This window comes from Cyprinus carpio, chromosome B3 (assembly GCF_018340385.1).
Source record: "Cyprinus carpio isolate SPL01 chromosome B3, ASM1834038v1, whole genome shotgun sequence".
In the NCBI taxonomy this organism is placed as follows: domain Eukaryota; kingdom Metazoa; phylum Chordata; class Actinopteri; order Cypriniformes; family Cyprinidae; genus Cyprinus; species Cyprinus carpio.
The window spans coordinates 15,389,385-15,677,742 of record NC_056599.1 but is presented as its reverse complement, the minus strand read 5'-3'; the positions used below and the strand labels follow the sequence as shown (position 1 = coordinate 15,677,742).

At 36.8% G+C, this 288,358-nt stretch overlaps 10 protein-coding genes across 29 annotated transcripts in view; 5 read left to right on the top strand and 5 right to left on the bottom strand.

Moving 5' to 3' along the window:
• The window catches only part of LOC109102790 (histone-lysine N-methyltransferase EZH1-like), a 16,671-nt gene extending 10,877 nt beyond the window's left edge, over window positions 1-5,794 (top strand). For both annotated transcript variants that reach the window (XM_042719868.1, XM_042719869.1), the window contains 10 exons: window positions 1,108-1,289; window positions 1,838-1,929; window positions 2,023-2,051; window positions 2,825-2,950; window positions 3,472-3,650; window positions 3,935-4,030; window positions 4,152-4,233; window positions 4,352-4,432; window positions 4,517-4,601; window positions 4,707-5,794. In XM_042719868.1, coding sequence (XP_042575802.1) covers window positions 1,108-1,289; window positions 1,838-1,929; window positions 2,023-2,051; window positions 2,825-2,950; window positions 3,472-3,650; window positions 3,935-4,030; window positions 4,152-4,233; window positions 4,352-4,432; window positions 4,517-4,601; window positions 4,707-4,767 — 1,013 coding nt within the window. In that variant the 3' untranslated portion in view covers window positions 4,768-5,794. The remainder of the gene's footprint in view (window positions 1-1,107; window positions 1,290-1,837; window positions 1,930-2,022; window positions 2,052-2,824; window positions 2,951-3,471; window positions 3,651-3,934; window positions 4,031-4,151; window positions 4,234-4,351; window positions 4,433-4,516; window positions 4,602-4,706) is intronic.
• A 5,133-nt stretch (window positions 5,795-10,927) lies between these two features.
• On the bottom strand, window positions 10,928-31,896 carry LOC109050861 (contactin-associated protein 1-like). Its single transcript, XM_042719867.1, has 24 exons — window positions 31,498-31,896; window positions 23,766-23,867; window positions 22,817-23,010; window positions 22,513-22,666; window positions 21,639-21,842; window positions 21,374-21,558; window positions 21,089-21,241; window positions 20,591-20,852; window positions 20,289-20,438; window positions 19,845-20,016; window positions 18,849-18,955; window positions 18,641-18,760; window positions 18,360-18,563; window positions 17,081-17,237; window positions 16,418-16,545; window positions 15,955-16,128; window positions 15,618-15,836; window positions 15,294-15,533; window positions 14,366-14,608; window positions 14,165-14,292; window positions 13,982-14,075; window positions 13,663-13,893; window positions 12,975-13,019; window positions 10,928-11,689 (listed from the first exon to the last, which is right to left on the bottom strand). The coding sequence occupies exons 1-24, from the start codon at window positions 31,559-31,561 to the stop codon at window positions 11,490-11,492; spliced, it is 3,930 nt and encodes a 1,309-aa protein (XP_042575801.1). The 5' UTR covers window positions 31,562-31,896; the 3' UTR covers window positions 10,928-11,489.
• A 17,704-nt stretch (window positions 31,897-49,600) lies between these two features.
• On the top strand, window positions 49,601-87,456 carry LOC109106837 (pleckstrin homology domain-containing family H member 3-like). 2 transcript variants are annotated; one of them, XM_042719865.1, is made up of 13 exons: window positions 49,601-50,072; window positions 60,584-60,639; window positions 70,680-70,768; window positions 72,808-72,990; window positions 75,030-75,187; window positions 76,865-76,988; window positions 78,437-78,755; window positions 79,397-79,604; window positions 80,131-80,267; window positions 81,234-81,354; window positions 82,804-83,235; window positions 83,458-83,649; window positions 84,784-87,456. In XM_042719865.1, exons 1-13 carry the CDS (start codon window positions 49,938-49,940, stop codon window positions 84,919-84,921), a joined length of 2,292 nt encoding a protein of 763 aa, XP_042575799.1. In that variant the 5' UTR covers window positions 49,601-49,937; the 3' UTR covers window positions 84,922-87,456. The 2 variants fall into 2 exon arrangements, with proteins under 2 accessions (XP_042575799.1, XP_042575800.1); XM_042719866.1 differs by lacking the exon at window positions 60,584-60,639.
• Window positions 87,457-88,122: 666 nt separating this feature from the next.
• Window positions 88,123-107,154, bottom strand: LOC109106836 (tubulin gamma-1 chain). Its single transcript, XM_019120094.2, has 11 exons — window positions 106,845-107,154; window positions 106,163-106,275; window positions 104,536-104,703; window positions 103,479-103,547; window positions 100,340-100,419; window positions 99,894-100,020; window positions 97,761-97,847; window positions 96,675-96,824; window positions 96,205-96,357; window positions 95,959-96,120; window positions 88,123-89,954 (listed from the first exon to the last, which is right to left on the bottom strand). Exons 1-11 carry the CDS (start codon window positions 106,891-106,893, stop codon window positions 89,760-89,762), a joined length of 1,353 nt encoding a protein of 450 aa, XP_018975639.1. The 5' UTR covers window positions 106,894-107,154; the 3' UTR covers window positions 88,123-89,759.
• An 844-nt stretch (window positions 107,155-107,998) lies between these two features.
• Window positions 107,999-117,919, top strand: LOC109107450 (reticulophagy regulator 3-like). Its single transcript, XM_042719864.1, has 9 exons — window positions 107,999-108,629; window positions 110,957-111,063; window positions 111,396-111,426; window positions 111,540-111,666; window positions 112,029-112,113; window positions 112,204-112,341; window positions 113,097-113,176; window positions 113,340-113,472; window positions 114,338-117,919. Exons 1-9 carry the CDS (start codon window positions 108,388-108,390, stop codon window positions 114,898-114,900), a joined length of 1,506 nt encoding a protein of 501 aa, XP_042575798.1. The 5' UTR covers window positions 107,999-108,387; the 3' UTR covers window positions 114,901-117,919.
• Window positions 117,920-118,527: 608 nt separating this feature from the next.
• On the top strand, window positions 118,528-127,117 carry LOC109098828 (homologous-pairing protein 2 homolog). The gene is made up of 8 exons (XM_042719863.1): window positions 118,528-118,686; window positions 118,834-118,934; window positions 121,664-121,753; window positions 121,848-121,959; window positions 122,198-122,343; window positions 123,484-123,537; window positions 123,889-123,948; window positions 125,218-127,117. Exons 1-8 carry the CDS (start codon window positions 118,665-118,667, stop codon window positions 125,272-125,274), a joined length of 642 nt encoding a protein of 213 aa, XP_042575797.1. The 5' UTR covers window positions 118,528-118,664; the 3' UTR covers window positions 125,275-127,117.
• A 357-nt stretch (window positions 127,118-127,474) lies between these two features.
• On the bottom strand, window positions 127,475-133,050 carry LOC109098827 (MAX dimerization protein MLX). Of its 2 annotated transcripts, none has more exons than XM_019112342.2 (8): window positions 132,930-133,050; window positions 131,994-132,033; window positions 131,681-131,770; window positions 131,233-131,342; window positions 130,465-130,567; window positions 130,266-130,365; window positions 129,854-130,055; window positions 127,475-128,355 (listed from the first exon to the last, which is right to left on the bottom strand). In XM_019112342.2, exons 1-8 carry the CDS (start codon window positions 132,969-132,971, stop codon window positions 128,299-128,301), a joined length of 744 nt encoding a protein of 247 aa, XP_018967887.1. In that variant the 5' UTR covers window positions 132,972-133,050; the 3' UTR covers window positions 127,475-128,298. The 2 variants fall into 2 exon arrangements, with proteins under 2 accessions (XP_018967887.1, XP_042575796.1); XM_042719862.1 differs by having other exon boundaries at window positions 131,994-132,030; window positions 132,930-133,011.
• A 2,487-nt stretch (window positions 133,051-135,537) lies between these two features.
• Window positions 135,538-150,036, top strand: LOC109098711 (formin-like protein 1). The gene is made up of 26 exons (XM_042719861.1): window positions 135,538-136,399; window positions 138,796-138,879; window positions 140,637-140,723; window positions 140,886-140,959; window positions 141,094-141,177; window positions 141,793-141,936; window positions 142,088-142,199; window positions 142,293-142,369; window positions 142,449-142,542; window positions 142,933-143,007; window positions 143,116-143,226; window positions 143,396-143,545; window positions 143,670-143,771; window positions 144,273-144,552; window positions 145,508-145,768; window positions 145,857-145,981; window positions 146,280-146,482; window positions 146,568-146,802; window positions 146,893-146,961; window positions 147,042-147,122; window positions 148,220-148,349; window positions 148,433-148,597; window positions 148,682-148,782; window positions 148,915-149,013; window positions 149,152-149,257; window positions 149,399-150,036. Exons 1-26 carry the CDS (start codon window positions 136,235-136,237, stop codon window positions 149,461-149,463), a joined length of 3,279 nt encoding a protein of 1,092 aa, XP_042575795.1. The 5' UTR covers window positions 135,538-136,234; the 3' UTR covers window positions 149,464-150,036.
• On the bottom strand, window positions 149,914-262,942 carry LOC109098710 (SRC kinase signaling inhibitor 1-like). 17 transcript variants are annotated; one of them, XM_042719860.1, is made up of 23 exons: window positions 262,394-262,941; window positions 248,740-248,823; window positions 208,079-208,108; window positions 206,030-206,346; window positions 197,005-197,031; window positions 189,134-189,329; window positions 186,569-186,861; window positions 182,430-183,241; window positions 181,327-181,419; window positions 177,563-177,690; window positions 176,952-176,972; window positions 174,612-174,772; window positions 168,396-168,571; window positions 167,545-167,675; window positions 167,280-167,427; window positions 166,877-167,186; window positions 165,643-166,062; window positions 164,474-164,626; window positions 163,649-163,651; window positions 160,608-160,667; window positions 159,757-160,506; window positions 158,420-158,533; window positions 149,914-154,758 (listed from the first exon to the last, which is right to left on the bottom strand). In XM_042719860.1, the coding sequence occupies exons 1-23, from the start codon at window positions 262,413-262,415 to the stop codon at window positions 154,303-154,305; spliced, it is 4,905 nt and encodes a 1,634-aa protein (XP_042575794.1). In that variant the 5' UTR covers window positions 262,416-262,941; the 3' UTR covers window positions 149,914-154,302. The 17 variants fall into 17 exon arrangements, with proteins under 17 accessions (XP_042575794.1, XP_042575780.1, XP_042575793.1 ...); XM_042719846.1 differs by lacking the exons at window positions 149,914-154,758; window positions 163,649-163,651 and adding an exon at window positions 154,768-155,121 and having other exon boundaries at window positions 262,394-262,939; XM_042719844.1 differs by lacking the exons at window positions 149,914-154,758; window positions 163,649-163,651 and having other exon boundaries at window positions 158,414-158,533; window positions 262,394-262,942.
• A 20,091-nt stretch (window positions 262,943-283,033) lies between these two features.
• The window catches only part of arf2a (ADP-ribosylation factor 2a), an 8,767-nt gene continuing 3,442 nt past the window's right edge, over window positions 283,034-288,358 (bottom strand). The window contains exons 2-5 of the mRNA XM_019112341.2: window positions 286,893-287,050; window positions 286,360-286,470; window positions 286,152-286,276; window positions 283,034-285,209 (exon numbers count right to left, since the gene is read on the bottom strand). Of these exons, the coding sequence (XP_018967886.1) occupies window positions 285,048-285,209; window positions 286,152-286,276; window positions 286,360-286,470; window positions 286,893-287,040 (546 nt within the window). The 5' untranslated portion in view covers window positions 287,041-287,050 and the 3' untranslated portion in view covers window positions 283,034-285,047. The remainder of the gene's footprint in view (window positions 285,210-286,151; window positions 286,277-286,359; window positions 286,471-286,892; window positions 287,051-288,358) is intronic.

Here is a 288,358-nt window from a genome sequence, read left to right as displayed (position 1 = left end):
TAACACAGATGAAACACACAGCCAAGCCTTCCCTTGCCAAAAATAACTCTTGTCCCATGGTGAGTTGTTTGTCTAAACTGCAACAGAGACATCACTGGAAATGTTTGCAGAAACACAGGAACATTATTAGTGGTGCTTGCTAAAGTAATTATTATTATTTTCACCTGCTGGATGATAAAACAGGGACAAAATTGAATAGGCTTCTTTAAACGAGGGATTCAAGCCATATCTAGAGAAAGTTTAATAGAGATTTTGGCCTAAAATCATCACATTCTGGCAACCACCAAATCATGCTTGGAACCACATAAAGTAGCAGTGCACTAACATCAACTCAGAATGGCCTAAAACTCATGCACAGTGTAACAATACCATTACAGATACATCATCTGGTCATCAACCGATACAGGATTACAATCTTTTTAATGTATCATATTGGTTAGTATTGCATATTTAATTGTTTATCATTTTCATTTGTACATTTAGATTACCTTTGCCATCATCTTATGATCACTTAAAGTTAATCTTTAAAGAAACAAATTATTTAATAACATTATGATCTTTAGCAAATTTTAAGATTGATAAGATTAATTAATGTTGTGATGCCTAAATGCACTTGTAGCATTTAAAAATGACTAATTTTAGTTTTTATTGTATTCCAGTGATGGCAAGCAGCCATTACTACAGAAATCATTCTAGCTTGTTGATTTGGTGCTCAAGTCTTACCAGCAATGTTAAAAAACAGTTGTGCTTTCTTATTATTTTTCTGGAAAACAAGACATTTTATTCTAGGATTCTCTGATGAATAGAAAGTTCAAATAACAGCATTTATTTGAAACTGAATTCTTTCAAAACACGTTAAATGTCTTTACACTGTCACTTTGGATCCATTTAACGCATCCTAGCTGAAAAGAAGTAATTTCTTACTAAAAAATTATCTTACTGACCCTAAACTTTTTAACAGTAGGGAATTTGGACTAAATAGTATAGAATTTTAATTTAAGAAATTAATATCAAATATCATATGCTGCTATTCAGTTCTGATTTACTTCAGTAAAGAGTGTTTGGATGAAAACCTGACATTTAGCTGTGTGCATATGTGTGTGTCAGAGGGTAACTCTCGGTGTCCCAGTCCTGCCAAACTGAGACCAGGGGAGGAAGGAACAGAGGAGTCCGATTCACCTCCTCAGTGGAGCGGAGCTGAGGAGTCTCTGTTTAGAGTCCTGCACGGCACATATTACAACAACTTCTGCTCTATTGCACGACTCATTGGTACCAAGACATGTAGAGAGGTACGCACACAAATGACTATGAACAGGAGGTTATTTATGTGTCTTTTGCTAGTTTGGTAATGTATTGTCTGGTTACTCACTAGTAAATAAGTTTATTAATGCAGAGCCAAATTGAATTAAAATGTGTTAAATGTGCAGAAAGTTCTACAGTATATACTCAAAAGCAGAGATGAGAAAAATGTGTGCGTTTAAATGTATGACTGTGAGCCTGTGTGTTTTTCCCAGAAAGACTGTGGTTTGGCTAACTGGAAATGCGATTACCTAAAATCATGTGCTTTTCTTTCATTTAGGGAATAATCCAAATCTTTTTCTAGAAGAGTGTTGTTTTGATTGTGTGTTTGTGTGTGTATGTGCGTGTTAGTGTGTGTGAGAGATCATATGGCAAAGATCAACATGATAATGAGCGGTTACGTCTCAGCTGGGTTTCAGAGTTCTGACTAACGGCCATTAAGTGTTCACTGGATTGTGGTGCAGTGTGTGTGTGTGTGTGTGAGTGTAACATGATGCAATGCTCTGTCTCATGTGATTATGTATGACTTTCTGTTCAGGTTTACGAGTTTGCAGTGAAAGAGATGCTTATTCACCGTGTTCCGCTGGAGGATGGTGGCATCTCACCTCAGAAGAAAAAAAGAAAGCACAGGCAAGATGTTAACACACCCTTACCTGGCTGTTATAAGCTGGATGTTACACATACTAACATTAGAGCTCAACTATGTTTCTGTTTGTTTGATAGATTATGGGCAAAGATACAGCTGAAGAAAGGTAAGACTCTCAACTTCAATACCAGACTGAGACGAGGTTTCAGTGGTTTGGCAGGTTCAGGAATGGACAAACAGAAGGAAAAGTCATGGAGATGTCTGTGGTTAGGGAGATTATTCTGGCTGGCGATTAGTAGTCAGACAAATAAGTAATCAGTTTAATGGTGTGTTCATGTGCATGTGTGTATTTCACATGTACCTTTAAAAATAATGTATTCACTTTCAACACAGAAACAAAGACTTGGCAAACAAATATTAAATATGGTAGAATAACAAAAAATTTAATTTTCTAAAGGTTTCAGTTTTTCATGAAACATTTAAAGTATTTTCAGTATTTGAAAATATTTAAAATGCAGTCAGAATATTGGAATGGTGTTAAAAATTTGCAAATAAAAAAAGCATATCTATCATCATCATAGTAATTATGGTCAGTATAATTCAGTTCTAAAATATTTATTTTTAATCTATTAAATATCATTATTAAAAATTGAAATGGCAGTAACGCTTTACAATAAGGTTCATTTTTAACAGTTAATGCTGTAAGACTCAAGTATTTATTAATCTACACTATAAGCTGATGATGAGTAATTGGTGTTTGTTAATAATATGTTAATCAAACCTTATTGTAGAATGCATGCAAAATTGCTTTTTGTAAGTGCAATTTCTGAAAAGTAATTTAAAAAATATGTATGTAATAATCACAAATTTTTGGAACCATAATGGAAAGTCTTTGTTCAGAACTAATTGCTCTCATTTCCCTTTCTATTTGTCTTCCAGACAACTCATCCAATCAAGTGTACAATTATCAGCCATGTGACCACCCTGAGCACCCATGTGATAGCTCCTGCTCGTGTGTGATGACGCAAAACTTTTGTGAGAAATTCTGCCAGTGTCATCAGGAGTGTGAGTGTGAACACATACACACACATGCAAACTCATGAAATAGATTCTAATTCAAGTACACAGTGTGACATTGTTCTAAAATAAAGGGGAAAACAGCCCTTTTTTGTTTCAGAACATTTAATAAGTAAAATAATACTTTCTTTTTTTTTTATATTTAATAAGAATTTGAAGAAAGGCTATTGGAGTTCTTACTGTATGTACTATGAATTTTTTTCCTTTCTCTCTCACTTTATCTAATCTTACACTGTAGAAAACAATTGTACTGAGTAGATATATAATATCTATAGAATTACATTCCTGTCCAATGCGCAAATATTGCTGCTGTTTTTATGTCTATACACCACTAGAGGGCACCAACAAAACAAGTGAAGAAATGACACTTTAACTCTAAGAAACCATTGCACCATTTTGACATTTACTCAAACTACATGATTTTGAACATCCATTTATTTTAGGTATAAGAACACCTCAAACATTCACAGGTCCCTTTAGCCAAGTTCTGCTCTGGGTTTTTGTTCTAGGTCAGAACCGGTTTCCTGGCTGTCGCTGTAAGACTCAGTGTAACACCAAGCAGTGTCCGTGTTACCTGGCAGTGCGGGAGTGTGACCCTGACCTCTGCATGACCTGTGGGGCCGCAGACCACTGGGACAGCAAACAGGTCTCCTGTAAGAACTGCAGCATTCAGAGAGGAATCAAGAAGGTATGAAGTACATTCCAGTGACACTGTGAGTGATCTGTCTGTCTCTGTCTGTCTGTCTATCTGTCTATCTATCTATCTATCTATCTATCTATCTATCTATCTATCTATCTATCTATCTATCTATCTATCTATCTGTCTGTCTGTCTGTCATTTAATTGTTCCATCGTTCTACCATTATGTTGTTCTATCTGTCTAGCTATCTAGTATATGCTGATATTCAAAAGGAAAATAATTGATACAGAAGATGCTTCAGTGATATAAATGTTGCTTAACCTGTTTGCCAGCACCTGCTCCTGGCCCCATCTGATGTTGCAGGGTGGGGTACATTTATCAAAGAGCCAGTCCAGAAGAACGAGTTCATCTCTGAGTACTGTGGAGAGGTGTGTGGAAATCACACACACCCCTGACGATGAGCACTAGCTGTTGTGATTTTTATGAAAGTTGTGTTTTTAGTGATTTGATTAATGCATTGTGTGTGTGTGTGTGTGTGTGTGTGTGTAGCTTATTTCCCAGGATGAAGCAGACAGGAGGGGCAGAATCTATGACAAGTACATGTCCAGTTTTCTCTTCAACTTGAACAATGGTATCGGCTTCACTCATTCTATTCTATTCTATTCTATTCTTTTCTATTCTATTCTATTGTAGTTGTCTTTTAGATGTCAATTTGGTGTTTTTAAAATAGTGTTTTTACATCATTCCAGACTTTGTAGTGGATGCCACTCGCAAAGGGAATAAAATACGATTCGCCAACCACTCCGTCAACCCCAATTGTTACGCAAAAGGTACTTTATTTCATCACATAAATATCAAAGTACTTTGTGTTGAAGCTATTAAGCATGTTGGTGTGGTGTTGGTTATTATTACAGTTGTCATGGTGAATGGTGATCACCGCATTGGAATCTTTGCCAAGCGAGCCATACAGCGAGGAGAAGAGCTCTTTTTCGACTACAGGTATGTTTTGTTTGTTTCAGCAATACCGTTACATCACAAATAGACACTCGTATATGCAGTTTCATTTCATTTTGTGGTGTCATTTTTATTTTTCCTGCTTCTTAGATACAGTCAAGCGGATGCATTGAAGTATGTGGGTATTGAGAGGGAAATCGACATTGTGTAGACACTTTCCTTGAGTGTGTCCTCATTTTTGCTTACCCACAATGCTTTGCACTTCACTGACGTCACAGATTGATTTGATGATGCAGTCAGATGGTGATGTCACTACCTTAACCTGTGGTTTAATTGACTTGTCTGAACAAGCATTTTTGTTTTCTTCTTTGAGATAACGTTTGTGATGACCTAAAGAAACCAAAAGGTGTCCTCAGATTTACAAATCCACTCCTCCGCATTTGCACTATACGGCCAATAACACAGGATGGATATTGATAGACGTCACCATTTTCTCTGTCATGGAAGGAAAAATGACAGTTCAGACAACTGTCATAAAGTTGTTGTTGTTGTTTTTTTATCCCATCTCTCCATTCATAAGGCTCTGTAAACAGCTTTTGAAATAGCTATAACCTCTATTTGCTCAATATATACTGTAACTGCAAACTGAATGCATCACACTTAGCCGTCATTGTTTCTGGTCAAAATATTCTGTTGTGCAAAACATCAAGCAATATTTCATAGTTACATTTGCACTTATAGTCAGTCAGGTTAGTATCTTCTCTCTTTAGAACAAACTTCAGTAAACTCCTGCAACCTGGTGTCATTTGATGTTAGCCTGTTACTGTAATGTGCATACCTCTGCTATCTATCTATCTATCTATCTATCTATCTATCTATCTATCTATCTATCTATCTATCTATCTATCACTCTTGCTGTGTTGCACAAAGCTGGCTCATGTTGTCAGAGAATAGCATTCTAGCTAACATAGCACTAAGGCAGTTAATCTTCATCTCTGCTTAAACTGTATGAGGTTAAATATTGTTAATGTTCTGTAGAAATAAACAAAACAAGTGACCATATAAACCGACAGACTGAATGTGAACTGTGAGCTAAAGAGTGACTTAAAGGATATTGTTTAGCAGGCTTTTTTAAGAGTGAACAAGAGAGTGTACAAAATAGGCCTAGCAAGAGTTAGGGTTTGGGTTTCACTGTCATGTGTTACATTTTATTTAAAATAAAGAACTAAACCAAATGATCATATTTGTTTAACATGCCCTAGAATTGTAACTGCATTTCACATGTCCACTTAATACAAATATGGGCAATAAAAACAAAAACCAGAGAAAAATAAAAAACAATTTAATTAAATTAAAAACTGACATTTTTTTTTTTATATTATCTCAAAATTTATCTCAAAACACTGAGCTTTCTGAAAAAGGCAAGTGTAATTGAATTTCCAGATGCTTTAAAAGCAGGTATATCCTTTGGACACACTTAACTCTATCAGACATATATTTTGTCAAATGACAAAAACAAGATATGCACCTATCTGGAATCCGTTATAGAAAGAGTCCTCAGAGTTAGCTTTTCCTTCAGGCTTCTTTTATTAAAGTGTCATTAGGGATTTGTCTTGATTCTACACAGTCATGGTCATTTACAATGAGGTTGACACAAACAAAACCAGAACTAAAGAATTAGGAAAACTCAAAATGAACACCTTGTCACACCTGACCACAAACCTGAAATTACCTGCTTGTAAGAGGATACCATTATTTTATTTTATTCCATGAAACTAGTTCAACTTTAACTTTTGAGATTTATTTTTGGCAAATGCTTCGCATTCACAGGACCTACAGTTCCCCTGAATCAACCTCAAGAGCACAGTGGTAATAAAAGATCATTGCGATCACAATGATAACAAGTAATAGAACAAATAATGCACGCAGTATTCATTTACCCTCAGCAGATGCAGTTAAATGTACCGTTCAAAGGTTTGGGGTGTACAATTCTTTCACGTTTTGGAATTAAGTCTCATGCTCACCAAGGCTGCATTTATTTGACCAAAATGTCAGTAAATACAGTGAAATATTATACTCTCAGAAAAAGGTACAAAGCTGTCACTGTGGCAAAAGCTAATGTTATTACTTACAGTGTGTGTGTGTGTGCATGTGTATATATATATGTATGTATATGTGTGTGTGTATATATATGTGTATATATATATATATATATATATACTTAACTACCACTTTTGATAAAATTAATGCAGCCTTGAAAAAAATCGTATTGACCCCATACCTTTAAAGGGTATTTTACTTAAATGGTATGTTTGCACCAAGTACAAATAGCATCTTGTTTACAGTGCAAATAGTGATAGATGCTACTTTAAAAAAATGAAAAGAAATAACAAAACAAATAAAAAAATCAATGCTATTTGCACTATGGATAAATTGCCTGAGAAACAGTGGGTTAGGTTCATGAAATAGCCACTGTTAACAAAGTTGGCTGTTTGCACAAAAGATACATACAGCTACTATTGTCACCAACATGACAGTCAGAGTAGAATTCTTTTTCCACAAGATAAATGGCCTACAAGATTTCAGATTTGTTGAAACAGGACTTGTTAATATGTAGTGCATTTGGAAAAGATGAAGAAAATACTTCACAGTGAATTAATGCGTTCATACAGTATGTAAATGAAAAAAAAATGCATTAAATGTAAAATGAAAAAAAAAAGACAATTCCCTACAAAACAAAGGTGAAGGTCCCGTATTAGGTAATACATTTCTTCCATTGAAACAAATGGACCTCCATGTGCCGATAAGTGATGTTTTCTTCAAACATTCAGATAAATGTATGTCAATGAGGTAACTCTCTTATTGGCTGCAGTATTAGCACAGATGACACACAATACCTCATTTATACAAACATACATCACACGAGCTAGTATACCAGCCCTCAATCACTGTCATTTAAACCATCCGCTCGCTTCTCATTTCACATTTACATTCATCTGGAACAGACTGTGGCTTACATTTACTTTTGTCTGAGCATCACCAAACTTTGGTGTTGGTATTCAATCATTTATACCGACTGTGAAGTTTTAAAGAAAATGTCAAGTAGGAAGAGATTCTGAGAGGTGTTTGTCCCTGTTAAATTTAATATTTCTTTACAGTAGCATTTCATTCTTCATTCAAGACACTCTTCAAAGTAAAAACGAAGTGAAAGTCCATATTTGACTGGTTTAGAAGATGATAGAAGGGAAGAAGTAAAAGAATGAGAGATACATAAAAAAAAAGAATGGAAACGAGACAAAACCTGGCAGAGGTCATGAGGTTAAAGCTGGACTTATTCATTCAGTGCTCATCTATTCAAAATACTCTCACATGCCTGCCTATTTTTATACAAATTAGAATGATAAAAAGAGAAGTACACTTTATTTATACATATACATAAACAGCATAATCTGTGGGTGAATATTATGTGATCTCTTTGATAAAAGCTCGTATGGCTCTGTTAAAGAAACAGACTAAAGAACATGTGCCTGGTTCTGGAAGCAGCGGATTCTTACTTTTCTTATTGCATTTCGATGAAAAGTGCAGTAGTCATGCAAAATGCATAGCTTCTAAAGATAATACATATTTGCTCTTTTGTTGTAATAGCTCATTTTACATCTGGAAAGCTGATGGAAGTGCTCTAAGCTCTTGGTAAAACAGCTAAGAAGCGGCAGCAGCAATAATGGTGTCCTACAGCAATCACATGAATGAACTGATTAAAACCACGACTTTATACATGGGAGTCTTTCATCCACAGACCATCTATGATGTGTGAAAGCCTCTTGACCTCGATAATCAGCTCAGTGTTTCAGGCTAAGAAAGCTTTCATATGTGACCTCATGTAAAAATATCAGCTGCTTTATGATTATTTCTGTCCAAAATCTACCTGTAACAAACCACCAAAACACATTAATGTTGCCTTTCCTCTAAAATTTTAAAGATGCAGTTTTAGTATTTCTGTCACTCAGTTATTGTTGATCCAAAGCTACCACAGTTTGTTCACCTTTTTCTGATCAATATGTAGATTATAATAGATTCACAACTACACGTGAACACATTCAGCCCACAGAAGCTCCACACGATAAAAAGTGCAGACTCTCTAAAACAGTGTTTTCCAAACAGTTTTTTTCTTATGTAGCCAACAGACCCATCAATAAGGCAAAATTACCCCATCATCACGTATAAATTAATTCATGATGTAATTTTTTAAAGAAAAACCTGAATTATGGACAAAAAAACACCACAAAAATATAAAACTTGCACACATTACAAAATTCTTTTTTTTTTAAATGAACTGAAAAAAGATATTAAATCCTATAAGTTTTTATATATGTTTGACATCCTTGTTGGGAATCACTGGTCTGAAATGCTTCATCATCAATCACGTGACTTATGAATCAGATGTGGACTGAACAGAAGTATGACATCACTATACTCTATTATTTGAAACTATATCGTTTTGCTTTGGCCCACAGGAAAAACAGCTTCATCCAATCACTGATCTGTGGCTTCATTATAATCAGACACAATACAGTTTTTACCTGCCCTCATTCGTGTACTGTTAGGTTTGTAAAATATGAACTGAAACTTTATTTCAGAGTCAAAAAGTGTAGAGAAGGGCTTGAAAAGGCTGGTGTGTGTTGCTGTAGCAGCAGTGAGAAGAGCATGTAGAGACATAGAACACACCCTGTTCATTACAGCACTCACTGGGCTTTAGTCAAGAAACATTTCTATGTCAATCTTTCATGGAGCTAAAATACTGTGTGGTTTTTACAAAAATCTCCTAATCTTCATGAATCTTATACCACATAATGCAAGATGTGATATGGCTACTATCACAAAAACACCTTTCTGCAGTTTTTGATATGCCACAGAAATAATGTTTCCCCAGACACATTATTGTTCAACACATTAATGTCATTGTGCTCTAAAGAAGCTGAAGCCATTCACTGCCATTGCCTCTTCATCTCTTATAAGCGCTGCAACCAAATTTAGAAAGTAGTAAAACACACATACTGTATAAATACTTGTATACCATTAGCTATGTCTGAGCTAATTCCTCCAAATGTTAATAAAGTTTCAGTGATGTTAAAACAGATATGTGTGAACATATCTACATTTTCCAAGCACTGTACTCTGAAGGTTGTTGTTGTGCATTTTGGGCAGATTCTCTCATGAACACAACAACATGGCTATCAACAAACTACTTCTGCCAGTACACGCAATAATGAGCCAAAACTTTCACTATACACAGGGTTCCCACACCCTTACACCAATTCATTTTCAATTTAGATTTTTTTTTAATAATACAGATTTTTATTACAATATACTATTTATTTTATGGGCATAACTAAAAAACATATATATATATATATATATATATATATATATATATATATATATATATATATATATATATATTCTGTTGACTACAGGGTTTTTTTTTTAATTTTTTATAAAAATTTTTATCCGTTTTCATTTTTCTGGGTTTCCAGCCAATAGTGATTTATTTTTTAATTTTTTTTAAATTTTTTTATTGAGATTCCATTCACAAAAAGTGAATTTGTAACCAATGAAATATTTCTGATATGGGCATAACTACAAAAATTTATATTACAGATGACTGAAATGAACATGAATTTGTCTTTTCCAGTTGTTTATGATATTTAAAAATAATAATGATTTTGTAAAAACAATTTTATTAAGACTGCACACAAAAATCTAATTTCTAACCAATAAAATAGCATGGTGATGGTCATGACTATACAAATATGTAAGGAATAATTGACGATGGGCCATTGAATTATTATAAAAATAATGCACATCTGAGGTGGTGATGCAGAGTGGCCATTACACCTCGGGTGTGCATTATTTTTCTAATAATTTAATGGCCCGGAGTCAATTATACTACGGTTACCACACCTCAAGACATCGATCAGATGATATATTTAAAGGGATTCGTCTGGTTTTTGTACTTAAATCGCTATTGTGATCCAATGCTTCTTTTGCTAGTTCCAAAACGTCATTTTAAAGCTGGTAATGGACGCCTGAGTTGTTGATAGCATTCTAATGCAGTTATTAATGAAGTTATTAAAAAAAGAAATAGAGAGACAGAGACACAGAGAGAGAGAGAGAGAGAGAGATCTTGTGTGAATTAGTAGCCTAATGTACCTCTGTGCGTCCCTCAACAGTGTTCTGCAGCAGCATCTCTAAACAGCGCTGTTATTACCTCACTAGTGAGACATGTCATGTGTATTTACTTTCGGAAAATCGTCTGTCATGTTGTTGTTTTTGTTAGTCCTGTGTGCAATATAGGTACTGTATGCTAATTTCCGTTATTACAGTTAACTATGCGAAGTGATATGGAACTGTTATGCGGTCAAGAGAGCTGCCTGGAACTACCTCACAACGTTCATCAGCCAATCAGATTCAAGCATTCAACGGCCCCGTAGTATAAATATTTAAAATACACATTTCCAAGACTTTTCCATGATTGTAATCATTTCCAGTACTGTTTTCTAGGCCTGGAAATCACAATTCTTAAATACCCTGATGTTTCCTGAAATCTCTATGACCGTGGGAACCCTGGGTCGATCTTTCAAAGTTTCTTGTAATGTTGCTGAGGCACTTCATTCGGCCTGCACTGCTAGTGCTCATTGATCAGATGGTAAATTGTCTCTAGCTTGCTTATTTTGAACCTTGCCAAAAGCACCAAACATCAGATTAGAATGTAAAAAAATGGGACAGAAAAATAAATATAGTTACATTACCATAAAGGCAAAAGATACATAAAAAAAAAACTACATTTGCAACTCATTCCTCAGTTTTCACCATTTACCTCCCTCATAAACACCAGCACTCCTCTCTTTTACTCCAGACAACCCTCGGTCTGTGTTATTCGTTGGGACTTTCCTCCTGTATTTCTGGCAGGTTCTTTCTATCCTTGCGCAGAGTATCAGTGAGAGGCCGAGAGGAGCTGGGGGACTCCAGCTGCTTCGGTTCATTAGTGTGGTAACTGCCTTTATACCTGTAAAGGTAAATGTAGAGGCCGTACAGGATCAGGAAGAGCAGCATCAGAGACACTGTCACGATTACTGTGGAGAAAATGACACAAAGAGACAGAGAGAGCGGTTGTAAGCATTAAGCTTAATACTCTTACAGTGCTCTAGTTGAGCCGTCTGCAAATGATGGCTTAAACATAATTTGTATCATGTCGCAGAATTGACAGGAGAGACTGCTGACTCTCAGCTCAAATGTACTCATAAGCTTTAAAGGGATAGTTCACCCAAAAATTAACATTTTTGACACCATTTACTGTTCCAAACTTGTATACTGTCATATTTTTCTCTCTGAAACACAAATGGAGAATTGTCATGCAACCAAACTGATATGGATTATTTTTATGATTACCAAAATTCCAAGATTTACCAAAAATATCAACATTTGAGGTGGACTCTATTGTTATTATGGAAAAGAGCAGCATAAAGATTCTTCAAAGTTCTATTTTTGTGTTCCACAAAATAACAGTATACAGGTTTGGAACAACAAGAGAGTCAGCAAATGATGAGAGAATTGTTCTTTTAACATCTTGACATCTTGTAGATTTTCTGTTTTGCTGTGAGAGCTGCTTCCACTGTTAAGGAGGATTAAGTGTGTGTGTGTGTGTGTGTGTGTATGTGTGGGAGAAACAAGTCTTGTTTATCCTAGAAAAGAGATGACAATCAGACAGTTAGAAAAAAAGAGGATTTGAGTGAAGCAATAATGGATAATTGCAAATGATGAGCAAGGATTCTGATAAATATCTTTAGGAAAATGTAAGTGTTTGAAAAATGGTCTTGTATTGTTTTGACCAGTCTTTCATTTTTAAATGATCTCATTAGTATTATAATAGAAGTTCTGTAAAACATTTACAACAACAACAAAAAAAATTAACAGGTTAATGTAACAGTGACATATTTTGAAATTTGTATAAATCTGACGCTTATTCCACATACAGTATATTATCCTTATATGATGTTTTATCACTGATTATACCAAATTTCTGTCACGTGCAGAAGATTGTCTTTATGCAGAAGCTTATATTCCCATGAATGTTCCCTAATCCTGTGTTCTGCAAATTAAGAGGATTTTAAAAACAGGTTTTAGCATCACAAACAGAAGATCAGCATGATTTGCAGTACTGACCAAAATGCTGAATAGGAATAAAAGACAAAGAAAAGCAAGAAGAACAGAATACATTAGTATAAATACATTTTAAAAATTGTTTTGGGGGGATTTTTGTCACTTTTATTAGGAGGATGGTGCAAATCTCAGGAATAAAAAATAGCGCTATATATGCTTTAAAACAAGATAATAAAATGAGTGTGACTGTAAACTTACGTGTCATCCAAGGTGGGGTAACATCATCATGAATGTAATAAAAGACTAAAAAGAAAAAAAAAAACATTGTGGGTTAAAAACAACTTTTAATCACAGTGTAAAGTACAATAATCATATACTATAAGAGTAAAAAAAATCATTAGATGAAACAAATCCTTTTACAGTACATACACTAATAACTTGCTTAAAAGTAAATATATTGGACCATATCTTGTAATATAACCCTGCACTTATTAACTTTCACAACCTTTCAAATGTTCTGAGGTTAGATTTTAAATGTTTCTGAAAGAAGTCTTTTACGCTGACCAGGCTGCATTGATCTGATCACAAAATTAACAGTTAAAAAAAAATCTTTCTACTGTAATATGCTTGCTTGCTCCTCAAAAAACTGTGTTATTATCATAATTGAAAACAGTTGTGCTGCTTAATATTTTTGTGGAAACCTTGATACATTTTTTCAGGATTCTTTGATGAATAGAAAGTTAAAAAGAACAGCATTTGTTTGAAATAGAAATCTTTTGCAACATCATAAATGTCTTTACTGTCACTTTTTATCAATTTGATGCATCCTTTCAGAATAAAAGTATTTATTTCTTTCCAAAAACAAAACAACAACAACAACAACAACATTTGAACGGTAGTGTCTGTTAGAAGGCAATCATGTGAATATCATGATGTGCAGTCTTACACAGGCCAGTGAACCAGGGGTCATCCTCCCAAGGTACATATCCTAAAACGGGGGGAAACGCCCCACAGTTAGACTCCACCACATAGCCTTGAGTCGTCACCGGTGGATTGGTTACATTGGGTCGGAAGTAAGCCTTCAGCGGAGCAAAAATATTATATCGGACCCCTGATATACAGCCCATAAAACCTGGACTGTTGTGCCTCTGAATTTCATAGTCGACACCTCCCACCTCTATGAAGAAGAAAATAAATCAGATCAATCTATCAAATGCAACTTTTCATCCACAGGCAACAAGTTAAGATAAATATGCTCATCTTACCCATGACTCGACCCAAGAATATAGACTTTGGTGAATCAAATCTGGGAATCTCTCCCGGTATTAACTTCTCAATCCATGGATCCATGTAATCCACCTAGATCCAGGTGCAAACACACATACAAACAGTGCACTTTTGCTATGCTAATAACTCTAGATATAGTTTGATCTAGTTTGAGATCCTACCTGTGTCCATATGGTGTAGTTGTGTCGGGTGATGTTGACGAAATGAGGGAAGCCGTCGGCCATGTTTCTGTCAGTCAACTTAAATTTGTAGCTTATTATCCCAAGCCGATATCTCAGCGAAAGAGTCCCTGCAAAGGTGGTGACATCAGTGCTAAAGCTAATGTTTTGTATGCTCCGGTGTGATTATGTGTGTGTGTTTACCATCTTTCTTGAGCAGGACAGCAATGTAATCATTGCTGAAGGAGCTGATATACAGCAGCACAGCTGGGGCCTGTAGAGTGCTGAAGCTGAACTCTATGTCATCAGTTGTTGTGTTGTAGCCGAGGGTGAAGTTGTGCCAGTGAGGCTCTATCCAAAAGTTCGCCCACCACGCGTCAAAGGAAATCGGCTCTTTGCGGATGTCATATCGCAACCACGCTCCCACGTCAAAGAATCCCCCAATATCTAAAAGGATGTGACACAAGCAGAGATCACAGTGTTGTTTATGTCAGGTCATGTCTCACGGCCAATCCTTGATAGAGAAAGTTCATCATAATAACACGTCTTTAGATTCGAAAAGAATAGACTTGTAACAGTTTGTATAATATTTTAGTACAAGAAGTTAGTATTAAGTTATTATACCTCATGAGCACATTATGAATCCTGTAGGTGAGTGTATTGAGATTTATTGAAAAAAAAAAAAATTCAGCTCAAAGACAAAAATCTTAAATATTCCCACACAGATTATCAAAAAAAATGCAGTTTAATTCACGGAACAGGCAAATCCCTCTCTATTAGTCTGGATTTAGATGCTTAAAATGGAAAGTGCACACAAAAGCCAAAGTCTGTCATTCTCTATTTTTCAGGCAGTGAGTCTCTCTTTAACAGATTCTCAGAGGCACCAGTTTGCTTGTTCCTCTAATTTTTTATCCTTCACTTGAATCAGTTTTGATCCTTTAAATCTCCTAATCATGGTTTCATGAAATTAAAATGCATTTGTAATAATTAGTCTTTCCCCAGATGAAGATGAAAAGATATCATTTCAAATTTGCATATGTTTTATTAGGAAACAGCTGTAGTCTGTCTTGCACCATGTCAATTTGTGCCAGCATAAGTGTGAGAAAGCATATGCAAATGTGTGTTAACTCACCTAAATGACAGTAATAGCCATCGAAGGCTGTGTTATTGCAGTCACAGGCGTATGAAGCGTAGCCATCAATGCACTGGCCTCCGTTTCGACACGGTATGGAGGCGTTCAGACACGCTCCGGTGCAGTTCCTACGTATCCCAGTCCTCTCGTCAACCTTACCCTCCAAATCCACAGGCACCCCGTTCATCCTCAGCCCACGCAGACAACCCAGAAAAGGCCTTAAGGTGTGATTGGCCGCCCCTGAATACAGATGCATGGTATCAACTGCTTAAAGCAATGTTTTCATATAAACTCTGCTAGAAACTCCAGCTCTATGATTCTTACCTACGAGCAGGGGTTGAGTGAACTTCATAGTGATGTAGGTTTGGCCCGGAAACTTGTGAATGGCCGGAGGCAGGAAATCAACCTTGAGACGTGCCAACTTCACATTGATTTCAGCTTCCACATAGTGCCATTCATTATCATTGAGAGGTTTAGGAGAGCGCAGGGTCACATTTCTAATCCCATCACCCACCATGAAAATGAAAATCACCTCAGTTGTAGCTGTGAAAATTTAAGCAGAAACTGCTTAAGGAGACATCAGAATCAGCAGATATACAGCATATATTTTTAGGAATTACAATGGGATATACAGTCCCTCTGCCATGGAAACAACACTCACAATTGAGTTCAATTCGTAAGAAATTACGCAGGTGGTCATCTGAGCTTTCCACAAACACGCCGTTAGTTCGGTAGGTCCTAAAGTGGAACGTGATGTCAGCACTGGTCCCGGGCTTAAAGGTGGGGAACGTCAGATAGGTGGGCTTGGTGAAAGCTATAGTGTGCCAGATACTCCCTAAGAGAAGAATTTCCCAATAACAAATCAGTGCAAATATACAGTAGAATCAACATTTTATGCTAATTTCTTTATTTATTTGGTAATTATATGTGTGTTACTGAGGATCATGTTCAGTCAACCATCAAAATAAATCCATATAGGCTCATTTAAAGCTGCTTTGCTTTGTGTTCATTTTGTGATAAATCAAATGATTGTACATTTCCCTTCACTCACACGTCAGAAAGGAGCTTCTTATTATATAGACAGACTTTTCATCCATTTTATCTTTGGAACTTTCATTACTCACTGTCTCCATGGCAGTACAGTGCCCCAACACTGTAGCGTGCTTCTGAACCGGTGCGGTTCGTGTCTCCTATGACAATCCTCCTGACAGGCAGGTGGTCTCGGAATGACAGGTAACCCTTATCTGAGTGCCTGGTGAATGGAAATTAGCCTTTAAAATAATCAATTAATATGTAGCTTGTACTTATACACTGCTATTCAAAAGTTTGGGGTTGATAAGATTTAATTTTGAATTTTTTCAGGTTTTTGAAAGAAATCTCATGCTCATCAAGGCTGCATTTATTTGATTAAAAATATAGTAGTAATGTGAAATATTAGTACAATTTATAATAACTGTTTTTTTTTTTAATTTGAATATATTTTAAAATGTAATTTATTCCTGTGATGTCAAAGCTTAATTTTCAGCATCATTACTCCAGTCTTCAGTATGATCAGTGTTATTTTTGGATTTGGACTTTGGAAAACTTACTGACACCAAACTTTTGAACAGTCATGTATACATAGTTTTATACATAGTATATAAAAAGTACATGCATACTGTAGCTCATTGTCCTGAGGTCCATTTTTTTCTATCTTTAGTAATATAAGACACCACCATACAGACATCGTAAAAGGCATGCTTAGATAATAATAAAAAAAATGTTTTCATTTGTTTATTCATTCTCACCATTGGCGGTAGTCTGCGTCACAGTTGCACCAGTACTTGGAGTCAGTGCAGGTTTGATTGACAGCACATCCACATTTCCCACTTTCAGGGAAAGCTCCTCCCCAGTATTCATGACTCTCATTATGCCGACCAATCCAGTAAGTGTAAGGCCGTCCATCTGTTTACAACAATGAATAAAACCAAAGTAACATTCAGTGCATACCTACTACTACGTAAACTCATTTGAATGGTAAAGGCTGACTGATGCGCTTCCTAGAGTTACTCAGCAGAGAAAAAAGCTGAGAAGGTCAGTGACACTAATTATGTTCAAATTCCTGGCAGTTCAGCTGAGTCAGACCATCTAGTGTTTTTGCACTGATTGCCCTAAGATCCTAGCTAAGATCAATACTTCAACAGCCAGCTAAAATTCACAGCTATAGTTCCTTTTCTTCTTCTTCTTCTTTTTATTCTACTATGCTATATTTTAGCTACATAGTGATGTCTGCTTATAGAGTAAACTGTAACACAACATTTAAATACATTCATTTCTATTGTGGAATGCAAAAGGTTTTTGAAGAACACCCTATCAACTCTTTTTAATATAATAAAAATGAATTAGAATTGGGGATGCCAAGCACTAAAATAAAAAATAAATGCAATTAAAAAAGAAGAAGAAACATAATAAATGTATCATTATTCTTTGTCTTTTCAAGGCATAAGTCATTACTAACACAAATACTTTAATTACTATGTACCTCTAGTGAGCTGTCAACTGCTTTGACTAGATTTTGAATCAGTAAGTTGAACTCCAGAACCAGACCAGTTTGATTTGTGAACAAATTATTCAGAGCAGTCTTGTGTACTGCATTAATCAATTAATTGAAAAGATCCAGCTAAAAAATATGATTCGTTCATGAATTGGTCCCATGAATGCTGGTGATTGCAAGAGATTAAGAATTTCAGTGGATAATGAGTTAATAATGAGGATTTCAGTGAATAATTAGTTAAATTTTACACTAAATATCTCATATAGTTACAGAATGTTTGGAACTTAGTGCAGGAGTCATATATGAACTAATCACATACAGTACTTAGAGTGGCTAGGAGCGTCTTCAGAAAGACACATTTTGAGAAGCACTGATTAACCTCATACAGGTTTGGAACATGAGAGTAAATAAATTATGACAGAATTTTCATTTTTGGGTGAATTATCCCATTCATTTCAATCAATGATTTTAAATGACCGAGGATATTCCACATACTGATTTGTACCTGTCATTGTTCAAACTTTTTAACTTACGTGGAGTATTGAGGAGGCGTGACTTGTAGCATGAGAACTCAATCCACTGTTCGCAGTATAAAGACGTGTTTGCTAGGGCAGTGACTTCATCCCACGATGCATTTACATACTGGAGGTCCCCAATATACGGTCGATCCATGGTGGAGCCGCTCACTTTGGTGCTTTTCATGCGGTTGTGCTCAATAACAGTCCATGATTTTTGCACTGAAAATATTATAGGATAAACCTCAGCTTTTTGTGAAAAATCTTTCTAAATTGCTTCTGTTTTACTTCATACATACACATATTGCAGTAGACGGTGAAAGGCTTCAGTGGTCCGCTCAGATCTGGATCTATGGTGTAGTTGCCTGACCAGTACTTCCCATTCAGTCTGTAGGCCTCACATGACTCCCTGTAGACCGCTGAGATGATGAGAGAGAGAGGCTTAATTCTCATGTTTCACCAACAAAAAGTCAATACAGAGAAATCTCCTCAATGAAGGATACTCACAGTTATGACAAACTTCCCCCTTGTAGCCGGTGTTGTTACACACACACAGGAAGTCATTCCAGGACTGAATACACCTGCCTTCATGTTCACAAGGGTTTGGACTGCACCTGAGAGAAAAACAAAAACAAGAGATGGTCAACATTTTAATAATGCACGTCTCAAGATATTACATTGGGCATGTCATGTTTTCTTGTCAATACTGTTGTTGCATATTGTACAAAATATGATTTGCAGGTGACACTAATATGAGATGAATCAAAACCAGAAAACTAATTCATCTTATGATTTATCAGTGATAAATCCATCTTGTTTTTCTCCTTTGCGAGGCTTTGTTTCTCCTTTATGAGCATCTATATGATTATATGTTTGTATTATTGTTATTAATATTTTTGACAATAACTGACACTTTGAAAAACCATTTTTATTTGTATTTTTATTTTGTAATCCAGTACAAATACTTACATTTATGTAAATCAAGATACAATTACTTGTGAAAATATTAATAAATATATATTTTTTAAATCTATAAAAATGAAGTGAGTTTATGTTTAAAACAAGAAATAAAAATCTGTCTGTAGGGAAAAAAAATAAATAATTTGAAGGCAAAACAAGATTACTGTCCTACCCCACTGACAGATTTATTCTTGTTTCAGATCAGTTTGATTTGTTTTTCAAAAAATTAGACTAAATAAGTCATTTATAGCAAAGTAAAGTAAATCTATCTTGATTTAGGAATGTTTAGATATTTGTAGTTTTTTTTTTTTTTTGCACTTACATTTTTATTATTATGTTCATCCTGATTGCCTATTACAGATTAAGGCATTAGACTTTGACGTAAGAAATAAAGAAAAATTTCAGATCATGGTGGTGACTTCCCATTGATATATATCGTTTTTAAAGAGCTGAGCTACTGATTTGATGAAACCATTTTGTATTTTACATGCTTCTATAATTGCGAGGACAGTGTTGCCAAAACCCACCCACACAAACACACACCTATCAGTGATTCCGCAGGTGCCCAGCAGGATTTCGGCATATCTGCCCCATTTCCTCTGCAGCATGACATCTATATCCACCGGCTCATCATCTATAAAGATCTGCTGCATGCAGCCATGGAAGCGAGACAGCTTGGTCACACAGCGTGCCGTGTTATTGGTTTTAGGACAACCTGCAGCATATCAGATATGAAAAATGTATCTAGTTATCTGCTATGCAATTGAAAGGCAATGAATACATTCACATTTAGTATAGATTAGAAACAATAATGTAGCATTTATGGCATCTGCATATTTATGTAAAACATGAAACATGCATACTATTGCAAACACTAACATTGTTTCACAGTGATTTTTTTGAGGCGGTTTTACAGAGTGTCACTCAGTTTTAGTCATGTGGCATTGAATCATAACAGACTAATCCTCCTTATATTCTGTTACTTACCCCCGAAGAAGTAGCGGTCCCCTGTACGAACCATGAAGGGGTTGGTGATCTTCAGTGGTGAGCTTTCATCTTCATCTATAGTGATAGTTAATAAGTTGTCTTTGGCAGTCAGGTCTACTGTGTGCCAGAAGCCGTCATTGAGACGGTACCCTGAGACAAGACAAAACAGGATAATATTTACCGTACTGTATGGTGTTGGTTCTGCTAAACTCTTGGACTTAAGGGCTCCATTCAGTCCTCTCTTAAAGAAACAGAGTTCAAAATGTCATTACGAAAACTATGGGCACAATCCTCAATCATACCTGCAGCGAAGCGTAATCTCTTGTTTCCAGGCTGCATTAGAGTGACGTTGACTTGTCCTTCACTGAGGCCCAGCTCCAGAGAGCCCAACTCATCTGCAAACCTGGTGAACATCAATAAGCCTGTGTAGTCCCATGAGCGAAACTTAAACTTCACTGCTAGACGGTTCTTCCGGAAGAAGCCCGGGAGCTGCAGGTAGTTGTTGGGTCCTGCAAAGGTCATGGGCTTCCAGAGGAGATCACGGCAAGTATAAAGCATCTTTTTCTGAAGAAAGGCAGAAGAGAAGATGGAAATATGCAAATTAATATTGCAAATATTTTGCAAAAGCAATACAGTGGTCATCCAAATGTGACATAATATCTCTTTTCCCTGGACAAGTCCTCTTTTTGGACCTAAAAAAATGCGTCCAGCCGGGATTTCTAAATTGCCCAAAATGTCCGGGATTTGGCTTTTGCTATCTAAAGTCGCCATTCATTGAATTTAAGGAAATCTCAACCTACCTTTTTAGGAGCTAGTCGGATTTCAGGCTCCTGGTACTGTGTCTTGTAGATGATATTGATTCCATTAATAAAGACGTTTTCCATGCAGCCACGGAAGTTAACCTTACCAGGCAGATGGGGCACGTCTTTCTCAATCACGCCGCCAACATAAATCTAAAGAGAAATGGATAATTGCTGTGATCAGGATGCAGGGAACACTGATTCTTCATTTAAATCTTCTGAACAAATGTGAGTCATTTAGTGAAGTGTGCATTAATAGTCTGTGTGTTTAATCCAACATAACACCTGTTTGTCCAGATCAAGGTACTGGAACTCTCCGTTGAGGACAGCAGTCTCAGTCTGGCTGTCCAAGGTGAAGTTAACCTCTCGTCCGTAACGCTTGATGGTGACATAGTGCCAGTGCTGAGTGTCCAGCAGGTTTCCCAGCATCATGGTGGTCATCCCATTGGTGTTATGAACAGTGCTACTCCCTGAAAAAGAGCAGAAATACATGTCCTGTGATTGTAGATAAAACAATGGATAGATAGACAGATAGATTTGTCATCATTACCCAGGCTGATATGTAAGTAGAGGCGTCCAGTCTTCAGCTCCAGAGTAATGGAGTCTCCCTGCAGACCTTCACTGTGCAGGAGAATACCGTCCTTCTCCAAGGTCTTAAAGTTTAAAGCGTAGTGGTCCTGAAGTGTCCTCATCCTGCCCCGTGGGAATGAATATGCCACCATGTCATCACCCTCAAACTGCATCACATATGAGTCTGTTAGGGTCAAAGGTCAAAGAGTATGAAGAAGACTGTCAAAAACTGTATTGGAAGATGTTCTTCATCTTAAAAACCAAACACAAAATTGACAAGCCAGTATGTCTAGTTCTACTAGTTGAGCGATGGGAACCTAGATCATCAAGGGGTACACAGTGTCTCCCTAATTGGTTCTAGCTTGCATAAATTAGCATAAGACAATGTTCATAGTTGTTGAATTTACAAAAGAATATTCAATTAATAAAAAATAACAAACAGTAAGTATGAGTGATTGATATATAATCCATAAAAAAAATAAGGTTTTTTTTTTTTTTTTGCAGTGCAAAGATATTAACATTTAAATTATACTCTGCTTGGCACACTGCACGCACACACACACAAACTCATGATTTCCAGTATTAATATTTAAAAATCCTTGAAAGAAGATACAAAGTACTAAAATGATATAGCATGTTCCCTTTCTGTGGGAAAATGACTTCTGAAAATGATCTTATGCCATTTTACTTCTTAAGCACATGGATATATTTACTGGAAAACAAGACCAAAATACTGATTAAAGAAATATTTTCTATTACAAAACACTGAAGAGATTTTCTGTATCATGTTAAGATAAAGTTCTTGGCAGCTGATAAAACATAAGCTGTTGCCAGTAACTCAGTGTGCTGTTTACCGTAAGGACAGCCATAGAACTCTACGCGAAGGCCGATCTTGCCTCCGTTCTCAGTATTCCAGCCCATGGGATAGATGCGCAGATGTTTGGCAGTGAACGCATAATGAAAGACGTTCCTCTTCACCTGGTAGTAATTCCAGTTGCCAGGCAACGTCTGAGAGACACACAAATCTGATATTAGAGGCTCCATGAATGTCACGCACCATTTAACAAACAAAACGCTTCTCTCGTCTACGACTAATCCTACATCAAAAACTTACGTAAACTCTAAATTCAAACACTCATAAAACAAAGATTATTTTACCATGTTGCCTCCTTTCATGACATATGGAGTCCATGCGTCAAATCGGTCCCCGTACAGCAGCATGTATTTGGTGACCCAGTCATAAGAGTTGAAGGTACCCTGAGTAGCTATGGCCATGATACGATACTTCCTCCCCAAGTCAATCTGCATCCATGGCTGCCTGTCCCGAGGGGATGGAGACCAGCCGCTGCTCCCTACATCATCACATTTACATTCATTCATTTAGCAGATGCTTTTATCCAAAGTTACCTACAAATGCATCATCACACAAACACTTGAGAAATTCGGTTAATAAGAAACATTCATGAGCCATTCTTGTCATGGGCTGCAGGAACCATTATGGTTGGTAGGGCCTTGGTCCCTATTCTGGGCATTCATAAATTGATAGATATTGAAAAAAATCTAAATAATCTACATTCTTTTTGTATTTTTGAGTTCTCCTCTGGGAGAAAATAAAGAGAAATTTCCCAAATCCCTTGTATGTTTTTGGCACTTCAAATGAAGCAAAAAGTTCAAATTGTTATTTTTCTCCACGAACCAACTAAATGTATGCCTATAGAATCCCTCATTTAAATATTATTTTACAGATTTAATGACAGGTCAAATAAATAAAATAAAATAAAAGTAAGCATTTAGTGCAGCATTTAGCTCTGTTTCAAGCGATTTTGTGACATTTACTTTCTCTCATACACTATATTATTTTCTTTTTATTCATAGCTCCGTAATGTCAGATATAGTTACAAATGCTTTTATTTACAAACAGCAATGTATTTTGTTTCAAAAGTGAACCCATCCAGCAGTCTGCTATTAATTTTAATGGCTTACAATGTATCTGCTAATTCTAAAAGTCAGAGGAGGAGGTTAATATTATTTCACTTCACTATTCTCAATAAGACCTATTCAAACTTCTTTCCGCAACCCATGCTTTTTTTATGGTGTAGTCACTTACCGTACAGTTTGGCAAAGTGTGCAGAGTAAAAAAAGTTATATCTGGAGGAAGCATGGAAAGAGGACGCGTAGAGCGGAGAGATCAGCGGATCCAAGCATGGCCCTGAATAAAGAGAAAAAAATTATTCCTAAAAATAATTAACAACAACAGCATTTCATAAAAGCATTATCATAAAAGCAAGATGAGGCTTTTTTTTTTTTTTACTTCTGACACAAGATAGCAGTTTAATGGAATAACACAATGAAACTGTCAAGTTATGTACATAGATTACCTGCAATAAATATTTCCAACTTAGTTGTAGTTTTTCAAATTAAAAATAATCTTTTAGCTGGTATAGGATATACAGTGTATCCAATTCATAGCACCACCGCAAGCGCAATAAAACCACTCTATCATGAGAATTGAGTGTCAGTGATTTCAAATATCAATTTCTCCAAAGTGAAAAATTGACTGGAACAGCTATTGGTCAACATAATGTAATGCTTTGGCTGTTCTAGCAGAGATTATTACTAGACCTAATGAACAAGGAGATTTGACATTGTACTGAAAATGGCATATAATCTACCATGTAACCCTGTTCACAGCCAAAGCAAACAACAGAACATATATATCTTCGAGACTGAGAGCAAATTACTGTAAGCTCAGACAAAGAAGTACCATGTTTGTATATTTTGCCACTTGCTTGAGCAACTTAATATACAAATCTGTCTAAGAAGTAATAAATGGAATATGACATTTTTACAGCATACTTATTTTAGTTTGAGTTTAAACATAAATACATCTATCAAAGATTGTATTATTGTGCTGTGTTGCTTTTAACTTCAAGTCCTGGCATCCTCCTCTTCCACCTTCAGGTCTTTTTCTGACTGTTTCTATTATAAAAAAATCTTCTGTCCATAATGCTGAAAAAGCCTTTTTTTAGTAACTTCAACAACATTTAGATTTAAAATCAAAATAATGGAGAACGAATAGATTATTTGTGGTATAAAGAAGCTGAGGATCAGTTGCATATACTAAATGTGCACCTAAATGTGCACTGCAAATGAATCATGTGTGAAACAGGCGTTACAGTTGTATCATACAAAAATATGTGTGTGTTTTAGTGGACAGATATAAAATAAATATTAGCAAGTCTTGCCGTGGCATTTCATCAGTCCCTCTGTTGGAACAAATCCCTGCTTCAATTAGACCGGGCAATATTTCAGCCTAATCTAAACGGCAGAGTCAGATAAACCCAACTCAATCTCACCCTCTCAACAGAGCTCTAATAAAGCCATCTGCCCAAAAGACATCACATTTCACAGCCCATCCACCTCACCTCTCCAACAACAGACGACACGCAAACCAACAGGAGTAAGAGAAGAGGACATAAAGATAGATTGCTGACAAGCTAACAAGATGAAAAGACAACCAAGAGGAAAGACACAGACATGTGGACAGAGACAAAAAGGCCCTGTAATTCATGGAGAAAATGATAGCATTGGTCTACAAACAACATAAGTCATACTGTATCCTCCACCTCAAACAATGTATTCTTTCACATTTATTCAGATCAGATGCTTTTATCCAAATAAACATCAAGTTAAGGAGTAGTACAACATAGTAGTATCATAGTTCATTTGGTTCTACAGAATAGCACAAGCAAACAGCATACAGACAGTAGAGTAGTATTTTTATGGGATTCGTTAGAATACTGAATGTCAAGTCAAGTCACCCTTATTTATCTAGCACTTTTTACATTGCAGATCATGTAAAAGCAGCTTTACAGAATAAAAAAAGGAGAATGAAGAGATTATTTATGCCATTTAGAAGATGTGTATGAAGATAATGAAGTGTTTCGAGTAGAGTTGTGTCTTCAGGTGCTTTATGGAGATTGTTAGGGGCCAAATGTTAGGGGCTCCCTAATAGATCCTGTTTTATGAATAATGTGTTTGCAAGGAAGGATTATGGTCCTATGAGGCATATGTAAGTTTAAGAAAAAGAGATGGGGGTGGGTGGGTGGCAAGATCTTATGTTATCTTGTAATTGTGACTTAAAATCATTGAATTTTAAATTTTATATTGCAATATGCTTGAACAAATGAACATCTAAAGATTCAGCATTATGATTGGTCAGATTGCCTGTCCATCAAACTCCATGCACAAGGTCAATTACACCGCAACAATGACAACATACTGCTAAAAATGTTCCCTGAAATTTTATCAGTCTTATAAATTCACCATTGGGGATGTATTTAAAGAGAAGAATGGTTCATAAATAAATTCACGAGTTTGTGTGCCCATATAAACTTAGCATTAGTGGTAAACAGATTTGGCTTGATGTCTGCAATAAATGGCTCAGGGAGACTATTCTACTCGAGCTCCGATAGCCCCCTATAGACAGAAAGATAAATAAGTAAATTAATTAATATGCATAAAAGGAGAAAATGGGGAGGAGGAGGGATGCTGAAAGAACTAACAATGGAAGTGGTAAGAGGCTGTCTTTTATACTTTAATTGCAAGATTAGATGGGCATACTCCTCCCGAAATTACATTAATAACTTAACGTCTTATTTTACAATCTTACAATGTAAGTGTTTTCTTAAGAAAATACAGTTAATGATCAGATCAGGCTTAATTTGTTTGATTATAAATAGCTTCTAAAATAACAGAAGTCCATTATGTAATGTTCTTATATAATTGTGTGTATTTCTCAATGAGGTATTAACTGTAGCGAGACTGCAGGAGTCAGACTGCTTAACACAGCAGAGGTTATTAGTATTCTGACCACTGCAACTTCCAGTGAGGGAACAGTGAGGGGAAAGAAACAGTTTGATGGAAAGAGAGAGAGAAATGGAGAGATAGAGAGAGAAAGCAAGGAACAAAACGGAATACTGCATGAGTCATCTAGATTCACAGCAACCCTTTAAAAAATCCTATACTCCCCTGCTCTGTCATCTTTCAGCCTTTGACTAGCCGGATTCATCAAGGCATGAACTCCATTATGAAAGGCTTCTGAAGGAAATGGCTTGTGATGGAAACATCCTGTGAATATTCCTTTATTCCAGCTGATCCATGGGAAGAGCTGCACATATGTTTCCTGAGATATGACTCGCTAGTGAAAGACATGCTGACTGAGAATGACCTTGGCTGTTCAAAGAAGGTGTGTGTGTGTGTGTGTGTGTGTGTGTGTGTGTGTGTGTGTGTGTGGATTTGGTTAGAATGTGGCCTTGATTCACAGTTAGTCAAAGGGGACGTTTATTCATGCTGTTGAATTTATGATTTTATGATATCTGTAGTATTTGGACATTGATATATTATATTAAAATAAATGTATGAATCTATATATCAATAATCAGTATTTGAACACATTTCGAAGTAATCATCATAATAATGCAAATACAATAATATAGTGCTATAAGCATAAGCTTAAAAATCCATGTCAATATCTATGTTGAAGGCTCTCGTCTAAGATTAGCCTCACTTCCACACTGTCCCAAAAGCACCAGCACCAGCAATGCAGTATTCTGATTCACATTAGGCAGATAAATTAATCGACTGAATGTAACCCAGCCCCATCTATCTTTGTAAAATATGAGATGCAGAGATTGTCTGTCCCTCTTCACCAGCTCTGAGATCAATGATCTCCACCCTGTGCTATTCTTTAACCACTAGCAGCAGTGCAGAGCAGAGAGGAGTGCCTGCCCTGCAGGAGAAGCATTACAGTTATTAAAGCACTCAGTGCAGGAGAGCTGCGAGGTAAACTGGGAATAAGCAATGACAGGGTCATGGAGATATATGCAGAGACTTGCACATAGACATGCTTGTACAAAACTCGCCTATTTAAATACAAAAGCTCTGTTCCAAAACCTACTAGTGAGCTACCTTGCTTTCCACAGCCCACATAGGCAGCTGCCTTCTAAAGGAGCATCCTTACTGTTATGGAAGCTAATAAGTGATGGATTCAGAATGCTCTACTCAGTCAGCAATTGTGCACACCTTGTAAACAGCACAGCACGCTTGCCACACCATCGATTTCAGTAGCATGATGTTAGCATGTTGCACAGTGCAATTCCTTAATAATCATAAAAACACAGCATACATACAAATCGGGTGAACACTGGGCTATTTATAATCAATAATTTAGAGTATTTTATAAAATATAAACCACCCTTGTTTTGTTCACCTTCTTTTTTCCCCCAATGAACTTCTCCCATTGCATTCTGGGATTGTCTTCTCTGTGAAGGTCACAGGCGATTCTGCTTTACAATCTGGTTAAGACAAGAGGTGTGTCTCAATTTGTGTACTTGTGCACTATCCTATGCCATTTTATAGTATAGTGTGTTCACACTGAACAATCCAAAAAGAAGAAGTGCACTTCAAATTCCCAGATAACACATTTATTTAAACCTATGAAGCCTTTTTTTTTTTTTTTTTTTGCAATTGTTGAGCATCATTTTTGATACATTAAGCTTTTATTGAGAAAATATATGCAATTTGGTGCTGTTGAAATCTGATGAAATATTTCTAACTGCACAGCAAACTGCTTACATAAAATGCATGTAAATATCAGTTGAACACACACACACACACACACACACACTCACACACACACACACACACACACACACACACACACACACACACACACACACACACACACACATATATATATATATATATATATATTATAATGCAATGCAATACAAATAAGAGATGATGTATCATACTCACATTTTAACATGATTATGGATAATCAAATAAACCTAGCTGCTTCAGTACAGTAAGTATTCATTATAAAATATTACTAACAATATTAGTTAAAGTTATTCCTGTATTTACTTCATAAAAACCATTAAGTTCCTTATAGCAAAAACATGAATAAACATTATCAAACATGATACAGTACAGGCTTTATAGGATTAAGCGAAAAAATTTAAAAAGCTTTCCTTACGTAGTAGAAAGGGAGGGGCTATCAGGCTCTTACACTGCATCACACCCATGGACTTTTTTGTTGTGTTTTCATCCCTCATGTGTTCCTTGACCCAGTTTTCCCAGTGTCTGATTTTCTGGTTTTCCTCGTGTCTGGTTTCCTCATTTTGTTCACCTGTGTCTTATCAATTATCCTCATTTGCTTGTGTATTTAGTTCTGTTCTTCGCAAAATTGAAGTTGAGCCACTGATGTTACATGGACTATTTTACTGATGTCCTTGCTATGTTTGGGTATGGGAACATTTCTGTTGTGTTGCTGTCTTTGGGAGGGTCAGAAAGCTTTCATATTTCATCAAAAATATCTTAATTTGTGTTCCAAAGATGAACAAAGGTCTTACAGGTTCGGAATGACATGAGGGTAAGTTATTAATGACAATTTTCATTTTTGGGTGAACTAACCCTTTAACACTTGATAACCTATAAGTCACCAGTCTCTTGCTCCCTCTCACTAAATCTGTGCTCACAAAGGGGTGTTTCTAATTTTTGCAAAATGCCTTGTTGAAATTTTAAACTGTTCCATTTCACTCCCTTGTGATATTATTTTTTAAACTCTCAGTTGTTCCTTCTCCTCTCTCCCTCCAAAGACCTTGGCTGCTCTCCACTCAAAGATAAGAGAGAACAGTGACACATGTGATGCAGCTCCTTGAATGCTCTCTCTCTCTCTCTCTCTCTCTCTCTCTCTCTGTCTCTCTCTGTAACACATGTGTTGAATCACAGGCACTCCCCCAGTCTCTGCAGGCTGATGCAGCACTTTGCTGTAGGAGAATCGTGTGCATAACACATGAGCTATCTTTCATCACTGGGAGTAGGCCACAGTACACATGGGTCTAGACTAAGTTTGCTAATTCAGATCAATCTCTTTGGGCCAGCTGAGATTTTGATTATCATATAGGTGTAGAGGCTATAGTTACATTTTTAGCATGATGAATAGAAACGGGGGGGTCACGTTGGTATGAATTATTCATAACAGGATTGCAGCACACTAGGTGGCGTTCTTTGAATGAAATAAAAGCTCAAAAAGGACTTCAAAATACTGAGTCAATCTAAGACACCGCAGCACATCTTTCTACATAGCGCACACACCCACTTGACACAGACTAAAAATAGACACAAACCTGTGCCTGAATCTTTAACACCTTCCTCTATTCTGGATCTAATATGTAGCCCAATTTCAATTCCAAAACACTCCATTTACACTCTCTATCATCATTTCACAAACCACGCTGCCTAAAATCAGCCTACAGACAGACATGGCATCTTCAATCTCAATAACAATATCATTTTCAAGGCGTTTTTCTGTGTCAAGAGAGCACCCGTTTTCAGTTTGGACAGTTTCCACTCCCTTCCAAAGATTTATTCCAAATACGCTGTTTGTTCTGTCTCATTTCCCTGCTCAGTGCTGCCTGGATTATCTTCTTTACACAATACGTCATACTGAAGCTCTCATTGTTCTCAAAGTAGTGAAGTGGGAGCCTAGCAAAAGACCACTTTTGGGATTTCACAAAACCTCATTGTTTCAAGATACAATGTGCTATTATGGTTTATGCTAACACTGTATTGAAAAACAGTCACTAATTAATATCAGCAAATGTAATATTAGAGCTGATATATAAACAAGGATATCCAGGACTTTGTCAGAACTTTTGCTGACGTAAGAAAAATAAACTATTTTAAGAAAATGTAATTTAAACTCATTTTTAAATGTTAAAATGTAGCATTTAAACCATAGAAATCTAACAAATAATGTTAACTGTAACTTTTTTCATTAATTTGCAAATCCAGACTCACTAATTTAAAAACAGACACTGCAAGAACTGTAATTTAAGGGACAACAGGGTAATTTTAAGCAAACTGAAACAGAGTGCTATTGGTGTGAGATTATAATATGCGTTCTCTTTATAGATGAAATATGAGAAAAAAAATTATCATCAACATACATGAAATGCACCATTAATTATAGAATGACTAAACAATCGAAATAAATGTAAGTACATACAAAATAAAATATCACAAGCTTTCTTGCTGCACCAAAATCGCAACCTAACTGTGGTGTTTGTGGAGATTCATTAAATCATAGAATAGAATACTGATTGTGTTAGGACAAATTTTGTGGTTTGAGGATTTAAATGCTGCCTTGAAGGTAACCTTACGTGAGGATTCTCATGCAGTGTTCTACGTCATGTGAATTTGGGAGTTCGGGGAGTTAATGTGCCCGCCCTCTGTCTCCGCATAGGGCTGCTCCCACAAGCAACTTCACGCAATACGAGCCACGCCATTTCCAATACACCGACAATCTCAACTTTTCCCCCATTAAGACACTAAAGACACGGCTAATTCCGCGAATACATGCTTTCAAGAGTCTCTGTTTAACAGCAAAACGGTGTGTCCTTCGCACGTGTCCCCTGCGCAAGGCGCACCTTTCCATGCAGAAACTTGTCCAAGTGAGCGCGCAGAAGCACTGCAATGCAGAAAGAGCCAACAGACACAGGCAAAGTCGCGAGCCCGGACTCAGGACTACAACAGTGCTTTACTTTCAGCCGAAACCCTCTTGACTTATTCATCTAAATACGGATTAGCAACAATTTTTACAATTTCGCCCTGATTTTAAACAATACACGCTTCAAATATCGCAATTTTGAGATCAAAATCATTATGTCATAGCTTTACTGATGCACCTGTCCTGATAGAGAATAACAGTCACGTTCATAGCAAATAAGAAACACTGTATTTGCACTGCATTTTGCATCTGCGGTTTGACTTACGTGACGAGCAATGCTGAAAGGCGAGAAAGAGTAAAAGGCTCGGGGCAAGAATTTTGATATCCATCCTCTCCGGGAGATGGAGTCTCTATTAGATGAGCAAATCAAATGTTATCCTCTCTTCGTCACCGGACAGTACAGCATCGTTTATCCGTCCTTTCGCCAACTTTAACTCTCTCGGCCGGGATGGCGATAGACTCGCTCGCTAGAGGCGGGCGCGCGCGAGAGATAGTGGTGCTGATGCTGCGCTTTGGCGGGAGCGCGCATACTTTCATTAAACCAAATTCCTTGAAACTTGGAAAGTTGTGACAATATGGTCGAAATGCATATATAAACTCTCTGTTATTACATACAGAGGGCATGTGGAGTCGTATGGTCTGGGTAGACGGTGGACAGTCACGACTTTAGTGTCAGGGTTCGCAGTGAGGGAGGGGCGCAAGATGAGAACAGAAGGAAAAAAAGTTTTGGACTCAAGCAGTTCGTCATAGTGATGAGAAGTCCGAATCATTTCCGTGAATCGCTTCTTTTGAACAGAATCTCTTAAAATGATTCTTTTACGTAATGTCGAGATTACGTTGCTCCTGACATCCTTCTGTTGACTAGGCACACAAATTGAGTTAAGTTTATATAAATTTAAATAAAATCTAAACAAAATTAAGATTTATTAATAAGGATTCTTTATCGCTATGTGTCTCACTTAAGATTGTTGCAGCCTTGATAAGCCATTTAAATTAAATACAATTTTTTATTTTTATTACAAATAATTTTTACCTAATTAGACAAATCTTCAGTTCACTGTAAATGCTCGTTAACCGATTCCTTGAAAATATCTGACTCGATTTGTTCACAATCCAGACATCGCTCACTTTAAAGTACTGCACCATGCACCATTTCAATTATATATTTTCTAGTTGTGTCATGTGAGAAATATAAAAGTTCAGCACAGTTGTCCCTTGTATTCCAATTAGTGCTGTCAAACGATTGCATCCTAAATAAAAGTTTTTGTTTTAGGTAGTGTGTGTGTGTGTGTGTGTGTGTGTGTGTGTACTGTGTTTTTATTATGTATATATAATTAAATACACACACATACATGTATAAGAAACATTTTTAAATATTTAATATATTTATATATAATATATAATAATATGTAAATACATGTAAATATTTTCAAAATGTATACTGTATGTGTGTGTATTTATATATACATAATAAATATATACACAGTACACACACATATATAAAGTAAACAAAAACTTTTATTTTGGATGCGATTAATCATGATTAATCGTTTGATAGCACTAATTCCAATGTAGAGATCTAACAACATGGCTTTAGTTAAAATTTAGATAAAAAGCCTGCATTTGCAGTGTCTCCCTGCCCTGCAGCGTGGGTTTGCCCAGCACTAGTTCATTACTACAGTCAGTCCAACTGCCTACAATCAGATTTGTTTGTGGGGGACATTTGTACAAGGTGGATAGAAAATCCGGATTTGTGTTGGAGGCGGTCTGTCCATGATTCTGTGATATAAACAAGCTTCAGGATTAAGAAGTGGGTTTGTAGGACAGCAACAGAGCAGGGTGGGAGCAGGGGCACATACAGGGGCAGAGGGGGATTTGCAGAGTTTCTAATCAAATCAGATTGGGATTTACCAAAGTCCCTCCCTGTTCTTACAATCATCTCTTACACACATCAATACTCATTCATGAATATGAATATGCATGGGAAAGCAATCTGCAGTGCAGGGGGTTAAGATGTTTCTTTCTTTACAAAATTAAAAATAAAAGAAAAATAGGCCTAAGTTTTCTATCCTCATGCACACACACAATACAAGTTGCAATCGCTTTTATTGAGGAAAACTTCACATGATTTGTGAAAATAGATTACTAGTTATCTAGTTATGTGGGCATCTGGATGGGCAATATAAAACAACATTTAAATCATCAACAAAAAATAAAACACAAAATAAAATTCAATAGATTCAGCAAAGGATTAAGGGATAAATCCATGCATTGATTTTCTTTACACACCGACAAAATCTACTACTCATCTTGCTGGATCTGTCCGCTGCTTTTGACATGGATAACCACCAGATCCGCCTGTCAACCCTACTGGCAAAGGGCATCTCAGGAACCACACTCCAGTGGTTTAAGTCTTATCGCTCAGATAAGTCCTTCAAGGTATCTTGGAGAAGTGAGGTGTCCAAGTCGCAACATCTAACTACTGGGGTGACTCAGGGCTCTGTTCTTGGACCACTTCTCTTCTCTGTCTACATGGCATCATTAGGTTCTGTCATTCAGAAACATGGTTTTTCATATCACTGCAATGCTGATGACACTCAACTCTACCTCTCATTCCATCCTTATGATACGACGGTAGCTGCTTGCATCTCAGCTTGTCTAACAGACATTTCTTGCTGGATGAAGGACCATCACCTTCATCTCAACCTTGCCAAGACAGAACTGCTTGTGGTTCCCTGAAACCCATTGTTTCATCACAATTTCACCATCCAGTTAGGCACATCAACCATAACTCCTTCAAAAACAACCAGAAACCTTGGAGTTAAGATTGATGATCAGATAAATTACACAAACCACATTGCTACAACTGTCCGGTCCTGCAAATTTGTTTTATTCAACATCAAGAAGATCAGGCCCTTTCTTTCTGGACATGCTGCACAACTCCTTGTTCAAGCTCTTGTTCTGTCCAGGATGGACTATTGCAATGCTCTCTTGGCAAGTCTTCCACCCAGTTCTATCAAACCTTTACAATTAATCCAGAACGCGGCGGCAAGATTAATTTTTAACGAGACGAAAAGAATGCACGTCACACCTCTATTTATCAATTTGCACTGGCTACCAGTAGCTGCTCGCATAAAATTCAAGGCATTAATGTTTGCCTACAAAACCACCCAGGGCCAACCAGGGCTCTGCACCCCTTTATCTAAATTCATTACTTCAGGCTTATGTGCCCTCTAGAAGCTTGCGTTCTGCAAGTGAACGTCACTTTATTGTGCCATCAAAGAGGCACAAAATCACTTTCACAGACTTTTAAATTAAATGTTCCCTCTTGGTGGAATGACCTGCCATAGTCCTTAGCCATCTTCATGAATCAGCTAAAAACACATCTCTTCCATCTTTATTTGACCCTCTAACCCTAGCACTCTCTATTCTAATTTTATTCTAAAAAAAAAAAATTGCACTCTATTTATTTACTAACAGCTTGTTTTATATATATATATATAAACTAACACTAGCTTCTCTAATCTTTTTGTACTCTATTTGTTTTCTTTTTTATTTATTATACAATTAACAAAAGCAAAAAAAAAGTAGCCTCTAACACTAGCTTGCTCTATTCTTTTCCTATTCTATCTTTTTATTTTATTTTATTTTATTCCTGTTTTATTTTTATTTATTATATGATTTAAAAAACCTTTCTACGTGTACTGCATTAAGCTAACCAAAACTTGTTATAGTGCTTGCATATCGTTGCTCTTTTGTTGATTTTGCTTCCATTGTCCTCATTTGTAAGTCACTTTGGATAAAAGCATCTGCTAAATGACTAAATGTAAATGTAAATGTAATCTTTATAATCTTAACCTCATCCCTAAATCACCATCTGTTTTATGTGTTAATTTAAAACATTTGAGAGTAAGGTCCTGAATTCATCACATAAATTATAAAAACATGATTTGTGATAACATCTTAATTAGATAAGTCAAAATATTAATTAATATTATTGTATCAACCTGGGTAGATGCATTAGCTTATTAACTTTTATGGGTTAGAACTGGTAGAAATAGTTTCTAAAAGGATAGTTCACCCAAAAATGAAAACTATGCTATCATTTACTCACCCTTATGTTTTTCCAAACCTGTATGACTTTCTTTCTTCTGCATATTTTTTTAGTCGATACAATGTAAGTCAATATAGTAAAAAAAAAAAGAAAAAAAAAAAAAGTAATTTTAGTAATTGTATTGTGTTGGTCTTTTTTTTTTAATGTCTGTATAGTTTTAGCTATTTTAGTACATCAACTTAAATTAAATGAAAATGAAAAATAAGCTGAAATAATATGTTCAATATTAAGCTGTTTAGTAATATTTACTATTTAAAAAAATATTTTTGTTAAAATTTATTTTATTTCAAGTGACTACGGGTTTTTTTATGGTTTTAGTTATCTGTAATAACCATGATTTAGACTGTTTACAGTTTTTTTTTTTTTTTTTTTTTTGTATGTACAGTAAAGACTAGCACTACAACATGAACTGATAAAATGCCTAATATAAGCACCAGATGGCGCACACAGTTCATAGCGTGAGGTCTCCAGTGAAACAAATACCAGCGAGCAACCCTACAAACTACCACGAAGCTGCTGGTCAGACAATCTGGGACCGTCCATCAGATCCACTTCCCTTTTCTGTTCCAACCAGTGACCTCCCCAATAAAAAGAGGAAATAAAACTGTTCGTGTGACTCAGTGAGGAACAGATTTTTGTCTTTGGGTTTCTACACGTGAGGGAAGTTTCACGTTGATGCATACGCACAGCTGTTTGGTTTACTTTACTTTACTTTGGTCTCAAGGTAGTCATTCGTCAGGTTAAAGCTTAGCTGGTTCTGGTTCAGTTCTCCCTCTCAGGCTGTGAAACATCTTTGGATGGAAAGTGAAACCACTGATCGAACAAAGTGTGCTGCTTTAGCTCAGGTTACAGACTCATGCAAATAGAGGCAGTAGGAACTATACATTCAAATGTAAATGCACTTCCTCTTCATCTCTTCCACTTTGTAAATAGTGTCCTTAGAATCTGTATTGCTCTGACACACATTCTGTACACAGAAATGAACATAAAACCACACGTGCCACTAAACAGTTCTCTTCTGTTCCTTTTCCTCCCTTCAGCAGGATTTTCCTAGGATCTAATTGTTTCTTCACTGTTTATCAGACGATCTATGTAGGCCGACTTATGCATGTTTGTGGTTTTCACAGACTGTATATGAATTCCACATATGTATATTCATATTTATATCTCTTTCACACTCTAAAAACACACAAAATATATTTTCTCATACTCTGTTGTCTTCTGAAGAAAATAAAAAAAATCAAAAAAAAACTTGCATTATATAACCTCCAAGTTAATTTTGTACTGCAAAACACATAGTTTGGTATATTAGTTGCCATTTAGTTGACAAAAAAGTTTTTAAAGATCCAGTACAGACTTGCTTGAAGGTCTACAACATACAGAAACATACAAATGGCTGGAATTTATGCATGTTTATTTATGTAGGAAACTAAGTCACTGACATATAAGCTATGAAAGTTGGAAAGGGAGGGAATAGTTTAAATGTGACAAGTTCTGAAAGCATTCATTTACATAAAAGGACACCTGTATTTGTACAGTTCAAGTCTTGCAGACTCTATTAATGACTCTATAATATCATTTCCTGTTTTGTTTTGTTTAAATGGGTTTGATTTGGCAGATAAAAGTGTTTCGAATATTAATAAGTAGTGAAAAAGTAAGTAATTAATAGTAAGATGCATAATGACATCAGGACAGTAGAATCACTCTGACATCAAAAAGGCACCAAAAATACCAAAAGGTCATTTTAATTTAACATTTTTAAAATATGCTCATCAAACAGTGGTTCTCAACACCTGTAGGGGGCCTCAAGATGACTTGAAATGATTTAAGCAAAACAACAATTAAAATTAGTTGAAACAAATAACAATCAAGATAATTCTTATTTTAATTAAATCCCTCACCAAGTAATTTTTGGAGAACAAGGGTTCACATGTTCTTGGAAAAGCTTAATGTACAGTATGAGGAAGTCTAATTTTAAAAATGTGACTTTTAGGCCACAAAGTCATGTAAATGTATGAAATATTATAACTCCATGACCATTTTTAAAACGAATATCGTTTTTTTTTTTTCTGGTTACATCAAGCTCTAAAATATTTTATCAGGTAGAAATTATCAACATAGAAATATGAGTAAAACATACTATAAATCATGAACAATTGGACAAGTCAAATATTGTTGTGAACAATGCCATAGGAGAGGTGTATACAAGTCATTGCATATATGAATGACATTTTCAGTGGATTAATAGATTTCAAATGAATAGATAGAACGAGAAAAATGAGCACCATGTCATCCAGCTATTTTTGTTCTTGTCAGGTCCTGACCGTCCTGGAACACTTCAGCTGCTTTGCAGCCCAGCAGGGGCAAACAGACTCTTGAAGGTGCTGGTGGGGGGCACCTGTAGCCTCTCCATGGCTCATCATTCCCTGACAGGACAGCTGCTACAACAAGATAGCTGTGGTGGAGTTTAATGGGCAAATAAACAAATAAGTACCCTGACTACAAGCACTGGCCAGCTGCCTGACACAATCTACCACAGACAATAAAGAGAAATTTCCATCTAAAAAGAGAAAATGACCAATTACTACCTCCTACATCTGCAAATTTCCTTCAAGTAATAATCTGTTTTGGACAGTTTTGGGGCCTGCATGCAGACACCGTGGAGGTTAGCGTGCTAGCTCTGTCAGCAAGAGTTTCAATAGCAGGCGCATTAGAGTGCAAGCGGTGTAAGCAAGTATTGTATTTTACAGAGTCCAGACTAGTCCTGTCATCAAGTTCCACTTTACAGTTTTAAATAACCATGACTGCAGCTCAGCTCACAGGCTAGAATAGTGTTTGCCTTATCAGGGTGTCAATGGCCATCAACCAACACCTTTGAAATGAAATTAGCACCCATCCATTCTCTCTATGATTATACTGAAATTGCTGCAGAAGCCTAGAGAGAGATATTAGTGAATTACATGTGGGGAAAATTTGCAAACATTTGCAAATGCATATGAAAGAATGCAAAATGCTATCTGCACCCTTGCAGACACACAAGCACACACACAGTGGACTCGAACACTGAAACACAATCCTGGTTACCACTGCCAAGTATGATAGTCAGCACAGTGCTGTCAATATCAAACAAACACTTTGGCATGCAAACAAACGGACAGAGCAAACATGCAAGGCCTGTTAGACGTGTTGGAGATGAAACTGTGTGTGTGTGTGTGTGTGTGTGTGTATAGACTATATGTAGATGTTGCTGCTGTATGTCTGGGAGCAGTGAGAGATATGTCTTTTGTATGTGTCACTGTCTATACAGTAAAAAAAAATCTTAGATAAGCAAATAATTCAAATACTAGTCTGGAACTTGCAATATGGTTTTTCAAGTCAAATTATCATGCACAGCAGGTCAGCTGGAATTTTTGAGTTCAAATTGGCTATTACGAAAAATGGTTTTGTGGTTGAGTCTGAATTTCCCTTTTCCCAGAATGCTCTTGGACATGATTTATTAATATGGAGGTGTTCTTTGAGCTTTTATTACATGTTCATTATATTGTCATGTTAAGTAAGTTACTATGTTTTAAGATTTACATGTCCTACAAAAGTTTGGAAACACACTTGTCAGGTTTTAGATAATACAAAATTAGATAAGCCAAATAAATCCTTATGATGTTGCTTTGATAGAGGACACTACAAACTATGAACGCAGTGCATTACACACACACACACACACACACACACACACACACACACAAAACACACACACACACACACACACACACACACACACACACAAAACACACGGTGACATCTAGGGCAGATTTTAGTTAATTGATATAGGTTGCGAGGTATACGGTTATGAATTGTACAATAAACATGGATCAAAATTCCTCCCTAATGCTTTTCACATCAGGTAACATTATAAATACATATATCACTAACTTCTTACAATATTAAAAAAATACTATGTACAATATGTACACAGAATACCTGAGATGAAGCATATAATATATATATATATATACATATATGAGATTTCATATATATTATATAATTATATATATATATATATATCTATATATAATATATATATCTCATATTACTATTTGAAAACACATTATTTCCATTTTTAAAAATTAAACTTCATATATTTTAGATTCATTGCACACCAACTTATTTTCAGGTCTTTTATTGTTTTAATCTGAAACCATGAAAACCCAAAATTCCTATCTCAAAAAATTAGCATATTTCATCCGACCAATAAAAGAAAAGTGTTTTTAATACAAAAAAAGTCAACCTTCAAATAATTATGTTCAGTTATGCACTCAATACTTGGTCGGGAATCCTTTTGCAGAAATGACTGCTTCAATGCGGCGTGGCATGGAGGCAATCAGCCTGTGGCACTGCTGAGGTGTTATGGAGGCCCAGGATGCTTCGATAGCGGCCTTAAGCTCATCCAGTGTTGGGTCTTGCGTCTCTCAACTTTCTCTTCACAATATCCCACAGATTCTCTATGGGGTTCAGGTCAGGAGAGTTGGCAGGCCAATTGAGCACAGTAATACCATGGTCAGTAAACCATTTACCAGTGGTTTTGGCACTGTGAGCAGGTGCCAGGTCGTGCTGAAAAACGAAATCTTCATCTCCATAAAGCTTTTCAGCAGATGGATGAAGCATGAAGTGCTCCAAAATCTCCTGATAGCTAGCTGCATTGACCCTGCCCTTGATAAAAACACAGTGGACCAACACCAGCAGCTGACATGGCACCCCAGACCATCACTGACTGTGGGTACTTGACACTGGACTTCAGGCATTTTGGCATTTCCTTCTCCCCAGTCTTCCTCCAGACTCTGGCACCTTGATTTCCGAATGACATGCAAAATTTGCTTTCATCCGAAAAAAGTACTTTGGACCACTGAGCAACAGTCCAGTGCTGCTTCTCTGTAGCCCAGGTCAGGCGCTTCTGCCGCTGTTTTCTGGTTCAAAAGCACACGCCTGTGCACGGTGGCTCTGGATGTTTCTACTCCAGACTCAGTCCACTGCTTCCGCAGGTCCCCCAAGGTCTGGAAATAATAATCGGTCCTTCTCCACAATCTTCCTCAGGGTCCGGTCACCTCTTCTCGTTGTGCAGCGTATTTTTGGCCACATTTTTTCCTTCCCTCAGACTTCCCACTGAGGTGCCTTGATACAGCACTCTGGGAACACAGCAGAAAATTCTTTCTGTGTCGCTTGAGGGTGTCAATGATGCCTTCTGGGACAGCAGTCAGGTTGGCAGTCTTACCCATGATTGTGGTGTTTTGACCTTTTTAAAAGCAAGTGTGAGTTAATTAGTTGATTCAGATGATTAGGTTAATAGCTCGTTTAGAGAACCTTTTCAGATATGCTAATTTTTTGGAGATAGGAATTTTGGGTTTTTCATGAGCTGTATGCCAAAATCATCTGTATTAAAACAATAAAAGACCTGAAATATTTTAGTTGGTGTGCAATGAATCTAAAATATATAAAAGTTTAATTTTTATCATTACATTATGGAAAATAATGAACTTTTTCACAATATGCTAATTTTTTGAGAAGGACCTGTATATATATATATATATATATATATATATATATATATATATATATATATATATATATATATATAAATCCCTTTAAATAAAGAGAACAATTTGAGAATAACTTTTTCTTGGACGCATATTGGTATGTAACGATTGTAAGTCAAGACAGCCTGACATTCTACATTCAATCAAAAAATTTACCCAATGACATAAATGGATTCAACTTAAAAATAAAACCAGAAACAATGCAAACTGTTGCCCATTTTCTGACATTCTACAAACACCTCATTTTTTTCAGTACACACAAATTGAATGTAAGAGAGAATGTGTGCACATGATGTATGTGGTGTGACGTGCGAAGTAAATATTTGAAATAAAAGGGGTCTGAGCTTTAATCCACAATCCCCAGCCACCAGTGCCAGAATTCATTCCAGCTGCTTAAGGCTTTGTAAAAGCGTCAATATGACAAATGGACTGTATATTGTGTGTGCAGTGTGATTGTCTGTGAGTGCTGGAAGCTTTACTGAACTCTCCAAGCGCAAACTGATCCAGCGAGCATGTGGAAGCCCTGCCAACCCTTTGACCCACAGTCTCTTATTCTTGGCTGCCCCGTCTGTATCTTTGCGGAAGACACAGCTATACAATATAAATGTACGTATATTTCGATGTCTGCATACGTCTCCTTGTGTGCGTGTCTGCAGGCTAAGCAGCAAGCTAATGTCTTTCATTAACAGTCACAACTGCTCAGGCTTTTGACCACAATAGCTTGTAAATTCGACACACTGGTCTGATGGTTAACAGTTTGGTCCCACCTCAATACTGAAATAGGTTTCATTCACCCATATTTTTAATGTGAGTATGTGTATGTGTGTGTATTTGGGGTGAAATTGCAGGTTTCTATGATTGTTCACTGCGGCTTCCACCCTTCCCTAAAGCAAAGCAAGCCATGCTTTTTCTGAGGCCTTATGCATATGAAATCACAGCACAGTTATATGAGATCTGGGAACACACACAGCTTTCCACTCAGTTTAACAGACCCTCGGTTATTTACCCTAAATGTGCCAACATTTCTTTCCTTTTTCTTTTCCTTGCCCCAACCGCACATTGAAGTAGAAATCTAACACAAACACAGACAAATACTAATACACATTCACAAATATAAATACAAATGCAAAACGCGCGCACACACACACACACACACACACACACACACACACAAACACACACACACACACACACAGACACACACACACACACACACACACACACACACACACACACACACACACACACACACAGAAGTTCAGGGATTTTGGCAGCTCTGTACGAGTTCTGAGTACTTTCACACAGTCTAGAGGCTATAAATAGAGCAAGGCCTCTGGATGACTGCCCACCCTTTCTTAACTCTTAATAACCAGTGGGTCTACCCCACAGTTATGGGCCATGCACTTCTGCTCACACGCAAACCTGTAAGAAAGCCTCTTTTAAGAGCGCATACGCCATGTAAATTAACGTAAACTCATGCTCATAAATATGCTGGATTTTGGATGCTTTTAGCAACATTAGATGGGTAATTTATAGCTTTTTGAAGCTTGGATGAAAAAGAAAATAAGCTTGCATTTTCACCCTAGTTTACATATTATGCTCTATTAGAAACAGGTTCTCTCACACAGAATTGTAAAATAAAATGTAAATACCTTCAGCATATCAGAAGCATTGAGTTCTACACATCCCTACTTGAGTGATAGTTTATTACATATTGCAGCTAATTAATGATGTTTTAGCAGGGAATGTACAATATAATGGTAAAATTGTTTTTTGATTAATTGATTTTTAAAAAGGTTATCTATCAGTCGATATTAAAGATACTGTGTTTAAGCTGATATAGGAGATTGTGCATGCCTTATTTTTACATATAATGTTATTATAACATTACATAATTACAAATAATTTATTTAGTATATAATTTGATTAGCAGTCATTTGTCAGTTTCGCTCTTAACAACAAAATTATTTTTGGTATTGGCTAGAATTTTACTCTACTTTTGGCTGCCAAGAGTTTAGTACTGTCAGCTCAGTTTAAACTATTTTACCATGTTTAAATGGTGAATTCCACAGATTTCGACTGGGCCTGCAGTTAACGAGAGTTAAAGGAATAGTTCAATCAAAAATTTTAATGTTGTCATCATATACTCACCCTTTCTTATGTTGAACACAAAAGAAGATATTTCGAGGAATTTTGAAGAACCAAACAGTTGTTGGTCCCCATTGACTTCCATAGTAGGGAAAGAAATGGAAGTCAGTGGGGACCAACAGCTGTTTAATTACCAGCATTCTTCAAAATATCTTCTTTTATGTTCAACATAAGAAAGAAACTCATACAGGTTTGGAACGACATGAGGCTGAATAAATGATGACAAATTTTTCTTTTTGGGTGAACTATTCCTTTAATAATAAAGCAAAAGAGGAGATACAGTCAAATTAAACTAGATAAGTATCAAGTAGAAGAGAAGAGAAGAGAAGAGAAGAGAAGAGAAGAGAAGAGAAGAGAAGAGAAGAGAAGAGAAGAGAAGAGAAGAGAAGAGAAGCGGTTGGTCTTATCTTTCTCCCTCTTTAGAGTGCATATACCGTGCAGTATGAGGGCGTCTGGATGCTGGATCTTTTGTCACTGCTTGTTTTGCTTTGCCATTGTTTTGTCTTATTCCTTCTGCGCTCCAACCAACCCTATATGAATATATGTGTCTGTGTTTGTGTATGCATTCACAGATCTGCGCCTTTCTTCCTGGATATTGTTGTACGACGCTGATGCAAGACATGATAACGTCTGCTTTTGTTTATGTCCTCCTTTCTCCTTTAATTTTCTAGGCCAGTTCACAATGGACAGAAATCAGCTACTATCAGATAGCCGAGAAGTGTCTCAGATCCTGTTCTGTCACCGCCGTGAGCATAAGAGAAACATTTTTTTTGCTAAAGGAAATACCAGGAGGTTTGCTCTGAATGGCGTTAACATGAACAAAAAGAGTGGCACTTGCTTTCTTTCTCAAAAGTAAAACAACAACTTCCTGTAAAAGAGCAGCAGACTGTGTCCATAAGGGAGATGGTCAAGGGACACATACAGTGCACTTCACAGAAATGAAATGGTCTGTGAGAGTTGTTTTTGTCAGACGGATTTGGGATTTTTTAGGGGGGGAGTTGGAGGAACCAGGGTCAAAGATAGAGTAATAAAGACCATGAAGGGAGGTGAGAGGGGGTTGGGAAGAGAGGTCAGAAGTTTATAGAGAGAAAATCTCCAATGTGCCCTCTCCCTAACACCCCTCCTTCCAGAGAGATTTAGAAAGAAGGAAACACACATACACACACAGAAAGAAAAACAAAGGAGAGTGAGTTGTATACAGATAGACTTTTGAAACTATGCGTCAGAGCCTGGATTCAGAATTCATATACGGTTTAATCAGGCCTGCAGGTCATTTATTATGAAAACACTTTTCATTTACTGTAGATAGCTTTCATGAGCATTTAACATGCTCAGAGTTGCCAGATTTCAAGATCCAAATCACCATATCTGTCAACCTCATGATTATCTCATGATGTGACTTCATATCTCATATTTGAGTTTGTATCTCACAATGTTACTTTTGACTTTATATCTCACAATGTGACTGTATATCTCTAAATGACTTTATATCTGACAGTTTGACTTTATATCTCATAATGTGACATTATATTTCAAGATGTGACCGCATATATCGTAATGTGACATCATACCTCACAATAATGTGACTGTATATCTCATAATGTGATTTTATATCTGACAGTTTGACTTTATCTCAAAATGTGACTGCATATCTCACACTGTGACTTTTGACTGTATATCTCAAATTGTGATTTTTTTCTCTCATAAAGGAACTAACTTTAAAAAACCCCACAAACTAACTACATTTTTTTTTTTTTTTACTTTTTTTCTCTGAGGCACTGGAAACAGTCCTCCAAACTCTCCATGGCAAAAAAGCACAGCTAATCACAGTATTCTGCCCAGAAAAGATTTTGATTTCATTGATGAGGCAGCTTGTGCTGTTTGGTGCCACTTATATGTGAACAAACCTTCTCAGTAATAACCTTTAATAAACCAAACGCAGATATTATATAAACCACTTGTCTTTATTCTGAGTCTCCCTTTACAGCTTGCATTTCTTCTGCAGTTATACTTAAAATATACAAATATAACTGCAACTGCACCAGTGCCACAAAATTTGCCCTAAAGGCATCACTATATCCTTCTAATACCATGACACAGTGTAGTAAATGTTTGTATGTTGGTCATTTGTGATGTCCTCGACTTAGATTTACAAGGCTTCAGGTGACCTCTGACTTCTACAGCTATGAGCTATTCAGCCACATTTCAGACAAGCCAGTAAGACAAATAAACTAAGTAAGAAAAAAGTTTGGAGAATAAGGCTGCATACTAACAAAAGAAAAGAAAGAGACCGTGTAATCATGAACAAGCAGTTCATGGTGGAAGACCTTTATAGGATGAATATTATGAATTTGGTGTCTGTATATTGTCAAGCTGACTCTGGGATTGACCCTATCGTATTTCTCAAGCAGAATCAACACCTTAAGGCCTAAAATGACCTCATAGACAGGAAATGTCAATTATACCAAGTTCTGACTTGAATGCAAGTCATGAAGAGAGAGAGGAAACATGAAGCAGGGGGAAAAAGACCAACTATAATATAAGAATTTATTGCATGATTTTATGTCAGTCTGAATTAAATTTGAATTAAAATCTCCAAGTTTCACGGTTTTAATTCAGATCATGAAATTAAACATTAGAGGGGTCCTGTTATGCTTTTTGTACATTTTCAACTTCCATCAGTGTGAAAAATTGAAGGTACAAACAGAGCTAATGCAGCTTTGGGCCCCCCAACCTCACCCCCCGTTACATTGCCAGTTATATTCAATGAATTAGTAAATCAAATGTGCAAAAACACGTTATACTCGTGAAATAAAAATAAAGAAAACACAATGTGCATGTCATAATCCTATAGTAGGCTAAGAAATTATGTACATAAACAATATTATCAAGTAATAATCTTACATATCAGAAATAGGAAGTGACTAGGCAGCAGAGGATTCCGCTTGGTCTTAAAGCCTTCCCTGAGCAACTATGTTTGCAATTCAAACAATGATTTGGAAAAAAAGAATAATTCATTTGTTATTTGTATGGTCTAGGTCAGGGGTGTCAAACTCAATTCCTGGAGGGCCGGAGCCCTGCAGAGTTTAGATGCAACCCTAATTAAACACACCTGATCCAACTAATCAAGTCCTTCAGGCTTATTTGAAAACTATTCTCTCTCTTTTTTTCTCTCTTATTTGTCTGAAAGAAGTAAGTCATATACACCGAGGATGGCTTGAGGGTGAGTAAAACATAGGGTAATTTTCATTTTTTGGTGAACTGTCCCTTTAATGCTTTTATCTGATCAGAGAATTCTGCTATTGTCCTGTCAGAAGCAGCATTCCATAAAGGAATGTTATTATTAAACTATTTGCTAAATATGTCCCTGTAAATTGTAAAGCATAAATAAAGTTTCTGATTTTCAGATATTATTAATGTTTAACCCTTACAAGCATTTCAGTCATTTTTGGTCATTTTTTATTTATTTATTTATTTATTGTATATAAAAATGGTTTCCTCAATCTGAGTGGTTCAAAAATTGTAAGCTGCATGTAAAATACCCATTTGAACAGTCGGGAGGATATGCAGGCACAACAGACTGTGGCATCAGCACTGAAAACAGAAAAAATGAAGATTTAGGGTTTTTTTGTGAAAATGAGACAGAAAACTGAAAACATCAGTGTGGTCAAATTCCTCTCACTCCCTTGTATTCAGAGACAAAAGATGGGTGTGATAATGACTGTCTGTTTTTTCTTGAAAACCTCACTCTCTCACAAGCCATATATAGACACAAGTCTCCCTTTTTCTTCTTAGCGTGGGCAGAGAGACTGAGAAAGAGGGAGAAAGAGAGAGAGTGGTCTAAAAATAAAACATCTGTTCCAGGAGCAGGTCAGGTGGGAGGCAGGTCTGAAGTGCCATCACGAAGAAGATGAGAAGAGAGAAAAGCAGAGGTATAAGCCGTGAGGAAAATGATACTGTAATCTGTTAGAGAGAGAGAGAGGATGAGGAACTGACTGATAGAGAAAGAGAGATGCCAAGCAGGGGGATTTTACTGGACAGCACACTAGCTAGCCCCCTGCACGAGTGTGTGTGTTTGTGTGCATGTGTGTTTGGTAAAGCCACGGGCAGACTTAAAGACAAACACCAGGGCCAGCTTGCAGAATGATGAATGCATGGAGAGAGTCAGCAGAGAGCAGAGCAAATGAGAGGAAATGAAGGCATAGAGAGAGAGCGAAGGGAGCACAGGCACAGAGGGGCCCTGAAAAATATCATGTGTCATCTGCCTGAACGTGCGCGAGAGAAAGAGTGTGTTTGGTGTGCTTTTTGAAGGTGTGATTTATGGGTGTACATGAGTGAGTAAGTGAGTGAGCTGAGTTCTGTGTGAGACTTCAGGAAAAGAAGGATTAGAGTGGAAAGACTGACAATGTGTGTGATGGAAAAATTAAGCTTTAAGACACAACTGGTAAAAATTATGAACTCACATTGAGGAAATGATCAAATTTCAAGAAGCTGTATTTGCACGCAGTCCTGTTTAAAAACTGGATTTTTATGGGAGAATTTTGGAATTTTACCTATGATTAAATACTTAGACATCTACATAAGCCATTTATTTTATAGAGATAAGAGATAAGAGCCTTGAGTTTAAGGCCAGTATTTTTTTTTTTTTTTTTATTAGAAATTAATACTTTTATACACATTATTATTGACCAAAAATCATGATATTTTGTCTCATATTTTGTTTTTGAATATTTTTGAAAGAAGACTCTTTTTTGCACAAATGTTGTTCTTTTGAGCTCTCCATTTGTCAAAGAATCCTGAAATGTTCAAATCAGCATATTGAATGATTTCTGAAGGGTCACGTGACTCTGAAGAATGGAGTAATGGCAACTAAATATTCAGCTTTGCGTCACAGGAATAAATTGCATTTTAGAATACATTAAAATAGAAAACAGTTATTATAAATACTAGTAATATTTCACAATGCTGTTTTACTGTATTTGATCAAATAAATGCAGCCTTTATGAGCAAAAAAAAAGAAAGAAAAGAGAGTAGTCTTTCAAAAATATAATTAGCAATGGTACAATCAATGGCTGATTTTGGGAAGGGACTTCAAGAGAACAAGGAACAAGGTACAAAAAGGGACTTTTTGTTAGCCCAGTGACCGACAGCAAGTATTCCCCTGCTGAAAAAACAAAAAAACAAAAAAACAAATAACATAAAACTTATACTTAAACTTAAGCTGGTTTGCTGATTTTAGCTGGTTTCCCAGTCTGGCCCTGGCTACACACTGGCAGACCATCTTAAACCAGCTAAGACCAGCAAATCAGTGTAGTTCAGCAGGGACAGGAAACCTCTTTATGAACGATTACACAACTTATGGTTACTTTCATTGATCTTTCTTTTTTTTTTATTAATCTCTCAGCTATTTAAATTCAGTTTTCAGACTGATTTATTTGATTCATACCAACAGTTCTGATATGACCAGTTATTTCCTGGAAGAAAGGTACAATAAAACTAAATGAGTGATGTTTGTTTGGTGTCCACAAGGAGTCATTTGCTTTCTAAGTCATAAAAATATAATAAATGACAGAAAAAAATGTAGAAAACAGACATTGCACAAGACAATAAAGAGGAAGAGGGATCATCAGACCTTTTGGAAGTCACACAAAAAAAGTCTTTCTGGTGCTCTACCCTCTCCCCTCGTTCTCTGTCTGTCTCCCTCTCTTCAGAGCCTCTCGTGACAGGAGTTTCCTGGAATAAAGGAGTCCATCTGCTTTCCATTCAGGCACATAATGTGTTTCAGGAGACTACATTACCCCCCAACACACACACACACACACACACACACACACACACACAAAACACAGAGTGCTTATTCACCCCTTTACCCAGAACTTCACACTAACTTGATAATACAACTGCACAGTCTCCACATCCCAGCACTATCCAAATAAAAGAAAGGCGAATTTCACTTTGCCATTCAAAGTAGATAGCCTTTCAGTGATGACATCATAGTTTGGAAAAGGACAGATTTGGGTAAAACCTAGAAAATAGCTCTTATGTGTAGTAATCGCTAAGTAAACTGAGCAAAGAGTGCAGACAGGTTCATAAAAAAGTATAACTTAAATTTTGATAACTTAAGTAATATGCATTGCTAAGAGCTTAATTTGGACAACGCAAGGCGATTTGCTCAATATTTTGATATTTTTGCACCCTCAGATTTCGACTCGGCCAAATATTGTCTTATCCAAACAAACCATACATCAATGGAAAGCTCATTTATTCAGCTTTCAGCTGGTGTATAAATCTCAGTTCCAAGACTGCTTTTGTGGTCCAGGGTCACACTTTTTGTTGCTTTACACAAGACTCAAACATTTCTTATCCCATCACCGAATCGCTTCCATTTCCTGAAATGCCTACTTCCCCCATGTGCAGCGAGCCAGACAGTGGGCGGGGCGTGTTCTGGGCGTGTGCGTGGCGAGCCAATCATCTTGCGAATCCAAACGCATGGGGCGATTCGCCCCGCCCCTTCACTCACGCTTCTCAAAGAGCCTGCATGCTCATGTCCCGCTCCCGCAGAATCAGAGACGCGACAGAAGCCGATAAGAAGCGTTGTATTAGCGCCTCTCCTTTTGAAAGTAGCTGTGGGATAAAACATATTTTATCATATCAGTTTTTCTCTAAAGTTGGACGACGTATTTGGATATATCCCGCGTGATAAAACGCGGTATTGTCAGTTGTCCCAAACGAAATCGAGGAGTTTATTCAGTCGGATCAGCCCGTTTCCTGCGATTAGACAGACTCCATCTGTCCCATCTGCACGACATCACTGCACTATTACGGATAGAAACTGGACGACACGCCGTGATTTGAATGCCTTTGCAGGGACTTTGCTGGCTTGTGTGCTGCAGACAAGGCTTCAGTTTGCTGGCTCGGGATCATGGGGAGAAAGAGGAGGAAGAGTCTTTTGAGTTACGCAATCAGGACGAGCACACACACACGGGACGGGTATGTAGACAAAACTAAAGCTGTGTCGCAAAAGCCAACAGACTACCTAGACAGCACAGTATGATATCCAGTCTGCTTCATTTCTGTAGTTCAAACTAGCTGATAGCTGTTCTGATGCCACGTTTACTTTTTGGAAAACGTAACAATATTTTGTATACTTGTTACTATTTCACTAGTCATGATCCCATACATAACAAGTAACTTTTATTGTTTTGAAGTGAAATAAAGTAACATATAGGCATTTCCCCCCATTCAGTTGTATTGGGATATGTGGTTCAGATCCTTTTTATTTGATAAAAGTACTTTTTGGTGGGTGTTTACTAGTAACTAGTGCTGCTTAGTACTTATTTACTAGATACATGTACATATTTATCTAGACACTAGTATCTATCCCAAGTGTCACTAGCTACATTACTTGTCTCACTCAATTGTTGTTTTGTTTGTCATATATGATTAAGTATATTAGTTTCTATTTATTCAGAACTAATAAAACTAATTATTAGTAGTAAAGGAACCAGTGTTCATGTAAAGAATAAGTGTTTGTGGATTATTAAATAGCTTTTAGTCACTATTGGTTTAAGTACTAATATGTAATGAATAAGCACCAATGTTTAAATAAATGGATGTTACTAGTGAAACTGGAAAGGATACTCATTGTCACTACTGGATTATATACTAGTAACTATATAATACCATAATGACAGTCATTCTCAAACACTCTCTACATGTGTATACTGTAATGCTCAAAGGTAAATCGATTTTTTTAATATTCATACATTATAGACATATACAGACATATTTTTGAAGCACTTACGTGCAAATTGATTGTATTGATTTCTCAGTTTTAAGTGTTAGAAATGGTGTGTGATAAGAACACCAAGGTTATTCTAGCAAAACTAGTTTTTTTGGTCATATTTTGAGAATCAAAGAGAAGCGCTCTGGTTTTGCATGCTAAGATAGCAATGCTTCCAAGGTATTATTTGTGAGCCATTAATACATATGCTCACTATGTACATGGTTTTGAGAGCTTTTGTAATTCTAACAGCCATGTTAGAGGGACACCATGAATGTCAAAAATATTTAGTTATAAAATATATAATTGTCCTTTGTCTGTAATCCACTGATTTATGCACAAGATCTTATTTTTGAGGTGTTTAAAGATTAGCTCCTTTGTCTGTAATCCACTGATTTATGCACAAGATCTTATTTTTGAGGTGTTTAAAGATTAGCCCATGTGCGTTAAAAAAGGAAGGCACAAATCATAGTGAAGAACAGAGATGAAGGGTTCCTATGTAATGAACAGTGAAGGACATTCAGCTGAGCCAGCACTCAGGTTTCCCATCTATTTTACGCCTCTGTGCCACTGCAGCGGAACACATCCGCATGATCAAATATTTAATAATGGCTCCTCTGTCAGTAAAATCTCTGGTATTGATCCCCTTTTGTACACTAAATGAGTTTTTCAACAGCCAGCGAGCCTTTCTCACACTCACACAAAGGCAGTTTTGAGCATTTCTGAATTAAAGCAGAAATATTCCCATCTCACACTCAGTGGACCCTGTGTACTTCTTCAGATGGCTAATCGCCTACAACTGAAAGTATTCCACACCCCTATATGACCCAACACCCACATGTAATGCTGGCTTACCTCAAGTGTACTGTCTACAGTTCATATCAGTTCTTTGATAGGCGGGTATAAAGACATATTGACGTGTCTGGACATATACGCATTACGCACACACTCTTTACGAGACACCCACTGGTTTTCTAATCGGTTACATATTGTGAAACCGTGTTATACACAAATGCACTGGGCCAATCAATAAGAAACAGCCTAAGGGACCTTTTGCGCCAACCTCTTATGGACTGACCTCTTATATCTCCCTACTCCCTTTATCCCCACTCCATCTATCCTCTATGGACTAATCACCCTGAGATCAATAATCCCCATATTTCCTTGCCGAAGTCTTATACCATTAACCCATTTATGGCTCTGTGAAGGATTTCTGTGTGCGTGTGTGTCAAGGTAATGGGGGTAGAATATAGGAGGTTAATAGGTCAATGCATCCCCCTCTTTCCCCAGGGTCATCATGCACCTATTTTTTTTTTTTTTTAAAAAGGCACCAGTGTGAGTCCTTGGAGCCAACTGGCAAGAAAAGACATGACCAGGAAGAAAGAAAAAAACACTTTTTAAAGTGTTGTAAGATGGGATAGTCTAGTAGTACAGACAAATTCAGACATGTGAATGGGTGATTTCGGACACAGACTTTCAGAGAAACTTAGTTTGAATTTGATTGGATGATTAAATTTGATGAACTTGATCCACTAAACACTGCCAGTCTCCAGTATGTGATGTAACCGTTAGATAATGTTACATAGTCAACTGAGTGCATGCCACATCTTTGGGTATCGCATATACAGTAATGAAGCAGCTTTGAAGACTTGATAATCAGCTCTAACTATATGAATGGCTTTGTAATATGAGTTCCCATTTGCTGAGTCATTGTTTTAGGGCATTCAGAGCCTGAACTTTTAATATGATTTATCAATTTTTTTCTTGCTGTTGCACCACCACAATTGACTCTTGCTGTTTTCACTGTTGCCACGGTGCCTTTATTGATTATTGATAAAAGATATTGATATCTAGAGTGCATCTGCAAAGCCCGGCTTCCTCTTCATGCCAGGCAGGATCAATAGTCCAAGCAACAACCTTCAATTGTCCTTCCTAAGTCAAACTAAGTGGTTGCTGCTCAGGTCTTGGTGGGTGGCGCCTGTTTTTCTCTTTATAATTAGAACTCTCCTGTTTTGGTGGTTTGAACTATCAAAGCTTATTCTTTAAGGACTTTGAAACTTGTTGGAATATTAAGCTTAAACTGGTAACTGTGTTTTGCAACATCGGAGCTGGTTTCTAACTGGACTAAACTGGTGATTAAATTTGATCAGCATAATTTGCTGGTTGACTAGTCACCATGTGCCACCAAAAACCAGAGTCCAAAATTGTCTACCAACCCATGATCATTTTGGATTTACTAATGATTGGCTTAAGGTGCAGTCACATTTACCATTATTCAGGGAATTTCCGAGTGCAAAATTCCAGGAATTTCATTAAGAATCCACACAAATGGGAATTTTGTGTAAGGGCAAAAGATTTCCCCATTCAGATTTCACATCTGGTTTAAGTTGGTCATGTGAATTCACCTCATTGACCAATAGAAAGCTAATTGGATTGAAAGTGACTTCTGTGTGAGCAGCTCTTGTGCTTTGCACACAACATTTCACTGAAATGTGGCTAATGTGACCATATTTCTATCACATAGATAAGGACTTAAACTGGATTTTCAAGCTGGGAATTTTGCTGGCCAAATCAGTCTGGCTTAGTTTCATTACTTTACCCATTTTGCTTGATTTTTGCTCTGTTTTGATAAAGTATTAGCAACCTTTTCCCCCAAATCAAACTAAAAATCAGATACTTCTAGAAGTTGGGCTTTCACTGTCAACTATTATTGTCGAAGAGGATATGCATCCTTGGAAGACACGGAGGGTACAGAGAGGCCTGGTTTGGCTGAAGTCTAGGAAAGCCCGCTCCGGAAACATCCATTGACGTGTTTACACAAAGACCTCCTCCATTGCACCCAGCCCTCTGTAGGCCACACACTCAAGCAGGTGGTCAGACCCCACAGACGTGTGTGTTTGGATACTTCCTCTCTGCAGCGACTGTTAACGGTCCTTTTGTTTGTGCCGCAGGAGACCGCAGTTGAATGTATCATCTTCACGGATCCACTTTTAATTCACACGTACATCTGCACTATGCTGAAACAAATTGTACATTTTGTTCTACATTATATGTTAAGCTAATATTCAGGCTTATAACTTTATAACTTTTACTTTAATGCCAACTTTAATGCTTTTCTCAGCCTCATGTTGTTCCAAACCTGAATGACTTTCTTTCTTCTGTGGAACACAAGAGATATGTTTTAACAGTTTTTTTTTGTTTTGTTTTTTGTCCAAGTCAAAGAGGTCCAATAAACATTCTTCAAAATGTCTCATTTTGGGTTTCAAAGAAGAAAGTTATAAAGGTTTGAAATGACATAAAGGTCACAAACTTTCCCTTTAAAGCCTTCTTAATAGCAAGCATGCAGCAGTGCAATGCTGGTTCAGGGATCTGCTCTTCTGACGTCAGCAGCGTTCCCCAATCAAGCTGGCCAAACAGACAGCGGGAGAGCTGAAAGAGAGCTTCTGTTTGTCCTGCACGCTCTTGCTCTTCTCCATCTTTCCTATTTTAGAGTGACGAACATCCATTGCTTCACTCTTCCATATTTCTTAGGAGACAAAGAACTTTCTTTCTTTTTGTTTTTGACATTCACGCTGCGCCTTGAAGATGTTATGACACCATGACACCCGCCCACTGCAGCTGTTGGGGTGAGGAGCAGGGCATCCTGGGAAAAAAAACACAAACTGGCAGGAGTTTCTGGCACAGCCTCAAAGCTGTTAATGTATAACGGTAGAACCACAGAGCTTTGAGATGGTATTTCCCCCACACCCTCTACATGAGCCAAAATCTTGCGCTATGCAGGTTTAAATTGAGGTTTAATGTTTTGTTGTTGTTTTTGTTGGAGCGATATGGGCAAAATAAACCAATTTTCCATAACGCTACATTTGTTTTTTTTCCCCTTATGTTTTCACTTTTCAGACTTAGTTTCCCAGCAACACGCAGTAACTTTGACAAACTGTTACATAAACATAAAAACGGATTGCATGATACCTTGAAATTCAATATAAAAAGTTAAAGTGGTGGTCTTTCAGGCCACTCGGAAAATGTAAAAAAGTAAATGAAGTTTGTTTCATTTGGCTAATCCTGCCTGTCCCTAAAAGTCCCCTCAGGGTAGAAGCATAGAAAAAAACAAAAAGCACACAGACGAACATCTGCTCCAGAAGCCCGTGGTTGGCAAAGCAGCGGCATTTCCACCCGCTTACTCAACCCCATCCCTTGGGACACAGGAACGGAAGTGAGCCACGGAACGAACCCATCACAGCATCTCCTGCCCGGATGATTCATCCGGCTCCTCATCCCGGAACGCTCTTGCCAGAGGTCCCGCTCACACGCCATACCTTTCCCAGCGTTCCTAACCATCTCAATCCCCCGATTAAGCTTTATTAGATATTATTTGAAACAGACAGACTAATTTTCGGTGTTGTGAACTCTTTATATGTCTTGGGAAGGGGTTTTTAGTGGAACATATGACATTGAACAAGAATTCGGATGTGTGGTTTCCTGAAATTCATCTGGATTTGAACTCTGATCTGATCTGTTTTTTTTTTTGGGCTGAAATCCTACAGGTTAAAAGGACATCTTTAACATATGAAGAAATTCATGTACACCACATTAGCAAATGAATGAAAAGCCTGGGCCATTCAGAGGTACCGAATGGCAAAGAGAGAGCAAGAGAGAGGTTTAATGACACCTCTCAGTCTCTCCTGCTGAGCCTGTCCAACATTTATGGTGCCTCTCCACCCTGGTTAAACATTAAGCGAGTCTCATTATACACACCCCTTTTCTCTGTAACCCTTCTTTCTCACCTCCATCCTTCTCTTTTAACTCCCCTCTTCCTCTGGCAGGGACCTCAGCCAGTCCATCTCCCTATGCCAAGTGGACTTACAACTTTCCCTACTCCCTACACCATCATTGTTAATGTGTGTGCATATGTACTAAACTTAGCAGCTCTAGTTGTAAATTGTGGCGTGCTGGTTGTGAGGCGTATTGCCGCTGACTTGGGTAGCGTTTCATAGATTTAGCACCAAAACTGTCACATGCATCTTGGAGAATACAATAATATTTCAATATTTATCTAACAGCAATCGTTCTTCGTTTTTTTGCATTCTTTTAGAAGCTTTAGAACCTCTGTACTACTGTTCAAAAGCTTGGGGTTGATAAGAGTGATTGGCTTTTTTTTTTTTTTTTTTTTACCAATGGAGGCACGGGAGCTCCTCTTTCCACCGGCCTCCCTTAGGCGGTTGTAATTACGTCAGCAGATTTGTCACATTCGCGATAGAAAAGTGGTGCTTTCCCACTTCAGTAACATGTGGTATTATAGCTGTGAATTTACAAACAAAAAGTACACTTTCAGAGACATGAACTGAAATGAATTGTGAATTTTATTAACATTAAATCGTCCTCATTTTCACCTCAAAATTTTGGAGAAGCTGTGCCTCCCCTGATGAGCCGACACTGTTGACAGCACTGATACACTGAAACTTAAATACATTTTTTTCAGGATTCATTGATGAATATAAAGTTTAAAAGTAATCATAACATTATGAATGTCTTTGCTGTCTCTTTTCATCAGTTTCATGCATTCTTGGTGAATAGAAATAATATTTTTGTTCCAAAAAATCTTACTGTCTTAATGTATACTGTATATTATAACCATTGATCAACCTAGAAACTAGACATTTTTATGAGTATTATGGTGACTCATATGGTGATTTCTTTTTAAAACAAAGAAAAGATATGGCCTAAAATAAGAAATAATTACCAAAATATATATATATTTATTTAAATTTCGTCTCACTCAAATGAAATGTTTGTTGTTTCTTTGAAAGAGTTTGTGTAAGAAAAGAACCGTCTTCCTGACTCTTTAGCCTCATGACCCTCAGGAGCCCGCAGCCCGGCACGGAACGTTCCTCCGAGGCCATGCCAGAGCCCTGAAACATGATGCCACAGAGCGGTGCTGACTTAGTCGTACACACATAGAGGTGCGTGTCTGTGAAAGAGGTCAAGGTGGGGGGGGCTAGAGTTACAGCTGATGTGGGGGAGTCAGACTGAGTCAGTTTACAGCCGGATCGATTCTGATAGACCTTACTGAGTCACTGGACCAAAGGGCAGAATCAGAGCCAATGCATACCAGTCATTAACAAGAACCCGCAGGCGAACCAAGCGTGGCACCGCAGCCTGGGCCTGCCAGTGGGTGGGCGGTTGACAGGGGTCAGATGGTCATCTCAGTGGGTAGAAATACACGGTTGTGTAAATGAGCCTCTTTGTAATTTTCCTGGAAATCAACTTTAACTAGAATCCACTCATAAACAGTATTTATTGCAAATTGTGGTGTGCTTGCTGCCTGTATGGCGAACCACTGCTTTTATTGACTACAGGACCGTTCACAAGAAAATTGCTGGCAAAACGGTAGGAGCCAACTAATCTTTCACGACACTTTTGTACATTTTTTTTTTTTCACCTTCCAGAAGGTATTCGAGGCTTCACTTTGTGTGTGTTTTAGTTAATAGTGTTGACAGAAGCAACACAGTTCAAACCAGGAAATGTTTCCCTCTATGTCTGATGTTGGTTTCTCTTCGTCCCTTCCTCATGTATTTCATTTATGGGATAATTCACCCAAAAATGAAAATTCTGTCATCTCCCTCATGTTGTTCCAGTCCTCTATGACTTTCTTTTGTGGAACTCAAAGATATTTTTTTGTCTATACAGTGAAAGTGAATGAAGAATGAAAAGTCATACAGGTTTGAATTGCATTTTTATTGTAATATTCAGGCTCAAGTACATGCATGCCAGGTGGAACAGAGAGGAAACTAAAGCTGACATCAGATCTGTTTGCAGGGAAGGACAGTGTGGATTTACTGTCCAGTGTGTGAAGGGTCTGAGTGCTGGCTGCGGGACAGAGTTTGTCCAGAGGGGCTGGGTGGGGCAGAATTGGGTTGGTATTGCATGTAGATGGATTGAGCACAAAAGTGCTCTATATGTCTTTGTCAGTTCTAAGAACAGCCCTTATTTCGAATTTTATGATCAAGTCAAGTGCCCGCGACTGCTAAGTGTTTGTGTGTTTGAATTCACTGCCAAGTACTACAGAAGAGGTGCTGTTACTAAGTGCACTTGTTCATTGAAGTATGTTTGTTGGTTTATGACCTAGTTACTAAGTGTTAGCCAAACTGCAAAATTCAAATGCAAAAATGGTTTAAAAAGAAAGAAACTAAATAATGTTAAATTTTTGGTCATTTAGTGTTGATAAATGGTAAAGTTCCAGCGAAACGGAAGTAGCGACATATCTTTTATTCTGCATTGTGACATGGATTGACCCTTCACAAAAACTGCCCTCCTGTCGGCAGCGATAGCCTTGCTGTTGTGCTACAGACACCCCGAGTTCTAATACCGACCCTAGGACCTTTTCCAATCCTGCCCCCTATCTCTCTCCCACTTCACTTCCTGTCAGTTACGATCTGTCCTATCATAATAAAGGCAAAAATGCCAAAAATAAATCTTTAAAAAAACTGCCCTTCTTAGTTACTGTTGCTATGTTTGACAAGCCATGTCATTCTCACACTACACATCATGTTCTCACGCAGTAAAAAATACATTGTGGAGCAAAGGGGAAACTGACAACATGCCGACAGTCAAGACAGCGCAGATTTCTTCTGGTATGAAACAAGGTCTCAGCTTTTAAATTTAGTAAGAAATTCAAACAAATGTTACAGTTTTGTGGCTCTTTAATGTTTCATGACAGATCGCTGTTGCAACTCAGTTCAAGCAGCACATGAACCGATCATCTTTTCATATTTACTTAGAGCATGAAATAAACATGTATGAACATCAGAACATATTTTACTTCAATTGCAGAAAGATGTCAGTACAGACAAGTTTTCAAGTTTAAGTCCAGCAAAGTTGATCTGTTCTCTCCTGTCTGATTTGTTTGTCAGACAAGATGGCGGATTCAGTGTTATGATTGGTCAGAGGGCCTGTCAGTCAAGCTCTTTGTCAAGGGTCAATTAAGATTGTAGAAGTCCCACATAATGTACGTCACCAGAGACATACATTAGTCTGCTGTTGCACCCGAAGATCCAGAAAAATTAAACAAAGACTAAATATTATGGCATGTGTTTGTTTTTAGCGTGATTCTGTGCAGTTTCTAGAGTGTTCTGGCTGTTTTTAGCACATTACTGTGCAGTTGCTTGGGTGTTCCGGGTTGTTATTAGTGCATTGTTAAATGGTTACTAGGTTGTTGAGAGTTTCTAGGTTGTTCTGCTGTGTGATTGCTAGGGTGTTATGTCTGTGTTGTAGAACTGTGCAGTGTGTTTTTACTGCATTGATACCAAGTGAAAATTACTGAAATTGTAAGTCCACTTATATGAAATAGCACCCTTCTTCCTGTTAAGCTTTGTGGTTTAAGATATCAAATAGTGGAGGCCTAGTTTAATACCTAAGGGTTTATTCAAATACGTAACTCTAAGCATGAGCAGTAATGGTGATGCTTGGCTTATCTATTAATTTAAGAACAATAAAGGTCAATGGGAAATCCAAATTTAGACTGCTAGGTGACTGTGTGTTTGTGTGTGTTGTAGTTTCAGAACATGACTATGTATCATGTAGCAAGTAGGAAGTGTGGTCAGTTTGGTACCGTTCCGGTTTACATCTGCAGATGGGGGTTTCTTTAACCAAGGGAGACTTTTAGAATCCAGTAAATGACCTTATGACTCACAGCATGGATTAGGTATTTGTTTTTTGACAATTACCATACAAATTACATGACTTAACTCATCATTAGTTGACAATTATGAACGATGAAACACCATATAGTCGGCTAACTGCCATTATGACCAATTGCTACATTTTCTTTTGGTTAGCCACGTTGAGCCACATCAAAGACTTTCCAGGTCATTCCGGTTGACCTTTCCTGGACCCCTGCTGCAGTCCAGAGTGCTTTTCTCCTTCAGTCTTCCTCTCTTTAATATGAGCTCTGAGATGGGGAAGGGGAAGCCAGACCTGAGGAATGCACTAAAGAATCCAGACATCACTCGAACCGTAGTCTGCCATGCTGTCAATCATCTGCGCAGGCTTCAACGGCCAAAACATCTCAGACAGCTAGTTTTTGAGGCCACTGTTAGCACATTGTGCAAGAGTGGAGCTGAATGTACGGTTACTTTGAAGGTTTTCACCCATATGCTGGCTTTAGATTTTTGGTATAATGCCAAGCCATAATTATTTATAATGATTCATAATTAAAGACCAGCTGTTTCATGACAAACCTATTTTTTTCCAACCTGGAATGGCTTTTTGTTATTTTAATATTTAAGGGAAACACATATGACACTAAAATAATTCAAAAGTATTAACTCATGTACTGTATATAGTTTTACTTGCAAAAAGATACATTTGACAGAATCGTACAATAATGTTACATACAGTGTGATGCTAAACTATTTACAGTTTTTCACCATATATGGTAATGTAACTTACAGCTAACCAATTAACAGGCATTTAGTGTAGAATTATTTTTTTCAGTTGTTATTGACCACTGAAATTTTGGTATCATAGCAACCCGAAACTAAAGTACTAAATAGAACCATATGATGTGTGTTGAATATATCGAAACAAAGGAAGTGAAAGAGACTGAATGTTCTTCATGTTCTGCACATCCTTCGAGAATATCTAGCAGAGTTTACTGGAAGGCAAGTGAGAGATCAATACCTGCCAGATGCCCATGTGTTCTGTCCTTTCTCTTTTACAGGGGCAACTAGAGGTCACTCTGTCTCAGCCCACTCGTACAGCCAACGGCACACCCTGGTGAGTTCAGCCATTAATGATGTTTAATAGGGTGTGTGTGTGTGTGTGTATCAGTCCTACATCTCCCTCACAAACGGGACAGATAGATTTGTCAGTGCATACAGTACATATCCTTACAAAAAACTACTGTGGCGGTACAGGGATTGTATCAGATGGTAATACCATCTTATTTTGTATAAAGAATTAGTTCTTATGCTCACCAAGGCTACATATATTTGATAAAATAAAATGTGAAATATTATTACACATATAATATAAAATATTAAATAAAGTATTTTTTAAATAAGTGTTTTCTGTTTAAACAGATTTACAAATATAATATAGTTTTTAAAAATCCCTTTACTCCAGCCTTAAGTGTCACATGATTCTTCAGAAATCATTTTAATATGCTAATTAGTGCACAAGAAACATTTCTTATTATTGTACATTTTGAAAACAGTTGTGCTGCTTAATATTCTTGTGGAAATTGTGTTACATGCTTTTTCAGGATTCTTTGATAAATAGAAAGAATAAAAGAACAGTGTTTTTTTTTAAATGTACACACTTGTTATATAGCCACTTTTAAGATAATGGTATGTGAGGTAGCCTGACTGCTGTATTATGTCAGCTTTGGTTGTGTCACAGCACAAAGAATCAAGCACACTCACAAAATCTTTTACAATTAATCATCAAAAACTTAGTGCAAATGAGCGGTAATTTTATTATATTATCAAGATTGTGAAACCTTGAATTTAGAGGAAGTGTGTGTGTGCGTGTGTGTGTGTTATAGCAGGTTTAGGTTTGCAGGAAACCTTCAGCTAGACGGTGACTCAGTCTTTTTTATCGCATGTAGAGGTCGCTCAGTCTCATCACGGATTAGACACACACGTGCTGTCATCCTGAGAGCTCTCTGTCTCGCTCGGCTGGCTGGATGTGGAATGTCTTGGCACAGTATTCTTGAGTAAACTGTATTATTTTTAGCAGAGGTCAGAAATACTCACTCCATCATACTGTTCTCAGTCACCATAGCCGAAAGAATGCATTGTCTTTGTATCTGTCACTCTTGGTTTATTTCCTCCTGTCTTTTTTTAAAATCTCAAACAGAACATTTTGCTCATTTTTGGCTTTCTCCTGTTGCCAGCTGTTCTGTACTGTCAGTCCATTAATGGGTCAACCTGACAGGTCACAGCTTGGTCCTAATGTGTTTCCCAAGTTTTAACAGCTGAGCGCTTGGACATTCATGGTTAAAGTCTGTTGTTTTTTGTTGTTGTTTTTGACTGAAATATTTTTTAACCTATTTTTTTAAAGGGGTCATGAACTGGGAAACCAAAATTCCCTTGAACCTTTGACAGATAAGTACTATAAAAACATCCTGTAAGTTTCAGAACTCAAATCTTTCTCGTTAGTCTAAAAACAGCTTATATTGAAGGCTGTCTACCAAAACATTAGCTTGAGAAATGTACGACTCTATGATGTAATAATGTGGATAAGCACTGCCTCCGCAGAAGATCAACGCCTCGACATCCCTGCCTGTTTGGCCCCGCCCACCGGTTCACGCATGTACTGAGTATTGATGCGTTTCTAACCTAAATCACAGCAGCGTCCCTCTGTGAAGGATGTAGGCTGTCAAACATACACAGCTGTTAGCCAATCACAGCAGTGGCATTTACTTCTGAGTCTACAATCTGCCACGTCTACTCAAACAGAGCGGTCTCATGAGGGGGTCAAAACAGAACAGAAAATAGCTTATTACTTCTAAATTATGATGCTTTTTTGAAGTGGCCCTCAGAGAACAGTATAAAATAAAAAACAAAGGCAGTTCATGACCCCTTTAATAATCATTGTAAATAATCAATTTTCAAATTTTAAATTTCAAATTACAAAATATAAAATTTAACCTATTCTTTGACACATAAAATGACACAATGACACACTCACACAACACACATCTCTCACACACACACACACACACACACACACACACACACACACACACACACACACACACACACACACACACACACACACATAACACACAATATAATTACTAGAAACCGTGAAAGAAAACTTTTTAGAATAAAATGAGGGCATTCCAGAATGTCCTCAGAGGGCTTTTTTCACATTTACTTTCTTTTAAGGACAATTTTGCTTTCCAACATGGCTAAGTGCATATATGTGTATATACACACATACACATATACACACACACACACACACACACACACACACACACACACACACATGGTCTAGTGTGTACAGGTCTTCCAGCAAGTAAACTGCATAAAAAACTGCAATAAAATAAATAATACACTTCAAAATACAACAAAACATACCACAAGTGTACTATAGAGAAGAATGTTATAGAGATTAAGTGTACTACAGAGAGAAGTATGCACTCACAGTGTAACAAAGAATGAAGAATGCCTACTTCTTTTTTGTTTGTTGTCTTAATAATGCTATGACAATGGGGGAGTTAGCAGTTAGCCTTTTCCTCACAGGCTAGCTGCCTAAAAACTGATATTGTGTTCCTGTAACAAACCAGTGATTTATTTAAATCTGGGAAGTGTGTGTATAATGGATAACTGGCTTATATTAGCTTTTATCATGATTGTGTGTTAACCATTGATTAATCAGGCTGTTGATGTCTGTTACTGTAAGTCACGTGGAATTGGCAGTAAAAGTTACACACAAAATAATCTCCTTGATTCAGCAGACATTTATGGAGGAACACATAAAATATGTTTCCCTTCTTTTTACCCTTCCTCCATCCCTCCATTTCTTTTATCAGTTTCCTGTCAGTGCGGGCCACACAGCTGGTTTGGGTTAGTGAGCTTATGCCACCGAGAGCGTCAGAGAGGGAGGGTTACACACACAGTGCTACTTTACCTTCATATGAACCATTCTGCCTGGCAGTGTTACCAACAGGAGTTTCCAGTTCCATGACGCTATTCCACTGAAAACATACAAAACATTTCAGTTCATGTCTCCAACCACAAAATGGTTTCATATGGCTACCTCACACCTTTATCCTTAAATCTGCAAATCAGTCTTCTTTGGCTTTTAATATTAATCTTTTTTTTTTCTTTTTTTTTTTTCACATGCTGCACAACTACACCACTTCTAACTGAAATACAGATTTCTATGTATTTTTACAGTAAGTTTGTATAAGATTTTCTTGATGTTTTTGAAAGAGGACTCCCATGCTTTGATCAAAAATACATAAAAAATGGTAATATTATTAAATATTATTACAATTTAAAATAATTATTTTCTATTTTAATATATTTTAAAATGCATTATATTCATGTGATGGCAAATGTATGCTGATTTGCTGCTCAAGAAAAAATTCTAAATGTTATCAGGGTTGAAATGGGTTGTGTTGCTTAATACTTTACCTGAAACTGTGACATTTCAACAAAAATAAATTAAAAAAACAAAATTAAAAAAACATAAAATAATATATACAAAAAAATAAATAAACTTCAAATTTCTTTACCAACACAATTGATCAATTTAATGCATCCTTGAATATAAACATTAATTGTTATTTTAAATGTTTCTTACTGACCCCAAACTATTAAAATAACTTTGTGTATTGTAATTGTGCTTATGAAAGAACTTCAGTTACTCAACTGGTTTCCAGGTCATTTTAGTTTGAGACTCTCAGGCACAGTTTTGTACTTGTAAAGTAAGGAGAGAAGGTTTTGCGGCTGGACTGCAAAGGTCTCTCAGAGTGAATTTGCTTTCACTTCCGTAAACAAGCACGATTTGCTTATTTTCCTTTCTTCCCCTAATCAAATCAGTGCTCAGCGTGTTGCATTTTACATCTATCACCACGCTACATTCTCTGCAGCGCTTTCCACTTTCCCTTCTAAATCGTCCTTCCTGTTCTTTCTTCCTCTCTCTCAATTTCTTTAACCATCTTATGAGTCGAATTGATGTCCGTGTCTCTATCCATGTGTCAGCAAAGTCAACATCCCACTTGACTGACAGTTTGGTTTAATATTTGGTCTAGGTTGCGTTATCTTATATTTTCATTTATTTGTATTTCTCTCTTGGTGTTTCTCCCTTAGGGCTTCCATGTCTAGATTTGGAGAAAGGCGCACTCATTTTCCTCTCCTCCTTTTATTATTCCTGTCGTTTAATCCTGTGTGACAAATTGCTTCCTGCTCTGCTCTCCCTCTTACAGGAAGTCGACTCGCAGGCCCCTCTTGGGGGCCACTGCTGTGGACTCTGGGAAAAGAGTGGGCAGCAGTGGGTAGGATTGGGATGGGTTTGATTGGACAGCCATGGAAACCTTGTAGACACACACACACACACACACACACACACACACACACACACACACACACACACACACACACACACACACACACACACACACACACTTATCTCACAACCCTCACCTCTTTACAGATCCACTACACCAGTCCAAACCTGCGTTCCAGCTGTGACTAATGAATAAACCTCTACTTTACAGTTTCCAGACATAAACTTCAAACACGTCTCCACATCTAACACATACTCACTCACACGATCACACAACACAAATCCGTCTATAAACTTCAATCTTCAGTCTCACATCGGAAAGAAAATGACAAATGAGACCTCTAAATGTCCCAGTTGATTCTCTTACATGACAACTTTAAATAGAAAGAAAATTGACATTTTTTTAAATAACAGATCTTAGCAATAGATATGTTTACATCCAAGTTAAATTGTGTTAAATATTTCTTAGGAAATTCTAACATTATAGAAATGGAGGGAAATTGGCATAGAATAGAAATGGAAGTGGTATACACTGGGGAAGCCACTGTGGCTCTTTTATTAAATGTGATTAATTAATTATGTTTTAGAGCACAATAAGCAACTGACAGTAAATACTTTAGAAAGCAACAGTGAAAGAGCAGATTATTTTGATAGGAAAAAAATTAAGATGCGAATTGTTTAGTCATTTGGCTTGTTGAGACAAAGTCTTATGACTTTACCTAGGAATTTATTTGGTGTGTTTCTATTGTAGTTTATGCATGTCTTCTAACTAAATAAAAACTGTATCCGCCTCAAGGGAGCATATCCTTTTTTCCTAGCATTTATCCACATCATGGAAAATTTTTAATATCAACATCACTTTGAATTTAAATTCATCCCATACTGAATTACAGTATTTGAGCTATGCTGTTCACATACATTTTATAGTTCTACAATTAAATTTTTATGTGTCCAAATTAATTGAAGGAGTGACATCTGGGAAAAAGTTGATACTTATATGAAACGCAAATGAGAATTCCATAAAGTCTCTTTAAAGCAATCACAGATCAGGCTCTGAGCAATAAAATATTAATTTGGGCAAACATATCCACACACTCTGTAAACATTCATGATAACTTCATCATGATACACATTAATGGTTTAAAATGATCGCACGCATCATCATTTAAAACCACAGTCAGAATGGCAACGGCTCATTCATCGCATGTCTTTTTCTATGGAGCAAGTATTAGTTTCTTCACCCTCATTCAGCTGACAGGAATGGCTCAGTCAGGGTGCAAAGGTTTGGCGTACAGCCATGCTGATGTCACTGTGCGCCAATCTTATCCTATATAATGGATCAAACAGTCACACCATGCCAAACCCTTTGGGCTTTATCAGTGCCTTTGCGTGTAGGTGTGGCATTTCAAGTTCAGACACACAACAACTGCACTGACACGTGTGTGTGTGTGTGTGTGTGTGTGTGTGTGTGTTCACTATTGCGTATATACATATACTTTGGAATGAGACGTGACCTGCTTCATGTTAATCGGGAGCTGGTATTGTTAGGTAATCAACAACATAATTGTGTTGCATGTTATCTGGCTTCTGGGGTCCAAGGTGCTTATATTGATCTAGAGTGGCTCATTCAATCAGAAGGGCACCACTGTTTAGACAGCCCAAGGCCTGCTACTGTAACCCTCACTTCCTGCCTTTCTTACTGCTTTCTTTAGCCACAAACTATATTTTCCCAGAGAAAAAGGTAGATAACAAGGTTTTGTGTTCATGCCTGAACTTTAAACAAAGGTTCTTCAGCCCCATTAGAAACCATTCTGTTATAAAGAGCCATTCTTTACAGTGTAGGCGTCTTAAGTTGGGTATGTTATAGTTCTTATCTTAAGTTATCTGTCTTATCATTTTTGACCATCTTTCATTCTATCTATTAATCTGTCCATTGCTTTATCTATGGTTCTAAAAACTAGTAATATATTTAAAATAAATTTATCTATCCAAGTATAGTTTAATTCTATTAACATATTTACTAACATATCACTCGATACTGACTGATATAAAAATTATAATTAAACTTTATTTTGAATGCAACTTGTGCACAATGCACATTTCTTAATATTAAATGCTTGGTTCACTTCCAGAATAAAAATTTCCTGATTTCCTGGTCTTTTTTTCAGTTGAAAACAAATTAAGGTTTTTTAGGAAAATAAATTTTCCAGGATTTTTCTCCATATAGTCTATACTTTTTAACCACAAATGCTCATCTTGCACTAGCTCGACCTCACGCATTACGTAATCATGTTGGAAATGTCACAGGTGACGTAGACAGAAGCACCAACCCAGTGTTTACAAAGCGAACGTGCAAAGACAGTCTAGCGCCCTTAACAAAAAAAAAGGTAAAACAACGATGTTGGCCAATTTTGAAGTTGCAGATGAAAATGTGATGAAAAATTTCGCGCTATCCTACCTTTTTGAACCGCACTGTATCCGTATACCAGTTTAGTATATATCTATCAATCTATCTTCTCCGCTATAACTATATTCTCCATTGTGACCCAGAAATCACTTTTTCTACATGAAGCCACAGCTCTTATGTAGCAAAAACATTGGCAGTGCATATTGTGAGTCTGCTTTTGCAGTTAAGCCGCAGTGCCAATGCATGTGCTTGCTGTTGGAAACAGGCCTTGGATTGTGAGTTCCTATTTTGTAGTGCACACTCTCTTTTGAGTATTACAGGCTCCTGTACTGTCATGTCCTGAACAGAGGTAAGCGATAATCCGATGAGTCAGCGTTTCATATCTGTCTATAGCCTTTAAGTGAAATGAGGCGTGCGTCGACCTGGATCAGTCATCGCCTGCTGCTCCGGTTTTTCTGTTTAGCACCAAAATATCTGTCCTTTTAGGTCACCATCACAGACCTCTCTCAACTCCATATTCATAAAAAACATTTTTAGTTTTACTGATAGTCTAGACAGATAGTAAAACAGTTCTAGCCCCCCGAGACATGAGTCATAAAGCTCCTCTCAACTTTTATACCCCATATCCATCCATAAGATATCTTACTGCCCTCTAAAGTCTCTATATAGCAGAGCATGTTTGTCCGTATCTGCATGCTGGTCTCATTCCAGCGGCCTCTAGCAGAGATAGACCTCAGCTCGTTTTATCTGTGTGTGTATGTGTGTGTTAATGCTGTCTAGATTAGGATGAGGGTTATTCTCATGCCTGCGGGACAGAGGAGGATTTTTTGTTAAAACCGGATTCTTGATTCTGCTCTGATCCATGAACCGGTTCTGGCAGGTTCTGACTGGCTGATTCCAGCCCTCACAGCTCCTGCGAATGGAGGCTTCCTCTTTTTGTGCTGCCTGCCTCTCTCTCTCTCTCTCTCTCTCTCTCTCTCTCTCTCTCTCTCTATCTCATTCTCTCTCTTTCTGATGGATGTCTGTAAACTCTTGACTCCGTCTGAGCTTCAACTTAAATTAGAGAGTGATACAAATCCACAGGGATCTACCACTGCATCTCTATTACACGCATACACTTGTAAACAGACCTGTAAATAAATGTACAGAACACTGATAGGGTTCAAGATATTCAAAGAACACAAAAAAATATTCCGACACAGCTATCGTATCTGAGGTCAATGAAGAGGCAACATACCCTTAGACCAGATTGGCAGGCTTCAAAATACAGCTTTAGAATGACTGGAGCCAGAATGTAGAGCAGATATTTAATTGTACATATTCATATTGTATTCAATTTCTGTACATTAAAATGTTGTGATGCCTAAATTCACGTTACATTTAAAACAGTTAGTGTTAGATTGTTTGATTTAGCTTTTTCAGCATTTTGTTACCGATCATATCATGAAAATTAGCATATTGATATTGTCCAAAATATTAATATAAGTACACATACTGTGTGTGGGTGTGTGTGTGAGATCGGGCTCTTCTATTAGAGACACTAGGCCAGTCAATGATCATGATCTCTGGTTACAAACCATGATGTTTTTCCAGAGCATCAGCATGAGGAAATGAGTTTTCAGAACTCTCCATTTGATTGACTTAACAAATGGCTAATTTGGTTGAGAAACTAGCAAGTCCAGATAATTAGTGCCAAATGAAGTTCTGACTTTAGCTAACAGGAGATTCGGGAATGTCTCATTTGACATTCCTCCTTTGCAGCCCAAAGTGTGTGTGTGTGTGTATGTGCGTGTGCGTTTTAGACTGTCTGAGTGCCAGTGTTATCAGAGTGATTATCCATCCATCACTGTCTACTTCAAGGTACTTGTGCTCCCTGCATTCCCCAAAACATCTATCATTTGTTAGCTAATGACGTCCTCTGACTAATCTTTTACCTGCTAATTACAAGCTGTTATTCTGTTCTTAACAAGAGTCTTTTAGTCCAGGTGTACAATTAGCCATTCACTGACATCTTGATTTTTATCCATGTTGATGATGATATTGCAAGAAACAACCTCAGCAATTTGTGAAATTTCATCCCTGCTGAAAATTCCACTGTAAACCATAAAGCTGATTCGATAGCTGAGGAGTATCAAACTTACAGCAGCAGTTTAGCCGTGAACCAGAAGACCACGTCAAATCACAGAGCACTGAGGCGCATGATGCGTAAAAGTTGGAAATGCTCTGCTGATTCGATAGCTGAGGAGTATCAAACTTCTACTGGCAATAATACCTGCGCAAAAACTGTGCGGCGGGAGCCTCATGGAATTGGTTTCCAAGGCCAAGTAAGCCTCAAATCAATGCCAAGCACCAAATGGAGTGGTGTAACGCGCACCACCATTGGACTCTGGAGCAGTGGAAACCTGTTCTGTGAAGTGACGAATCTGGCTTCTCTGGCAGTCTAATGATGGATGCTAGGAAAACGTTCCCTGTCTGACAGCATTGTGACAATTGTAAAGTTTGTTTAAAGAAGGATAATGGAATGGGCTATTTTTCAGTGGCTTGGCCTCTAACTTCAAGTGAAGGAAAATCTTAAAGCTTCAGCATTCCAAGATATTTTGAGCAATGCTTCCAAATTTGTGGGAACAGTTTGGGGAAGGCCTTTTCTAATACAGCATGACTGTGTGCACAAAGCAAGGTTCATAAAAACATGGTTGGATGAGTTTGGTGTGGAAGAACTTGACTGTGAGCCCTGACTTCAACCCCATTGAACAAATTGCAAGGCCTTCTCCAACATAAGTGCTTGACCTCACACATGCTCTGCTAGATGAATGGGCATAAATTCCCAAAGAAACACTCTAAAATCATGAGGAGTGTCCTACTAAGGTCCTTTATAGTATAGTGCATATTTATTGAGCCCCAAGGGAAAGTAGACCCACCCATGACATTTTTGTCCCTGTGAACTTTAGTGATGACTACTTGACAACTATTTTCTTGTTAGTACCTCTAGACCACTCTTGTTCTCCTAGGCTCTTCCTAGTTCTCTCTTTGCGTGCGAGTGTCCTTGGCGCCTCTTAGTCACGTTTATTTTCAGTCTTTTCCCTGGCTGCCAGACCGATAAAGCTCTGCCTGCCTGGCCATGGTGGTGGAGGGTGGAGGGATGTGCGTGTGTGCCTTGTTTTTGTGTGCGAGATGTGAAATGTCTGCATATGTGAACTGGTTTTGTGCTATGTTGGGGTCTGTTTTAGCAGGAGAAGTGTGATGTTGACCCCAACTTCCCTCAAGGGATGGGTGTGCATATGTGTGTGTGTGTGTGTTTTGGGGGCTAGGGGAGGGGGTCGTACAGTACTTACTGGGTTACAGTAGGCACACTGCTGACGTCTGTGTTGTGTTTCATGTTGTTCAGTCTGTCAGGAGTTCCTGAGGAGAAGAGAAGTCTCATCACACTGAAGAGCAAGATGACGATGGATGAAGACCCTGAGGTGCTTGTGAAGGGTGAGGAAGAAATTCTTCTGCTTGATAACTCTGATTCACCAGATCAAGTCATATTTGTCATTATGGCTGTAAAACTAAACTGCTTCTTTGCATGCATTGGTGCAGTTGTGTGAATTATGCCCCCCTTTTTTATTGTGCTGGTTACTTGGAATCCTTAATGTGAAGTAAATTAGATTGATGCTTGTTTCAGTTTTACAGCATGTAGATTACAATTTCAAAGGCTGAATTGTGTTTTAAACTTTATGACACTCTGGTAGCTTTATCTGTAGTGAGTTCATCTTAAATCTGAACCAGGGTGCAGCAGGCTGAACAATGTCTACACACACACACATAGCCATCTAAATGAAGACATACTATATATTTCTACTGTCTTTACATAAAGATAATTATAATTAGTATAAACTAACCCAAATGGACTAACGTAATAAATTAAGCAATATTGTTTAGATATTAATATTCAACTTAATCATTATTGGTAATTATCAGGTGTGTAGATAAACATGCAACTGTTCAAAAGTTAGTTATTAAATAGTTTTTGAAATGTTTTTGAAAGAAGTCTTATACTCACCAAGGCTGCATTTATTTGATCAAAATTTTTCAAAATATGAAACAGTAAAAGTATTATGAAATATTATAAAGTAACTATTTATATTTGCATTTGTCATTGTCAGTATTTTTGTGAAAAATTATTTTACAAGATTATTTGATGAATATAAAGTTCAAAAGAACAGCATTTATTTGAAATGGTAAACTTTTGTAAAATTCTAAACTACATTCAGAATTTACATTTACAGTAATATTCAAGTAATACTGTGTCAATAAAAACAGAAACTAAACAATATTTATCAGTTGACAACACCTCGATTATTTAACACTTAAAAATAATCAGTATTATTTTTTGTGTTTGGTCAGTATTGGTATTTCACAACAATCTGTGACTCCTATACCTACTATTAAAACCAAATTTTCCATTAAAAAAACTCAAATGTACCCAAATGAAGTTTTTGTCAGCTTTAGCTCACTTTCGGGAAGTGTCTATAATCCCCAGTACACACACACACACACACACACACACACACACACACACACACACACACACACACACACACACACACACACACACACACACACGTGCATCAGTTACAGCTTGCAGTATTATTGGTGACACACAAATTGGCTTACACACTGCACACCAATTGAGACAGTTAGACATCGTTAGCCAACACTTAAGCTGCTGACCACAGATTTAACTGTGTGTGTGTGTGTGTGTTATTCAGAGTCGTCCATGATCTCAGAGTGTGTAAATGTGAGTGCTATGCAGTATTTGCTGCACTGGAGTGGTAATAATACTCAATCACATGTAATGAGTAATAATAAGCAGGGCAGAGTAATATTAGTGTAGAGGGGTCCAAATACTCCGCCAGCCTGTCTCATGCTAGCCCGCAGAGCTGCTAAATAAGACAGTCTTCCCCCAGTCTGTCTGTCTGTCTGACTCACACACACACACACACACACACACACACACACACACACACACACACACACACACACACACACACACAAATATTCAAAGGGAAAGGTAGCAGGTGCAATGCATCTGCAAGCAGCAGTGGAAAAAAGGTAACATGGTCTGAGTGTCATGAGGGTTTACTATAAAAAAAAAAAGCACTTTTCCCATTAAATGTTTCTTGATTATTGGTTCAGATACACATTTGTGCATAGACAACAATGTTTCTGAAGGTCTGGAGGGAGATTTTATCCCCAGTGTGACCTTAACACAACCCTCTATTAAGTTGGGTGAGTGGAGGTTTGGTATCCTGCTCTCGGCTGGATGTGGACGGGCTGGTTTCTGCTGTTTCGCCTTTTTCCATGATCACTCAGTCTGACTCTGCATGAGCACTGTGAACTAGCTCTCAAAGAATGACACATCGTTCATTTCTGTCAGGTTTTGAAATGGAATCTCCGTATTCTTATGTGATTGGTCTGTTACAGTATTTATCGTGTATAATATGGGTCTTTTTCTCTGTTTTGTTTTTCAGGCTGGCTCCTGCGGGAGGTGCAGGGAGGTTGGCTCCGGCAGAGGAGGTTCTGGTTTGTGCTGACAACAGACTCTCTTGACTACTACAGCGGCCCGGAAAGAGATGCTCGCAGACAGGGCACGCTTGTACTCACATCCCTCTGTTCAGTGCTGTGGCCGGATAAACACACCTACAAACAGACAGGTAACACACCTGCAATTAAACTAGGACAGTCTAGTCTTGTATACACTCTCAGAACTCTCTGTACATTTAGGGGTTCAACAGCTTGTCACACTTAAAGGGAAAATATTCTGCCTTATGGCACCCTAAAGGTACATTTTAGGGATAAGTAAGGTATCAGTCAAAGCATTTCTTTCTGTTTGCACTGACAAGAGCATAAAACTAAAACCACGTCCTCTGTTTTCTCATGACTTTGGTGATGATTTTAAGGCTATTTTGGTGATTTCTACCATATAATATTCTTTTTTTCTTTTTTTTTGACATTCCACAATCAACCTCTCCATAAACATTGTTTGACACCATAAAAATATACTGACAAAATTTGTGTAAGCATGAAGGAAAACCCCTGAGGAGATGACGGTTACATTGTATAAAAAAATACTGTTTCAGTTTTTCTATTTAAAATGTAATGTTTAATTGAAAGGGTTACTTGCAGCTTTTTTGTAATTGCTTGTGAAATTTACTAGCAATTTTTGATTGAAAATGGTTTGTGATTTTTTTTTTTTTTTTTTTTTTTTTTTTTTTTTTCAGTTTTCAGTTTGGTTGGAAGTTAATTGTGTGCTTCATAGACTCATTGTTTACTCCCTAGAGGTTTACATTAGAAACCCAGGATGACTATTTGTTTGTCACTTTTTGTCCTGGTCAGGAAATGGTGTGAGCCAGGATTCATAGTCCAGTCAGTGGAATATAAACACAATATTTCACTCACTATTTTAGGGTTTGCATTCACAGTGACATCCATATTTTCAGAAAGAGCTGATCTTTTGGACAGATCACAGGCACAAAGTGGCCGTGAGACCTGTTGATCTCTTGTCAGCATTGGCGTGAATTCTTTCTTGTGGGAAGACTTTGATTGAGGAAATGAAATGCAGGATTGTTTGAGAAGATCAAAAAACCTAAAGAGAAATGAAGGCAGACAAACGAGAGGCATTGTTGTCTGGGAAGATGGTAGGGAATGACCAGACAGACTCAGAGGCTTAGTCATACTGTACATATGTGTGTGTGTGTGTGTGTGTGTGTTTGTGTGCGTGTGTTTTAACCAGCACCGTCCACAAAACTCAGAACTTTTCCCAGATTAACTTTAGGGACTTTCCTAGATAAAAGTGTGTATGTCTGAAAGTAAAGCTTTGTGTGTGTGTGTGTGTGTGTGTGTGTGTGTGTGTGTGTGTGTGTGTGTGTGTGTGTGTACAAGGGCAGCAGTTGGTCAGGAGTCATTCATTATCCAGCACAGCGGACATGATATACAGTTTCTTCTTTTAACAAACAAGTCATATAATATCATATAATATCATGGCTAATTCTTTGGCTCGTTCACAGAGTAAAACAGATCTGTTAATGAAAAAATTAATGGGGTACAATTTTCACCTAAGAAATCAGAGATGTTTACAGTTGACACCAAATATTTTGGGCTGTAAATTTTAGAACACCCACTGGTTTTGAAAAACCTGGAACTATCAGGGAATGTAACCATGAAATAATCATGTAAATGAATTTCCACAGTGTATATACATTGTTCTGCTGTAAAATATTTAATTTGCTAGATATTGGTCTTTGTGAGTGCTTGTGTAGAGCGAATGCTTGCCCCCAAACAGTTTAGAGAGATTGGTGGACTTCATGGAGATTGTAAAGAAATTGTGTGTTTTGAACCTCAGTTTTGAACCAAAGCTTCATTCTCATGACTGCCAAAGTTAACAACAGGGAAGAAATGAGATATTAGTTAGATCCTCATAAAAGATCTAGATCCAGCTCTCTCAGAACATCTGAACACATTTACTGCAGGTCAGACACGTGAAATATGAGGTTGTCAGAATGCTGGAGATCTAGGACAATTGTCTTTAATCAAAAACAGTATAAGCATGTGTTTTATTGCATTTTTTTTTTGTTTTAATTTATGTTTTCTCCTAATTGTTAGGAGATGCTATTTTTGAATTGCTCCACTTTGTTGAATGACACTTTTTAAAGAGTTGGACTAAATATGGGCCTCTTTGATGTGTGTGTGACAGGTTACTGGAGTCTGACAGTGTATGGCCGCAAACATTGCTACAGACTCTTCACAAAGCACTACAATGAGGCGGTGCACTGGGCATGTGCTGTACAGAAAGTCATAGACAGCAAAGCGCCGGTTGAGACGCCAACACAGCTCCTCATACGAGACATTGAGGTGAGAGAACAAGCAGCAACGGAGATGAACATGACAGCATGTCAACATGTATCAAGAGGGATTATATATGTTGCATGCACAAACTTATTTAGAAAGGAGGCTTTAAATTGAACACAATTGACAGTAAAGGCTTTTATAAAAGATTTCGATTTCAAATAAATGCTGTTCTTTTGAACTTTCTTTTAATCAGAGAATCCTGAAAAAAAGTTTCCTTAAAAGTATTAAGCAGCAGAACTGTTTTCAACATCAATAAGAAATGTTTCTTGAGCAGCAAATCAGCATATCAGAATGATTTCTGAAGGATCATGTGACACTGAAGACTGGAGTAATGATGCTGAAAATTCAGCTTTGCCATCACAGGAATGAATAGCATTTTAAAATATTTTAAAATAGTAAACTGTTTTTGTAAATTCAAAAGATATGCACCCTTGGTGAGCATTTCAAAACTTTTTCAAAAATATTTAAAAATCGTATTGACCCCAGATTTGGGAAAATAGTGCATAATGTAAGATAATATAATTTTTTGTATGTGTGTGTGCATATATATATATATATATATATATATATATATATATATATATATATATATATATGGCAGCTTAGCTCCTAAAGACAAGTTCAGGATGGCACACATATACAGACACAGTGTGTAAACCATCTAAACCCCACCCACTGTCATCTTTCTGCCTCACTATATTATTCTTAGTTTGTTGGCTAGTGATTTTACACTTATAGATGTGCTCCTCGGTATCCCGTGTCTCTGGAAATAGTTTCGAAAGGCAGCGAGTAGCTCTTCAGAATAACCCTGTTGTTATGATGTAATGCTGGTGCTCTTGGATAGATCTGTATTAATAGGATGCTAGTTGCTAGCCCACAGAACTCCCCGGAATCCCATTGAGGTTGCACATAAACAGACAGACAGACAGACAGACAGGCGTGAAAACCGCAGTGGTTAAAATGTTAAGTGCCCAGACCCCTAAATGACCTTGCTGATTGCTATATATCTCTTATAGATAACATATGCATGGATATTAAATATTTAAACAAAATGATAAGAGAGGCTGTGCTTTATTCTCAATATAGTCTTTGCTAAAAATGATAACCATGTAATAAAATAAGCTTTGTTTTGATGAAAATGTTGTAATCTTAAGTTTATATATGTATGTACTATTTATTCTACCTCTCACAAACTCCCACATACAGCACATAGTGGTTGCGGCAGGAGGTCTTGTCACGTTTAACTGCTCTTAGGTTGGTTTATCATGTCTGTTATAAGCAAACATCCCACAACAAACATGAACTGTCCTTATTCACCCTTGAAATGTACATAGCAGCTTTCATTATGCACACATACACAGAGCAGACCTTGACCAGAGCTGTCAGGTCCATCTGTAAGTTGAAATCTGTTTCCCTTTCATTCATCCCCCCTCAGCCGTTTTCCCAAACACAACATTTCCATATAAAACATCATTTCATCATTTCATTACAGACCCATAACAAAGAGGTCATGTGTTTATGGGGATATAATGATACACAGCAGATATATCTGTCTTGTTTATTTATATATCAAGGGGTTTAATTGACCTTGCATTGCTTTATGTGTGTTGTTTTTGTTTATTTATATATCAAGGGGTTTAATTGACCTTGCATTGCTTTATGTGTGTTGTTTTTGTACAGGAGAATAAATTTAATCCAGAAGTTGTAGAACACATCTATGAACATAATCCCATCCTGAGGTACACCCAGAGCCCCCTTTACGCCCCACTGCTGCCTTTCCCCTATGGCAGCCTCCACCACACACGTGAGTCAAACACACACACACACACACACACACACACACACACACACACACACACATACTTACGTTACATATAGCACATATACACACCACTGCTCACATAACGAACATTTCAGTGAACCAATCAGATTAGACACACCCCTCTTTCTACAACCCAGCTGTTTTGGTGTAACCATGGTCACCAAGCAATATATTTACCTGTCAAGCAGAAGGAAAGCAAACTCAGCATCTGTTTTCAAGTGCTTTGAAGCTCTCAGCTTCCTTAAAAAACCTTTATGAAATGAAAACCTTTACTGATGTTTTTTGGTCTTCTGTTTTTTTTTTTTTAATTCGCCATGAAATCAGAACTAACCATTCTTATTTAAAAATCTGACTTTTCCGTGTTTAAGTGCTACAATTGTGCCCCCGGTGCATCTGCTAACCCAGAAAACGTCAAAAAGAGTAACCCAGTTACCTTAATCTGTAAATTCCACCCACGGTGCCACCATTTGTGTTTTTGCAAGCGACAACGGTGTTCCAGTTTTAACACCATGGTGAAATATCAAGCAAAGCATCTGTCTTCAGCTGCACTGATGAGCACAGAACACTGTTTAGAGTCCCAGCCTCAGAGGAGGTTTATTAATTTATTTACTGTATATCACGCTGCTGCCACACAGATCTAATATAAACATGTGGTTTCTTTCCCAGCTGTTTACCTTCACAGACATAACCGGCTGTTTTTGTAACTCAGTTTATGTTTTTAATATTTGACAGTTTAAGTGCAGTAAGACATGAAAGAGAACTTACATGCTGCGTGACAGACGCTTTCTGATGCGTTGTGTGAGCTCAGAAAACTGTATATTATAAGTTTAATCTAATATGCTTTAAAACGCAAGATTTCAGCATAAGAGACATGATGATCAATATCAAACTGATGTTTTTTGGCAGAATATCTGAGGAACGAGCTGATGACATTTCCCCTCCAGCAACTTGCTGACATGAGATTGCAGCAAATAACAAACAACCATCCAATGATCAAATCAATTCCCGATGGACAAAATCAAGTCCCGTCCTACCCCTTTTTTTTTTTCTTGATCAAGCAGCTGTTTCACTCAAATATACATCACAATAGTAAAGAAATGCAATCACAATTTCTGTTCAATACTGACTTGAATGACATTTGGCTATACAAGCTGTTCCCGACGCATTTTGCACAGAATTCATGCAAAATGCTTCAGGTTTATTTGTCTTGCTCTCAGCATCTGGCTTTCTATATATGAATTGCCACTCTGAATGATTGAAAGGCAAAAAAGCACCTCAGAGGCATTCTGATTGGGCAAACAAAGAATCTGACCATCAGCCACTTTTATTTTACAGAGACAAAGGTGTAATATTCCAGGACAGTGACTACATTTTTAGTGACTACAAAATATATATACACAGTTAACACCTTCTCTCACTTTTCTTCATAGATATGGCAGGTAAAGGCTACATGTCCATCCGTGAAGAGGCGGTGAGGCTTTTTAACTGCCTCCAGCAGTTGGAGTCGGCCCGCGAGCCCATTCCTCTCATACAGGGGATCCTCCAGACCTGCCTCGACCTCCGGCCGCTCCGAGATGAACTCTACTGCCAGCTTATCAAACAGACCAGCGTCACCAACTCACATGTCCAGACGCAGACGCAGACACAGCCGAATCCGCAGCTCAGATACTGGCAGCTTCTCACCTGCATGAGCTGCACCTTCCTGCCCAGCTGCAGCATACTCAGATACCTACGCTTTCACCTGAAGAGGTGGGTTACGCACATTACAAATCTATACAGAATGTGTACAGTACATTCACAAACCAACCCACCAGCCGGATCTCAACATACACACATAAACATTACCTAGAAGTCCTTGAGTATAAAGACGCACAACTGCCTCCGGTCCTGCGGTCGAGTGTGTAAGAAATATGGGCTGCCTGAGGTTAACTGGATTGGAAAGTGCACTTCCTGTTCGCTCGTTCTTTTCCTCTCCTTGAGGGGTTGGGAAAGAGGCACGATGCTTTTTGCATCCCATGGCTAATTAACTCTTAAAGGACTGCCAGGCCCGGAGGATAGACAGAAAATAAGAGAATGGCTAAATAAATGAGTGTGCCGTGAGGAAATGGTGCGTTGACCACAGGGCTTTGATTACAGAGGCGGCTGGTGTAATGGAGACTGACGAGTCTGTTCTCCTGAGGCCCCCAGACACTTCCCGCATGTGTTTACTTAACACAAATAGGGCCTCCGCCATGCATGTGATTACCAAGTGGCTGACACTTCATATCGCAAATAGACAAACTAAACAGAGAGGCCACACGATTTCCCTCTGATTTATTTGGAGGGAAATTTTGCGGTTTAGATGCGAAATTATGGAAATGGTCCTTAAAATCCCTTTCTTTCGCTATCAGGGTTCAGAGTTTGAGTGTGGACCCGGAGGTGGAGAGCTACGCGTCCTTCATAGCCCAGGCTCTGGAGAAGACGCGCGGCCGTGAGTGTGTGCCCTCGTGGGAGGAGATCCAGGGGCTGATGGGAAGGCAGGAGATACTGTGTACTGTGCACTACCCTGGACCGGGCTGCTGCCAGATACCGATCACCTCGCACACCACGGCTAATGAGGTATTGCATCAACTGTTTCCTCTATAGCAGGGGTTGGGAACCTTAAGCCCATGTGCCACCATTGGAACACAAAGGATTAATCATTAGCACGCAAGTAATAAGAACCAGACAGATGTATTTATTTATAAGTGCATTTATTTTTGTACTGTTAAATTATGTTTTTGCAATTACCCTTCCACAAAAATGTACGAATGTGTATTTATCTGTAAATTTGCTCTGTTACTTTAACATGGATTTTTCTCTCTTTCGAGCAGTTGTTGTTACTAAAACTAAAATAATTACTTAACTAAGTGGCTTAAATTTATGCACTAAAATGACTAAACAATTATGGAGAAGTTATAATCCAAATCTAAAATAGAAAAAAAATAAAAGGTAAACAGAAATATACAATTAGTAAACTAATAAAATGATTAAACTAAATTCAAAACCGAAAACATAAAAATAAAATCTCATTCAAAATATGAATAAATACTATAATAGTATATAATACTAAAATAACAGTCTCACTCTTATTTTCTCTGTCCAGGTCGTGAGGCAGATGGCGGAACGCCTCGGACTGCAGGACAGCCGAAACACATTTGCTCTTTTTGAGCAGAACTCGTGCTGGGAAAAAGCTATCGGAGGCAGCACCATAATCGCAGATGTCATCACCAGATTTGAAAAGTAAATATTTTTAATGAATATCGTCAACCTCTTGTAATATGTGTAATACAACTAATGTACTGAACCTAAAGTACCACAGCACTGTAGTTTGTTGGACATGGAACCATGCAAGTACCATGTCTTTTGACCATTAACCATGATAATACTATGGTATTTTTAAGTACTATGTAAAGACCATGTAATCAATCAGTACCATGATATATGTCAAGTTACAGTGATATTACCATTCACGATAGCACCAACGTACAATACAGTGAAGATCTGTTTTCATCGATTTATTCATTTTCCCACCACTTTAGCACAGTTTAACCAACCCCCCTGATGCACACACACACACACACACACACACACACACACACACACACACACACACACACACACACACACTGTGAGAATGGACAAGCAGCTCTTTATTAGTATTCTGTGTTCCAGTAGGCATCTCAAGGTGAGACTGATGTCATCAGCATTAACTGATGTGAAAAGCAAACTGAAGGAGAGATAAGCCAAGCCAGCCAGAATTCAAGGCATCCACTTTATTCTGGGAAGAGTGTTTTTGCAAGTCTCAGTGCCAACTCTTCCCAGAAGTGGGTTCATGGACACATGCTTAGTCTTTCTCTCACACTCATACACGTGTACACACAAACAAACCCGCGCGCACAAAACTGCACATGCAGCCGAAAAAGCTTAGCAAATCAGGGTGAGTCATATGTTTGGGAATGATGACGTCGCTCTGTTGGGGTGATTTTATTTGTGTTTAGGAAGCGTTGGCAGATTTTATGTGTTGCCGCCTTGCTCCGCTTGACAAGTCTCCTGAACTACTTGAAGACTCATAGTTTAAGACAAATACATAGTTTTAGGGTGCTTGAGAAGGGGTTGAATAATAATCCTATAAGAGTGCCGCGCCTTTTCAGATGTGTATCTGATTCAAATGCATTTTCCATTAACGAATCTCTCTCTGTCTTCCAGTTTGTCAGCTAAAGATCCCGACTCTGACTGCCAGTGCCGACTCTGCTTTAAACTGTATTGTCTGCTGGACACCGACAGCATCAGTACAGACAACATTGAGTACCTCTTCCTGTATGAGCAGGTAAAACAACAAGAGACGGGCGGAGATGAGCAGAAATGAAAAAGCTATATTAGGGGTAGGCGATATGAACAAAATCTTATATCACGATGAGTCATTTTATTTCACTGTAACGATATTTATCACCATATAGCTATTTTTGCTTTAAATAGGTCTTTATATAAAAAAAATTTTTATACCATAGAAATTTAATAATTCTTGTCACCAGTATCAGTATCACAAGAGACCATTACCAGCCCCTAATTAAAAAAAAAAAGCTCACTGAAGACAAGTAAACAGTCAGCGAGTAGAACAAATAAGAAATGATACATTCATTGTATAAAGTAATCAAATGTATAAAAACAGTGCAAATTCTTATTAAAGTTACAAAAGTGATTGTCAAGAGCATCAAGATTTTCTCTCTTGTTGTTTGATTAACATTAATGAAAGACAGCAGGATTATTAGACTGCTGTCACTTTAAGAGCTGCCCGGATCCAGTATACTTACTATTACACGTGTCTTCTTTCTCAGCAGTTTGCTTTCACTTAAGACCTTAATTAGTGTGTTTACAAAGATAATTACAAATACCAGTATTTTGACAAAAAAGTGTGTGTATTTGAGCATTTAAGGCCTATAAAAGCGGCAATATTAACTTGAGTATTCCAGCGCTCTATGAGCACGTCTTCACATGTCTCTCAGACAGCACGTACATATAGCAAAATGAGTTCTCTTTCACTGCTGATTGCGTTTCAGTGGCTTAAAATCACTTGTTTTTAGACCGCAATACGTTTTTGTGATCGCGTAGCACAGCAACATCACATGAGCGTGTAACCATGATAGAGACGATAATCAAAAATCTCTACTGGTTGACAAATTTCTACCGGTTAATCGTGTCCAACATAATATCGCCCACCCCTAAGCTGAATGGTGATGATTGAAATTCATGAGTTTTGCAACATTCACACTGTTAATGAACTGAATTAAATGAATGTTAAACTGAATTGAGCTGAGTAACAACATGTCTTCAGTAGAGCTACTTACACAGATCTTTACACAGTTATTGAACTAAAATGAATCAACACTGAACTGACTGAAGCTGAATAATGACACTGTTGTCTGGCTACAGCTGCTTTATGGCAGAATTTGGATTTGCCTCATTTCTGGAGTTACTTTCCTGTTCAATACTGTGAAAAACTAAAGGTGACTTGACTTGCGAAAAAGAAGCCTAAAAGAGAAGTGGCCTATAGTGGAATGTGTTTTATAAAAGGCTAATAATGATAATGGATATCTTCCTCTGAACCTTTAAAACAGGGATTTTCCAATTCTTCCTCTCTGTTTGTTTAATGCCAACTAGTTTCACACTTGTGTGCATAACGTCTTTATCAGTCAAATGAAAAGCAAACATACAAACACAGCACACTAGTGAACTCTCCTTCGCTTGACTTCCTCCTCCTTCCCTCTCTTTGTCTCAGTGTCATGAGATGGTGGTTCGTGGGCAACTGCCAGCCTGTGAGGATGACCTTCTTTCCCTGGCAGCATTGAGACTGCAGTGTCTTCTGGGAGATTTCAGCGCCCTCTCGCCGTACCCGCCCTTGGAGCAGCTCTTTCCGGCTGAAGTGGTGGAGGCCCGGGCCCTACTGGCCCCTGTCGATCCCCCTGGTTGTCCGTCATTCCCTGGGGGTCTGCTGGCTGGGACGCTGTGGGGACACAAGCGGCGTCAGGAACAGGACCAAAGACTGCGGGCCAGACTAAGGGAAGAGGGAGCCGTGGTGATGTCAGCCATTTTGGAGCGCTGGAAAGCCCTGGCGGGATACAGTCGCAGAGACAGCATGGCCGCCTATCTCACCATCGCCCAGCAGTGGTCAGGGTTTGGCTGCACGCTCTATGAAGTGGACTTTTACATTGTGAGTAATGATGCATATTTTAAAATATGTTAGAAATCAGTTATTTTAAATTGTAATAATTCACAATGCTGTTTTTACTGTATTTATCTATTTTACCAAATAGATGCAGTCTTGATAAGCCTAAGAATCTTCCTTCAAAAACATTGAAAAGTCTTAAAGGTTTTAAACGTTTGTACCACCAGACAATCAGAGCTGTGCCTATCTTCCTCCTGTTTCTCATAGAGCTCGACAGGAAGCTTCTCTCAGAAGTTGTGGCTGGGCGTGGCGGCTTCCTGTGTGTCTCTGTATCGTCAGGGTGAGGCTGAAGCGTTGGAGTCTCTGCCGATTGGTCAGATCTGTTCCTATGGCGTCTCTGATAGCAACACATTCAGGATCACTGCGGGAGACAGAGATCTGCTCTTCGAGACCTCCAAGGTAAGCGTGCAACATTATATCCGCAATATCCCTGACTGGTGTCATAACTAAACCAATAAAGGGACTAAAACTAAAATACAAAAAAGCTAAATAGAAATATGTTTTTATATGAAATATGTAATTAAAATGTATACAAATATTTTTAAAAAGTAATAAAAAGAATTACTAAAACTTGGACTAAAACTAAAATGAGAACCAAAAATATAAAAACAAGAGGCAATTTAAAATATTAGTAAATGTTATAATAGTATATAGATAATACTAAAATACTGGCAGCCACCAAACCACTCACAATATCTTTGCATTAGGGAAACACCCCTCACATTTCTTCAACAAATCTAAAACATTTAACAAATAAAACTAATGCCAGAGTATTTTATATACACAGATGGCAGCTCTACCTGTAGTTTTACTCTAGCAATAATGGTGAGATGCAACTTGGCCTTCACGTCAGCATCATGCATGCATAACTTTAGGCCAAAATACATCATGTGTATGTTATGTACATTTAAGAGTTAACATATGAAACATGTGACCTTCAGTAACCTTCAAAACTAGAAAGACGTTGACGTCAAAGTGTTTGTATCATGCGTACTACAAACCTCTTTCCAGTACTCGAACAATACAGGTCAGACCAGCTGTGTGTTTCTGTGTGCTCACATGTGGAAACACTGAGACAACCAGTCTATCTTCTCCTGATATTAGCTGCAGGCTCACACCCATCCTGTGCCGTCACTCCTGTGCACTTTAACCTGATGAGGCTCTGGAGTTTTCATACCAAACCGCTCGACTTCACGCCTGCCTGCCTGCCTTCCGAGTGATGCAAGAACATCTGTTCACACATAAACTGTTAATAACATCCAGTCATTGTCAGTCATCAACAATCGCCTGTAGCTATTCTGATCCATAATCCCTCTTATGGAAGTCAATATAACAAATTAAAAATGTTAAATGTGATAAGTGCAACTGTCAATTTCTGTTGGATTTCATTTAAATTAACTTTTCTCTCTTCTCTCTCTTAAGTTTGGTGCACAAAGCCTTCAAGAGTATAACCAAGTGATTGTACTAGTGTAAAATGTCTGACACACATTTGACAGTGGAAATTTACTCAAGTCATCTCTCTCTCTCTCTCAGCTGACTGAGATCATGCAGCTGATGAATGCTTACTTCAGTGCCACCCGTCGCCAGCTAGGCAAGGATGACTGCATCTCCATGGAGACAAACCCTAAGCTCCACCCCTCCCTACTTGAGCTCCCCTCTCACCCGGTGTGAAGAGAGAATGACTCGCGCGCGCGCGCGCACACACACACACACGTGCATATGCAGTCCTGACCGATTGCTTCCCTGTGAGGAGCTTTTGCAAAGAGGACGAACTCAGATGAGACTGAAAGGAGCAGATGCTGTGGAAATGGAGGAGGAGTGGAAGGTGTCCAGGAGCCACAAACAGGAGAGCAGGTTCAGGAACTCACTTGCTACACCGCCAGCCAAATCCAGGACACGGGGCCCTAAACCGGCCCCTGCTACCTGGAAGCCCGCCAAATATCACAGAGAGCATAATAGCCTGACTTCAGAGAGCAAAAATTGTTTTCTTTAGCAGTATTTTTGCCTTGTTTTTTAAATATTTAAACATCCTTAAAACAACATTAATTTATTTTTTTAATTGCTTTGAAAAATGTAAATACGTTTAATTTTCCTATAATTCATCAAGTATTAAGACTAACTTTTCAAGGAAGTTTCTTTTTCTTATTTTGCATCTCATGTAAATTTACCTTGTTTAAAGGATGTTTCTGTTTATTTTTTTTTTTAATTGGAAAACATGACAAAAATACTTGATTATTTTTTTTCTTTGCAGCGATTTCTTTGTATTTCACTAAAGGAAGACAACACAAACACGCTGCCACTGCACTCACACACAAACACTCGCTCAGCTTTGAACGTTCCTTTCCTGACTCCTGCCTGGATTGCCATTAAACTCATTCATCAAACCGTACCTGACCTTGAAATGAAAACAGGTGCAAGTCACTTTCACGTCGACCTTCAGAACTCTCCAATACTGAAGTGACGGTGCTGCGTGTGTGTGTGAGAGACAGATTTGAACATTTTAAGCTGTAGAAACCAAAGGATCTTTAGCTCGTCTCTATGATGTGAGTGTATTTGTGAAATGCTTTGAGCCCGACCTGGTGCTGCTTGACTGCTGTTAGCTTACAGTCTCTTAACTCTGCACTGTGCGTCCTGTAGCCACAACAGCCTCAGATCTTTAGATCCGGTTAAAACCAACTAACTTCAACACCTGTTTGCAACCTGTTACCTGTGAAGGTAAATGACATTGACATTTGTTTTAAAAAATGAATACAAATTTTGGTTCAAACCAAGCTTCCCAGACCTCTCAAACACTGAAGATAGACAAATAATCAACACTATTGATATGCAACATTGTCATGTACCCTAAAGATAGTACATTTCCATTTAAGGGATAGTTTACCCAAAAATGAAAATGTAGTTATCAGTTACTAACCCTTCTTTCATATTGCTGAACACAAAAGATATATATCTGATATTTTCATATTATGAAAGGAAATAAGGTCCAAAACAGCATCACTTTGGACTCCATTGACTTTCATTGTAAAAAAAAAAAAAAAAAAAAAAAAAAAAAAAATATATATATATATATATATATATATATATATTATATATATATAAATATATATATATATTCTTCTGTGTTCCACACAATAAAGAAAGTCATACAGGTTTGGAACATGAAAGTATGTAAATGATGACCTTTGAGCATAAATTGTAGCCTCTGTCAGTTGTGCTTTATGCCAGCTTTTTTTTTTTTTTTTATCTGCTGAGATATTGTCCTCCTTTAATGTGTTACTTTTCACTAGTTTTATTTATGGCTGTCTGTTGTATACATTGTGTGAAAGTGACTTTTGTTCTTTTTACTTTTGTTTTATATATCTTTCATAAAGACCTATATTTGTGTTTTAGTGCTTGCATTGAAATAATTACAAAAGAGCAGATGACGTCATAGTTAAAATATGATGTTTATTTACTTTTCTGGTTCTTTGTCATATATTTCCCCCGTCGCGAGAGGTCTACATATGGCAAGTAATCCGTTTTTGTATATCCAGTAGGATTATTGACATTTTGTAATAATTAAAAAATGAAGAGTCATTCACCCCTTTTAAAGTCACATGGACCAAATATCTAGGGGTTGTGGGCTTTCCCCCCTTGTTTTCTTTTATTTTCCCCCATCAAATGACTGCCAAACTATTACAGAAGCAATAAAACCTGCCCAGATGTCCCGAGTATGAGCCTATTTTGAGCCTAAAGAGGAGCCACTAGTGCCTGTCAAACAGTCTGTACAATCTTTAATTCACTTTAAATTTTTTGGTTGTGCACATCTTTGCTCTAGGGCAGCTTGTCTGCCTGAATACAAATCTGAGAAAAGGTTACCAGCTACTTGAAATTCAAAGGTGGAGGGCAATCACATCTTCAGTGTTGTTTATTTTGGTTTTTGTCTTTTGCTCCTACAGCCCTTGTGACGGCAGTAGCAGTTGTTACGTGCTTTTGTGTTCTCTTCATGTCACTCTTTAGCTGCAGGCAGCTCCGCCCACTGTCATACATGTAACATGACTCGAATGACAACCTCTGATGCTTTAGATGGTTTGTATGCTGCATGGTACCTTTATGTTATACGTGTAATAGTCAATTGCACTATTGTTTGTACAGCTAACTTAAATGTGCAATAATGCAAAATGATGAATACTGTATGTAATAAAAAGCAGCACCATTACAACATCACCTGAGTGTCAGATATGCTGTTTATGTGAAAAAAAAAACTATATTAATATATTACATATTTATGAAGTAATACTACATCAAAAAGTCTATATTTTACAAAAAAAGAAAAATAATTAATTAAATAATATATATATATTTATATATAAATCACATCAAAAAAACAAAAACATACAAAATACAATTATGTTTGTTAATTTTTGTTTATATTACAATTTGTATTCGCATCCAAAATACAAAAATATATTTTTTTGTTTATGTTTGTTTATTTTTGTTTATATTACAATTTGTATATTGTATATACATATTTGTATAAAAAGTTTTCTTCAATTGTAACATTTCACACTATAACTTTTTAATTTTAATTTTTAGTTCCAATCAAATAAATCCAACTTTGGTGACTTCTTTCAAAAACATTTAAAAATGTTATCAACCCCTAAACTTTTAAACAGTAGTGTACATATTTGATAATTTGTGATATAATTTCATTAGTATAGTGCTTTTCACTCCATATGCTTACTATTTTAAAGCAGATTTATAGAAAAATATAAGAATATAATGTCTTAATTTATTATATTTAAGTAATAATAGACATGTAATAATATTTAGAAATGTTATAAATAACTTGTATTGCCTGCTAACAGTTATGAATAGTCAAAATCTAGATGGTTTTGCCTGTTTGTCATGTTTTCAAGCTTTATTAAAAAATTAAATGCATTAAATTAAACAAGGTATCAAGATCCTATAATGTTGAGCAGAAAAGAAACCAACTGTTGAAAATAAACATGGCAGTTACAAGGAAAGTAACATGCAGTTCTGAGAAACGGTCACTTGATTTGATATATGAAATTACATTTTGGGACCAGCGTGTCCCTAATAAAAAAATTCCACTGGAGAGACACGAAATGTCTGCAACAGAAACTGCTTTGGAAGACACTTTGGAAGAAAGTGTAACTGCTACCATGTGGGGTGTCCTATCCTGTTCCTGGAGGGCTACCATCCTAATTAAACACACCTTAAGCAGCTAATCAAGGTCTTCAGGATTACTAGAAACTACCAGACAAGTGTGTTAAGACAGGTAGGTGCTAAACAAAGCCCTCCAGGAGCAGAATTGGACTCACCTGATATAGTGTATGTCCTTGACTCAGCTTATCAGTATCTGTCGCAAGTATTGGAATATGAAACGAAGACCAAAGAGGTAATCGAAGGTAAAGGCATTAATATCAGAGACATTTCGTGTTTTAAGGTCAAATGACAAATGTGAGTGACTATGACATGAGCACAGACGGTTTTGAGGGTAATCAGTATTTGGAAACTATGTAAATATTTATTCAAACTCATGAACTTCAAGAAAATGCATCAAGTCTGACAGCAAACTATATACACAGTATAACATTAATAAAAATAACATGTGGTAACCGAGGAAAAAAAAGCATTGAGACTTCAGTTTCACTCCAGCACAAGGAAGACTGGAGCAAAAGAGGAAATTATTCAAATGAAGAAACATGATGCGTTGGGATTGATTCTGCCAGACTTTGAGGTAACTTCACTGATTTGATTGACTAGAAGAACCCGATGAGGGTTTGCCGATTGGATGGATTGAGGTACAGCATAACACTTGACTTTACTGATCCACTCTCAAAACTCTTCGAGAGTAATCCGTGACAACGAGACCGAGAGGAAAATTGATTAAATCGCACAATCATAGTCTATCCCCTGAAAGCAAGCGCCTTTTGTCTAAAAGCATGCATGCGTGAACATGAGGGAGTGAGATGGTGTATTCATAAGCTGCTTCTAGTCTGATCTCTTCTTAGAGGCTTAATCTTTCACACTCCCTCCCTACAGTTACATTCATCTGAGACCACCCAGTCTTATCGGTGTAGACGTCCAATGTGTGTGTGGTCAGGGAAGTCTGTGTGAAGGCCACCTTGAAGTAGATTGATGTAGATTTTGTGCAGAAGAGTGCAGAGTGCAGTACAAAAATAGATTAAGACAGAGCCATAAATTCTCTGATCAAAGAAATCAAGGAGATCGGGAGGAGAGGGAGAAAGAGTGGAAGTTACAGCTCAGGATAGAGGCACCAGGTTATGAAGAACTCTTCTGTAGGCCCGTAAACATGACAAATGACATGTATATACATATGTGAGTGGTTCTCACCACAGCGGTAATGCAGAGAAGCCTCTGACAGAACAGTATGGAGGTGCGTTCACTACTGAAATTCTGTTATAAGCTACTGGAGTCATTGTGTATTTTACAGGATGAGTTTCCGCTCTAAGAGCTTTAGGGAGTGAGCGGAGGGGGTTTCACTACTCTTGTGTGCCCCAGGAGATGTAGTCGGGACGTGTGGCGGCGCTGTATTCGTCCACGAGCTGCTGAACCACCTCACGAGAGTTATCCAGCTCGTCGAAGTTGTCCTTGAATATGTCCTCCTTCCTGAACTGCTCGAGGAAGGCCTCCCTCTTCCTCAGCTTATCGTACTGACGACAGGTACGCTCAAACAACTGCGAGTGAGGGAGAGAACAACAGAGATTAAAGAGTCTGCTCAAATCTAGCCTTTCTACATACAAGACATCAGGCTTTTCCCCACATCTTTGACCGATTCATTTCCATGAGTTTCCAATCATATGCAATTACTGGATATGGATTTTTAAAAATATTTCATAGCAACTGCACTCTTGGACAGTCTAGCAGATGAATTATTTTAGAGTTGAGCATGACCAGACAAGCTTATATTTGCTATAGAATTTTTCCAGGCCTGGATATCACAATTTTCTAAATTGCTTGATATTTCCTGTTTTTTCATAACAATGGAAACCCTGTTCAGTGGTGTTTGGGGTTCTGAGAAAAGAACTAATCAACATAATTAATTACTATGTTAATTATAATTGCTTAAAATAATAATTCTCCTTTTATGGCTGATAATGGACAAGGGCCATTCCACAGAATTGGTGCAAACTGCTGTCCCACACATTTAAAACGCATTTAAGTATTCAAATCTTAGATGGTTATTAGGATCCTTCTATTATCTATTGAAGCCCAAAATAATATTTGAAACATTAGAATGCTTAATATATAAAATCATAATTTATTGAGTACTTTCAATTGGGAGGTGGCTGTCCCGAACCCAAAGCCCTTATGAAAATGATATTGAAATATATTTTGTATTTTTTTTCCATTGCTGTTTTTAAAAGTATCTTTTTGATTCTTTTAAAAAGTGAAGTTCAAGAAAAAGTATATCTTTTATTTTCTTTGTATTTTTTTTTTTTACACTTTTTTTGTAAAAAAAAAATAAAAAAAAAAAAAAAAAAGTGTCCCGGATTTTTCATGTCACTACTAAAACGTCCTTTGTTTTTTTTTTCTGTTATCCCATGGAATTGCCACTACCGAAACGTCATCATTGTTTCGGTAGTATCAAAAGGGAACACATAATCCTCATATTTGGGGTAAATAAACAAATGTTTAGTACAGTTCAATTTTTTTTGTTTTAGTATGCAAGTTAAAATTCTGTAATGTGATTTGGTCGCTACCAAAGCATTACTGTCCAAAAAACAACCAAAATGTGCAGTCCCTACCGAACCATGGGATGTTTTGCCAAAAATAAAGTATACTGTATTATCAACTAAGATGTTATGATAGTTACTGGTTCAATGTATATTCAAATTAATGAATCCTTAACTTTGAAATCAGTATGATCAACTTTTTGCCTTTTATAAAGAAAATTTTTATTCAAATCTCATAAATTACACTTGAAATATTGTTAAAAATGTAATTGTAATTGATTTACCTCAATACCTTTTAATAAAATAGCGTCATATTTAGTGTCACAAATATTTAGCGTCACAATTGCTTTCAACATCAATAATAAGAATAACTGTTACTTAAGCACCAAATTAGCATATTAAAATGATTTCTGAAGGATCATGTGACACTGAGGACTGGAGTAATGATGCTGAAAATTAGGGATGCACCGATACCACTTTTTTCAGAATGAGTCCGATACCGATACTTTAATTTTTGGTACTCGTCGATACCGATACCTGTATTTTCACAGCATTTGTCTTTTTTTTTTTTTTTTTTTTACAAATGTTGGCTACAGAGACAAAATAATAATAATACAGGGCTCCAAACTGCGACTAAAACAGTCGCATTTGTGACCATAAATATTAATTTGCGAGTGACGTTTTTGCTGAGGTCGCCACTGGCGACTACCCGCCGAAAGCTCCTCAGGATTTAACCACTAGAAAAGTTTTCTCAGGCGGATGATTTGCTTCATTCTAGCAGCGCCCCGTCTGTGATAAAACGAACTCGGGGCCGAAGGTTCATACACACAACTACACCGAGTGTGGACCTGCCGCGTGTACAACAGCTTTCATCCGAGATCGGCCCATAGAGAAAAAGCCGTCCTGTCAGCCAGAAGTGTTTTGTAGAGTCGGCGCGGCTCTGGTCCATTATCTTCTCACCGATGCCGAGACTGAACCGACAGAGACGCATTTCAGCCAGATTCAGCCCGAGTGTTATTGCTATCTGGGTATATATTTACGTTATAGCTAACTTAAAAATTTGAATGTAATGCCTTTTTTTCCTAATTGTTTTGCGATCAAATCTTTTGTTATGTTCACGTATTAAACTGATACGATGCGCATCAAAGTTTTAGTGGAAAAAGAGAGTTTCAGACAGTACTCATCTCTGCCGCACATCAGTGCTGACGCACACAGTCTGATAAACGCAGCTCTGCTGTGCAGCGAGAGATAAATGACGGAGACGTAAGAAAGGAAAGTGCAGAAAATACAGCATCTATTTCGTTGCACAACTTGAACAAACTAGAACAGGTAAAGCTGTCAGCTGTGTGAATATTGGCAATATCGTTAACAATTCTCGTTTATAATAATTACTAATATGGCTTCTTCTAAACAAGATCTTGGTTTGTGTTCTTTAAATGCGTGAACTTCATTGTTTGAAGTGCAACTGCCGTCCAGTAATCGCAAAAAGCTCTGTGCTTTGTAACTTTTTAATAAAAAGTACCAGCTTTAAAATTTTTCCGAATTCATAACGAAATTCAAACAATACAGTTTTGGCGCTCCTTAATGCGGCAGGCGCGGGTCGCTTTAGCGCCTCAGTTCAAGGTCAAGTGAACCCATTTAATCTTTCTCTTTACTAATATAGTACATAGTGAGCATAAATTAACATCAAAAGGTAGGCTATTTTATAAGAGATCCTACAGTACAACTTACTGAAATGCCTCATGTAGGAGGAGCCCAAGCTACACTCAGTGGTCAAGTGATGCTTATGCTCCATGATACTGGTACAGACTCTGTGTAATGAACAATTCTTTGTGACTGTAGATTTCAAGCTGGAAAAGACATTTAGTTCCCACTTTAAGTGAACCTTAGTTCCCAGGTCATCTACAAGATGGATTAAAATGCTGATAAAGTCAAGAAAAGATGAGACAAAAACATGACAGTATGACTGAAATGTTAAAATGTAAAAAAAAAAAAAAAATAATAATAAAATAAATAAAACCCGTTTATTCTGTGGCACCTAAAAAAATTATTTTGTGCCTTACATTTTTTTCTTATAGGAGCCAATGGCTCCTTACTCGATTTTTTTGTTTGGAGCCCTGATAATAGTAAGAAGAAGAATCATGTTAGTTGGCTTCATTTAGATATTTCCTTCAGTTATTTCCACATTTAATTATACCTGTTAAAATGTATCGTATAAGCTTTTGTTACTTTCACTGTTCATCTTAATGGTGCGTTAAAGCTGCTCCATTGCAGAAGCTCAATAATACTGTAATCACAAAACATTTTCCTAAAATAATGCAGGGGACCACTCGTTATACATTATAAGAGTACGGCATACTATTTTGGTGATTTAATTTGCATCATGCTCACTGTATGCGGACCCTCACGTACGGCGGACCCCCGTGTTAACGAATAAAAACCATAATTTACGCTTGACATTTAAAATAAATCTTGTTTATAGTGAATGCCCAAGAGACACTTCTAGTCTAGTGCATTTCACAGTCTGCTAGTTTCACTTTTGCTTTAATCGTGTACGCTTGACATTTAAAATAAATCTTGTTTATAGTGAATGCCCATATAATTTTTGTTTGTTTTATATTTACGATTCAGTTTTAATCCAAATGCATGCGCTAATGGAGTGAACACAATCACGATCATGCAACAGAAGTGTGTGCTCTCTCTCTCTCTCTCGCTCCCTCTCTTACGCATCTCTCGCTCTCCTCACCGTCAAATAACTTTAGTAACTTGTGCACTGTTTTGCTTGCTTGCTTTTTACATATCCGACCGAACTACAAAGTTTCCAGTGACTACTCAGCGAAATCCACTCAACAACACCCCCAAACCCTCCATACTCCTGTACAATCTACAGTCGTGGCCAAAAGTTTTGAGAATTACATAAATATAGTTTTTCAAAAAGTTTGCTGCTAAACTGCTTTTAGATTTTTTGTTTCAGTTGTTTCTGTGATGTACTGAAATATAATTACAAGCACTTCATACGTTTCAAAGGCTTTTATCGACAATTACATGACATTTATGCAAAGAGTCAGTATTTGCAGTGTTGGCCCTTCTTTTTCAGGACCTCTGCAATTCGACTGGGCATGCTCTCAATCAACTTCTGGGCCAAATCCTGACTGATAGCAACCCATTCTTTCATAATAACTTCTTGGAGTTTGTCAGAATTAGTGGGTTTTTGTTTGTCCACCCGCCTCTTGAGGATTGACCACAAGTTCTCAATGGGATTAAGATCTGGGGAGTTTCCAGGCCATGGACCCAAAATTTCAACATTCGGTCCCCGAGCCACTTAGTTATCACTTTTGCCCTTATGGCACGGTGCTCCATCGCGCTGGAAAATGCATTTGTTCTTCACCAAACTGTTATTGGGTTGTTGGAAGAAGTTGCTGTTGGAGGGTGTTTTGGTACCATTCTTTATTCATGGCTGTGTTTTTGGGCAGAATTGTGAGTGAGCCCACTCCCTTGGATGAGAAGCAACCCCACACATGAATGGTATCAGGATGCTTTACTGTTGGCATGACACAGGACTGATGGTAGCACTCACCTTTTCTTCTCCGGACAAGCCTTTTTCCAGATGCCCCAAACAATCGGAAAGGGGCTTCATCGGAGAATATGACTTTGCCCCAGTCCTCAGCAGTCCATTCACTATACTTTCTGCAGAAGATCAATCTGTCCCTGATGTTTTTTTAGAGAGAAGTGGCTTCTTTGCTGCACTTCTTGACACCAGGCCATCTTCCAAAAGTCTTCGCCTCACTGTGCGTGCAGATGCGCTCACACCTGCCTGCTGCCATTCCTGAGCAAGCTCTGCACTGGTGGCACTCCGATCCCGCAGCTGAATCCTCTTTAGGAGACGATCCTGGCGCTTGGCTGGACTTTCTTGGACGCCCTGAAGCCTTCTTTACAAGAATTGAACCTCTTTCCCTTGAAGTTCTTGATGAACCTATAAATTGTTGATTTAGGTGCAATCTTAGTAGCCACAATATCCTTGCCTGTGAAGCCATTTTTATGCAACAAAATGATGGCTGCACGAGTTTCTTTGCAGGTCACCATGGTTAACAATGGAAGTGATCTCCTGATTTCAAGCATCACCCTCCTTTTAACATGTCAAGTCTGCCATTCTAACCCAATCAGCCTGACATAATGATCTCCAGCCTTGTGCTTGTCAACATTCTCACCTGAGTTAACAAGATGATTACTGAAATGATCTCAGCAGGTCCTTTAAATGACAGCAATGAAATGCAGTGGAAAGGTTTTTTTTGGGATTAATTTAATTTTCATGTCAAAGAAGGACTATGCAATTCATCTGATCACTCTTCATAACATTCTGGAGTATATGCAAATTGCTATTATAAAAACTTAAGCACCAACATACCCAATTACCAAAAATTATATAAATCTCATAAATCCATACTACCCCCATACTCAGCGCACTCTGCTTATCACCTCGCGCACATCCGCTATACTTCTGTACGCTGTACTTCATAGACATCCTCAATCTCTAATAACTCCATTCTACTCTCTATTGTTCGGTTGTCAGTGTTTCTTTTTCTGGACACAGCTCTGTTCACACGCTGTGTGGGTATTGGCTTTTGGTATGGGGGCATTTTTACGAGTATTAGTACAGAAGGGCAGTATCGGGACCAATATCGGTGCATACCTACTGAAAATTCAACCTTGCTGCAACAGGAATAAATTATTTTAAAATATTCTAAAATAGAAGATTTTTTTTTAATTTTAAGAATATTTCAAAATATTACTGATTACTGTATGTTTAATTTAACAATCGCTGATGAGCATGAGACTTCAAAAACATAAAAACAAAAAAAAAATCTTACTAACCCCAAACATTGTATATCCAATACCAATTGATATAGATGAAATTAAAAACTAAAATCTCTGATCACAATATAGAACCTAGTTCAAACCCTTTTTTGAACAGTATAGACATGGACAGTTTAGGGTCAGGTCTTACTGAAGAGATGCTGGTGTGATTAGCCATCATAAGACCACTGACACGATGAGCTGAGGGCAGGTAGGGGGATCGGCGGGACAGTGCCACCTGAATACTAGCCGGACCCCATGGGATAAAATTAGCTAGCTTCCTCTCCCTGATTCTCTGTAGACTCTTGTGGACCTGCAGGGACATGTATAAAGATATAAAAATGAGGACATGCACAAATCACTTAAAATAAGCTGGGTATATTAAACAAGCTCACACCTGTGTGGGGTCCACCTCTCCCTGAATGATGTTGAGAATGGCAATGTAGCAATGATTGGTCTGACGGTCTCGGCCTGTGGACACCATGACATTCTTGGGCTGCAGGAGTCTCCTCATCACATCAAGAACTGTAGTCTTCCTCACACTTGCCACCTGAAAAGATGACGTTAAATTTTAAGAAGAATATTCAAACCAAGATAGTGGACATGGAGGAGAAACTAAATTAGAAACTTCATGTCTTTCCTAATGAAAAGAAAAAAAAAATAGACCGGCAGGAAGAACAATAGACAGATGGGACTGACAGATCAATCTGATATAATTAAAAATGAGTCATTTGTACTCAGTCATTAACTCAGCAACATGCTAACATAAAACTACTGGAATCAATAGTGAGTTGAACAAAGAGTTGCAACTGACTTTGCATTTCTGCAAAGGATCTTAATGCAAATTCCTACGTTTGACCAACTTACGGCCTGATCGGTGGTCAGCGGTGTGTATCCAGTCATGAGGAAGTGGAGGCGGGGAGTGGGGATGAGTGATGCAATCAGACCAATCAGATCATTGTTCATATATCCAGGGTAACGGAGGGTTGTTGTGCTTGCTGACATTATAGTGGACACCTGTTAAAGAAAAGCACATTTGTCTTTTGATAATCCAAGTGGGTGGGGAACAAAAATAGACCAGTCTGCTTTATTTTCATTTTATATTGTGTTGTCCTAATTATTTGGGTGTGCTAATGGTACACTAAAGGTGTCGTATATGTAAAAGCAGCTGGTGTTTAAGAACGCAGTAGCCTAGACTGGTGAAACAGGTTTTCTATTTGCACTTTGGTCACCCTTTACAGAAATCTACACACCATATTGTTAAAGTTCACCAGTTCATATGACCGAGTCTATTAGAGGTGATGAAGACTGTGATGGATGAGTTGACAACGTGAACTACTGACTTCGGAGCAGGGTGCTATAAGAATGGGCGAATAAGAGGAAAGCATAGGAGAGCGCTGCACAGGATGTCACTGGTTATTTATTACCAACTCATTAGAATGTGACACAACAGCATGTCAGGCTGCTGATTACACCTTTCGGATCAGGCAACTCCCCATGTTTCATCCTCCTAAAAAACTGACAGGCTGTGCTATTTCAGATTTTATGCAGAGAATACAATACGGCTATGATAGAACAACATTTTGCTACCATTTTGTGGTTTAGCTTATGCATTTTCTTGACATTTGCATACACATATATACATACATACATACATACATACATACATACACCAAAATCATTCTCCCATTTGTCTCATTGCCAAACAAACTCACGGCTGGCTTCAGTTAGGTTGATTTTCTGATTGTCTGGATTAGCGCCCAACTGTGATTAATAGACTAGGAGTGACTCTACTGTCCCTACATGAACCACACCAGGCCTGTCCCTCTATCTGCTGCAGGGATGGGCTTTAAAAGTGACACTCTCTGGGTTGGATGCTTCAGCTCAGGACAGATGAATAGGGGCCTGTATTTTCACACGTCAATTTGTAAATGACAGACTTTTTAAACTCACCAGTTGGTTGATCTGAGAGAATGAGGGGTTCTGAATGTGCAGCCGGTCGGTTGCGATTCTGTTCAAAGCTGTATTGTCCAGCACCACCTAAAAAAAGGGACATGGAGAGAGAAAGAAAAGGAAAGAGATTTTTAACAACGTCAAGATGTTGTAGGTCTACATTAAGATCTGTAGCCAGTCTGAGTTGACAAATCCATTTTGAATGGAATTGACAGTGCTAATTAAATCTGAATTGAGATAGCAACAGTATTTAAAATTGCCATTCAAATTAGAAAATAGAGAATCCTGCAGAACTAAGCAACACTCAACCGGTAGAGCAAGACACTAACATTGGCAAGGTCATGGGTTTAATTTCCATAAAAACTGAAATACATGCAAGGTTTGTCTTAAAAACACTGCAAGTCGCTTTAGATAACAGTGTCTGCCAAACAAATAAATGTAAATTTAAAGAAGTGGAATCAGAATGAAAGAAATTCATTGTTGTGAGAGTTGTATCAAGAATTGCCATCTTGCTTACAGTCACGGTGTAGAACAAAGTCAATATTTATTTTTCCAACTGAATTTCATATCAATATTTATTTTCATCCGAAAACAGTGTAGTTAAATATTATGTGGTATGGAAAAATTATACACTCTTTTGATGGCTGCAATAATTTTTTGACTGTGCTGATGATTACGTTAGAATTATTATTTATTTATTTTTTTTTTTTTTTGCAAACCTTGTTGAGTACCAGTGAATATTTAAAGTTCAATATGATGTATCTTGGCCAATTTTATTTAAATTTCAGCTAATGAACTGAAAGAAAACGGAACCTTAAAGGAACAGTTCACCCAAAAAAGAAAATTTTGTCACTTATTACTCACCCTCATGTCATTCCAAACCTGTAACTTTAAGACTATTTTGGTTCATCTTTGGAACAAGATATTTTTCTGAAGATGAACAAAGGTCTTACGGGTCTGGAACGACATGAGGGTGAGTAATTAATGACAGAATTTTAATTTTTGGGTGAACTATCCCTTTAAAATTAACTTTGTCCTTAATTTGTACATTTATACAATATATCTTGTAGAGGTACAATATTTTTGTAAACAAGCCGGAATATTTGGGTGAAACTGACTTTTTAAAGGAAGAACAAAAATCTTGCTCGATTTCATTTAAATTTGTGTTTGAAGATAAGCAAAAGTCTAATGGGTTTAGAACAAAACAATGGTGAACAAATTATGACAGAAATTTCTTTATTTTTAATTAAGGGTTAAGAATAATGCCTCAGACTTGGCGTTAACTCTAGATCTGTATTCTCATCAAAGAAAGACAGAAAGTCATCTACCTCTATTAACCTCCTCATCTTTTGTGCTGACTTTCTGATCTGACATTATTATATCTGCCAGAGATAATAATGAAGCTAGCAGACAGCTGCGAGAAATGCAATATGCATAAAACAGATCTTACCCTTTACTAATGACATTTGCTCCTCTAAAGCCCAATCTATTCTGAACTGCCGCGGCCCTCACACATAGAGATTAGCTGGAGATATAAATAATGATGTAATGCTTTAGTCTTTTGCTATGGTGATCAAACCCATAAATCCCTTTAAAACTCAAATAAGGATATACAAACACAATTACTGGCTCCTCAGAGAGTCAATAGGATGTGTTTGTTGAATAAATATCTGCTCAATCATGTGCTGATGGATATCAGTATGAAAGTAAAATAGAAAGTGTTGTTGACATATCTATAAACTTACAGTCCAGATGTACAGATATGACAGTACTCTGCATGGTTTATGAAATGAACCCAGGGACCAAGCTATTGTTAATAAGGAGGAAATGGAAGGAGCACACAGCACTGACCCTCTTTTCTCCATCCGCTGCTGTTTGGGGAATGAAAGCAGCAGAGGAAGAAAGAAGGTCTGTTTGGGAAGGTGGATTGTGTAACTGAGGAAATGTGCAGTTAAAGTAGCAGGCTGTATATGAGAGGGGCTCTGTTTCAAATAGAAACACATTCATTTAAGATCCACAACCCTGGAGTGCGTGTGTGTACCGGTGTGTAACACCTCCTCCCGAATTCTAGGCCAGCTGAAAAGGTTAAGAGAGAGTATGTGTGTGTGTGTGCGCATGTGTTCATTCACTCACCACACAGTCTGCATTCTGGGTCAGTCTTTTTAGCGTCAGTAGAGAATTATACGGCTGTACGACAACATCACTCATCTCATCTTGGTTAGGAAAGACAGAGTAGGTCTGAACCAGTTTTTTAGGATACCTAAAAAAGACAGAAGAATGGCTGAATGCTTAAGGCACAAGAACACGTGCCCAGCTGAGCGCCGCTGGTGCCCTTGAGGTTGCACACGCAATGGTATTAAACACACCCCTAAAGAGAGGTAATTACACCCGGTGATGGCCGCTGCCGCCTGCATCTCCCTCTAATTACACTGACTGCCACCCAAACGCTTCATAATTGCAAGTCTAGACGAACAATGCAGAGGGCGTGGATCTGTGCTTCAGGAGAGGGAGTGTGGACTGCAAAATCAGTCAGAGCAGCAGGATTCAAAGTCCTGTATCAGTGAATTGTGTTTTCGTACCTGTCGTTCAGTCGCTCCAGTAGGTAGGACCCGAGACCAGATCCTGTTCCCCCAGCGATAGAGTGGCAAAGCACAAACCCCTTAAAAAAAAAAAAAACACAAAAACAGAATGTATAACATATAAAACACATCTATAGGAGTACAAAGGTGTTTTAGATGCTAACTGTGACAAGAAAGAATAACTGTTCTTTGGTCTCAAATAGCTTAACACTGTGCTGCCCACTATGTCAGTTTATCAATGGAAAAATTGCCCTCAGGAGAGTTCTAACAATTCGGACATTGTGTGAATCAGAGGTAGAAAACTAAATACTGTTCAGTTTCTTGCACAGACCGATCGTTTTGTGTCTTTACACATCAATGTATCGCCACGAGCCGCAGGGTTTAATTTGGTTTTGTTTGTGTATGTTTTTTTTTTTCAGCTTTATTGTATGTTTTAGCCGTGACTCACATCCACTTACATTATAAGACTGATAGACTGCTAAAAATCTTGGTTTGTGTTCTACTGAAGAAACAAGGTTACCTACATCTTGGATGCCCTGGGGGTAAGCAGATAAACATCAAATTTTCATTTTTAGGTGAACTATCCCTTTAATTTTTCTTGACTCCTTTTAATAGTTTAATTAAATTTTATTAATCAAAAAGCATGTCTAATTAATTAAAATCATGAAACTTATACATTTTCACATCAATTTATTAAAAGTATAACAAAAATTACATTTAGGGCCCATGAAATGTTTTATTTTTTCTCACCATATTTTTTATTGTTACCAAATTCTTTATTTTAGCATGTCTAATTATGTAAATGCATAAAACAACTTAATTTAATATTTTTTTTCTTAAAGTAGCCTTATGAATTTTTTTTCCCTCAGAAATTGTGTTGTGTTTTTACATTTTTTGGTTATCAAATGAAGCCATAAAACATTAATTTCACTTATCTTTTAATTACTGAAAATTAATCAAACTTTACTTTTTTTATTCCTTAAAAAATAATGTTTGTTTCATTTTACTAGTAGTAGTAGTTGTAGTAGGCCAGTGGTTCCCAATCCTGGTCCTGGAGAACCCCCACTACTGCACGCTTTTGGCTTTCTCTTATCTCACACATTTGAGGTATTGGAGTCTTCACTAATGAGCTGATGAGTTGAATCAGGTGTGTTTGAATAGGGAGACATCTAAAATGTGCAGTGTTGGGGGTTCTCCAGAACCAGGATTGGGAACCACTGTAAGTAGGCTATGTACATTCTACTGAAAAATAGGAATAGGAATTCCATGTCTTCAAATCAAACCAGACTTTTATTTTGAAGGGTTGCTGTGACTACATTTACAGTTCTGTGCATGTGATATGACACTAGTTTTACTCGAATCAAATGGTCAAATGCTCATGAAGTGACTCTCAGAGCAGTTCAGTATATGTTTTTAATAAATTAAAACCACCTCACGCATGCTTATGTATATGTGCAATGTGAAAACCGCGTGTCTGCGCCATTCATTAACAGAGACACGCAGAAGATACAGGATTCATATTTAAATAGACTTTTGCGGCTTAATATTTACAGATACTAGCCCATATCGCGATTTAAGTGTAATGACCTACTTTTTGATTAATTCATTACAAATTTGACAATTCCGTGACATTCCGTGTTAAACTGTGAATTCTGTTTTTATGACTGGATTCCGCGATTCCCTCTGCGCCCTACTTTTGATGTATTTGGCAAAGTGTCCAGTAACACACCTAATGTATGCCAGTTCATAATTTCTGTTGTGGGGTTTGCGAATAATGCCATTAAAAATAATGACACTTCTTAGCAAATAATCAGAATAATGAAAATTGCATGTAAACTGGAATAAAGAGGTTTGCACGTGTCATGTAAACATTTCACTACAATTAAATCCTTAAACTGATTGGAAATAATCACATTATTGGTGCACATGTAAACACATTCAATAAAGACAGTTATAATATTACAAAACATTTATATTTCAAATACATGCTGTTCTTTTAAACTTTTCAAAGAATCCTGAAGAAAATATCCACAAAAATATTAAGCAGCACGACTGCTTTCAACAGTGTTTAGAAATGTTTCTTAAGCAGCAAATCAGCATATCAGAATGATTTCTGAAGGATCATGTGACACTGAAGACTGGAATAATGATGCTCAAAACACAAATAAACAACACATTAATAAATTACATTTCAAAAACGATCATTTCAATTATACTAATATTTCACAATACTACAACTGAATTATTTGACTTAATATTTGACTTAACAGGGAGTAAGGTTAAATAATATTTTTTTGTTTAGAAAAAAGAAACACTTAGCTGGAACATATTTTAAAGGTATCATTAAGCCAAAAATAAACAATATGGTTAATTCTATCACAATCTTCCTTTCAGAATATTGTGAAATATATCACATGTTGGGTAAACTGAGGGAGTGTTTTTTGCACACACGTTTTAAAATATCTAGGGAATTTTTTTGCCCCAAGCCATAACTAGTCTTTGTGACAGTCACTCACCTTTCAGCAGTTAGCATGATATGCTACACGCACACACACACACACACACACACACACACACACGCATGCAACTAACTGACTGGTAACACCATCCTCCAAACCACTCCCTAATCTCCAGTTACACACAAGTTATACATGTGCACGCACACACCAGTAATTGAGGGTAATAAAGTGAATGACACAGATTATGAAGGGAGGGCTGAGTCTGTTGTTTTAATGGGAAGAACATCTGTATCTTGTAAATTAACAGTGCAAAAAAAGGCATAAAATAGCACTTTTGTATAACCATCTGTGGACAATCGTATACATACGGTATATATAATATAAATTCAGCTATATGTATACATAGGTCTATGTATGTCTGCAATCTAAAAAAGAACAGAGAGAGCACCGTAGAAAGGGGTGCAGGAGGAAAAAAAAGCAACGGAAAAAAATGAAGTACGTCAAATGGTACGTCACTTTACCATCTGGAGATCATCAGAAAGTGTTTTACTTTGTTTAAAAACTGAATCTGTTTAAAAACCCAGATGGTCTTCAAAAAGTGAATAACACGCAACTAAAGGGTAAAAACCAACCCATTCATCATAATACACAAAGAAGAGTACAGTCATTGAGAATCATACCTCCAGACTGTCACTGCCATCTGCCTCTCTGTCAATGATGTCAAAGATGTCCTCATGGATTTTTTCTCCCTGAAATGAACAAATATATTGACCACAATTTTAATTACCAAAACAAGTTAAAAGTTGTTAAACATGAACCTAACAATAAGTCTAATTCTTGTACAATTATTATATATCTTTTGTTTGACCACATCATAATTGAATTTGGGAAATGGCATAATTTGTTAAGAAATTATATCACCTAAATATTTAATCACTCAATGTGTGCCTACAATTGATGCAATGTGCTGAATAATATTTATATTGTTAGAAAGATACATACATTTAAAGTGTACAACTTTTGCTAAATGATTAAATGGGGTAATTTTCTTGTGCAGCTGCTTACACAACGTGAAAAGGCGTTAGCTTTCAAACTCTGAATTTATTTGAATTAAAAATGAAACCGGAAAAACAAAGTGCAGTCAGATTGAGTTTTGTGTTGTTCATCAATATCTGTTAGTGTGAGCCTGTGCTGCTTGTGGTTTTAAGTCGTCAATAAAGAAAAACATCTCTGACACATTATTTAAGGGTGTTCTGTTCATTCGACTATTAATATAGGAATGGTACATCATCCCAATTGTAGCAAATATAACTGGTATCACCGAGTCTGTTTTAATTATCAGCCTTCACACTGTCATAGACACAAAACTACAGAAATTACAGTCTGACAGAAAGATTTCAAATTACTGATTTGAGCTGTTTGGAGTAATTTGCTAGTTTAACCTAAATGCCATCGAATAAATGTTGCATTATAAGTGCAAAACTTGCAGGGAAGAAATCATGTAAAATCATGTCCAGTTTCTGCTATCACAAACCAAAATTCAGGCCCCGGGACACTGCATTAAATATCTCTAATAGTCATTATTAATATCTAATTTAAAAATGAAATTGTCATACTATATGAAGAACAAAAAAAGTGACTAGGCATAGTGATAAACTTCAAAGGAATGATGACAAGTTAAAATATAACAGAAATTTAACCTAAAATAAAAATGATGTCTAACATCACTCATTGTACCTGAGAGAAGCCACTGGCCCAGTTGTTCCCGGCTCCACCGCCATGCTCAGACAGGTAGATGTTCTCGGGGTTGTACAGGTTGGCGTAGGGAGAGTTCAGGATGGTGTGGATGACTCGGGGCTCCAGGTCCAACAGCACAGCACGAGGGATGTAGTGCTCATCATCTGCCTGATGGGGGCAAAACAGAGGAGAAAAAGATCAATGGAAATTACTTTTCCATAAGTGCTTCTCAATACTCCTTACCAGGAAAGGGCAAATGGATGCTCAATTTCAAAAATGAGAAGTACTCAAGATGCTTATGATTACTTGTGCAGCTTGAGACTGAAAAATGAAAGCATCTATGAGAATTCCTAAATATATCTTACAATGTATGATATCAGTAGTAGACATTGTGGCTGAATGATATATAGGCAAGGCTGATATATTGGCAGATAATTGGCATCTTTTACTTATCGGCATTGATCAACAAATCTTTTCTGTCTATAGTTGTCAAAAGGGAAATTTTATTTCGACAGTGATGACAAAGCCAGTGCACTAATAGAAAGGCAACTGCCATAGCACCTTCTCATATCCAAGCAAATCCACATAATTTAAACAGGTCTTTGAATATCTAATAAATATTTAATTCCACAAACCACACGTAAGTTTGCAAATATAGCAGTTAGTGCACATTTTATAGCCAGACTAAATTCTTTATTTGTAAAAATACTATAATACGATTCTAGAATCAAGACTTTGATACAAAGAAGTATAAATCTGTTTATTTGACAGATTTTGCATATATTCCACACACATATAGACACCTTTCATAGGCCACCCTGCTCTCTAAGATCAAAAAAAAAAAAAAAAAAAATTATATATAATTTGATATATATATATATATATATATATATATATATATATATATATATCAGTAGATCACTAATTTACATACCACACAGCTAGCCAGCAGTCTCTTTGAAAACATTAGGATAACAATTCACTTTCAAAACAAAAAAATAACACTGCACTTTAATTTGAATCCAAAAAGTGGACCCACAATAACTGCAAACAATTAAAAATAACCTAGAAGCTGTGCCATTTATTTCAAAGTAGTTTTCCTTTAGATTGTGAAAGGCCTCCACATAATAATTGCAGAGGGATAATGGACTCACAATAACTGCACACATGGAAACCTAGCTCCACCTGGTGGTTAATTATGTGACCTCCTAACTAACGATGAAGAATCTTAGCGAGATATTACATTTTATTTTAAAAGTTTTTCATATTATATACACTATATTTTATTATGTTATTTTATTTATTACTTAGACCGTTGCTTTAATAGCGTTTGTATTGCACTTGTTTGTTACTGTAGTATTTATTTTGCTTGATATTACCTTTTTTGTGTGTAATGTTTTGGCAATATTGTATGCAAACACAATCATGCAAGTGAAGTACTTTAAAATTTAAACTGAAATTGTTCATACTATTCTGTTGTTGCTTGTTGTCTTGATGATAAGATAGGTGTCTATACATATATCACTGAATAAAACATAGCCTTTGGAGCAGCAATCTTTATGTGTTGATTATGGTTGATGATTGATTAGCTCCAAATGCCTTAAGTTATTAGTCTATATGTGTGTACCTGATAGAAGAAGACATCTTTCCGGTCTGTGCCCTCAGTGGCAAACTCCTCTACGATGCCCTCCGGGCTGATGCCATGCTCAGCACACAGCTGCTTCCAAAACTCAAAACCAACTGCACAGAGAGAGAGAAAAACACACCATTCAGTCCATTGATGCTGGATTCTTAACAACACTTGTAAAAAGGCTGTAAACTATTGTCATGTCATTATATAGTGGTGTGACTTAAGAATATGAACGTAATGGCTATTGTTTACACCACATATTTGATAGAAATCAAATCTTGTACTCAGTGATCATTTGCCTTCAATGACCAAGTCTGACACAGTCTCAGCTCACATGAGACTCACACAGCATATGAACCCCATATTTCTCAGAGTACAAGACAAACACAATCAATGCAAATCCCTCTAGCTAAAGCTGCCAAACGTGACTGTAAATAATACAAAGCAGCGTTTAGAATTGTGTGCATACATAAACACACTAAGTTAGATGGTCAGGTTGGTGACATTACAATTTGATTCATTACAGTTATCTCCAATATCTCAAATAAACAACAAAACCCTATTGACTGTATCTGTTGTGTCATTTCAAAGCTCTCCAGTGTGATGATAGCTAGCTAGCTAGCTAACTGTTTATGTAGACCATCAAATAGAGCGTGATAATACACAGCGAACGGCTCACTCTGATTCCCGCACTGTCCAAGCTGCAGGGTGATGATTTCTCGAGGCATGCTGTGTTGTTATTTCAGCTGTAGGACCGTTAAAGGTGAGAGATGTGCTGCTGTCAGTCAACCGCTACGCGTATTCCCGCTCCAACAGCAACGGCCCAAAGGACGCGCGCGCTGCGCATGCGCGGACATCGGCCCTCTATACTTTCACAGTGTGAAGGCCAGCAAACGTGAACCGATCGATACTTGCTGAAAATGTACCGAAAGAACTCTTTATCGAAATAAGTGAAAAATAAATACACAAACGAGCAGAAAGAACAGACAGAGAGCATCACCGACGTAATGCATGACGTAGGACGTATGCGTTTACACTAAACAACATCAAAGCTGCGCGTCAGTTGCGCAAACAGAGGAAATTCAGGTCAGATTTAAATTGCAGGTTATTAAATTTCTCAGTGTATAGCAACTTTTTACATTTTTATTTATTGCCTTAATTTAATATATTGTAATAGTGTGATAACTGTAGTCACTAAATCACTGTTGGCAAAATGCAACAAGTTTACCATTTATTTTTATATAAGGGTTTTCAAATAAAAAAATACCAAAAATAGTAAATGGTGTTTATCTGAAAGTGTAACAATGCAATGTTTAGGGTTAGGGGATAGAAAATATTGTTTGTATAAGTAATAGAAGTCTATGGAAAGTCCCCACAGTTCATAGAAACAAACGTGTGTGTGTGTCAATATATTTTTTTTTTTTTTTTTCGCAATAAAACTTACCTTTCTAATTCAATAGATTTTGTTTGTTTTTTTTCGCAATAAAATGTAGAAAATACTGGAAGGGTTTTTTTTTTTTTTAATGAAAATTTAATTTTGATATAATGTAACATACACTGTTGGCCCTCGGCCCTCAAACAAGTTGGATTTTTGGTCCTTCATAGTGGAAAATGTGGGCACCTCTGCACTCAAGTATAATGTATAAACCTTTAAAATAAAATCCAAAATATGTTTAGTATTTATTTTACATAAATACTAATTATGAGAGATATTTGGGGTTTTATTTCTTACTCATGGTTACTGTCAAATCTAAATCTTCCTATCAAACCTGTATACTATGCCATTAATCCATGTGACAGTGTTTGCGGCGTCTGAAGAGAGAGAGAGAGAGGTGCTGTTGTTGTTCTCGAGCTCTGACTGTGATCATGATGTCATTGGCTAGATCAAGTCCGTCCTCCGCGGCTCCCGCGACAAAAACAACGACTGGACATGACAACAGCACGGTGACAGCATAACAGAGGACCCGTGCAGACACTTAAACGTATAAACATAGCAACCCAAACCCAAAAGATGGGTTTTATTTCACATTCGCTCTGTATCAACGGCGGCAGCCTCGCACGAGGTCTGTCTTCTGCTGTTCTGCCCTGAGCGGCTCCAGGCTAAAGCTAGCTAGCGTTACATACATCCAGATCGTTATTAAAGCACGGGGCTTATTTTCAGCACTCTGTTATACTAGATTTTGTTGCTATTTTTGCTGTCACGTTTTCCCAGACGCGTAAGTATGGCTGGAGCGGAAGACGCGGCTGAAGGGAGCGGTTGCGCGGGGAGGCTGCGCTCTCGCGTCGGCCTCCGGAGCGGCTCGTGCTCCGGCGAGAGTCAAGAGCAGCTCCGCGCCGTGAAAGCAACGCTGCTGGAGCGGCTGGGACCCCACGAGCGCCTGCTCGCCTATCTTCAGTCTGTGTTATTGTGGGAGAGGCCCTTTCACAGCGTCCTGCTGTACACGGCCGCCAATGTCGTGTTCTGGTGAGTGGATGAGCTTTATCTCCATGGATTTAACGTCATCTCCACTCGGGCTCTGTTTACAACCTAGTGCTCTCAGCTGAAACGTTTACATTATTCATGAACATTTTTGAGGATCTTGTATAACTTAAGCCTTTCTTGTTTTATCTGGATGCATACGTGTTGACTTGTTCCAGACGTTTGCCCCTTTAATTTAAGATAAGGAACAGAAGGTCAGGCTGGGTACCTATATTTAGACAGTGAGCGCTGGCTGTATTGGTGCTACTGTTAACACAATGCTGAGTGCACACACTTTGTGTTTTTGTGAATAACGTTGTGATTAACTTGACAATAACGTTTAATCTTGTATTAGGTGCCATATTTGACAGCCTTTACTAAGGCATGTTAAGCAGAGCCTACTGTTATGTTGCATGTTGTCTTCCACATCCTACTGTCTATGCATGTCTTCCACATTGTGAATTTAATTATACGTAATATATTAATCATTATGTCATTAATATTTAATAATATTATACCACTATATCAGTAATATATTAATCATTATGTCATTAATATTTAATATTAACTTTATTAAATGATTTACAATAAATATTGTTATTTTGTATTTGATAAAATATAATAAAAAGGCCAACTAACGTGTTATATTCCCAAACCGGTTTGTTGGGCCTGGCCTTACAGTTGTATGATTTCTTGTTCATGCATTAAGACTTTTATCAGGCCAGCGTAACTTGGGAAGCTGTGTGCTGTTAGTACACGCTTTTGTGCTTTTAAAAAATTAACACAAGTTCAAAGCGGACCCTGTTTATTTGCTTAATGCATGTCCTGGTCTGTATATATGTATATTTAAAAAAAATTGTTATGAGTCATTTCATTTGTGCAGTTACTACAAAGATTACAAAATGTTTGCCTCTGTAATCTTTAGTCTAGGGCTGCAAAAACGATTAATCGCATTCAAAATAAACGTTTGTTTTACATACCTATATGTGTGTGTGCTGTGTATATTTTTATGTATGTATATAATTACACACACCTCAATGTATATTTAAAAAAAATTGTATGTGTATATATGTTAATACTTGTATATAAATTATATTATATATAAATATAAATGTTTTATATATTAATCTATCATTTTTCCTTAACATATACATGTATATGTGTGTATTTATGTATAATGAATATACACAGTACACACACATTGTATGTTAACATAAAATTGTATTTTGAATCTGATCAATCGTTTTGCAGCCCTACTTTAATCAAAATGTAACAATGTGCCCTTCCTCTGAAATTAATATTTATATAAGAAATTAATAAGATTATAAGAATTTGTTATGCAAATTTGCATTAAGGCTCCATACTGATACGTAACACACACTTTGCCATCCTATTCAAATCCTTAATGGATAAAGTCCTGATAACTTTGCCTCCTTTTATGGAAATATGCAACATTTATAGAAGTAAAATTAGTTGGGAATGAGATTTCATGTTGACTATTTGCTATAAAGGATGCTCAATTAGTCTGACTCAGGAGGGAAAGATGTGCAGGGAAGAATCGTTGTAGGTTTGATGGCTCACTCTCTTTTTCTTTATCGTTCAGGCATGCAGTCTTCATTCACTTAGTGCAGTCACTCTCTCCATCAGAGAAATATTCTCCCTGATCTTATTATCTCCTTTTATTTGCCTCAGTGAACAGCAGAGGAACCGTTTGTGACATTTCTGTGCTTGTAAAGATGTTTATTTATAATTTTTTAACCATAGCCCATTCAGAAATAAAGTCTCACCACCATCTCAGAACATTTCAACCCTCTGCTTAAATTTGGTTGTAGTGGTTTTGACGGGTCATGTGTGAATGCTGTTTGATCCAGTCATCAAACAGCATTCGCTGTCTGGTTCCACACCGAGAGATCAGTAGAATTCAGCCTGGTCTCAGTGGCGCCTCACCTTTTGGTCAAGTACTGTAGCACATGGCAGTAATTAGCCATGCAGCGAAACTGTCGGAAATCACAACTGCTGGTGCAGCACATGCTGTCTCCTAGATTTGCACAGGAAGACACTGGGGCCGGAAACACCTGTGTAACAAAGGTTTCCTCATACATTCAGGATGATAAATGTGTGACGGATGCCATCACAAGGTTTTGGTCAGAGATTCCACAACAGAGCTGCTGATGCAGCATAAAGCACACATTGTAATCCATAAAAAAGAAAAACAATGATTCAAGACACTTCACAAAAATGATCAAAAAGCCTTTGTTCAAGGTTATTTCATGAAGAAAACATTTAAAAAGAGAGTATAAATATGGACTACAGTCTTTCTGATCTCTTCTCAGGTTTTTTGCTCTGAGCTCTTTGAGGTTGCTTTTTCTGCTGGCATCAGGTCTGGCCCTGGCTGTTTGTGTCGACACTTGGAGGAATAAGATCTGGCCTAAGATCAGAGGTACAACTGACCTTCCTCTATTGCCTGTCTACAACTACTACCTTCAAGACCTCATCTTTCTTCCATCTGTTTATTATTTTAATATGAATCATATTGGCTGTAATTAAAATCTCTGTGTTCCCTGTGCTGTGACCCACTCAAGATTCATTTTCTCCCTGCCCATTCACTCAGCTCCTGGCAAGTTATGAAACTGACAGTTACTAGTGCATTTCCAGGAGGAGAACAGTATCGACCTGAATCAATATTTTGCGTGTAGCTGTTACACAGTGGCTTATTAGCATTTGATCTAATCTAATGTCTACCTGACATTGTTTGTTTTTGTTCTTTTACAGTTAAAAGGCAAGATGAGAGCGAGAATGAAAGGTAATGTCAATTTGTTTACTCTTTTTCAGGTTTTTCTAGTGGTGTGAGACTTGAGTTGTTTAATTTAATTGTTATTTATTAGTTCTCTCTGCTCTTCTCTGATTGGCTCTCAGCTGGGGTCTGGTGCAGCCTGGGTCTTTGAGTGTGCCTGAATTATGCCACCACCTGGCTGAAGTTTGGGTTATGGGCTCTTCCTGTGCAACAGATATTGTGCAGTTCAAACAGAAAAATCCAGGCAAGGTGAGATTGCGTCAAAACCAGAAACTCAATTAAAATCGACTTTGTTACAGTTGCATAGTGACGTTATAAGCCCTATATTGTGTGTGTAGCCAGACTTTTGACTTGCGGAAAATAGTTTGTTCCAGTTTGCAATTTTTTTTTTCTGGCTCACTTAGACAGGAAGAGACTTTCCAAGCAACATGTAAAGTGACCAACCACAATGCATTTTGTTGTGCATTGGTGTCATTGAAGGCCTTTCATTATTATTATGGCTTTTATGACTGCTTTATGAGGTTGAATTATTACAATGTTGGTATAATATACAAAGTCTTTTGTTTTAATGCTAAACATTTATCAAATCATGAAACTCCATTGTTTTACAGTTTTGTATGCTGGTTTGTGGCCTGTTCACGTCAGTGGCCATGGTGGGGCGCTACATCCCTGGACTGGTGCTGTCATACATGGCTTGTGAGTAGCAGAAATCCTTCAGGGCTTCCTCATCCTCTCCAGAGACTTAACAACTGCAAAATATTTACTTTCTCTCTTTCTGTCCCTCAGTGCTGGGTGTGTTGCTGTGCCCATTGGCTCTGTATTATCGGCTGTGGCAGCGTGCATGTGTGAAGCTGGAGCCGGCCCTGCAGTGGCTGGACTTCAGCGCCAAAGGATATATGATGTCAAAGCCTATAGACAACCAGTGCAAGTACACTGTAGAGCTATACAGTTTGAGTCCCATAAAACTGATGCTATGCTAAAGACAAATTTAGTCTTTTTAGAGTTGTATTTTAAGGACTATATCTGAAGATGTAGTTTAAAAAATTGTGGCCATATAGGTTCATTGTGTATTGTTAAAAATGTAGTGATGCACAGCTAACACAGAAGTTACTTTCAAACCAAGCAGCTTTCTGTTGGTCAACACAGCGAAGTTGCATGTAAAATTTGAACACAGTGCAAAATCTGCATTGGGGAAACAAAATTATGATTATGTGGATTCCTGTTAAAGCTAAATTTCCTGCCATTTTAGCTCCGAAACACAGTCTTCTCTATATAATTTAGCTCTTATACTACAAATCTGTGCAAAACAACTTTTCTTGATGTTTGTTCAATGTTTGTTTTATAGACATGAAGACATTCGATATTCATATGACATCTTACCTGACTAGGGTCTATTGCATACTAAAGCATCTATGTGATGTGCAGTTGCTTGTTTGACAAAATTAACACAAAATGATTTTAGCTGAAGAATGAATCAACACATAAGGTAATACTGAATGTTGTACAGAAACTTTGAATTACTTAGACTCAGTTTCTCAATTGTATTTGACAGTTACATGTTACAATAAGTATTTGTGAACATGACCAGTTGATGTCTCTTGTAGCTATCTTTAACTGTATATTACAGTTTTCAGAAGTTTAGATAAACCGAACTAATGTTTACCCTTCTGTGTTTGCAGTTCTTCGTAAGCCCTTCAGAAGCGGGACCTCAGATGACGCAAGTGACAGCGAAGAAGAACTGGCTGCATTCTGCCCAACGGTGAGCCCAGAAACAGGGTTATTTATAACACAGGGATTTAGAGCAGCTGCATGGTCATGAGGTTAGGGGGTCTGTAGAGGTTCATGATAGTAAAAAGCAAATTGAAAGATCATCGTTTTTTTTCTAATACACTCACACTTCTCTAAATATTCTGCCCCTCTAGTTTGATGAAGCAGCAGTTGCTAAGGAGCTGGCACTGACTGACTCCGAGCACTCGGATGCTGAGGTGTCATACATGGATAACGGCACCTTTAACCTCTCCAGGGGTCAAACACCCCTCACAGAGGGCTCAGAGGGTAAGACACCTTGACGTCTTTTTTTCAGTCTTTATATGTGAGTCAATGACAAGATTGTCTACAGTAAAGAAAAGAAAAGTAAAGCACAACAAATCCTTATAAATGTGCATTTTGTATTCACGTTGGTTTCACACGGTACTGAAAAACCGTTATAATATTTTAAAGAAAATCATTTTAATGACTCATGAGGTGCAACGATCAAGTAAAAAGTAATAAAATATTTCCTCACTCATTGAATATATGTGAGTGTACACGTAATCAAAATCATAGTTTTTTTAATGTGTGTGTGTATATATATATATATATATATATATATATATATATCATGGTTAAAGGTTATTTTGTTTGTGTATCAGTAAGTTGAATAAACAAATTAATTAAAAACTAAATATCAGAATCAATTCCAAAATTAAATTACTGTATGCATGAATTCTGTTTTTCATACAATATTGTTTAAAAGTTTGTGGCCAGTAAGGATTAAAAAAAAAAAAAAAAAAAAAAAAATTATATATATATATATATATATATATATATAATATATATATATATATATTATAATATTAAGAAATGTTTCGGCATATCAGAATGATTTCTGAAGGATCATGTGACACTGAAGACTGGAGTAATGGATACTGATAATTCAACTTTACATCACAGGAACAAATTACATTTTAAAATATATTATAATAAAAAAAATTATTTTAAATTGTAACTGTATTTCCCAAAATTACTGTTTTTTTTATTTTTATTAAATAATCAATTACTAGTAATTAATAAATAGGACAAAAATGAGTAATGTCGATGACCAATGTATAATTTTTTCCCCATGCTATAATATCTTAATCTTTATTTATTCACTTAATAGATCTAGACAGACACAGTGATCCAGAAGAATCATTTGCCTGTGGGCTTCCAGACTTCCCCTCCATCAACCCAGATGCCACCCTGATGGAGGATGATGATGATGTCAGCATCGGGCTGCCCAGTCTCAACTCAGCTGCGCCCTCTGGCCCTCGCGGCTCTACCTCTGCCCTGCTGGACCTGGACACCCAGATGGACTCTGATCAGGAAGACCTCGACCCCGAGATCTCCCTCGGCTCCCTAAATACTACCTCTGACCTCACTAGTAACCTTGCAGGGGTCATCGCCAGCAACATGATCCAGGCAGCCATCGCAGGAGCCATGCAGCCCCGCCCACCGCAAGGCCCTCGGAGAGAGAGCGGCCCACGGGCAGGAGCCGCTCCAAGGGGATACAGGAAGCAGTCGAGCTCGGAGTTAGACACAGACCTGGACTTTGATGGTGAGGACTTTGAGATGTTGGATCAGTCCGAGCTGAACCAGTTGGATCCCTTTGGAGGTGGGCAGGGGGGCCAAAACAGAACCCAGGGATCCAGTTTCCTGTCCAACTTGCTGGGGAAGCCACAGTGAGCCCATCTTGCAGATACTCCCTCCGTCTGTCAGCTCCTCGTGCTCCTCGTGCCCCTCGCACCTTGTTTCGAGTAGAAGTTTGCAGTGTTGGTTTGAATGTCTTCTGAGATGCTTTTGATTTATCTGAGTGACTGCGACGGAGAGAGAGTGTGTTTGTTTTGCACTGTTAATGTCATATTAGATTCACCTGCCAGGTTTCCTCTGCTGGCTGCAGTTGATATCACTGTGAAGTAATCTTGTTTGTATTCTGAATCTTCTCTGTTTCTGCTCGGTGAGCTTCCGTGTCCTCTCTCATTAGTGTGTGTGAAAGACTCCGATTTACTTTGTAGGCTAAGCAATAGGACAAAAATCATAGAAACATTTAAAAAGATCCAAAATCTCTTTAACTTCTTAGAAACCAGCAAAACGAATACCAGATCTTTTAACCACACCCAAGTCTTATAGATCTTTCACATCAATGGCTGTATTGTTTGTGTCTTCAATAATAACACACGGGACCAAATCGGACATTCCATCATCAATGCAAAGTCAAGACCCTTAAGGTATACAGATATGAAGACGCCTGTAATAAAGAAATATACAGTCAAGATGTCGCTGAGCAGAGGAGTCTGATGAAGTAGCAGTGACATATTAAGGCCGCAGCCTCTTCTCTTGTTTTTAAAGTGGTATTTCAACAAAAAAAATCTAAATTCTGTCACCATTTATTCACACTTATGCCATTTCTAAACCATGTATGACATTCCTTCTTCTGTAGAACATACAAGAAGTTATTTTGAGATGGAAGTCAGTGGAAACAAAAACTGTTCCGATTCCAACATTCCACAGAAGAAAACAAGTCTGAAGGGTTTGGAACAACAAGAGGGCTGAGTAAATGATTGGCATAATTTTCTTTTTTGGGTGGCCTATCACTTTAAGACTCTGAGACATGAACTTTTCTTAAGGTCACTGAGTGATAAACAGCAGGCAGGTTCTCATTTTGCCATATAGGGGTGAATTCAGGTAAATTGGGATGCTTTTTGTCATTGAAACGACTGGGGAAAATGTCCCAAATAACTTGAATTCACCTTGTTTGCACCTGTTTTCCCCCCATTTGTTTATTTTTTTATGTGGTAACTGCACATCATTTTTCATCATGTCTATCTGATGGCGATGAAAATTTCTTAAATCAGGAGTAATATAATAAAATGTATTAATTGTATATCATTGCCCAGCAATTTTAATCTCAGCAAGATTTTGAAAAAAATTAGTAGTCAAAACATTTCTTTCACAATGATATTTACATTTAAGTTCATACAGGCTGGATTTTTTTCTGCATTACTTGAAAACCACGTTAATAAATCACAGTAGCTCTTTCCTAAATTTTGAAAGACCTCTGTTGTAAAAATAGGGAAAATTACAGTATATTGTCTTTCAAATGGCTGTTCTTTGTCTGTTCATCATTCAAAAAAAAAAAAAAAAAATAGAAATCAAACAATTCCAACTTGTTTAACAGCTCAGCAATGCTGTTCATCTGGATAATATGGCAGTACATTAAATTTGTTTGTAATGACTCTACCTCAAACAAGACGTTTGGCTGTAACGGCCACCTCTTTGTGGCAGTTACAGCACCGCCTCCTCTCTTCAAACACGTCTTTAACCGTTCTGACTTTATGCGGGAACTTTTATACAGGTAGCAGCAGAAAAACAATAGCTCTCTGCATCCTCTCTTTTCATCTGGTCTGGTCTGGTATGAGATTTAGGGCAAAGTCTTACATTCAGTACAGTACTAAAGCACAGAGGATTCCTTTCTTCCTTTCTTGTGGTATGATGAAGCTGGTGGAATTAAATGAGTTGAATTTGCTGTTTTATTTGCTGTTTCTTTAATAGATGCTGAGCATTATTTGTGTTACTGCACTTTTCCCAAGTGAACTGTTTCTGTTTCTGACCTAATGCTAATGAGACCATCATTGCTGGCTTTAAGCTTTCATTATTGTGTAAGCTGGAAAGTAGGAAACGTACCGGAAAACTGCTGTAGCGATAAAAGGCATTCTGTTACCAGAGACCAGTGAAGTGTTTTCTATTTTCCAAGCATACGTTGGTTTTCTCATTTTAATTTAAGGCAATGGAGCGTTTAGGAATTATAAGGAAGCATCTTATCTTTCTCATGTGTATTCACAGTCTGACACTTCCTGCTATTCCAGTTTATTACATTTCAAACCCAAGTCTTACTTTATCCAGCCAACTTGAGTTAGGTTAGAAGAGCAGTACTGTTTATTGGAGTGATTTTACCACTTTTCTGTGATTTTATTCAATCTCTTTTTTTTTTTTTTTTTTTGGTTATGAGCCCTAATTACTGAATTGCTGATGATATTTTTTGGATTGCTGTGTTAAAAAAAGATTTATTATTATGATTATTATTATTATTTAGGTGTTATATGTGACATTGAAGTGTAATGCAAAATAGGTTCATAGATTGGAAAGCCTTTTATTTCCCCTCCTTTTTACTTTCATGTTTATAGTTAATACTATTATTAATACTTAACTGTTTATATGGACACACTCTTTTATGAATATTGATTCATTTGGTTTGCTAGATTATCCAGTGGAAAAAAGCATGACAAGATTTTTGTTTGTAAGTGTGTCGGTGTGATTACTATTCAGTGCAAAAATTCTTTGGCCGTTTTAGCCATTCATCTTTTTGTGGTCAATTTCAACAAAAATCACCAGCAATTCAAATGGGACAATGCAGTGGTGGTTTATATATTGGAAGAAAATTATACCCAGCGTCATCTATGGATGTTGTATTGATGTTAGTGATTTAAAACATAAATCAGTTAACAGTCTACCATGTTGAGGCAAATGCAAAATACAGAATCACTCGTCTTTTCTTTATTTGTGCGAGCATTTTACAGGAGTCTTTCTGTAGCTGGATTCTGGAGTGATTTTTATTTCTGTACAGAACTATTTCACTCTTTCATTCTCTGTAATTGGTTTTTGATAACTTTTGATGTGCAAGACAATAAAGAGATGAATGAATATATTCTTTAAGTAAAACATTTGATTTTTCGTCTATTAGTTAGGCCTATTGGATACATTTAATTTAGTTTTGTGACCTATTGACCAAAGAAAAAATTTCTAGGCTTATTTGCAATAACAATGACAATTATTAACAGAAATAAACACATTTTAGTAAGATTAAAAAAGAAATCTGTTGTGGAAGGCTATACAATAATAATCAATAAAAAATAAAAAAGTGAACATGGTTAATCTTAACTAGCTCTACTTCTACAGAAAATTGTATTTACAGAATGAACAAATTACAATCAATCAACTTTTTACATGAAATTGGCAAGTTGCTTTAATTCATTTAGAAATATTATAAACCGTATGGATAATTTGAAAAAAGCCTGCATTAAATGTTTACCAGTATAATAATATACTATTTTTAAGCAATTATATGTTGTCCTCTAAAAAGCGAAAAAGCTAAAGATGCAGAAGAATGCATTAGCGAAGGGCATTTTAATTAGAAGTTTATATACATTATACATAATGTGTATATTATACATTGTAATGACACAATGACACACACATATGCATAACCAGAAGATCCAACCATAGACAGTAAAAGAGATCCAACACAGACCACCAAGATGACGTCTTCAAGATGACGTACGTGTCGTCGTCACCGGTACTCCCACAATTCAACTCGGCGCGCGAAAGCTGACTGAGGTAAACAACAGAAAAGTGCAGCTCGCTGACAGATCTAGACCGAGTAACTGTAAACAATGAGCAAAAAAGACAGTGCTGGTACGTGATGCTTCTTACTGCACTACTGAACATTTTATGGCTTAATTTTGTTGTGATTTCATAAACGGTAACGTAACGTTATAGCACAACGCTACAATACAATAATCAGCTGTATGCATCAGATTTCCATCTTTGTCTCCCACACAGGTGTCGCACAGATCCTCGCCTACCTGAATGAGAAAAACAGACCCTATAGTGCTCAGGATGTCTTTACAAACCTACAGAAGCAGTGTGGTCTGGGTAAAACGGTAAAGAGCAAAATTACATTTCAGATTTAAAACGTTCTGCTTTGATGACATCTGTCCAGTAGCTTAAAGTCGGCTTGAAATCAAAATTGACCATTCTTATTTTTTGATGGAATACTGTAGTGTTTATTATAAATAATTTATCTGTTCACTTCATTATTTTTTTTCAAATTCATGTGCCCTCATAATCTTTAATCAAACACCTTAACCGCAAAATGAAAATTTTGTCATTAATCACTTAAGTCACCCCCATGACGTTCCAAACATGTAAAAGCTTTGTTCGTCTTCGGAACACAATTTAAGATATTTTGGATGAAAACCGGGAGGCTAGGTGGGCGTGGCTTCAGCAACCAGCTCCCGCCTCTTTGCCCATTTCCGATTATCCAGGAGTGACACACACGGCCAGCTCCACCCACTTTAGGTTTAAAAAAACGCTCTTCAGAAGCCTACGGGTGATGTCATGGACACTACGTCCATGTTTTTATAAAGTCTATGGTGATAATACAAGAGCGCTTTGTGGTGATCATCAACATTGTGTTAAAAGGTTAGTTCATCCAAAAATGGACCCCAGGCAAATGTGCAGGGGCGGATTTAGTGAATTGGGGGCCCCAGGCAAATATAGGAATGGGGCCCTATACATTTGCACACATTTACCTAGATCAACCCTCGAGGTCCTTTTTTTGTTGTGATGCTTGCTGCTGCACAATGGTGCCACATTGTTGTGTCCAATGTTTCTACATTTTTTATGTACATGTTCTAATGGGATTCTTTTTAATTTTACATTTATTCATTTAGCAGATACTTTTATTATTTCATGTTGTAGACCACGAAATAGCAATTGATTTACCGTTTTTTTTTTGTTTTAACCATAAAACAAAATAAATTATAAAATGATAAACCTCACAACTGAAACTTTATATTTCTGGGATGAGTCAGAAGTATAAATTATTATTATATTATTTAAAACAGATTTATGTGAGTGAATATTCGCATTGGTCTGAACACACAACTGCAGACTGGATTATTGAAAATGCACATTCATTCTCTGCCAGTAGGAGGTGCTTTTGGAGTCAGAAAATATAGTGGTTTCCCACTATAACAGCTCTAAACAAAAACAGCTCAGCTCATAAATGGGACTTTATCAGGTAAAATGAGAAATGTGAGTTACCAGCATAAGCCTACATTTTATTTTAGTCATTTTAACTTAGGGCTGTCAATCAATTTAAAATATATAATTCACAATTAATGGCATGATTGTCATGAGTTAACTTGTGAATAATCGCAACTTAATTGCACATTTTTATCTGTTCTAAATGTACCTTAAATGAATATTTTCCCCATGGTTTCACAGACTAAAATGCATGTTTGAGCTGTCTCAGCTGAAAATATCTTGCTCTGACATATCTTAAAACTCATTGTTCTGTGTCAATATGCACACCTGTAACACTTTCTTTTAAGGCATTTTTGTAATGCAAAAATTAATTTATGCAATAAATGTTTATTATTAGTGAAACCAGTTAACAGAGCATGAAGAGTAGACATGTTTCATAGGTCATAGATGTTTTTCAAAGAACTTGTTCATGTCTATTAGACACAAAAAAAAAAAAAAAAAAAAAAAAAAATACTAGCTTCCTATTACTTCTCTTTCTTTGCACTGAGCACTTTACACAAACCTGTTTGCATTTTCGCATGACAGGGCAGCTCACTTCTGAACATGCAAAATGTACATTTATTATTTATTATTACATTTGTTTGCCTCTCTGTGCCACATACTGTATTTTGATGCAGCTAAATTCTCAAAAATGTTTTCATTGATATATTGTTACTGTCAGACAACGGGATGAATATAAAATAGTGACTGAAACGCGACTTGTTAAGACTAACCAGCTCTCTCTTCCAAGATGTTAAGATGCACAAAAATATATATAATCGTGCCGTCGTCTGATAAAAAAATCAAATAGGCTACAGAATAGCTTGAAGACAATAGCTGTGCTGTGATTTCAGCTATACTTATATGTAAAATTAGAGAAGCAACATATCAGTGTTTTAACTGAAAAGCGCAGCTCCTTTCAGCCGCGCGCTGAACGCAGAGAGAGAGAAGTGTGCGCGCGCTGGGAAAGAGGGACCTCGCGCTCGTGCGGCAGTCAGCTTTAGATGCATAAAATTTTATTTTGCTACAAGCTGGATACACAAGAAGCACGTTCAACTCGGACGCGCAGACGAATGTCTTGCATAAACACCGTAAACAGCAAACCGTTCGCGTGTTCCGCGCTTAATGCGCATCTCCTATATGAAAAGCATTAGGGGGCCCTTGGCTTTTGGGGGCCCAAGGCAGTCGCCTACCTTTGCCTAATTTCCAAGCATCCATGCATGGTCGTGACTTATTTCTTTCAGACGAATCCAGTCGGAGTTATATTAAAAATTATCTTTGATCTTTCGAGCTTTATCATTGCAGTCAGCAGGGGTTGCATTGCTTCAGTCCAAAATAAGTTAAATAAAAAGTGCCCATCCATACAAAAAAAAAAAAAGTGTCTCACATGGCTCCAGGGAGTGAACAAAGGCCTCCTGTAGCAAATCGATGTGTTTTTGTAAGAAAAATATCCATATACAAAATGTTATAATCACTTTAATCTAGCTTGCGCCAACAGTTGTACACAGAAGCAGTTCCGGGAGCCTGACATATGAGGTCAGCGTTACGCATTTTGTGATACTAAACACCTTTATTTTCTCAGGCTGTGGTCAAAGCAATGGAGCAGCTGGCCCAGCAGGGAAAGATTCAAGAGAAAGTCTATGGAAAGCAGAAGATCTACTTTGCAGATCAGGTTGGTCTGATTAGGATGGAGACAGTTTGCTGTTAATATGAAGAGAACTGGTGCTGGGTAATCAGCCTGACAGATGTCCTTTCTAACCCTTCAGTCTCAGTTTGCGGATGTGAGTGATGCTGAACTTAAGGAGATGGATGCTCGTGTTGCAGAACTCAGTGCTGAAGTACAGACCATCTCACAGAGCTGCAGGCAGCTGGATACAGGTGTGCTGCTGGGAAAAGACATGTGGTTTGAAATTGTGCACAGACTGTTTGTACATGTAGGGATTTACCTCTGATTACAGAACCGGCTTTTTATTGTGCATCCCTATAAATGATAAAAAGAAGGCTTTAAAAAGATCGGTATCAGTGATCGGTATCAGCAGATACTGCTTTCTGTGATCGGTCTCAAAAATCTTGATCGGAGCACCCCTAGATAAAAAGTTAATCTTTTTGCCCTCAGAACTGAAGGAGCTGAACAGCTCATTAACCACAGCAGAGATGGAGGCCCAGATCCAGGAGCTGAAGGCAGAGTGCTCTGGGTACAGAGAGAGGCTGGATAAAATCAAGTCCGCTACAAACCATGTGACCCCTGAGGAGAAGCAGAAGGTTAGAAATCACTGTGATCTTCTGGCCTTGGCACCATGTGACAAATTCACCACGCAGGATCTATTCTGGGATCAACAGTAGGTCAGACTAATGGTTCATGTTTTTACTTCCTGCCAGCATTTTTACCTCAGACCCACCAAAAAATTATAGTTTATTTTTTGGCAATACATGTCAGGAAAGATATATTTATAATTTATTTTAGAAAAATATGTTATTGATCCTAAACTTTTGAACAGCAGTGTGTTTGTATGTATGACAGTAATGTTACAAAATAATGCAACAAAGTACAAACTATTTCTATTTCAAATAAATGTTCTTTTGAACAGTATATTCATCAAAGAATACTGGGGGGAAATTATCAGTTTCCACTTTAATACTAAGCAGCACAACTATTTCTAACATTGATAATGATAAGAAATGTTTTTTGAGCAGCAAATCAGCATATTAGAATGATTTCAGATGATCATGTGACACTGAAGACTGGAGTAATTTTGCTGAAAATTCAGCTTTGCCATCGCAGGAATAAAATATATTTCAAAATATATCCAAATACAAAGTTATTTTAAATTGTAACAATATTTCATTACTTTACTGCATTTTTCATCAAATGTTTGAACAAAAAATTCTGCAATAATATCTGGAATTATACAGCTATATTGTAACTCCATGACCGCTTTCAAAAAACTATTTTGCTGAAAACAGTGGCATATTGTGAAAAAAATTCTCTCAGTCTGACAATTTTGATCAGTTTCTTGGAACAGTTCCATGACATTACATTGGTAACCTATTTAAATGAGCTAAACCATAACAACAGAAAACCAAGTGTTAACGTTTACAGTACCAGCTCTGTGTATGATTAATGAACACAAAATATAGTGTGGAGTAAGTGCAAATGATAGTCTATACACCGGCCTGAATCTCTCCCACACTGGCCCTGAGCCATTCTTATTCTTGAACACTGCACATTAAATAGCTTTTTTTGTAAGCAGTGCAAAAATACTAATCTAAAGCCTTCTAGCATCTCTGGAATAAGTTTGATTCATTAGGCGAAGTATATACAGATAATGTGGCTGTCCTGGGGCAGTTAACAGCATATTATGCTTGTTTATGTTGCTGACAAATGTATTTCTTGCCCCTCAGGTTTACAAGGAGAGAGAGACTTATGTCAAGGAGTGGAGGAAGAGGAAGAGAATGGTAATGATCCATAAAAACATTTATTCACATAACTTCAGATTCTGCCCAGGAGACAAAATGTCAGCTAGTTTTTAATGATACAACCATAAGGAGTGCCTTTATGAAATTGCATTCATTTCATATTTACCTTTGTGTCCTCAACACCATGGTTTATTTATGTACGAATGTAAACTGCACATTATGGTCTTTACTATCACTGCCAATGGTCAACTGACCATTAAAAAATGATGCCTGTGATAATGCTACATAACTTACTCTATACAGATAATTAGATATATATTAAGTCTTATGTACCATAACATTAAACTCCAAGCAAGGCTTTTAAGTAGTTTATGTCTCTTTACCTGCCAGGTTACTGATATGGTTGGAGCTATTTTGGAGGGGTACCCGAAGAGCAAGAAACAGTTTCTGGTGAGTCATTCCCTCAAAACGGGTTTCCAAACAGGTTTTTGTAACAAATTTACTTGAAGTACCATCTGAGATTTGATGTTAATATTTCATTTAAAACATTTTTGCTTGTTCACGATTCTCTGATGTCAGTAAATGGTCACATGACATGGAAGTAAAGAAATAAAATAGTGAATCTTTACCTCGTTTCAACTCTAATCACAAAAATGAAGAAATATATTATTGTTGTAAATTACAAATAAAAATGAGTATTTGAAAAAAATTATAATTTTTACACCAAGTAATAATACTAATATTTATCTTAAATGCTTCACTTTTTAACATTCAAATCCTCAAGCTTTTATTTTATCATAATGCTACTGAAATGCTGTAAACTTTAAACTTCTGTCCATTAAAAAAATTAAAAAAATAAAGTGAAAAAAAAACAAAAAACATACCAAAAAACATACCAAAATCCAAGCAAAAGCCGAAGCACATTATTATTATTATTAAAGGGATAGTTCACCCAAAAGTAAAAATCTATCATTAATTACTCATCCTCATGTTGTTCCAAACCTGTAAGACCTTCGTTCATCTCAACAACACAAAACAAAATAATATATATTAAATCAAATACCATACCTACCCTACACACACATAAACACAACCGAAACCGACACGTTCAAGGCCCAGAAACAGTCCATGAAAATACTCTGTGAGATCAGTGGCTCAACCATAATTTTATAAAGCTACAAGAATGCCTTTTTTGTGCACAAAGAAAACAAAAATAATGACTTTATTCAACAATTCTTCTCTCCTGTGGCCCTGTTAGCCGCCATTATCAACAGTACCACAACGTATGCGTGTGCATGAAGTTATTTTTGTTTTCTTTGAGCACATAAAATTATTCTTGTAGTTTTGTAAAACTAAGGTTGGACTATTATTATTAACAGATGGACTTTTTTAACAATGTCCTTACTACATTTTTGGGCCTGGGATCATTTCAGTTCCATTGCTGTCTGTGGAGGGTCAGAAAGCTCTCGGAATTCATCAAAAATATCTTAATTTGTGTTCCGAAGATGAACAAAGGGTTTGGAATGACACGAGGTTGAGTAATGACAAAACTTTAATTTTTGGGTAAACTATTTCTTTAATTATTAGCTTTTCATCAACTTTAAAACCCCACACACAGTTCCCTCACAAACCCCTAGGGGTTCACAGCCAGTATCAAGTGTATTTTTATACTGGCAAATGAAAAACTTTCTTTCCTCTATTTCTTGTGTTTGAAATCAGGAGGAGGCTGGGATTGAAACAGATGAGGACCATAAAGTGACAATGCCCAACATCTGATGGAGGACTAACTGATTAAATTCAGATGTCGCCAACATCGTTGCTGGGACACCAGACCTTTGGAAAGGTTGGAAAGTAATGAAGAGGATTCTGGGACACCCTGAGAGAACTGTTTTGTTAAAAACCAATCCTATTTATAAAAGTTCTGTTGAGTAAGAAAGAACAAACAAGCTGTAAAAAAGTTTGAACATTGTTTATTTTTCAATTAAAAAAATTATACTGATACAAAAATATTTCCCCCAGATTCTTCCGTTGAAGTCAGAAATGCAGAAGCACAGAGTCTAGTATAGTAGTTCAGCAGACATAGCCTCGTTTCTGTGAGCTGCCATTCGCTCCACTTTATGGCTTAATTTGTTAAGACGTCCCTTATTCCAGCACAGGTCAAACAGTTGATTGTACAATCATCTGCCATTTAAAAACAAGACCTCAATACCTACAAATCTGTCCTGAGTAGACTTCTAATTTTCATTACGCCTTAATTAACATTCATTGAAAATATAAATAGAATTGGGCGGTCACACCGTGTGAAGCTGCCACCACGCACGGATGCAACTGTGTCTTCATTGATAGCTTATGCAGCACATAACATACTGATCACAAGAGCTTAAACCGTTATCATACACGTAGAATAAAACATTGCGCTACACAAAGCTGAACAAAAACTGACATAACATGACAAAAAAGAGGTTTATCTTCCATTATTTGTGCGCAGACACTGCAATCTTTGGTTACAGCATCACTGACAAAGAGGAACTAAGATGGCTCAGCATTGCCTAACTTTAATTATATTAAAACATGCCAGACAGCTGATGCATCACAGTGTAACCAGTCCTCTCTGCTCCCCTTTCGAGCACTAGGCTGTTCGCAAATGTGAAAATGTAGTTGTGCTTTGGAAAATGATTTGAACATGAGGTAAAGATGAAAACTGAATGCAACACACCAAGCTTAATCATTCAAAGGCAGCTGTCTGGTTTATAATGCAGTAAATCGAGACATGTCTTTCACCTCAGTATATGGGGTGTGAAGCTGTCTTACAGCTGAGTATTCTCTATCATATTTTTGGTTGTCAGGATGCTATTTTATCTTAGCATCACAACTGCAGACTTTTGAAAATTTGAATACTGATGTAACTCTTCTGGGTTTAGACTAGACTAAGAAATGATTGAACTTCAGGACTGAGGTGTTTCTCGATAACATCAACTAAACAGAACTCACTAGGGGTGCTCCGATCAGCATTTTTCAGGCCGATTACAGAAAGCAGTATCTGCCGATCCGATCACCGATACCAATCTTTTTAAAGCCTTCTTTTTATCATGTAGAATTATTGATTTTGATGATCCAATCAAGAGTTTTAGACATTTATTCAGGGCCTGAATTTCCTTTTTGAAATGAATCCCTCTCATGTTACTCTTGTAGGAGGATTTTTATTTATTTTTTTCATTTGAGGGGTGGAGGGGGGCATTTTTCAAAAATATGTATGTACCTCACCTAAATGTTTGATCATGCACTGTATTTTGTTTTTACAATTGTGTAATTGTTGCACAATAGCTTACACAGCGCAAGCCTGATTTTGTGAGCTGTATGTGAGTTTCACACATACTCTGTTTGCAGTGCGTATGTAGACCATGTGTGGTACAGAAGAAGCACGGACTGTGCTTTCACACAGGACTCTGCTCCTGGTCCATGGCTGCTTACCACAAACACATTTATCCATTATTTTGATTTTAAATCCAAACATTGTTACTTAAAATGCTTTTTCAACATTGTGATTTTTTTTTTTACACATTAAAGTAATACAATCTTTCATCAATTATTCAATGCTTTTTACTTTTGCATTTACTTCTAGATTTATATATTAAGTTGCTAAAACAAAACATTTAAACCACTTTTCTTACATTATCACAAACATTCTAAATTAAAACTTAATGACAGAAACAGCTTTACTGCCTTTTTTTTTTTGCATTTAAATATTTAATACAAGCAATCCTGCTTTCATAAAGAACTTTTAAAATTGTTGCCTTGTTTATCTAAAAGTGCTCTTTTCCTTTAAACCTAGCCAAAAAACCATAGCCTATGTGTTGACTGTGAAACACAGTAGACTTTAATTATATGCATTTATGGTGTAATTACTACATTTTTGTGTCAGTGCATGTTCACATTTATGCAAACAATGCGCTGTTACTTTAATTTAGCGCTTGCATTGCAGCAAAAAATAGACTCGGTGCGAAACCATCTCTGCACTGCTGCTGACGCACCGCTCCTGAACACACTGCCAGACTGCAACCGTGTGTGCAGTGTGAACACTTTAATCCATTAACATGCATTTACTGCAAACAGAGTAATGTGAAACTGGCATTATTATGTGTGCGCGCTGCAAGTGCACGGTCTCCAGGAAAGCACGCAAGCTTTGAATGGTTTAAACACTGGCAAGAATTAAAAAGAAAAAATGCAATTTATAAACTTTAGTGACAATGCGACACTGCCTCAATAGTGCAAATGACAATTCCTGTGTCAACTATGCAGCTCACTTATAGCGCAGACTAGATGTGATTTCAAGCCATTTGCATTTTGAGAGAGAAAGATAGCGTGTGCAGTGATTCACTCGCACTGTTTGTGACCGTCGAGCAATCATCCCAAAGTGATTATTGGCCGATAGTGATCGGAGCACCCCTAGAACTAACACATTCTTTAATTTCTAAACCAGCTGAAGGTGTGTGAGGAAACAATATGCAATCGCAAACATCTTAGATCAGATTATTACCTTTTTAAATTATTAGTAATAAAATGATTGATCAGAACAAATTATTGCATTTCCACATTTGTTGATTGGAATCACTGCCATAAACACTGTCAGTCAATACTTGAGCAAGCACTATTTCATCTCTTTTAGAGTTCTTGAACGCACCCCAGTCCATTAGTGTGCTGATACCCTGCTGCATAGTGTGTGTGTGTGTGTGTGAAAGAGAGACTGTTCTTGAATGAGATATCAGCCTGAGAGACAGACAAACATACAGATTGACAGCTTCAGTACAGCTGACCATTCACTTGCTGCAGCACGGTCACCACAAATTCTCTCAGCGTCTGTCAACAATACAGAAAAACATGGTTAGTCTGGGAGTTTACAGTGTTTATCTAAGCCTGTGTAGGTGATTGACTGAAAAACTGAAGCATGCTGTCACTCGTGTAGTGATCAGGGGGCTGTTTCATAAAACTAGTTTACCAAATAAGTCAGGCTTCTTTCAGTTATTCTGACTTATAGTCACTTGATTTGGTTTCCTTTGAAACTAACCTGGTCCAGAGCAGGTTAACTGTCACTGACCAATATGAATGCATCGATATTACCACCGACTCTCTCACATACAATTAGTTGACTTTATTATTAGTCCAAATATAAAAGCATACAGAAAATGCAACTTAAATAATCAAATAAATAAAAATATAGGCTACAACCAACTATATTTAATGTATTGTGGCCAAAATGCAATGACCTTTCTTTTTTTTTTTTATATATATGAAAACATTTTAACACAGTCGCTACTTGTGCATTCAGTTGATCAGCAGTTTCTAGCCATGCAGCCTTTCTCTCTGATTTTATGATAGCTGTGCCTTTTATGATTATTAGTAGAACATTAAAACATTACAATCTAAAATCGCTCATTAAAGCATTAAAAACACTTAAGTTAAAATCACTGAATTAAAAATGAAAATAAATAGACTACATTTTAACTGATAAGAGGAACACACATTTAACTCAATTTGTGCTAGTATGGCTGTATTAGCCAGCTTACAATTGATTTACAGTTACTGCTATCATAAAAATACACTTATGTAGTATTAAAATTCTACTTGTCACATTTAATGTCCAACAACAAATATTTTAGCAGAATGTATATTTTATTCAGAGTTATTATGCTATTATTCTATTCTGCTCCGTCTGTGTAGCGCGCAGTAGCGCTCGTAAAATTAGATAGCCTAATTTTAAATGTGATTTCTAGATTTGGAAAAGTCTAGTTAATTAATTAAATATTAAAAAAATGTTTAATGAATAAACATTATTTTCTAGTTTTCAAACTCTAAAATATTTGATCAGGTAGAAACAGAGTAAAAACTATTTTTAAAAATCCTTCTGAATCCTTATCCAGTAAATCACAAACAACTGGAAAACTCATGGGGCCTTTAAGTATTGTTGTGGACCTTTACGTTAAAGAAACTGAGAACTGCAACAGCTATTAACAAGCCTTAAAGGAATAGTTCACCTAAAAATGAAAATGTTGTCATCATTTACTTACCTTCATGTTGTTCCAAACCTATATAAGTTTCTTTCTTAAGTTGAACACAAAAAGAAGATATTTTAAAAAATGTTGAAGAACCAAAAAATTGTTCATTTCCATCGACTTCCATAGTAGGGAAAGAAATACTATGGATGTCAATGGGGACCATCACTTGTTTGATTACCTGCATTGCTCATAATATCTTCTTTTATGTTCAACAAACTCAAACAGGTTTGAAATGACATTACATAAATTTTCTTTTTTGGGTGAGCTATTTCTTTAAACGTGTGAGCATGTGTATGTGCTACCTGGGGCTTGCAGTGTTCCTCGATCCAGCTGAAGACGCAAGCAGAGAGCTCCTGAAAGCTGTTGACTGACACCGAGGCACTGAAGGACTGGAACAGAGAGTCCATGATGCTCTGAAACACACTGAACTTCACCTGATCTGAAACCTGCTCGCTGCCCTGCTGAGGGTTATTCTGATGGGCCTTCACAATGTGCTCATAGTTCCTGAAACAAACCATTAGAGACATGTTAGTATCTGAGACTTTTCTTCCTCCCTCCCCTCTATTGGTCTTTAAGGGTGTTATCTATCTCGGCAGAAGAGTGACGGTGTCAGATAAAGCCGAAAACAACCCTGCCGGAGAGTAAGTGGAACTACATTTGTCTGCTTAAGCAGTTAAAAGTGTCCCAGCCCCCTGTAAATAACCCCCCACTCACGTTTTCATAATTTTCAGCGCCATCACCTCCTTCCTAAGTGTGGAAACATCCTCTTCCTGCTTCTTCTTTTCTTTGTGGAGAAACTGAATGTAGTCGATTGCTGCAAACACACACACACACACACAAGCTGCTGAGCTTTTCCATTCCAGAGTGAAAGGCATGTGACAAGGAAATATAAATAGATAATGAATGTTCTCACTCTTCTGCAGGACTGTAGCTTTACTCATCTTCTGTGTGGCCATGGCAAAGTCAGACTGCTGCTGGCATGTAGGCACTATAGACTGCAGGTCATCATAGCCTTTCTGTGGGACAGAGATCCGTACAGACACATTTGAGTGACAGAAGTAGAACGCTAGGAACAAGGCACTGTGTTCTTTCACACACGAGCAGCTCACAATCCAGTGTTTTCAGGATCTCAAAGTTGGGCTGTTCACAGTAAACTCTGCTCCACATGAACTCATCTCAGCATCTTGACTTCACTTTGACTTGACTTGACTTGTTTTGGGTTGATTGTAACATGTATTTGGGAACACAACATGTGCTGATCTCATCTTCCCAAATTAGTAATGAAAAGCACTTACAAACCAGCTGTTGTCAACAGAACAGAAGAGGGTCGCTGCGTAATTTTTTCCACCAAAATGAAAGTTTGGATTATTATTATTGCCATATTTCTATATAATCACAAAGTGTTTGGGCATATTGAGCAGCCCTACAAACAAGCACAGCACCTGGAGCTTTAAAAAACGTTTATAACAGTAAACAATTTACAATTTTTATCAGGGAATAAAGTAATAAAACACAAATTTGGCAAAAATGCCCAAATAATTACTTAAGTCAAGTAATTACTGTGCTTTTATGTTCCATTATCGCCATCACTTCCATGTACTTAGATGTTCTTGTGCTTATGTAAGGTACTATATTTTCTGTCTTTGTTTTTCCTAAACCACTTTGCTCTTCTCACTCTTACCTTGATGGCATCTCTGCGTTTCTGCTCTGCCTGTGTGTGTGCCTGTCTCCTCCGGTCTTTATATGACTCCTTATAGGGCGTCTCATGTCTGTTATCACTGTCTTCATCATCTAAACCAAAGGGAAGAACTGTGTGTTAGCAGACTGTATCCTGATGTCTGTCTCTAATGTTGCAGAAATAAATGTTTTATTTTATATCGTGACGTACAGCATCAGAGTGTAACATAATTGAAAAAGAAAACAATACAGGCCATGGACTTGGAGCGGGGAAGAGTCTTGCATACAGTACACATATACAAGGATTTAATTGTTCACAATTAGATCTAACACATGCATTTTAGAAAATGAATAGGTGAATTTAGTATTTCATGGCAGTGAAACGATGACCATTTTAGAGCAAAGGTTATAAAATAATGGCCATGTTTGATATTAGATGATTGGGGTATTACCTGTGTTTGGTACAGAAGAGGCACTTGTGGATCCGATGCTGTTGGCTCTTGACACCACACTTCCTTTGCGAGCACTCTCGGCAAAGAAACCTAATGATATAGAAATTTATACAAGTGTAAATGTATACATTGGTGTTAATTTTTGGTTACTTCAGCATTTGACAGCACAAAGTAGTTTCAGTTTGTCAAGTCCAGCTTATTTGTTTATTATATTTTTATAACTGCATGTCTAACCTTCACCTTGGTATATAAGCTGGAGAAAAAAACACATCACTTGAGAGTGACAGTAATATTTTATAGCTCTGGTACTCACTGTGATCGAAGCCGTTGTCACTGAAGGCGCCGTCCGTCTGCTGGGACATGGTGAGATGGGTGATATAAAAAGACAAACAGAAGAACAGTCAAAGCCAGCCTGACTAAACATTCACATATGCAAACAAAGCCTGACCCGTCCTGTCTTACCTTTATCTAGGGCACCTCTAACTCCCCACTGTGATGTGTCTCAAATAACCCCTTTAAAGGGTGACATTTAATCTACATGCATAATGCGTCTCCAAACTCTCAGATTGAGCAATCTCTGTCATATTGTCAAGATGTCATTACAGTCGGTGCAATTGAGGGCATGTTTTATTATTTTATAAGTTGCATATGAATGCGGCAGGAAGTTACAATGCACTGGAACAGCAGCATACATATAGTGAAGGCACAGACAAAGAGAACGAGTGATCTTTTATTTGCTGTCTTGATAGTATTTCGGGACATCATCTGTCACGTGAATCGAATCCTGTTCTCTGGGGAGTCGATTCGTTCGTTCGAACGCGCCTTCGATGCACAAAAATTCTGTCTAGTGGCAATTTAAACACGTTTCGAAACACGTTCACCAGTTAGCTTAGCGGATTCAACTCTTACACATCTGTTATAGCTTCCATTCTTATATTTACAACATAAATAGACCGTTTAAGCTCAGACACGTTTTCGGACGCGTTTCTGTAGTAATTCGTTGTCTAAATCACAGCTAAATACGCTGCATTTTGAGACCACGATACTGTGGGAAGCATGGTAACGTAATTGTTCTTTTGACTTGCTGAACTTTACGATTAACGTTAGCCAGCTGAGCTAGAGAGTGAAACCAACCGCTGCAGACCTAACGATACACAGACAAACAGAAACACATTTCACGGGGGCGATTTGGGAGCATATGGTTGTTTTAAAATCAACGGACAGTCTTTATCTGAATATTTTTCCTTACTTTGAGCCAGGGATCCTCAGGTGACGCGCTGTTTTCCGTCATTTTGAAATAAACAATGACTGGATGTTACGAGCTGCGCCCTCTATTGGACATTATCTTGTCTGCGACTTAGAGACTCTGACTACTGACGGCTATGATTTCCGATGAACTGTAGTTCATTAATATATTGATCTATTCGTTCATCCATTTCGTTTTTTTATTTACTCATTGCAATTGCATTGACTGTGTATTATATTATATTTTATTGTAGCCTATAGCTACAAATATGCCTTACATTCAGGGGCGTAGCCATCTCTTCAGAAGTGAGGGGGACAGATTTACATTACAATATAACATTTATGTAATCTATATACCCTACCAGTCAAAAGTTTTTGAACAGTAAGATTTTTCATGTTTTTAAAGAAGTGTCTTCTGCTCACCAAGCCTGCATTTATTTGATCCAAAGTACAGCAAAATTAGTAATATTGTGAAATATTGTTACTATTTAAAATAACTGTTTTCTATTTGAATATTTTTTAAACTGTAATTTATTCTTGTGATCAAAGGTGAATTTTCAGCAGTCTTCAGTGTCACATTCTTCAGAAATCATTCTAATGTGCTGATTTGCTGATTATCAATATTTAAAACAGATGAGTACATTTTTTTCAGCATTCTTTGATGAATAGAAGGATCCAAAGATCAGCATTTATGTGAAATAAAACGCTTTTGCAACATTATACACTATATCATTCAAAAGCTTAGATTCAGTACAATTGTATTTTTTTTGGAAAATAAATTATAGAAATGAATACTTTTATTTAGCAAGGATGCTTTAAATTGATCAAAAGTGATTATAAAGACACAATTTTACTTAAGATTTCTATTTCAGATAAATGCTGTTCTTCTGAACTTTCTATTCATCAAAGAAACCTGAAAAATTCTACTCAGCTGTTTTCAAAATCATCATAATAAATGTTTTTTTGAGCAGCAAATCAGAATATCAGAATGATTTCTGAAGGATCCTGTGACTGGAGTAATGATGCTAAAAATTCAGCTTTGAAATCTCAGTAAATGACATTTTGAAATATATTCAAATAGAAAGCAGTTATTTAAAATAGGTTAGTAAAAATATTTGAAAATGTTACTGTTTTGCTGTAGTTTGGATCAAATAAATGCAGGCTTGGAGAACAGAAGAGACTTCTTTAAAAAACATTAACAAGCTTACTGTTCAAAAACTTTTGACTGGTAGTGGATACTACAGGCAACTTTTAATTTTCTCTAATTTCTAGCTTTTAATTGGCTTAGAAATCTATAACTGCTGGACAATAACCAATAATAATGATTTGTTTATATACTACAAACCCTTTTTTATCACATAATAAGGCTTCTATACTGTAATAAATGCTATGTCAGTTAGCACTCCATTGCTCATATACTTTATTTATCACCTGCTGGAGATGACTTGAAAAACACAAAGAAACCATATATTGTCGCAATCGTATGTTTAATGTCCCTCGCATAATCTACGCCCCTGCTTACATTGATCAAATATAAACGTCAGTGTGTGGTCATTTATTCCACATGGTGGTGCTCTAAGAGTTTATTTTACATCAAACTGAGCGTTAAAGCTCATATCACATAGTAATGGGAGTATCTATCTATCTATCTATCTATCTATCTATCTATCTATCTATCTATCTATCTATCTATCTATCTATCTATCTATCTATCTATCTATCTATCTATCTATCTGTATGTATGTCTGTCTGTCTGTCTGTCTGTCTGTCTGTGTCTCTGTCTGTCTGTTTTTGCATGTAATTTCTGTATAAAACTTAAGTCTTGGATTTGAAAAAGCTATAGAACATTTATGCTGTTATTGCCGGAGGAGAAAAAAAATAATTATGTTAATTAAATAGTGTATTTTCGGATTTGTTTAGTAAAATTTAAACAGTAATATATTTATGACCAGCAGAACACAACAATAAATAATAAATTAAACCAATGATACATTTTTAATACATTAAAATACAACAAATAAAAAAATCAATATTAATATACAATATTAAACAAATGTGATAGTCTGTAAAAAAAAACAAAAAAAAAAAAACAAAGTCAAATAAAAATGCCAGTGTGGTTTTATTGTGTTCAGTTGTTTACCCAACAGCTATTACAAAGATAACACTTTACAGTAATGTCCCATAACGGTAGTTAATGCATTAACTGACATTAACTATCAATCTGCAATGTGTTTGTTACAGTATTTATCAATAAATCTATTGGTTAATGAAAACACAACTGTTTTTGTTAGCTCAGGTCCATTAAATAATATGAAGAGAGTCACTTTTTGATTTTATTTATGTATTCATAAATGTTAAAATTAACTGAGACTTATAAATACTTTAGGCCAACAAAAAAATGATGATATTAGGACAGAATGAGAAAACAAGTGGCCTTGTGACCACAAGCCCTGATCAACAGCATCAGTGTCGTAACATACATACAGTACATAATATGCACATGAGTGGTGTGTTTTAGATCATCATATTTTTTAAATACAAACAGAACTTAAACTGACACACCCAGCGTGCTCTCTCTCTCTAGTGCGAGGTATACAGGAAGTGTGGATGCTTCTGCTTTTTCTGTGGTTTCCTTCTGCTGTCACAACTGCTTCTCTCTCATTTCTGTAACACACCCCAGTGTGCTCGGACAGGTGCCTTCATGTAAATTTGCCAACATCTGTATAATCTTCTGGAAGAAACTTTATAGGCTTGATCAGAGGGGGTGGACATAAAGGAAGATGCTCCAACATCTGAAGCACTCACATGTGAGGCAGACAACTGGAGAAAAGGCCTGTTACGCTGGTGATCAACACACTCAGCCGCACTGAGAGGCTGAAGAGCTGAACTTTTTTAAAGGACCTCTATTGTCTTTATTGTGAAAGTATTAACAGAGGCTTTTCTTCTTCCTTTTTTTGACTAAGCAAAGGTGAAAGTTCTTTTTACCCTCCATTTTGAAATCGGAGGAGTTTTCCGATTGTGAATTTGATTTTAAGTACTCATCCTCCTTGAGAGCTTCTTCACAATCACTTGCACCGTCCTGCACACCGTTTTCGGTTTGAAAGGTATTTTTCTGACAGCATGTCCTAAAAGACTCCATGTGCTTCCACCTACACTGGATCTGAGTGACTACAAAACTTCAAAAGGTGGATTTTTACCTGTGGATTGCAGAGAGGTTTGTCTGGGTTTCTCCAGAGTTTGGCCTTTTGGAATTGCCAGTTGTTGATCCAGAAAGAGTTCAGTATCCTGGAATTCCTAAGGAAAGTTGTGATGGGTAACGCAGTCGGCGGGTTGGAGCAGGTGGAGGGGCAGGAGACCAGAGGTTCAACAGGAGGGTCAAACGCTGCTCCCTCCACAACCAAAAAGAAATGTGCCCCTGCTAAACTACCCATGCCTCCCGAGGAAGAGCTCGAAGAACGCTTCAGTGTGGTTTTGGTGAGTTCTTTATAAACATTATATATCAACACAGCAAAAGCGGCTAAATCTTGATACTTCCTGTTCTGATAAAAACAGCAGCCGTGTTAGGAACTACAACAGTATTAGATTCTCTGTCTTTGCATTTTGGAAGCATAAATACTAGCTGTAGAAAAGAAGAAAAAAAAAAAACCCACATGAACTTCTTGTATTTTTGACACATAGACAGTGATCATCTAAAAAGAAAATCAAATACAATATGAACATTTCAAAGCAAATGCAGTCTTCCACCTGAAATGCAAAATGAAGTAACATTTGGAAAAACACGTCTGACATAATGCAATCTGATTAATGTCACTTTAGTTCCACATGGGCTTTTTGGTAGGTAGGAAATGGCAGGATGACAAATTAGGCAACTTAAGAGACTTCTTAAGAGAAGTCATAAGATAAAAAGAGGTCCTGTATTCTCGATGACGACTGACCTTTGTTCCGTCTTTCGTTTCACTGCAAGACAACACTTTCAGTTGGTTATATGCAATCCCTTTTGTTAAGCAATGTGTTGAATCATCCTAAAGGAAGCTCAGTTATCCTCCATTTGGTTCCACTTCAGCAACACATTATAAGTCTGTATCCATCTCAGAATAAATATTGTGACTTAGATCTCACAGTATGATTTTGTTTCTTGTTTTTAACTTCTCAAAATAACATTATAATTTTACCAAAGCACTTCCATATAACAAATGGCCGTTTGAAGTTTCTGAGCGTACTTTTATTGGTCTATGCACAGGGGGGCACAACCAGAATGTCCCAGGCCCTGTGATGAATTGGACCCACTAAACTCATCTTTACAATGCCGTAAAGTACTGTATGAAGAAGTTTGGGACAATTCCTACAATTTTGTCCTTCACCCCATAAATTCAAGTAACTACTACCCTGATTAGATCACTATTGTGTTCTAATGGATATATATGCATTACATAGTCACACTTCAGAGTGATGTCCCCATTACAGGCTACTGCCATAAGCCCTGAACTGTGCTTTATATATTATATGAACTTAATCTAGTCTTAACTTTATTCACTCTCTTGCACCAGTAGACCACAGTTAGTCCCCCACCCCTCCCCACCCACCCCGCTCTCTCTGTTCCTCCAGTAACCACTCAATGTGTTTCTAAACGTGCTTTCGCTCTTTATGCACACAACCTTAAAAAAATAACCATGCTCAGAGCGGAAACGTCTTAGTGCTTTAAGAGGAAACACCCAAGATCACAGCGTTTCTACACTAAACTTTACACCGTTTTTTTACACACCACACCCTCTTAATTTTATTGAAAGGTGCAATTCCAGATCTAGTGTGAAAGTACAAAACATAAAGCTTATAATGATGAATTGTTATGTGTTTAAGTGCACGACATGTAGCAACTTTGCCCTGTTTTCAGGAAGTCAAATTGTGTCAGACTGATGACTGACACAGCATATGATCTTAAGAAGATAAACTTAAGGGAAAAATAATATGTACATAATATAATAATTTACTCAAAAATGATAATTGTACCATCATTTACTCACCCTCATTTCATACCAAACCTGTATGACTTCTGTGAAACAACAGTGGACCCCATAGACTTTTATTAATCAAATGTCCACAAAAGTCATGCAGGTTTAAAATGAAATGAAGCGAAATAGTCACCTAAATAGTGACAGGATTTTAATTTTTGCCAGAACTATGCCATTAACCCTTTAACTGTCACCCTCATATTTGAACATATGATAAAATGTCTATTTAGAAGTATTAGAGTTTTCCAACGATATACAGTTTGTCATGATTAGATTAGGATATAATTGTAATATAGTGAAGTAAACTGAAGGGGACGGGTGACAGTTAAGAGGTTAACAATCTGAAGTAAGCTAAAGAAGGAACAATAATTGCATCATAACACATTTTGTAATGCAGACATTTCCTTCTCTATGTCTGTTCCACCAGCGTCTTTCATCAGATATAAATGGTGATTATCAATATTACAAATTCATTATGTGAATGGCAAATCTGATGTTATTTGAAACTGAGGAGAGACTGCAGTATACACACGTTAATGCCCATCTCTTTCATAAACCGTACTCAGACTTTCCCATGACATCAACATCACAAACCAACACTGACAAACTTCTCTTCTTTTTCTTAAACAGTTTAAGCCTGGTTCTGAGTTACATTTTTGATATCCAGTATTACAGATGTAATCCTTCTATTGAAACCCAGCACTTTGTGATGGATATGCATTGTGCACATCAACCAATAAGAATAGCAATGTGTTTATTAACATTGATACTTGCAGTAATTTGAATCCATGAGTCTGCTAGCATGTTTGTATAGTTCTGATCTCCAGGTTACTGTGATGAACCTCTAATTTCTCTTCTCAGAGCTCCATGAATCTGCCTCCCGACAAGATGAAGCTTCTGAGTCAGTATGACAATGAGAAGAAATGGGAGCTGGTCTGCGATCAGGTGAGTCGATCATCTTCAACATTATGTGTTTTAAATAATGGCAGCGAAGTAGAACTGAGAGCATCTTGATCGCTTCTCCCGCTTACTTCTCATTTAGAGAGTGAGACATTACTCATATTGAAATACGTCATGAATTAGTCATATTGAAATGCATAAGGCATTGCATTTTTGAGCAGTTTTCTCTATGTATTTCCATAATACTTCATGTCTGCAGTGTAGGTGTGACCTTTGAGAGGAAGTTATCTGGTAGACTATAGACTACATTTAGACACACCAGAAGCATAAAAGAGATCTTTACACTGTGACACAAATACAAAAACCAAACTTATACAAGTTCTATGAGGACTGTAACCAGGGCTCAAGCAACTGTAACCAATTTATATAAGAGCCTGATAGATTAAAAGTAAAAACAGCATTTAATTCAACACTCCATTCATACATATATCAGGAGGAAATGTTAAAGTTTTACAAATGTCTATAGGTGTTGATTAAAAAATGCTTCAAATTGAATGATCTGACCTGTTTTTCGTGTGCTATGTTGTGACAATATAATTAAAATACAGGTTGGGGCATTTGTTGTGATCAGGAAAAAAACAACAGTGGTAGACTCTTTATGTAAATGGTGTTAATTTTAAGTAGGCTTACAAAGTTTTGCCAAGGAGGTGTATTCTTAAGTTCAGATATATTTTTGTTGGACCGTTTAATAACCGTAAAAAATAATGATGCAAGTGTGTGGTTAAAAGAGATGATGTAAAGGCTGATAGCGATCAGACATCACAACAGGAGAGGAAAATAAGAGCAGCGGTATGAGGTCAGACTCTTAAGGTGGTGAAACTGTCTACGCACTTCCTGTGGTAATATTTGTGTCTCCATGACAACTGTGGGATGCAAGTTTCGTAGCAATGCATGCAGAAAGCACAGGTTGTTATAGCAACGAATGCACACAACTAAAATGTATTTCTTATGGGCATCATGTAGGCTATATACCACCTTCAGGGGAAATATCTATTAATATGACCGAAGTAAAATCATTAAGTATATGAGATGGATGTACAGTACAATTTAAAAGTTTAGGGTCAGTAAGATGTTTTATTTATTTAGTAAGAAATTAATGCTTTTATGTGACAAAGATGCATTAAATTGTTTAAAAGTGGCAGTACCATAAAAAAATATACAAAAAAAAAAAAAAACACACATACAAACAAATGATATAGATATATATATATATATTGGTTTCCGCAAAAATATTAACTGTTTCACAATTGCTAATAAAAAAAATGTTTCTTGAGCATCAAATCAGTACGTATATAGATATATATATATATATTGGTTTCATCAAAAAAATAAAATGTCAAACAATTAATAAAAAAAAAATTTTTCAAGAACAAAAAAACAACAAAAATAAAATTAATTCTTAAGGAACAATGTGACACATTGAAGCTTGGAGTAATGATGCTGAAAAATTCACAGAAATAAATTCCATTCTAAAATGCGTTCAAATAAAATTGAACTTTTATGTTAAATTGTAATCATATTTCACAATATAACTGTTTTTACTGTATTTTAATCAAAGCAATTATGGGCATAAGAGACTTCTTTTAAAAACATTAAAAAGTCTTACCAACCCCAAACATTGGTATTATGGTATTATTCAAACTTTATTTTATTCTATTCCATCAAAAAGCATTTAAATATCTTAAATATCACAGCTGGAAAGCAGTCCATTTATTGTTTCTCTTTCTCTTGATGTCTGTTAGGAGCGATTTCAGGTGAAAAACCCTCCCTCGGCTTACCTGACTAAAATTAGGAGCTTCTACCAGGACCAGGGTGGAGTGGCACGCAGGGTCAGTACCATCACTCTCTTTCTGTTCTTTCTTTCCCACACTCTCATTTCTCTTTTACCCCTATCAGTGGTGATACCCACCTGCCCAAAAAGCCCAAATGAAAACTCAGTTTAGAGTTTCGATGAGAAGTGAATGATTGTCTCTATGATTCCTTCTCCACAGTTCAAGAAACGTGTGCAGGAGTCAACTCAAGTCCTGAGAGAGCTGGAGATCTCGCTGAGAACCAATCACATTGGGTTAGCGGCAGCTTTATTTTCTTGTGCCGTGCAAAGATAGACTACACTGCTGCTCCTGAATAAACCTGGAAATTTATTTTGCACCTGAATAATGGAAAACCTTCGTAGATGCATATTCCTTTTGTACTCTATAGGTGGGCTCAGGAGTTTCTGAACGAGGAAAACCAAGGCTTGGATGTCCTGGTGGACTACTTGTCATATGCTCAAAGTGATGCGCCGTATGTTTATTCTGTCATTTCTGTCTAAGATTTCCCATTTAAAGTAAATCCTACAGTAGATTTGGACAAGAAGTAACTACAATTCACTAGCCATATTAAAAATAAAGGTTCAAAAAGAGTTTTTTTTTTTTTTTTTTTTTTTTGCAGTAATGCCATAGAAGGGCAGTTTTTGGTTCCCTAAAGAACCTTTCAGTGAACAGCTCTTAAAAGAACCATTGCACTCTTAAAATTAATGGTTCCATTAAGATTCTTTAACATTTATAGAACCTTTCCATTACACAAAAGGTTTTTTATAGTGTATAAAGGTTCTTTAGATTATCACAGTGTTCTTTATTCTAAGGAAAAAATGGTTCTTTTAAGAACTGCTGACTGAAGGGTTTTTAGGGGAACCCAAAATGCTGCTTCTGTGCCATTGCATTGAAAAGCCCCTTTTGCAGCATTTTTGTAAGAATGTAATGTGAAGGAGATTTAAAAAAATCCAAAGAACCCTTTGTAGAATGGAAAGGTCCCACTGATTTTAAAGGTTCTTCATGGAACTATAGCTGCTTGGAAAGAAAGTTTATTTTTAAGCGTGGCTAAAAATGAACTCAGATTCTGTGCTGACACGTTTCTCAGGTTTGAAGTGGAATCTGTGGAAAACGGCGGATCTGTATCAGACAACAGGAGGTTGTCAGAGAGATCGGTGGAGGATCTAGCCAAAAATGTTAACCATTCTTCCACACACGGCGTGGGCAGAGCGGCACGTGCATTAACTGTCCGGTGAGTCATCACTACAGCACACCCCAAAATACAGGGATCGCTGCTCAGGACTAGAATGAAGATAGTGCACTTATTCTCTTTAAGATAAGTGTACTCAGATACTTCATATTCAGTGCTCATCTTTTGTTTATTCCCTGCCTTTTCACATTAGAATAAGTAACTTGACCCATAGCAGAAAAACTATGCGAAACGCCCGATTGGCCACCCAAAGAGATGACGTTCACCTCTGCATTATGTGTCTGCGTGCTATCATGAATTATCAGGTATGTTGGCATGAGGAACACATACAAACACTACCCAAATGTCATTTTAGGAGAACTTTGTGACTCACCATTTTTTTGTTTTATTTTTAACAGTCTGGGTTCAATTTAGTCATGACTCACCCCAGATGTGTCAATGAAATTACACTCAGCCTCAACAACAAAAACCCCAGGTGAGTGTTTTTTTGTGGGGTGTAGGGGTTGTGTGTTTGTTGTGTGAGTTTGTAATACATTTAAATACACCGTCCACAGGACTAAGGCTCTTGTGCTGGAGCTGTTGGCTGCAGTGTGTCTGGTTAGAGGAGGACATGACATCATCATCTCGGCCTTTGACAACTTTAAAGAAGTAAGATGACCGTCCTTCTACACATATAGATACACATTTTTTAATCAAATGGGATGTCCTCATAAAATGGTTTATTCAGGTTTTGCAGATGGTCAAGATCCATTTTCTTCTGCCCAAATGTATTCTCTAAAAACTTTCAAAAAGACAGCATTTTGTTTGAAAAAATATGAATCTTTTGTAATATTATAAAACGTATTTACTGAGACATTTAATCAATTTAAAGCATCCTTCCCGAAAGAAAAAAAAAGAATGGTAGTTAATGTGATATAAATATCTCAAATTACGCCAGCAATACTATACAAATACCTTTCAGACATAGTAAAAGTCTAGACATTTTATAGCATAGAATAGCTCAGCACTTACTTCTAAATTTGGCCCATCTATTCACAGGCGAGTGGAGAGAAGAACCGCTTTGAGAAGCTAATGGAGTACTTCATGTATGACGACAGCAATATAGACTTCATGGTGAGCTTTGATGTGAATCACATCTATTGTCAGTTATAAGTAACATGACTGTCTCTTGCTTTTTTCTTTTTTTGTTTTATGAATGCTTTTAAATCTTCTTCTTCACAGGTGGCTTGCATGCAGTTCATAAACATTGTGGTCCACTCAGTGGAGAACATGAACTTCCGTGTGCACCTTCAGTATGAGTTCACCCAGCTGGGTCTCGACCAGTACTTAGAGGTAAGACTAATGTACAGAACAGATAAATACTTTATAAAAGCATAACGTGCATCTTACACATAATTAACACAGGACTGGATCCTAGATTTGAGATGCTTTATATGCAGTGTGTATTCATCAAGTTGTGCATTATCCTTGTAATGTAACACACAACTGTTTGTGTCCACAGTCCTTAAAGGAGATGGAAAGTGAGAAGTTGCAAGTACAGATCCAGGCGTACTTGGATAATGTGTTTGATGTTGGAGCTCTGTTGGAGGATGCAGAAAATAAAGGGGAAATAATGGAGCATTTAACAGAATTGCAGGAGACCAATGCACAGGTTAACTATACTCTATGGACACAATACAATTTGCACATAATCATCTACTGCATAGTGCACATGCCTCATGTTGCAGGTGGACTGTTCTGTTCCTCATAGGTGTGTGTCTATTCTTGTGTTGTAGCTGAATGCCAGATTGCAGGAATATGAGAATGGAGCACTGGAAAAAATGGCAGAACTAGAGCAACAACTAATGCAGGCCACTAAAGAGTCAGCACTGCTTAAGGTACCACACTGCATTTTCCTTTCTTTGCATACTATCTATACTATATACTAGTAGTTGTTAAAATTACATTTACATTTAGTCATTTAGCAGACATTTTTATCCAAAGTGACTTGCAAATATGGACAATAGAAGCAATCTAAACTTACAAAAGAGCAATGATATGTAAGTGCTGTGACAAGTCTCAGTTAGTCTAATGCAGTACATGTAGCACAGACAAAACAACAGAAAAAGAATAGAGAACGCTAGTGTTAGAGGGTAATTTTTTTAATTAAAAGAAAACAAGTTAGAATAGAAACAGAATAGAGAGTGCAAATGTTATAGGGTCAAGTTTTTTTTTTTTTTTTATAAATAATAAGAAAATGAGCACATGTATCATAGTAGTTTTTTTTTTCTCGCTTATATATTATGCCAAATGCAGTACATACATTCTTAGAATAATAACAAGAATATGAAAATTGGGAATAAGTCATTGTCTCAAACCTTTGCATGTGTGTGTAACAGGAGAGTCTGCGAGAGTCCTGTACCCAAGTAAGCACTTTGCAGCAGCGAGAACGAGAACGAGAGATTCAGAGAGAGAGAGAACGAGAGCAGGAGCGTCTGTCACAGCCCTCACAGGTAGATAGAGAAAGAAACAGAAAAGCGAGTGAAAAGGAGTCCATTCTGGAGGAGAAGCTAAAGGAACTTGAGGAGAAAGGCTTAGTCCGACTGGAGCGCACAGCCTCTGGAAGCTTGGACATCGAAGTGATTCCAGTCACCATAGAGAAAATTGTCACACAAACAGGTAGGAGCACTTCTGCAAACATTCTTCTTCTGATTAGCATCTAAAATTAAAGCGGTCATGACCTGCATTTTTTTAATTATTATTTTTTTACTGTTCTCTGAGGTCCACTTATAATGTTTTCAAGATTTTTGCATCAAGAAAGCATCATAATTTAGAAGTAATAAGCTATTTTCTGTCACGTTTTTAACCCCCCCCCCCCCCCTTCATTAGAACACTCTTGAGTAGACGTGGCAGATTGTAGACTCAGAAGTAAATCACTGCTGTGATTGGCTAACAGTTGTGTATGTTTGACAGCCTACATCCTTCACAGAGGGACACTGCAGTGATTTAGGTTAAAAATGCATAAATATCAAATATCAAATGATCTGTAATAACAGATAAAGCAGAAGTGACAACTAATAAAAATTACTCACACTTGTGTGCTGCGACATCAGATTCAATATATTCAGAGTAGCATCCACTTTTAGTTTCAATCTTTCTGAAAATCCTGAGTCGAATTGTGCCTTGTTTGTAAAAGAATCCATAGTCAAATGAAGCAAACAAAGGACCAAGTTCTGGTCTAGCACTTCAATAAAAAAAATTTCATCAAATAAAGTTTAGCGTTTGGTTTCTGTGTATACCTGTGTCTGCCTCTTTCGTTATTTAGGCAGCGATGTAGAAGCAGGTGTTGATCAACTTCTGCGGAGGCCTTGTTTAGCCACACTATTACGTCATAAAGTGGCACATTCCACAAGCTGTCATTTTGGCAAACTGGCTTCAATTAAAGCTGTTGTTAGACTAACAAGAAAGTTTTGAAACGCACAGGATGTTTTTATAATACATTGACCTTTATCAAAAGATCAAGGGAATTTTTATTTCTCAGTTCATGACCCCTTTAATGCTTCTAGTGAATTCAAAATGATTACCTTTAGCTGGCTACACTGATATTATGATAATGTCTGTTTAATGTTCACAGTGACTGTGTCAGATCCAGCTTCTCAAGCGCCGTCCCCTCCAGCCGCAGCACCGCCTCCACCTCCACCTCCTCCTCCTCCTCCTGGAGCTGCAGCGCCCCCTCCACCTCCTCCACCACCTCCTCCTCCTGGAAGTGCAGGTATTCCACCTCCCCCTCCTCCTCCTCCTCCTCCTGGTGGAGGTCCTCCACCACCCCCGCCCCCACCTGGCTGTGGACCACCACCCCCTCCAGGAGCTCCTCCTGCCCCTGGGGCTGAAACAGGTGAAAGGACAACTAAATAAATTAAAGAAATACTTATACAGACATGCAACCTAAGCAGAGTGACTGTATCTTCCATCGTTTCACACAGGACCAAAGGAACGTAAACCAGTTCAACCAAAGTTTAGGATGCCTCTGTTGAACTGGCAGGCCTTGAAGCCCAATCAAGTGACGGGAACGGTGTTTAGCGAGCTGAATGATGAGCAACTGTTAGGGGTAACAGCAAAAAAAATCCTTAAAATGCACCCAAAATGAACCTGTATGACTTCTGGAGGACACAAAATAAAATATTTCGAAGAATGTATATAATGAAAGCCAGTGAGGTACAAAATTACTTAAACATTTTTTCAAAAATATTTTAATTTGTGTTTCACAGAAGAAAGAATGTCATACAGGTTTGGTATAAAGAGGATGAGTAAATGAATTTACATTTTTGGGTGAACTATCCCTTTAAATACTTGATTAATTGGTCAGTTAATCAGTCAGTTCATCTATTACACTCTCTCTGTCTCAGGAGCTGAATATGGATGGATTTGCAGAGGTGTTTAGAACCAAGGCTCAAGGTCCTCCAGCAGATCTGTCTAAGCTCAAGGTTAAGGTGGCTGAGAAGGCACCTAGTAAGGTGTCCCTGCTGGAGGCAAACAAAGCCAAAAACCTTGCTATCACCCTCCGCAAGGGAGGCATGAGCCCCAACGACATCTGCACAGCCATTGAGAGGTATGTTTCAACAACAGCAAACTGCACCAAAAAATAAAAAAGCTTTAAACCAAATTGAACCAGCATGGGAACTCTCTTCTCTCAGATATGATCAGCAGTCTCTGAGTCTGGACTTTCTGGAGCTTCTGGAACGTTTTATCCCATCGGAGTATGAGATGAAGCTACTGCAGAACTACGAGAAGGAAGGGCGGCCACTAGAGGACCTGAGTGAGGAGGACCGATTCATAAGCCGCTTTGGTAAAATCCCACGCCTTGCTCAGCGGATCAACACCCTCACTTTCATGGGCAACTTCCCAGAGAGCATGAAACGTCTGCAGCCGGTCAGTTCACATCACTCTTTGGCTGTTGTACCTGGTATAATTCATATGTTTGATTCAAAAGTCATCACCCCCCCCAATCTCTTTCTTTAGCAAATAGATGCGATCATTGCAGCTTCCGTGTCCCTCAAGTCTTCATCAAAGCTGAAGAAGATGTTAGAGGTGAGTAGACCTCATTTGTGCTTAGAGGTATGAATGGTGTGCTCCTTCAGTGCAGCTCACTTATCAGTCTCCTGCTTCAGATCATCTTGGCTTTTGGGAACTACATGAACAGCTGTAAAAGAGGAGCAGCGTATGGGTTCCGTCTGCAGAGCCTTGACCTGGTGAGTGAGTTTGTACATTGTAACTTTAAGACTCATGTTTTTGTTATGTATGGATTGTAAATAACAGCAGGAAGTTACAGACCCAGGTGTGTTTTGGAAAGCTCTGTTTGTATCATTTATGAGAGACCTCTGATGTAGAGGCCTTTGATGCAGAAACAAAGAGGATAATGGAGTCTGAAGAAAATAGGGATTGAAACTTTGCATGTGAATGAAAACTTTCCTATAAATTTTCTGCTGAAATTTCCTATATATATATATATTTTTTTACCTTTACCTTTGTTTTCCAGGTTTTTCAAAGGTTTCAGATTACCCCACTCCATTTTTAATTCATGTGTTTTTTGACAAACTCAAAAACATGATTAACATGAAAAAAAAGCTATAAATACACTCATATTTTTTATCATATATATATATATATCATATATATATATATATATATATATATATATATATATATATATATATATGGTGTTAATGAAGTATACTATTATGATTTTTATTTATATTGTCTGTAAAAAAAAAATTAATTTTTATTTCAGTTTTTTGCTTTACTTATGTTAGTACATCAAGCTAAACTAAATGAAAATGCAAAATTTAAAATGTAAAAAAATTGCTGTTATAAAGTGTTCGTATATTATTATATTTTATTTTAGTTTACATTTATTTTATTTCAAGAAATGAAAGGTTTAAACTATAATCCTCATTAAAATTCATTAAAATATTTATCAACAATGACAATTTGCAGGTTATTTGTAATTTTAAAATGAAATAGGTCTCAAATCTTGAAAAAAAAAATTGTCTCATATTTTTGTTTATTAATTACAAAGACTGATAAGAAACTAGTCATCTCTTAAATGTTATATTATACATTTTTATGCAGTTCCCATAGATGAATACATTCACATTATAATTGCTGTATAAATATATTGATCTGATTCATTTCTTCATGAGGATATTTACCCAAAATAAAAACAACTTCTGCATCTACCTTACCTCTACCTTTGCAATAACTTCATCTCCTCTCTGCATCTGTCCTTGGTGGCCTCAGTAAAATCTCCCAGTGTCCTCACTCAGTCTCTCTCTCTTGTGTCTTTCAGCTGTTGGACACTAAGTCCACAGACCGCACACAGACTTTGATGCACTTCATTGCGAATATGGTGCAGGAGAAATACCCTGAGCTTGCCTCATTCCACACTGAACTCCGCTTTGTAGACAAGGCTGCTCTGGGTAAGACATACCATAGTTACTGTGCATACAACAAACATGGGGATACATAGTCTTTTCTCTTTCTCACGCCTTTGCTCTCTCAGTGTCTCTGGACAGTGTGCTCCAGGATGTGAGATCTCTGGAGAGAGGGATGGAAGGGACCAAGAAGGAGTTCCTGGTGCAGGACGACATCCCGGCACTGAAAGAGTTTGTTAAGGCCAACAGTGATGCATTAGACTCGCTTGTTAAAGATGGCAAGACAGCACAGGTGAGAGCACGGTGTATGCTCAATGCACACAAACTATTAGACAATGCTTAATTAGTCTTGCTGACTTTTTCTCTTTTGCCATCAGAGGCATACACGTCTGTAGTGGAGTACTACGGAGAGAATCCGAAGACGACACAGCCTTCCATGTTCTTCCCACTCTTCGTCAGGTTTATCAAAGCTTATAAGGTGAGAGATACAACAACATTTACCACACACACTTAATAACAGAGCTGTGCTCTCTACAATGAGCAAAGATACCGCAAGCGTTTCACCAACTGATTATTAATTACTGTGGTGTATTATTGTGTCACACAACAGCAAGCTGAACAAGACAATGAACAGAAGAAGAAACAACAGATTGCAGCGGAAGAACAGGCAACCCCTTCCCCAAAGAAGAAAGAGAGCACTCCTCAAAAGGTTAGAAAAGTGTAATTCTAAAAAGTGTTTGTTTTATATTAATATATCAACTTTCTTGTTATTTTATTTAAATAAAGCATTGACTGGAACTGCACACCTGAAGTTATTCCCCTGAAAACTTTTTCCTACTATGATCAGGGTCCCATGATGCCCAAAATGCCTCAGATGGACCTGATTGCAGAGCTGAAGAAAAGACAGGTGAAGCCACAAGTCACAGACGGGGCCATCGAGGGGATTATAACAGGTAAAAACGTGCCAAAGTAGTCATAATGTCAAAATATACTTAAACTGGTGTAAACTGGCAAGAGCAATTTGCCTACTACTATTCTATAATCTATATATTTTTTTAAGAATTTGAATTTTATTTTTCATTTGTCTGCGTCAGATTTGAGAAATTCACCCTACAGAAGAGGTGATGGTCGGAGAGCAAATCCACGACAAGACAACTGAGGGTTACCTACAGAGCCTTCTCTCCTTCCCACCGGACACTTAACACCTGGTCTTGTTCTTTATATAATAAAACATTTTCAATCTGTACAGCGATACAGAAAATGACTGCCAACCATACACAACAACAGATACTGCACACAAACAAAGAGTCACACTAACAGACACCCATCATCACACACGCTTGCATATATGCTCAGATACACATAACCTTCTGAGAATGTTTAAAATAATTGTACATAAGGCACAAAAAGGATTCCTTGAGCTTCAATTTTCATGATTTGCTGTGTTTATATTGCTAAAGAAATTGTAAAAAGTGCTCATAGATGAAGGCACTTTTTATACAGCCTGATGATAAGAATTCTTAGATATTTGAATAAAACAGTGAAAACATTGTACAGTAAGACACATTTCATTTATTATGAGAAACCAAAAAAAGACTCGGTAGAAATATTGTCATAGAAGAGAGCTGTACTTTATTAGACACACAACCACAGCAAGTATGTACAAAAGGTCTCAGCTCTCATTTCTCACAGGAAAAAATAAATAAATAAAGTCACATTTCTCACAAAGTTATCATGGCATCCACACTGACAAATTAATTTCTTTTTCTTCTGTATCTATAGGTGTTTATATATCTTATTTGTATATAGAGTGATTCTCTGTCTACTCTAGAGATAGGAGGGTCACAGCGTGGGCTAAGGGCTCGCACCATTACTAGAGCGGAGTTTAATCTGCTCAGTAAAACACACTCAGAGCTTGCCACTCAAGTCTGGTTTCCACATCACCACAGGTTACAGTAAGACTGGATATGCCTGAGCCACAAAGAAATCAGACATAGAAAAAGTCATTTTTTCCTACTTCGACTCTACAGCTGTGAACCTCAAATCAGTGCACTTGACCTCACTATTCTCTCCCTTGATTTTTTTTTAGAAAAACATGTAGATAACTTTGTTTTGTTTTTTTAAATCATCGGCACCGTGCGATTGCTTTTAGAATGTACATGCATTGCTGTAATTATTGTTTTTAATATTTTTTTTTTAACTTTTATTATATACCTTATAACTCCATCTTTTAAATAAAACTTTTTTTTTTCTGGACATAATTTTGTAGGACTCTAATGATTACGGTTTTATTTACACGCTATAGTCTTTTCATACTTTTTTCCTTTTACTCTTTTCTAGTAGTTTATTATTATCAGTTTAATGTCAGAATTTTGTAACATCCACACAACCATGTAGAAAAAAATCTCACTTAAGGGACTAAAGAGCTCTGGTAAAATATTCTACATCAAGACGTTCCATCATAGAATGTGCTTTCTCTAAATTAATCTGTGTTATTTTTGGCCTGGTAAACCAGACATAACTAGCAGAAGCATCCAGCTCCTCCTATTTCCTGCAGTCTTTCCGGGGGAAATTCTAACCTGCAACTCAAAAGTAGCATAATGTGGCAGAAACACTTGTGCAACTGTTTCCTTGACCAAGGCATTTGTACATTGACAGTTTAAACAGCTGTTATTCAATAAAAGTGCTTACTCCCTACTGCTAGAGGGCAGAAGAGGGCTGCAATAGTTCATTTACATTTTCCATTAGATCCACATTGTTAATTTCACTCAAAGCAAACAAATTAAGAGTTAGCAAATGACATTCTCAGGTCACAATACAGATTAGAGCTTCATAAGTATCAGCAATGAACCCGATTTCACTCGTATCACATTAATTAAATTCTTTTGAATGGCTGGCTGGCTGGATAAAGGCTTTTTCAGATTCACCCAACACTTAAAACAACTCAGAAAATTAACAAAATATCAACCTGTGGTTAGATGCAGCTATACTTTATACATGAACTGGGCTGTACAGAGTAATATTTTCAACTCAATATACAAAACACTTCTCTTATGAATAGATCATTTTCCAGTGTGCTATATATTTCCTCAGGATTACAAAAACAAAAATATGTACAAATAAATCTCAGTTAATATAAAATCAACAAAGAAAAAATATACAAACGCAAATCTCGCATCATACTTTTTTTTTCTTTTTTTTTTTACCAACCATGTTGAGAGAAAAATAAATGACTAACTTTAAAGATGTATTTAAATATCATGTCTGAGCTGTTATCTTGCCATGTTTTGAGAGAGAAAGATTCTACTTCAAAAAGGGAGATTTCACCACCTTCCTACATTTATCCATCGCGGTCTCTGTTGGGGTCAAGAAAGTCTTTTCTTAGCTCACAAATTTCTACCCATGGCTTAGCTAAGAGGATGAAGTGTACTTCCTGACAGGAAGTGCTGTAGATTCTTACCATCTCCATTCAAGCACGAAACCCGCTTCTCGTTTCTGTGAAACTGTAGCTGCAAGGGTAACGTTTTGAATGTTTGAGTGTGCCCCTGCAGCACCAATTGCTAAATTTGTCTCATTTGCTAGTTTGTAATAATAGTTCGGTCTGGGTCCTAAAATAGACCGAGCTGTGAATTTGACGCTTGCTGTGAACTTTCCAGACAAATCTAGAGTGTAAAGAATCTGGAGTATGAATCAAGTTTTAATTATTTTAACAAAAGTAATATTAAGGAATTTGCAAGCCACTGCTCAACTTTTTGTGTAACTAGCTGATCCAGGCATGAATTACGAATAAAGCTTTGTTCTTTCTTTTATTCACAGATGTTAAATTCAAACAACATGACTTTAAATTAAGGCATTTCCATGCATGTAACAGCCTAAGCTTGACCTTTTTGCCTCTTGCAGCACCTCCCACATGAATTATTATACATTTCGGACATGAATTACAGGCCGATTTGGCTGCGAGACACGGAGTAACACCACTAATCTCTCCTCTGGCCATTTACTCTCGACGTCGACCTAGTGCTTAAGCCATTATTTTAAACCCCGCACCACAAGCAATCAATTTCACACATTCGTTTCATCAGAAAGCTGGAAAAATCTCCCCTCTTGCTCTATTCATTTCATTCTGTTCCACTCTCACTCACCTTTACACATTTAAATTCTCTGGGCTCACGAGGAAACCTGTAGGTTTTGGCATTGACAAATTCACAACATATGAATACTCTGAGAAGAAAAAATAAATCTTTATCTGTAAGTGTGTGTGAGAATGTCATGAGGACTGGAATGAGAAAAGAAGATGGGTGGGCAGAACCAGAGCCTCAATAACCAAAAAAAGCATGCTCTTGCGTTTTAGTATTATGACTGTGGAGAGCAATGAAACCAAAGAATGGATGTGATATTCATATTTGTATCACCATTCTAGGTAATCATAAACTGGCATACATTACATTACCTTCTAAAAATGATAGTGAATCTAAGTGTCTGTGGTTTGATAGAAAAGTAAGCAGAGGGTTTGACTGGCTCGTTAGGAAAAAGGATGAGTTGGAATGCTCAGCCGCACAGATGTCTTCTACTCGATGGATCACGTCCACCGGCATACGTGCTGTGGAATTACGCTGAGTCTTCTTGCTTGTGCAACCCCTACATGGTGAACCTAACCATCTGTTTGTTCATTTTAAATTGGAATTTGGTTTCACAATCTGGGAGGCCCAAAGGTTAAGACAGCTTGTGCCGAATGTTTGATGATTGTCAGATCACTGTACTTTCTCTAGCTTCTTGTGCTTCTTTAATGACAAGAACAGGGGAGTATCCTATATCCTTATGTATGAAAACTGTGACTCTTAAGAACTTGAGAAAACAATAGCCTAACAACACCATCCCATAATAAGTGATTCAAAAAGCAGGCAGCCCTCCACTTTCCCACAGTTCCCCTGTTGCCATGACAACTTGTGCTAAGTTACAGCAAACATGTAAAATGGCTGTATGAAGACCTATTTGAGAGCAAATGAGAACAAAAATAGACTCTTAGGTAGTGTATGTGTATCAAAGGGAAAGTTCTTCTGAAAATTAAAATTCTGCATGAATTGCTTTCTTCTGTAGAACACAAAAGAAGACACTTGGAAGAATGTTTTTGTCCACACAATTAAAGTCAGTGGAGTCCGAAGCAATGTAAGAACCCAGTGACTTCCATTGTATAGACAATAAACCAAGACATTTGCAACAATACAAGAATGAGTTGATCATGACAGAACATTCATTTTTAGATGAACTATCCCTTTAAGGGAGTGTATAATCATTAAAATGTTAATCATAGCACCAATTTCAGTTATTTTCCTTTAGTAGTACGACTGATAGCCAAAATCTACATTAGAAGGAGCGATGCTGCCTTAACATTAAGGTTTTGCTGTTATTTTTTTACATTCCTTTCACTGATATAGATGTGAGCAATAAAACATCTCAACAAACACCGACTACTACAGTACTCACTTTCGATTATTGCAACTCTACTTGGTTTTACATAGTCTTACAGTCTTGATTTTACACTTGATGGACATCTACCGAACTCAGCTAGACCTCCAACATGTGAGATTTGGCAAATGAATGAGGGTTTGGGTAAAGAGTCCTTCCCCAGGCCTCCCGTGGGTGGTGTGATGCTGGCTCTGCAGTGGAGCTGGAAACAGGCTGGTGGTGAGTGTCCAAGCCCATCTGTTGGTTCTCTAGTTTGGGGAACTGGCAGAAACACAGAGTAGGTAGGGTTAACAGTTTGGATCTGTTCACAAACTGAAGAAAAGTGAACCTAGGATGCAAAGCGGTAAGTCATCCGCCTCCATGCCCTATGTCACTGTTCTCCGCAAGGCGTCTTGGTAGGGATAGTAAGGGAAACAAAACACTTTAGAAACCAGGCCTCCAAAAAATCCTTTCTTTTAGGTCAGTCACATTTCAATTCATCTACTTGCGCTGTCCACATCCTATATATGGATCATTTCCAGCCACATCCTCCTTAATCACTATCGCCTGGAGTTGTCTTGGGTTCAGTCTTGTTCCGCTCCAAGCTGCTGGTGGCGGAGGGTTTCAGGGCCAGCGAGGACAGACTCAGTGAGGTGAGAGCGGAGGGAGATGAGGGCGAGGAAGAGGAAGTAGGTGAAGTCGGAGAGGGAAGGGAGCGGCCGTTGGAGATGGGAAGAGGAAGGCTTGAGGAGTTGAAGGTCTGCTCTCTGTGAAACCGGTGGTGTCGTAAGGTGGATGACAGGAGGAGTGCCTCAGTCGAGAGGCTGGATGTGGAAAGGCTAGCCAGGAGCGCTTTGGCCTGGTTGGAGGAGGCCATCAAGGAGGACAGTGCCCCCTCCTGGGGGTACTTTCGCAATCTGGAGGGCAGGTGGCCAGAGAAGCTTGCGGCTCTGGTGCTTGCGAGGAGCGACTCAGTTGCTCTGGCTCTGCTGATGTTCAGACTCAGAGCCTGAGGGGGTGGGTGTTGAGGGAAAAAGTAGGGGGGATAAAGGACAGAAGAGTAGGTAGAGAAGAGCAGAGTAAAAACTAAGAACATTTTTGGAGGCTTTTACGGTTTGGTTGTGCTGCAATACATCATTATTCTCTCTCACAAGACACTTTCCCTTAGGAATGAATGAGGCTCTGGCGAATATTGACAGCTGCATGATGTTTTTTCCTTAAAAGTATACAGGATTGACTAGGAGGAACTGGGTAAAGGATTGTGGGCTTCAGTCAGGATATGCTGATGGAGAAGTGGTGGTGAAGACGGCAGAAGAGGATGTGGACAAGCTTCGGTCAGGTCAGGTTGGTTTGGGTCGCTCGCTTCTGCTCACTGGGTCAAGGAGTTGGATGTGAATGGTTCCCATGAGGGCCGACGAAGGATGGCAGGTAGCGGTGACAAAGAAGAAAATGCAAGAGGAGGGGGACAATGGGGGGAAGGATGAAGAAAAACACAGGACAATGTTATTCAGGCTAGGATCATTCATGCATGATGCTAGCCTGGTACACAGCTCTACGTGTGGATTTCACCACATTAGGGTGAATCCACATACATTTATAACACCAACAATGCATTATGCTAGACGAAACTGACCATTTGACAAGATCTTGGTGGGTTTATTGAACATGAGTGTATATGCGTCTCTATTACCATCAGTCACTCGCAAACACTCTTTTGGTTCCTGTGTGACAGGACGCTGAAAGAGTACCATTGAGATCTGCTCAAACTCTAATCAGTTGTGAGGGAGATGGATGGACAGCACAGATACAAGGAGTGAAGAGGAGAGAGTGATGAGGGTGAAGAGAGAGCCCGTGTCTTTCCACATGAAGTGCCAATTATTCCACCCTGATAGAGCAGAAAAAGACTCTCCATCTCTCTCTCGCCCTTATCTCTCTTCCCTTTAACCTTCTCCCTCTCTTTCATTTCTCTCACTCTTTTCCAAACCTGCTGGCCCATGTCCTTTTCACAGAGCCTTCTCAAAAAGTCCCTGGAGAACACAACTATGATGGAGATTAAAATAGCTACTGCTTTTGCACAGTCATAAGGACTACATTTCCCTTTTGGCTCCATTTCTGACTTACTTTCTCTGCCCTTTTAAAATGTATGTGCCACAAGCTCATGTAATTGAGATAAAGCTGTTCAAGGAAGTCATATGTGAAATGAAAATGGGTGCTAGGGGGTACACAAACAACTTCAGATAGAGATAAAAAAGATACATTAACGAAATATGTGAAAAAAAGGTTTTTTCTTTTTTTTTGTATTTACTAAATTGAGAAAACCAATTTTGTCTGCAAGACTTGTGATTACTTCATTCTACTGGCAGCATAAAAGTGTAAACAACAAGTAAAAAAACTTAATTTTAAGGTCCAATTCTCACTATTAACAAACCATTAACTAAGACGTTTTCCTCAGTAAACTAATTTGCTGCTTATTGATAGTTAGTAAGGTAGTTAAGGCAAGGCAAGGCAAGAAAATTTATTTTATAACAGAATATGTGCTTTATAAGTGCTAATAAACAGCCAATATGTTATAATTGGTATGCTAATAAGCAACTAGTTAGGTCCCTAAGTGTTACCAGAAAATTTTTTTTATATAGGGGTTAATACTTTCATTTAGCAAGGAGGATCCATGTGACAGTAAAACATGAGGGGGGGGGGTTAATACTTTCATTTAGCAAGGAGGATCCATGTGACAGTAAAACATGACAGTAAAGACCTATAATGTTACAAATGGTTTCTGTCTCAAATATATGTTTTATTTAAAAAACCCTGAAACATGCATTACAGTTTCTACAAAAATATTAAATAGCAACATTGATAATAATAAGCAATAGCTCATGAGTACCAAAAATATTAGAAGTATCAGAATGACATCTGAAAGATCATTTGTCACTGAAGTAATGGCTGCTAAACAGAAAACGGTCATTTTAATATGTAATATATTGTATTTTTGATCAAATAAATGCAGACTTTGTGATGATCATAAGAGACTTATTACCGACCCAAACTTTTGAAAGGTGGTGTACATATAATTTACAATTAGTCCAATAAAGACAGGGAGAAGACGTGAATCAGACCAAAAGAGAGCAGTGATGTGTTAATTTCCTTTAAGCAGTCAGAGAGAGCAATCATTTCAAAGATGAAGTTTTTTGAGAGAAGGCTAGAGTACAAAACTAAATAAAATGTGGATGAGGCTGTGAGGCACAGTGAAAGAAAGGCACAGCAAGCAGAAAAAAAGCCTTATTGAAATGATGAGAGTACGGGTGAAAAGATGAGTGTGCATAAATGTTTGTATCTATTTGCCACTAAAAGGGTTAAGACAAGAAGGAGATATACGCAGTCCACTTCAAAGGGAATAATTTGCTGTTACACTGACAAGACTAAATCCTGATCATATCCAGCTTAGCAGGAGTGCCTATAACAGCAAATATGCTCTCCTGTAATTATAGTTGCAATGAACCCTCTGATCTTTCTCGCTCTCTTGCCAATATCTGCTTCTCTCTTCCTTCCCCATAAAAGATTAGATTCTTTTCTAATATTCATGGCCTGTTGAACAGGGGCCAGATTTATTAAACACAGAGTGAGGAGATTTACAGAGCACCGCATATCTATCTTTTCCTTACCTACAGCACACAGGCCCATAGCTGTCCATGTGTGCGTGTCTTTTTCTTCCTCTGATCCGTCTTTCAAACCCTACCCTGTTTTCTCCACCTGTCTCGTTCACTTCGCTTATGTTGTGGAGCTCACATTTCCCTAGTCTCTGGCTTCATGCTTTCTCTCTCCTCCTTCTCCTGAGACCCACCTGTCTCTGGTTTCTTTGTTCTGTTAGAGGGTTTTAAGTGCACTTTAGAGTCCCAGATGTTCTGCTATTGACGCTCCAATTCAGTTTTTCAAAGCGTCACTGCTAGAAAGTTCTCTCCCAGCCTCACTTCACTTGTGACTGACACACACAGTCAAACATATACACACACGTCTCTCCTAAGGCTCTCGGCAATAGTCTGAGCTGAGGAATCTGAGCTCTAAAATGCCCTCAGACAGACATTATGAATTGGTTTCAAGCAGAAAATAATCTTCTTAGCTTTCAGCAAACCATTTTAAAAGTTAATAAAAACTTGCACACCAGTAAAGCTAAGAACAAATCTAAAACCATGTTCCATCCAAAACCAAGACTGAAAAAAGAACAAACCAAATAGAGAGCAAGACTAGAGACTAAACTGGGACCAGACTAAGCGTAAATCAACACTTAGGCTAGATTAAGACTTGAACTAAACTCTAACTAAAACTAAATAAAAGACTAAGACCAAGTTAAATTTTTAGGCTAAACTAACAACAAACCAAAACTAAGATTAAAGATAGAACAAAACTAGACTGAGATTAGACTGCATTTTCTGCAAGGGGTATATAAACTTCTGAGCACAAGTGTGGAAGAAGATAGATAGATAGATAGATAGATAGATAGATAGATAGATAGATAGATAGATAGATAGATAGATAGATAGATAGATAGGAATGACAGAACAATACACTGGATAATAGAAACAAAGATGGAAGCAAAGAACAATGGACAAAACCGCAGAATGATAGAACAACTGATATACAGGACAACAGACAGACAGAAAGACAGATCATACCTGCTGTTGACCCTGGTTCTTAAGGAAGTCCTCTCTCTGTTTGCTTGTTTTGCTCTTTTCTGATCCGCTCTGCTGCAGGTGCTTAAGACGAGACAACGCCTTTCCACCGCCAGTCTGAGAAGGATTAGAGAGAAGAGGAGATAAATCTGTGCACTATATTTGGTAATATTTTCCATCCAATTTCCAACAGTGTATTTGCCATCACCAGCAGTCAGAGGAAGTGCTGGAGGAGAATAGTGTGCAAGACAGGCAGGAGGGTGATGTGTTTTTAATAGAACACATGCATCTCAGCAAAGTCCTCTCATTCATTCTCACACACACAGACACATATGGCCTATAATTTCTTGAATTAAATTCAGAAAATATAAATTATACGCCTCTGCACGCAAGTTGATAAAAGCTCTCAGTGCAATACAAAATAATGAACGCTTTGTCTAGTCTTTTCTCTCTCTGAATATATTACCTACACAAGATCAAGCACTAGACCAAAGTCTAGAGCCACAACCAGCCAACAGTCCTTTTAAAGCTTCAAGGGAGCCCATTAGCTGTGTGTTTTATGCAAACGAGCGCCTCGCTGAACAAGGGGCTCTGTAAGAGGATCTAATGCTTGCAATCAGGTGGAGCTGCCATTGCCAGACTCCATCTGTCCTATGAGAAAAGTGTGCAACAAACTAGAGCAAGGGCCTCGAACACACCAGTTAGAGGAGGGCTGATGCAATGCTGGCTTGTATACAAATGTGTGGGCTGAAAGCATCGCAGTGGAAAACACAAGTGACTTCATCCAAATCCTTCCCTTCTATCACTCACAGAGATCAGCCCTGTTCTCAGCGGAGTTGTGCAATACACATGACGTCTGGTGGATCGCTGCTTCATAGCAGTTTATCCTGACAACTAGTCTCTGAAGACGAAAGACAAATGTGAGAGGAGACAATACCGCATAAATTACACAACAAAATCACTTGAGTAGTTACGAAGAGCTTCCCTGGGCTTTATCTTTCTATTTTACGAGAAAACCACATATGATGTCTTATGTACCAGAGGAAAATAAGACCAGGGGAAAGTAATCAAATTGCAAAGTCATTTTAAGAGGAGAAAAAAAAGAGTAGGCTAATAAAGAAGAGGAGGAAACAAGAGAATTTATTGTGCGAAAGATACAATATGTATTTCTAAAGAGGCTGGAGGCAAACAATTTATCAAAGCATTTGCAAAAGAGAACAGACTGATCTAGTTGATCAACCCAGCGGAAGAGACCAGAAACCTTCCACCAGACAGGAAGAAAGAAGATGGAAAAGACAGAAAGACCAGGACTGAAGAAGATACTGAAGGTTAGGTTGAACCTTGGCTGTGGATGTGCTGATGCAGGATGGTTTTGGTGGGACAGCGGGTTTGTTTGTGTCTCCTCCGTCTGCTGTATGTTGAGTGCTGGTGGATCTCTTGGTGGAGGAACTCTGCATCTGGACGGACGCTGGGAAGATGTTCCCTGTGTGAGGATCAGTGCTGAACTCCATCAGGCTGAGCTCTAGCTCACGGATGGTTTCCTCCAGACTGTCCAGACGACGGTATGTGCTGTGGCATATGTCTTCCTTTTCCCCTCCAACGCCTTGAGTGCGGATCAAACCCACTTGAGATGTCTCTACGGGCCCGTTTTGTGGTGAGACAGACAATGTAGTGTCCGACTTTCTCATTCGCTCTTCTTTCTTTTCTGTCGCTGCCTCGAGAGACTCCTGAACCCTTGGCTCCCTCCTCAGGGGCTGTTTAATTGCTCTCTCGCTTGTTAAGGGCGGACACGACTGGGTCACATCCTGGACGGGACTCTGGAGCTCCCTCTGGGCTGCATCCAAGTCTTGTAATCGAGGGACTTTTTGGCTGGCTGACAAGTCTTGTTTCCATAGCGGCAGACGGGGAGTCCTCACAATGTGGCTGAAGTAACTTACTCTGATGTCATTTCCAGTGTTATTGTCTTTGATTGTCTGCGTGCTGTCAGACCGCTGGGTCTCTGCTGAGTCCTCAGAGGGGGACATGGGGAGAGAGTTACACTCAGTTAAGACTATCTGGGGAACTGGAGTGGAGGACATCTCGTGCTGCATCTGCAATTTAGCAGGAGTAATTGGTATAATTAACCCATGAATGTGAATCAAAAATGTATGAAGTTGTAAGGTTAATGTAAAGGTGGCTAAAATAAACTTACCAGAGATTTCTCTGTAAAATCACTGGAGTGGTCATCACCACCCTTAGATGCAATCAACTGCTGGCACATATGTAGCGTAGCACACATACAAATACAAAATTAAATAAAGAAATCACAAATATTTAAACACATTCAACCAAGAATAGTTCACTCAAAAACCATTCAGCCTTCATTTAATTTTACTCATATTACTTTTATTTACTCTTTTTCATGTAATTACAATGTTTCAATGTCTGAATTCAAAAAATGCAAAAGAACTATAAAAATCCTTCAAAATAGTCAATTTGACTCATGCTAGTCTTGCTTTGTGAGGAACTGACTACAATCTACATAGTTATTCACTCATAATCTTATCCTCTATTTGAGTTGTTAAAGGGATAGTTCACCCAAAAATGAAAATTCTGTTATTAATTACTCACCCTCATGCCGTAAGACTTTCGTTTATCTTTAGAACACAAATTACGATATTTTGATGAAATCTGAGAGCTTTCTGACCCTGCACAGACAGCAACACAACTGACATGTTCAAGGCCCAGAAAGGTAGTATGTACATCGTCAAAAGAGTCCATGTGACATTAGTGGTTCAAGCGCAATGTTATGAAGAATACTTTTTGTGCACAAAGAAAACAAAAATAACAACCTTATTCAACAACTTCTTCTCTTCCACACACATGCAATGTGGTACTCTCATGAATGGCTGTGGACTGACCCGGAGGAAAAGAAACCTTTGAATACATTTATTTTTGTTGTTTTTTTTTGCGGACAAAAAAATATTCTCGTAGCTTCATAAAATTACGGTTGACCCACTGATGTTACATGGACTGTTTTAACAATGTTCTTACACCTTTGTGGGCCTTGAACGTGTCAGTTGCTTTACTGTCTACGGAGGGTCAGAAAGCTCTTGGATTTCATCAAAAATATCGTAATTTGTGTTCTGAAGATGAACGAAGGTCTTACAGGTTTGGAACGACATGAGGATGAGTAATTAATGACAGAATTTTCATTTTTGGGTGAACTCCCTTTAACTTGTGACTGAATCATGAAGTCAGTGAGCTGAGCTCGAGAGCGTGATTTGTGAACAAATCATTCAGACTAGTTTTGTAAAACGGATTAACTGATTCAAAGAAATAACGAAAAAAAATCTAAAGAATCAATTATAAACCAGCTACTCCTCTCAAGAACTTACATTATTATTACTTTTAGTATTTAAAAATATTCTGCAATTAGATGACTTTCAATATGGACTACATTTATTTTATCTTTAATGCTTTTGCATCCTTTTTGAATCTTGAAAGTTTCGGTCCCCACTCATATTACTTCATGAAAAAGAGCCTAGTAAAACAAAACGTCTCCTCCTTTGTTCCTCAGAAGAAAGTCATATGGTTTTGGAACGACATGAGGGTAAGTAAATGATGACAGAACATTAATTTTTAGGTGAACTACTTCTTTTAAAGATCACAGAGCTTTGCTTCTGTGCTCACTTAAAAATGTAAAAACTGAAAAATAAAAAAAAATCTGGGCAAGAGCTACAACATTGCAATATAAACAACTTTTAGCTTCAGTGGAAGAAATTAGAAATTGGGCATTTCAACACAAAACTGGCAAGTGCACACACACACACACACACACACACACACACACACACACACACACACACACACACACACACACACACACACACACACACACACACACAAACACACAGTGTACAGTATGTGGTGATTGTGTAGCTGTGATCGTGCTCACTGTGATGTGGGAATATCAAAGAGCATCCTTGGTCTTTAGTTTAAGTGCAGTGAGTTTTCTTTGTCTATATAGAAGTACGACTAACATTTCAGAGAGAAACATATAGATTCATGTGTGTGCATGAGTGTACAACAGCAGTCCACACTAGCTCGCAGCATGGGTTGTTACCTGTCCAGACGAGGACACATGGGGCAACAGCTGTAAACTAGAGGGAGTAGGATATTTCCTGGGAGAGGGCAGGGGGAGAGTCAAATGTCGCTCAAAGAGCTGAGCATCAGGGAGATTGAAGAGAATGAATGAAAAATATGGGATGCACAATATCAGTTCAGACCATGACATTTCAGGATTTCCCATGAGAAGATATAAAGACTCTAAAACTCAATCATTTAGGTTATGCACATTCACATACTGTATAGAATTGTAAATCCCATAATTTATTAAATCAAATTTACACCATATGACATAATTTGATGGAACATCAGAAATGACACACTGTAGCTTTAAACAATGTTTAGAGATCAGCTATTTCTGTTCATGAATGTGCATGTAGTGTGCGGGTGTTACTGAGTTATGGGTTTGTTTTGAGATGCAGCTTGTGAGCTTGATTAGGTTTAAGAGGGAGGTGAGTATGGTGTCACGGCAGCAGTGCCCAGATCTCCACAGGTCTCCACATGCAGTAGGGATGGAGGACAAGGGACATCTGCTTGCTTACCCTGTCATCCACTCAACCAAGACAACAAAATCTGTCTGCTTGTTGGTGTTAATGAGCCTTGTAGTTTGTGTGCCATTTGTATGTGTGCATGTGTTTGTGTTGCTGCCCTGAAGCAGGTCAAGGAAGCCTAAAATCAACACCAACACAGCTCAAGCAGTGTCAGTCAGGAGAAATGCACTGTTATGGCCCCATGGCAAAATGATAATATGTAAATGGAGACAGCTGGGGAGAGAGGTTAGATTTTTTAATTGTGCATCAGTTAAACAAATCTATTTATATTACATTATATGACATTTTGTGACATTTACATGTTATAATAATCTATTGCAAAAAAATGCTGTTCTTTTGAACTTTAAAACTATGTAAAGAACTGAATATTAAGAAGCACAACTTTTTTTTTTTTTTTTTTTTTTAATTGATGATAATAACAAATGTTTCTTAAGCAGCAAATCAGCATAATACAGTGATTTCTGAAAGACTGGAGTAATGACTGCTGAAATTATATTTAGAAGTATATTAAAATAGTTATTTTATTAAATAACAGTATTTTATAATATTTCACAATATTGCAGTATTAAAACACTTGCTTAGAGAACATAAGAGACTTCTTTCAAAAACATTAAAAACTTTTGAACAACAGTGTGTATGTGTAATATAATGTAAAATATAAAATGAAATTTAAATTAATTATAGAATTTACAAAGACTGATTATTAATAATGTGTACTGCTTTTAGAAATATCCAGTGTGTGTTGTAGGTATGACAGAACATCAGTATTACAGCAGGTACTGTATATGAATTTCTTTGAATTTCCTTCCTTAAATTCTAATTTGAATTACAGTTCTGCATCCTTTAAATTCAGTTCAAATTCTGGAATCTAATTAGTATGTAAAAGGCATTCCCAATTCAATTTGAGTGGTGCATAACCCTGCTCTGAAGTTGCTAATGCATCTAGAGATAAAGTATATGGGTAAGTGAGATGGCATATATTAGATGTTATGGTTGTTGATTCTATGTACAGTTAAATTAGACACAAACGGTATCCCACAATATACTCACCAGTGCCTAACTAACAGCACTTTACATCAGTACAGCACACAACATTGTCAAACCACTCATTTGAGCTAAATAGTTCATGAGCCAAAGAGCACAGACAGAATTTCAGATCTCCTGTCTGCTAATGTGTGCTTAATGAATGAGTGAACCTGCAAACTGGTAGAAGCCACCAATATGTGTGTGTGTGTGTGTGTGTGTGTCAGTGTGTGTGAATGTAATTGCACAGCTCTGTGGGTGTACACCAGACACATCTGGTGCGTGTGACATATGGACATTAATCACCAACATTAACACTTCAGCCGTGAGGGTACACATGGTCAGATTTGACTCCTCAGGTAATACATGTGCTCACCTCTAGCTCAGCTGCTAACTTCTCCTCGTTGCCCTCCTCTCGCTCTCCACCAGCGATGGTCGGAGGGGTGGAGGCCGGTCGGGGGACTTCAGATATACTCCTCCTCAGCTTAACGTGTGGCTTCTGAGAATCAGTCTCCTCTGATTCTGATTTCTGTTTACATACACAAAGACAAATGGACAAATCTGTATATGCAATATGCATTTTTTTTTTTTAAAAAGGAGACTTATTTCAAAAGAAAAAAAACATACATAAGCAGATTTAGATTTTTTTTGGACACTTAAGTTATATATATATATATATATATATATATATATAAACAATTTTCTACATAAATGTATCTACATAAGCAGATTTAGATTTTTTTTGGACACTTAAGTTACACTTTATGTCTGAATGTCTGCAACAAGACAATATAAAACTAATGAATTAATAAATAAATATAAAATACAAAAAACATTTATTTTTTCTTTATTAAATAATAAAATATAAATACAAAAAACACATATTTATTAATTAATTACACAAAACAATCAAAAAAAAACAATAAAAAATATGAAATATAACCATTCATTGTTGAAACAATATTAAAACAAATAATATATATAAATATTCTAAAATATAAACATTCATTTATTAGTTTATGAATGGATGAATGAATAAATAATTATATAAATATTTAAAAATACAACATATTTATTTATTTATATGGTTGAATGAATGAATGAATGAATCATGTAGAAATTCCAGAAAATAATAACTAAAAGGCTGCAAAAGTATAGAATATATCCCATTGTAATGTAATGACTGAATCTTAATTAAAAGTAATCACAAGGGAAATGAACACCTAGAACCATCTTAATCCTTCTCAATCTCTCTCAGAATCACTTGTGACCGACAGGTAATTTATTACCATAGGAACAACTGAGCTGATAGAGTAAATATCAACCATGACTAACACACCCACGGATTTTATGAGATGCCTGACATTTTTGAGACCCTGCATTCAAATAAAAGTGATTTAGTGTGTTCCCCTGACTCCTCTGATGGTCCGTGTCCTGCTCTCTCAGTAACAGCTTGCATATAAATGTTTGAGAAAGTTTGCATGCATAAACACACACATGCAAAATCATGTGTGTGTGGGTGTCATTCTGAATGTCTCCAGTCACCTTTATACTCTTTCCAGGAATGATTATCTCTCCGCTGCGTGTAGTAAGCCCAGGGGAGGAGGGGAAACTCCGGCGGGGAGGTGGAGGAGGGGGGGATTTTGAGGGCTTCTCCGTTCGATACCTCGCCACCGTCAGTTCATCCGAGCCTCGTCTGGATCCGCTGTCTTTACTGGAAATTTTATTCTGAGGCTTATTAGGCTTGTGTTCAGGTGTGGCATTGGTGCTAGATGGACTCTGGCTCTGGCTCTGGTTTTGGTTTTGAATCTGGTTCTGAGCAGGTTTGATCTGCTTGGCAGCAAAGTCCAAGTCAGGAATGGCCTTCATGAGCTCAGCCTGAGTCTCCTCCAACAGTCGATTAATGTCCTGAGCGCTGTACTGTGTTAGACTGGCTCTCTTCTCTTCCCAGTCCCGCTCTGCTGCCTGAGGAGACATACAGATTACATTTTACAAGATCATCAGTGCTTCAAAACAGCTCAACTGTTAAAGCCTAAACATTCACAGCAAGATTTCAAAAGGAATAAATATGCACATGTGCACTATTCAAATTTTGAGGATGATAAGATTTTGTTTGTTGTAAGTTTCTTACATTTACTAAGCCTGCATTTGTTCAATTAAACATCCAGTAAAAACAGTAAAACTACAATTTAAAACGACTGTTTTCTATTTGAAAATATTTTAAAATGAAATATAATACTTATGAAGAAAATCAAAAATCACAACAACAACACCACTCTTCAGTGTCACATAACATTCCAAAAATAATATCTAATACTCAAAAAACATTCTCAAAAGAAAATTTTATTATTAATCATGATGAAAATAATTAATGATTCTTTGATGAATAGAAAGTAAATAAAAAGCATTGTAAAAAAATAGAAATGGTTTGTTACAATATAAATGTCCTTAATGTCACCTTTAATCAATTTGATCCTTAGAGAATAAATAAAAAAAAAACCTAAAAAAAAAAAAACTTATTTTAAACAAAATTTTATAATCAGTTATCTATCTTTATGAGCTTTATTTATTGCCACTTTTGCATAATAAGCACTTTAAATGGTTGATTAATCGACTCTCATTCTTTTTAGCAACACAAATTGTCCAAGTTTCTTGTCTAATTTAATGACGTCAGACCTTGGCCTTTACATATTAAAACAACATTACTAAATAAAAAAAGGTATTGCTATTGTATACATTTAGACAAATGGTTTCTTTCATTTTAATTCTCATTCCTCACCAGTCTCACTTCCACAGATGAGGCCTTCTCAGACCCTCCTCGACCTCCTAGCTCGCCCAGCTCCCGTCCCTTCAACGAGCCCACCATCCCATGAGCATCCTTCTCACGCTGTGCACTAGAAGGGTTCGAGTGGCTGTGGCCTTGACCAGAGTGAGGGCTCCAGTTAGCCAGGCTGGTCTCATTGAGGTTTAGCGGTGGACTGGTTGGAATATCAAAGTCTGTGTTCTTCCTGTACTCGTCCCCTCCTCCGAGTTTAGGAGAGGGGCTGGAATACTCTTCCTGGGTCTTCCACACTCCTTCATTCACCTGCCTGATTAAACCATAAAACAGCACTCAAAATAATGAAGAGTAAATTACATTTGAGACATGTGGCTAGACAGGGAATGATTAAATAAGTGTCTACCTCCTCAGAGTGGAGAGAGTGTCTGTGATGGATCTGCAGCGTTTAAGCAGAGCGTCCAGTCTGTGTGGCTCCTCTTTCAGGAATTTCACAGCTTCCACTTCCACTCGCAACACCACTCGCATTTTACTCTGGAGCCCCGGGAACTGATCTGAACGAGAGAGACAAAGAGAAAAACAGACAGGCAGAGAAGTGAACAACTCTCTTCTCTAACTGAGGTTCAAGTGCCAGGCTGATAAGGACAGAAAATAGTCTGAGTCTGTCTCACTCTTCAGCTCGGTGAGAGTCTCTCCCAGTTTCCTCAGCAGCGAGCTTTTCTCCTCCAGCTCCTGCACTGTCACATGTCGGTGATTGACAGACATTTCCTTCTGGATCTCCTCCACTGACTTTTCCAGATCACTGTCAAGAGCAAACATTAGCTTCATTACATATTGATTGTTTCAGAAAAGAGCATAAACCTGCATATTAATTGACGCTATCACAAAGCACCTCAGTGTTATTACACAGAAGGGATTCTTGCACATTTTGATGTTTTTGACATTTAAAAGTTAAAACGTAGCACGAGATGAGCGTGAAAATCCTGCACTGTGGCGTCGGCACGCATTTGAATAAGTGTCAGTGCAGCAGGGTGTATTAGCAGTAAACGACTGAGACACAGTCGGAGTGTTTACACTCGAAATCCAATTTAACCACGTCAAATAAATCCACCCCCCACAAAATGGTTTGTTACAAACAGCGTCCCGTTAATAATTGAATCACATCAACGGGCTGTTAGCTATACTTAATAACCGCTATCAATTAAAAGCAACACGACTGATCTGGCAGCGAGTTGAAGAGGCGGATTTAGTCACCCTGCTGCTTTTAATTGGAAGAAAATAAATCAATGAGATGCTGTCTGTTGTAAGGACGGGCTAAAGCTAAGGTGCGGGTCTGCAGGTCTTTAACTGAGACTGTTTATGCCTCATTGTTATGCATTTATTCACTTTCGGGTATGAGTTGATGAGAACATGTGCAATAAAAATAACTGGGAAATAATTTTTTTAAACATTATACAGCAGTGTCACTAAGCTAGCGCCTCAGACGGCATTACTGCCATCACATATTGTGTGCGAGACGCACTGCAGTTGCTGTATGATGAGTTCCTCCTCGTTCAGGTATTTGAGTCTCTCCTCTTCCACTAGGAGGCGCTGTCTCTGGAGAGGGTCTTCCTGTTTCCTCAGCGCATCTGATAGACGCAGACTCAGCTCTGTCTCGGTCCTCTTCAGTAGACTGCGTATGGAGTCCTGGTTCTGCAACTACACACAAACACAAACCAATTAAAGTTTGTGTAAAGGCAATTTAGAGAACTGTTTTTAAACGCATTATAAATGTTAGAAATGTATTGCTAAAAACACGTTACAAAGAGTAGCTAGCTATCCCTTCATCACGTAATTTCATATTATTAACATGTATGGCTGTGTAAATCCAATTAAGCTGTTAGAGGGAACATTTTTATTGTAATTATTTGTGAAATTTACTAGCAATTTCTGAGTGAATTTTTTTTTTCAGTGTATGATTATTAAACCAGAGGGCCAGGGCCCACTAGGGGTTCTCATCAAATTTTCAAGGGGGCCAAATGACGACTTTAAAATTAAAGGGAAATATATATATCTATATATATCTCAAATTATCATTTTGGAATAATCTAACTCCAGTTGAGAAATAAAAAATGCTTAAAACATAAACTATTAAATAAATATCTAATAACCTAAAAACATGTTTTATCTCGAAAACATGAACATATGAACATATAGAATAATTGTTCATTTAATATTTCAATACTTTCAGTGCCTGTTAATAAAGTTTTCAGCAGCTTTTTTATAATTATAATATATGCCAACATGGGGAGGGGTGTTAAAATATTGTGTAGGACAGCAGAGGCTTTGAGTCAAAAAATTTGAGAACCACTGCGGTGGTTTATATAATGCAGGACATGCTACTTGATCAACCTCTTATGGTGTTTCTAAAACAATATTCCCAACAACCAATCGCAGCCCTTCTACGTTCAGTATTAATCTATGAATGATTGTTGAGCATTACACTCATCAGACGTTTCAGGTGTATCAGTGTGGGAGCGTTTCACAGAAGGTCAGCTGTCACAGTCCATCACAACACAGTCATCAGATGACTCATATATGTATCCATATGTAACATTGAACTGTCTTTGACCATATGCAGCTGTCATCTTGAATGTGAAGGTATAATATCAAAGAATTTACTTTGATAGTGTGTGCATATATACCGTATACTATCCTTGATAGTGTTTATGATGGATCAAATTAGTTTAAGGTCTCTTGAATGCCCTAATGTGAATGTGCATCCATGTCCTTGAGTTTATTTTCTAGTATTTTCAGTTTGTGCACGTTGAAGGTTGTGTGGGAGTTGGAGTGCCAGCTATCACCATCATTTTGTGATGCATAAGCACTCTGCAGACAATGTTTGTTTGCCCTGAGAGAAAAACAGAGTGGACTTTGTCACTTGCATAGCGCCGATAATGAGAAAAGTGTGTTTTTGCACACTCTACGTTTGTGTGTACGATGCGATTTTAGTGTCATTTGGCAGTAGTTCCTCCTCGAGCTGAATTATTTATGAGCCTCATGCATTATTCAACATATCCATGTCTCCTAGGTAACAGGATGAGGGCAGGGGCCGTGTCTCCAGCTCTGGCATTCAGGCAGGTAATAGTCTAACTCAGCAATATGCAGTTGTCATGACACCAGTGGCTTGGCTCTCGACACCAAAGCAATTGACACCAATCTTGCCGTCCCCACGCGACATGCTCAGACTGTTGCAACATCCCTTCTGCTTCTCCATGCATTTGTCTTATTGGCTTCCAACTCACATCCACCCCAAAATTGGGGTATAGTGCTCTGTTTCAGTGTTAAATGTTCATAAACTGCAAAAGTGACATCTTAATGGGTTTAATCAGTTTTTTTTGACATCCCATACAAATATATAAATCTCTTTCTATTTATATAGTAAAAAAATGTCAGTAACACTTTACTTAAAGAATTTATTAATAATGCATTATAAAGGGTTTTTAAAGGGTATAATGCATTATAAGTATGCATAATGTGCCTTGTGAGTCATTATAACCTGTAAATAATTATAACAGGAATTTAAAATGCATAGTGCAACAATGAATTTATAAGTGTTATAGTATATTAACTGTGGTCACAATTATTCATGAGATTGTACAATGAATTATAAGGTTCATTACAATGCATTAAAACTACTTTTATAATGCATTATACATAAAGGCTGTAAGTAGTGTTATCAAAATCTCTAAAAAATTTTTCCAAACAATTCTTAATGTCCCAAGCAGGTTGCTTTCAGGTTTGCTTTCAAGTTCACTTTTTTAGCAAAATGATCTTATTTTAAGAACTAGTAGATACTTACATATACTTATTATGCTTAATATATACTATATATTTTATTTAATAATTAAGAATATTTCACATTTTATAATTATTTCTTTCTTTACAGTATGGGATTGTATTTCTTTTGCAAATGCAGACTCTTTACAGCTGCAGGGTTTATATTACGTAATAAGGACTACAATTTTTTTTTTTTTATCTTCCTTGTACTGAAATCTAAATCTTTTAGAAAATTCCATATGGAAATAAATGGTTTTAGGTTTTTGTACACGAAGAACCATTGTGTAGGAAATAACAAGGAATATTTAAGATTCTGCACTCTTTCTAGGTCACTAATTGAATAAGCAAATGAATCATGAGAACTCCTTTTTATAAAAGATCAAATTTACTTGCTTCCATTGAGAGAAACAGACGTTTCTCTAGATGCTTGCTCTGTTTATTCAGAGAGTTCACGGTTGAGATGCAGGTGTTCACTCATGAATCACACCAGTAGCTATCATTCCACAGTCAATTTTTATTAAAGCATTGCTGACTGAAAAGGTGACTTGATTTGGGGCTGCCTTCCTCTCTCTCTTCATCTACTGTATGTATCCCTGCTGGCCCATACTACCTCATCATTGAGTATGATATTAAGAGTTATTGCCTGCCCTGCTATAGGAGTGAATCACACACAGCAGCAGCCGGAAAATTAATGACTAGTTGAACACATGCTCACTTACACATAAATACACACACACTTAGATATACTTATACACAGTAGAAAAAAAAATAAAGCATCCACACAATTACATATAAAAAAAAATATACAAAAGCATCTCAAATTTTTTTTTTTTTTTTTTTTTTGGTTCTAATTTTTTTTTTTTTTTTTTTTTTTTTTTTTTTAAATAAACACAATGTGTGTCTACTGTTCAAAAGTTCTGGGTCAGTAAGAATTTAAAAGGTTTTTGAAAGAAATCTCTTATATGCTCAGCAAGGCTGCATTTATTTAATCAAAAATACAGTAAAATTGAAATATTGTAATATACAATTTAAAACAACTTTCTATTATAGTATATTACATTATATATTTTTCTATTATATCATTTTTTCACACAATCACATATTTTTAAAATTGTATTTATTTCCATGATGGCAACACTAAATATTCAGCATCATTAACTCCAGTATTCAGTGTCACACAATCCTTCAGAAATCATTAAAATGTGCAGATTTACTGCTCAAGAAACATTTTTTATTATAAATGTGTCAAACAGTTGTTGTTTAACATTTCTGTGGCAACTGTTTTACATTTTTCAGGATTATTTGATGAATAGAAAGTTAAAAACAGCATTTATTTAAAATAGAAATGCAATGTAACAAAGTGATTTAATGCATCCATGCTGTATAAAAATAAATTTAAATACATCTTTTTAAAAACAACTCTTTCTTAATATATAGACTATGTTCTATTCGAATTGTTAGACTTGTAACATTCTGCCAGGAAAAATGGTTGAAAAATAATGTTATTATTAATGTCCCTGTTAAGTAAACAAATAAAAAAAAAAAATAAAAAAAAATTATATTATATTAGTTAAAATTGCTCTTCGTGAGTGCAATACATATAAAATTATTCTTAGTAATCACGGATGACTGGAAAAGATTCATTGCGGTGAGATCCCTGTTTGTAGACACTGCACTCACAAAGAGAAATGTCTGATGCAATTTTATAGCTGAGCATAACTAGAAAAAATTATTTTCCTCTGTAAAAATTTCCATGACTTTTTGAGGCTAGAAAAAATCGTTTAAAAATTCCCTCGCATTTCCAGGTGTTGCATGACTGTGGGAACTCTGTAAATACAGAAAGGAAAGCATATGACAGACACACAACCCAATAGGATCTGTCAGACTGTTAGTGTGCCTCTCTGGTGACTTTCAGCCCTCCCTAAAGCTCCCTCCACATCCTTCCTTTCTCTCCTCCTTCAGACATTCACCAACACAAACATTTCCCTTTATCATACTCCTGCTCAACATGTCACCATGATAATCTGACAGCTGGCCGTACAAGGAATTTCAACCGTTTACAACAGTATCCATACATATTTTATTTAGACATTTTGCCCCATTCAGGCATCAGATTCTATATCCATCCTGCTCGTCAAAGACGACTGCTATCTTGGGATAGTTGGTCCATATCTAAAAAATCTGACATTTTGACAGATACATTTCTGACTGATACAGCATATGAATGTTCCCTGTTCCCCATAGAGGTAACTTATCAAACTTATCACTCTTCTTCCTCTGTTTCTCTGTATTTCTGCCCAACTAAACACACACAGGTACAGAATACCAGCATTTCAATATAAACTTTCTGTAACGTAAAACATTTTCAGTGTCTATCTTTTGTAAATATGTTTTAAAATCATCAGTAACACAATCAAAAATGTTCAAAAACGTTCAGATAGGTTTGATTTTACCATCAAGTCCTCTGGTTTGGATGTTGAAGTGTGTAACACATGCAAACTTTCCCTTCTGAACTCTAAGCATGGCCGAGATCGATGCATTTCCTCTTCTACACCACACACACTGAACACCATCAGGACACTGAGCAACAAATCTGCCGTAAATACCAGGTGAGGTCATTCAGCACATCCTCTTTGTTTTTCACTGCTGTGTGTAAATAAATTAGACTGAGATATTGCGAAGACTACAAATCACCACTGCTGTTCCTGCCGTCTGTGCCTTCTGTACTACCTCCTGTATCACCTCCTTAAATCGTCCTCCCTGCCAGCAGGCAAACATCTAGATGGCTTGCAGTGTTAGGTGCAGGTTAGTACAACACTTACTAGCTTTGTTCAGTTGATTCTGACTGGTTGACACTCATTCCAATATGGCTATGAATTATTTCCAGGTCTGCGAATAGTGCTTTATATTTAACCAATGTCTAGAGATAAGCACATGCACAAGTGATTTCCATGGTATAAGTGGAAAACTGCTTAAGAATTAATATTTTAATACACATCTAAGGAGTAACAGGTTTCTCTGAGGCTTCGCATCATGCTGCATTTCGACCTCAGGTATGCATTCTATTTTTTAATGTTTCAGCGTTCCGTTGTCAGTTTTTCCTTACTTTGAGACTAAGGTCTTACAATAATGACAATGTCTGACCTTCCAGCTGTGCCAATAGTGTGCATTCCTATGACTGAAACTAAGCAAAAACACAGTTATCATAATTTACAGCTATCAGTTTAAAGCAATTTGGAGCAGTATTTTGTGCAATGTGTGATCATTGGCACTGATGCTGTGAATGTTGTTGTCAATCGAAAAGTGACACCTTTCTAAGTAGGAGCGAAATTACAAAGTTTTGAGTCTTTGAGCACAAACTGGATCCTCAACATTGAACTGAACTGGATTTAATAACTTATGAACTTTGTAACCTTTACACTGTAACTGAACTAAATCGTATCAACATTTAACTAAATTGATCTGAATAATGTCACTATCATCTTTTGTAAAGCTGCTTACAGCTGAAATTGAATTTGTTTCATCAGGAATTCTGCAGTATTAAAACTATTATTTTCCTGTTTATTCCTTTGAAGCCGCGTTTTGACACAGTCTGTATTATACAAAGCACTCTATAAATGAATGTGATTTAACGTGAAAGCTAAATGCCACAATCAGTCAATCAGAACAACTTTGAAGTTTGATTTAAAGTTTCATAACCAGTCCCAGTGAGATTACTACCTAGTGCGACGTGTCGAAAATAGAAACCAAGCAAGTGACAAATTGTCTTGACATGCTACGCTGTTGATGGACACCCATGGTGAGGACAAAAACTCAGATTAACATGGAAGAGATGTGATTTATCACATGCCGCTTTATCATGTCATGCCTGTTCAGTTACCTGCTGTGTGTCAAGATGCACGAGATTGTAACGTCTTACCTGCATTTTACGGAGCTGTGCGAGCTGCTTGCGCAGATCGGTGGCATTCTGTTGTAGGTCGTGCAGGTGAAGCTGCATCTGTAGCCTGGAGACGGTGGAGGCCTGAGAGCCTCCAGATGAAGGCGGAGGCATCAGTGCCAGCGGGGCAGATGGAGTCAGCGCTAATGACCACAACACAGGACAAAGAGTCGACACTGTGAGCTCGAAATATGCACTCAATCAAATATGAATTATTTTGCACTTACCCATCTACACCTTCTACAATACACCTGCATTGTTTAGTCCTGCTCCTGGAGATCGACCTTACAACAGAGTATGCTGCTTTCATGTTACAACGAATGTGTTTAAAAGTTTAATGCAAACATAAAGGCATATTTAATATTCAGAAATGCAAGATAGTGCTGGATTCAAGTCCACCTGGGAAGCTCTCACAGCCAAGTTAGGCAATTGCTTTTAGGATATACTGCATAACGCATTCAAGTTGAAAACACAATATCCAAAATGGAACAAGATCAAAAGCTCTGTTTCCTGTTTTATAAGTAGATATAAATGAATACACCTGAATCACTTTTACAGCTTTATATTGGAAATAACTACAAAATTATTCACTCTCATGTACTGCAGATTAGCACATAAAAAAATGTGGGCTTGGTGATTAGTGGTGACTCTTCTCATTGTGACAAAGGCTGCATTTATTTGATAAAAAATACAGTAGAACAGTAATATTGTGACATACTATTACAATTTGATTGTAATTTATGTTGTAACAATTTGAATGTAATTTATTCTTGTGATGGCAAAGCTGAATTTGCAGCATCATTACATCAGTGTCACATTATCTTTCAGAAATCAGTCTGATATGCTGATGTTGTGCTGCTTTATATTTGTCTGGAAACTCCTGGTAAATATGACTTTGCTTGGTTATCCATGAGAAATCTCGTGATTGTGATATTTCTGACCTGAAGATTGCTTAAGCCCAGACTTTCCAAGTTGAGGTCAGGTCGACTAAAGAATTACGGCAGATTGTTTATTATCATAAGCCGTGAATGTTGATGGTGCAGTATAGTATGTACAGATTCTGTGTGTACTGTTAGAGAAAAAGAAATATAAAGCTTGCCTGAAAACACTAGTAATTTAGTTGGTTTACGAGGAGACCAAAGTACTGAACATTTATCATCATTCTCCATGAAAGCATGGAGGGATAAAACACACCAATAAATACACAACTACACACCTAATGTTCATCATTGCTCTTTATTTTGTTTTATTAGCTCTAAAAGCTTTCTGTCTTAGTCGGTAAGTGAAAAGAGAAAGAAATATGAAACTGCACTGCGAGTCTATTCTATACTGAGCAAAATCACTTATAATGTCATAATTATGATTTCCGAACTTGTAAGGAGGAACTTCCCAGGAAGATTTGAACACAATATTAGTTCCAACACACCTGGCTGTAAATTCATTCAAGTGACCTTGACAAGCTGGATCGGGTGTGTTTGATTAGGATTGAGGCTAAACTCTGCAGGAAGGAAGATCTCCAGAAACCAGATCAAGGACTTTTGCTCTAAACCCATCCTTCTTTGTGTTTTCAGACAGAGATACACTAACCCGCACACACACAAAGCGTGTTGTCACCTGCAGAACCCATTCAGGAACATGCTGTTAGTGAGGAAGACAAAGATACCAGCACTCTCCAGTCAGTTGTTTTTAACAAAAGGGTACATGTACTGATTTCCCAAGATTCAGGAAATGTGAAAACAAACACGTCCTTCCCACACTTCATTTTCAGCGTGTGAATGTGTTAAGTTTAGGAGTGAAAACAGACTGAGGGAGAGAAATATCTAGTGCAGGCAGGCCACAGAGGAGAGATACAGTAGAAAACTACAGTGGGATCAGGCATTAAAGGGCTACTCCACCCCAAAAAATGAAAATTTTGTCATTTCTATCATTTATTCACCCTCATGTTGTTCCAAACCTGTCAGTTTCTTGCTTCCACTGAACACAAAAGAAGATATTTTGAAGAATGTGAATAATCAAACAGTTGATGGTAGCCATTGACTTCCACAGCGTTTAACCATACTATGGGAATCAATGGCTACTGTACCATCAAATGTGTGACCAACATCCCTCAAAATACCTTATTTTGTGTTCAACAGAAGAAAGAAACTCTTACAGGTTTGAAATCAAGTGAGGGTAAGTAAATGATGACAAAATTTTCATTTTGGGTGGACTATCTTTTTAAATAAACAGAAGGATCACATTTTTGTATATATAAAAACAAACACGCCCACTACATACACCAGAAAAGACAAATTAAATATGAGAGAGCAGAGACAAGGCTACCTTTCTTCTTCAGCCGGCCAGCTGTAACATACATTAGAAGCTTTCAGCTTGCAGTTAACTAAATAACCGTAATGAAGTAAAGAAACAGAGTGCTGAATTGGACTTTTCGTGGATCAGATTCAAAGGGGGAGACTAGGACTCATGGGAAACTCTCTCGAAGGCCCTTTACTGAGGTGAGAGTCGACTTAGACTCACCTCTCTTAACTGTGAAGAACCTCAAAGACAAATCTAGCAAATCAAAACCCTGGCTGCAGCCTTTGAAGGCTTGGACACTGATGAAGATGCACTCTGAGGACACCCGTTATGGATTTGAGAAGGAACAAAACTGAAAACTAACAAAAAAGGAACACTGAGCGATATCTGTGAAAACATCAAGGTTGTTCTGACAAAGAAGAACAAAGGAGTGGAAACAAGGTAGGGTCCTTCATTCAAGTGCACTCTGATGAAGATTCATGTCTGCTTGTTTTAATATGGAAACAAGGCCTGTTTGAGATCAGCAGTTTTTAAATGTGGGCCACCCTGATCTACTAAGAACATGATATTTAAGACATTAGTTTTACAGCCTGCCTCACAACTGCTCTGGACAACCATTAAGAAGTAGCTGGACTCACTTCCTGTGGCGGAGCCGTCGCTGGTGGATTCGGTCTTCTCGCTGGAAGAGAAAGGGAAGGGCCGTGAAAAGTCCGCCCCTTGGTCCGGAGGGCAGCCCGCCATCATGCAGAGACGCAGCAGGCCGCATCTGAGGATCATACAGCCATGATACTACCACTGTACTACAGCACCTATTACTACACTGACACTACACTACTCTAACACCACGACTACACTAGTCTTCTCTATGGCTAACAAAAGGTTTTGCTATCTATCTTGTGTTATGCTACTGTTATTGCGCCTTTTACTAATTTCCACACATTACAATTCCTTTGAGTAACACAGCTTTATTTAACCTATAAAACAATTGTGTTAAACAATTATCAATTCAGTTCACCTGTAGCTCAAGCGATATATAAATACATATTATTTATTTATTTAGTGTTCCTGTAGCTCAAGCGGTAGAGCATTGCGTTAACAAGCACAAGGGGTGGGGGTTCGATCCCCGGGAACACATGAACCATAAATTTTACTTAACATAAATTAAATATAATTCGCTTTTAACAAAACCCTATACTAAAAAAAAAACCTACCATAAATTTAATTTAAAATTATATATATATATATATATATATATATATATATATATATATATATATATATATATATATAATCAAGATATATCAAGAGTGCATTTATTTGATTCACAAATATAGTAATATTTCACAATATAACTGTTATTACTGTATATATAAATCAAATAAATGTATATATATATATATATATATATTTAATTAGTAATATTTCACAATATAACTGTTATTACTGTATTTGTGAATCAAATAAATGCACTCTTGATGAGCATAAGAGACTTCTTTCTAACACATTAAAGAATTTTACCAACCCCAAACTTTTGAGTAGTGGTGTATTAGAACTGAGCTATACAACCCAGTATGCTACTATTCTTCATTCAGACCCATTCTACCTATTCAACCTATTTTTTATAATCCAAAACAATTTAAATACTATCTTTAACCACAAGTCACTGGCTTTAATAACAAGCTAAGGTCAGCAATGAACTCTCACTTAAACGTATCTTTAAGTCCTATTTACACCAGGGTAAATTATGAGCACAAATGTCAGCGCTATAGGATTTTAACATCAAAATGCACCGATTTGCACTGTGATTATCTGACTTTTTTGCTTTTTTGTTCATACACTCTAAAAAGACCTCTCTAGTCAACAGGATTTACATCAGGCATTTCTATCTCTAACGCAACCTAATCTGAATTAAACACCCTACTTATACAATAATCTTATAATCTCTTCTTAATGCTTTCTTCAAAACTCTCTTTTTGAGATTAGAATCTAATTATTATTCATTTCCTTTCATTAAATAGTTGATGTGAATGACTTTTCACATCAAATATGAATGATAATAAATGTCCAGCAACATCAAAGCATCGGGTACAAAGAGACTCATGGCCATCGCAGGACAAAGAAGACCACCAGCACACACAATTTCAATACAAGCACTTCACAGTCAGCAAGTGAAGACATTTTTGCAAGCTTATGAAACATAAGAAAAGGCAATATGTACATAGCAGACAAGAGAACCCAGGATATTTCTGCATGATAGCAAAATGGAACCACGATAACAACAGTGAGCATGTGTGAAATGGTTGAACGTATTGTGTTAAACTGTTTTTAGTGTCAAGGACATTTTACATGGTACACAGTCTTAGGTACAGATGTTTTCCATACACAAGAGAGAGTGCAACAACACTCACTACTGCTTTAGTTCAATCCTAACAAACAACAGGCTGCTTCTATAAATAATGTGATAACTGTAAATACCGGCGGCGCCAGGGGGGGTCTTGGGGGGTCTCCCCAGACCCTGCCAAAAAACGCCTTGACCCCCCATTTGACCCCCCCCACTCCACCCTCTTCCTGATTAAAAAATATATATATCTGGGATAAAGATTTTAAAATGTTTCTCTTCAAACTACGCAAACTACGCAGAACAATAATAATTAATAATTCATTAGACATTTATTCGTACACTGAACCGAGAACCGTTTCTGTCGGGCGCGTGGCTAAACCGAGAACCGAGGAGCTGATGATACTGAGCATGCGTGATTCAGCCTGAAGCAGACTCACACACAGCGCGTCTGAACCAAACTGGTTCTTTTGGTGATTGATTCTGAACTGATTCTGTGCTAATGTTATGAGCGCGGCTAAACCGAAGTCTTGAATGAAGGGCAGTCATGCCAATGGCATTACGTCGAGCGCAAAAGAACCGGTGAACCGTTTTTTTTTCAACTGGTTTATTGAATCAAACTGTCCGAAAGAACCGGTTTGCCGAAAAGAACCGAGCTTCCCATCACTACTGGTGATCCGAAAACCGATGCAACCGGTTTTTTGACTTGAGAACGAGTCAATCTTTCGTTCGTTATCTGGCTCGGCTCGGTGTTCATCTTCAATTCTCTCTTCACAGCAGTTCAGTCAGTGTACTGCTTGAGTAAATGAATTACTCCGGGATATTGGTGTATTTGAACTCAGAGGGAGTGGAAGCCATGTCAAAAAAGTCAACACCTCAACAAACAGCGGCTTCTCTCTGTCCCGACAGAACGAACCGTTTCAAACGATTCAGTTCGATTTGGTGAACTGGTTCAAGAAGAACCGGTTAAATCGAATGATTCGTTCGCAAACCGGACATCACTACACTGCAGTGTTGTGAACGCGCCCACAAACAGACCCGAAGAGAAGACAATGCTGAATAAAGTCGTAGTTTTTGTTATTTTTGGACCAAAATGTATTTTCGATGCTTCAACATATTCTAACTGACCCTCTGATGTCACATGGACTACTTTGATGATGCTTAAACTGTGTTCCGAAGATGAACGGAGGTCTTATACATACATTTTCAGTGGAGGGTCAGATAGCACTCGGACTAAATCTAAAATATCTTAAACTGTGTTCCGAAGATGAACGGAGGTCTTACGGGTTTTGGAACGACATGAGGGTGAGTCATTAATTACATAATTTTCCTTTTTGGGTGAACTATCCCTTTAAAGTTTGAGCATATTGTTTGCAAACTGGAATTGATTAATTAATTAAAAAGTAGTTGATATGCTGTGTTGTGTTTTTGTTGTTTAGTAGCAGTAATATGCAGTTATTAGCCATATCCACTGTATTTTTTGTTGGTTTTCATTAGACCCCCCTTGAAATGACCAGGACCCCCCATTGCCCCCCTAATCAAAATTGTCTGGAGCCGCCACTGACTGTAAATGATGTATTTAATGTTGCATGCACTCTCAGAAAAAAAGGTACAAAAGCTGTCACAGGGTCGGTACCTTTTAAAGGTACATTTTTGTACCTCTTAGGTACTAATATATTATCTTTAGGTACTAATATGTCCCTTTAAGGTACCATTATGGACTCTTTAGGTACAAAGGTGTGCCTTTTAAAAAGGTAGTGCCCCAGTGACAACTTTTGTACCTTTTTTTCTGAGAGTGTGTGAAACTAATCAAACTAAATAAAAAATGAAAAACAAAATGCCATTTATTTCTCCATAAAATTAGTTGAACTGTGAACTCACAGTTACTGTGTACCATGTACAACGGTCTTTACGTGCCAAATGCTTATTGTGACTGACTTATCAGAAGCGTGTATGACTGAGATGGCTTTTATAGGTTGATTGTCAATGTGAGTGAGCATCTGATTGGGACTGGTTCCATGTAAATGGATCATAGATGGCTCTGTGGATGTAGTCATGTCTTACGTGCTGTCACTGTCTGGTGCTCGTGTAAGGACGCTCTGAACCAGTCCAGTCAGACTGGCTATCTGCTTCTCCATTGCCTCCATACGATCCCTGCTAACGAGACAGAGACAGAAAATGTATAAGTGTGCACTTTTTTAACATACATTTCCCAGGGTTTTTTGCTTACATTTTCTCTTAAACGCTGTTACAGTAGTAGATTTTCCATTACTGGCAGTCATATTTGTTCAAAGACAGCAACATTTCCCCTAACTGTGGATTGTCTAGGGCAGGGGTATTCAATCCAGGTCCTGGAGAGCCAACGTCCTGCAGACTTTAGCTCCAACTCGTCCCAGTCCTGAAGACCTTGATTACTTTGGTCCAAGTTTGTTTAACTGGGTGAAACTCTGCAAGACAGTGGCCCTCCAAGAGCAGGATGTGACACCTCTGGCCTAGGGGCATCACTCAAGATCTCTCAATAATGAAGTGCCAGTGCCTGGGCACAGGTTTCATTTTCTAGTGAGTAGGTGTAGCTTAGCACGGAGTAAAAATTGTTTAGCTGTTAGATCAATCTGTTTCAAAGAAAACTGAGTAAGAAGAATCCAATATCTTTAAAAAATGTGACACAACATCCCAGAAAATCCCAGTGAAAAGACAATGCCAAAAATAAATCCCATAAAGACATAAACAAGATAAAGCAAGATATTAAAGTTATTAAAAAACTTGTTTAAATCATGTGCCAACTTTGTCAAGTTCTTATTAATGCACTCTCTATATATTAATGGTTTATATATTTAAGATTTTGGGAAAAAATTGCTGTCTATGTAAGATAAGAAAGCTCTTGGATTTCATCAAAAATATCTTAATTTGTATTCTGAAGATGAACTTACCGATTTGGAACGACATGAGGGGTAGTAATTAATGACAGAATTTTCATTTTTGGGTAAACTATCCCTTTAATAAGGATATCTTTCTAGCATTTGCATAATATTAAATGCTGTTTATTAATTTATGTTAAGAGTGTGCAGACTGACGTTTAGGTCTTGTCCATGAAAATGTGTGTTTGTCAATGAAAAATTAAATAAATAGCCTCACATGCATGTACATGTACTTTTGCTAGTGCTCACCGTGTGTCCGTCTCGCCCCCAGATAATGATGACCCAAATCCAGGTCCCTTACTCCCATCTCCTAGGGGTTCAGAACTGGAGCTGGGTCTGGACTTCGGACTCTCCACAAACACCGAAGAGGAAACTGAGTCTTTGCGGAAGGTGGTTCTCACAGGCGACCCTCGGCTGGGAGACGCAGTGAACGATTCCCTGTCACGCAGCTGCACGTCGGGAATCTTCTGCGGGGAGGAGGGCGGCAGACGAAAGCCCATGCCGAGCGTGGAGCTGCTGTAGGTATCGGAGTATAGAGAACCTCCAGGCTTATACAGGCTGTCCTCCAGGTCGCTTTGAAGCGCCGCAGCAGAGTATGTACTGAGAGACCGCACTGACCCTCTGCGGTACAGACCTCCTGACACCGGGAAGCCGAAGGGGTCGGCAATGGTGGCCAGGGACTGAGTAGAAGCGATACTAAGCCGACCCTCGTGCACCAAGCTGTACGGATCAGCATAAAGACCTTCATTCTTTAGGAGGACCATGCCTTTACCAGACATCTCCTCGTCGGGTTTGACATCACGCCGCTCCAGGATGGAAGAGGAAGAGGGGTTTAGGCCTTGAGCCTGTCCGTGAGAGGGCGAAGGGTGGTGGGAGTGGGATGGATGCTGGGGACCCTGTGGGTGAGGGTGACCTGGACCAGTGAAAGAGGGGGGCCGACCTCCGCTGTAGGAGAGACGAGATCGAGAAGGAGAGCTGGAGGAGGGTGAGACAGTGGAGGAAGGGAGAGTGTTGAGGCGATGGGTAGGTGACGAGTCCCGGGATGAGTAAACCATCTCTCTCTAAAATAAAACAGAGAAAATAAATGAGCATTTTACGAATCAGAGCATTTTATGAATCACTGAGTAATTTATTTATATAATTTGTGTCCAAGTCATAGGAGAAAAAAATGTTAATGCATGAATATAGAAATGATTAAAGTACTTCAAACAGATAAACAAATAACCCTAATAACATTCAAAACATCAAAACATCATAACAAAGATCAAAGGTGCAAACTTAAATATATTATTTCAGAAATAATTATAAACTTATGTTACCCATAATGTTTTTTTAAATATATGATGCATACATAAATAATAATATATAATTGATATAATAATAAATATAAAAATAAATGTGATAAATTAAATAAATTTGATATCACAAAACTTATTTACCTCAAAATAATAGTGAACTATAATTTTAATTTGATGGTTCACTTTTAGTTGCCGGTCTCCATTGACTTCCATAGTATGTGTAAGAAAAACACAGAAAACACTAATGGAGACAACTGAAGGTGAAACATCCCTTTAAATGACATAATGAAGAGGAAGTGATGTCATCTGTGTTTTTAGAGGAGCAAAGTTCATAAATTGGCAATTTACTCTAATTTAACATTTTTTTTTTCATGCCAGAACCCCCCCCCCCCCCCCCCAAAAAAAAAAACAGGGCACATACATATATATCTCTATATACTTATATATATTATTTTTTTTTCTAAAAGAGTAGTTTTCTATTTTTGTCAGGTAGAATGTTTAAAATCACACAATAAACTAATCAAAAAAAATTTTTAAAATCCTACAGTAATCTAATGTAAAAAAATATTTAGGAGTGTTAAAGTGGATATTTGCAAAAAATTCAACAGAACAATTTAGTTCCATTCATAGTTAGGAGTGTTAAAGTGGATATTTGCAAAAAATCACTCAAAAGTGAAAATGAGTTGCTGACAAATCAAACATCTCAAAGCAGGAGCAATCCTCTGAGGTTAAGGACAAAAACCAAGAGCAGAGCTCTAGACTCATTGCTCCCATTCTCTCCTTCTCTCACTCTTTCTTTTCATGGGTCTGTAATTCAACTCTGGGGAGCTCCATTCACCCTATTCACTCCTTTCTCCCAGCCTAGCAAAAGCTACTGGCATAACATTGGATTACATGACACTGTATTCAGATTTCACCAGCACTTCTGAGTGAGCGCATATACTTTACTAAGCTACAATGAGCAGAAGGAAGAGCTTTTAAACTCTCAATTCACAAACACCAGGAAACCCACACTCATCTAATAGATCCTTTTTGCTGCCCTGTTGCGTCTCACTATCTTTCATTCTCACCTCTCCTTTTCTGCATCCTGCATATCATTCTAAAAATGTTATATCTGCTTGTCACTTTACTTGCATTTATTCTACAGCTTGTTTTGTTTTATTTTAAGGCACTCATCCATCTTTTTCTTTATATTTTTTGTTTCTTTTCCCCTCTTTGTCTCTGTTCCCCACGTCTGAGAGTGGTCAAACTTACTGAGGCATTACAGGGATATAGCTTGTTAGCCTGCGTACAATGGACACACTGACGTAAATGCAAGTACACACTCCAGGGAGCAGTTGACATGTTCTGTCTAGAGTTCTGTTGATGATAGAGAAATGGGCTTTATATATTCACTCAAACACACAAACAGTGAAGGGCTGTAGAGTTTCAACTCGAGTGGCAATTTGAACAGATTCAAATTGGTCAAAAGGTGCAATGAGCTTGTCACTGCAGGCTGCCATTTTTTATTTAAAATATGAAAGCAGCAATTAACCTAAAAAATCCCCTAAAGTTCCAGTTTATAGTCTATAGTATTTATCTACAGTATTAATTAATTTTAAAAGAAAACTGAAAAAAGGGACAATCACTCTCTCTCTCTCTCCCAGACACACACACACAAACACACACATTTCATAAACACTTAAGATGGGAATCGTAAGAACCAGGGGAGTATTTTCAAACTAGGGTTCTGTAAGTAAGTGCTAGGAGGTCATATTTTTAGGACTAGCAAAGTGCACATAATTAATTACATAGTTCATTTGATTTTTAACATATTACAAATAATATTATTACTGTTTTATTCTATCTAATCAGAAATCATGAAATTATTATTAAATTATTAAAATTGTTAAAAAATGATTAAATCCTATGGACAGTTTAAATGTTATACATTTTACATTAATAGTGGGTAGGAAAAATACTCTTGCAACTTAAAGTACATATTCTGCAGATAATGTTTAAAATATTTAATTTTCCAAAAACATTAAAATGTAAAATCAAATAAAAAAAAATAAACATATATATTTTAGAAACATGTTGTTTTTTTTTTCACACAGAATGGGTCTTTATAAATAAATAAACAATATAATATAAATTATATATATATATATATATATATATATATATATATATATATAGCTGCCTTTATATTTTATGACACAGGGATCATTATACTCCATGGCATAATAAAGTTTGAAAACCCCTGAATTAAGTGACTAACAATTATTGGTCTTAAATATATATCAAATAACCTAAACATAAACAATAGCACCTTTAGCTACAACAAAAATCTGTTGTGGATGTGAATTTTTAGCATACAAATCTTTAGCATCTCATTATCATAAACACAACCAGTCAATAATTAATTACACTGATTTAAGTCTAAATGAGTGAAAACCCATTCTGCTTTCCCAGCTCTGACAACACACACACACACACACACACACACACGCTCAGACATCAGTGTACACACATACAGTACACCCCACACAAACAGACAATAAACAGAAACATTTGCATACATGTCTAATGTTAGCTGAGAGACTCGTGTCTAATAGCAGTGGGTATGAGATGGTAAAGACGTCTCACACCAGAGAAGTAAAAACGAACATTTGATCAACAGAGTGACGCAACATGATCGCATTTCAAAGTCAACCCACATCAAACTCCTGTGGTAACACAGCGAGCTCACAAAGTGAAACGAACTCCCAAGTGATAGCCAAAAACTGTGCATAATTCAAAAACCTTCGAGTTCAAGAACATCCAAGTCTGAAAGACGTCGCTCAATGGATCAAACAACGGTTACTTCCCTTTAAAATATTTAACACGCAAAAAGAACCGTGACGTCGATTTGAAGGTTAGGTTTGCCTTTCATCTCGCCACATACTGCGATCTACATCCTTAACCTTGTGATATCTTATTTTGACTTGGGTAAGAAAACATTTTTTAAATATGGATCATGCTTGGCGCCTTCTTTTACCCATAAGCCCATGCTGAGACAATGTAAGATGGCAAACAACTGAATCGTTGAAAGCAGGATGAATATCTCACCCTGAGGTCTCCGTTGGCCAGATGTGCTGCAGGATAGGAGGCATAGATGGGCTCTTTGCGATAGATTTTAATGATACTGCGGTCCTGTATGTCCCTCACATCCTCCAGCTCGTAGAAGACGTTCCTCGCTTCGTCTTTGATCAAGATGGCCGTGTTTGGGGACTTCAGCATTCCCGCTGTCAGCTTCTGAGGGAACATGTGCACGATAAGTGCGTGTAAGGTCTCCAAACTATTGAGCTCGTGAGTGATATGAACACGTCTGGTCTCATCGCCAAACTGCAGGAAAAGGACACCTGAGAAGAGAGGAGAGAAGTAAGAAGAAAGTCAAGAAAGACCACCATGATCAAGATGAAAATGGTGAAGCATACGCTCCTAAATTTATGTATTTGAATGGCATATAAAATTTCCATCTATTTGGATTACGCAGTTTTATTATAAACTAACAAACTTAATATGATGTATACAGTATTTATCAGTTATACATAATATAACACAACATAAACTGAATGTGTTTTAAACACACAAAAAACAGCCTCAATACATAAATCCAATTACTTTCTGACTAATACATTTGAACTTTTTGAATTTGGCTTGTTCCACCACATCTTATGCCATATTCATACTTTTCTAACTGAATGAATTCAAATGTTTTTCACATTGAACAGGTTTATGCAGATTCTAAGCAATCTGAATGAATGCATTTAGAAGACTATTTAAATAAAATCAAACAGATGAAAATTGCTGATAATAAACTGTGCAGAAATCTTACCTGCTGCTTATCTGTTTTATTTATGTGACTGACAAATATAAAGTGTAAAATAGCATTACATTAGGTTTATTAGTCTGTTTATGTTAAAACTGTGTAATCCAAATGGATATCAATTTTATATGCAATTTAATTGCATTAATCATAAATGTAATCATACATATTTTTTAAGTGTTGTAAACTGCTGTGAGGGCTGTGTCAGCGACAGCAAGTCGCTCATGCAAGGCTGCTGAACTCCTCCTGCAGACTTTTTATCATTTGTTTTTGTCAGTTTATCTCAGTGCACTTCACCTAACGGGTCAGCAGGCGATCCTAAACTTCCTGCTGATGGGACAATAATCTCTCTGTGGGGAAGAGCTCCAACCGAATCACTTTCAGCAAATATTGAGCACTTACTGCTAACACACAGACACACTCAGCTACAGAACGTCAAAGAGATACTTCGCTCCATGGAAACCAAAGCTAAAAAACAAACTGTTGAAGGTCAGTTCATCTGAATGCATTGTACTGCTGTAATTAAAGCACTGCTATTAACTATCAACAAGTAGAAAACATTTCACAGTATCTAATTGCAGGACAGCGAAATGTCATCATCTGCCAAAAGCAAACCAGAACAGTGGGGCACATGTTTTTTTCCACTGATTCATTTATACCACCCAACCATTCAAACAAAGTGATTCAACAGAATGAATCAGACTTTCCGTCACCGCAAATGAAAAACAACAGAATGTGTTTAACTATTGTGTCATCTCACTCAACTGTAAATACAATGTGACATTTAAAGAAGTAATGTAACACCATGTCACATCACGATTAAAAATATCACAGATTTATATCCTGAGGTTAATCTGATTGGAATTTGAACTGTTATTGTACTCAGAGTTATTTACAAGGAAATGTTTATCATAATGAATACTAAATTGTCTATCAAACATTCAAGTAACTTTCTGCATAACCTTTGGGATGATGTTTACATTTTAACAAAGCGTTTTGTTTTGGAATTATTTTCAAATAGTTTCTCAAGTGGCTTAGAGATACTGCTGTTAAATTTAAATTGGTTAAAATGATTCAAATGATTCATTTGAAAGTTAAAGAAAGTCAACTGGATGAATAAGAGGCACTAGTGAAGTTGTTTCATTTTCTATTATTTATGAGCTTTGTAGGCCATTACAGGCCTCAACAGAAGAGAAGTACGTGGAAAATGATGTACACTACCATTCAAAAGTTTGGGGTCAGAAATATTTTGAATGTTTTTTTTAAAGTCTGCATTTATCTGACTAAAAATACAGTAAAACAGGGATATTGTAAAATACTATTGCAATTTAAAATAAATGTTTTCTATTTTAAAATATTTATTCCTGTGATGTTAAAGCTGAATTTTCCAGTCTTCAGTGTCACATGACCCTTCAGAAATCATTATACTGTAACATGCTGATTTGCTGGTCAAGAAACATTTCTTATTATCAATGTTGAAAACAGCTGTGCTGCTAAATATTTTTGGGAAAACTGTGATACACTTATTAAGAATTCTCTGATGAATAGAAAGTGTAAAATAACAGCATTTATTTTGAAATCTTTTGTAATATTATTAATGTTTTTACTGTCACTTTGGTAAATTTTATGCATTTTTGCTGAAAAAGTATTAATTTCTATCCAAATAAATAAATAACTAAATAAAAATCTTACACACTGACATTAGTAAAGTTGATAACTTATCCCTGTGTTTATGTGGGCATAAGCGTATTAGTCATTTGAGTGTCAGGTAAAGAGAGTGATTTACTGAGAGCAGTATATGTTACCTGGAGAGCGTAGTTTATTCTGGCTTGCAGAGCGGGAGAGTGGGAGGCTCTGACGGAAACGGTTCATGCGGTTGAAGCCCAGCGGCATGTCAGCCTCAGACATGGTCTCCAGAGACTCAGCAGATGCGAAGGACAGTTTAGACGCCTGGTCTGCCAAACCTGACTGAGTGGACTGGGAGTGACGTGGACTACGGCTCTAAATGACAGAGAGAGAGAGAGAGATTTCCTGCATTTCAAATGGCATGATGTAAAAGGCAGACATTATTTACTCAAAGGGAGAAACCAAAAGCAAATTCCTCCAACCAGAGTAAATTACACCTAAACAACAGCTCAAGCTCAGGGTGAGAAAGTAAGGCAGATAAAAAGTACCTGATTCTTTGTTTGTGTAATGATGGGGAAAAACAGCAATGCATTGACAGGAAAATCACTCACAAACTAACAAGTCTCTATGGATGTGTCTCTACAAACAGACTGAGACGCTAACTATTACACAGAACAAAACTGTCTGCTTCACTGTAATATATACAGTAATGGTGAATCGCACATCTGTGGATTTCTTGTCAGATGTTTCTGTTTATTTTGTAGCATTTAATAAAGAGGATCCACACAACCGCATCCTGGTGTGTTTCACAAGACACCTGTAATGAGCTCCCAGGGTGCACTGGGGAAAGACTGGCAAGCTGGTTTGCAGAGCAGGACACATCCACAAAGCGGCATCAACATACATCAAATCAATTCTCCTTTGTACTGCAAAAAATCTGCTTCTAAATCAGTATTTTTCCCTTATTTAAAGCTGAACATATTTAAAAAACTAGAAAAATTTACTTGAAAAGTGCATTTGTGTAACAAATATTATTTTCAGAGAATATAAAACATAGTATAAAAGTTTGGGTTCCTTAAGATATTTTAATGTTTTTGAAAGAAGTCTCTTTGCTCAACAAGATCATAATAGAACAAAATTAATACAGTGAAATTTTTATTATAATTCAAAATAACAGTTTCACTGTAATATATTTTAAAATATAATTTATTATTGTGATGACAAAGCTGAATTTTCTTATAATCCTTAATAATGTAATTACAATTTTTGGTTTGTTTTGTAAAGTCTTTACTGTCAGTTTGTATCCAATCAATGCATTTTTGTTGAATTTTTTTTAAACAACTTTTTTTTTTTTTTAATCTCACCAACCCCAGACAACAGTAGTGTATATCTAGAATTACTGTTAATTAACAATTTTTTTTTCCTGTTTTAACCATAAATTTAATAACATTTAGAGAAGTTTATACTAGATTTAAACTAGATTTAATTCACGAATAGTGAACAAAAACAAATCAGCTAATTCACATTTATAAAAATAAAACTTATAAAAGCAGGGTGTGTTATTTACACGCAAGGTAAAAGCTCACATACACACACACGCGCACACACATAAATGCTGAGGCACAGAAGCAGTGCTGTGTCTGTTCCCTTGCAGACAGTGTCTGAGCGCAAAGGGGCCAAGTTGAGCTGATAGATGACCCCCCAGTGTAACTATAATGGGGTCATTTATCCACAACAGAGAGCAGTCCGGGTGCTATTCATACACAAACGCACATACATACATACATCTATAAAATAAGAGCTTGTTTATCCACACAAAGATACATAGCCATATAGATTTCATGTATCCCATACTAAACTAAATGCTATACAAACTCAACAGAAAATAAATGTCTCTTTTTCAGGACACAGTATTCATTCATTCATAGGGTTGGGAATCGTTAGAAATTTTCCGGTTCCAGTTCCAATTCAGGTTCCATTAAAATCATTAAACAACTATTAAAAAAATAGTGGTAAGGAAAAATGCACAATACTCAACTACTCGGTGCTCAATAATGTTTATTACTTACTGTCAACTTAATTTAAAGGTTGGCAATGTCAAAATTCAACATATATTACAGTATACAAATTTTCAGGTTCCGATTCCGGTTCCATTTAAATTTTTTTTTTTTAGCCAGGGATCGGTATGTGGGACAAAATCGGCATTTTTTTTTATGAAAATCCCAAACAAAGAGTGGAGCACCGACGACGAGTTTGCTGCCGCACTATTTTACCTTCATTGAATGTAGATGCCTGTTGTTGTACAAAGTTATAAGTAATGTTGAGTAATGCAAGTCCAACAATCAGCATGTGCTTTTGCTAAAGTTTTTTTTTACACACACATATCAATAACATTTTGCTTTTCAAGCAGGAAGCTAAGCTGGTTGGCCAAATAGTCCCTTGAGGGCTAAGACACTTGTTCATTTCCCTAAATTAATGAAATATAAACTGTTATACTTATAACCATGTATACTCACACTCCATAATTGACACCAGCAAGCGAGAGGGTAAGACACAGAAAGAATAAATTCTGAACGAATAGGCTGTTCCCAGACACGTGCTGTATCAAGGCACCTCAGTGGGAAGTCTGTGGGCCAAGGAAAACGCCCAAGTATTATGTGGCAAAAAACGCTGCACAACAAGAAGAGGTGACCGTGTGGTTTCCCAATGAGGAAGATATGTGGAGAAGGACCGATTCCAGACCTTGGGGGAGGTTGAAATCTGCGGAAGCAGTGGATTGAGTCTGGAGTATGAAACAAAGAGAGCCACTAATCACAGGCATGTGCTTTTGAACCAGAAACAGCGGCAGAAGCGCCTGAGAATTGCTGGGCTACAGAGAACATGCATTAGCACTGGACTGTTGCTCAGGGGTCCAAAGTTACAGTTTTTTTTGCGGATGAAAATGCAAAACCATTTTGCATGTCATTCGGAAATCAAGGTGCCAGAGTCTGGAGGAAGGCTGGGAAGGAGAGCTGATCGTCATTGAAGTGCCAAATGCCTGAAAGTCCAGTGTGCAATGCAAGTACCCACAGATGAGTGATGGTAATTGGGGTGCCATGTCAGCTGCTGGTTTGACTGCGCCTTCATATTTACATGAAATCAAAAAACTTCAATGAAGATTACACTTCTCCCTTCACATAATTAATAATCAAAAACAAAAATCTTATAATAACAAAAACACACACTTCATATAGATAAAGGCAAATATGAGTAAATGAAAGAAAGCAGTTGAATCTGAGGACGTTCTTTGTCGAGTTTATAACTCAAACATGAATCTGCTATGAGGTTTGGGCAGGGTCAATGCAGCTAGCTATCAGGAGATTTTGGAGCACTTCCACATAATCAAGCTTCCATCTCTCTGAAAAGCTTTATGGACTTTGAAGACGGCGTTTTTCAAATGCACGACCTGGCACCAGTGCTCACAGTGCCAAAAACCAGCATGTGGGAACAGAATCAGGGATCCCTGAAAAAAACAGATACCCCCACAATGTGCTCAATCCCTGGCCTGCCAAAATCTCCACCTTCATCGCACACCACACACGAACTTCAGTTCCCAACAGAGGAAGGAGGACATTCATGCCAAAATACATCTGACTAGAACAAACTTTGAATTAACCTCCATAGCAGTAATACTAAATGCAACATGACGCAGTACAAATCTGAGAATGAAATCACTCATTCACTACAAAACAAAAGCACCAAAAATAAATCAAACAAAATTAAAAAAAATGAAAATAAAAAATTCACCATATACCAGTAAATGTAATATTACAAACTTTGAATTAACCTCCATGCAATAATGAAATTAATCATAATAAAATTAATGTCAAAATAAGGCACAATGTTCTGAAAGGAATTTATTTTTCCCGTTTTACCAGTATTTGTAATTTTACACTTAACAGATATGTCCTTAAAATTAATGGATACATTTCCATGTAATGAGCTGTCAGTACATTTTAATTATCTTTCATTACTTTTTTCATATTTTTTTTGAAAGCAAACAACATTGATATAAAGTAAACAACATTGTTTAGCTGTTCAGAGAAATGTGCCCAGAGGAATATTTTAATGCACAAATATTACACTTAGTTCAAAAGTTTTTTAATTCACCTTGTTTTATAATCCTTTATAATCTTAAAGAGCATTAGTGGTAAACAGATTGAGCTTGTTGGCTTTATATTATGTTATATAATGAGAAGGACCTGTATATATATATATATATATATATACACACACACACACACACACACACACACACACACACACACACACACAGAGTATATATACATATACACATATACTGTACATATTACACACACACACACACATTTGTACTTATACTAAAAATCCTGACAAATTTAAATTAACGTGGACAGCATAGCCTACATCAAGTTTTTAAAATATGAACTCATGTCGAAATCTCTGATTATTTAAAGCTGAGCACAGTATTATTGAGGTCTATTCTGAAGCTCTTTATCATTTACCATTATCTTTTTCTTATGAGAAAAACCTGAGAAAAAGACTAAAATCTGAGTCTGAACACCTAAGTAAAAGTCTCCATTAGTTCTCCATTTAATTTCATTGCCCTCTATGGGTAACGATTAAGATATTACAGAAACCTCTTTTGTGCATGTGGGAATGAAATTAAAAAAAAAAGACAGAGGCATATTTTTCTTTCCTTGTACATGAGAGAAGTGTGTCTATTTCAGATAAGATGATGGGAGACATAGTATAATATAAGATATAATGTGCACAATTTTATTAAAATAACATTATTAACTATTACAAAGAGACAGACAGTGAAGTAAAGGGATGAGATAGAGAGAGAGAAAAGGAAAGAAAATAATTGCTCTTGAGAATAATCTCTCTCTCTCTCCTGCTATTGTTAGACACAGGCTGAAGGCACAGCAGAAATTGCTCCAGCAAATTGCAGTAGATTGTGGCCTATTCAGTCCAATGCCGAGAGAGGGAAAAAGCAGGGAAAGCAGGGAAAATGTAAGCTGGTAGGTGGTCATAAAATGGCGGCATTCTTTGCACTTATCGTTGGGGACTAATAGCGATGATGAAGACTGAAATGATAAGAGGAAGAGAAGGAGGGCAATGGATTAGTTCAGCACACCTTTACTGTCTGCTGGAGGACAAGCTGTGAGCTGTCTCCAATACAAGAGATAACAGGTGACACTGTTGAACAAAAACAAAAAAATAATGCTAAACTGTATATACAGGCAGTGCGACGTGTCCGCCGGTGTACATCTTTGTTTATGTTGCACTTGATTTTTAGGATACCCTGAAACTAATTCAATGGGCTATATTTGGTAATGACTATTTTTGGAGAAGCTACTTTAAATTGTATTTCGACAGGCTACAGTACTTCAGTTTCTCCTAATACAGAAAACAGCTAATATTGAAACTACATATATTTTACATATTACAAAATAAATAAATAAATCAAAAAACTATTTCTATCGAACCCAGTCTCATTGGAGAATCGTGCCTCTACCCACATTTTTGCAGAACTTCAAAAACCTACCTATATCGAACATTCCATTCACTGTAGTTTCCAGCTTCCTCAGAACACTTATCATAGTGCATGATTTGTAAATTAACACATTTTAATGTTTGCATCACAGAACCAGATTTAAATGCGGTAAACTTGCTTAGTAGCACACCTGGTACAGCACTGCACTTTTGATGGAGAGAGCTCAGGTATGAGAAACAATACAAAATCTCAAAGACTTGTAGAAGCAAGCAAATAAAATGGCATGTTTTTCTTCATCAAATGTGTTTTTATGTCACATTTGCTTTTGTTAAAACTTTAAGTTATGTCTAGGGTAGTAAAAGTATTGGTTCTGGATGAAACTGAACTGAACTGGACATTTTACTTTGAAATTATTGCGAAATGTGCAAGAAGTGCACTTGACAGGAATGATACAACAGCCCAATTGTTTTCCCAAGTTGTATCTGAAAAATATTCACCTGGCACCAACACAACCAAACTGGTAAACACAACTTCACAGCAAAAAATAACAACTAATAAAACAAATAAAACACCATAATTACACAAAACGCTGTGATAAGCAGCAGAATTTAGCAAAACGTGTCACTAAAATAAAGGAAAACATGTCACTAAAATAAAGGAAAACGTGTCACTAAAATAAAGGAAAAATACTAGTTACTTAAAAAGCCAGAAAAATTGGAAAACAACTAAGGTATTGTCGAGATAGTTTCGTAGCATCACTACTTGAACTTAGCTACTCCACAACACTGTCAATGATGAGCTCTGCCCTCTCTTCACTGTTAGCATATGGCTAGCTCTAACGATCTGAAACAACTGATGAAGAAAAGAACAACAGAAAATGCTAATGAACCAGCACTTAGACATCAATACACATTTCTAGATACGAGGAAGTTATCAAAGTAAAAAACAAGGCAGCACAAATGAGAGCGGAACCAAACCAACAAATCACAGCTCTGACAGTAATTTGCAGAGAGGCTAATTTTATGTGGCGTAACCAGCCAGGGGACGTTTGCTTTAACAGGCATCTGTTTGGGGCCTCAGAATCTACACCTAAAGGAAAAAAAAATTCTGAAAACATCTGACAATTCATCCTACCATGACAAGTACACACAAACATCAGAAGAGAAGAGAAGAGAAGAGAAGAGAAGAGAAGAGAAGAGAAGAGAAGAGAAGAGAAGAGAAGAGAAGAGAAGAGAAGGTCCATAATTCAGGAAACTAGACAAGAATAGAGAATGTAAACATTAAGTATTGGGTAAACAATAGAGTTTGAGGTTTATCATGTTGCAAGGGATTTGGAGGGTCAGGTCAGAAGGAGTCCATTAGTCTAGAAAGTCTACAGTGAAACTAATAATATGATGATTCACAAACCCAACTGAGATGCACAACACTAGCAGAAAAACACAGCAAGATCTCATTAGTCCCAAATCAATGTCGACATGTACTCAAACGTGTTGTCTGCATGTTATTCAGTGTCTGGATAGTCAAATCTCGAAAAAACATGACATTGCCAGACATAATGAGAGAATGAGTGTGTGTTTCCGTTGACAGGAGGAGTGTAACATGAGTAAATAAGTGTGAGAGTGAATATGAATGAACAGAATCAGGAGGATCGGATTACTGAGTCTCAGTCTAATGACACTGTTTATCACAGCCTAAGGCCATTTCCTGTGTCCTTCTACAACATCGCTACAGATAATAGACATTTCATCCCTGATAGAATACATATCATTCACAATATAGTACAGGTTCGATAACGAGGGATTTGATGGAGTACGTAAGCCTATAAAGTTTCTGAACCATCATCCTACCAGCACACTCACTGCTGTGGCTTTCTGATTATTTTTTTCCTACAGTCTCATTCCCTGGGTTTTTAAGATGCTGTGACAACTTAAAAGAAATCTAGTTTTTAAAAACCTCTATGTGTTCAGTTCTATTAAGTTGACTTCAGCTGTAAGACTTTGATGGGTTCTGTGGGCAGGTGTGTAAGAAAATGAAGGAGAGGAAAAGAGAGATACTGTAGATGGAGACAGAAAGAAAGAAAAGGGGAATGAGATTTAGAAGATAAAAAGCAGTGAAGCAGATCATCACAAATCAGACGCTGTTCGCCCCACAGATCAATGACCTTAACACACCTGACACGTGATACTCACCTATTCAACACAATAGACTTCAACTGTTTTTATCTGATGCTCTTTGTAATTACTACTGACTATCATTCATTTTAAACATTTAAGGATGTCCATGTGAGCCACCAAAGGATTGTTTTTGTCAGATTTATCTCACTTTTAGCAACAATTATGTCCCCGCTACTCAGCCCAGACAGAATCTGCTGTCATTTTTTGCATTTCTTTATTAATTTTTGGGATGTAATGTGCATAAAACTACAACAGACATCAATATACACCATGTACATACAACATAAGAACACACAAACAGGTATCAAAAGAACAAGTTTTTGATATAGGAACACACAGAAGTAATCAAAGTACCGACCTTAAAGCTCCAGTAGTTTGGCTGTTGCTATGGAAAGAGAGAGAAGAGAGAGAAAGAGAGAGAGCGTTACTTAGACATTTATCTCTGTGTGTGGTGAAACCTCATGAAATGACACAGTCACCATCTCCAACCATCTTTTGTGATAAAAGATTGTGAAGGAAAATATGAACAGAGAGAGAGAGAGAACAGATCCCAGTGAGAATATCTATCAAAATTTACTGAGAATTTTGGACTCACGTTCACTTCAACTCGCTCTTAATAATAAGCGATTGTACGTAACTACAACAAATATATTGCATAACTTAAGGCCCCTTTACACAAGCAAGGTAGAGCAGCTCTAATTACTGCTTTATTATTTATTCTCTAATTACAATATACTATTTTCATTCACCATGTGATGCAATACGTATTTATACCACCAACGCTAATGTACAAAATTAAGGGCAGAAGGATTTTTTTATGTAAGTCTCTTATGCTCATCAAGGCTCCATTTTTTGATCAAAAATACAGTAAAACACAGCAAAATATTACTTCAATATGAATTTTCAGCATTTACAAGAAACAATTGTGCTGCTTGTTATTTTTTGTGGAAATTTTGATACATTTTTTTTCTCCAAAATGATGACTATAAAGTTCAAAAACAACATTGCTTTGAAACAAAAATCTTTTGTAACATTCTAGATGTCTTTACTCTCACCTTTGTTCAATTTACATTAAATACAGTTAAAAAACTTACTGAGTCGAAAACTTTTGGTAGTGTATAAGCAGCAATAAACAGACTTTTTACACCACATATGTGGCGTCATATGCAGAATAAGGACAGCATTAAAGCACATGGTGACACAGAGACACATAAATCCTCTAGTCTGGTCATCATATGGAGCTGTTCTGAATGGGCTGGCCCTCTAAATGAGTCTGCATGAAGGTATTTTGAGGCTTTCTCTCATCTGTCCATCAGCTGCCCTGTCTGACAGACTAACTGACAAGATTGCAGCAAATGAGAAAAAAATTAATTACAAAGATCCCCTCTGTGTCTATGCTTGGCCTGCTGCCCAGACCTATCAATCATACTGAAATTGGTCAGCTGTCTGAAGCGCTCACACCTATCTCTCCCATTACATCCGTGAATTTCACATTTACAGAAAGTCAAAGACATTACCAGCTAAAACCAGATCATGACATTCCTTTTTTTTTCTTTTTTTTTTGCTTGGTCACTTTTGACTCTTTTGCTGCAATTTTATTTAAAAAAGAGAGATAGAGAGAGAAAGAAAAGTCATTTAAATCACTGTCATTTCCAACACAGAATGATTCGAGATGTGATGGAAATGACACTGTGGTGAAAATAACATTTTAAACACTAATTTGTCTGTCATGTACGTATGCCCGCTGCATTATTAGACAGACAACATTACATTATTAGAAGACAAGTTAAATAAACTAGTGAGTCTGAAAAATGTGGTTAATAAAGTGGTTTATTTTCCTTATTCAGCTCATTAAGGCCACAGGGTCTAAAGTGCCCTGAGCTCCCATATATTCTTTGAATAAAACTCAGACTGACGCTTATTTGGTGAACACAACCCTGATCGATCAAGACCTTTGAATATTTCATGGCCAAGTCTAGACTACATAGTCAGCTGATTAAAAGTATATGCATGTAAAAACATACATTTAGAGAGGAAAATATATTAATTGGGAAGCTTAAAATCAACTAAACATTTCTTTCTACACAAGGCCAAAAATGCCGCTGAACTCCCTTGAAGCAGGATATTGATATCAATGGTGTATAATAGCTCACCGCTCATATAGCAGTACTTCAGCATTATATTTCTAGTAAAATAATATTCTGTGTATCCATTCACCTGCTTTCAACTTTGTGCAGTTCATCCTGCCAATGCTCTACAAGGAGCAGCAATAAGAAAAATACATGCAGCTTTATGAAGCACTACTGCAAACATGTGCTGCATGTATTTATATCAAATACACAACCACCCCAAAGTTGAGGTTAAGACACTAGCATACACACATTGCATTAGTTTCTCTCCAAAAGGAAAATACCACATATACCTATAATCATATAATATATATTTCAGTGTTGTTCAGTGTATCTGTGTTGCTGATATATGGACAATAAAACTGGCCAACCCTTCTCTGTGTTTATTCTGTTATAAAGCAGGTTTAACTGGTTTCTCAACTAAGCTGTTTTAATGATTGACAGAAATGGGTCAGATATGGGGGCAGGGCCTCACCTGCAGGGATTGATTCTGGGTTACCTGATGTCAGGTACTACTGAGTGGCAGATGGACCCATTGCATTGCTGCCAGGAGGTGTTCTGGTACTGAAGTTCAGCCTAAAGCCAAGGCTTTTGTACAGTTGATGGTCAGTCCGGGGGGATAAACCATACTTTGGAACAGCTTGAGATTTAAGTGCCTGCTCAAGGACGTAATATTAAATGTCTCCCAGCAGCATTTTTAAGCCAAAGCATTCTCGTATTACGTGGGACATGATTGTCTGAAGCATGGAAGGAATGGCAGTGTAGCCAGTCTATACCCCCCTTATATTCAACACACACACACACACACACACACACACACACACACACACACACACACACACACACACACACACACACACACACACACACACACTCAAACACACACACACACACACACTCAAACATTCACCTAAAATGAAAACTAAAAGCGCATGATTCACTGGATTCACTGGCTGATGAAAAAGTGGACTTTAAAAGTGGACACCTATCAGCATGGATATAGGAAAAGCTTTTGGACAATTTATTATTATTTTTATTATTCATAATTACAACAGACCAACCCTAGCCACCATAAAATGCAACTTTACACACACACATATATATATATATATATATATATATATATATATATATATATATATATATATATTTATATATTTACATTAAATAAATATATTAAATGATGCTCGTAAATTATTTTCTCAAAAAAGTACTAATACAATTTACAAAAAAAGTAAATAAATAAAATTACATTAAAAAAGTAAATATATAAATACATTTATTTATTTATGAACCAGATTTGCTTTTGATGACATCCCCCAAAATGATATTTTGTCAGTTTTAGCAAACTCCTAGCAACATATCTCAGCAAATTTGTCTGAAAAGTATGGCTAAGTTACAAGTGCGCGCACACACACAGACACACACACACACCCCTTCACGGCCATTTCAATTTGTGCTGTGGTCTCCAGCCAAACCACAGAGGAAGTGAAAAATTCACAGCAATGAAAAGTCTCCTAAATCATTTCAATGTGACAGCCCTAAATTTCTCTCTTTGACATAGCTTTTGATAAATAACTGAAATAACACAACTACCAACGCCATCATATTGGATCATAATTGAGGGGCCGCTTCAGCGTCTTATGGATTTATGCACTGCAGGGCCAGTGAGCTGCGGCTTGGTGATGTTATTTTCCCCAAACAAGCAGAATTCCATGGAGCGGTATGAGGCCAGCGTCCTCAGTTGCTAAGAAACAACTCTAAATGGGGGATAATTGGCTGTCTAAGCTGCGGCTGCTTTTGCCAGCGGAAAATCAACAGCTTGTTTAAGGGCTAATAGATGATACAGGTGCAATTGAAAGGAAACATTTAAAAGAGGGATAAATAATGCAAAACAGATTTCTTTCAGAACGCAAAGCTCCGTTCCCACATCACCCAGACCATTTATGGAAACTAAAATTCTGTTTATACCTGATACTAACGTTCATTTCATATGGACAACACTAAATATAACTATAAAAGGGGTTCAAATTGTTTTGATTCGATCACTCAAACCACATTTGGAAGCAGCTGAAAAAGCTAATCTATCAGTATCACCTGTCAATCACCCATTGCCCTAAAGTAAGTGTTTACTCGACAGTTACATTTAATAATAGTGAAATCTTTGCTGAATTTGCCTGACATCAACAAGCAGCAACAGATCACGTGAAAAAGCACATCCAAAGTACAGTTAATACAGTTTACTGACTGAAAATTCGGATGTAAATTTTATAATATTCTGCCATTTTATCAACACACACTTTAAGAGGGACTTTGAAAACATTGGTGTTGAAACCATTTACATTTACATTTAACCAATAGTTACAAAGAAATGGCAAGTAACACTGAGTTGAACATGAAATTAGGAAGTAAAAATTCTAAAATAGCAGCCTGTTTTACTATAAAATGCATCCAAATATTCTTTTATTCACAAGTTTGAAAAATCATTTTTAAAATGTTGCCACAAAATGAGAGCCTCGAATACAAAAGGTTATAGTGAAAGTATTTGCAACATATTACTATCAGGTGAAAACAGCTGACCAGTTGTGATCAGTACTGAACTGCATTGACACATGGAAGTTAAACTATCAAAGGTTATTTACATAAGCCAAGTCACAGGAACAAATACAGCTTGCTGTTAAATGCTATAAAGTGAAAACTGGTATTGAAATATAAATTATGTCACATTCTCGTGCAGTAATCCTTAACTAGCATTAATCAGGAGGTCAAAATAAAATACTTCAAAAGTGCAATAGAGTATGTCCCCTTTAAATCCACCTCCTGCATGCATCAGAACTTAGTGGCTTTTGTTTGCAAGTCAAATGCCACCATGTGCACCTATACGTCAGCATTACAACCCAATCCACCTTTATTAAAGCAAGAAGCCTTAATCCTCGTGCGCGCTAAACACAACAATCAGGCCTGAATACTAGTTGCATCTGATCCTGTGACCAGCATTAGTCTCCACCTGAGAAACATGTGTCAGCCCAGCAAGACTACATCCAGCAATACACAACCTGACCTGCATGCAAAACAGCTCTTCCTTCCCATCACATGCACACACATGCACACACGCTTACAAATACATACATTCAGAACATTCATATGCGCAGATACACTCACACTGTAAAAAAAACCCAAGTGGTGTCCATCTGCATGCAGTCACCACGTCAAACAATCTCGCAATAACCATACAAATGAAGCCGTCAGTGCGAATCTCACCTGCACCTGTATGCATGTGCGCTAGTGAGTGTGCGTCCTCCCTACACACACATGCGTGCACACTAGCTAGATGCCTTCAGTCTTAGCAGCTGGCTGTCAGGTGTGCAATACTCATTCTCTTATTCCTGCCCTCTCTTTCTCTCTTTCTCTCTCCGGCACATGCGACGGCAGGTTCTTTATTTAATTCATTACAGCATCGGCTGGCTACTGGCTGCTGCTTTAACTCTTCCGTGCTGGAGTCTCTGGAAAAGGCTGGTAGAGGGTAATTAACTCTCCTTCTGCCGGTTTACACACCGTTGCACTCATCTGTCCCCTCTCTCGCTCTCTTCTTCCCCTCCTCTTCCCCTCCCCCTTTCCATTATTCCACCACGGCTGCAAATAAATAAGGAATTCCTGTGAAGCTTCTTCCTTCAGAGGTGAGGATATTCCAAAAACCCTTTTTCTTGTCTCTCTCTCTCTCTCTCTCTCTCTCTCTCTTAATTCCTTGTTATCTCGCTCTCTCTTTCTCTCCAACCTGACCTTTGCAATATGATATCACCAGTTTCCATATAAGGGTGGTGTTGCCTTGGCAACCATGGACTCCACCTGTCTCTCACCCAACCTCCACGTTTCTCTCTCTCTCATTTGATCCTATCATCTCTCACACACTCACTGGGCTTTAATGTCACACTCAGGTATATAGTGGGATGAGAATCACATACATGAGGATGAAAGAGCTGTAAAACAGGTGATGAAAAGACAAAATAGAGCCCTGCTGAAAAGACTAGTTTAGACCAGCAAGAGTTCCCACGTTTATGCTGGTTTGGTGCTAGTCTAGATTGTGGACTATCATAGTTATGTTGTTCGCCAACAAAAATGCTCACTGACCAATCTACTTAAAGGAATAGTTCATGCAAAAAAGAAAATTTGCATAATTTATTCATGTTGTTTTAAACCTGTATGATAGTGTTGCACAAAAAGATTGTACTGGTCATTCTAGTCAACACGGTTAATATAGCTTTCAAGCTTCAAATAACGATTTAAAATGTATTCATAAGAACTACTAATAACACTTTAGTTTAGGGACCAATTCTCACTATTAACTAGTTGCTTAATAGCATGCCTATTATTAACATATTGGCTGTTTATTAGCACTTATAAAGCACATATTCTGCATGACCATATTCTACATCCCTAATACTACACAATACCTCAACTACCTTACTAACTATTAATAAGCAGCAAATTAGGTGTTCATTGAGGCAAAAGTTGTAATCAATTGTTAGTTAAAAGTGAGAAATGGACCTCAAAATGAGGTGACCAAACTACTTTTATAATACTTTTAATATTATATATTATAATTTATGTCATTCATTGTAACTGCAGGGGGGGAGGGGCGGGGTGTGACAAGAGATACTAGTGATCAATCAATATATAACCTAGACTAATAATTTGGAATTTTTTGATTATCACCGTCAGTCAATAAACTTTTCTGTCCATCACCAGGACTTCTATTTTGGCATCACCGAAAACTCTTAGATGCTCCTGTTTTCAATCTTCATTAGTTTTTTTTTTTTAAGCAAATTATTCAGCAAATACATATTTATATCTTTTTAACAAGTCGTTAAATATCTAATAAATATTTAATTTTACAAACAGTGTTGGTTACAGTGTTTATTTCCTTTTTAGTATAATGTTTTTAACAATTTCTTTTATTTATTTTTTAAATAGGCTACAGTTACATATTCAGAAGTCAAAATTTTGAATCAGTTTATTTTATAGGTTTGTCCTTTACCTTCAAAGTATTTTTTCATATTGATTCATTTTCAGTGTACTGTATCAATTTCTAACTGAATAAAATTGTAAATAATGTAAATTTCATTGCAGCGTGTTATTTACTATATTTAAATTGTGTAATACATTTCAGCTTTACGTCAGTCGTTCTTCCCTCTGAGATCCACATCTGCCATCAAAGTCAAGTTTTGAACAACATGAGGGTGAGTAAATAGTGACAGAATTTTTGGGTGTACTTTCCCTTTAAACTAGTTTAAGAAGCCTGATAGGGACACCTGATAGTACACCACAACAGAGTATATGCTGCTGACCAGTACTGCAGGTCATTTAAACAGGAAAAAAGAACAAGAACAATGGACTGAACATGAAACCATTTTCTAGGGGGATATATTGATGGCGAGATAATGGGATGATGGGTATAATTAGAAAGCCGAGGCAGAAAAGTCTCTTTTTCGACGCTCATCCCTCTAAAAATATCAGAACAGGTGGATTTTGAAAGACTTGAGTGTAAACAAGTCTGTTATATCTGCGTGTCTCTATTTCTTTTCATGCGCACAGCTGATTGGCTGAAACTGGTTTGATGCAGTGACATCATCCATATTTGTATTCAACATTACGTCACCCTCCTCCATAAGAACCAGTTGTTCCATTCACAGAGTGGCTGCTGTTTCGCTGCACTCTAGCATGCAACTGCCTGTTCTCTATGGTGAGTACAAAATGTTTCAATGACATTTTGATAGTGTTTCTCAAGCTGTGTGAAAGCTGGGGAGATAGGGGCATATTGAGGCTATGTCACCAGTGACTGAAGTGTTTGTATGTACTGCAGGCTCCATGTGTCAATGCCTCCTTCACAAGACCTCTCAGATGGGTACAATTTCAAAGCCACATGTTGTGCATCTTGTGTGTGTGAGAGTGTGCCCATGCATGCTTAATGTAATTTACACCAGCAGCATATGTTCCTGAATCAACATCCTTTTGTAGTTACTGGAGTAACACTGCTATTAACCAGTCAGAGGCTTAAGGATGTTGAACCAAGAACCTGTTCTATGTGTGTGCATTTTTCCAAATACACACACTATACCAACAATGATAATAATCAGAAATGTTTCTTGAGTATTAAATGTTTTTTAAAATAGCATATTAGAATGGGGAAGTATTAGAATGGGAAATTAGAATGGGATATTATTAGAATATTAGAATGGGAAATAGCATATTTTTTGGGGAAGTCGTGGCCTAGTGGTTAGAGAGGTTGACTCCTAACCCTAAGGTTGTGGGTTTGAGTCTCAGGCCGGCAATAACATGACTGAGGTGCCCTTGAGCAAGGCACCGAACCCCCAACTACTCCCCGGGTGCTGCAGCATAAAAATGGCTGCCCACTTAGAATGTTTTCCGAACGATCAGTGTGTGTGTTCACTGTTGTGTGTGCACTTTGGATGGATTAAATGCAGAGCACAAATTCTGAGTATGGGTCACCATACTTGGCTGTATGTCACTTCACTTCACTTTAGAATGTTTTCCGAAGGATCATGTGACACTTAAAGCTGAAAATTCAACTTTAACATCACAGGAATTAATTACATTTTAAAATATATTCAAATAGAAAACAGTTATTTTACATTTAATAATTTCTATAATATTACTATTTTTACTATATTTTTGATCAAATAAATACAACCTTGGTGAGCATAAGAGACTTCTTTAAATAACAATCCCAAACTTTTGAATGGTAGTGTACAACGTCATCTCTTAATATGACATTAACTTATTAAATAATAGACTGAAAATATGTTAAAAATAGCTCAAATAAATAAATGTCATTTTTTTCACAGAAGACCATGAATGAAAGTTACTGTACTTTCAATATATATATATATATATATATATATATAGTAGTCAACATTTGAAGTAGATCAAAAAAGATCATCAAATTTGTTCTAAGACAAGAACGCATTTCGTTTTTTTGGACGACTATGATGAAATGATGAAAGGTTTAAATCCACTTCAAATGTTGACTAGTTTAAAATAAAATAAAATAAAATATAAAATAAAAATTGACAAATTAAATAAAAATCCAAATCACAAAACATTAAAAATAATAACATTATACATACCTGTTCACGTGCACTTCTCTCTGCGGATGACTGATGAATCAGAATATTGGTCCATTACTAACAATAACATTGATCCAGCAACATCAAACAAGGTAAACCTTGTACATACCTGTTCACGTGCACTTCTCTCTGCGGAGCCCCTCATGCTGCCATGCGAGGGGGATGGAGAGGGTGGTAGGGAGTGCTGGGGAGGGTACTTGTTCTTCAGGTGGTCCATGAAGGCATCCCGCTTGCGTTCCATGTCGGCCTTGTGCAGGTTGGTGAGGGCCTCCAGGCTCTGGGCGGCGATGACCGTGTGCCGGTGCTCAGAGGTGTGGACCAGCCCCACATTGGAGAAGCGCCGCGCACTGTTTCCCAGCGTGCGATATTCACGCGGGTACTCCAGGTCATCGGTGGAGATCATGTGACCTCCGCCACGCTCCGGGTCTGGTTTGAGAGAGATGAAAGGTGGCCAGGAAGAGTTGAGGAAAGTGAAGAGTGTGGCACCAGCATCCATTCAGTCATGCACGATCACACACATACATGCAGCAGCACAAATGCATTCACAGACAGATGGTGGAGGAGAATGGGGTGAAGGGGAGGAAGAGAGAAAAATGGGATGAGATGTTAGACTTATTACAACAGAAAGGAGCACAAGAGCGAGTGGCTGCTCCCTGCAGTGTTATTGATCTCAGGTTTAGTCGAAAAGAGGGAACTAAGGAAAAGTAAAAGCACTGAGCTATAGATCAGAATAAAGAATGGAGCCAACATTTCTCTGTAGGAGATTACATTTTGCTTTGCCTGTCGATTTGCCTTTGTCTTCTGATGTGGCATTTCTTTCTTTCTGAGCATACATACTTGATCACGCACCCCAAGTGCATGCTCCACCGCATGCAAATTCACATATACACACATGAAAATATGTTTATACAAGCTGGGAGAAAAAAGCATTTGAAAAATTGACTACAGAGGTCAGGGGCATCATGTACATTTTTTTTTTTTTTTTTTTTTTTTGAGGGGGCACCAGTGACAGTTTAGGCTCATTTTATGCCCTAGACGAGATAAGAACTTAAAGAAATAGTTCACAACTTAAAGAAATAGTTCACCCAAAAAATTTAATTCTGTCATCAGTAATTCATCCTCGTACCATTTAACGCATCAAATATTAAGGCTGCAGTATGTGATAAAAGCAGTATGCAGAATTCACAGTACTCATAAAAGACTAGGCAAAAAGTAACCAAATGATCTACTTCAGATGAGATTCTGAAGTGCACATCCAATTATTATCTCTTGAGGCCACAGGAGAGGATTTCTGAATGCCAGTGAAGCGACACAACTGACTCTGATAAATCACATAACAATGACAACATGGCTAAAGTAGCATGCCCAGATAACATTCAAGCTACACAAATTTTACTGTATAAAACATACTTTTTAGCAGTCCCGAATTAAGGTTTTAGTTGCATCGACTTTCAATGGACGGACAAAAAGGATGAGTGAATATTAAAAAAATAACTTCATTAGTGTTCCAAAAATAAACAAAACTCTATAACTGTGTTTGGAAAGACATGGAAGTGAGTGAATGATGACAGAAATTTCATTTAATCATTTAGTTAAGAAAATATAAATTTAAAAATAACACAAAAAAAAATATACAGATGAGGAAAATCTGTTTTAAAAAGGGTGATTCTATAATATAGTGAAACATATATACAGATGAGGAAAATCTGTTTTAAAAAGGGTGATTCTATAATATAGTGAAACATATGTGACCTACAATTGATATTCCACAGATACTTGCAAATTGCAGTTACAGCATCTACCAGCAGGGGCAAACTGAACCATGCTAACCAGCCAAGCCTTGACAACTTGGTTTACTATTCGGGCCCCCTCAATTTAAAAGTGCATGATGCTTCTGACATATATTTACACATTCCCAAACCGCCTCCGAGGACAAGAGGTGCAATCTAATGCAGGTGTAGCCCATCTCCTCGCTCATAAAGACAGGCGGCTAATGCACACGGCACACAGACAACACCAGGCCAGGCAGTATGCAGAGACAAGACATTGACATACAACTGACAAAATCAGTGAAACAAAATGACAAGCCAGTCAGAGGCTCTGATTGGCCAGAGGCAGGCCAACGTGAGAGGTTATGGGAGTAGCTGGGTGTGGTTACCTTGCCTCGGAAAGCAGGCCCCAACACTGGCTGAAGAAAAAAACAAAAACATTGACCACAGTTAAGCTCCTCATTCTCTCTATCTTTCGTTCTCTCTTTCATTCCCTTTATCTCTCTTTCATATACACGCACGATAATTGCCTTTGGTGCTGTTGGCAAGAATTGATTCCCAAATCATCTCTCTCTTTTGTATTATGCAAAAGGAATAGGAACATTGTTCAGTCAATAATACAAAAAATGAAATCCTACACGAGGAGCGAATTCTCTGACTGCTGTTCACGAAATATAGAAAGGCACTTTTTTCACATTGCTGGTGTTGTATTATTTTTTTTGTATGTGTGTTAACAGAAGCTTTCGGTAAACATCCTCAATAAGAAAGGGCTTCCAACCAAAAACCTTCCCGAGCACCTTCTGTCAAGAATTTATGAGTCTCACTGTCAGCTTCTCAACAAACAAATACAAACACCCACACAATCACTACATTCAACTTTAAATTTAACAACCATTCCTCTTTCTAGCTACTGCTCTTTACTTATTTTCTCTTTCTCATGTTAACAGATTCAAACCTTATAACCTCTTATGACTAACACACATCAATAAATACATCTTACAAGAACTGATGTTGTGAGACGTTTGTGTGTTAGGAAAGTTGTTTGTATGTTAGGAAAGGGGGTGAGGTCAGAGAAGGAGGTACTGGTCCCGATTGCTTGTGTGGAGTAATTCTGTTAATGTTCATGAAGTACCTGAATATTTTAGTGGGCTAAAGTCTAGCCCCTGGTGATGGAATACTGCATTTAAACCTGAGGCCAGATTAAAGGAAAACTGCTGAAAGATGTTGGTGACATACAGTAGTCAGTGGCGGCTCCAGGATTTTTTTGTTGGGGTGCTAAGGAGGGGCGTAACAGTTCAGAGGGGGTGCTAAAAAACTAATTAAATTGTGCTGGGATGCGTCGTATCATTTGTCGACGATAGCCAGAGATATTGTCAAAAGCATCAAAAATCTGCAATATTAAGAGGATTTAGTATTTCCAATTAATGTAGGCCTGTTACATTCTTCTTATTAATAGGCGTATTATTATTATTAGGTTACTTTTATTATTAAACTGACATGCTGTGAGGATAATTAAAATTTAGGCTGTTAACTAACTCCTCATTGAAAATGTTTTTAAAAAGCTTTTTTTTTTTTAAACAGGTCTATTAATTTATACAATGAATTATAGGCCTATAATTAAATTGAGCATCGATTTTAAAAAAAGCAACCTGTTTAACGCGAAAAACATTTCTTTTTAGATTATGTTTCCTCTCATGTTTTTGACACTATACGGGCCACAAGAGAAATATTAAGGGAACAATTTAAGACAGTTCTATACTGTTAACATCATATATTAAAATAAATTCACCTACACAACCCAAACTCATTCTCAGCTTTCCCTTCAGTGTTAGAAAGCTCCGTCAGTTTTTTTACTTTCACTTAGTAAATTAACTGACGTTCACCGGCACAACTCTTGCGCAGTTTGCGCGTTGCTTGCTTGTTGCTTGACCCCTCCCCATAATATAAATTGTTTATATCCCACATGTTAAGCACTTTCTTCTTTCTTTCTTTTTTTAGGTTTTTAATGTTTATTTTTCAATGTTAATGATAGTGACACACAATATATATATATATATATATATATATATATATATATATATAGATATATATATATATATAATATATATATATATATATATACACGTACGTGTACAATATACCCTTCTTAATAAAAACTACAAGCACAAATAATTAGTGTAACAATGAATTGATAAGTGTTGTATTAACAACTGTTTATAAGCATATATACTTAGTGTAACAATGAATTGATAAGTGTTGTATTAACTGTGGTTACAATTATTCATGAGATTGTACAATGCATTATAAGGTGCATTACAAAGCATAATTAATGCATTGTACTACTATTGTGCATTATACAATAAGGCTTTTTCTAAAAAGTTTTCTTCTATAATAGCAGTGCTGAATTTTCAACAGCAAATCTTAAGTATCACATGATCTTTTAGAAATCATGTTTAATTTTTGTCTGTGTCGAAAAGAGTTTGTGCTACTTAATAGTTTTGAGGAAACCATGATACTTTTTTTCATAATTTTTAAAATAACAGCATTTATTTAAAATAGACATTTTTATTTACATTATTTTTACTAACCAAACCTTTGAGCTGTAGTGTAAATAACTGCCACTATTAGCAAATAGTGCAGTGATGTGGCAACAACAAATTATTCAGAAATTTGCCAAATTAAAGTGTGATTATTCACATTCTTTTAATTTTGTGAATGTAATTTAGGTGAAAAATGTTTGAGAGCCTGTCATAAGAAGGATGAACTGTTGTGATGAACTGGCATTTAATATATTCTATTCTATTCTATTCTATTCTATTCTATTCTATTCTGTTCTGTTCTGTTCTGTTCTGTTCTGTTCTGTTCTGTTTAAATATGTGCCATTTTAAACTTGAGAAAACAGAATGAAGACCTGAAGTCATTCTCTCTGTGAGGAGCAACATATCATGTACTTCCAGCTCAGTGGGATTTGAATCACTCTTTTCACTGACTCAACTGTCACCATGGTCTCCCTATTGCCCCTTCACCCCCTTCCAGGAAGCTTGAGGCTCAAAACACCATCACCATCCAATGAATTATTCACATATTATTTAAAGCGTTGAATCTGAAAGCAGCTGGTGTTTTATTAAGCAGAGCTGGTGCTTTAAACAATCATCAGGGTTGTTCTGAGAAACAGACAGCAGTGGTGCTTCTGAGGAACGGCTAAATTGAATGACCTTGTGGTTAATGTTGTTAGCATTAAATACTTTAATAGCACTCATACTCTCCTGAGAAGGAGCATTATCTTTCAGAGAGCAGCCTGTTGAAGGACAGACGGAACTGATACCGACTTACCATGATACTTGCTCTAGGGAGTTTGAACCACTAATTCACCCTGACAATGTGACTAAACTGTGTAAGCTTTAGCAGTTAGAGCTTTGAATGGAAGCAAGAAGGACATGTTCAATTCACTTAAACAGGCTGAATAATTGAGTGATATCACTGTGTTAAAGTTGTTTTGTTCAGAGAACAACTACATATTGGTGACTGCACTCGGCCTATGGTAATTTGATGGCCTTAGCTATTATTATTTTTATAGTACATTGTGAGATCTTATTAATTTTAATACATTTTAAAATGTAATTTATTCCTGTAATGGCTTTTTTCAGCATCATGAATCCAGTCTTCAGTGTCACATGATCCTTCAGATATTATTTTAATATGCTGATTTGCAGTTCAAGAAACATTTATTAGTATCAGTGTTTTAAGTTATATATTAAATAAATAAAGTATTTTGTAGTATTTTGTAACATGACGTAAAATGAATAAAAGTATTAATGAAAAGTGTTAATTACAGTAATATATACAGATGCAACAATACTATCAAATTATTAAACAATTGTTTTTTTTTATTATTATTAAATAGTTTCAAGAATAGTAGTTGTTATCCTTTAACTATGGTAAAAATATTAGTTTTACTTGTGGAGACTGTGGCTTTACGTGATAAATTAAAGGGGTCATATGTTGCGATTTCAATTTTTCCTTTTTCTTTGGAGTGTTACAAGCTTTTGATGCATATAGAAGATCTGTAAAATTGCAAAGACTAAAGTCTCAAATCCAAACAAATATTCTTTATAAAAGTTAAGAGTCAACCACACCCTCCTAAAACGGCTCGTTCTAACACGCCACCAAATCTCTATGTCACGATGTGGGAAGATTTGCATAACACCGCCCAAATGTTCACGCAAAGAAAGAAGGCATAACTTTTTATTCTCTCTGTGGCCGCCGCTGCCATGTCGTGGAGTCAATGTTTGTTTCATTGTGAAAGTGAAACTACTTTTTTTGGCCTTGCAAAAGAGGACACGACTAGAAATCAGTGGTTAAGTTATATTTCAACACTGTTCCAGAACAGTTCAACCCAAATATTCTGATGGGTGCTGCGCAGTTTATGGAGGATGAGGACTGTTTCCTGAACCAGTAGCCTGCAATGCATCTGTGGCACAATGGCTGTTTCTATAAAGTTGGGCAGTTCAAACTTTGCAAGGACAGTCTGGCACTACTGACTCACAGCCTGTAAAGTACTTTTTTTATATATTTAAATAATCTGACAATGATGATTCAAACACGAGTTTTTAGCAGATTAGGCTTGTTGTTTGTTTCTCCGATCACAAATGCAGACATGGTTTTATGTTTACGCGGTGCGATACGCAATGCAATGCGTAAAAAGACAGTATAAGTCATTTTAATCAGTAATTATGTCCCCACTGAATGCAACAAATGCCTCGTTTGTAATGGGTTTTAATGTTTTTGTCTCATCTAGTGATGTCCGGATCGTGAATGAATCTTTCTATTTAACCGGATCTTCTTCGTGAACTGGTTGAATCAGTTTTTTTTCAGAACGATAAGCTTTGTAAAAATCGATGCATTTCAAAAGGCGGGGCATAGAGGAGAAACAATAATGTACATTATATGGAAAATAATGTGGTTTTTGAAACTTAAACCGCATAAACACATTGCATTACACCAAATACACAAAATAATGTTCTTTTTAGCAACATCATTTGACCCCTTTAATAAAAATGCTAGAGCTGAAGCATGATTACTATGCAAAAACAACAGTAAATTTGCATTTATTGCGTATGATAAATAACGCAATCCCATGTAGCTCTGCTCAAATCTGTATTAAATTAAAGTAAGGCAGTGCAAAGAATTCGAGTCCACAATGGGCCAGATTAATGAAAAAAACCCAAAAGGCTTCAAGCGTTGATTCCAAGAAAACTGTACCCTGCTGTCTCATTCTCTCATCTCAGATCATATACCCTCAGCTACTCATTCTCCTAATAAAGACAAAATGCTGGAACAAAATAACCATCTTGAGTGTAAGGAAACAAAGGGCATTGATTTGACCTGTGCATGGAAGCAGATATCATCAGCAAAGAGAGTGGACCAATCTGATGTGCTAAAAGCAGGTAACTGCTGCAGGCACAGAGAAAGAGAGAGTGAGCGCACAACGCCGGAAGTGGAGATGGGTTGTTCGCCTCCATCCATCACAGAAGCCAAGCTAGAATTACTCTGACAGACAAAATCAATGCAAAATAACAGCCTGAGAATGTGTTAGCAAGACCTTTTCAAAAAGTACAAGAGAACAATGATGTTTAGTGAGCAAGGGAGAGAAAATGAGAGCTAACAAACTCTAAACACTAAAGCTCCATAAGAAGTCTTCACAGCAATATTTATCCCACTGTTATAAAGAACTACTTGTGTGCAAAGGCAATACTTGTGCTGAATACAATGTGTGTTTTTGTGAATTTTCTGATAACTTTACAGCACAGTCTTGTATTGCTGCATATTTATTCTAGAGACCTTTTTTATCTTCCAGAGATTAGAATGACTTCAGCTCCAGCTTTACCTAGTTTGCAGCTAAAAAAAATAAATAAATAAGAGAAGCAATTTCATATTCCTAAATTAAAAAAGTTTATATCCGCATCATAGTGGCAAAACTAGCATGTAAACATAAAAAAATGATGGCACTATGGATAAGAAAGTGGAACTGTGTGACTGCAGCTGCACCAAATCAAAATACGCCGGTGAAACAGGTGACCAATCAGAGAAGAGAAAAGCCCTGGCACATTCTAGGACCCTGGATAGTAAAGAACCAGCAATGAAATCAAAGGCTACATACTTTGTATTAAAACACACAAAAAGTAGTTTAATTTCAGCACCCTAAACATACATCTTCAAACGCCTCCCCTCTCATCTTCCCCTGGCTGTTCCTTTAACCACAGCAAAGCACACACATGCTGCCATCAGGGAGACAGACTGCCTTCTGCTCGCCTGGGAGCCCATCAGGAGCATACGGAGAGGAGAGAGAGGAGGTAATGAATGATGGGGAGGCAGAGGAGAGACAGGAAAGAAACAGGCAGGGGCGTCATGCACCAATTTGTTTTGAAGGAAGACCAGTGGCAGTTCTGACACCCTTGGATTGGCAAAATTGAATTTGTAGCCTATACATATATATATTTTATATAAATTAGGCTCAGTAAGCTTAATTTGATTCAGCAAGGATGCGTTAAATAGATCAAAGGTGACAGAAAAGACATTTAGAATGTAACAAAAGACTTTTATTTCAAATAAATGATGTTCTTTTGAACTTTCTATTCATCAAAGAATTCTGGAAAATGTTTCCTTGCACAGTGTTTCCTGATTGATAATACTAAGAATTGTTTTTTGAGCAGCAAATCAGTATATAATGATTTAACAAAAAACACAAAAAACATGTTTTTTATTATGTTAGCATGTTTTTATTGTGTCTTATTGTGTTAGTTAATTATTATATATATATATTTCTGAAGGATCATTTGACATGTTATACTGGAGTAATGGCTGATGGAAATTCAGCTTTGCATCACAGAAATAAATTATATTTTGAAGTATAATAAAATAGAAAAACACATTTTACATCGTAATAATATTTCACAATATTACATTTTTCCTGTATTTTTTTATCAAATAAATGCAGCCTTGATGAGCATAAGAAAATCCTGTAAAAAACAAAAAACTCATACATATGAAGAGTTTATTTGCAAAAACAGATGTTTTTTTTTTTATTTTCAAAAATAAATATATATATATGAAGAGTTTATTTGCAAAAACACATAAATTAAAATTTAATTTTCAAAAATCATGTTTTTTATTATGTTAGCATGTTTTTATTGTGTTTTATTGTGTTAGTTAGCTGTATTTTATTTTTATTTTTATTTTATTTTTTTATTTTTTTAACTTAAAGTAAACCAACTGCAGTTTGACTGAGAATAATTGAAATGCACATGAAAAAACATGATTTTTGAAAATTATTAAAATGGCGTTATCTGTTTTTGCAAACTAACTAGCATGCTAATTCCATTTTAGCATCCATAATTCCATGAGTATGTATTCTTGAATATACATATATTTGGGGTATATCCTGAATTTTGTCAAAAAGAAATGAAACCACTGCTAAAATAAGATCACATAAGCTGAGTTTATTGATTCAACACAGACTATAAGAGACACTTTTCCTATCTGATGCTTTTTCGTTGCCGTAAACCCTTTGATTTTGTCATACATTACATTAATCCTACAAAGTTATACAAAGACATCTTTTACTTAAATACACACACTTACACATGTGCACAGAATCCTCCATTATGCTCATTATGCAGCAAACACACAAAGCCAGTGCTAAACATCGGAGGCCTATTTTACAATGGCCTCTAGTGTTTTGCTGCTCAAAACAACAGTGGCTTTTCACCAAGGACCTTTTTAAGGGTGGAATATATCATTTCCGTACCACTAGTGTCACCCAAGTTGTCAAGGTTTTGCTGGTTAGCATAATCCCGTTAGGCCCTCCTGGCAGATGCAGTTACTACACACTTTGTAGGTCAAAATCATATTTCTCCACTGAGCCATTCAAAATTAACCATGCATCGCATAAAACTCCCAAACGTATTTGTCAGACAAAGCCCTTTGACCTACCATGAGAGCAAATATTCAAATATTTAAACAACACATTTGTATGTTAACAGTTGGCTAATGGTCACATGAGATGCAATTTAATATTTCTTTTGTGTGTGTATATGTTTTATCTTGATTTAATGTAAATGGTTTTTAATTATTTATTTATTATAATTAATTATTAGCTTTTTGTGAAAACACAAACCACCAGGGTTTCGCAAACCCAACCAAATAAGACTTAAGTTGTCTTATTTGACAAAATGGAAAAATTTATCTCATAAATTCCCTTTTTGATTTAGCCATCACATCCAGAAAGTGCAGTGAGAACTAATTGAATTAAACTAATTAATTCTTTGGTATTGTAAATGCTGCACATTTCACATTCAAAACATTGCAATCATTTTAAAAAGCCAACGGCATATTCTAAATGGAGCCCTATCAAATGTAATGACTTATTCAGGGTGAATTAGTCTGGTGGATATACAGTAGAGGGAATAGCTGAAACACATACACAAAGAAAAGCAAAAAATCAGTTAATTCCAGGAGATATGTAAAACCCATCCAGCGGGAGGAGGTGCAATCGGTTAGATGTTGTTAAACAAAACTAAACAACTGCAACTGTTCAATCACTCCTCCTCTCTCTTTCTGTGGTTGCAAACAGAGCAAAGAGACCTTTCCTCACTGTTGTATAATTGCTATTACCGCCTAGGGGCCATCAAACTGACTGAGAAACAACTCTTTTTCTAACAAGTCCATTATGGATGAGTCACACAATCAGAGAAACATTCACAGACATACACGGACTAAGAAAAGCAACCGAAAGTAGCAGCGCATGGCCGCCTCTCTTTCTGTTGCATGCGGTGTCCTGTGTCCCCGTCTTCAACATCAGATGTTTGAGAAGTGTTCATTATTTAGCTCTGCACTGGAAGATTTGATTAGACTCAAACAGTGAGACTGCGAATCAATCTGGTTTCACCCTGAATGTTCACAATACCGTTATTGAAACACTCACTCACTCACTATGGTTGGGGCGGATTACCAGCTTGTTTATTTCCCCTAGTGTTAATAGCAGGCTCTTTAATTAAACTAAACAAGAGATCGCCATCCCCCGTCTCTCTTTTCTCAGTCGCTGTGGAGACTCATCCCACGAGTAATTACAATAACAAGACTGCTAACAATGTCAATGTTTGATGAGACAGAGGCGGTTTTTAAACTTAAGAACAAATATATTTTAATACACATATGACTGTGTATGTATGTCTATGCGGGATTCATTTTTAATATGCTTCTGAAAACCATCAGAGACATCATTAAAGGAGCTGAGAGAGAAACACTTCATCTGCTCACAGTTTTGCTCCACAGACATTCAGTCTAGCAGAACACTTACTGTCAAACGGTTTCAGATAGCAGTCACAGATGTACAGGAACGTAAAATCAAATCAGATGTGAGATACTATAAATGAAATATAATTAAAAAGGCTGTTATTACTTGCTACATAATCACAGTTGGGGAGATATGCTCAGCTCAGATCAACATTGCCACTACAAGTTGCGAGTGTGATATTGTATACAATAAACAAGAAGTTAATATTGAGTAACTTAGATATTAATGACACAATATTACCAGTTACTTTGTACATTTCTGCTTTGCCAGTGAAAACTGTTTTGAAATACGTATAAAGTGTGAACTGTTATTGATGATTTTTTTCCTGAATGAGTCAGTGTTTTCATTTAGTGTTTTTGAACTAAATGGTTGAGTGAATAATTCAGTGACTCACTTATGAAAGCAGTCACTTGATTTGTACCTGAATGAATCAATGTGTTTGAAAGAATCAACTGAGAGAAAGATTCACTGAATCACTCACAAAGATAGCCATTTGTTGCCACCTACTGGTGTAACAGAATAAACTATTGATTGTCATATAATGTGTACTTTTTGACGCAATCTGACTGGTTTCACTAGCATTTATGTCATAATTTACATTTAAACGTTTACGTGTCTAATGATTTTACTAACACAACCACAATCAGAAAATTTCAATCACTGCGACAATAAGACTGCTTCCAAACAGGACCCTGAAAACTGCAACAACACAATTGCAGGATTGTAATTAATGAAAAACAAAAACTGCAACAACACAATTGCAGGATTGTAATTAATGAAAAACTATCATTATTATAAATATTTGATGTTTTAATTTTTTAACATGTTAACAAATTTAACATGTTCTTTGCACACACACTCACGCCCTCATTTATTGTTGAGTTTATTGGTTGTTAGCTCACCATTTTACCATGCCTATTAAAGAGGAAATAAAATACTTATGGATTCAGGTCTGCTAATGTGACAGTACCAGTCAGCTGGAGTAAGGTCAGGTTTTAGTTTAATGCCAGTGCAGAATAATCCTTCAAATCATCAGGAAATTATTGCATTCACACACAGACACAAACACACACACACACATCAACCTGTTCCCACCTACATGATCTAAATTTGGTTAATTACTGTCTACATGAGACTTCATAAGCTTGAACACTGCATAAAATAATAAATTCCTCATAACGGATCCACATAGATCTCTGTAAGAGGGGATTTCTAAAATATCATGAAAATAAGCAGAAAGCAGGAAGGAGAGACATGAGCATTTGGTTCATGAAAAGTTGAGTCACACGAGGTTCTGCATCTCCAGTTATTTAACTGTTATATAATGCAAGCAAAGAGCAGAAAGGTCCAGCATCAAACAGGTTTATTTTGGATGGGATTGTTACCAGCAGCGATATTTGTCTCTTTTTCTCATTGCTTCTTTTCCTCTCACTCTCTCTCTTTTTCTAACTGCTGAAATAACAGGGTCTGCCAGGTCATACGTATTGGAGCGCTACGCGTGCTTCTTCACTCATCTCTTTACCTCACAGCAAAGAAGCAGGCAGAAGAATCGACCCACTTTCAAGTTCTCTAAAGAAAGATAAGCGGTCTCGCTCCATGCTGCCCACTACACTGACGCACACAAAAGAGCATCACATTTATATTTTAGGCCTTCATAATTCCTTTAAAAATCCTTGAGATTTTGCAATACCATTTAGGCACGCATCGCTTTTCCATTCATTAAGTGATGGATTTAATTTAAAACAACTGAAATGAATGAATCAGAGTTGATGATTAGTCCATTCCTTTATTGGATGTGAGGCAGCAGATGTTAAGCCTGCTACGGGAGGCTGAAGCTTTATAATGATGATGTCATAATGATGTATAACTTGAGGATAAAACCTGATTAAGCCTTTGACAGTGAAATTAAATTAAATTAGTCCTATGAATCTATACAAATTAGCGATTATAGTATGCATATAAACTATCATCAAACACACACACACAATCTCTTTCACGCGTTTCCTCACTGATAATATCATGTAAACATAAATATGTAAGACAATACCTAATAATTAGAGCAGAATAAATGTCACATAAATTTGCATAATAAATCACCCTGCAGTTTTTCTGGATGACCTCTGAAGGAGAAAGGTCATGGGGAACTAGAGTAGAACTGAATCTTAACTATATCATGATTAAATAAAGTCTATTGCTGCACACGGTTATGAAATTTAAGTGGATGTACAGTAAACACATTAAATATACTAAACACTCAAAATACAAAACCAGTGTAATGTATTTTGGATTTGCTTTTTAATTTTTAGTTTTCATTTTAACTTTAGTTTACTTTTTAAGATTCAAGATTCAAGATTTTTAAAAGTGTTTTAAACTTCTTTAAGCTTTTTTTTTTGCATCAGACCAGCAGTGAAATGTACTCAAACCTCTTTAAGCTTTTTTTTCTGCCAAGGTTTAAGTTTTTTGTCCATCTAATATGTATATTTCATTTTATTCCAACTTTATTCCACTTATCAAAGGAGATTTTGAATAGTTCAGTTTTACTTAGCATTAACGAACAACACTGCTGCAAACTTTAAAAACAAGCACAACAGAAAAAGCTTGAATCAGACTGACTTACGGTGAACTCAGAAAAAGCACAGGCAGAGCGAATGTAGATGAAAAGAAAAAGCTGGTGGAGTTATAAATAAGGCAAGGCTGATGCAAATATTGCATAAAGTGGGTGTGCAGAACGCTTGTGACCTAAGATAACATCTGATATCAGATTGCACAATGCACTAGTACACCTGTACGCACAAAAGAACATCTTAATTGAACACAATCGATGCATGGTGGTGAGTAATACATTCTTGGAAAAACAATATGCAAAATAAGCAAAGGGAAAGAATTGAAGTCCTTTGCTGAAAAAAAAGACATTTATTCACCATTACAAACCACAGACACCAATATTTTATGTGTCCCATTCTTGCTATACACAGACAATTCCATGAAAATGCATTGTGAATAAACTACTTAAATGGACAATGCATCCAAAAATGAAAATTCTGTTCTCATTTACTCATCTTCAAGCAATCCCTTTAAGACTAAAAGATAACTAAACATAAATCAATGTGTGTGTGTGTGAGCTGTCCCTTTAAGACTTCTAGGTGACTTAAGAGAGTTCCCCGTTCTGCTGTATGACCATAAATGAGAACGAAACTTGAATTAAATTAAGCTGGATGATGGAACATCAACACTGTTATTTGTATGAACTAAACCAGCGTTGAACTCACTAAATAATAATACTACTGCCTCTTAAAACCACAATACAAAATAACCCCAAATCTCACCATACATTATTTCCCATTATTGCTTATCAATATGAAACTTCAAAGACAGCTGCATAGACAATCTGTATTGTACTGTATAAAGCACTATAGAAATAAAGGTGACTTGATTTGACTATGATCATGGTACTCCAGTTGTTCCTGCTGTAAATAAATCACTTATTTAAAAACAAAACTAACTAAATGAGAAGTAAGAGGAATTTAGTAAAAACCCCACTGAGTACCAAGGAACTCTTTGATAACTATTGAAAACGGCAGTTTTAGAAATTGTCCATGTCATCAGCTTCAACAGGTCACATGCTGTACATTTGCAATGGAAATGATGAGTCATTGCTGTATTTGGCTGATGTTGTTTTTTTTATCCAGGATGAGGGCATTGTGTTTTACTGCGTGTTTGCTCATTTGTTTCTGGATAGAGAATGTTTCCTCCATTGATTCTGCTGTATTGACTTTGGCTCAGAGACTCCCAAGTGCTATACATGACTGCATCATGAGAAGACACTGAAGTCGAACAGAGGGCAAAAGAGACATCCTTCTTCGTAACTTAAAGTTGTTGTAGAAAGTTATCTTTTTTTTTTTTTTTTTGTTAAGGTGAGTAAAATGCATTTATAAGGCAAAATTTGCCATCTTTGCTTACGAACAGTCAAGGACAAACATTTGTAATTGTTTATTGGGCACTGGTAAATAAAATAAAATAAAATAAAATAAAATAAAATAAAATAAAATAAATTAAAAATTAAATATAAAAAAAAAATAAAATAAAATAAAATAAAATAAAATAAAATAAAATAAAATAAAATAAAATAAAAATGAATGAATTGTGTGTCATTCTATGTGGAAAGCTTTAACAGAGCATGAATCCCCAGAAGGCCAGTCTAACTCTCATTCTTATTCTCAGTCCCTCCGGCTCTCTGTGTCTCTGTCAGTCCCTCGTGGTCGCCCATAGGGAGTGGTGCACGGAAGGAGGAACGGGTGGGGCAGCCTCACAGATGGGCTGGTGGGTAGGCTTCCGTGGTTACAGGCGAAGAAGAAGAGGAAGAGGAGCCATCTGGCCGTGGTTTGGTGAGATGACGTGTCTCGCTCCTCACCCACCGCCACCACACCCATAACACACATGGAAACATGCCTAACGCTCTACCAACTGTTATACAAACTACAGGTATCAACCTTACAGATACAGCTGAATGACAACACCTGCTCTCGCACCTGGAAGGATTTGTAATCCCAGCCAGGAAATATCCATCTACCCTAATACTCCACTACCCATAGGTGATGGAAGCTACAGCGGCATGAGGAGTTAACCAGCATGCATTGCAACAGTGAAATACTGCCATCAACAGACATTAATTATAACCTTCGCTACTTCAGTAGTTCTCAACTGATCGCACTCAAAAGTGGATCCTGGACAGGCAGCGAAAAAAACAATGCTAAATTCAAATCATAAACAAAACAAAAAAATCAATGAAAATGAAAAAAAAAAAAAAAAAAAAAAAAAAAAAAAATCCTTCAGCCCTAAATGGTACAGGATTATTTAAAAACCAAAAACAAACAAATTCATTTAAGCTGTTGTTTATTAATTTATTCATAAATTGACATGATTTTCCTACTAACCTTATGTGATATTAGTAATTTTGCCTTTTTAGGCATTGTATGTTTTTTTTTTTTTTTTTTATAAACTTTGATATTTGATTCTATTATTTTTTTTTTTTTAAAGTGGGTGTATATGTTAAAGTGCATGAAAAATGTAGAATTCAAAATCTAATAACCTTTTTTTACATCTTTAATTTTACTCCTTTAAGAGCCCAAAAATAATCAATCACATGGGCAATAAAATAAAATAAAATAAAATAAAATAAAATAAATTAAAATAAAATAAAATAAATAACAATGGTTTTTAAAGATAAAAATGATTTTTGTTAGAGGATGTAATATATTATCATAAAAATGATAAAATATTAGCATATAATGATAATAATAATAATAATAATAATAATAATAATAATAATAATAATAATAATAGTTATTAAAATAATAAAAAATTGTTTTATTGTTAAAAATATCAATAACATGCAAATGTGATCACTTTTACATTTTTAAAAGAAACAAATAAAGCTGAATGTAAAGTTTTATACATTTGCAACTCCACACACACCAAGTCCAAACACTTGATCAGATATGCTGTAAGCACATTGTGTTACATAAGGTCAGAGTGTTTGTCAAGAAGAACGTTCATGATCTTCATCATTCTTTGCATGACATCCCTTTTAGCATGTTCACAGTAGAGGGGACAGAACTGCCCCGTAGAAACCTGGGAAATGTCAAATGGCCTGTTTGTGCATGTGTGTGTGTGTTTAAAGGTAATTTAGCTGCTGCTGTTCTGAGAAGAGCAGTGAACACACTCTTATACTATTTTCCCAACCAAAATCATAACCTTATTTCAAAACAGATCATGATCTGTGTTTGAAATTCTTCAACCAACAGCAATAAAAACACAATGTTTTCAGAGCAAGTCAAAATGTCAGCTCTGAATCCACGAGAGGAAAGTGTGTGGTAAAGAGAGAGAGAACAAAGAAGGCAAGAATACTCGAAAAAAAAAAAAAAAACATGTAAAACTGGGACAAGAGGTGGTCAGAGAAGAAAAGTAAGGAAACGGGAAGCAGAAGAGAGGAGAATGACTTATGGGCGGCCTGAGCTGGAGGAATGGGGTGTGACAGAGAGAGGCATGAGGGATTTGGGAAAGCACTTGATGTCTTGTTAGCCTCAACCTTCCTCACACTGTGATTGGCTAAAAATATCACATAGCTCATGTTGAACAAGGTGCATTCTGGTTTGTGCCACTGGAGCATTTATCATCACATGGCCCCTAAAGTGCCAAACGCAACCTTTCTCTCTTTCGCTCTCTCCATCTCTGTCGCCAAATTCCTCCTCTTCTCCTTCTGTTTATTCCTCCTCAAATCTAGCACAAAGCCCACTGCTAATTACCTGTACTGTTCTAGGCTCTAATGATCTTTTAATAAAGCCCCATTCCTTCAGTTCTCCGCTTTTTCTTTTAGCATAACCAAGTATCACACCTTTCCTTTCTACATTATTCATCAAAACATTCTTGATCCTTTATATCTACATATGACCTCTACAGCCATCAGCGTTGTCTTACATATAGAACTTATTTCCTTCCCCCTTCCCATTTTTCATAACTCTTTTCCTCCATTTCCTCTTATATTCTGTCTTTCCTTCCCTCTAGATTGCATTTAATCTACTCTGTTTTATTATGTTACTTCCATCTGGTCCTTTTTACTTTCTATTTCCTTTTCATATCCTCCCTCCAGCATCAATGCTACTTTGCTTCTGTCTTTGCTCTGATTGGTGGGAGGGGAAAATGGTCTCATTTCTTTCCACAGATATAAAAAAAAAACCCTCACAGGCACTTTCCGTTTCTTCTTCAAACCCTCTATAGTGGACGACAAGTCTAATGTGTTTACTCAGAGCAAATATACTGTGAGTTTCAGAAGTCTGAGACCACATTCAAAATCTAATTTAAACTTTGTTTTTACACCTTTAAGAGCCCTAAGATAATCAAATGCATGGGAAATAAAATAAAATGAAATAAAATAATCTCAACGGAGAAAAAATATTTTTTGCTGCCAAAGTGCAGCATGCACACAATTTTCCTTCTAGGATCAAAGTGAAATCACTTTGAAATCCTTTAAATCTGAGCTCAAAATGTAATTTTAACTTGGAAATGAACACCATTTTATTTATGAAGTAAAATGAATAGGAAATGTTTCAGATTCTTCAGTATTTCTAGGTCACAAAGTAAATTAGTAACACTGATCTTGGTCTTCCTCTATTGAAGCTCAAGATGCTCAGTGGATCAACTCAAATCATGCTGGAGAACATGATCATCAGGCTCAACAAACTTGTGGAGTTCATTCAAGTGCTGCCATTAAAGCAAAAAATAAAAATACTAAAGACATTTTTAATTGAACTTTTCACTTTAGTCAAAATGCTGTAATGAAACATGCAATATTAAATGAATTAATGAATACAAAACAGAACAATTTTCATTAGTAGACTTTTTGACCCCAGTAACTGCAAGTAATCTTAACAAAAAAGACAGAAAAAGGGCAAACAACCATATTACTCCCCCTGGCAAAGACATTCCTCATTCCACTTAAAATTAGCAATAGAAGGAAAAGAGCTGGGAATATCAAGTTAAAGATGAATAAGAAGAAAACAATTTGCATCCAACCTGGCTATTCTTGTTCCTCATTGCTCATCACTTTTCCTATCTCTTCTGTCCAGCTTTATCCCACCATTATTCCAATCCATTTCCAAAACAGTCAAGCATATGACTGAAAATGTCTAAGCATTGACAGAGAAAGAGAGAGAGAGCGAGAGAGAGAGAGAGAGAGGGTGGGAGCAAGTGTTGGCTCCAGTGGGTTGGGTTGGTTACAGAAATCTCTCTCTCTCGGTTTCGCACACATCTCTCTCATTATCCACAGCTCACTGCACGAAGCACAGAAAAGAGAAAGTAAGAAGCTTTTGCCCTGCTAAAACTCCAGCCTATGTGTTTATGAGTGTGTATGAGGGAGAAAGATTTAATGTGGGTGCATTCGTGTCTGTGCATGTGAGAAAATGAGCAGACGGTGGTGTTGTTCAGTCAGTGGGTGATAGATAAGGTGGGATGTGTCACCGAGGCATCAGTAATATCTAACCTGGCTACCTGACAGTCCTACTGAGAAAATACACACACACATTCCACTTTCCATTGACATCTACTGCACCCACAGAGTAGGTAAAGCCTGACCCACATTAACAAACAACAGCCAAGGCATACTGGCATACTGCATTACTAGACTGACACTTTGAGAAAAACATTGCAAAAATGGTACTTCTTGTGATACAGCAGCTTTAGCTTTTATAGTTGGCCAGTACATGTAGAGGGACAACTTTTTACCTTATCTACCACTAAAAAGTGCATATTATTACATTGAAGTAGTACATGTACCAAGGTTATTACTGTTAACAGTAACACTTTAGATTAAGGTGTCCCATGTTACGTATACTTACTATTACAATAGCGATTAATTATGCATAATTACATGCAAGTAACCATAATCCTAACCATAAATTAAGTACATTTAGTTAAATAATATTACTCAGTACTTAAATGTATTACACTGTAAGTGTCAGTGACACCTTAAAATAAAGTGTAACCTTTTAACTAAAAGTACATTTAAAACTATAAAAAGTTCAACAAGCGAAAGCAACAAAATAAATGTTAACTATAAAGAATAGAGGTAAATAAGGTACAAAAAACAATGCAATGTGATACGATATGCTGCTAACTAGCAAAAATAATTTTTAGCATTTTACATGCAAATAAATAATCAACTGCAATGTAAGTAATTCACGATTATGACTTTATTAATAAACTGGTTGTTTCTCGTTGGTGGAACATAAGCATTTCTGTATTATGTGTGTATATATGTGTGTTCTAAAAAAAAAAAGGTACAAAAGCTGTCACTAGGGCGGTACCTCTACAAAAGGTAAACTTTTGTACCTAAAGGGTCCATACTGGCACCTAAAGTGCACATATTAGCACTGAGCACAAAACCAAGCTTCTGCTATGGTCATTCCAGTCCTCTGACCTGAACCCTATAGAAAATGAGAGGAGTGAACTGAAGAGAAGCACCACCAACATGGAGCTGGGAATCTAAAGGGTCTGGAGTGATTCTGGATGAAGATATGGTCTCTGATCTCTTGTCAGGTGTTCTCTAACCTCATCAGGCATTATAGGAGAAAATTTAGAGCTGTTAAACTGGCAAATGGAGGTTTCAAAAAGAATTGAATAAAAGGGTGCCATTAATTGTGGCCAATGTGTATTAGAGAAAAACATTTATTTCTTAATGATACCCCCCCCCATTTTAAATTCTTATTATCCAATGAAAGGTTAGATTTTTGTGATTTTTGTAAATAAAAGATCAAAAGGATTAACAATGCAGATTAATTTTCACAGCCTTCTTTGATCATATATACCAAGGGTGCCGATATTTTTGGCTATGACTGTAATGACAGAATTGCCATTTTTGGGTGAACTAATCCTCTAAAGGGGATGTCTAGACATTTTGGTCATGATGCTATGTAAATCTTCACAGTGGGCTGTCAGTCTTTGAGAAACTCACAACACAAGACTTTTATTCCCTTTAGGGAAATATTTCCAAGAATCAGATAATTCCCTTGAAACCTACAGCACCGAGCCGCTATTAACACAAGACAAGAACAGGCCCATACACTCTGATCTTCCAGCACAACATAACAAAAGCTGATCAAAGAACACTTGTTTCTCTCCATTTCACTTTTCTTCAGGCTGCAGCTCCACTGAGGAACTGACGTCCATAATTAACGAGCTTCAGACAGACTGCTGCACTGATTTACCTGTCTGCTTGCTAACTGTTCCATCACCAAAACAATCTTTTTTTGATCTTCTTTTAAAGACACAACCCTTCATTTAGGTCTGCACGCAGGGCATCTTTATTGATGAACGTCTAGAGCGTAGGAGGCTGAGGCAGTATTTGGATGTCACCAACAGTGGCAGATTCTTTCCTCCTCTGCTTAAAGCAATCATTTCTCTTTCCAAAACCCAACTGAACTCACTTTATTCTGCTGGAAACATTGCTCAGCATGGAGGTAAGCAAACATACTAATACAAGCATACACTAAACCCAAAAATAAATAAAAAAGTGATAAAGTCTGCAAACAGCTTTAGCTAAATGGCCAAAGCAGGCATACAACAATGAGCGACTTGCACTTCCTGTAACTTTTCAGCACCATGACCTTGAAAACCATAGATATTCTCCTTTTTGCCCACGCTTGACTGCTCACAAATGTGAATTTTTAATGAAAAAAAGGTTTGTAATTAGAAAAACATCAGGTTGTTAGTGAACCTTTGCAGCTAAAGAGGTTTCAGTAAATTGGTTAATGATTTTCTTTTGTTTGATCTACTCTTGGACTGACATAAAACCAAGTCTGGCATGTATTAGGGGAATCTTAGGTGGCTAAATGACATTTTTTGGGCCAAGAACAGCTCTTTTAAGCACGAGTGCACAGACAGCTCCTGTCCTGAGGTTTAGACCCCCAGCTCCTCAGTGCTGTGTTTTAATTGGCCCATGTCAGGACCTCTGCACTGAGGAACCATGTTTTAATTGGCCATTGAGTCCAGATTCAGGAACTTTTCAGACTCCTGTTACATAGTTACAACATCTGCTCACTTTTAGTGTGATCAAGTTTAAATGTGAGTGTGAATTAATGCTCTAATAATATAATAATACATAAACCATTGGGACAAAAAGTTAACTTCAGTTTAGAATAATTATGATTTTTTAAAAGAAGTTTCTTATGTTCAGCACCATTTATTTAAAAAAAAATAGTAATGGAGAAAAAAGCTTTTCTATCACAGGAATAAATTACATTTAATATTTCACAATATCACTGTTTTTACTGTATTTTTGATCAAACAAATGTAGCCTTGTTGACCATGTCTGACTTCTTTCAAAAACATTAAAAACACATAAACAACATACAAAATACAAAATATAGCTATGATAACATAATTAAAATATATAAAGAAAAAGAAACATTCAAACCTAAAAATACTCATAATTCATAGTCCAGCTTTTGAAGTATTATTGCTGTTTGTTACTGTCTAATAAGACAAAAATACAAAAGAGAGAGAGACAGTTTGGCTCTTATGCTTTGAGAATCTAATTATTACGGTAAGTGTTTATTTTTAATTGGATTCAATGCAATGAGAGCAATAGTTTCCAGAGGTTGTACTTGAAAAAAGTCTTGTTTGTGTCTGTGTGTGTGTGTGTGTGTTGTGAAGACAAACCAACTTTGTTGAGAATCAATCTTTTTTTCCTTCAGTTGCACAAGAGAATGTTGCTTTAGGGAACTAACATTCACAGAGAGAGTTTCTAAGGGTCGTTAGATACTGAATCTCATGATTTTCAGCAAAAAATAGTTTTCTGTTTGAATATTCATCAAGTGATATACATCAAGTGGAACACCCTGGAGGTGGCAAGAGTTAATTTCTGTAATTTATGTGCATCCTGCCAGTGTGCTCTTTGAGGTCTGCCGTCTTTCAGCAGAATTAACAGATGATTCCTTAGTTAGTGCAGGGCTGAAACAGTGTGAGTCCAAACTAACTGTCATTTAATTACCACTCACAAACACACAGCACTGAACTTTGAGAGAGGGAGTGTGGCTATATTATATATCTGTGTGGCTATATCTCCTGGAACAACTGGGTTTAAAGTTGCATTGAGAATTTCTTCAATTAAAGCATTAAAACTAACAGATAGTGTCTCCAGCATATAGCGTGACTGCACTTCAGGTGACCTGAGCTTGAGACCCAACCCCCTTCTTGAGACCCAACTCCGCTTCTATATTCTAGCCCATATAAATAAAAAGAAAAAATAGCAAAAATAAATAGAAAATTTGGCTTCATTAATTTTTGCTGCTTTTTATTGTTTTACCCTTGTTCCAGAACCAGATTTGTGATTTTAAAATATAAAAATCTTTATTAAAATAATTTTTTTAATTAATTAATTAAATATATTTTAAAAATACAAAAATAATAGATATGACAACATCTAAAAAAAAAATGCATAATTTATTTTTTATAATGGAAATTATTTGCATAATCTTTAACAATAACTTTGCCTCATTTTTGCATAATTTCTACCACTATCAACAAATTTGCCATTAAGTGTTATCAAAATGTGCTTGTTCTCGAAAATGACAAAATGTGAAGACCATGCTTTAGAAAGAATATGACACATGTGATGTGTGAAGAAAAAGAAAATCAAGTACATTATCACTTTTTTTTTTTTGTAGTCATTCAAATCAAGCTGTAATTTTCTTAAAAAATTCAAGGAGTGTTTTTAAGATACATAAATGCTGGCTAACAAAATAAATAACAATAACAAATAATAAAGCATTATAAAATAAAAAAAAAAAAAAAAAAAAAAAAATAAAAAAAAAAAATAAAAAAAAAAAAAAAAAAAAAAAAAAAAAAAATAACAAAACAAAACAAAACAAAATAATAAAATAAAATGCATTTCAGAAAATTACAATATTTAATTTTTTAAAAGAGCCCATGGCTGAACAAACACATTTTTTTTTTTTTTTTTTAAAGAATGTTTCTGTGTGAGAGAAAGAGACAGGGACATAGACAGAGGAAAATACAGTGTATCTTAAATCGAATGCACTTTCATGGCTGTTTTCCTTCCTTGGCAAGCTCTCGGGGACTGATAACACAAACTCAGAGATACACACATACTCACACCTCACCAGACAACACTGTGAGACCACGAAGACTCCCAGTCAGCCCAGACGTCTAGATCCAAAACAGTGCTGAATAATTTAAGGGCTACACATGGCAAGACTTAGGCTTTTTCTGTGGACAACAGTGGAGCATTTGCCAAATCTTACCAGAAAGTCAAGTCAAGTCACCTTTATTTATATAGCAATTTTAAAAATACAGATTGTGTCAAAGCAGCTTTGTGGCATTAATTAGGAAAAGCAGCACATGAGGAAAGATAGTTTAGAAAACACTGCCGTGGCAGTGACTACAATAAGTAAGTGAAATATTCCATAACACTGCAAAGTTACAGAGCATACAGCTGACCAGCAGTCTGTCTAAGCTGAGTGTGTGTGGGTGCAATGTCTAAACATGTCTACATACTGTACACTAGCTGATATATAGATATATAATGGTGTATGTGTGAGCACACACTGTATGCATATCAGTAAGCACATATGTTTATGTTCTAGCCCTAGACTGTCTTACACAACATAGATAAACAGCCATGGGACTATTAAGGGTGAAAGGTTTTTCAGCAGACAGCCAGTAGCTCTGCATTTCATGCCAGAGCAAATGGGAATTGCATTTCGGAAAAATTGCAGCATAAAAACAGCATGTAATTATCTACAGCTGCCAGACGCTATTATCATCACATACAAAAATTACGAATTAAATCAGCAAACTTTAAATGACACATTTCGTGAGCGTATCTGCATGGCAGCAGTGTATTGTGGGTATGTATCTTGGCTGATACAGACAGGCCCAATGTATTCTAAGACATTGCATCCTTTTGAAAATGTTTTTACAAGATTTTAGTTGTATTAACATTAAACATTTATGGCGAGCGGCACACACACACACACATAGACACAAACAAGCACAAAGGGAATGCTGAGAATAACAAATTCAGAACAGATAAAGAATGTCACACATGGAAATCTGTCATGTAAATGCATCAGTCACACATAAAAACACAGATTCACAAGCACACACACATTCAGACAGCACGATGACAAAGACTGGAGGTATTTCAAACTGGCAAAGGATGCATAGCCTGAATCTATTTACAGATTTGCTTAGACTTTTGGGGAAAAAAAATTATATTTCTAATGTTCAAACTATTTAATTCTGGATTTTTTTCACTTGTGAAGGGTATGGAGGATCACTTCTGAGTTTTCACATACAGCGCTTGGAAATGTCAGCTTGATATATAAGTGCGAATGTGTGAGAGTGTTTGTGTACAAAGCCGCATATGCATTGGATGTGTCCATGTGTTAGCTGAAATATAAGGCCATCTGGTGATCACAAGACACAAGCTCTCTGATCTGACGCCTACTGACTCCAGCCACAGAACAATGTGTCAAGGAATCATAATTTTTCACGCCCCGGCTTTGAAAATAAATAATGGTGGCACTAACAGTAGAAATTCCTCACAGAGCTGCACTTGACACACATAAAGCTCAAAATAGTTGAGCTGAATTACCAACGGACCAAAAGCACACAAACTAGAGCTTGTTCATACTAGAGTCAAATCAGCAGCCAGACCAACTCATACCAACACCAGCAAAACATTATACTGCAACAAAATAATTAGCAATTATTTCTTAAATATAACATGTCTTGCACATTGCCAAAGATACTGTGTTCATTTAAAAGTTACTTTGGTTTCTTAGCAACAAAAAAGATACTGCAGGATAGTTCAGGCAGTTATCATATTGAATAATAATAATAATAATAATAAAATATAATGCTATTAAATTGTTATATATATATATATATATATATATATATATATATATATATATATATATATATAGATATATATATTATATAATAAAATAATAATAATAATAATAATAAAAAACTTTATTTTCTATAGCGCCTTTAAAAGTCACATCAAAAAACACTACAAAAACACACACAAAAAAAAAAAAAAAAAAAAAAAAAATAATAAAATAAAAAAAAAAAAAAAAATACATTGAGATTGACAATCAGAAAAACATATCACATATATGCTAACCGGAAAAAATACGTTTTAAGAGAACATTTAAAAATACTAAGGGATTCAGCCTGTCTAATTTCAGTAGGAAGAGAGTTATATATATAATTATGTTTATACAGTGAAAAAAAATTCCCTAATGAGAGAAAAAATAGTACTACTTTATTGTTCTTGTCATGCATTTTATGTGTACTTACTACAGTAATAACAGTAAATTGGTAACAGATAAATAACAGTAAATTAGTAATAAATAAATTAGTAATGGTTTACATTACAGTAATAACAGTAAATTATTAAAGAGGGAAACACATAAATCATACCCTGCCACAGCACAATATATATAAAAATATTTATTCTTATTATTGTTATAATATTATTATTCTATTTAATATATTATTATTTAATAATGATAATATGAATTAGTATTCAGACATTTTAAATTGTCATTAAAATTGTCATATCTATATAGTTTAAATTATTATTATTTAATTATTAAATTATAATTATTTTATTTTATTTTTATTACCATATACACAACTAAATATATAAATACATATATACATTTTATTAAATATTATTTATTATCTATTTATTATTTAAAAAATTGTGTAAACAAAACTTTTGGTGCATAATTTCTAACAACTAATCCTACATAAAACCCTTACTCTATAATGTTACTATTATTTGTTAAATAATATTACTGATTCGTATAATTGTAACAATGACATCTTAAAATAAAGTTCAATCAAAGTAATAATAATAATTATAAAGTGTGTGTGTGTAGGGTATATACAATTAATATATTAATACAGTGAAATAAAAAATTATGATTATAATAAAAATATTATTTATATATATAAATTTGTATTTCTCTGTAATCATTATTATTAATAATAACAATAATAATAATAAAAAAAAAATAGAGACAAATAAAAAATGAGAGGGAGTGCAAAAAATGTATAAAAAGATAATAATAAAAGCTGAGTTGAGATATGATTGCTAGCCAAATCAAGAGTCAGAAAACAATAAAAGGACTGAATGAGTGACACTGTCAGATGAACAATTGACGGAAAGATAGGATGGTGTTAAAAAAAAAAGCATAACTACAAGCTTATATGCAAAAGTCTAAGAGCTTGAACACAGGCTTGTCAGCTTGACGTAACAGAATGCATCTCCAAGCACACACACATACAGAAGAGCACGTAAGAAACAGGCATCTTTGAAGAAGACTGCGCTGTCACTTACTCATCTGAACCGACAAGGACGATGGTTAGTCCATTAGCTTTAGAAGAGGACAGGCTGAAGGAATCCAGTGTAAAGAAGCTATTATTCCAGCTGTATCCGGCAGCACTCATGAGTCTGTGTATGTGTGTGTATGTGTGTGTGAGCGTGCATTAGAGTGTTAGACTCGTGTGAGGATGCTGCCGATGCGTGAACATGTGAAGAGGGCAGAATGTGACACCAGCGGGACGAGCAGCCAATCAGAGCATGCATTCAGACAAACAGGGCACTCTCTGTGACTTTCTCTCATCCCTTAGCCCTCTCTCACCTGCTTTCCCTCTCTTATTTCCTTCTCTTGCTTTAGGGGAGAAGTGGAGAGGGTGATAATGGGAGACTGTCCGTCATGCTAGTGGATGACCCAGATTCAGAACAAGAGAGTGAGAAAGGAAGAAGAAGCTGGATGCAGTGAAAGAGAGAGAGTTTGAAGAGCGGAGAAAGAGAGAAGGAAGAGGGGAAGGTAGCGTGTCCATGGTGATTTGATTAGACCGGTTGATCATGGAGCAGAAGAGATGAGAGATCCTCATCAGCTAGAGGAAAGAGGGAGGAGAGAGAAAGAGTGTGTAGAAAGGAGGAGGAGCAGGAGGAGTTCTGCTGAAACACATAGCGCCTCACTGTGGTAAGCACAGATGATACATACATGCACACACACACACACACACACACACACACACACACACACACACACACACACAAAAGATAAATCAAGACATACTATAGACTTCTATTGGTGTTATATTTCTTATAGCTACTTATAATAACTACAGACTAACACTACTTTTGCCCAAAAACACAGAACTTTATTATTTTAAGTAATTTATTTAAATACTATTTTTAAATTATTTACTTTAATTACGAATAATTATAATTTGTATTGCCTTCATATCATTTGAGAGACTATATTTTGTACTTTTAAAAACTCATTTGTCACACCACAGGATATCCATAATGAACTGCTGAATAAAATAAGCTGATTAAAAAAGTTGAACTTATAAGAGAAATCATAATCACACACACACACACACACACACACACACACACACACACACACACACACACACACACATATATATATATATATATATATATATATATATGGTTGGAATGGAAGATACAGATTGTGTTGACAGATGTCTTATACACCTAACGAGCTGACATTAGGAGTAACTTCTTAAAGTGGCAGGACAAATCTGTGTTCCACATGAGCACAGAACCAATCTGTGGGAGCCAGAATTCTTGCTGGTTGGTAGGGGATCAAATACTTATTTCACTCACTGAAATGCAAATCAATTTCTAACTTTTACATAATGTGTTTTTTTCTGGATTTTTGTTGGTTAATATTCTGTCTCTATCAGTTAAAATAAACCTAACATATATATATATACATAAATATATATGTTATTTTATATTTTATTAAATGTGATTTATTATTTATTATCTATTTATTACTTATAAAAAAAAAGTGTTAACAAAACTTTTGGTGTATGAAATATCATACACACAATTAATTTGATTGATTATTGTTTGATTAATTTATGTTATTGATTTAAAAAAAAATACTGGGCATTTACACATCAACAATACATTTACACACACACATGATTAAAGGGACTTATTCTGAATGCTTTTGGCAGTAAAGGAACACTTTAAAATGGACATTTGCCTCAACAGTCATTTATCAGGAAGGCTCAGTCAGCAGAGACCAAGACTGACCTCTTCCAACACACTTAAGCTTCAATGTTGATGTAAAAATGTAAATGTCTATGAGATAAAGGGAATGAGGCAGCAGCGATATATGCTGCGCATGACTGCACAATGTTGAATAAGAAGCAATGCAGCTCCTCAACACCAAGATACTGTAAGACTTACATTAATCAATCACATGCTCTCAGAACAGCATTACTGCAGCCAACACGATCTGTACCATTTTAGACAGTAACAATGCATAATATGCAGTAAACACAGGCATTTATGGTAACAGAGGAGTCAGCATTATTTTCAGCACCAAGGACAGCTCCAGGTTGGCCCAGTTTATCAGCACCATGGACAGCACCAGTGCACCTCTCAATGCAAATAGCAGCTCTTTCAACAACACTTAAGATCTGCACAAACAAAGATCTTAAAGAGCAGCTCCATGTAGAGGTGGACAAATGTTTGAGCCATTCTGAATACACAATGCAAATATCACAGTGCCAAGCATTCTGTCATGGGCCATGCACAGGGATCAAGAAAAAATGTGAATCAGTTAGAGAGGGGAATGAATAAAAAACATAATGGAGGTTCAGATGGGAGAGTCACAGTATGTACGATGTAAAGATCGAATGATTGCACTCTCAGTGAGACAGGAAGAGTGCAATCTTTCTCAAGAGCCGTCCTTCACTCGCCCTTCAACTCACAGCATCTTTTGTTCTCCTTCCTCAAGCGATTTAAACCACATTTCAAAGGGAGGCATATCATGTAAATCAGGATTTTCGTTGCTCTTTTGAATTAAAACATCCTGAAGTACTAGTACACCAAACAATCCAAAGCCTCATCCCTACCATTTATGAAAATGTAACTGCAAAAATGTGTCACTCAACCATCTTAAAACCATCAAGTGAATCTCAGTTTTTTTTGACATCTTTCACAATGTAATGCAGGAACTAATGCAGGTTGGACAACTAATGCAGGTTAGCCAATCACAACACAGACCATTTACATATAGATTTAAAACGGATAGTTCACCCAAAAAGTAAATTCTGTCATCATTTACTCACACTTATGATGTTCCCAGCCTGAAATTTCAAAAGATAAACAACATTCTTTATAATAAAAGTCAATAGGGTCCAATGTTGTCCTGTCAACAACATTCTTTAAAATATTTTGTGCTCTTCTTTTGTGCTCCAAATTCAAATTCATACAGGTTTGGAATGACATGAGGGTCAGTAAATGGCAACAGAATTTCCAATTTTGATTGAACTATCCCTTTTTAGGTATAGTAGCAAACACAATCTACCTAATTGAGAGAGAAGTTGGACAGTGGGCATGTTAAACTATATTATGACTCTTTTGGAGACCTGAGAGTGAACATTTAAGTCAGATATGCACCCTACAAGTGATTAAAAATGGATTGCACTCAGTCTGTGTCTATATGACTCGAAGACATTTCTGGGTCAATTCAATATCAAAAGATGTTTTCGTGTCCACTGTAAAAGAAAAAAGAAAAAAAAAACAGTGTTTGATCACAGCAGTCGAAGTGATTTAAGGTTGGGATTTGTTAAAATAAAATGGAACACATGTATCTGATCGATTCTTTCTTTCTTCTTCCACTCACTCTTTCTCCCTCTCTCCCTCTCTTTTTAGTAGGTGGTATCTTTATATTGAGAAAGACCCATCACCCTCTCTGTCTCTGCTTTGCTTATCTCTATCACACATACTTCTGCCTTCTCCTACCTCCTCCCCTAAACCAAATATCGCTGCTTTCATTTTCCCTCTCCTCCTTCGCTTTGTTTTTTGTTCACTTTGGGGACAAAGAATAAGTAATCTCTGCATTTTTTCAATCTGTCACTCAGCCGGAGAATGGCAGAGGAGCGGAAAAGAGGACGAGAAAAAATGCGACTGAGGAGAAAAGATGGATGGGGTCTTTTGATTTTAGAGTGCTTGTTAATTTTCCCCAGCTGTCGTTCACACAGAACAGCGCACGCATGGCTATAGATAGATGCTGAACAGTTTAGCGCTGTGGCATACTTCATGACTCATTATGCTGAAGAGAGTTCGTAGAAAGTTGATGAATCTTTTTCGACCTTGAAACCTTTGATCTGTCATAAACAATTTATAGCTTTAGTCTGATGTTATAGATCAGGTTTGTTGTGTGATATTTTTAAGATAAAACAATCAACAACCGTAGCAATGGGCAATCTTTACACAATATATAAACAATAATCATCTAAGGAGTGAGTTAGAGAAGGATATATCAGACCGAGTGTGCAAATAAAATCTTATGAGATACACAGTCTTGCCTTCGCCAAATTTTTTACTAAATGGCAAAAGATCTGGTCCAAATTATTTTGGCCAAGTACCACCCACAATACAAGAGACTGTCAGACTGACAGACTAAAGCAACAAACCACAGCAACTTCTGTTTTATGTGCTGTTTGGATTCAGATGGTGAAATAGATTAAACCACAACCATAAGATAATACATTTTATACATAATAATATTAATGCATAAAAAAATTAATGCATAAATAAAAATGCATTTAAATAATGATGCAGATATCAGTGTACACTGTTTAAAATTATACTTTGCAGAGACTGCCACATCACTATTAAATAATTTTATTATGTTATATAATAATAAGACAATATTATATACCATTCAAAAGTTTGGGGTTGGAAAAAAAAAGATAGTTAGAAGTTTTTTTTTCTTATTGTAAAAACAGTGATATTATGAATCTGAATTAATAATTTTCACTTGGAGGCAGTGGATATTATGATATTATGAATTTTCACTGGATATATTAAAATATATTATTCCACTAATAGCAACAGCTGCATCATTACTCCAGTCTTCAATGTCACATGATCCTTCAGAAATGCCATTTTTGAATTTAATGCTTATCTTAATGAACAAAATTAATTTTTGAGACGTATTCACTGCCACTTTTGAATTTAATGCATCCGTGATGAACAAAATTAATTGATTTTTTTTCTCTTAATTCTTATTACTGCCACTTTTGAATTTAATGCATCCGTGATGAACAAAATTAATTGATTTTTTTTCTCTTAATTCTTATTTCTAAACATCTTACTGACCCCCAACTTTTGAAATGTATTGTAAATATATAGAAACATATTTTACATAATGAATGCGTGTGTCCAAAAAAAATCATATACTCATACTAACCCCAGTATATATTGTATATATATATATTATATTTATTTATAATTTATATTTAAATATATATATTCATATACAGTATATATATATATTCATTCATATATATTTTATTTATAATTTATATTTAAATATATTTATTTCATAATAATTTAATAAATTATTTTTTTTTTTTTTGTGTGTGTTAATTTCTCAGATCAGAAAAGTGCACTGTACAATTTTAACGTCGGGGGGGGGGGTGCAACGTTCCAGGGAAGAAGCTCACGGCAATCCGTATTAGACCCCATCAGCTCACGGCAATCCCAATCATACAAAACACAAACATACAAAACACAAAAGTCCCAGGGAAGAGAATTTAGGTGGAGGAACATTAGCTAAGCCTTTCTGCGCTCACTAATGCTCTCTGAAAGTCATGACCAGTCTGTTTCCTGCCACCGAATGCTGCGTGTGACTCATTCCTCACAATCTGGATAGACTGCAGAGCACATGAGAGGAATGCAACACCATTTAGATGAAAAAGTTAGCTTAAACAACTTCAAATCATGGCCTCCAACAACGCTTGGTTATTTTTAATGCATAATGAATGCATCTACAATATGCCGCAGCGGCTGTCAAATAAACTGCCTGCTCTGCAACACCTGGCACAATGAGAAAAGTTCACCATACAGTTCAGAAAAACATGAGTTTATAGGATGCATGCATTTTAAAGCTTACAGTACATGACTCCTGGATATTTAATATAAATCTTGTTGTAAACAGGCCTACAGTAACCACTTTTACATATGCAAAAACTGTGGCTCTCCGAACTCGATACGAATAGTGGATTACTTCATGGTTTCCCATGGTAGTTTGACTCTGGCATGCTCTTCTGATCTGCTGCACTAATTGGCCTGTGCTGTCAAAGGCCACAGAGCATAATATGAAAGAGGAAAGTGCCGGCATCAAAAGACATCAGCCGGAGTGCCTGTAGTGAGAAACCTAATCCATCTCTCCTCACTGTCACATTCATTACATCATTCCTCACTGCTGCACACATTTAATTTCCTCTTAACTAGCCATTCTTAAAATAAAGCACGTTAGATTCAATAAATAACAATTTGCACTATTTAAGGTTGAGTTGACTCTTCAAATTGGTTTCTGTTTTTTTTAAAAAAAAAAAACAATAGCAAATACACAGTGGAGAGACTGACACCAATGAAAATCTGAAAATATTTTTTCTTTTAAACCCTAGTTTAAAAAAAAAAAAAAAAAAAAAAAAAAAAAAAAAACTTTTTTTTTTTTTTTACGAGTAAGATATATTTCGGATTCTGGACTATTCCTAAGAAATTCTCCACTATTCCAGCACTGATAAAAGAAGTAAATTAGTTACAATGATCACATGACTATTTTTACAGATGGTGAGATGTTCTTGCCTTCCACTGAAGCTCAAGATGCTCTTTGGATCATCTCAAACCATGCTGGAGAGCATAATAATCAAAAATAGCATAAACTTTTGGAGTTCAAGGAGCTTGAGTGCTGTTGTCATAAAGGCAAATAAGGAACAAGCTAAATACTGACACATTCTGAAATTCATGTATTTCCATTATAATATATAAATGACATTATAATATACATTAAATAAAACAGAATAAAATGGAATTTAATTGTATAGTTTTAATACAGTATTAATGTTATATTTTTTCACTGGTAAATGTATCCCACAATTACAGTCATAATCTTCTTTTTTCTAAAATTCCAGCTCAGAGAGCTTTCTATTTTTTTTTATATTGCATCAAATATACAATTTTATAAATAGAGCAAGCTATGATGTGTGTAAACAATAAAGAAAAAGACACACACACACACACACACACACACACACAGGGAAAATGCCATAGAGCACAACATTTATCTCAGGCTTGCTAATGATGTGTGTAAACAATAAAGAAAAAGACAAAAGCTTTTCAATTCTTTGTCTTGCAATCCAAACACAACACAATCTAATCTGCACAGCAGACAGAGAGAAGAAAGCTGCTGTCTGCATTAAAGTTCCTCGATGAATTAAAACAGTATTTCACATTCCAGCACAAACCAAAAAGCTAAACTTCCAGCCACTTCTCAAAGCTCTTGGACCTGATCAAGTAACACTCTGGTCAAAACGTACTGCATGGAGGCGAGTCCAGTGAGTAAAAGCCCTCCCCATCCAGCCCAAACTGCAGGTAGTCTTCCTGCAGCATGAGTATCAGCCCAAAAAGTGTAGGATGTGATGGGATGCTTCAGCCCACTACTGTTCAAATACACATTTAATGCACCATCCCCCCATGAGTGTGTGCATAAATATGTGACCGCATGTAATAGAAAGGGGAAATGCTATACATAATGGTACTCACATACAGACACGTACTTAGATCTGCACTGTACAACATTGCTATTCTGAACAGAAACATGCACCAGAGGGCACAGAAGCACTTAGGTTAAACCCCTTCATTTTTTTTTTCTAGAGGGGGAGGAAAGGAATGAACAAAGTGATGTTAAATGCATCATATTTTAAATGCTGTATTTGTGTTCATATTTAAATACAATAATTGTAAAAAAAAAAAAAAAAAAAAAAATCCTATTTTTAAGGACAGTACAAAAAACTTTGCATATCAACAATCCTGCAGTAAAAGGCAGTTTACGGCACATGTGTGTGCTAAAGGTTGATCCTTGCTTTTAAATGACAGAATTAACCTCTATTCAACCCCAAAGACAACACTGAAAACACATCAACAAAAAACAGCAGCCAAAAGCCAGTCATCAGTCGCTCAGTAAACACAGCTCTTCAATCCTGCTCTTTTTATCTTTTTTCTCTCCTCTTCCGCTCTCTGCCAAATTACCTCCTTTCTGCTGCCTCCAATTAAAGTGATTATGAGACTGTGGTGTGCTGCATGTGTGTATGCAGAGAAAAAAGGAATAACATGCTGATTATAGCTAATAGAAAACGTGCATAAGGCTGCGGTCGTCAGTGCCTTGAAATGATGTATCAGAATTTGTCCATTTATCATTTCTATGCGTTTAGGTGCATGCATTTATGTACATGCGTAAAATTATATGGCAACGTAATGACATTTGCAGCATATCCGTAATGTGACATTAATCTGAAAGAAACAGAATTTTTATTGGAAAATAATGTTCAGAAGGACTTCATTTCATCCACTGAGATTTGATTGGATCGTGAAAACATTAGGCAGAGAAAGTTATTGCACTTAAGTTATACATTATACAAAAACAGTTATACAGTAACATGCACTGATGAACACCCTAGACATGTATTATGGAAGTAAGAAGGATCGATTTGGATTTCATGCTTTCTTTAGAGGTTATTTGTGCAGTTTATTTTCAATACTTTAGGGATGTGCTAACATTAAAATTCCAATCATGAAAAAAGCCAATAATTATTTTCATGGCATGGAATGAAATATCATTTTACAATTCTATGATATTATTGTATAATCCGAAAAATTCAATCTCAAATTCATTTTGAGATTTGTTATGCTAATTTTAACAGCGTTATTAAATTATTACTTTTTTCAGGTTAACTTCACGTGAGTGTTAGATGATATGTAATCTAAAGGTAAAAATAGAGTAAATGAGAATGTACAATTAAATACGTAAAAGTATCAATAATCTATTAAAAAACACTATAATATTATATTTATTGATATGGCACAGATATATTGTGCATACCCAAAATGCTTTCTTATATTCAAGCTAAAAATGCACAGACAACTCACTAAAAAGCACTGACAAGTCAAGAAAACATTGCACTATTTTTGCACATCCATTTGGTGGCACAAAAATTACACACTTTTAAATACTCCCAGCAGTTTCACAGGTGTAAAACATGTAAAGCAATGACAACTCTAGAAAACACATTCACAGCCTAGAAATGGCAGGCCTCGTTCACTAGAGCACTGTGCATGCCGAAGGTCGAGCTGACAGAGCACAGCTCACAGCCAAGTAGAGAACAGCAGGATCTGTGGCTCAGGTCTCCATGTTGAAGAGTGGGTGGACATTGGCTGTCAATAGCCTTTATGCACACTGAACAAAAGATGGAAGGAATAATCCAGAGGGAGAGAGGAAAGAGACATAGCAATATCACAGCAAATCATGTGTCAGACAGAAAAAGGAGCATGATGGAAGGAGAAAAGGAGAGAAAGAGAGCTAAATCAATACTGCTTTATATGCAGTGCATGTAAAATTCAGATCATGCAGTACAGGATGGGTAGGATGAGTGGGGAGGAGAGGAAATTTCAGACACGAATAGGTACAGTGGTATTGGTGTGCTTGTTTGTTTCGAGGAATTCATTCTCATTCTCTCAGTTACACATACAGACACTGGGCACTGTGAACACCACTGCCTCAATTAGATTTTACATTATTCACAGAGCACTAAACTCTAACAGCATAATGCAATTGTTTGGTATTACTACTGTGTTGCTTTCAAAATTAGATAGATGCAAGTGGTTACCAATGATACTGAGCAAAGTTCTTTGAGAGTGAAATGTGCTGAATGTTATTAAAAGTTTAGGTATTTAAGTTTGAGCTTACTGCAGTTATATTAGGATAGCACTCAGACAGTGTTTAAGTGCAGCACAGTTACATTTAGGTTTAGTACAGTGGCGTTTAGGTTTGTGTTCAAAATGTGTTTAAGTTAAGAGCAATGACATTTATATTAGGATTCAGACTGTTTAAATTCAGTGCAATACTGTTATGTTAACGTTCAGACAATGTTTAGGTTCAGTGCAGTGACATTTATGTTAGCGTTCAGATGATGTTTAGGTTCAGTACAGTGACGTTTACGTTAGCATTCAGACAAAGTTTTGGTTCAGTGCAGTGACGTTTACATTAGCGTTCAGACGATGTTTAGGTTCAGTGCATCGACGTTTACATTAGTGTTCAGACAAAGTTAAGGCTCAGTGCAGCGACTTTAAATTAGCGTTCAGACGATGTTTAGGTTCAGTGCATAGATGTTTACATTAGCGTTCAGACGATGTTTAGGTTCAGTGCATTGACGTTTACATTAGCGTTCAGACGATGTTTAGGTTCAGTGCATAGAAGTTTACATTAGTGTTCACACAAAGTTAAGGTTCAGTGCAGTGACTTTAAATTGGCGTTCAGACGATGTTTAGATTCAGTGCAGTGACTTTTACATTAGCATTCTGAATGTGTTTAGGTTTAGCACAGTGACGTTTACATTAGTGCTCATAATATGCTTAGGTTCAGTGCAGTGATGTTTAAGTTAACAGACTGTGTTTAGGTTCAGTGCAGTTAGTCACTGTGGTCATGCATGCATGAATTAATCAGGAGCTATTGTCATTATGGAGGGAACTTGAACATATGTTTAACTCCCAAGCAATGTTTAGGTTAAGCACAGTGCCATTTAATTCAGTGTTTAAGCAGTCTCTAGGTGATTTATGAATTGTTGTTTTTTCAGTGTTGGGTTGTGTAAAATGCATATGTTTATGCAAGTTGACTCCATTAAGCTAAAAGCTCTTAATCAGTTCCAGTGTGCATGACCTTCCATTCTGTCTCTTCTACTCTTCACTCTCATTGGTTCAAAAACCCTGAGCAACAGTGGGACATGGATTTTCCATCAGTTGCTTGTTCGTGGTTGTTTAATTCCGCTGAAATGACTGCATATGGAATCTCATAAACTGTCTCGCAAGACCTTGTTTCTCAGTGGACAAACACACACATACTCAGTCTTATGCACATACTTTCACACTCTCTGGCATTTCATACCAACCGGAAAAACAGGCTGTTTAAATGAAACCCATAAAACACAGAAGCCCTCCCACGGGAAACACTCACGCTCTGCATCAATAATTCCAGAAGTTCATGAATATTTGAAGATTCTATACCTGAGATGTGACAGGAACAAAGAATCAAGAGAAATGCAACTGAGTGCACAAGAGAGATTTAGAGCCTGAGAGTTTGTGTGTGTGAGTGACAGAGAGAGAAAGAGAGAGTAATATGTCACCATTTTTGTCATCTAAGTGGATTCTCTAAGTGACAAGAGTTGTGAACAGTTATTGACGGCATTCCAGGATGGCCAAAAAAAAAAAAAAAAAAAGAGTTCACTGAAACACACCCAGAGCATCTTGCCCAAGCAGATGCCAGCCAGCAGAAAAGAGACACCACTTTGATACCTGTCCAACTGTGATGACATCACATCCAGTCCACACAGCAGGGGGCAACAGATGGTTTGTGTCATCTGCAATCTACCACGGGTGCTTTCTAAAACATCTTCCGCCTCGCAAAAGATGTTGTGATGGGAGATGAATAGATGAACACATGAGAGAGCAGGAAATAAAAGTGAAGGAGGTTTCTTTCAAATGTCTCCATGACAACGGCATCTGCCTGGTCGAATGAGGCTATTTTATTTATTTTATTTATGGTCACACATCTGTGAGTGCACAAACAAGTGAGATTTGTTTTCTGAATGACATTTGAGTTACAATTATTAATAAAGGCCGTCTGTGATTTTATGCAGTGTTTCAGACCAGATTAGGATCTCAGCAGTTTCTGTTGTCAGGATGAGTGTCATACAAGGTCATGTGATCATGTGTGTATCACAAAGCCCTCTGAAATAAGACTTGTGATGTGGTGTAGTTGGAGCAACATGCATATAAATAAGGGAAGGAATTCATTTAGATCAAATCTGATACTGCTACTAAAGTAGTCATTGAATAAAAAGCATTTATTCATAACATTCTGCAACGTCATCAAACATAGATAAACACTTGTTTCATGCATATTATATCAGTTTTATGTATAATGACATAATATACTTTTGTGAATACCATACGTGTATATAATACATCCATGTGTATTTATATAAATATTACATTATCATTGATTGATTTATATATAAATTGTCATTTGAAAGCATTAAATTGAGTTATAAAAGCCTGTTTAAATTGGTATTTAATATGAAAATAAACATAATTTGGTTCTGTCAGCTGTGTATTTTATCTTATTAGCTGTAATCATGATAGCTGCAATTGTAACAGTCACATCTTGTGCACTTTATACTAGCAAAACATCTGCATACAAACCACACCTGCACTAATTAAACTCAAACCAACACGCTGAGGTCTAAACGCTTTTTCAGTGCTTTTATTTTATTCAAACTTGTTTAGTACTGGAGTGACTGGTGGTTAAATTCCCTCTCAACTTCCTGTGAAGTGATGTATCAATGTTCCCTTATTCCCTATGTCATGCCCTTCAAAATTTGAACTGAACATGTATGTTTCCTTCAGAATGGAATCTCACATAATATGGCAGAATATCCTTTAAAGTCCACATCACAACACACTTATAGTCAACTGGACGCACCTTCAGACTCAACCTACCCTGTTTTTCAGGTTTGACTTTGACTTAAAGGGCTCATCAGATGCCCATTTTCCACACAAGTTGATATGGTTTTCTTTAGGGTCTTAATGAAAAGTCTTTAACATACTTTAATTCAAATTTCTCAATGGTAGTGTAAAACAACACCCTTTTTACTCTGTCAAAAACAGCTCTTTTCAGAGCAAGCTGTTTTGTTGCATGCCGCTTTAAATGTTATGAGCTCTGCCCCTCTCCTCTGTGGGGAGACTGTAAACTTTAGCCGCATTTATCTCAGAACTTGCTAACTGGCAAAGGAAAGGAAAGGTGATTTGCAAAGATACATAAAAAAGACCTTACACTCACTTCTTCTGTAGGTGAAGCTGGATCATGAATGATTCGTGCAAACATAGATACATTTAGGTAGATCATAGGGACAGCTTCAAAAAACTTGATTTGAGAAAAGGGTAATGATTTTAGGAGATTAAAAAAAAAAACACAACTGCTATGTTCATTATTACACCCAACAACAAAACACCTCAATAGCTTGGGAGATATTCTTGTCTAAATCTGCTCCGGCAGTGAAACAATGGCGGACTGATGACACTCACTCAGGGCGGGTCTAAGGTAAAATGCTAGTGTCAATCAATAAATTGTGGGAGGGGCCTGTCTGTGTGATGTCATACTGGCAGGAATCTGAGAATGACTTGATTTGAGAAAAGGGTAATGATTTTTAGGAGTTAAAAAAAAAAACACTGGGTGGATTTTTATCATTATAGGGTGGATGTGCACACACACTGCCAACACACATTTATGTTCAAACAACATGTAAACGTGCATTTTGCATCCGATGACCCCTTTAAAAAAATAAGCTGGTCTTGATTACAACACTGCTTATTCCCTTTACATCAGATGGGATACTATTATTCCCAACAGTCCACTAAACCCATAATGGAGCTGCACCAGGCTATAAAACAAGCTTTATATAACTACTTTATTAGCTACAGTATTCAAAAAAAAATCAAAACAAACAAGTAGAAGAGTGAAAAAATAATATACTGCTATCACAGACAACCCTATCCGAACAGAATTAAAATACTCAGAGAACACTTGAGTCACCCGGAAAATGGCAGGTAATTTGCTCTGTAATTTTTTTTTCTAAGGTTGTGCGAGAAAAACACAGAAGTGTTTGATGCGAACGGGACTAAAATACACACAAAGTACATTCCTAAAATGTGTATTTACTTGACTTCCGCTGTGAAAACTAGTCTGGTCCTAATTGGGCCTTACTCCTGCATATACACAAATACACACCACAGAGAAGGAAATACAATGAAATCAGAGAAGAAAATGGATGGACTGATTTCTGTGTGTGTGCATGTGTGTGTGTGTGTGTTCTGGCATCAGTCCATTTCAAGATTTCTGTGTGTGTGCATGTGTGTGTGTGTGTGTTCTGGCATCAGTCCATGTTATGATTTTGATCTTGATGAAGGTCAAACAACAGGCAGTTTAACTCACTCACGGGCATGAAAGCAACTCTCTCTCTCTCATTCCCTTTCCATTATTTCACTCCTCATCAGAGTTCCAGGCTGCAAGCTTTCCTTTTCTGTTTCCTCCATTCTCTATCCTCACGTCACAAATCCATAGAGAGCATAAGCAATTTAACGGCACATTACCATAATGCATTGAACGCTAAAGCCAAACATCAGCTCACTACCACTTGCTCCAAATTTACATGTAACATTAAGCCACTACAAATGTGCATTCACTGCACTGCACTCCGATAGCTTTGCTTGTAAACAGAACCCTGGTGTTCTTATTACTGAGCTAAAAGACTTGGTAATTACAGACAACAAAATGACCTCACTAACAAACAGTGTCTCAGACACACACGCTTCACTAAATGACTGAGCATGCCACGAAGACATATGAACAGTGTTGGGAAGGTTACTTTGGAAATGTAATAGGTTACAGGTTACAAGTTACCCTATTTAAAATGTAATAAGTAGTGTAACTATTTCAATTACTTTATTAAAGTAATGTAACTTATTACATTTGATTACTTTTTGATTGCCTTTCTAAATTTCTAACCAATGTTTTCAACTGTTAATCATTTTAAAGCATTTAAACCATATATGGTTAACCTTACAGTAGAATTCAACACTGATTACTGTCAGACTTTCAAAATCCTTCATCATTTGAATTAAGATTAGAATCATTTAATTTTAAAGCACAGCCACCACAAAATCAGACTTTAGCACTTCTTTTTTTACTTTGAGATCAATATTAAATACAGATTTAAATTCATAACAAGAAATAGTAATTATTAATTCTTATTCAGATGTAACCCCTTTTGTATTTGTTAACATTTTCTTAAGTAACTGTAATTTAATTACAGATTACAGTTACATTTATTTTGTAATTAAATTATGTAACGCTGTCACACGTAACTGGTTATTTCCCAACACTGCATAATATGACCATGAGCAGACGGAGTGGGTGGCAGAGATGAAGTTGAAACAATCATGCAAAATGGTCAAAAATAAAAAAAAAAAAAAAATAAAAAGGATTTCAACAAGCTTTTAAAAAATATATTGTTAACACTTTATTTCGAGAGTCCACTTTAGACATTATAAGCTATAACTATAAGCCCCATTCCATGTTAAATCAAACAAATTTCAGAAACTTCCCTGGTTCAAGTTTTTTATCTCGTATTCTTTTAATTTTTTTTTTTTTTTTTTTTTTTAAGAAAGACTAACATAAATAGTGAAGAAAGCCAAAACATTAAATGTTATGGACGTATATTTACTAAGTTATCCGCTATTTTATAGAAGGGGGTCAAAATAAATTTTTTGGAGCCAAATTACAAGGGGGAAAAATGACTTCAGAATGATGGCAGCATCATGTTATTTTTACACAAAGATTATAATATTTGTTGATTTATGCAATCTGTTGTATTATATGTCAATGGTGACATTTCAAAAATGGGGAAAAAGCTATTTGTTTCTCAAAACCTGCAAGCCTTTAACTCAAGAAGTGAAAAATCTAACTTTTTAGCCTGGAATCTCTGGCTGTGTTGATGTGGAATGACCCTATAAATAATTTTACAACTCCATGCCAACTAGCAGTCATTAGAGTATTAAAGTAGACATTCTACTAGCTAAAACTAACTTTGCAAATATGTCAACTTATTCTACTAACTCTAACCTCTAGCCTCTAGCTGTCTACTACTCTAGTCTAATGAGAGTTAGCTGACTTTTAGTTGCAAATTAATGAACATTAGTTGACATGTAGTTTTTTATAATGTCAAAAGTGGACTATCGAAATCAAGTGTAACCAAAATATAACATCTGAAAGTGCAATTCAGTACCTATTTTGAATATGTTGGGATAGAAAAGAAAAACACACTGATTTTCTCATGAAAGATTGTTGGAGGATTGTTAGCAAGGTGTCATGAGTGCATCACCTCAGCCCTACCCATAACCCCCTCCGCCCCACACACCTTCCACATCATCTCGGCCTGCTTTGTATTCTGGTCGCGCTGCCGTGTGCTCTCTCTCTCTCTCTCTCTTTCTAGCAGTGATGGCTGAAGAACAGAGGGAGGGAGATGAGTGTCAGAGGGAGACCAGCCGATTACCATTTCAGTGCAAACACACACTTTCACGGTTTCAGAGTGACACAACAGACTCATGCACATATATACATATGACATATTTGTGCCAGGAATACCCATGAATCCCTAACCTTGTGCTGAAGGCCACTATTTAAACATTTACAGATTAGATGCAGCTGTGTGTGTGTGTGTGTGTGAGAGAGAGAGAGAGAGAGAGAGAGACAGAAAGAGAGAGAGACAAGCAAATCCTTGAGTGTTTAAATATGCAGCTGGTATCGTGTGTTTCCCTCCCTCTGTCACTCAATATTAAACATCATCCTGCAAACACACAGTCACAGACTTCATGTGTAACTTTGCTCTCTTACTCATCTCCATACATATGGAGTCCATACATAAAGTGCAATTTAGGTTACATTGCATGCATAACACGCTAACTAGCATTGTTGGGACAGAAAAGAGAAACACAGTGATCTTCTCATGACAATCAATCATGATAATCACAAAGTAAAATAAAATTTCAGAAGCTTTATATAAACATTTATACAAATTATTGCAGTATTGCAGTTAGGTATTATTATAAAATTAGCATTCATCATTTTATTCAATTAAAATATTTAAAATGTCATTTCTATTACAATCATTCCCACCACAGTATGCTGCCAAAGGTTTGGCATAAAGTCTTTTATTCTCACCAAGGCTCCATTTATTTAATCAAAAATACAGTAAACAGAACTATTGTGAAATATTATTACAATTTAAATACTGAAAATATATATAACCTATACTATGTTTTAAAATGCAATTTATTCCTGTGATGGCAAAGCTGTCATTACTCCAGTCTTCAGTGTCACATGATCCTTCAGAAATCATTCTGATATGCTGATTTGCTGCTCAAAAAACATTTCTTATTATTATTATAGTTGTGCTTCTTAATATTTTTATTGAAACAGTAATACATTTTTTCAGGAGTATAAAAAGTTCTTCTGTAACATTATAAATTCTGTTACAGCCACTTTTGATCAATTGAATGCATCCTTCCTGTAGAAAAGAATTCTTTTATTTTTAAAAACATGTTGGAATTGTTAGTGGACAAATTAAATAAACTAGTGAGTGTTAAGAGTGAGAGCTGCAAATAGGGAGACATCTCACAGGCTGCTTTTAAAAGCAGATATCTGTCTGCATGGGACGCTCTGCTGAATGTGTTCATTCAATTGAGTGATGGAGCACGGTGCCGATGGAGCCTCATTGTCTGGTACTAATGGCCAACAGCAAACAACTGTGGGCTCCTCAGGACAGACAAAATGGTGATTGCTTGTTTCTGTCTGCAGGCACAGACACAGGCTCCAGTCTGACCTAGTTCTGCTGCCGATAAAAAGAGAATTAAGACCAGTCCAGCCACAAATCGCAGCACTACTTCTAGTCCTGACAGGTGAACAGTCATTCACAGACAAATGACATGGAGAGGGAGATCAGAGTAATGCTTAAATACATGCAAAGAAAAGAATAGAATAGAATAGAATAGAATAGAATAGAATAGAATAGAATAGAATAGAATTCCAGTATCAAATGTCTAGCAGTGAGTAATTTGTGTGAGATCAAGGTGAACCTACAGTTGAAGCTCAAGTGAACATGTTTAAGATAAATACATGACAGTGACTTTTTTTTCTTCTACTGACATTAACAGACAAAAAATGGCAAAAACAAAAAAGAGAGACAGTGGATATGCAGGTAACTGCCAAAGTGTCCAGTGAGTCTGACAAAGCCAGTGAGCGCAGTGACTGCAGGAAGGGCTTAGGCCCCTGTGTGGTTTCTGTGGTGCTGTGTGATTGCCTCACTCTTTGAATTATATCAGCTAATGATAAGAATCACTGAAGAATGACATCGAGAAGTAATAACTTCTGAAAGCTTCCTTTCATATTCAGCTGAATATCAGAGACCATTTTGAATCGGAGCAATAAAGGTGTGCACACAATTTAATTTCATATATGGGTGATTCTTCAATTAGGGCAACTTTTCTGCCCCCTAGAATGATTTTAAAGCAAAAAAAAAAAAACATTCATTCTAGGTTTAAAGAAGAGATCACTAGCTTTTTATTGCTTTTTATTTATTACCTACTTTTTGAGTGGCAAAAGGTTAAATTAACTTCTAACTTCTTGACTTCCCTTTATATACACAGTATTTATATACACACACTACTGTTTGACAGTTTGGGGGCAGTAACTAGCTGCCTTTTTTAATAATCAAAATACAGAAAAAACAGTAATATTGTGAAATATTATCATTTGAAATATTTTCTATTTTAATATATTGTAAAATGTAATTTATTATTGTGATGCAAAGCTGAATTTTCAGCAGTCATTACCCCAGTCTTCCTTGTCACATGACTCTTCTGGAAACATTAAAACATGCCGGTTTGCTGCTCAAGAAGCATTTCTTATTATTATCAATATTGAAAACAGTTGTGCTGCTGCTGTTTTACATTTTGTGGAAACTGTGATACATTTTTTACAGAATTCTTTGATTAATAGAATGTTCGGGAGAAAAGTGTTTATTTGAAACAAATCCTTTACGACATTACGTAATACACTGCATTTATACATGTACATATTAATTTGGTATTAATACACTGAAAAATGTGGTAACAAGTAATTGTTATCTTTTTAACTAACAGTTAAAAATGGTTTTCATAATAGTACCCATATGGAACTTTTGAGCAGTGACAGCTTTTGTACCCTTTTTTTCTGAGAGTGTAGTGTAGTCAGGTTAATTCAGTCAAGTTAAGTAATATTTTCGACTCAAACAAAAGTTATACAAATAAATTTAAGAATCACATATCTGAAGACAGGTCTTGTGTAAGCCTGTATTAACCTCTGTCTTGAGTAATCCATTCACAAGTAATCTGGTGATAGAGATTGTCGTTTACACCTAGTATTAACATGCATCTCGTGTCACCACTTTCTTAACTTCACAAACAAGACCTCAAGCACAAACAAGACATTAAGCCAAGTCCTTGCTGTTATTACAGTTGAGTAAATTAACGGTTTGAGTGATTGGATCAAAAACCATATTGGAGCCATTTGGACTTTAGCACTGTCTACTTGTGTTCGGATCCCCTGAGATGACAGTTTATACTAGGACAAAATAGGGCTTTAATATAATATAATATAATATAATATAATATAATATAATATAATATAATATAATATAATATAATATAATATAATATAATATAATATAATATAATATAATATAATCCAGACCATCTAAACAAAACAGTCAGTCAGTACAGCACTGCTCTGTTCTGACAAAAGCAAAATGATTGAATTATCATTAGCAGGTTCAAGTCTACATGTACAAAGATGTACAGATGAAGAGAGAGAACACAGAGAAAGATGAGAAGAATGGCATGAGCGGGACATTGAGGACAGGAAGGATGTCAAAGGGGATCTGGCTGTCCATTCATTAAGACTAATCGATTCGCAGGAGGAAAGTGCTAAGAAAGCATTTGTGGGCTTTCTGTGCTCCCAGCAAATTACACACTGATTGATATGGATCCTATAGCAGCCAAGTGTCGGATTTATGAACTAAATCTGTAGATATGGACACACACATTCGAAAGCAATGCACACACAGAGCTGTGTTCAGGGATGTAATTTTCTGATTTATTTTAGGGTTTATCTTGTGAGCCAAGACCTAAAACCTCGCAGTAAATCCTCTTTTATACACAACAGCAAACACATATATTCAAATACACTAACTGACAACTTAGTCAAGGATTTTTGGGCCTAAATTAGCCATTATTGTGGTCCCACTAAAAAAACTAAGAGGGAAATCTACCCTTTGCAGAAACAGACAGCGCTCCAATTAATTCAGATTGAGTCTGGAAAGAAATAACTGTCACTAAAGCATCCCTGCTGTTATAAAGCCCCAGTGAATATACCAGCATGCACCTGTTTGTGTGTGTGACTGAGAGAAACAAGAAGAGAACTAGTGAAAGGATAGATGGACGCCCCTCAAGGTTACCTGTCACAGCAATGTCATTGCTGGAGGCTGGTGTATCCCATGTTGCCATATACTGTGGTTTAGATCTCTGGCTGATGTTTAGTGCAGCAGCAGTGACACTCTACGGTTTCCTCTTAAAAAAAAAACTGCGTCCAATCATCAACACACTGTCATAAAACCATTATGTCATCGTTAGCCAATCACAGGAGAGTTCATGGATATGATGGCAGAGCTCTCCTGAGGTTAAATGCATTCAGATTAACACGCAAAAAAAATTTAATTTAAGATAGGAATATTGAAGTTTATCACACAGCTATCAAAAATTCATAAACCGTAGTTACAATGGATATTTGTCCCTGATGAATGTAATTCAATAAGCCTGGTGTTTTTTTAATATAGCCAAAGTATTTTTTTTTATTTACACTACTGTGTAAACGACAATTGCATATTACCACATTTTACACGGTATAAATACCAAAATAATACACACATGAATCAATACAGGATATACTGTTCAAACAAGAGACATTTATGATGTTGAAAAAAAGCTCAAAATGACACTGAAAAATGTATCTTGGTTTCCACCAAATTATTAAGCAGCACTACAGTTTTCAACATTGATGAATGATAATGATTGATTGATAATGATAATGTTTCTTGAGCAGCAAATCAGCATATTCAAATTATTTCTGAAGGATTAATGTGAGTAATGATGCAGAAAATTCAGCTTTACCATCATAGGAATAAATGACATTTTAAAATGTATTAAAATAGAAAACAAATTACGGTTTATCAATTAAATGCTGGCTTGGTAAGCATACGACACTTCTTTCAAAAATTAATTGTGAAATAAATAACACATGTTGGGTTTTGCACAGCTAACCTTTGTACAGTTAAGTCACTGCAAAAACAAAACCCAAAACATATCATTCTGGTACTCTAGATATGGAGATTTAGTAATTTCCCTGTTATCGTTCTGTCATCTGCAAAATGACCACTTCTCTTCTCTCATATGAGGCTGTAAGTGTGCTGCTATATGATACACTCACTGTATTATATTGAGCCTCCCTCTCAAACCCTGTTACACTAATTCAAAATCCATACAGCTGGCATAATGTAAATCCTCTCTCAAACCATGGCTTTATATACAGACAGTAAGATTAATGCAAAGCTTGTTCTATACAAATACACAGAAACGAAAAAACACACAAAGCATCACTAGCACACTATTACAGCACCTCAGGTTATAGTCACGCAGCAGCAGAATACAGCTGTCAGTCCAGTCAATCCAGAAAAGTTGATTGACTCCAGGACAGTTTGAGACCAAATAGTTGAATATAGAAGCAGACAATTTTTATAATGCCGCACACAAAACAGTTTTAAAGGTGTAATCATCTGTGAAGTAAATTACTCTATTTTGAGTAATTGTCTAACCTCTTGAGTATAACAATACGTCCTTCTTAATATCTGTTTGTCAGAACTGTTAAATGTAATTTTTAAGCATTCCTCTACCTGCCATTCACCCCAGCAGACATATTCTGTGCAGAAACTCAAATCAGGCGTAAATCACCTCAACAGCATTTAAACAATCAGAACGGAGGCAAAACTGGGGTGGTGTCAGGATGGTTATTTTTTACCCAGATCACAGGTATAAATGCTGCTTTGAACATGACTATCCTGATACATGTAATACACAATATTTTCTCCTGTTCAACAGCTGAGATGGGAGTGTTTACAAGTAGTGTGGAGTGCAGAAGCAGGATAAGAGAAGACACTTGTGACAGTGCATTCAGTAAGATTATATATTCTTCAGGTACGTTTCAAATGTATTAGTTTTTAAAAAGTAAAATTTTTTGTTTTTGCTTTTTTCAATAACAGTTACTGTTTACTACTGGTACTGCAGGTGGTCTGCTAATTATGATTTGCTCTTAAAGCAAAAAAATAATTTGACTTCAAAAAATTTAAATCTGCTGATAATTTACTCACCCTCAGGCCACTGTTTTGGGGTCATTTTGACCCCACTTGTAGATGTAGGTGACCTATTTTTGAGGGTTATTAAATTACCAACAAAATTTAATTAAACGGTGGTCTTAAGTGATTCATAAAATGTAAGTCAATGGCTGCCCATTTTTGAGGGTGAGTAAATTACCAGCACATTTTCATTTTTGGGTGAACTATCCCTTTAAAAAGTTGCTTCTTCAGTGAGCCTCCTCTATTAAATGTATTTAAACTGAATGTAAATTGCATTAAAATGTAATGACCAAGTATATGACTCTGTACATCAACTATGATTATTTTAATAGCTTCGCTATGTAAGCAAAGTATATAAATAAATCACTATGGTACTATACAGATTTTATTATAGGACAGGCACACAGTATGCAGCACTTACAGTATGTATGTACACTACCAATCAAACATTTTCAAATGTTCAAACATCTATCTATATGCTGTTTTAAAGAAACTAATACTTTTATTCAAAAAGGATGCTTTAAACTGATCGTGGCCTTGGAAAGAGATGCTGTATTATATATACATACAGGTGCTGGTCATATAATTAGAATATCATCAAAAAGTTGATTTATTTCACTTATTCCGTTCAAAAAGTGAAACTTGTCTATTATATTCATTCATTACACACAGACTGATATATTTCAAATGTTTATTACTATTAATTTTGATGATTATAACTGACAACTAAGGAAAATCCCAAATTCAATATCTCAGAAAATTAGAATAATGAGAAAAGGTTCAATATTGAAGACACCTGGTGCCACACTCTTATCAGCTTATTAACTCAAAACACCTGCAAAGGCCTTTAAATGGTCTCTCAGTCTAGTTCTGTAGGCTACACAATCATGGGGAAGACTGCTGACTTGACAGTTGTCCAAAAGACGACCATTGACACCTTGCACAAGGAGGGCAAGACACAAAAGGTCATTGCAAAAGAGGCTGGCTGTTCACAGACCTCTGTGTCCAAGCACATTAATAGAGAGGCGAAGGGAAGGAAAAGATGTGGTAGAAAAAAAAGTGTACAAGCAATAGGGATAATCGCACCCTGGAGAGGATTGTGAAACAAAACCCATTCAAAAATGTGGGGGAGATTCACAAAGAGTGAACTGCAGCTGGAGTCAGTGCTTCAAGAACCACTACGCACAGACGTATGCAAGACATGGGTTTCAGCTGTCGCATTCCTTGTGTCAAGCCACTCTTGAACAACAAACAGCGTCAGAAGCGTCTCGGTTCAAAAAGGACTGGACTGCTGCTGAGTGGTCCAAAGTTATGTTCTCTGATGAAAGTAAATTTTGCATTTCCTTTGGAAATCAGGGTCCCAGAGTCTGGAGGAAGAGAGGAGAGGCACACAATCCATGTTCCTTGAGGTCCAGTGTAAAGTTTCCACAGTCAGTGATGGTTTGGGGTGCCATGTCATCTGCTGGTGTTGGTCCACTGTGTTTTCTGAGGTTCAAGGTCAACGCAGCCATATACCAGGAAGTTTTAGAGCACTTCATGCTTCCTGTTGCTGACCAACTTTATGGAGATGGAGATTTCATTTTCCAACAGGACTTGAAAATCTATGGGGTATTGTGAAGAGGAAAATGCGATATGCCAGACCCAAGAATAGAGAAGAGCTGAAGGCCACTATCAGAGCAACCTGGGCTCTCATAACACCTGAGCAGTGCCACAGACTGATCGACTCCATGCCATGCTGCCTTGCTGCAGTAATTCAGGCAAAAGGAGCCCCAACTAAGTATTGAGTGCTGTACATGCTCATACTTTTCATGTTCATACTTTTCAGTTGGCCAAGATTTCTAAAAATCCTTTCTTTGTATTGGTCTTAAAGCTCCAATATGTAGGAATTTTGTAATAAAATTTCAGAAAATAACTTGCACAGTGTGATATATTTCCTCCAGTTGTGTACTTACAATATCTCAAAAGTGTCCAAAGATTTTTTATATCAGAGAAATTATGATTTTAAATAACTGGCCGTCCCGGAAAAAAATATGTCGCCTCTCAGTGACGCAATGTCCGCTCTATACTTTTTTTCCGGTGTAGACCATGTGATGTTCCACCACACCGGAATAGCACATGGTCAAATGCGGAAGTGGTGGTTATGTTATAGCCGCGCGTATGGTTTGGTTGTCGTTGTTATGGATCACGATAACTCTTTGGCGAGTATTGAAGTGCCAGTAAAATATAAGTTATATTGCTCTTTGTACTAAGGTAAGGATTTTTATCACGTGTGGTGACCGAGATTATGGCAGTACAATTAAATACAATCGGATATGTGTTGTTAAAAATATATTTAGTCATTACTTGCAAATGTTCGTTCAAATTTACTTTTAGAACGACTGGTTTGAGCACGTTAAACAACACAGCATTAACCATAAACACGTAACACTGCACAACATTAACCAAACAAATCATTTAACAAATAGCTGTAAGTTGTAACGGGATAATATAGTATAACATTTCACGTTCCTTGCAGTTCATTAATTATGATGACATAAAATAATATGATCATATATACAGGTAATACAAAAAAGAATAAATTACCTCATCCGTGATCATGATTCGTTTATCCAATTTAGATACATTGCTATGGTGAAAACGCATTAAAAACGACATCTCCCATCGTCACCTGCTTCATAGCGTCATCAAGCTTCGCCTTTGTTATTGTTGGAAATGCGTGTGGTCAATTACAAAAGTCACATACTGGAGCTTTAAGTAATATTCTAATTTTCTGAGATACTGAATTTGGGATTTTCCTTAGTTGTCAGTTATAATCATCAAAATTAAAAGAAATAAACATTTGAAATATATCAGTCTGTGTGTAATGAATAAATATAATATACAAGTTTCACTTTTTGAATGGAATTAGTGAAATAAATCAGCATTTGTATTGGGAAACACTGAAAAGCACATCACACAACAAAATATCATACAACCATGAGAATGAACCTAGATCACACCAGAAAGTCTTCAAGATTCATCCAGGAACTATTTCTCCTTCATCTCTCTATCCCTTTCTTTCATCCCATTAGTGCTTTCATCCCCCCGTTTTCTTTCATCTCCACTTTATGCTTTCATTACACCCACCTATTCTCTATTCTCTAAATCCACCTATTCTCTAAAAGGAGAACCTATTTCTCCTTTTCATTCCTCAGAGCAATTCTCTTACACTCTCTGTCCTCCACACCTCCACTTTCTACACTCTTCACTTTCTATAGAGTGCAACAGTCAGGTTCCGGAAGTAAAAACTCATTACCATTCATTTTTCTCCATAGGGAAACTGAATTTTAACTAATAATCTTTAAAGAACAATTTGTGGTGAAAAACTACATTACCCATGATGCTTTACAGAAAATTCCACCAATCAGAGAGCTGCAGTGAGCAAAGCACACAAAAGATCTTAGGTCCGCCCACTCCCAAGAAGCACCACAAATGATGTAATTGAGTTTGTCTGCTATCTTTCAAAAACCACCCTAAACATTACATTAATATTGTTTTCTGGTAACCGGTATCTTGCTGGTATAAAATGGTCTAAAGAACTTGCCACACCATTCGACCGACGATTATGACAAATACAAACAAACTTTTCCTTTCACGCAGAATTTACATGATAACTGGCTGTTGGCTGCAGTCTTTGCTGTGTATTTAAGCGCAGCTTTTTGGCCAAGATGCACACAATAGGCCTCATTCAAGAAACACAAGCAGAATTAATTTTTGTGTAAATCGTGTGTAAAGTTGTTAAAACGTAAACTTTCAAATTCATGAAAATGTTTGTATTTTCAAAATGTTAGCTGATACAAAAGAAATGTACACCTGCTCCCTACCACGTGTAAATGGTGCGTAAAAGGTTCTATGTTCTTTTCGGGAAACTGATGACACTGAATTTTGATTCACTGCCATAATAATTCCAAGTTCATTTGCCCTTGCCCTCTTTTTGGATTTATTTATTTTAATTAAGTTTTTTTTTTTATTGTAATTGTTAATTGTAAAAGGCAGCACTCGTCACTGTCACTATTTACCCAGCCGTAAATAGAGGATGGGCGGGACAAAAAACCTAAACATCCTACTTGTACAATGACTGCCTACAACGATGGAGAAGTCAATATTACTGGTTACTGCTTTATTATATTTAGTCAAATTCTTAAAAATTTGATAGTTGTAGTTTAATACGTTGCCGCCGTTAATATTCCATACCATAGCAACTAAAGCGTCTCAGTTGGAAAAACGCTGTGCCACCAAAGCGTTCTCAAGCGCCACCAGCCAGTTGTTTTAAGAAGAGTTCCTGACATTTTTTTCAGCTGACTAAAAACACTTTGGTGGTCACACATTATTGAATATTTATTGATAAGCATATGGCCTAGACTTTTTTTTGCATTTATGCAATATACTGGAGCCAAACCCAAAATTTTCCACTGCGTTCCTGGACACGCAATTTGTGAAGCTGTAATTCATAGTCGGGGATTATGCTAATTGTGAATGAGCGTCCACGAGCGCACTATTTAAGAATGATTGGACTTCATTAACATACAAGTTTAACTATCAAATCAGACAGTTACGAAGAGTTTGAGTTTGTGAATCAGGAGGAGAGTTTTTGGGAAGGTCTTTTTTACATGTAAATTACTCATATATTTACGCAATTTTACTCATATATTTACGCAAGTTTCATGAATGAGGCCCAATGTGAGGTGACAACACAGCCAGCTTTTATCGCCCCTTGTTTTTCATTGTTGATTTGGTTTGTCACAGCCTTAACACAGTGGTTTTCAACCAGGGTGCTGGGGCCAACTAGGAGGCCTCAGTAAACTTCTAAAAGGGTCTCATGATGATTTTAATTGTTTTACTATCAAATATATTTTAAAATAAATAAATTGCCTAACAAAAGTATAGGAAATATTTTAATTCTGAATATTATTTATATAATTCTGAAATGAAATATAAATTTGAAAAACAATGGATCTCACAGTCTTGGAAAACCTGGATAAATGAGGTAGTCCAATTAAAAAGGTGAGATTTCTAGACCTGGAAAAGTCATGTTAATTAATAAAAACTTATTACACCACAACTCTTTAATTTTCATTTTATGAATATGCATTTTTCTAGTTATGCCAACTCTTTAATATTTTATCAGGCTAACTAACAGTGGGACCACAAAAACTATTTTTTAAATTTCCTTCTCCTTAATCCTTATCCAGTAATTTTTGAATGACTGGAAAAATCATAGGAGTTAAAATAAAGTTGAAACCACTGGTCTAACAGTGTATGACCTGCTTTAAATCAGTAAGATTTTTCAACAGGAAAAGAAAGGGAAGGAAACAGAAGGAAAGAACTTGTCAGATAACAAGAACCTCCCTTCTTCTACTACTCTTTAAAATATAAGCACCTAAAATCATCAAAAGAGCACCACATCCACCCATCCACTTCTGTTTCTTCTTTTGTGCTTACCAAAGCTGGTCTGTTCCAAGAGAGTTTGGGTATGCCTTCAGCAGCCAGCCTGCTTCTCTCCTACTCTCTCCCTGCCTTCCCCAGTCTCACTCCAAGCAAGCACTCCCTTAGTTTCAATCCATCTCTCTATCTCTCATCTGCTGTATATGTGCTTTACTGTACTGAAGAATTTTCTTGTCTTCTCTAGTAGCATTTCTGTCTCAGGCCTCATATGAAACTTTCTATCAGTCTTCTCATGCTTTATTTTTTCTCTCAGTAAACTTCAGGGACAAATGCCTCTAAGCACCTCTTTACCCATCTCTCTTCTTTTGGCTTTTTCTATCTTTTTTATTTTTCTGCATGAATTTCGCAGCCTTCTTCCTGGAGAGTTACTTTGAAACTGTGAAATACAAGACAAAAGAGGAATCTAAAACTAGATTTTTATATTTTCTCAAGATGCTACACTGCTATACTGTAGGTGGTAGCCTGGGCATTGGTATGCCGTTGCTTAGTAGTTCTTCAACTAAGAGTTTATTAGTATGTTACTCTATGGTAGTTAGGGTGTTCTGGGCGGTCATAAAGCTGCGGTCACATTAGACTTTGATTATGCAAAATTTCTACAGACACTGCAGATCACAGACACTGTTTTCACCATATGAATCACCAAATGTGAACTTTGTAACAGCAAAATTCAGGAGTTTGCATTTGCATGTAGTTGGACCACACCTTAAAGGGATAGTTCACCCAAAAAATTAAAATTCTGTCATTAATTACTCCTTTGTTCATCTTCGGAACACAAATGAAGATTTTTTTTATGAAATCTGAGAGCTTTCTGACCCTGCCATAGACAGCAATGTAACTGGCATGTTCAAGGCCCAGAAAGGTAGTGAGGACATCTCGTAGCTTCATAAAATTACACTTGAACAGCTGATGTCACAAGGACTATTTTAACAATGTCCTTACTACCTTTATGGGCTTTGAACATAGTAGAAAACTCTCGGATTTCATCAAAATATTTTAATTTGTGTTCCAAAGACAAATTAAGGTCTTACAGCTTTGGAACAACATGAGGGTGAGTAATTAATGACAGAATTTTAATTTCACAGAACTATCCCTTTAAGAAGCCATGATCCAAGGAATAGTTTCCCAAAAAATGATAACATGCAAAAATGAAAAATCTGGCATCATTATCACCCTCAAGATCACAAAATAAATTATTTTGGAGAGTAAAAATTGTCCTTACAATGAAAGTCAGTGGCGTTTCAATGTTGTTTTAGACCTCATTGATTTTCACTGTATGGACACATTTTTTTAAACATTCTTTAAAATATCTTAAGGTTTGGAATGACATGAAGGGGAGTAAATAAAATCTTTATTTCTGAGTGAAATATGTCTTAAAATGCAATTTTTAAAATTGTTTTATAGTCCAACAGGTAAGTCCACATGCTTAGAAAAGTAATAGCAAAAGAATAGCACACTTCTACTAAACAAACCACATGATTTGAGGTCCGTAGCAAAAACAATGCGAGTCAAGTTGCAGAGAAGTTTATTCCTTAGGGTTTAAACAGTAATTGCCTTCACAAGCACCACAAAATTATCTCCGACAACGTGCTCACACACTCACTCCAGGTTTAATGGGTGCGATGACTTCCTCTGCTTCCTATGGTATTCCTACATGGCCACTGAAAGCTCAGACGCAAAACCACAGATATACACACACGCAAGCACACACACACGTTCAAGCATCATTAGCAGCGCTTGTTTTCCCCCTCTCCCTTTTTCCCATCCTCCTGTTTCTCCAGGAATGGATCCCTCAATTCATCTCTGAGCTCCCACACCCACTGAGCCATCCTCATCACTCCCATCCCTGGAAACCCTGCTCACCGGCAGAGCCCTTGGATCCCACAGACACAGAGCAATCGGCATGAAGCACCAAAGAACACTCTGCACATAAACACACACACACTAACATACACACACCCTCCAACCCCACCTTGCCCCATCCCCTCACCAAAAGGAAAAAAAAAAACATCAGATGAGGAAAACAACAAACACGGTTAACAACAAAATACCTGCTACATAAGAATGGATGAAGATAAGGTTGACATGCCTTGGGATGGTGCATTTCCCATAATGCCTTCACTGTGCTCCGCTGCCTACAAGAGAGAGCCACCAGCCTGCTTCCTGATCCACCCTCCTGGTCCTCCTCCTCTCTCTTGTCTTCACTCCGTGTCGTTAGCCTCTCCCGGAGCCGGCTGTGCTTCTATTCGCTCCGTTTTTCCTTCCGTCCCAGCCTTCCTTTGTCTTACTCTCTCGCTCCTGTCCTCTGTTCCTCTCCCTCTCTCTCTTAGCATGTGAGATGGGCTTTCTCCAGCTGGTTCTCGCGGGCAGTGCCGTACGCGTGTGAGGCGATGTGTGTGTGCGTGTGTGCAACTCAGGGAGAATGAGTGTGTGCGGTTGTGTGTGCATGTGTGTGTGTGTATGTGTATGTGTATGTGTGTATGTCCTTGCTTTGCGCCTTACAATTAAGCTGGTTTACGAGTGTTGGAGAAGCTGCAAAGAGCTTTTACTAAACACACAGCCTGAACTAAGCAAAAATAAAATAACAGTCAGTGATAGATTAGCATGGTTTTGTTGTTCTCCCCTCTCTCTCTTAAAGGTACAGTCTGTTCTCTGCAGTGATTGTGCTAATCTCTTTTCTCTTTGCCCTTCTCTCTTTCTCGGTCTCTGTAGACTCCTTTGTAGAGGAATATTAGGAGCTCTAGGGATCGGAGCTCTCCGTGGTTCTGAAAGTCACGGTAAGGGCCCTAGGGAGCGGTGTTGAGGCGAGGGGAGGGAGGGGGGGCCACGGAGGTCCCTCTATAGGTTCAGAGAGACCACCAGGAGAGGAAGGTGACCAAATTTAACATGGAAATGAAGGTGGGAAGGAGTTAAAGGGTTAGTTTACTCAATAAATAAATAAAAAAAAATTATATTATTTATCAATATGTTATAATACCACCAAAAATACATTGATTTATATTGTTGTTACAATAATAATACCATAATAATAGTTTTTGTTGTTATTTTTATTTCTTATTATTATTGTTGTTATTTAAAAAAATTTTATTATTTTTAAAAATAAATCAAATATTTTTGTTGTCTTATCCTTTTATTATTAATATTAATACTTATGCTTAATTATTGTTTTTGTTGTTGTTATTGTTGCTGTTATTTTTAAACATTATTCTTATCCTTAAATATACTATTATTAACTATTAGCTATTATCATTACTACGTTTAATTATTTTTTGTTGCTATTGTTTTATTGCTATTTTGAATATTATTATTATTGTTGTTTTTAATTATTTATATTCTCAAATAAATGCACACACATACTTAAACATTCGTCTCAAACATTCGTTTAAATGGACATTAGTTATATTAAGGTCATATTTTAATATATTTAAAAACATTTCAAATCAATACATTTAAAAATTATGAAGTCCAACATATTTTTGCCATTATATGGAATTTAAAATATCTTATTCTGTGCTTCACAGGAGAATGAAATTCATTCAGGTTTGGAACGACATGAGGGTGAATAAAATATGACAGGATATAAGGTTTTGGTTGCTCTAGCCTTTTAAATAATTAAGACAATAAAAGCAATTAACAGTATAAGTGTTATACTAAGTGAAGTGACATACAGCCAAGTATGGTGACCCATACTCAGAATTGGTGCTCTGCATTTAACCCATCCAAAGTGCACACACACAGCAGTGAACACACACACACCGTGAACACACACACACCGTGAACACACACCCGGAGCAGTGAGCAGCCATTTATGCTGCGGCGCCCGGGGAGCAGTTGGGGGTTGGGGGTCAAGGGCACCTCAGTCGTGGTATTGCCGGCCTGAGACTCGGACTCACAACCTTAGGGTTAGGAGTCAAACTCTCTAAAAACTACATTTCGTAATTCTGACGTATAAGTATAAGTGAATGCATTGACATTTCCAATTTTAGAAAGGAGAGCATGGATGTGTGAAGGCATGAGTGTGTTAAGCATAAGAAAACACATTGTGATAGTGATCCTGAGTGCGTGAGGGTTTGACAGGAGCTGCATGGGAAGGGGAGAATTTTTGCCCAAGTTAGGAGATGAAGGACATGATGACTCTATGTCCATTAAGTGCAACAAACACAGACATCCCTCTCTTATTCACATGAACAAAACACATTAATAAACACTAACACTCTTTTAATTCAGTTCTTTACCTCTGATCAAAAATCAGGCCACCTTCTCATTAACATAATGACCATGAAATTCATTAATGCGAAAATGCTGCACAATGTTACACAATCACAGCCAATCAGAAGATGTATGATGTTTAATGTACATATATGCGGAGCGGGACTTTGGACCAATGAGATTTCATTTTGGTCGGGGCTGTTCAGTGCAATGCTGTACAAACAGAAACCAAGTGATCAACAAAATGTCCTGCCACAGTTGCAGCTAGTTAGGATAAAAGCTCAGGTTTACATGTTAGAAAGCTTTCATTGCTTGTCACAATATCACATGGAGCCCACAGAGGACACGGTGTAACTGTGACATCATGCACTACAGGAAAAAATGACATGGAACAGATGGTGGAAACACATGAAGGATCATGCAGAGAACACATAAGCTCATGCTAAGAGGACACATCATGGTACATGGACAAACCAGGAGCAACAGCAATGGAATAAATGGGTCGCATAACATTTTAATGAATATTAAGTTCATACTTCAGTACTGTTCATACATGACCAAAGGAAAATATATATTTTAATAACATTAGAGTTTATTAGATATTAAGAGACAAAGCAGCCTGTCAAAGTTTGGAAACATTATGATTTTTAATTATGCTCACCAAACCATTTATTTGATCAAAAATACAGTAAAACTTTCTTGAATCCTGCCCGTGGTCTCTCGTCTGCTCGCCACCAGAGGTCACCTTTGCATTATATTGACTCTAACACCACACAGATTTCCCATGTTCCATTGCACTGATTATGCACTCACCTGAAGCCAATCACACACTTTAAATACGAGGCGCTAACCACCATTCAGGGCCGAGTATTGTTTGCGTTTAGCTCTCTCCTAGCGACAGCATCTTTACAGGGCCAATTCCCTGTTCTAGTGTCTAATTCCAAGTTCCTAGCTCTAGTCTAGTTTAGTCATGTCTAGTTTTGCCTAATTACCTGTTTCCTGATCACCTGCCTGTCTTGGATTTATCTCTTGTCTTGTTGTTTGGACTGTCTGCTCCTTGCCTGGATTAGTGCTTGTTTGTGGATTACCCATTTGCCTTGCCCTCTGGATTATGTTTGCCGTCGATTGAGCTACACCCATCTTTGGATTACTCTTTAGTCTTGTTCTCTACATACCTGTTTGCCATTGTCTGACCCCTTGCCAGTTGCCATGGGTCCATAAGCCCATCGTCTTGTTTGCCCCATAACAGAATACCCGGCCACATGAGGATCCAGCAGTTTTTCATGTGGACATTGGCCAGGTATGGATTTTACAAGACTGTTGTTAGCCCTCGAGCAGGGCATGCGAACTCTCTAGGATTATATTCAAGAGTATCTGGACATCCGCGTTCATCACTAAGCCAGTATATGGACAACTAATAGACTTTTTCTGTGAGGGCATTAATCAACTGCTAAAGTCTAAACTCATTCATGAGGGTCCGCGTTCATCACTAAGCCAGTATATGGACTACGCTTTGTTGTGTGTTGACTCTTCATTCACTGTGTGTGTCGCAGAGGAGGAACCCGACACCTCGTCTGTGACGGAAATGGCAGCTGCTCCGGAGTGCATTCACATAATGGCGGCAACAGCGGAGCCTGTTCACAAAATGCAGGCGACAACAATGCACCGTCATGTCACAGCTGCCATCCCTGAGTCAACTCAAGTCACAGCTGATCTTCCTGATTCAAGTCAAGTCACAGCTGATTTTCCTGATTCAAGTCAAGTCACAGCTGATTTTCCTGAGTCAAGTCAAGTCACAGTTGATCGTCCAGCATCATGTCACGTAGCAGATGATCATCCAGAGTCTGTTAGGGCTGGTCCGAATACCATTTTTTGAGCTTCGAAGCTTCGGTAGTGATCAACACTGAATATTCAAAGTTTTTGAGGGAGGGGCTGAACATATTCTTCTCTCTTATAAAGGCAGGAATCTCTGTATGTCTGTCTGTCTGTTTGCATTTTTATTATCTCGAGAAGCGTTCATCCAATCGTGTTGCTGCGGACCAAAGGGAGTACAGTGTCGCATTTTGGTGCAATACGGATATGCGACACATTCATAATTAATAAACTTTAAATAAACTACAGAACAGCACGAAAAAGCGATGCACAGAAGCGACGCAACTCACGCAGGCAGGCTTATATGCTCCGAGAATGGACACTGCACTAGTGATACAAAACACACAGGTCTGTTAAGAGCAATACTTTTAATATAGAAAAATTATTATTAGGCTGGTCTACTGTATGCTTTTTTATGACTGCTGTATTCGCAAGTATTTTCCAAGCAAATTAAGTGCACGTTTTTATCATGTGTAAAATTACTGATTAACATGGCGGATAAAAGCAGCTTGTTTTTTACACCAACAATATACTATAGGTGTACTACTTACAGAACTTGAACTTTTTCAAACTTGATGTGCTGTTTTGGTAGGTCAGTTTCAAATTGCATATTTGGTGCGCTGCCTTTGTCTTGTCCTCACTCAATTTAAAGTGCTCCCACACAGCTAAGGTCTTCGGCATTTTTGTCTACTCTTCCAGATGAACTGAATCATAATGTTCACTCATGGGCGATTCATATTCAAGCGGGAATAAAACCGTTTCGTGGGAGATGCCAGGTGTTAAAAAAAAAAGAATATTAGAATCTCAAAATTGAAATTCGAATGCCAACCCACCAAACGAATATTCTAATAATCGAATATTCTGGTCCAGCCCTAATCACAGTTGATCATCCAGTCACATCACATTGCAGTTGATCGTCCAGAGTCACATCACGTAGCTGTAGTAAATTAGCTCAAAAGGGAAATGTATATAGATAATTACAATTAATTATGATTAATTTCTCCAGTTAATTTTGGCTCCTAAACACCTTTGAGCTATCATTGGTCCGTGGCGATTACGCAGTCGGTGGGTGTGTTCTGGAACTCCACCTTCGTTGACGTACAATTTTTTCCCCCCTGGTTCGTTTCTCATTCTACAGAGGTCAGACAGGAGAACACATCTTCGCGACTATCTTGCGGGCTGTGCACGGTCCAGTCTTGAATGTTTCAGCCACACTTTGTTGCTAGTACTTGGAGTGTCAAGTCCAGGCTCTCCGTAGTGGAAATCAGTGGAAATCAGTGTTCTGTGCATATTTGCATGTTTCACATATGGCGATACCCTTTTCAAGAGATTGTCAAACCGCGTGGCGCACATTCTGACGTATGAAAAATGCACTTCCTCGTCTGTGCTCCACATTTGCTGAATAAAGAGGGCAAACTCACCATCATTCTTTCTGTTTTTGTTAAGTGGACGCACATAACATCTAAGTTGCTTGTTCTCGTTCTTTTTCTTTGCCATTGAGTAGATCAATGCTACTGCCAGATGTTTACGAAACTGTTTTTCTCTCACAGCCGCCATCGTTGTTGTGTTTAGGGGGTACACGTGGGCGGCGTGACACATGTTTACAACCCCGCCTCCAGCAGCGCGGGGGTGTCGGAATGTTCGAAAATAGTATACCATCGCTTAGCCTTTTCAAACTTCTTTTTGCCCTCAAACGAAGAATGAAAAAGAACTTTGTTTGAAGTATATCAGGGCCTTTAAGGTCATACTTCAGTCCAGCTACTGTATAGAAAGTGCTGTGAATCCATGTAAGCACATAAATGATAGATCATTGACTCATGGGTCAAAAATCCCTCTGATCATAACTAAGGCAGAAGAAGAAACCATAACATGTATGTGCAGGTGAGTTATGCACTAGGGTCTGTTTTTGTGCATGTGTTTTTACAGATGCTTCAAAGAAAGGCTTTCTAAGATTGACAGATAAAGGGATGGCAAGGGAGAGAAAGAGTTCTTAATGATTTGTATCATTAATAATGTATGGCCACGCAAGCTCAGGCTCAGGGAACACGACTGCCTGCCTGCAGTCCATCTGGTAAATGACAGAAAAAAAGGAGGATAGGACAGGATCCAACCTGCTGCTATACCTCTATTAAGGAGAGGGAGATCACAGGAGATCTCAGGCATTGTGCCAGGGAGTTATGCATAGTTCAATCTATCACTTGCTGGTCCAAGATCAGTTTAGCAAATAAACTTGTCGTCGTGTTATAATGAGACGGCTCAGATCTGATTGCAAATCAACCTCAGTGCGGTTTCTGTTAGTGGTTATTACAGAGCAAAACGACGGATGAGTCAGATGAGAAAAGCACACACTTGCACGCTCATTAATATGCAGTACTGCATGCAATACAGTTGGACCACGGGGGTCTATCACACTCAAACACAAGTGCATGATTAAACACACTCAAACACATACCCTCAATCAAACTCATCTTTCACTGTCACTCTAATCTAGCGCATACACAACATGACGATGATGATGGCAATGATTATAATAGCAGAGTAATTCTCAAGGTCATTATTATCATGATAGAGAAAAGCGAGGGAGGAAAAACAGGTACTACATTGAGAAAAAGGGAACGATGAATGTGAGAAAGGGAGAAAAACAATATGGATTTATTGGAAACAGCAAGAGAGAAAACATGGAAAGGGTCAGTTTAGTCCTTGAACCCCTACCAAGACTGACTCTGGAGCAAACTGGCAAAACCAGCAGAGAACAATGCAAAACAACTGAGATATTGATGCAGCGGAAACAGTGCTCTGCTCATCTAATTTGATATATTAGGACAAACCTTCAGACTCAGCAAAAACACAGCAACTTTTTCAGGGTGTTTGTAACTGCTTGTACTTGTGTGTTTTTACTTTGCAATAAAATTTTTGAATGTGAATAAAGGTAGCAAACAGTATGTATAAGATTGCTACTACCACCTACTACTAATAATAATATAGTTATTATATGAAGAGTTCAGATGAAAAAGCCTCTAAGTGCCTTCTGAAATTTTCTTCTAAACTGAACATAAACATAGGAGCCTGATAAAAATGCTAATTTAAGAAGAAAATTTCAGACGGCACTTTTGCATTTGAACTCTTCATATTATCATTATTATTATATTTAAAAACATTGTTAATGACAAATAATCATTTATAATCATTAATTGATTTTCAGGAAGCAACGCTCATCTAATTTGATGGTGTTTATAACCACTTGTACTTGTGTTTATCTTGCAATGAATATGAATACAAATAGCAAAAGGGATGTATTATAAATAAATAGTTCACCCAAAAATGAAAATTCTGTCAATAATTACTCACGCTCACATAGACAACAATCCAAATCCGTAAGAGCTTCGTCCATCTTCAGAACACAATTTAAGATATTTTTGATGAAATCTAAGAGCTTTCTGATCTTACATAGACAACAAGGGAACAACCACGTTCAAGGCCCAGAAAGATAGTGAGAACATTGTTAAAATAGTCCATGTGACATCAGTGGTTCAACCGTAATTTATGAAGCGACGAGAATACATTTTGTGAGCAAAGAAAACAAAAATAACAACTTAATTCAACAATTTCTTCTCTTCCATGTCAGTCTTTGCAGTGTGTTCATGACAGTAGAATGCTACATGCGTGTGGTTCTGTCTGAAGTAGAACGTCCATCTCTCCTATAGCTCATTATCTGTATATTCTTATTCAAATAAGCAAGTCTGGGCAAAAAATTGCATGTCATCCTCTCTGTTGTAATATTCAGACATGTTTACATGCATATTTATGTACAACGTGTATCTTCCTTATGTACAACGTGTGCAGGACATGTGGGTTCTACGTCAGAAAGCTCTTGGATTTCATCAAAAATATCTAATTTTTTGGTGAACTATCTCTTTAATGCAAAGATGGAAATCTGATCATTTACAAGGCAAGATTTTGTATTATTATTTATAATAATTTACTATAAATTAGAAATGTTGACTTGGCAGCACACTGAAACAAAAAAAGTTTAATTACTTGAAAATTAGAAATGTTGACTTGGCAGCACACTGAAACAAAAAAAGTTCAAGAAACTGAGTATTTGAAATGTGAAATAAGAATCATCTTTCCAGCATATGACAAACCTACAGTGCCCTTTTCAAAATGTATAAATGATCAATGACTCAAAACAATACTAAGGCGCCATTAAAAATGTCAAATGGAACGTCAGGCTGAGCTGCTTTTCCCTTTGAAAGCAACCAAATCATCACAAAGCAAATTTTACAGTGACTTTTGACATGACGCTAAAGGCATTCATCTACAAAGAGATGTTTAAAGGCCTTTTCTTTGTTGCTCATTCAATCAATGTCATCTGAAGAATACTGTTTCCTAAAGGCAGCTTTGATGACGTTATGAGAAAATTACTCAGAACTTCCTCTCTGTAATTCTTTATGAGATTTTTCTTGCATGAAAAACCCTGTAATTGCCAGGGAAGCAGTGTTCAGTTTGAGACTACTAAATAATTTAAGACACTTTTATCAAAATAATGAATTTGGTTTAGCATCACCAGTGATATCAATTTGCCAAATGTAAACTTTCATTACGAGAAGTTTATGATTTTTGTTGTTATTTTCCTCTCCAACAGGCATTCCGAAATTGAATTTATTATGTGAATTAAATTATTTATGTGGTTTAAAGTATCGGTATGAAGTCTGCGACTTTCACAAGGTCTTAATATTAAGGCAACTTGTATTAGAGAACTGAACTAAACTAATACAGCTGTCCAAACTTTATGAGATATTTTCTGATTTATTCCAGGAAAACATATTACCATGCAAAAACTCAGCATATTTCAGCCTATTTGATTTTGGACAGTAATTTGTACCCTTAAAAAGCATCTGTAAGCGGTAATCAGTGGAGGCATGCTGAGATCAACTGAGGGATTTGATTACTGCAATTTAAATATCGCCAGGGCTTTTGAGCTCTACCAGCTGAAATTATTTTCTCTGAGAATTTTAGCTCAGAAGACTGAGTGGTTATGAAATTCTTTTCTGAGGCAGAATGTTGCATTTTACAGTTTTTAATCCCTTCCTTCCAGAGCAGCACAAATTACATGGACGTGCAAAGCCAACAGCACCAGGCTGGCAGAGACTGACCACCGCTGACCATGTTTATTTCCCATGCTGCTCTTTAACTATTCTTCTTTTCTCAGTGCATGTGATTTTCTGGGCTGTTTTAGTCTAACACAAATAACTTTTGTATATTGTTTTCCAAATGGTTGCAAGAAAAAAAACCTATTATCGATATAGCTAGAAATATCACGATTCACGATATTATCACGATTCTTTGTTATATTGGTTTTAATAAGTATAATAAGTTGTCTGAGCATAACAGCCAAAATAATTTCCCTATTATAAAGACAAAGCCTTTCAAGGTAAGAAAATTTAAAAAGGGCAGATATTTAGGTCAAAGTGGGTGAAGATAAAAATCTGTCATTATTTTATCTTTGTTATTAAACTACACATAATATACAAATAAAACAAACAGTGTTTTTTTTTTCAGGTACAGTAGGTGTATTTAGCAGGAGCATTCAAGAAATTGAATAAACAAATATAAAAATGAAACACTATATAGACTGATTCCTAAAGCAACTGTATTAAAGTTGTTGTTTTATTATCGTTAAAGCAATAGTTCACCCAAAAATAAAAATTTTATTTTTCTACCACCATTTACTCACTCAAATGTTGTTTCTTGTTTAAACCAGAATGAGTTTCTTTCTTCTGCTGACCATTAATGCTATGAGGAACGTGGAAAACCAAACAGTTGCTGGTCCACAGTGACTTCCACAGTATTTCTTCCTAAATTCAGTGTGGACCAGCAAATATTTGGCTACCCACATTCTTTAAAAAATATTCTTTTGTGTTCAGCACTAGAATGAAATTAATACAGGTTTGGGACAACGTGTGTGAGTAAATAATGACAGAAATTACATTTTAGGGTGGGCGTTCCCTTTAATGACAGTCAGCAGCATGTTTAGTACTGTCCCTTTAAGACCTGCACACATCTAATATACAGGAACATATCTGACTTTCTCTCAACTGTTTACTTTTATTTTAGACATAACCAACTGAGTCTATATGTAAACCTTGTGTATTTTGACAGTATTATCATAATAAATAATAAATATAAATATCCACAGTATACACACATATATTATGTAAACAAAAACTTTTATTTTGGATGCGATTAATCGTTTGACAGCACTAGTATATACATATAAATGCATAATTACATGATTTCTCTCGTTTCTGGCTTCAAACCTTCATCTTTCCTATGCCTTTCACTCCTATGTTTCCCTTACCCATATGTATGTGTGTGTGTGTGTGTGTGTGTGTGTGTGTGTGTGTGTGTGTGTGTGTGTGCGCGCGTGTGTGTCTCATTAGTGAGGTGGTTGTGTTCAATAAAGCACAGGGCGGGTTCCTCCGATATGCTCTCTCTCTCTCTCTCTCTCTCTTGCCTCGGGCACTGTGCTGCAATCTCTCTTTCCCTCCTCTCCTCTCTTTCTAATAACATGTCATCCCTCCTTCACTGCTCTGACGGCACAGTGAAGCTGATAAGGACAGATTCAAGTGCATGTGTTTCTTTAACCTTCCTCATCTCTGCTCTGCTCTCCTGTTCTCCACCTGCCATTTCCCTCAGAAAGGCCAGGAGCAGCTCAACGCGGTTGCTCTCTGTGCACGTGTATGTGTGTGAGCATCTGGTTTCTACTAGTCCTCTGTTTCCAGCACTGCCCCTCTGAAGAGCGCTGCGCACTAACCCAGAAACCTTTGCAGCAGACAGCAGCTCAACTAAAAGAATTTCTCCTTCGCTCCAGTGACAGCATTGCTATGGCAATCGTTAGCCCTCTGGAGGTGGAGTTGCTGGGCTAGTGGCTTGAGAGACTGGATCAGACTGGACAGTTGAGTGGGAGAGGAATCAAACACACACACAGACACAGACTTCTCAAGCTATGCATAATATAATTAATGACAATTCAAGTACTATCAGGGTCAGTACCACTAATATCTATAATACATGCTAATGCCTCTATTAAAGGGATAGTTTATCCAAAAATGAAAATGCTGTCAATAATTACTATAATGTTGTTACAAACCCGTAAGACCTTTGTTCATCTACAGAACCCAAATATTTTTACGTGTGTAGTTTTTATTATATTTTATATTTTAGTTTCTGTTTATTTAGTTTTTAGTTTCAGTTTCTTCAACAAACTAAACAAAAATAAGAAATGTTGCCTTGGCAAATCGCTAAAAAAAAAATAGCGTAAAACATTTTCTTTTATTTCATTTAATGTTTATTTTATTTCAAGTAACACAATTTATTTAGCCTTAGTTAACAATAATAACCCTGTAACAAAGTTGACATTTTCAGCCATAATAGAGCCACAAAAGATTCATAACATTTTTCGGAGTAAGAATTTTGACCTTATGTTATTAAGAATATTTTTTGAATGCTTAAGGTTGAATTTTTGGGATATTTATTCCTGAAATGTATATTAAAATTTGAGTGTGTTTATGTGGAATTATGTACATAAGCATAAGCATTAATTTTAAATATTAAAGAAGTGGTGGTTCTAGACAATCTAGAGCATGAAATCATGTTCATTTTGAAGCTTGCAAATGGTTACATTTTTCTGTATTTAGAAAAATTAGCAAAAACTGTTACAGTGCAAATTAGTGGCTTCATGTGTCTAATCATAATGAAATTCCCTACAGACATGGCAGAGTTATTAAAAACAGCTTACTGCTAATACAATATGCATAAATTTTTGTGCTAAATAAAATTATTAGTATTAAAAACGCACACACATAGGATGCGTTATCTATATAACAGTATATCAGTGTACCATCAGTATCAAAAGATTTGATGCATCAAGTTCAATTCCTAATGTTTGAGAAAACAAAAACTAAGAATATTGTGAATCCATCACAGCTTTCCCCTGCACATCTTTTGTGTACCAACACACCTACACTGACAACATGCCAAGCACACACTAACATTTATTTTCACACATCCCTCAGCCACTAAAACAGAATTTCAATGGAGGAATACACTCATGCATCTACATTTTGCACTTTATTCACAGGTACACAAACAAGCAAACATCTTCAGTTTAACCTTCACATTTTTTGCTTATGCTATTAAGGCCTTATTGCATTGTGCCATGGTACAGCGATGAAGAGCCAGGGTGATGGATAACTGTAGAAAAGCACAGTGAGGCACAGAGGATTCAATAACCTCAATTCTTCATCACACACTGACATCCCATCTTCTCAACCTCTGCATTTTCACTGAAATCAGCTTCTCCTTCACCAATAATACTATTTAAATTCCCTTTTTAAACGCCCACATTTATCTGCCTTTGCTTGCTAAATCCTGCTTTTTACTTGCTTCAAAATCAGTATTAAGGAATCTTCTTTTTGTTTTGTGCTGCAATGGATGAGAATGACAGCTGTCTGTCTTTCCTTGTGGACCAATAAAGCAAATTATGATCATTATGATGTGCATGTTATATGCCATTAGTCTCAGGCCCTCCCTTGATAATAATTATCCACCCATCTCTGTTCGAGATTCATTCATATGCAGTCACTTCACAGTATTGCATTACAATTGTTACATTGGAAAATGTAAAATAGTTAAATCTCTGTAGATTCTATGGAATGACTGTTGTGACATTACACTCTTTTTGCTATATAAAGAGTGAATTTTCCCTCAAATCATAACCCTAATGCACAGCACACATCATCACACACCAACCCAGACCTTTGGGTTTCCATGGCGACCATGATGACGGTGGAGGGGTGCTGTATTTTTGCATTGTTGTGTGAGATGAGGAAAGTAAAGAAACTGTGGGGAGGTGTGTTTACAGGGCACTGATGAGGTCTGACTGTGATGGCCATTACAGCATCTATAGCACAGCCAGTTTTAGGAGGGGACAGAAAAAAGGCACCAGGATTACAGCCACTAAATCTCATTTACTGTATGCACATCTGTGCATGTTTGCGCACAAAAATCACTGCTCATCAAAACGTTTATACTAAAGGTGGCTTTAGAAACATGGAATGTGATGAGTCGAAATCTACTATTATCCCTACTTTGACATTTAGAACAATGACTTTGTTGTAATCATGTAATATTCTTTACATACACTAATAAATAAACAACACAGTTAACTATAATAACAGTCTTAATAAAATATTAATTCTATATATTAATTTTAATTAATATTAACAAAATATACATTTTTAATAACACACATTGTAATATTGTGTGTTTTTAGGCAGAATCTATCAATTATTCCAATTATACAAGTCTGTCTATTATTACATATTTTAGAGTAGAGTAGTTTCATTTAGTGAAATACATGCATTTTAAAAACACACACACACATATATATATACACACACACACACACACACACACACACACACATATAGTGCTGGGTAGATTACAAATTGTAGTCTGTTACTGATTACAGATTACATAACGATAATTGTAGTTAGTAATGTAATCTAGGTTACACATTTCAGGTATTGTATTCTGAATACTTTTTAGATTACTTTTAGATTGCATTTTACCTAACTTGTTTTAAACTTACCAGTACATGTACCACATTGATATAAAAAAGCACAGAGAAGGAAAATATATTTCATTCTTTGATACCAACATCATAAAATGCATTAAACATTAAACAATATTCAGTTTGTTTACCTACATGTCTATTTTACCATTAATCGACAGCAGACAACTGTGAACATGCAAATGTTTTATTAAATTATTGAAACATTAACTTCTTCAGGGTAGGGCTGCACAATTAATCGAATTTCTAATCACGATTACAATTATGGATCCCACAATTACGTAATTGTTCAAATCGGCAATTAATCGTTCAAAGTCCACTTATGTTATTTTGCACGCTTAAGATGTTTTTTCATGTTATCATAAGGGTTTTTCCATTGTTTTAGTTTTAGTATAACAGTATAATACCATTCAAATTTTTTTTTTTTTTTATAAATTAAAGAAGAAACCAATCCGATGTATAGTTGACAGTTGAGGCTTAATACTATAAAAAAAAAAACACAAAGTTTTTCAGTTAGAGTGTACAGCTTGGTTATTTTCATATAAAAATACAGCATGCAGTTGCATCAAACAAAGGTATAAAAATCATTCAATGTAAATTGTGATAATCCTAATTAATAATCACAATTACAGTTTCAAGGAAATAATCAACATTTATGATTTTTGACATAATTGTGCAGCCCTACTTCAGGGATATTTCGACTATTTTATGTCAAAGGATTCTGGCTGAAAAAAAAATGTGGGAATACCTGCATTACATGAACAAACATTAGTAAATGTCGTTGCGCATCCAAAGTTTTTAAAGCTAAATGGTATGACACAGAGTAGGATTTTTAGACAGGAAACTTTTTTAAAGAAAAAAAACTAATTATGAATAACCTGCTGACATTTTGTGAATAACATGTAATCACGTAATCCATTAAAAAACAGTAATCTGATTATTTTTGGGCATGTTGAAATGTAAAATAATTTAATTATGATTACTTAATTAATCTAATCACATAACACAAACCAAATTAAATCAAATAATACACGTGTATATATATATACACCCCTACACATACAAATACACAGGAGGGAAAACTATTGCTCAATGTCCTTAGAGTATAGCTTGCGTGCCAGTGATTGCGTGTGAAGCTGGATGTGAGCTGTCGATCCGATGCAGAGGAAAATGTGATCTGACACGCTAAAAGAGGTCAGACAACCAATGAGATGTTCATATGTACACAAATACTCAAACTAAACAAAGAGCAAAACCATGTTCCTACTGTATACAACCACAAAATGCATCAAACATGCATACAAGTGAGATCACGCATGCACATTTACACCTGCATACACACAATGAATAACTAAAGATAGATAGCACTCAAGATAAAACACACATTTACAATATGCCTTTCTCAACTCTAGAAAACACAGAACTGTGCATCTAAAAACAATTCTCATAAAAGAAGTTATTTGATTGTTTTTCTCACATTTTAAAACATGAATTATATAAACTTTTTAAATATGCATTTTAGATTTTATTTTAGATGTGCATTATATATAACTTTATCATTTTAACTACCTGAATTAAAGTTTTAAATGTCTACTAATTTTCCATTTAAGATGTGATTTATTTTTCTTATTTCCATTTTTATGTTTTCTTAAATTAATAACAGATTCCTTTATTTTCATATGTTACTTCTGGTGCTACATAAAAAGAAGGCATGGAATTATGAATTGACGAGGTGACACAGACATGACCTTTAACATACTTTGATCAGCTATATCAAAATGCTAACTTTGCAAAGAAATATGAGGAAAAATGTCTTCTCAATTATACTTTGTTCCTTTATGGCAGTGTGGGGAATAAAGGAGAAATAAACTCTCATCCATCCATCTTTCCTCGATCCACGATGGCCTTCAAATAGTCCTTTGGGATTTAGAGGGAAGGAGAGATGCTCTGTGTGGTGGAGGCTGCAGCTTGTCAAATGAATAACTGCCCTCAAATTTCAAAGGGCCCATAGATTCAGCGATCGATGCGATTAATGCCGGGTGAGTGCATGCGTGATGCATGCGCCTGTTTTCTCTCCTGAGAGACTTTGGGTGGGGTTACTATGGCACTGAACTAGAGGTGTGTGATGCTGAATTCGATATGAATATTTAAGAGACGTGCCTCACCGATCAAAAAGCCCCCAGATGTGGAGGAGAGAGAAAGACAGGAGGTTTCTTTTTCTTATCTGTTCCTGCTCTTTTTCTCTCTCCTCTCCGACTCTATAAATAAGTAAGGTTCCGTTTCCAAGGTAACATGTCCCCTGAGATTTAGTCCCTTCTACTATTAGGGGGGAAAAGGTGTGAGAGGAACCAAAACACAACAGGTCTCACATTACTTGCAACTTCAGCACACGTTATCTGTACACAAATGTTTACAATCAAACATAAGCTGGAGTCATAAATCTATCTATATGCCTAGGGTTTCCCATCATTCCCTCCTGCAGTGTTTGTGTTGTCGCCAATGCTTCGTTCCCCTTCAGCGGCCCCCTTTAAATCACAGCATATGGGGTGGCTTTGTGCTGAGATGCATGAATAAGTGCTCATAAACTGGTGGAGAATTTACAAGTACACTGCTGCAGCATGTCAGTAACACTGAGAACAGATGCCAAGCCATAGAGATTTGAATGCTGCTTTTGCAATTAACTCTTTATTGCAGTTCATATCTGACTGCTGACTTTGCTGTATTCGGCATTGTATTGAGAAGCTGAGAAGCTTGATGTAATGTAAGCATGTATTAACTAACAGGAGAGTTGGATGAATAGCAAGGCCTCTTACCTGCAGTTGTTGTTACCGGCTCCCTCTTGTGGTGGTGTTTGAGAGCCGAGCAGTGGCCTGGAACAATGTCACTTGGAGATCGAACCAGGAACAATTATTTAACCAAGCCATTTTCACTTGGCTACGGAGCAGTAAAACACTAGTGTAACCCTAGTCAAATTCACTCAAAAGTCAATTCAAATAAACACAAAAATCATAGTACAAAAAGAGACCTAATAAACCTAAAACATGCCCAAGAAACTTTACAACCATGTGCAGCGTGTTTGTCACGTTGTCTGTCGATCGTTTTGAATTTTAACTACCGATTCACGAATGAGTCATTCTTTCGAATCACTTCAATGCTAGGATAGAACGTTAGAAAAACGGTTTGAATCGAATTATTCGAACAGCTCGGTCACGTGCTGAAACGAATTAGAAGGGGGAAAAAAACATTTATTTTATGACACAGAGACCAAAAATATCTGGATGAAACAAGCTTTAATCAATTAAACCCAAACACAGAAAAACATTGTATCGTTTTTTAGTCATAAAGACGTTTTATTAAGTTTAATATCTGTCCATACAACCTTTTGGAATGACTCAATTCGGTCAAAACAGTCCACATAAATGTTGTAGTATAATATTGTAATACACGGATATGTTAATTGCTGAATACAGTACTAATACAAAGGCTAATTTGTTATATTATGCCTGAATAACATGCCTGAAGTCACATGTGAAAGAATCAGATTTTGGCTGAATTCCTGGCATTTGTATTGATACTAAGTTGCTCTTCTAGGCCACATGGCTTTCGAACATGGTCTTATGATAAAAAATAAAGAGGAAAATACACTGAATAATCATTTTTGTGACATGTTTGAATGCAGGCTACTTGGCAGTCCGCCACTCTTACAAGGTGTAACCAAGTTATGAGGAGACCATGGGAACAGAGTTAGGGAGTATTGGGAAGAGAACTAAATATATAATAAAAATAAGATCAGAGGTTGAAAACCATATAAAAATGTGAGCTGTGAGTGAGACGGTCCGATGTTCTGCAGGAATGTCGGCTTTGCTGTCTCCTCCAATTAATTTCGTCCTCTGCAACTCCGACTTTAAATATTTTTTTGCAAGATTTTCTCCACAGCATAAACTAATCATATTTATTTATGGTTATGTATTTTTTCTAAATCGATGCACTGAGGCCTAGTTGAAAATGTAGACTTAGTGTATCTTGAACACAACGTGATTAGAGCTAAAAAGCTAAATAATTCATAAGATTGCTGTCAAATTTTATTAATTTGACTTCAGATCAACTGTTTAGGAGATTTCTGTCTTTATTCAGGCAAATGTGTACTTCTATATAAAATAGCCCACGGAGAACATTATAAATGGCCACTGAGTGAACTTCACCTGAACTCAGTAAGCTTACTGAGGCTAAAGACTTGCCAGCACTGTCGATTAATATGTGCTCCAGTCAAAGAGTCTAGTCTATGTAGGTGTTAATGGAGCACACTAGGGAGTATGAGAATACAGTATTAACCTTCTGATTACACACACCAAGTCTAGTGGGAAGAGTATCTAGCACAAAATCCCTCCTTGTCTCTCCTTTCTGAATAATGCTAATTAACATCTTTTAGCCAAGCAGATCCCAGGAAACATCAAAGCATGCGATTAAATTATCACAATTAGTCCACTGGAAGTCATTTTCCAGCGATCATCCCAAATATCAGTCATGGGGATAAGGAAATGCAGGGAGGAGAGATGGGTGGAGTACCGTGAGGGTGCAGAACAATGCAGTAGAGACCAAAAATAGAGATGAAGATGAAAACTGGATGTTCATAATCAGATATTTAACAAAAGCTCATTTGTGAATGTGTGGTGATGGTTCTTCGCCTCAGCTAATGTGTGAGTGACATGGGGAAGCTTGTACAAGAATGAAGCATTCACACCAGATCTCTCTGGAGAAACACACCCCTGTGTGAGTAATGAGATGAATCCATACAGCGGTTTCTCTCACCATGGTCCCTAGGAATATTTTAGATGACTAAACTGGATTTTTTTTTTTTTTTTTGGCCAAAATGTGTCTCTATTTTTTCAGGCACAATCTATTTCCTCTACTGGATCTCAGCCCTGGGCTGAGTTTCCCCGTTCCCAAGCATGGAGTGTTTTTCTCTATGTGGCAACACATAAGGGAGATATTTTTCACATTAAGCTGCTTAAATGAAAATAAAACCACAACGTGTCTTTTCATTTTTGTTACAGGTGCGGTTTTAATGGGAGATGGAGACTGGCTCATGTGAGTACTGAATGATGCAATGACTGAACAACTGGGTTTTTGTCACCAATATACAGGAAACGCAGCAGAATAATGAGCAGAAAAGCTATTGCATGGAAGCAGATCTGAATTGAGATGGAGGTTGATTGTAAGACAGGGCAATGTTTAAGCAGACTAAATGGACCATCTTTAAGCAGACTCATTTAATGCCAACTTTAAAATTAATAGCTGAAATTCATGTTAGTTTCGAGCCCATTGATTTAACAGTGTAAACTGGATGAAGTGATTCATCTTGAGGGATTGTGCTAATTACCTTAACAGGGTACAACCTAATGTTCATTCGAGTCCACCTGTGTTCAATTGCTTGATGGTATCATTAATTCCAGTTTGAGAGGTTTGCTCAGTTGAGCTTTTATAACTGAAATAGAAGCGTAAATCAATCCTGCTGTCTGTGGGGGTGTAGAGATGAATTTGTAAGAAGAATAAAAAAAAAAAAGAAGAAAGATTTTCTAAACCTTGAACTTTCTCGCCCGAAAGGAAAGTGCTATATTGGGTACAAACCAAATATAGTTTCCCCACATAACTGTGGTGACAGCATCATGTATTCATTTCAGCAGAAGTAACTGGAAAGCGTATTAGCATCAAGGACAACTTGAATGGAACCAAATATAGGCAAGTCCTTTTGGAGAGTTTTAGTCAACTAGAATTCTCCAGAACAACAGCCTGAAGGAAACTGCTAACATATTTGAAAATGAGGCTAAGAAAATGGTAGGTGATCTGTGATGGTTCCATTTTGAGTATAGTCTTAAATTTGGGTATCAGAACCAATTGTTTGTGGAAATGCTTAAGCAGCTGAGAACATAAGGAATATAAGAGGGTATAACTGTCTTAACTATAAGATTGGCTGAACATTAAGCTCGGTCACAGCCTCAAGCCCTTCCGTGTGTGTGTGAGAAAGCGAGAACAGTATTTATTTTGGGTTTTTCTCACTGCCATGTTGTCAGTTACCAAGCACAGTGCTATTTTAAACACTGATCGTAGTTAAACAGCCCCCACCCCGCGTAATCCTTAAATTCATTTGTCTTCCAACTACTAGTCCTATGTAGGATGCTGGAGTCTGTCCCAGCAGCACATGCTATAGGCTGTAGTCATTATTACTATTTCAAATGTTAGGTATGTGTGTGGCTTCCACATTCATCACGGCTCTGCAAGAGTCATGTCCTTGCACTCCTCTTTAACTAGTGCCATCTTTATAAAGGTGTGCACAACTTTCTTTTCAGTACATAAGTGTTACCAATGTGTTGGCAATGTAAAGCCTTTTTTTTATGTAAATAAAGCTACCAGAGTCTTATCCAGAACTTTTAATTAATTCTCCAAGTTGTTCTTGAATAAACATGCATTCATAATTTAATGACAAGCAAAAAAAATTACATTTTCAGGGTCAAAAATATGGTGCAGTAGCTCACTAAGTAAAATGTGAACCATCAACTTCGGTCATATGTGCAAAACATGTATTTCACTCATGAGAAGACCCCTATAGGATATTTAGGATTGGTTCATGACAGCTTTGAGAAGAAGGTTATTTGAAACTATTTTACAGTTCTAGAATGTGTATTAGTGGTTGTTTATGAAAGCTGTAATGTCTTGTGCGGGACCTGTTTGGGTGTCCACATATCAAAGAGACTGGACAATGAAGTAAAATGTAAGCACACTGTTGAGGTAAATAAATGAAAGCTCAAAAACTTTGAAATGTTGACTTACTGTCTTTATAAGGCACGTTTGTCAATTTGACAACTGTATAACTCTTGCCTTGTCAGCATCAGTTCCACAGCACCACCTGCAGATGAACTAGTGTATGACATAACCACACCAAAGCTCCACCAATAGGACCCATGAAGATTTGAATATTGACATTACGTTGTAAAATAAAGAAACAACAAGAAATCAATTGTAATAGAGATCTCTTTATTATAGTGCATTTATCAGATGTTACAAGATGGGTTTAAAAAAAAAAAAGCTAAAACCAAAACCATTTCCTTAAAAGAAAAACATGTGCACACGTTCCTTGCTCCTATTATTTTACAGAATTTTGAAATTAAAGCTTCACGTCTGAACAAAGGATAGCTAAATGAAATCTGCAAGCTAAATACATTTTCATACTCATACACTTTAATTACTTGTCATAGATGATGCTAATTCAAATAAATCTTTATCTACTACAGTAGATCTGTATCAGAATACCTAAAAGGCCAAAAAACATTATTAGAGTTATGAAACATGAATTTTGGTGACAGACAAAGGGGGAAGAAAACAAACCAATAAAATGCATTCATGTTGCTATCATGTTTCACACACTGTGAAACGTCACCTATTCCCTTGTGAGAGGTCAGTACAGGGTTAGGACCACTGCGATCATTACAGCACAATGTTCAATGCTGTATTCAACACTGCAGTTGCCTTTGGAATATGAAGGAAAACAAAACGCGTTTGTCAGTTTTGGATTATTACAAGATGCGTGTACACGTTCTCAAAGCGAACATCTCTCTGCTGGTGCTTGATTCTATCAGTGACGTGTTTCTAAATGGACTGGTGCATCAGGTAGAGCAGCCATCAACCGATGAAGAGAAACAAGGAAGGAGAAAAGAATCTGAGAAATGGAAGAGGGAGGACTAAAGCTGGCTGGAGGAGTTTTGCATTTTGACCTGCAGCTGTTCTGCAATTCTCTCATACCAACCGAGGAACCACTGGAGCTCGGTGGCAACTCTGGATCAGTGACACATGTGCCTGAATCTTCATCTATCTATCAGGTGTCTCGATTTTAGATTACAATTGGGAGAATGAATGCATCTCAAAAAGCCCTTAGTGGCCTCACCTGAACACTCATGAGATTCTGACTGTACATATGATGCAGGACAACTTGAAAGAGACCATAATGACGAAAAAAAAAAATTCACAATAATAAACAAAAAAAAAAAAAAGCTAAAAGAAGACTCACTGGAGTGGGAGCAGCTCGCAAAAGGCCTTGCTGCTCCAGCAGAAGGCTCCCTCCCTCCATACTCCCACAAACACTCATCACTTCTGCAGTCGTCTCTTACATGACAATCAAATCACATGTAAGGCTGTTAGTTAGTGCCTGGGATCTGATTGGATGATCAGCAAGACCCAAAAAAACCAAACAAAAAAAAAAAAAAAAAAAAAAAAAAACCAAAGCAAACACAGGGTCAAATGATTTCTTCCCCACAGGCAATAGTTTGTACAAACTGACTTTGTATAAACGAAAGGTTTCACAGGCTTGTGCTTGAATGCGCTTGACGGAGGACAGCAGTAGGGAAAGCGAACTGGTGTTCACATGAAAAGCGTCAAGTGACGTACCTGAAAGTATTAGAATGATTTTCAAATAACGCGAAGAAGAATGGATGGAAAAGAAATGTCACTTTATTGTCTGATTTTTTCCTTCTTTTTTTCCCAACCTGATGCAGGTTACAATGAGTTTTATCAAATGTGGGGTCAAAAGATGGTAACTCACACCTTGTAACATTTTAGACATGCGTGATTGCTTTAAACATTGGGAAAGGGACAAATCAGGCCTATAGTCTGGTTTCAGTGTATTAGATAACAGAAATATTTAACATCCTGGGTCATTCTTTGCGTGCAGAAAACCACGGGGAGAGGAGAGAGAAGAGAGAGAAAGAGAGAACCGTGCTGTACACTGAGTGTCTATTTTGAAAGGCACAGCAAGGCTACTCCCACCCTCAGTTCACACACATGCACACGTAAACACACACACTCTTGCATGTGTATTATAGACAGCACTGGGCAGAGTCTCTGACGTATACAAGACTGAACAAGAGAAAGAAATGGATAAACTGGGCAACCGGGCAAGACTGAAACCAGTGCTGTCACCCTTCACACACATTCATACACACAGCGCTGACAGAAGAGGAGAGGGTGGAATGGATCATTTAGCGTTTTTGAGCTGGTTGGAGAGCCAGTCGAGCCCTTCGTACAGGCCATCCCCACTGGTGGCACAGGTGGCCTGGATGTACCAGTTACGATGACGCAGGGAATGAAGGCCCAGCTTATCTGTGATCTCGGCTGCGTTCATCGCATTGGGCAGGTCCTGTTGCGCAACAGATGGAAAGAGCAATGCAGTCAAATACTGAGCTTTTTAAAAAGTTCTTTTTTTTTTCTTTTTTTTTGCTCAACACTGATTCATAAAAACCCAAGATCTTTCTGGCTATGCCTATTTTTACTGGTTGTTTGAAAATGTGCTGACTGTCCTGCAGATGTCATTGTGTTCTGCTGAACTAACTTTAATGACTCATGTGGGCCAGTTCATTTTAATGAATCAACAACATAACCAAAAACGTGGCCAGTGTAGTAGTTAAAAAAGATGAGTTAGTGGGTTGAATCAGTCTAAAGCACTGGTGCATTTCATCTACAGCATTTACAGTGAGGGAATAAAAATGTTGGGGTCAAAAAAAAAAGAAAGAGTCTCTTATGCTTACATTTCATTACATTTTAAAAGAACTGTTTTCTATTTCTATTAGAACTGTTTTCAAATTTGAAATAAAACTGAGTACCAAAAAAAAAAAAAATAATAATAATTAAAAAAAAAGTTATCAATGTTAAAAAACACAGCTGATTAATATTTTTCTGTAACCAGTGATACTTTTTTCAGTATTCTTTGATAAATAAAAAGTTTAAAAGAAACATTTATTTAAAGCTGCAGCCCGTAACTTTGTGTGTTCAAAATGTACACATTTTTTACGGACTGCAGCTTTAAAATATAAATATTTCCTTGCAATGTAAAAGTCTTAACTCTCACTTTTGATAAATGTAATGCTGCTGAATAAAATGCCTGCTAAATCAACAGAATTTGATTAAGAGCTGGTTAAATTAGAATTAAATCAAATCAGAACAACTGTATTGATACCCAGACCAATCGATGAAACAGTCATACATGACATCAACCACAGCAGAAGTCAGAAAAAGAACCAAATGAATACTTGGACAGCTGATGCTACTTGCATTTAAAGAATTTAGTTTTTCTCTCGTTTACCTGTTTGTTGGCAAAGACGAGCAGCACGGCATCTCGCAATTCGTCCTCTGCCAGCATCCTCGTCAACTCCTCCCTCGCCTCATTCACTCGCTCCCTATCATTACTGTCCACAACAAAAATCAAGCCTGTGGAAATAACAGTGACAGTCTTAAGTATGCACTCAAGAGTTGCTCAATACCTGGTTCTGTGTGTATGTGTGGACACGCACCTTGTGTGTTCTGGAAATAGTGCCTCCAAAGCGGCCGGATCTTATCCTGACCGCCCACATCCCACACAGTGAAGCTGATGTTCTTATACTCTACCGTCTCAACATTAAAACCTGCAAAGAGAAAAGGGGACAAGTTAAACACTAGCTCAAAGAAAAGAGGGACAGATGGAATGAGGGTGAAAAGGCATGAACTTCTTGTGTCTCGTGCTGGGGCCCCGCTCTAATAACACTACAGCCCGAGGGCAAAGAATTTAACCATATATACACACAGACAGCAGAGAAAGAGATGGGATAGAGGGATAAAATTGAACACAAAGAGATGGAATGAAATGGGGGAGGGACAATGGAAAAAAAGAGTCAAATAAAAGTTAAAAATACAGGAAACCTTTTTTTTTCTTCAATCTAATGAATGATTTCTAAACCGGTTGAATTTATTCATGCCTTTTAACTTTTTGCTGGTGCAAAACAATTTTATTAGTCTGAAATAATGAAAACTGAGAAAGAAAGCATGGTAAAATTCAAGAATCACAGACCGATAGTGGGGATGGTGGTGACTATTTCTCCCAGTTTTAGTTTGTACAGGATGGTGGTCTTTCCAGCAGCATCCAAGCCCACCATCAGAATTCTCATCTCTTTCTTCCCAAAGAGATTCTTAAAGAGGCCTGCAAACATATTCCCCATGGTGGCGGATCTGCAGAGAAGAAAAGAGAAGGTAGATGGTATTAGATCTTATGCGCCAGAGAAACAGAGTGCGCAGCCATCTTTAGAATTTTGTCTTTGACCTTCTGTTTTTGCGGCCCTATAGCATCACTGTTGAAGAGTAATTAGCTGGTAGATAAACTTTAACAAAAATGTCATGTGCATTTTAATGTTTGAAGCAGATGCCATAAATGTCAGTAGACCAATAAGATTTTAAAACAAGCAATTAATTCATAAATTCGTACAACTTTACCTTCACATCGTGGACATACAAAAGGAAGACAGAAGACAGAAGACAACTAGCTACATAAGGTCTATAGAGCAGAAAAATGCCTCACTCAAGTCACTGTCCAATTGAAATTGACCAAATAATTACTGACCAAAAAACAACAACAACAGGCAAACAATATTTTGACTGCCTGAAGTTGGTGTGCAGTGATCAGGGTGGAGACTGAAAGAACAAAAGCTTAAACCCTGCAAGGGGTGATGCTTCAAGTCAAAGCACTTAACCCCAAATCACTCTGCAGTAGGTTGCAAATTCAGGTATCTGCTAAATAAATACATAACATTAACTTGAAAGAAATTAAAGACCCAAATAACACAATCATTTACACAGGAACTGATTAAGCATTCTATGTGCTATGAATGCGTGTTATGGTTCAACCACATCTGACTTTGGGGAAACAAGTGTAGGTCAAGGCTGATTCACCATGTGAAGAGAAAAGAGGAGGGAGGAGAGTCAGAGAAACAAAAGGCCTAGCAGTGATGAGGTGAATGCAAGATGCCATCGGTGGAAAGAAGAGTACAGGAGGTAACCAGAAACCTAACAAACCTGTAAGAGGAGACACCTGCCCTCTGAATTAATCAGAGACACACAGAGAGAGAGAGCACTGAGTTACACTCTAATCCCAACTGTAACTCAAGCGACAAACTACAGTTTTAGACAATGAAGCCACCATATCCTTATTCAGACTGTCAGTCCATCTCTCCTTTCTTGTGCCTAAATGATATGGGACATGTTTGAATAATTATAAACCGCCAACCATAATAATTCCTAAATTTGTTTGTTTTCATGCAATAGATGGGTTATCTGATTTAAAATCTGTAGTGTTTGAAAATGTATATACAAAAGAGCTGTACCGATACAATCAGTCTACTTATTACATTGATACTTCAGCCTTTGTGTATTTTAATTTATAATTTTCAGCAGTTAATAAAGAAGAAAGTCATCTAAAGCCTGAACTCTGAAACCATTGAGTCTGAGTCCAGAAAGACTCACCATTTTGGACAAAAGTGCAGC

What these genes read in the sequence shown, in the direction of transcription:
- LOC109050861 (XM_042719867.1), bottom strand. Translation starts at nt 31,561, where the DNA reads ATGGATATCAAAATTCTTGCCCCGAGCCTTTTACTCTTTCTCGCCTTT. An exon ending in GACGCAGACTACCGCCAATG is followed by an intron (nt 16,546 to 17,080) that starts GTGAGAATGAAT and finishes TCCATTCACCAG; the next exon opens with GCACTCAGATAAGGGTTACC. An exon ending in TGGCTATTACTGTCATTTAG is followed by an intron (nt 14,609 to 15,293) that starts GTGAGTTAACAC and finishes ACATCCTTTTAG; the next exon opens with ATATTGGGGGATTCTTTGAC.
- LOC109106837 (XM_042719865.1), top strand. Translation starts at nt 49,938, where the DNA reads ATGCCTTTGCAGGGACTTTGCTGGCTTGTGTGCTGCAGACAAGGCTTC. An exon ending in CCCTGAGGTGCTTGTGAAGG is followed by an intron (nt 70,769 to 72,807) that starts GTGAGGAAGAAA and finishes TTTGTTTTTCAG; the next exon opens with GCTGGCTCCTGCGGGAGGTG. An exon ending in ATGAAGTGGACTTTTACATT is followed by an intron (nt 83,236 to 83,457) that starts GTGAGTAATGAT and finishes TGTTTCTCATAG; the next exon opens with AGCTCGACAGGAAGCTTCTC.
- LOC109106836 (XM_019120094.2), bottom strand. Translation starts at nt 106,893, where the DNA reads ATGCCTCGAGAAATCATCACCCTGCAGCTTGGACAGTGCGGGAATCAG. An exon ending in AAGATGTCTTCTTCTATCAG is followed by an intron (nt 104,704 to 106,162) that starts GTACACACATAT and finishes TGCCCCCATCAG; the next exon opens with GCAGATGATGAGCACTACAT. An exon ending in ATCACACCAGCATCTCTTCA is followed by an intron (nt 89,955 to 95,958) that starts GTAAGACCTGAC and finishes CCTCACTCGCAG; the next exon opens with TTGTTTGAGCGTACCTGTCG.
- LOC109107450 (XM_042719864.1), top strand. Translation starts at nt 108,388, where the DNA reads ATGGCTGGAGCGGAAGACGCGGCTGAAGGGAGCGGTTGCGCGGGGAGG. An exon ending in AACAGAAAAATCCAGGCAAG is followed by an intron (nt 111,667 to 112,028) that starts GTGAGATTGCGT and finishes ATTGTTTTACAG; the next exon opens with TTTTGTATGCTGGTTTGTGG. An exon ending in GGTGCTGTCATACATGGCTT is followed by an intron (nt 112,114 to 112,203) that starts GTGAGTAGCAGA and finishes TCTGTCCCTCAG; the next exon opens with TGCTGGGTGTGTTGCTGTGC.
- LOC109098828 (XM_042719863.1), top strand. Translation starts at nt 118,665, where the DNA reads ATGAGCAAAAAAGACAGTGCTG. An exon ending in AGTGTGGTCTGGGTAAAACG is followed by an intron (nt 118,935 to 121,663) that starts GTAAAGAGCAAA and finishes TTATTTTCTCAG; the next exon opens with GCTGTGGTCAAAGCAATGGA. An exon ending in AGAGCAAGAAACAGTTTCTG is followed by an intron (nt 123,949 to 125,217) that starts GTGAGTCATTCC and finishes GTTTGAAATCAG; the next exon opens with GAGGAGGCTGGGATTGAAAC.
- LOC109098827 (XM_019112342.2), bottom strand. Translation starts at nt 132,971, where the DNA reads ATGACGGAAAACAGCGCGTCACCTGAGGATCCCTGGCTCAAA. An exon ending in AGCTACAGTCCTGCAGAAGA is followed by an intron (nt 130,366 to 130,464) that starts GTGAGAACATTC and finishes GTGTGTTTGCAG; the next exon opens with CAATCGACTACATTCAGTTT. An exon ending in GCGCTGAAAATTATGAAAAC is followed by an intron (nt 130,056 to 130,265) that starts GTGAGTGGGGGG and finishes GGTTTGTTTCAG; the next exon opens with GAACTATGAGCACATTGTGA.
- LOC109098711 (XM_042719861.1), top strand. Translation starts at nt 136,235, where the DNA reads ATGGGTAACGCAGTCGGCGGGTTGGAGCAGGTGGAGGGGCAGGAGACC. An exon ending in AACGCTTCAGTGTGGTTTTG is followed by an intron (nt 136,400 to 138,795) that starts GTGAGTTCTTTA and finishes TTCTCTTCTCAG; the next exon opens with AGCTCCATGAATCTGCCTCC. An exon ending in CTCAACAACAAAAACCCCAG is followed by an intron (nt 142,370 to 142,448) that starts GTGAGTGTTTTT and finishes CACCGTCCACAG; the next exon opens with GACTAAGGCTCTTGTGCTGG.
- LOC109098710 (XM_042719860.1), bottom strand. Translation starts at nt 262,415, where the DNA reads ATGGGAAATGCACCATCCCAAG. An exon ending in TGGCCAACGGAGACCTCAGG is followed by an intron (nt 183,242 to 186,568) that starts GTGAGATATTCA and finishes GTTTTATTTTAG; the next exon opens with AGAGAGATGGTTTACTCATC. An exon ending in CGACGGCTCCGCCACAGGAA is followed by an intron (nt 176,973 to 177,562) that starts GTGAGTCCAGCT and finishes TGTATGTTACAG; the next exon opens with CTGGCCGGCTGAAGAAGAAA.